This window comes from Pimephales promelas, chromosome 9, assembly GCF_988280905.1.
Source record: "Pimephales promelas chromosome 9, fPimPro1.hap1.1, whole genome shotgun sequence".
Taxonomy (NCBI): Eukaryota; Metazoa; Chordata; class Actinopteri; order Cypriniformes; family Leuciscidae; genus Pimephales; species Pimephales promelas.
In genome coordinates, this window is record NC_142777.1 from 7,074,748 (window position 1) to 7,363,105 (window position 288,358).

Genomic DNA, 288,358 nt, shown 5'->3' on the forward strand with positions numbered 1-288,358 from the left:
TTACAGACCAAAACTCGACCATTGTTCAGCAGAAATAATCAGCCAAACTTGCTAGTTCAGTGGTGGGGAATGCGTTCGGAATCGCATACTTCCCTACTAAATAGTAGGGGAAAAGTGTAGGCGAGCAAAAAAGTACATTCGAATCCTCAGTATTCATAAAAGAGTAGGTGAGAATTACCCGGTTGACGTATTAATTATCGCGAGATTTGGACGATAGTGTGTTCGAATATCCCTACTTTCCTACTATATATTAGGCGAAAACAGTACGTGAAAGAAGCAGTACGTTTGAAAATCAGTATTCATAAAAGAGTAGGCGAGAAGTAGGCGATGATCTCCTGCTTTCTCCCAGATATTTGAGTGCTTGTCCGATTGTACTTATCTATCCCAGGAGGCCACGCGAGAGTATACGTCATTATCAACATCGCTGAGATCAGCGACCCGGGGGTTTTCAAATGTGAGTAAACACGGTTCCTTGTGTTTAACTCATATGTGTTAAACTACTATACAGAGTAAACGTTTTAACTGTTGAAAGTGTAAAGGAGTTAGACAATATAGTTGTGATTTTGCTGTAAACACGTTTTATTAGATAGCTAGCAGGGGAGCTCGTAGCCTAAGTACACGTAACGTTACGTTTCTAAAGTGGATTTACATAACAGTACACCTTTATTTAAAATGTCTTTTACATAAGGAAGTAACATATTGTTGCAAAGAACTTTGGCTTAAGGCTTATAGCTCAATTTGAATTTTAGGGGAAAAATATTCAAAATTAATGATTTGGGTCAGCAATTTATAGAATATTTCTTAAACCGAGTTTTTACATAAATAAATTACACCCAACGAGGATTATAACGAGATCAAACACATCATACAGCATCGACTATGGAAGCATATGTGTAGCATTATTCAATTTGAAATGTAATGCAAAATGACAATGCAATATGTAAAATGGCATTGCATTCTGTATTTAAATTTACATTTTACATTACCATTCTAGCAACGTTTGGTGCAAAATGAAAATGAAATTACATAATTTACATTTGCCATTTCATTCACTATTATTAATATGCATAATTAAAATGATTTATAAGTTGCAAAATTAAAATGAAACTGCATTACAGAAATGATTAGATATGTGTAACATGTTCAAGCTAAAAATGTGGCAAAATGGTCATTCAAATTTTATTTTTCTTAATTGCATTTACACTTCCAGTCAAGACACTTGCGATTGCATTTTCATGAAATGTGCCGCAATGGATGTAGCAAAATTCAATGTTCACATGGAACATGTGTGCATTCCGAGCCGACCACGCCCCCTCCCGCCCTGTCAATCACTGCATCAAGGTGGGTGTGTTGTTTCTCTCTCTCTCGTCGTGGAATGCGTATTGCCGCAGTCAGAGGGTCAAGAAGGTTCTGGCAACAAGTCGGTTCCACAGCTTCTCCGAGAAGCTGCACAAGCAATAGAGCGACAAAGTGCAAATGCTACCCCTTTAGAAAGGCCAGCATGTCGCCTCCGGATCGAAGTGGTGGGACATGGGGTAAGTTGGGAGAAAGAGAAGAGACAAGGGGGTTGGTCGACGGTCGTTAAACGGTTAGGCCTAGGGTTGCCAACTTTCACTCGGGGTCTGGATTGTAGAGTGTATTTGACGATCACACTCTAGCCGCTTTCCGACTGGAGGGACTTTTGCAGTTCCTAGAACCTAACGTTCCTATAACCCTTTTTTTCTCGTGTTCCGACTGGACTAAATTGGGGATTTTTTAGTTCCTCAGACCGTAGTTCCAACCTGGTCTCACAGGATTCCGTGAAATGTCCACGGCCCCTTAACTCAAAATCCGTGGAAACATCACGGAATCGCCGCGAATTCCGTGATGCGGCCACGGATATAACTCCAACGCAAGTCAATGACACTCACTTTCCGTGGTCCACACACGGATACCCGTTTGAATGACGGAGTACAGATCTCACCCAACGGACGTGCTTTCTCATTTGGAAACGCAACATTTGAAGAGTTATAGTTTCTTTTCCAACAATAAAAGCCATAATGACGTTAACCTCTTTATTACAGCTATTGCTCTGTCCTGCCGTCATACAAATTCAGTCTGTTTCAGTTAACCGATGTCCCGTGATGGCAACACGGACCTCAACGACCTCATGGACGTTGTAATGTGGCTTGTTTAGAAACTAAGCTTATGTCTACTCTATTACAATAATGGCATGTAATTAACTTGACGTTTTGTCCCGTCCTCATAAAATCCATTTTGATGGCGTTTACACCTATTTCTCGCTTGGCTACGGTCAGAACTAAAATCTGTGATAGCGGCACGGAGTGAGTCTGTGCTGATACCACGGATAACTCCAGCGCAAGTCAATGACACTCATCTTCCGTGGTCCACACACGGATACCCGTTTCAATGAAAGAGAACAGATCTCACCCAACGGACGTGCTTTCTCATTTGGAGACGCAACATTTGAAGTATTAGTTTATTTTCCAACATCAAAAACCATAATGACATTGTTATTGTTGCACTGTCTTGCCATATTCAGTTCATTTAGCCTAACCGATGCCCCGTGATGGCACCACGGACCTCAACAACCTGACCTCGTGGACGTGATGTGGCTGGCTTGTTTAGAAACTCAAGCTTTATGTCGAATCTATTACAATAATGGCATGTAATTAACTTGACGTTTTGTCTCTTCCTCATAAAATCCATTTTGATGGCGTTTACACCTATTTCTCGCTTGGCTACGGTCAGAACTAAAATCTGTGATAGCGGCACGGAGTGAGTCTGTGCTGATACCACGGATAACTCCAGCGCAAGTCACACTCATCTTCCGTGGTCCACACACGGATACCCGTTTCAATGAAAGAGAACAGATCTCACCCAACGGACGTGCTTTCTCATTTGGAGACGCAACATTTGAAGTGTTAGTTTATTTTCCAACATCAAAAACCATAATGACATTGTTATTGTTGCACTGTCTTGCCATATTCAGTTCATTTAGCCTAACCGATGTCCCGTGATGGCACCACGGACCTCAACAACCTGACCTCATGGACGTTGTAATGTGGCTGGCTTGTTTAGAAAATCAAGCTTTATGTCGACTATTACAATAATGGCATGTAATAACTTGAAGTTTTGTCTCGTCCTCATAAAATCCAGTTTGATGGCGTTTACACCTATTGCTCGCTTGGCTATGGTCAGAACTAAAATCTGTGATAGCGGCACGGAGTGAGTCTGTGCTGATACCACGGATAACTCCAGCGCAAGTCAATGACTCATCTTCCGTGGTCCACACACGGATACCCGTTTCAATGAAAGAGAACAGATCTCACCCAACGGACGTGGAGACGCAACATTTGAAGTGTTAGTTTATTTTCCAACATCAAAAACCATAATGACATTGTTATTGTTGCACTGTCTTGCCATATTCAGTTCATTTAGCCTAACCGATGTCCCGTGATGGCACCACGGACCTCAACAACCTGACCTCGTGGACGTGAATGTGGCTGGCTTGTTTAGAAACTCAAGCTTTATGTCGAATCTATTACAATAATGGCATGTAATTAACTTGACGTTTTGTCTCGTCCTCATAAAATCCAGTTTGATGGCGTTTACAGCTAGTTCTCTCAGTCAGAACTAAAATCTGTGATAGCGGCACGGAGTGAGTCTGTGCTGATACCACGGATAACTCCAGCGCAAGTCAATGACACTCATCTTCCGTGGTCCACACACGGATACCCGTTTGAGTGACGGAGTACAGATCTCACCCAACGGACGTGCTTTCTCATTTAGAAATGCAGCAAATTAGTTTCTTTTCCAACAATAAAAGCCATAATGACGTTAACCTCTGTTATTATACAAATTCAGTTTGATTCTGTTAGCCTAACCGAAGTTCTGTTACTCACTGGAATCTGGATGTTTTACTGCGTTTGCTCATTTAATCATTAAATAATTAATCAAGTCTTCAGGTCGACTGTTTGGTATAATCAACATTTGCCCCGTCATTGAAAAATCCAATTTGATCACGTTTTCCATTTAGCCAGCCTTGATATCTTTACATTTCAGAGAAATGCTGTGCCTCTTGCGACATTACCACTGATCTGGAATGGATCTGTGGTGGACCCACGGTCTTGTTCTATGAGTTGCTTTTGATGTTTACTCATTAAACTTGAATACTTCAGGTCAACTGTCTAACAATGGCGCTATTGCACTGTGCTATAATTTATTCAGTTTGATCATGTTAACCTTCCATGGTCGACACACAGATTCCCTCAGTAGCCTGATCTGGATGTTGGTTTATGTTGTCTGCTCATTTGGAAACCTAATGCTTCAGGTCGACTTTACAATCGACCTGTCAAAATAAAATCCAGTTTGATCATGTTTTGCAGCCATTTATTTGAATAGATTAAAAGTGAATTTGTAATGCCACCACCGATTCATCCGTGGGGAAAACAAGGACTACAAACTCCGGTTCCACTCAATTAAAAATTATTTTGTTAGTTAATTTCAAAATAATTAATTTTCATGGCGTTACTTTTTTTTATTTTATTTTATTTTTTTTACAGAAATCATGTGATGGACCCATGGACCCAATAGGACTATAAAGTCACCGTCTAAAAAAGGACATTGTTATTGTTTAGGTTCATGGATTACCATGAACATTCAGTCGGCGAAAGAGTGACCCTAAGCCTATGCACAATCCACATTAACAGAAAACAGGCAATCCATCCATAGTCATATACTTGATCTGGTTAAAGTAGGCAACATTAAAAACATGGAATGCTTGTACAAGGGATTATTATTTGAGCAGTAGTGGTAGTGTGCTCATCCCCACATGTGCGGTGCTGGGCAAAAGGGGGCTGGATAACTTAAAATAATGAGATACCCGCACTCTGCTATTTTTCCCATAAATACTGTGCTGCAACGTTTTGACCCTGCATTTTTGCACAATAAAAGTATGAGAGAAATAGCAGAGTGCGGGCATCTAATTTTTTTAATTTATTACTCATGGACAGAGTTGTCAAAAATACACACTTTCCATACTCAAGTAGGAAGACTTTTACATTTCTTCTGAGATAACGGGAAATCATGTTCAAGGTGGATTTTCTATTTATTTCCTTAAGACCATAACAATTTATCCTCTATACAATTTCCACAAAACATCATGTGAACTAGTCAAGAAGGAACGAACTTACAGAGAAACAAGCATTGTGATATACAAAGTAGACAGGACAATAATGCAGTGTAGACAGAAGTATACAGTTGGTTTACCGAACATGGCTTAGAATAATGAAAATGAACTATAAATGTGTGCAGTGAATTAGCGGTTACCACATAAGAGCAGAATATGGCTATGTAATATGAACAATGCATGAACAATACGATATGTGAAAAGTAGTATCTGTAACATTATAATAGTAGTAAGAATAATGTGTATGCAGTGTAAGAAAAACAAAATAAATATGGATATTCAGTATGAACCATATAGACGTATGTACATCTATGTGCAGTGTGGTAACAGTACCATTGTAGTGCAGAAACATTATGAGTAGTAAGAATAAGTGTATGTTTCAGGATGAATAGTATGGAGAGCAGTAGAATATGGCTATGTATAAGTGTAATTACAGTGTAAATGTACATTTGAAGAGTTCAGATGCAAAAGCCTCTAAATGCCATTTGAAATTTTCTTCTAGAATGATCATTTTTATCAAGCTTGTATATTTAAGTTCAGTGATTTCACTTAAATGGCAATGATAATTACCTATTAATTGTTATTTAAGTGAAATTACTGAACTTAAATATACAAGCTTGAAAAAAATGATCATTCTAGAAGAAAATTTCAAATGGCACTTAGAGGCTTTTGCATCTGAACTCTTCATTTGTACATAAACAGAACATAATGGGTCTCATTCATGAGACACGAGGAGAAAAAAAAAATTGTAAATCGTGTGTAAAGTGGTTCTGGCGTAAATTTTTTGAAAGAAATCTACACCTGCTCCCTGCCACGCGTAAATAGTGCGTTTAACATTAGAACGTTTCGAAAGGCAGCATTTTAAAATTCACCTTAATCAGGTACATGTTTACACATCATAAATATATATACACTCACCGGCCATTTTATTAGGTACCCCATGCTAGTAACGGGTTGGAACCCCTTTTGCCTTCAGAACTGCCTCAATTCTTCGTGGCATAGATTCAACAAGGAGCTGGAAGCATTCCTCAGGGAGTTTGGTCCATATTGACATGATGGCATCTAACAGTTGCCACAGATTTGTCGGCTGCACATCCATGATGCGAATCTCCCGTTCCACCACATCCCAAAGATGCTCTATTGGATTGAGATCTGGTGACTGTGGAGGCCATTTGAGTACAGCGAACTCATTGTCATGTTCAAGAAACCAGTCTGAGATGATTCCAGCTTTATGACATGGGGCATTATCCTGCTGAAAGTAGCCATCAAAAGTTGGGTACATTGTGGTCATAAAGGGATGGACATGGTCAGCAACAATACTCAGGTAGGCTGTGGCGTTGCAACGATGCTCAATTGGTACCAAGGGGCCCAAAGAGTGCCAAGAAAATATTCCCCACACCATGACACCACCACCACCAGCCTGAACCGTTGATACAAGGCAGGATGGATCCATGCTTTCATGTTGTAGACGCCAAATTCTGACCCTACCATCCGAATGTCGCAGCAGAAATCGAGACTCATCAGACCAGGCAACGTTTTTCCAATCTTCTATTGTCCAATTTCGATGAGCTTGTGCAAATTGTAGCCTCAGTTTCCTGTTCTTAGCTGAAAGGAGTGGCACCCGGTGTGGTCTTCTGCTGCTGTAGCCCATCTGCCTCAAAGTTCGACGTACTGTGCCTTCTGAGATGCTCTTCTGCCCACCTTGGTTGTAACGGGTGGTTATTTGAGTCACTGTTGCCCTTCTATCAGCTCGAACCATTCTGGCCATTCTCCTCTGACCTCTGGCATCAACAAGGCATTTCCGCCCACAGAACTGCCGCTCACTGGATGTTTTTTCTTTTTCGGACCATTCTCTGTAAACCCTAGAGATGGTTGTGCGTGAAAATCCCAGTAGATTAGCAGTTTCTGAAATACTCAGACCAGCCCTTCTGGCACCAACAATCATGCCACGTTCAAAGTCACTCAAATCACCTTTCTTCTTGGCCATGTCTTGACCATGTCTACATGCCTAAATGCACTGAGTTGCCGCCATGTCATTGGCTGCTTAGAAATTAAGTGTTAACGAGCAGTTGGACAGGTGTACCTAATAAAGTGGCCGGTGAGTGTATATACGTATATATATTACGTACGGTTTTACTTTTTACTTTTATGATGAGAGCCAGTAATAGCATCTGCAAATGGAACACAAGTCCGCAAGTCTTTTTTTATTATATTAAAAAAAAAATAATATATATATATATATATATATATATATATATATATATATATATATATATATATATACAGTATATATATATATATATTCAAGCTGTTTATTCAATTTTTTTTTAAACTAGTCTGCAAGTAATAAGTGTTGCAGCCAAGCTTCATGTCGAACCATTTTCTTTTCACTTCTGGGACTGTTCGATTAACAGATGAAACTCCATTAACTGCATCTGTAATGTGCTGCAAAGCATTTTTCCATTAAGCACTAAGGTAAAAGCATTATTACCTCAAAAAATCTTTTTTTTTTTAGGACCCGATACACCACTATGTACGCTTGAAAATAAAATGTGGCGTTTTGAATAAACTTCTGATAATAAAAAGCTTTTGACGTAACATTGAAATCCTTCCTTTGGTGTCATAATATGATGCCCATATATAGTTGTCAGTCGGTTTTAATCTGCAGGATTTATGGTAATTGAGAGAATGAGTGTGCATGCACGTCCCATTTACAACTGATTGGAATTCATTAACACACACACTTCTGTGTAATCTGATGTTTTCAAAGTAGTTGTGAATCAGGAGAAGAATTTTCTGCAATGTCTCTTTACGCACAAATCACTTACATATGTACTTGTATATTTACGAACGTTTCATGAATGAGATCCTTTGAGTGGGATTAGGCTTTAAAAAAAAGAAAAAAGAAAAGAAAAAGGAAAATAAAACACAAAGTTGACAGATTTTAAAAACAAAACATAGAGTGGTCTCTTTCCTAATCTTCTGACTCTGGACTACTAAGGTCATACTCGTCATCAGTGTCCGTACTGCATTCTGTGTCCTGTATCTGGAGGTCGTCAACTATAGCCCTGTACGTGCTCACAGCATTTTGGAATAAACTCCCCAGTATGGAGGACCTCCGCATGAGGACACTTTTCCAACCAGATGCTGCATCCTCTGACATGTCACCAAAATCTGTAACATACATAAACATAAGAATTACAAGTATTGTCCCAAAATCATAGCATGTAGAGCCACATAGAGAGAAACATTTGGTTGTTTGTTGCATGAAATCTTAAACAAGTGAAACAAGGACATTTAATTGTCATATACTGTGGTTACTGGGGGGTGGGGTTGAGGTGAGGATAGACCAAACAAAGTGTGAGGGTGGAGTATGACTAATATGGGTGTGATGGCAGTGGGACAAAACTAAACAAATAGACTGGTACCAGCTCAACATGACTTTTTAGCACTCTGTACCTACCACTTTTGGTTACACCTCTGTTGAGGTTACAACGATGATATGTAAATATTGGAGATTGCCAAGTTGTCATTGTTATCACCAGCATCGTAATGTCTGAGCATGCCCTCAGCAGCTATCTGTCAGTGTTAGCACGGACAGGACGGCTGATAAGGCATAAAAAAAAAATTTGTTTGTTTCCGGTTTCCGACCGACCCTGTCAATTATTACGACCCAAATTTATTTTATGAGCTTGGGGAAGAAATAATAAAAATTAAATAAATACACAAATAAAAAACTTTGAGGCGAACTATAAATTTACGTTTTTGTCTTTTTTAAGTTTTTGTACGCGTGCTGTACAAATTTACGTTTTTGTACAGCACGCGATGCAAGATGCATCTTGTCCTCCAGCAATGCTATAAACAAACGAGGCAGATATCGTTCGTCAAACTGAACTATAACACATATTATACAAGTCTTTTTTTTGTCATTTCTGTCTTTTTTTGCCGGATTAGAACATCAATAAAAAACCAAAAAATAACTAGGGAATCACTTAACCGAGAGAATGATTCTGATTTTATTACATTTATTGCAAGTTGCGATCGATTGTGGATAATAAATGTAGGCCTACTGTATTACTGATGGTAAGGTTGCGCTGTTGACGCTCGCGCAGAAAAATCTACACACATGAGCGGAGCACAGGTTTGACCTAAAAATATCAAAATTGAAAATACTGTGGAAACAAAAACACCTACATCTTGGATGCCCTTGAGGTAAGCTAAAACATATCAAAAAATAATTTTGTGAACTATCCCTTTAATGTCAAGCCCTGAATAATTTCCTACCCATCCGTTGCTGCCACTGAAAAAAAAATTATAAAAAAAAAAAAATCCCTACCGACCCATGACCTGAACTGACAATCAACCGGAACCAAACTTTTTTTTTTTTATGCCTAAGAGTAAATATTGCCATCTCCCCAAAAACGTGCCTGTATTGTGATGAATACAGAATGCTGTTGATTTTATCTGCTATAGTCATTGCTGTTACCATCTTTTCCACGTTGGTGATGTTTACTTCAGTGGGTAGTTTACTTCAGTGTCGCTATAGCCACCAATTACATTAAATGGTACTTTTATGCAGTGGTAAACAAAACGTCTGTAACCAGAGAACCGTAATTTCCCAACTATTAGCCGCAGTTTATATTGATTTTGCAAAATTTCTTCAGCTATTAGGTTAATACACGGGGGCAGTTAATATGGAAGTGATATGGTTTTGTTTCTTTTAACTTCCATAAAACACTGCCCTGCGGCTTATACACAATGTGGCTAATACACAGGAAATTACTGTTATCAAGTTGAGGTGAGTTGAGCAGTAGGAAAGGGACTAATTTAGTGAGAGAAAAAAAAAAAATTCAGAATTTCACTTACAGCGGCAGCCCATTCTGATGTTCTCTTTAAGCTTATCCACTGCCTTTATCTCCTTTCGTAGAGACGTGATGTGCTGAGACATCTCCTTCACAAGGATGCTCTGCTCTTCCTCAAGCCGTCTAATTAGCATTGTTTGGTCAAAAACAGACCGTTTTAATCTGAAGGAGTGGCCTATGGGTAGAGGGAATTGATGGAAATATGAAAAAAGTGATTTAGTATTCACAATTAAGTTACAAACCCAAACATACACATAGATAGACAGATTGAGAGATAGAGAGAGTTTGTCATTGCTATACCATACGCATGTAGGCATACATTTTAGAAAACATGTCAAGATAGGCTACCATACCATCCTCACTTCTCTCCCAAGGCAGGATGTAGTCCTCTGTCAAATTGGAAGCCAATTCCCCATCAATCGTATCCTCTGCAATAGTATTGTAGAGTACAATCTTTTGTCTTAGTTTGTTTTTTAATTCTCTTATTTTTCTTCTCTTTCTTTGTCTGGTCTGGTTGCTATCTGCAAAGTGAAACAATAAAACTCTAAGGAAAACAGAGTTTTTGTTTGTTTGCATTTGCAATGTGCCATTTCAATATTTGTCAACCAACCATGCTGACGATAGAGGTCCTGCTTCTTGCGTAGCAGGGACACTATGATACTTTCTATCTCAGCCCTGAGATCCTCTGTTGCTCCCTGTTGTGTTGTGCTACTTGGCTCTGAATAGGTAACACAGTCAAGCGATAGTTTCATTTGAAAGATTCTGATCACCTTATGTAGTTCATATTTGAACAAAGTAACTAACAGTTGTATTTCTGAAGAGTCCGAGCACTGTGCATGATTTACCTGTGATTGCCCACTCCTGAACATCACACACCCACTGCTGTGCTGTTTGTTCAGTGATGCCATTTCTCAGGCTGAAATCACTGAAGCTGGCAGCTTCCACCTTTGCCCTCTCTGAGATCTTTAAATGACACACACACACAAAAATTCGGGATCAAGAAATTCATTAATCTACAGTTTAAAAATCAGTGTATGAATGAGCTTATTACAGATGGCCAGACTCCAGCTACGCTGTTTGTTATTAAAATGTATGTTGTGCCTGGCCAGAGGAACATAGAAAAATGTCCTTACCTTGATGTATCTGTTGGCCAAGACCTTGTGAAGGTTTGCTGTTTTTTTTTTGTTCCACCCCATGGCCTGTTGAGTGAGCATATTTTCTCTCCCTGATTGAAAAAACATAAATCTGCATGAGTGATTGGATCAGTTTAAATGGGAAATACCATTGCAGTTAGACATGACTTAATACAACAATTACTTTAGTGAGAGGAAAACATGAAAATGACATTTTAGAAGTCAGAAATACCTCCTCACGGTGTATGGTTTGTAATATGTCATACCAACCTGCCTTTGTCATGTATTTCGTGACAAGAGCTGCCCTGGAGAGGAAGCTGTTTACCTACATGTAAAAACAATACAGAAATTAATGTATTCCCATTACTTAACACAAAAAAAAAAATACACAAAACATGTATCCATATTATTAGTATTTTTTTTAATAATATCTGATCGTCAATTAGCTCTCCCCTTATAATGCCATGGAAATTAAAACGAACACACCCTTTCAGTGGTCTCCATACACAACCAAATTGGCAAGATCGAGCCTGAATTTTCTAAGTTGGGAACAACCTTGGATATTAGAGTGACATAGCCAACTGGGCTGTGACATAGCCAACAATCAAACAGATCTCAATCCTCACTGACTTCCATATAGTAGGAAAAAATACACACTATGGTAGTCAATGGGGATTGAGATCTGTTTGATTAAAACATTCTTCCAAAAAATCTTCCTGTGTTCAGCAGAACAAATAAACGCATAGAGGTTTGGAACAACATGAGGGTGAGTAAACGATGATAGAATTTTCATTTTTGGGTGAACTAACCCTTTAAATGGTGCAGCTCAGAAGGAACATAGCTTGAAATAATGATAGAACATCTATACACCTACACTGCTGACTTCACTTTTTACTCAGACATATTCAAATGGGTGTTGCAACTGCAGTTCAGAAAATGCTGATGGCCATTCTAACAAGCATAGATCTTTGTTTGATATCCTGATGTACTTTATCCTTCACACTCTGCTTATCTCACATGTATCAGTTAAGTCTCCTATGTCCACATAGTTACTAAGTCAGCAATAACAAACCTGCTCAACTTCCTCTCCGACAGTGTTCCCTGCTCCATCCTGATTCCTGCCACCCCATCTCACCTGTAACAGTGATTTATCATTACCTTCTAATGGTAAAAGTGTAATGTAATGTATTATATTAAACTTACTCCATTTACAGTCATTTCAGGTACCTCGCATTTTGCGGTGTGCGCTTTGGCGTGCATGACACTCAGAAATGGCCTCATTTCCATCAACGGCTGCATATCGGTGAAATTATCAGCCACCTTGCTTAGGTAGGGCCAGTACCTAGAAAACAAGAGCATCATTATTGGTATTACCAACACAATTTGCTTGGAAATCAATCGAAAACTACGACTCAGACTAAAACATTCAGGTATGCGTCATTTGATATACAGTAGGTTTACCAAGAGAAGTTACCTGCAGATAACATCCATTGCGAAGAAGGTAACATTTGCCCTCTCTGCCATGTCCTTTTGGATAAACATTGGATATGCGAAGATTTCTCCACGGTAGTGGTTCAGGGCACGCAATAATATCCCGTGTCTGATTGATAAGAGACAATGAGTTTAGTAATGATCAACATACACAAAAAGAGTTGCTCTAAATCCTTACGCACACACTAACATACACTTTCTTCCTCTCTCTCGTACAGTCACATTTCTTGTTTTTACTTTACATCAAAAAATGACATTCAGGTGAATAAATAGATTAGTGTCCACAACATGAATGACACTGTACAGGAACACTCTCCTGAAATTCGAACACACCTGCAAACTGCCACCTGAATGCCCTCTTCATCAATTTTTGAGGAGGATTTGTTGGATGTCTCCTTACTCGCCTTGAACCTCGACACCCCACACGTCCCACTGTCATTTGCCTGTGAAGTCAGCAGTTACTCATTTCAACAAATATACACACACATCTTACACACATAAATAAACAGATTATGGTATGCAGAATCAAACTTACTCTTGCCCCGCTGTTTCCTCTGATTTTCTCCAGAAAGGTCAGAACTTCATCATCTTTGGCTATAAACAAGCCCTCATATAAAGACGGTTCCTCGGTTCTGTACAAATGATCACAACATACCTAATTTAACTAATGCAGTAAATGCACATTACTCTACATGCAACTATTTCAATGACAATGTTCTTGTTAAAAAACAAGTGAGACATTACATACCCTCTTGATTTTCGGAAGCGGTAATGTTTTCGGTTGCCATCACAACACACTGCCAACATGTCAGGTTGACAGGCTGGACAGCAAAAAGAGTCAACTTCAGACATCATGTCCTCTGAATGTTTGCATAGGCAATATTCAAAATAGCTCTTTTGAAACATATCCGCACAGATTTTCCCCATCTATGAAATGAAAAAACAAACAATGGATTTAGAGGAAGAAAAAAAAAACATACCCACAAAATTACAAATACAGTCATAATTGTGTGTTACAATGTGATTCAGGCAGACTAACCCTTCCTCCTTGAACAGACTGGTGCTTCAACAGCTTTAAAAAAGCATGTCTTGAAAGCGAGGGAGCTGACAGTTTCATGTTAGAGAAAGCCTCAAACACTTCAAATGCATACAACGTTTGGCAGTTTGTGGTGCTTGGCCAATAATTATATTGCATAAGGTCTTTTACCCCTGGAGTCCATTCAGTCTTGCACTTTGGACAGACCTTTCGAGGTAAAGACACCTCATATCGTCCTGTCAAAAAAAGAAACACATAGGGATGTCAATTTTCACAAATTCCCATGATCGGTCGTCGTTCAAATTAACGATCGATTAATCGTTAGCCTTAATATTGCAATATGTGTCTGCTCTGTCATATAGCCAACAGCTGGACAGGGTCTGTAAATGCTGCTCAAAACGCTGTTCATCACCAAATTAAAGAGAATGTTTTTTTTTTTTTTTGTCTAAGTAAAGGGCTGGTAGGATTGTAAAATATATCGATGTGATTGATAATTACATTAATTATTTAATAATCAAATAAAACGACAAATACAACGTCGTGTCACCAACCGCCTCAGATGTGCTTGTCAGAAGGTGTGACTGTTGTGGACATGCTCTTCCTGGAACAACACACTGAAAACAGCAACTAAACCCAATGAATTCTCAATGAACTAATAAAATAGTGTTCTCATGTTATGTGATATGACAGTCCCAAATTAATCACGGTTATTATTAGTCGTGCATTCTGCTTGAGCGGTGCGCGCTGACTAAATAACCGTTGAGCACTTTGCTAGTGTGTTGTTTAACTCAAAGAAACACATCCTATGAGATTAATCAGATATACTAAATAAACATAATAGTACTATTTATATCTGCACAAAATGACGTGAATGCACAAGTGAACTTGAACTAGGCCTAATGTTATGTGCCATTCAGAATGACTCATGTTGTGGACGCGCTCTTCCAGTAACAACGTGACACGGCATCTAAACCAAAAAATTCACAGTGTTTTATTACAATATTGTTTTCATTAAAATGTTATGTAATGTGATCATTGTCATTTGAGCCGTATGAATGTCGTTTGAGCAGCGCGGGCTAAAGATCACGCTTTAGTGTCAATTCTTAACCAAATACATCCAATATGACATAAAGCAGATACAGATTGGTGTCACTTAAACAAAATAAACTATTACAATTTACATTTCCACAAATTAAAAGGCTGTGAATGCACATGCCAACTTATTGTTATGATGAAGGCATAAAATAGTCCCAAACAAAACTCGGCACGCTCGCTAACATGTTTCGCGGTGGAGCAGCACACGCGCATGAGCACGCACGCGCATGGTTAATCGATGATCGATAAGTTTTATCAATTAAATTTCTTATCGACAATTAATCGATTGTCGATTTATCGTTGACATCCCTACATTAAATTAAGGATGTTTCATAGACACAATTGTGGTGAAGGGGATTGATAATAGTCATTTGACATGGCATTTGACATTAAAATGTCAAATGATGAAGTGAAACTGCTTTACTATGCTTGCAGACGTTAAGTTGGAACTGTTAAGTTGGTACTGAAACAAAAAGTAGGACTTCCAGAACCTACCATTCATGGTGACCAGTGATATCTGCCTCCCATTGGTGACCACAGTCTCTTCCGTGCATCCACATAATCCCTTTTGGTAGGGCAAAGGCAACTGACATACTGCAACACAGAAAAATGTTATTTATTTTTTGGAATTACTCTTAACTAGTTTATGGAAAATGTTGGATGAACATACCTTGCTCACAAAAGTGAGGCTGTCCATTCCCATCCACCACCACAGCTTTTGTTGGTGGAATAGGCTCTAGGTAGCCATGAAATATTGCCATCCTGCCATGGAAGATTTGCCTCCTGTGGACCTCTTTGTCACAATTGCCACAGAGGTATTCGAAGTCCAGAGGGACACACTCCAAACATCGAATCACGGCCTGCACCTCATGGCATTTCTGGCATATTTGCCTTAATACTCTCTGTGCCGAGAGTTTGGCATCAAGGAGTACTGGCCTTGCTTCCCTAGCTCTTGCTCCAGCGAGTACCTGACGTTGTGTCCAGGTTGTGTCTGCTGTTGCCACTGGAACTTCAAGAGAGGCAAGAGTACCCCTTAATTCTCGAAGACTATTTTCTGAAAAATAAAACAACTGTTTAACCATCTTTGTTTTGGGGACGCATAATTCAAATTCAGTTTGACCATGGAACTTTCAGTTGGTTGAATGCTTTTTTGACTTGAATGCTTTTTTGACTTTAACAACATTATAAAGTGATAGCCGCTGCCGCCACCCCCACCACACACACACACACACACACACACACACACAAGCAGGCGCAATGGTTTGTATACTGTACAAACTGTATATTCTATCCCCTTACCCTGCTCCTATCCCTAAACCTACCAATCACAGGAAACATTCTGCATTTTTACATTTTCAAAAAAACATTACTTAGTATGATTTATACACTGTTTTCCTCATGGGGACCGCTGGCTGGTCCCCACAATGTAGGTGATTTCAGGTTTTACTATACTTGTTGGGACATTTGGTCCACACAATGTAATATAAACATGAATACACACACACACGGAGACATACAGATACTCACCGAGACTTGCAGTCAATTCTAGTCCTTCTATCGGGACTTCCTCACTCACTGGGTTCACAGAAGCTGCAGAGGCAAATAATTTGGGTTATCCATTCTATCAGACTCTTGAAGCATCATACATTTTTTAGTTTTTATAATTGCCCCCAAAAAAATCCAAATTTCCATCTGTCAAATGGGGTTAACAACACCATATTTCAACCCACAGATAATTTGTTTATAATCTTAATTATTTAACCATGATAACAGTGCAGTGCACAACAAACCTGATGCATGTGTTGGTGTTTTGTGACGTTTTTGACGTCGCCTTGTGACCACTTGATTTGTGGCTGCTCTCTTTCTCCTTTTTTTTTTCGGAGGAACGGAAGGGTTTCCCATCGCAGCCTACATGACAATGACAGCAACATCTTCAGATACAATATCAAGATTGTAAACTTATATTTTTCATTGGATTACTCAAACAACAGCAATTTGTTTTGTAATTTGTAATTTAATACAATTGTGAGTAAGCTAATAAAAATTTCTCTCACCTGGGCCTCAAGGAGTAGCTCATGACTGATTTCAGCAGCTATGTGGTCCCTGACCTCAGCGGGATCCGCAAAAAGCATGTTTTTTTTGTACATGGCCGGACAATTGACACACAAAACACAAAATACAGGAGTGTGTGTGTGTGTGTGTGTGTGTGTGTGTGTGTGTGTGTGCGTGTGCGTGCGTGTGCGAGAGAGAGAGAGAGAGAGAGAGAGAGAGAATGGCTCTTAAAAGTGCCTTTGTTCGTGTTTTTTTTAAAGGTATCTTTGAAATAATGATCTGTAACAAAGACAAAAAAAAAAAAAACATTAAAATGACTTTTAGAATAGTGAAACTAGTTCGATTGTAATCAAAACAATGAGGGAATAAAGATCCACGTAACATCATGAATCTAATCGTCCGACTAACAAATCGCTCAATAAGCATTCTTGTTTAAAGTTAAAGTACACTTTTTATCCCCGATTTGGAATTTTTTGGGGTCAAAGTGTAGCGCGTAGGCATAGGCATTGCCATTTTTTTTTAAATGCTAAAAATTTAAACATGACTTGACACCCTTTCAGAAACTCCAGCAATCAGACACAAACGCTCGACCAAACCTGATTAAACGCACGCAATCAGCTAAAGTTACACCTAACATGCGACAAATCTGCGACAACATTTACATAATTGCAAAAGCATAACAGACACAAATTAATTTTCATGATGCAACCGACACTAATGTCAAGAAATATTTAGGTAATGAGCAACTTTATTTGGTGCTTCGAAGAAATTAACAATACAAATTACACAGCCAGAGATAGAACATACCGACCTGTTGAATGTGAACGTCGCAATGACTGCAAAAAGGCGCAATTCTGAGGTGTAGCCTGCAGAGGATATGACGTCTCGCCGCAATGGCAACGTCATCTTCCTAATATTATTATTACTAATTATAAGAATTATTTTTTTTTTATCTCTGCAATTGTCGGCTATGTGTTGTTTGGATATGGAATATCTGACCAAGATGACAAAATTATTAGGAGTTTCGTTTTGGTCCGCCTTTTTAGATGATTTTTTTTTTTTTTTTTTTTTTTTTTACAAAATGAGACATAATATTGGCTTAATAATAACATTTAATTGTGTAACCCAAAGTGGTGTAAACTAGGCCTACTTGTAGTATTCATTATGTGGTAGATATAGGCTCACATTTAGGATTATTTAACAAAAATATTTTTTTCTGATTTTCTGGCTTTCTGAAACACAAGTCCTAAAATCATTCAACAATTAATAGCCTGTCCCTGGCCCATTCCGTTCCCTCATGGAAAAAAGTCCATCATTGTCTATTAAAACCTCATCACATTGACCATGCTTTGCTCTCGAACTATCTGCCCACACAGTTTCTAAACATACAACATGAATACAAGTTTGGTTAATTGTGAGGGGTCTCAAAGTGAAAAATGTGCATCCAATCATGTTTGTTTTACTTTATGATGATATGTGTAAGTGAGATTTGCTTTAACAATTAAAATTGTCTTTACATAAGTCCAACAAGTCATGAAACACATGTGGAAGATAAGATATAGGCCTACTTTATCCTATAATTCAAAAAAGGTTAGAGAAATTTGTCTTTGACAGGGATCCACTCACATTTAGAAAACATGTGGCATAATTCAATCCATGGGGGTGTTGAGGTAGCAGCTGACTGAGCAGTGTTCAGGATGGCTATTGCAGAGGGGATGAATTATTTTAGACATTTTTTGCGGTCCATTTAGCTATGTCATATCGTCGACCTGACGGTGGAAGGAATGAAGGAGGGAGTGAGGAGTCCTCTGTGAGGTTGGCTTTCCTAATCAGTGTACATTTCTGATAGAGGGAGTTTGGAGGAGTCAATTAATATAGCAATCTGATTTACTATGCGGGAGAATCTTGTTTTGTGTTTGATGAGTTGGTTGTGTAAGGGGGAAATAATGAAGGTGATAACTGATGAGGGAGTGGTAAACCAAAGCTCGTCCTTTCTGACCTGAAAACTTCGGAGTTTCCTGAGCAGGTGAAGTCATTGCGCCACGTGTTTGTATTGCGTCTGTGTGTGATAAGGACAGGGACCTGCACCTGTTTCACTGGCTGACCTTTGATACTGAGTGGATGGAACAGGGGTGATGTCTTGTCTCTGCATCCACAGCATACCTCTTTGTAATGTTGAGCCCCAAGGAGAGCTTAACAAATGTTCAGATCAAAATGGCCATATAGGTGCCATATCACATCTTTGCATTAGCCTATTACTATAACCACGAGAACCAACATGGATGACTGCTTGACACACATACACACACACAAACACTCTCACTCAGTTCACTCTAAATTATCAACTCCAGGACTCAGTCTAGACTTGTGTTTTTGCGCTACCTCAGGAGGAGGTGTCAACAATGGTAGATTGGGAGTGGGGAGGGCAATTATTTTTTGAGCACACTTTTATTAGCCTGATGTTGTCATAGGCTACTCAAAATTGCACAGTTGCATTTTTAGCTCTGAACCATTTAGTATTTTTTTCTGTTCTGAACCGCCCTGGTTCACGCATAGTTCCTGCTCAACGAAGCAATAGTTCCTGCTCAACGACCACAACTTCCCGACCTCAAATGTTGTGGGTGAGCCTAAGTTTGGCTGGCTCCCAGGCTACTCTTTTATTGGAATTTGATTAAAATTCTTGCATCTTTTTAAATTCATTGCAGTCATCTGATCTTCTTTGGGAGGCCAGTGAGCATAGTATCCCTAGTCAAGCTTGGAGAATAAGAACATGGATAAGCTTCGAGCTTCACAACAGGCAGTAGCCTATAACTCATCTTATGTGTCTCGATCAGATGTCACCTTTACACAATGGCTGAGACAGCCTAATTTGTGATGCAACAGTGTCATAAAAGAGGGGTAAGCATGAACTCTTTTGTCAGCAGTGGAGATTTATTTAAGATTGCAAGGAAAACTCGGCTTCCCCTATAATGTAAAAAAATAAATAAATAAATAAATAAAGGTCAAACATTGTATTGACAAAAAATGCGTTAGAAAACGTTATCCTCAAAGACAAGTTAATTTGGAATCAACAAAATTCAGCAGGTCGCGACGCGATTTCCTTCTCATACATTCCCGTAGAGTGTGCATCCCTGTTGAATCCCAGCTTACGTTGACTTGACTTCAATGGGGCTGCATTGTACAGTTTTTTTTTTTCAGCGCTTCGAAACTAGACGGTCATGTTCCTCCTACGCCACGGACATGTAGCCTACCATTGGGGGTAAATGAGGAGTGGGCTGGCCCGGACTCCGGGCTTCTGCATGCAGATTGGAGGGTCTGTGCCGCATCTCCTTTTGATTGACAGCGATTTCATCCCATAAAAAGTCGCTGATACTGAAGCTCTGTCCCATCGCGGATTTTTCAAGTTATAGTCGAAAAACAAACTGCTGCTACCTATTTTTTGGTATTTGCTTGTCGAAATTGTTGCTTATACTTAATTAAAACAATGCTTGTTACTTATACTTAATCAAAACAATAAATATTAAAATGATCAATTATTATTATTAATAGTATACTTTATTATATTATACCTTTATTATTATTACATTTATACAATTTAACTCTGCTGGTCATTGAGAGACACTGGTCAAGTCACTGGAAAAGACACCTAGTTGGTAAGACAGCTGTCACTGACCATTTTCATGAAAAGGAATATTGGGTAGAATTTACATATAAATGGACAATTTTTTATGATATAGGCCACCACTGGTGTGCCACCATCTCTCCCCAGCACACAAATCAGCTTACAGTAAACAGCATCATGCTAGGATAGGTGCAAGGTTCAAAATTGTGATGTCATTTCAGTATTAGCATTTTTTTACTAAGAAATTAAGATTACAAAAGAAAAATACTCAGCATAACATTTTGTTGATTTTATTTTATTAGAGAGAAATAGCAAGAGAAAGAATGAGTGAGTGAGTGAGTGAGTCAGTGAGTGAGTGAGTGAGTGAGTGAGTGAGTGAGTGAGTGAGTGAGTGAGTGTGTGTGTGTGAGTGTGTCAGGCAGCCTCCCAGGTTGGAGGCCAGGTTTTCCCACTAGGAAAAAAAGGGTAAGAGATGATTAGTAAAAAAGTCAATAATGAATAATCACTTGATAATCAAAGCTGTAATGTTTACATTGTAAACTTTTTTCCAGTTTGATTTGCAATTGTAGTGGAGGGACATTTAGATCAACCAATGTCATAATAACACCAATTAAAAACACTATGGTGAATTTGTATATGAAATGGCACCAATGGTGACAAAATTTGGTGTATATTGAAAAACAGAAAATGGTGTTTAGTTAGAAAGGGGACAGCTGGTCAAGCATATTTCATAAAAAAAAATATGCACAATGTAACAACTAATCAAAGATCTGAATAATCCACAGTATGGAAATATAAAAACTAGCACCTGACACTCTGAATTTACAAAATGTTACAGCATCAACCAGTGTTGTAGTACTCGAGAGTCGGACTCGGTCTCGAGACCATATTTTAATGGTCTTGGTCTTGTCATGGACTCGTGTGCATTTGGACTCGGAATTGACTCGTACTCGAACATTTTTTTTTTAGGACTCAGACTTATTCCCTAATCCATTAGAGTTCAATTAAAAATATTTTTCATGATTATTAATGTATGTTAATAAAATATTTCTTTAAATTGATTGACACGCCCAGTGATTGGTGATTTTCTAGTGCGCAACTGCGCATGACAAATTGTAATAAAATTACTTTTAACACCACCTACTATGTGGCCTTTTTACCCTAAACTGATCATATTTTTAAACTCTAAGTAAAATCAGTAAAAAAAAATAAAAATAAAAAAAAAAGATTTCTCTAAGTAAATAAAATTACATTAGGTAGTCAACCCTCACTGGTCTCGGTCTCGACTCGGACTCGACATTCTCTGGTCTCGGACTCGACTCGCACTCGACTCTCTATGGACTCGGTCTCGACTCGGACTCGAGTGAGGTGGTCTCGACTACAACACTGGCATCAACATTTCAAATAACCATCTTTACTACTTCAGAATGCCAATAATGACAGAATGACAATTAAAAGTTGTCATAAATGAACAAAAACAATATTAAAATAGCATAAATTAGATCAAACAGATATGCAAGCATGGATTATGGTGTGCATAACGTTACAAAAAAGAACTACATTTCTGCATTAACAATAGTTAATAACTTAAAATCACTCCAGACAACACTCTTCCACCAATTTCCAAACACATACTGCACATCCAATAAGGAAGCACATATAAAGGTGTGTTACAATATATAGACTGAGTTGTGCTCTACAGTATCTCACAGAAGTGAGTACAACCCGCAGTTTAGTCAATATTTTAATTTCTCTTCTCATGGGACAACCCTGAATAAATTACACTTTGCTACAATGTAAAGTAGTCAGTGTACAGCTTGTATAACTTGTATAACTCAAAATGACAATACAAAGCCATTTAAGTCTGAACGGCTGGCAACAAAAGTGAGTATACCCCGAAGTGTCCAAAGAAAAGATAAATTAAAAAATGTACAAAAATGTGACGGGTGCACTCACTTCTATGAGATAATGTATGTGTGTACATGTAGCCTAGTCTACAGTATGTGATTGTTGTAAGTTATGTGTATGTCTGCTGGAAAACCATAATTTTGTGGATAATTGTATCTAGTGTGAAAGACAACCAACACACCACAGTTTGCAGGGGAGCCAATCAATCAGTTTCTCCGTCTTCCCCTGGGAAGGCAAACAAAGACATAAAATTGGTACCTTGCTTAAGATAAACATTGCTCTCAACTTTACATATCATTTAGTTACACTTAAAGGTAGTATTAGCCATTCAGAGCGTTTTGTAAACGTATGACACTTTTTGTAATGTTCAGCTATTCTCCTCATGGTCCACTCACTTCCCATTCCCATTATGAGCTGTAAAACATTCCAGTCATTTTGTGCAGCTCAGTCACCATAAATTAGAGCATAAGAGGGGTGGTGATGGCGCAGTGGATATGACACATGCCTTTGGTGTGAGAGACCCGGGTTCAAATCCACTGTGAGACACCTATGTCCCTGAGCAAGACACTTAACCCCTAGTTGCTCCAGAGGCGTGCGACCTCTGACATATATAACAATTGTAAGTCACTTTGGATAAAAGCGTCAGCTAAATGAATAAATGTAAATGTAAAATGTAAATGACTGCAGGAAAACATACTGGGCTTGGTACAATCTCTAACAATAACAAAACATGGCTTGATTTTGTTCACCCTGAGAATACTGAATGTGGGAGCGAGTTATCTCTGGTGTCTTGTCGAGTGTTACAAGATAAATTTTTAACATAAACACCAACATAAACAAATACAATATCTGGTAGGATCACTGGTACAAATTTTAAATTACTGCCATTAGCCAATTAGTGACATTATCAATTAAAACAAGTGATCAATCAGTATTGGTAAATCACCCATTGTTTTCTTTGCAATTGTATTATGTATGGGAATACCTTTCTCTTTCTTGTTTTAATTACGCATTTATATGCGTGCACCTCTTGGATGTTGTGGGGACAATCCATTTCTTTTTTAGAAACTGTTTAGAATCATAAGCAAATTGAGAAATGTTAATCCAAATGTTAACATAAAAAAAGAAAACAAAAGTACATCATATAACTTATTGTAAAACAGTCCACAGATTAGAAGTATTTGTTGTGACCTGTAACTCAGTAAAGAGGGAGGGGTATATTTGACATAACACATATTGATATAATGCGTACAATTCACATGTAAATGAGGTACATCAATAATGTTAATGTCATAACGGAGACCTGCATAGCAAATTAAATAGCAAACGTAATGGGAATAAAGTTAAATATGGCAGAATATCAGCTTTGAGTTTATTAGGTACACCTTTTGTCCTTTGATGTCTTTTCGTTGGTTTGTCATCCCCCCCCCCCCTTGTTGGTGTCGGTGGCAGGGCTGGTTGGCAGAGCTTCAACTAAAGAGTAGACACAGAATATACAATATGCAAGAAGGTCAGATATAGACTTGTGGCTGCTCAAGCTCATTCTACAAAAACGTAAAAGAAGGCAAGAAAAGTTGAAGAGCAAATAACTAGGCTAAGCACACCAAAATTTGGTGCGATCATCGCCACTTGGTGGGACTTTGGGTTACCTGTCTCAATCTGTCCCCCCTCATTGGTGTCGGTGGCAGGGCTGGTTGGCAGAAGAGCTTCAACTAAAGAGTAGACACAGAATACAATATGCAAGAAGGTCAGATATAGACGTGTGGCTGCTCAAGCTCATTCTACAAAAACGTAAAAGAAGGCAAGAAAAGTTGAAGAGCAAATAACTAGGCTAAGCACAACAAATTTTGGTGCGATCATCGCCACTTGGTGGGACTTTGGGTTACCTGTCTCAATCTGTCCCCCCTCATTGGTGTCGGTGGCAGGGCTGGTTGGCAGAAGAGCTTCAACTAAAGAGTAGACACAGAATACAATATGCAAGAAGGTCAGATATAGACTTGTGGCTGCTCAAGCTCATTCTACAAAAACGTAAAAGAAGGCACGAAAAGTTGAAGAGCAATTAACTAGGCTAAGCACAACAAATTTTGGTGCGATCATCGCCACTTGGTGGGACTTTGGGTTACCTGTCTCAATCTGTCCCCCCTCATTGGTGTCGGTGGCAGGGCTGGTTGGCAGAAGAGCTTCAACTAAAGAGTAGACACAGAATATACAATATGCAAGAAGGTCAGATATAGACGTGTGGCTGCTCAAGCTCATTCTACAAAAACGTAAAAGAAGGCACGAAAAGTTAAAGAGCAAATAACTAGGCTAAGCACAACAAACTGATCACTTTCGATCATTGCAACTTGGTGGGACTTTGGGTTACCTTGCCGGTGCCGAGCACTCTGTTGTCAGATGTAGCATTGGCCTATGCCTTATCAATGGGGACCCTTTCCTAGATCTTTCTGTTCCGGCACCTGTTGTTCTAGTTATTTATGACTATCTTTCTGTATAACACTGGTCGGACCTTTTGGTTCGTTGAGAAGATGATTTGACTGCCGAGGAGAGCTTCTCTAGAGCCATCAACCACCATTATTATAGACTATTCTACTTAAGTCTGTATCCTGCTGTACTACAACTCTGTAATAAACCTATTACAGAGCCTCTGAGCCAACCTGTCAAGCTGCCTTAATTTCCACTTCAACGCTTCTAAGACTAAAATAAACACAACACAGAGTCAGACTCAGTGCCAATCACCAAAATTTTAATGGTGGCTGTCATAAAAAACTTTCCAGATGTATTCAAACATGCATTAAATATTGAAGAACATTAACAATATCAATGAATATGTAATATGGTGCATATATTTAACAAAATTCTCCTCTCTAGAGTACATTTTTTTCTAGCTGACTAACGAGTTTATGGTCGCTGGATATGTTTTTTCGGAGGTAAATGTGACGTTACATGAGATTGTTTAAATGACATCTTTCCACGGTTGAAACACTGATTGAGTGATTCCATGTGACATGACACAGACTTTAATAAGTTGTACTCTATCTTTTAACACACTTTCAGAAGCTCATTCATGTTTATTTTGCGCTGTAACCGTTATTATTAAGGCGGAAGAGAAGGTTACGTGTGGTCCACTCTGCTGCTTCTCTTGAGCTGCGCCAGAGCGATCTCACGCCACAGCGGCAAAATGGTAATTGTGTTTTTGAATTTCGTAAGAAAATGAACGGAATTTAAAATCTGAGACTTTGTTTCATATAAATAATAACAAAGCACAAAGATTATTGCCATTTATTGTATGGGATGCGCAAAACAATGCCTTGTCACCATGCCCTGAAAAGGCTCCATGCCGCTATGCGTGGGCTTTTTAAATTTCATTTGTCATTTGTTCAATAAAGACATTTTGATTAAGGAGTGCCTCGGTCATCAGAGATTTCTTTCTCTACTGTCTCCTAGATGCGCAAAACAATGTTCTATTCATTCATCAACTGAAAACCGGATGACAAATCGATTCTTGGGATTTTAGAAACAATATTTTTTCTTAAATATGAGAATCGATTAAAATTGATAAATCTATAATTTTTACCCAGGCCTAAATAACATACTACAATAATGATAATAATATGCTGGTAAAGAACACTGTCATAAAAATATGAAAGATAACGATAAAGCTATACTAAGCACACCTTGTTGAGGTGGAGGGTCTGGAATAGTCTCCAAATTTAAGACAACAACAGTCTCCTGTTCTGGAAGTTGCAGACTTTCAGTTGTTGAAGGGTCTGCCGGCACTGTATTTCCTGAAAGAATACAAGGAACACAAAGAATATACAAAATGTAATTAGGTCAAAATGTGAATTTGTTATTTGATGTCATTTAGTTTTTAAAATGTCCTGAATTTTTCTGAATTTGGATTGTTTAAAGATGTTATAATGTATAGCAGCCCATTCTCACCCCCAAGGCGTCACCTAACTGACGCCCTAGGATCGCGTGTACCCTACCCCCACCCCACACCTAAACCTAACCGCGTCTTCTAACAGACGCTTTCCTTTAGCGTCAGTTAGATGACGCTGTAGGATCGCGTCATGTAAGTGACGCTAAAAGGCGCCTAAAACGTCAAATATTGAAGCATGGTCAAAGGTGACGCCTTGGGGTGAGAATGCGTTGTGTATAGAAAATGTGGAATGACCTTTAACTATCATGCTGTAGATAGTATTCATGTTGTCAACGCATATTTTCTCCCCTGCACTCAATTTGAGCCCCTCCGGCAGCAGCGTCTTGACTCTTTGGTTCGGGTACTCAAGAAAAAGCATGGGCCTCCAGCCCACTGCATTCAGCTTCTCAATCTGAAAGAAAAAAAAACATACTCTATAAACAATAATAAGGGCTTTATGTCTACGATAAAACTGTGCTAGTGTTATGTGTAACAGACACCAGCTCCACAACAGTATGTTTCAGATGCACACTTTTTAACTTATGGAAGAGCTGATGTATACATAAGCTGATATATATATATATATATATATATATATATATATATATATATTGGATCTCAGATGTTAAATGTATCCAAAGTTCGTTGGAGTTGTAGAAACTTGATGGTGTGTCTGATTAAAACACATGGAAAAAATACCAGTCCTTTGCTCTCTTTTATTTTCAGTTCAGGATGATAAAGTCTTAATTCACATGGAGCTGACACACATGATGCCAATGAACAGATGTTAATGGAGGGACAGGATAAACAGGACGTACAAGATGGTCTTTAGTCACTACAAACAATACAATAAAGGAAATTAAACTCATATAATTCATCAGTAACATATCAACAACATATATTTTAAACAATTGACAAAACAAACTTACTCAACGCATCCTAAGGAAAGGACATGGTTGGGTGTCCATTCCAACCACCACACCTCACCAATACAAAAGGAAAAAAGGGAGGAAGTGAGGTCTACTTATAGACCTTGCCCAGGGGGTGTATGGGTAATGTAGTGAAACTGACAAAAGGATTGTGGGATATGAAGTGCAAATATGTAAGGAGAAAGAAAAAAAATAAATAAAAAGTATAATTAAAGGATCAAATTCACAACAGCCGCCCCCAAATACAGTCATGTATTTGCTATTACTCATCTATTTCAGGTAATGGAATCAACTTAGCAACTGGACGTACATACGTCTTTCCATTAACATCAATCTCAGCTACTCTGACACGTCCATCCTGACTAGGTAAGAGGCGTACTACCCTGCCAATGGGCCATGATGCTCTTGGGAGTTGAAAATCAATTACTAACACGACAGCAGAGTCATTTAGATTAGGTTTTTCTCGATTCCATTTTTGACGGAGCTGCTGACCTGGTAAGTAATGTCGGATAAAAGATGTCCAAAACTGGTCAACGAGGGCCTGGCTGTGGCGCCAAGATCTGCGGCCAAGGAGCTTAGTATTGGCATAAATCACCTGAGGTAAAGACGAATCTCGCCGCCCCATGAGGAGGAGATTTGGAGTAATGGGGTCGAGATCTGAAATATTTGAAGAGGCGTAACCAAGTGGCTTTGAATTTAACACTCCTTCAACTTCTGTCAAAACGGTCCGTAGGACTTCCTCTGATACGGTTTGACTGCCGAGTACCACCCGCAATGCTGTTTTAACAGAACGGACCTCTCTTTCCCATGACCCCCCAAAATGAGGAGCTTGTGGTGGATTAAACTTAAATTTGATCTGCTGCTTTTCCAATTTGTCTTGTAGCTCAGTGGGAAGGTTCTGGAAGGCTTCCTTTAACTCTCTTGCAGCTCCACGGAAATTGCTTCCCTGATCACAAAGAATCTCATACGGCCTACCTCTCCTGGATATGAAACGACGTAGGCCCATTAGAAAGCTGTCCACATCTAAACTGCTCAACAAATCAAGGTGCAGGCATCGAGTGGTCTGACACTTAAACAGAATGCCCCATCTCTTCTCTGTTCTACGGCCAATATTTACATGGAAGGGACCAAAACAGTCCATTCCGGTGGACCAAAAGGGAGGTTTGAACAACCGGAGCTTGGAGAGTGGAAGATCTGACATTTGAGGAATAGATGGCTTGGCTCTCCACTTCCTACATTGAAAACAAGACCACTGATGTTTTTTTACGGCTTGTCTCCCTCTAATTATCCAGTAATTGCGTCGAAGTTCTGAGAAAACTCTCTCTGGACCAGGATGGAAAAGTTTCTCGTCACAGTCCTTAATAATTAACTGGGTCAATGGATGTTTGGGGTCGAGGACGATTGGATGAACCATTCCAGGTTCCATATCCTCTACACGCCTGAGCTTACCGCCCACTACAATAAGTCCCGTTTCTTCATTGAATTCGGGAGAAAGTGTTAGGAGACAACTTTGAGGTTCAATGGGCTTTCCTTTCGTTAAACACTGATACTCGGAGGGAAAACTTTGTTGCTGGGCTTGTCTCAAAAGGAGATTTTGGACAGAAGAGGCGTCACAAGAGTCCTCACTATGTTGTCGCAGTAACACATTTGTTGCAAACTGTAACTCTGACCATGATTTAAAACGGGCAGGATCTGGGAGTACAATATCATCCAATTGTGTTAACCCACAAAAGAGTGGTTTACGAAGCTCAGGATCAGGACTATCAGATGTAGATACTAGATTTTTGGGCCATTCATCTGGAGGAAATTTCAGAAACGTTGGACCTTGTCGCCATCTATGATCAGGTTTGGCTAGCTCTACAAGAGTTTTGCCTCTCGTAATGTCATCTGCTGGATTCTGTGCAGATGGAATATATCTCCAAGAAGAGGGGTCAGTGAGCTCTAATATTTCAGTGACTCTATTAGCTACAAAAACTTTGTAACGGCAGGAGAGGGAATGCAGCCAAGACAAGACAGTTGTCGAGTCGGACCATAAGACAATATTTGTCAAAGGATGAGTCAATTCATTCTGCAGGAGTTTACAAAGCTGTGCACCTGTTAGAGCAGCGCAAAGTTCAAGACGAGGGATGGATATTTGCTTTTTTGGGGCAACTCGAGATCTTGCCATGATGAAGGAAGTATGTACCACACCCTTGTCAGTTCCCATTCGCAAATAGGCTACAGACCCGTATGCGCTCTCTGAGGCGTCGCAAAATATATGCAACTCTCTGGATGTGATTTGGTCGGAAGGTAAACTTAGATAACAACGTGGAAGCTGTATTAATGACAGGTCAGGGAGCTCAGTTTCCCAAGCCTTCCAGGCCTGTTGAATAGGATTTGGCATAAGGGGATCATCCCAGCCCCGGGACTTCATCCAGCATTGTTGTATGATGACTTTAGCTCGCGTTGTAAAGGGGGTTATGTAACCCAATGGGTCATACTGACTGGCGAGAACTTTATATATATTACGCAGGGTTGTTGTCTTATACTCCACTGTTCGGGATCGATACCCTAATGAATCAGAGGGACAGTGCCAACTCAGACCCAGAGCTCCTTCTTTGGGATCTAAACTGTCTTGATTGATCCACAGTTCAGCATTCTCAGACCTGGCTTCAGGAGGGAGATGTCGGACAACACCAGGCTGGTTACTTGCCCACTGTCTAATTTCAAATCCTCCACTCATCAGTAAAGAACGCATTCGGTCTAAGAAGTTCTTAGCAGATTGCACATTTGGGAAACTCTCTAAGCAGTTGTCAACATAGAATGACTGAAGTACAGAGCTCGCTATATCTTCATACCCTTCTTGGTGATCATGGACATGCCTTTGTAGAGCATATGTTGCGCAACATGGACTACATACCGTGCCAAAGGGCAAAACTTGCCATTCGTAGATGTCAGGTGGATTTGTGCTCTGCATATTGCGCCACAGGAAGCGTAGGAGAGAACGGTCTTCTGGTAATAGCCTAACTTGATGGAACATGGATTTTATATCCCCACTAATGGCCACTGGGCACTGACGAAACCGGAGTAGGACACCAAGTAAGGAAGGGCCCAACTGTGGACCAGGAAGAAGTTGACTGTTAAGTGACACACCTTTATATTGATAGGAACAATTGAAGACTATTCTCCTTTTTCCGTTATGCTCCACAATATGATGAGGAATATACCACGATTCATCAGATGAATCATGGGGAAGTTCCACTTTGGAAACATAACCGGATTCCTCCAACTTAGCAATCTCTTGGTTGTACACAGCAGCAGTTTTAGGATTTCTCTGGAGGCGTCGTTCGATACATCTGAGAGAAGACATAACTGCATTTGGTGTGGTCCGCAGCTTTATGGCGGAAGAAGTGCGCAATAACGGAGTGGCATATCTTTTCACACCATCCACATCAACTTTTTAAGACTTGGAGGCCAACAATTCCATAGCTGCCTGATCTTGCTTAGACCTAGTAATGACTTTCTCATTCCTGAAAGGAAGGATGTCTACTTTCCATAATTTCTCCACATCATGGCGAAGTTCTTCTAGGGGATTAGCGATGGTAAAAAGACACTGAGTCTCATCAGTGTTAGGAATCGGTATTGGGCCTTGAAGTACCCATCCTAACCTGGTCTGTATTGCAGCTGGAGATTTAGGAGGCCCGAAATACACCTGATCAATGGGATTTATCAGGTGTGGATAGTCTGCACCGATAAGAACAAGTGGTTGGACTTTAGAGAAGGCTGGAAGGGGTAAGTCTCGAAGATGTCTGAAACGTCTCTGCAAGATCTCAACAGGATACGTCTGTTCTGCCAGTCCCAATCTAGCAGCAGAAAAGGCATTGGAAATGGAATACTTCTTTTCTGGATTGGTCATGGAAGATATTTCAAAGGTTACAGAAGAACCTTCAAGTGCAAGGGTATCTTGACGTACAGTTCTAACAATTAGGGACTCAGGTACCCCATTGAGGCCCAAAGACTCAGATGCTTGAGGTAGCAACATGGTACGTTCTGATCCATCATCTAAGATGGCATAGGTTTGCAAGGATCTTCCTTTATAATGGAGAAGTACTTCAACAACTTTAAGCAAGACCCTACCAGAACCTCCAAGGCGACTAAGATAGAATGTACCGTTATCTTGGTCACGACAATTAACTCCATGAAGGATACCAAGATGTCTGCCTTTGCACTGTGGACAGGGTTTCTTCAAGTCACAGTTGACAGCTAGATGGTTAAGCCCGCATCTCCAACATCTTTTGTTCTCTCTAATCCATGCATCCTTCCTGGTATCTTCTAGAGATTTAAAAGAGGGGCACAGGCCAATGAAATGATCTCTACTGGAACAATAGGCGCATGAATATTTGGAACTCCATTCTCCATCTCTCACATTCTGGGGTTGCTTATTAATGGATCTTGGCACAACAGAATTACTGTTAACTCCGTACAAGACTGTTCGAGTGTTAATGGAAGTCTTTGGTTGAGGTTTACTCAGGAATGGTTTTGGAAAGTCACTAACCTGATCAGCCATTGCTTGACACTCAGCTTCTTCTTGGAGCCAAGTGGAAAAGCTAATCAGGTTGTAGCTTTGACCCTTTAGGATTGTACGGGCATAACGGGCAAAGTTGGTCACATGCTCTGTGGGCAGTTTACTGAGTAGTTGCTGTACATGAGAAGCACAGGATAATTCAGATTTAACTTGGTCTTGGCCCGAAGATTGGAGCATGCCAACCAAAGCTCGAACCTTTAATGCGAAGCTACTAAATGCTCTGCTGTCACCTGGTCTCACCCTGGGGAGAGCTAGAATGGCTTTGATTTCTCTCAAAACTAGTTGGTGAGGTTGCCCATATTTCTGCTGTAGTGCAAAAAGAGCCATACTGTAAGGCCTAGGATCGTTAGCATAAGCTAAAGCTAGATCACGAGCTGGAGAAAATTTTAAATGATCTAACAAGATATGGAATTTGTAATGTTCTGGCTCATGGGGTGACAACAAATTTGTCAATGCTAGCTGCAACATTGCAAATTCTTGGGGATCATCATTAACCAGGAAAGGAAAGGTAGGTCCCTGAACACGAGAAGTAGGATAGGAAGGAACAGGATATGATGCATACTATGGTTGGGAATATGGATAAGGATGAAGGAATGGAATTGCAGTTGACTGGGTAGTGGGAACAATTGGTTGAATATGTGGGGCAGGAGGTTGTACAACATCATTCCCTACCTGACCTACAGATTGCATGTGAGGGCCTACATTAGCTGAGGCTACATGAGGAATTGCCGAGCTAGAGGATGGTCCTAATGGCTGTGAATACTGAGAAACAGCATACCGAGGCTGTGGAGGTAACTGTGCTGATGTTACTTGTGAGGATAACTGAGAATGAACCATGGCAGAGGAAAATGAACTACATGGTAAAACTGGTTGTGGTGGACCAGTTGGTTGTACCAACACTGGTGATGTTTGCACTTGAGGGGACTGACAATTAGAAGGCCCAGGAACCAATGGAACAATAGAAGGTTGTAACATACTAAATTGTAGTTGTGATGCTATATCATGTGTGTGCATCTGTTGGGGTGGACTACGTAACAATGAGGAAGGAGGAAGAGGCAGAGAACTAGGCCTACTAAATGGAAGCAGTGAAGGAACAGTTGAGGAATTACATTTCTCACATGTAGGTTTCTTTTCAGCTGTCTTAATACATGCACACAATTCTTGAACAATAGATGGATTAACTAAGGCATTATCATCATCATCAGAAGCATCATCAAAAGACTCAGAAAATTCAGAATGTCTGGAAGAAACTACTAACTGTGACATTTTAGACATCATCTCACCAAGCATACCCTTAAGTCCAAGTATTTCTTGTTTAACATCCATATCGAGCAAATCATGTTGAGGCTGTTCACAAGGAGCCAATGAGCTTGGGGAATGTCTTAAAGGTGGATTTTCATACTGAGTTTGGTGATGATCACTTACAACTAGTGTTGGTGAGGGAGGCGGAGGAGGACCATATTCTCTCACCATACAGTCAACAAAACGGGCAGGAGGTCTTCTGCTTCTCAGGCTGCGCCGGATTGCAGGTCTGGCATGGTAATCCATTCCACCAAATTTCTATCTCCGGCTCGAAGGACCATATATGGTTCTCAGATGTTAAATGTATCCAAAGTTCGTTGGAGTTGTAGAAACTTGATGGTGTGTCTGATTAAAACACATGGAAAAAATACCAGTCCTTTGCTCTCTTTTATTTTCAGTTCAGGATGATAAAGTCTTAATTCACATGGAGCTGACACACATGATGCCAATGAACAGATGTTAATGGAGGGACAGGATAAACAGGACGTACAAGATGGTCTTTAGTCACTACAAACAATACAATAAAGGAAATTAAACTCATATAATTCATCAGTAACATGTCAACAACATATATTTTAAACAATTGACAAAACAAACTTACTCAACGCATCCTAAGGAAAGGACATGGTTGGGTGTCCATTCCAACCACCACACCTCACCAATACAAAAGGAAAAAAGGGAGGAAGTGAGGTCTACTTATAGACCTTGCCCAGGGGGTGTATGGGTAATGTAGTGAAACTGACAAAAGGATTGTGGGATATGAAGTGCAAATATGTAAGGAGAAAGAAAAAAAATAAATAAAAAGTATAATTAAAGGATCAAATTCACAACAATATATATATATAGAACAGATGATACATTGAGGATGTGGGGAAGGTGTGAGTATATGTGGGTGGGTTTGGTGTGCCTGTCTCCATCATGTGCATGATGCACTCTTATCTGGCTTACAGTTCTACAGATGATTGCATGATTGAATTGAAACTATAAGCCTCCAAGAGCATCTTCATGTAAAAATCCCTACTAAGAGATTGGTTAAAAGTTTTTGGTCTACCACACATCGCACTGACTTACACACAACTCACATCATATTCTGTGCAATGAGAGAATCTCACTCAGTAATGTAGTCGGATGGTAGCAGCATGTCTTGGTTGAGGGCCCAGTCAGTGCTTCCCTACAGCTGAATATGCGTGGTCAAACTGGAGCCGCTCCCGCCACACCAAACTGATTGACACAGCCCTCAACAATACCTGCCGCATTATCACGGTATGCACAGAGACAACGCCAGGCCCGTGCCTCTACACCTAGCTGGCATTGCTCCCTCCCATCCCCGCTCCCCACATAAGATGATCCATCGTCGCCCAAGACAGCACAGGAGAACACACGAGTTTGACACCTTGCACCCCCTTCATGGACAGACAGCACCTCCACCACGACTGAAATCCAGATCCAGTTTCCTGCAGACAGTCCCACCTCCAGACAACCAAAGAAACAGCATGGACAACATCTGTAAAGATGAATGGAACCAGCTACATACACAAGCCCAGGACTGGATGGAGAGAGGAATCACCCCTACTGAATGTCCCACCAGGGTGGCTAACCTGGAAGACCCTCAACAGACTACGAGTGGAACAGCAGGAAAGCACGGGACCACCAGACAGAAGACACATGCAGCTGTAAAGCTGTACAGACAATGACCCCACCCCCAGCACCGAGCTGAAATGACCCCATCAGCTGTGACCAGATAGTGACAGAATGACATCTAAGGTTGCAACAGACTCGAAGAAGAAGAAGAAGAACACGCAAGTGAACGCTATGTACTTACATAATTGGGCATGAACCACTCAGTAGGGAAGAGTAAACTGTGGATGATATGGAGAGCTGACGTGTGTTACAGAACTGCGGGCTATCACCTACTGTAGGTGAACCTGGCTGTTTCTTGCCTGTTTCTTTACACTTTTCCAATTATAATAGTTTAAAGTTACGATCCTGAAACTGATCAATCAATTGCCTTTATTAAGTTTCATACAATGTGCAGCTGAAAATATCTGCTAACCTAACGTGTGAATCAACTCATGGTCTATGTGAGTACATCTATAGCATAAGTAGAATAGAAGAATAGTCGGTTGTAATGTAACACACCACCTGTGTCACCACCTGGACCAAGGTAATTTTGAAGCCACTAGTACTATGGTAACAGAACAAGTTACTTACCAAAATAACGGCATCATCCAATAAATGAGACGTTAATTGATTTTTCTTTGTCTTACACACCCAAGACTCCTTCTCCATCTTGAATTTGTCCATTTTTTTTTCAGCCTTATATGTTGCGGCTGTGCTGCCTTGCACAAGGGGCAGACCTTGCATCCATTAAAAATTTTTTGTAGGCATGCAGGGCACGACTTCTTCAGCCCTCCACCAGGCATTATTATTCTGTAAACCATACAAAAGAAAAGGATGATTGGAATAACCATTGTATAAAAATATAAATTCCTTAACTGCAAGAGTTGTGAAGGTTTCCATAAAACACTTTGTCTTTCCAATACAATTATCTTACAATTATCATGTAATAGACAAAATTTCAGCTATGTCGCGACTGATATGTGTAACCAATCCAGGGTATCTAGCATAACACTATGTGACCTGCTGTTCCTACAGCAAAAATACAAATCATACATCATTATAATGAAACAAAATACAAGACTATCTTTAAATAACCTAAACTTGTGCTGTGTAGAAAATAAAAATCTTGGGATACTTACTGTATGAAATATGAGTTATGGTATGAGTAAGTATGAGTGAGTGAATGTGTGTGTGTGTGTGAGAGAGAGAGAGAGTGTGTGTGTGTGTGTGTGTGTGCGCGTGTGTGTGTGTGTGAGAGAGAGAGAGAGAGAGAGAGAGAGAGAGAGAGAGAGAGAGAGAGAGAGACAAGAAAGAGACAGAAATAGATAAATATAAAAAATGTGAAAGAATGGCTCTTAAAAGTGCCTTTTTTTGGTAAAGCTGTCTTGTATCTGTAACAGACAGAAATTATTATTAGAATGACCATTAGAACAAACATTTCTACATGCATATTTCATACATGAAATTCGCATTTCATTTCTACATGAAATTCATTCACAACATGACTTTAACTTTCTTGTGAACCGACAAATTGCTGATTGGCAATACTGTGGTTGAGAATGCCATCTGGCCACATCGACATGCATAAGTCTTTGATGCAATCAACCTGTTTTTGGGCTGTTTTTTTTTTTTACCCTTTTGGGGTTTTTTTTCTCTTTATCTTTTACATGTTCTATTGCTTAAGTCAAAATCAAAATATTGTGAGCCCCTTGGAATTATTTGGTTTTCTGTTTGTGTTGCTCTTGAAATTACATATATTAACTAAATCACTAGCAGCCTATTGGCAAATAAAATTATGCTGACAAAGATTTTAAGTAATAAACGTCTGTCTGTGAGTATGGTGTCCCTCGCATATAACTGACCACTCATCGCAATGACCCAAGATTTTAGCTGTGGCTTGCGCAGGGCACGGTGATGTCCTCGATTTTACAAGCTACCAATACCAGTACTAGGCCTACAGTAAAACATAGAGCAACGCATTGCAATGCATTTCAACACATAGCCTATATTTAAAATACATATAGGCCTATACTGTATATAAAAAAAAAAATAATAAGTAAAAAGCTTAAGATATTCTACATGACTAGCTAGCAAGAAACGTTGCATACACTGGGTACGTAGTTAATGCAATTTGAACTCCTAGCAATTATGGAGAAATTAACACCGAACTTAACAGGATTAACGTTACAGGGCCCTGTGCAACCGACACTGGTGTTAAAAAATAAAAAAAAAATAAAAAAAAAATAAAAAGATAGGTAGGCTTTTGATAGCAATTAACTTAGTCTTACATTTGCTTCGAATGAATCAACAATTCACATAACACAAGCTTTAGCGTTACTTACCGATCTGCTGACTGTGAACGTCGACCGCAAAATAGGAAAAAGGGCGCAATTCTGGGATGTAGCCTGCATGAGGAAGTAGACCTATGACGCGTCGCAGCAATGACATAATTTTCTGAATATTAATTAATAAAAATAATACAAAGAATCCTAATAAGCCTGCATTTTATGTTAAAAGGAGTAGCCTAGGCCTATAATAATATCAGTTTAACAATATTTAATATTGTTACACAATAAAACTTTTAAAAATAAAAATCCATGGTTTTGGACATTTTAATTCCAAACTTAATAGCAATGGAACACATTAATTAACACAGTCGACCTGAAGTTTTCAAATTTCTAAATGAGCAAACAAAAGCAACGCATAGAACGAGACCAAGTCCGTGAGTCCACCACAGATCCATTCCAGATCCGTGGTAGATAATGATAAGGCATTTTTCCTGCGATTTGGAGAACGTGATCAAATTGAATTTTAGGGCAAATGTCTAGTTAATTAGGCTGCATTACCATTAGGATAACAGAGTTGACCTGATGAATTAATTTAAATGAGCAAGTTCATTAAAACATTCAGTGAGTGGGAACTTTGGTTAGGCTAAATACAGAATCAAACTGATTTTTTATAATGGCAGAACAACATAGGCCGCCAGGTTAACATGGCATATATCTAAGTGAAAAGGCTATTTCAAATGCTGCATTTCTAAATGAGAAAGCACGTCCGTTGGGTGAGATCTGTACTCCGTCACGGGTATCCGTGTGTGGACCACGGAAGATGAGTCATTGACTTGCGCTGGAGTTATCCGTGGTATCAGCACAGACTCACTCCGTGCCGCTATCACAGATTTTAGTTCTGACCATAGCCAAGCGAGCAATAGGTGTAAACGCCATCAAACTGGATTTTATGAGGACGAGACAAAACTTCAAGTTATTACATGCCATTATTGTAATAGTCGACATAAAGCTTGAGTTTCTAAAGAAGCCAGCCACATTACAAGTTACGTCCATGAGGTCAGGTTGTTGAGGTCCGTGGTGCCATCACGGGACATCGGTTAGGCTAAATGAACTGAATATGGCAAGACAGTGCAACAATAACAATGTCATTATGGTTTTTGATGTTGGAAAATAAACTAATACTTCAAATGTTGCGTCTCCAAATGAGAAAGCACGTCCGTTGGGTGAGATCTGTTCTCTTTCATTGAAACGGGTATCCGTGTGTGGACCACGGAAGATGAGTGTGACTTGCGCTGGAGTTATCCGTGGTATCAGCACAGACTCACTCCGTGCCGCTATCACAGATTTTAGTTCTGACCGTAGCCAAGCGAGAAATAGGTGTAAACGCCATCAAAATGGATTTTATGAGGAAGAGACAAAACGTCAAGTTAATTACATGCCATTATTGTAATAGATTCGACATAAAGCTTGAGTTTCTAAACAAGCCAGCCACATCACGTCCACGAGGTCAGGTTGTTGAGGTCCGTGGTGCCATCACGGGGCATCGGTTAGGCTAAATGAACTGAATATGGCAAGACAGTGCAACAATAACAATGTCATTATGGTTTTTGATGTTGGAAAATAAACTAATACTTCAAATGTTGCGTCTCCAAATGAGAAAGCACGTCCGTTGGGTGAGATCTGTTCTCTTTCATTGAAACGGGTATCCGTGTGTGGACCACGGAAGATGAGTGTCATTGACTTGCGCTGGAGTTATCCGTGGTATCAGCACAGACTCACTCCGTGCCGCTATCACAGATTTTAGTTCTGACCGTAGCCAAGCGAGAAATAGGTGTAAACGCCATCAAAATGGATTTTATGAGGACGGGACAAAACGTCAAGTTAATTACATGCCATTATTGTAATAGAGTAGACATAAGCTTAGTTTCTAAACAAGCCACATTACAACGTCCATGAGGTCGTTGAGGTCCGTGGTGCCATCACGGGACATCGGTTAACTGAAACAGACTGAATTTGTATGACGGCAGGACAGAGCAATAGCTGTAATAAAGAGGTTAACGTCATTATGGCTTTTATTGTTGGAAAAGAAACTATAACTCTTCAAATGTTGCGTTTCCAAATGAGAAAGCACGTCCGTTGGGTGAGATCTGTACTCCGTCATTCAAACGGGTATCCGTGTGTGGACCACGGAAAGTGAGTGTCATTGACTTGCGTTGGAGTTATATCCGTGGCCGCATCACGGAATTCGCGGCGATTCCGTGATGTTTCCACGGATTTTGAGTTAAGGGCCCGTGGACATTTCACGGAATCCTGTGAGACCAGGTTGGTAGTTCCTATAACTCTTTCAGTACCTAGTCTAGAGCGAGGACTTTTTTTAGTTCCCTTTCCCTAGGTCTACGTTGATTGGTTCAACTTATATAAGTCATACCCACTGTCAACACAGAACTTGTAGCGCACTGTCAGCTATACGCTGTGTGTTTTTGCAAAACATTACAATGAGGATTAAGACAAACATAACGCATTCAACCAGCTGATTGCTAATAATAGCTAAACTTACATCGTTTTGTTTGCCTCCTGCGCTCTGCTCTTTTATCTTCTTCCATCATATTACTTAATATCATATTACGCTGGAGCCTTCGTCTTCTGTTTCTCTGTACAGAACTCAAGCATAATCTTTAAACGCCACCGTTCGTTCTCCGTTATTAAGGTCCCAGCAAGACAGAACCGGAACCAGGAACACGTCTAGGAACGCTACATCTAGTGATGACGCTATAAAGACCGTCGCCGTGCTTGCGTCCTACCAGTTCCTATGGCCACTTGTCCAGTGTGAATGCAAGCAGCAAAACCGAGTTTGGGGGAGAGTAGTTCTTAGAACTGTTTAGAAGTGGACAGTTCCTATAACTAAGTTCTTGTAACTTCTTGGTCGGAAAGCGGCTTCTGACTCTTACGTGACCATGGAGCGTATCTACAAAAAGTGCTCGTTTTGGCTAAAAACAAACAAAAGAACTAACAAAAAACGGGGTTACACCCCGGCTTTACCTGTGGCTGCGGTCACAATCATAGACTGGTCACTCTACTAACGTTAGACACTTAGCGCGAATATAGCCAAAAAACTATCTAGATACTCGCATCTACTCCACTGGAAAAAAGTTTGTGTTCTTTTATTTCAGGTAACTTAAAGTTCATGTCATTCTTTTACTAGTCACGTCATACGAATTCGCAATTCATAGTTGACCAAATTCGAACCCCTCCCCCCACTCCCATGTGTTTGAATGCAAGGTAGTTGGCAACCCTGATATAAACAGTCAATTTATTAAAATATCAAAGACTAACATTTCATATGTAATGACTATTTTATTGCAGCAGAAGTTTTAAGATTATTTGCACCATATTCAAATTCACGGGGCCGCCTGCCTAAATGTCCCAACACTGCTGGACCTTCAGCAAAAAGATAAAAAAATATGTCCTTCACCCATCTTTTTTTTTTTTTTTGCCTTTCCAAAAGAAAGGAATATGAGGTCCCAAGTCCCTCAGTAAAAAATAAATTGGAGAGGGCAGGAATAGGAGAGAAACAGATAACCTTTCCAGGTAAATCAATTGAAAAAATAAATATGCTTGCACTTTAATAATCCAACTCGTAATTAGAATTTAAGTTGCATATGTCCTTTATATTTTATCTTTGTTCTAGACAAATACTGCACTCCACAGGATTTTTCAGACCATCTTTTTCAGCATTTCCTTATCTTGAAAGAGTGTGGCGGTTTCCAGCTCTTGCGATCCAGGGGATCAACACGTTCAAAAATATTAGAGACAATACCCTGTCCAGACGATTGCTATTGCCCTGAGTACCTCTTAAGTAAGTCAGTCATGATTGGGAAAGCTGTCATATATATCAGGCCACTCCAGAAAGATATAGATGTGCAGGTAATTTTTTTTTGTTTTTAAAGTTAAAAACTGCTTAGTAGTATTCTTTAAATTTAGTATTCTATAATTACCAATATTAAGTGATAAACTACTTTTAAAAAAGGTAGTTTAGGATTTTCCCTAAATTAATATTTCTTTCTATTTAAAGATCACTCTACCTGATAAGGTTTATGTCTTTTTTCTTCTTGTGGTTCATTGAGAGTGATCAGCCTATATCCACTGGACCACTGACAGAATGCTTGTACTGCAATGAGAAGTATAGCCTGTCAGAAATACAAGACCATTTTGATGTTTGTGAAAAGTAGGTGATATTTAAACATTGATATACAATATTCAACATTTTATATATAAGACTCTTTTTTATGAGCGAGGAAATTACATTTATGAGCGAGGAAATTACATTTAATAATTTTCATCAATTATGTGTTAAATACGACTTCCCGAATGTCCCAACTTCGAGACATTTAGTGGTTTAATGCAGTGCTTCTCAAACAAAATCCTGGGGTTTGAGATAGATTTAGATGGAGACAAAATGTGCCCATGGGGGGTGGTGCCTCCAGGTCAGGTTTTGGAAGCACTTGTTTCATGCAGTGGTTCTCAACTCCAGTCCTCGGGACCCACATTTTCTATGTCTCTCTTTTTTTTCTCAGAGAGAATGTTTGTTTCTCTTTCAGTTCTCACAGAGAGACATTTTGTATGTCTCTCTCTGAGAACTGACACACTCAGTTCAGTTAATAGAGTCTATCCTACCAAGCTGAGGATCTGAATCAGGTGTGTTAAAGCTAGGGTATACGCTTTCAAAGATTGTTCATTATTAATATCCTCATTTAGATGCTGGTTATGGTTATATAGTACAATCCTAACAATATGAATAGAAAAAAGAACGAAAAAAATCCATTCACTCTATTGGCTGTACAGCCGCAGAAAAGTTGACCAATGTAAGCTGTGCGGACGCACAGCTTATATTGGTCAACTGCTCTCATCCAATCACCAGCTCCACTTGAAACTCCGCCTGACGCTCGCGTCTCCAACCCAACCGCACCCGCCCCCCTCTGTGCGCGAGCAAACAGCTGACAGACTGTCTATGGTAGCTAGCTAGTAGCGTCAGAACAGCAATGGATAAAGCAATGGATAAAAATATAAACGACAACAGCAAGCGGCCCCTGCTTGCCCCTACCGTAAAGTTTGGACGAAAGAGAAAGTCTGTGGAGGAAAGATCAGAGATTAAAAAGAAATGTGAAGAACGCCGCACTCAGTCTAAGTAGGATAAATATAGCGTCCTTTATTGACGGTTGGAGAAAGCTTCAGGGAGATCTGGGACTGAAAACGACGCTGACACGGATGACTTTTTGTTGAGCAGGTAAACATTTATTTATTCTTTTATGGTGTGACGTGTTACATGGCTTTTTATCAGTTTGACAACTTGCTCATGCTGCCGGTCGGCATTGGAATGTTAGCCGTATAGCATCGCATATCACGGGTCAAAATAATTATTCTTGTTCAAGGATTCTGTTCGAGCCGATCGGAATTTGAATTAGCTGCAATAACAATTACTGAAAACGAAAACCTTAGCAATACTAGTAGTATTATAATGGTGGTGGGGAGTTTAGAACATTTCATGTGTTGCTAATCTTGCGTTGACATGAACTCAAACGTGACATACGTCAGGGATCAGGTAGCACAGAGGGGAGGGGGGTGTGTGTGGAGGGGTGGGATGAGTTTTTTAAAACTTCCCTACCATCTCGACCGATTTTTAACATCGTATACCATAGCTTTAAATAAGGGAGACATACACAATATGCAGAGCAGTGGGTCCCGAGGACTGGAGTTGAGAACCACTGGTTTAATGGTTCAGCATAACAGGAAGTGTTAATTATTCTTGAGTTTAAATGTGCAAACATACAGTCCCTAAATCATCAGCAGCATCTCTGTCTTGCAACCACAGTTGATATGGAGATCGACCATTCTCCATTCTTAGTCTGTGCAAATTCCATGCTTCTTTAAAATTGTGAAGCTGATGTTGTAACTGGGAGGAAAAGGTCCAATGCAGAGCAAAAAGGTGGATCTCATCATCAGGGTTCATCAGTCAAGTCACTTCCAAGTGGTAAAACAATGCGTGGAAGAAATCAAGGACTTGTGTGTATACATCTCGCCAAAGACGTTCAATCCTAAAAAAAAAAAAAAACCAAGTATCACACTATGATCAATAAAATTCATATCTTTTTTATAGATCAAAGCCATATTTGTGTATTTAGATTTGAATTTGACAGGTGTTTGAATAGTCTTGACCACGGGTGTCCAATCCAGTACACGGAGATCTACCTACCTACCTGATCAAACACAACTGAATCCTAATTAGACTTAGCTAATTAAGATGTTTAGGTGCACTTGAAAATTACAGGCATGTGCATTTGAAAACCGGGGTTGGAACTGAACTTGGCAGGTAGGCAGATATCCAGAAAAAAGGAGACTGACCACCTCCATATTTGACCATATTTTAAATCCATATCCATATTTTTTTAAAGTTGCATGTAAAACTGTATATTGCTGTAAAATTTATAAGAACAAAACTGTACAGCAATTTTAGAGCAATTAACAACAGTTTTACAGGACTTTATTGATGACTTTTTTGTACGTAAACAAAACAGTAAGTAAGTAAATTGAACGAAAGCTTGATGATCAATGTATACTTTCTGCAGGACAGCTATCCCAAAGTATACATCCAGATCTAGTTAAGCTTGGTTCATGGATCAGAGAATGTTCTTAAGTGCCCTGTATAGTGATTTCATTCTCATTGAAAAGTTTTAGTGGAATTTGAAGAAAGCGGGGAGATTGCAGTAGAGAGGTGACGGATGCTTCTAAGAACTTAGGCAACGTTTGTAAAAAGGTTATAAAGAATAAATGATTCTGCTTTACATGGCCAACATAAATATATATAGGAAAAGCAGCATGATTTCAAACCACACAAGTATTTTTTCATTTACCTCTGATTGTGAACGCTCCTTCCCGTAATGTGAGAATTGCGGTTTTCTCCACGGTTCTGTACCATAAATTCAGCCACCTCAATGTTTTCTCCTCCTTTATCTGAACGAACACGAGATGGCAACCCATACTGGCTAACAGCACCAAGGAAAGTGTAACTGACAGAGAAGTCATTTAATATTTCATGTTTATTTGATTGTTGTATTAAGGACTCTTAATTTGAAACTGCCTTGTAAAGAGTGTGATAATGTGATAATGTGGATTGTGTTGCTGTATGGAAAGGAGTGATATCTATACAAAGACTGTTAAAGCGAATTTTACTCTGTTCAGAAAGTTTACAAAGACAACATTTATTTATTTGATTTATTTATGTTCTTTTATATTCTTTATTGTAACTTTATTTCTTGTATATTCAGTTCTCATGGCATCTTGAGTTGAATGGTTAACCTCATGGTGAACCAGTCAAGAAATCGCCTGTCATCAGAGAATCCTTGTGCTCGTGAAATTACTGGGGGGAGCTACAGAAAGCATCCAGCACAGTGGTGGCATTAGTAGTTAGTAGAAGCATTCAGATATACTACCAGACGACTAAACCCATCAATGCCTCCATGGATCACAAATCATCAGCTGATTTTAGACAAAAAGGATGATAGACAAGAAAAGAACATCAGAGTTTGTACCTAGTTTGAGTGGAACATTTCCATGACTTTTTCTGTCACCACCACCCTTATTAAATCGTATATTAAGTCTTGTATATAATTTAATAATTAATATAAATATAACAACAATGTTGTAATACAAAATATAATGCTTAATATTATGGTCTCACAGTATAAATGTGTAGTAAATGAAAATACAGTATGTTCCCTCACAAGGAGATCATACATTTTGGGGGTCCTTGTCATCAAAACATTTGATCACCCAATACCAGTTGGGTGTCATCCAAAAAATTGAATTACGTATTAATGTATGATTTCCATCAATATGCCACAGGCAGTTCGGAGCAGGAACGGAGTACTGTCTGCGATGAAGAGTCCGGTTAGCAAGGGCTCGAAGTTGTGTTCCCTCAGGGTCCACTCTGTGTAGTGATTCACGTATCCTAAAAACTTCAAAGGAGATATTGTGTTTTTTTTTATGTTGCGTTTAAAGTTAGAGTTTTGTCAAATCACTTCTACATGATGCAAAGTAAATACAAGAATTGGTAACACTTTATTTTCATAGTCCATTTAGACATTCAACTTACTATTAGTAACTTTGCCGCTACATGTCAACTAACTATCATTAGAGTATTACTAGACTGTTAGCTTAATATCTGCTAACACTTTATTTTGTTGGTCCCCCAACAGACATTCAACTGACTGTAAGTAACTTAGCAACTACAAGTCAACTTGTTCTCCTAACCTGAACCCTAACACCTAACCCTAACCTAACAGTCTACTGACAGTCTACTACAGCATACTAATACTCTAATGACACTTAGTTGACATGTAGTTGAAAAGTTACTTATAGTTAGTAGAATGTCTAAAGTGACTATCGAAATAAAGTGTAACCCAAGAATTTCCAAAAGAGTTACTGAAATAATAATGTTGAATGTTTTTTATTGGTTCTTAGAATTGAACTGGCAATGCTTGTGTGTACACCAAATAGCTTATTAGCTATTATCCTTATTAGCTATTAGCTTATTAGAGTATAGATTGAAGTCTGGTTTATACTTCTACACTGGACCAAAGCCGTATGCTTTGTGTATTAAAATAGGATTGTACCAAATATATCTGCAGTAGTTGTTCATTCATTGGGACTGAATGTAATAGTGCCTGATTGCTTGTAATGAAAATGCAAAGGCTGCTTACACACAAATATATAAGGAAAAGCTCATAGAACATGAATCCAAATAACAATTATTCATAACGTAAAATATCTGCTTGTGCTGTGCTTTACTCCTGTAGTCAACACCACTGGTTTGGCTGTGTACTTGCAAAACAATACAAACACACCAAAGCAGAGCTAGAATGCAAACAAGGCTATCCAGGTCTGCCATAGGTCCGACACAGAAGAATAAATGCCTGCAAATATGTAAACAAAAACACACTTACACTGAATCAAATGTCCACTTGCTTGGAGAAAAGCTCTCATCATACGGTACCCACACCGTGGGTGCTCCCTTTGAATCGTCATCACCGAACGGTCCAGTTCTGTATTGTCAATGTCAGAGTACAACTCTGAAACTCTGCGGAACAAGTGAATGATAGAGTAATAGCATTAGATGCATTTATGTGATGAATAGAATTGTGTAATAATCTATACACATATGTCTGTGTCTTATGTCAAGTCTGAATGTCCTAGTTAACTATCTATCAGATTATTCTATTAAATTGTATATTTTTCTGTTGCTTCAAGACGTTTCACCACCACAAGACAAAGCAGGTCTAAATACATCAGTCACACAGGTCAAGACTTGCCGGTAGTATGTATGTAAATCAATGTTACTTCAAAATTTAATTTAAGTAGGTAAATTAACAGTTACTGCATTTTTTTAAATGTTTTTTATTACAATACCCATGTCAGAATTCCGGAGTAAACCAGAATTACCAGTAAATCGGAGTAAACACAGAGATTATGGCCTTGAGGAATTTGCATAAAATAATTAAAATATATTTGACTTCCGGTGATGGGGTAACGTGACAGACGTGTTTGGTGACCGCTCTCCGAGATTGATGGAAAATACCCACCAAAACTCTATTATTAATAGAGTAAATTAAAGGGTTAGTTCACCCAAAAATGAAAATTAAGTCATTAATTACTCACCCCCATGCTGTACCAACCCCGTAAGACCTTCGTTCATCTTCGGAACACAAATAAAGATATTTTTGATTGAATCTGAGAGCTGGATCACTCTTCCATAGACAGCCTGAGGGACTGGCTCTTGACGGCCCAGAAAGTCATTAAAAGAAAAGGTTTAAATATTCCATGTGCCTACAGTGGCTCTAATATAACTTTATCAAGCGATGAGACTACTTTTTGTGCGAAAAAAACCCGTAAATAACGACTTCATTCGACTTTCCATTACTTCCTTATGGGCGCATGCGCGAGAACTGAGACGAGACCGTTCTTCTTCGACTACTTTTTGTTACCTGCTCACCGCTTAGGAGTTTTACCGCCCCCTACCGTATAAGATGACGCACTGATATAGCCGGAGGCGCAAAACGTTCTGTTTACAAGCAGTACGTCATCTTATACGGTAGGGGGCGGTAAAACTCCTAAGCGGTGAGCAGCCGCCAGCCGGTAACAAAAAGTAGTCGAAGAAGAACGGTCTCGTCTCAGTTCTCGCGCATGCGCCCATAAGGAAGTAATGGAAAGTCGAATAAAGTCGTTATTTACGTTTTTTTTTCGCACAAAAAGTAGTCTCGTCGCTTGATAAAGTTATAGTTGAGCCACTGTAGGCACATGGAATATTTAAACCTTTTCTTTTAATGACTTTCTGGGCCGTCAAGAGGCAGTCCCTCAGGCTGTCTATGGAAAAGTGATCCAGCCCTCAGATTTAATCAAAAATATCTTTATTTGTGTTCCGAAGATGAACGAAGGTCTTACGGGTTTGGTACAGCATGGGGGTGAGTAATTAATGACTTAATTTTCATTTTTGGGTGAACTAACCCTTTAAGCATTTGAGTGGGGTTCAAAACGTTAAAGACCAAAAAAGACGCAAAATGCCAAAAGGAGACAAATCAACCGCGACAAAAGCTAGCAACGCAACCGAGCAAGCAAGCTCTAGCCCGGGCGGAACTAACAAAACCTCGAGCGCGATATTGGAAGCAATCAGTGTTGCCAGATGTACGATAATTATCGTATTTGTCCGATAATTTTGACCTCTGTACGATGTACGATCAATAATGAAAAAAATCCCATAATGTACAATAATTTCAGAGTTTTTAGTCGTTCGTCCAAACACACATCCTACCGCTTCTCTCTCTGACCCCGAATCATTTTGCAGGCTCCCCTGCCAGCATGCAAGCACCTAACACACACACACACGCGGTGTCGCCGTGTCGCCCGCACGTCAACACTACACTACAGTTTTGCTGAAGAAGACAGTTCAGTTAAATCAGTCTAAACAAAACGAAACAGTGAAGTGATAAAAAAATGAGCTCAGAAAGGAAAGGTGAGGACAGTGGAGGAGTGAAGAGAAAGGCAGAGTCTGAAGAGCACTGGAAAAGTAAGCATAGGCCACAAACATATAGGACAGAGTGGGAAAAAGACCCCACTTTTTTTAGGATGGCTAAAACCGGTTCCAGGAAACGATGCTAAAGCAGTCTGTCGTTGACCAGTGGAGGCGATTGCTTGTCATGGCCTTGAGTGAACACACGAAAGAAATGGATGTCGATGAATTTTGGCATCATATTTCTACGTTGGAAGAATTTGAATAGAATAGAATTTGAATGTTTCTAGAGTCGATTGTGCACTTTTTTTCTCTCTGTATCATAGTTAAATTATAGTCTAGTTCAAATTGTGAACTGTCGGCATATCTTTTGCACTAAGGCAAAAAAAAGTTATTTATAATTTATAAATAACAATTATAGTTTGAGCGTATTACACAGCTTGTTTAAATTGGCTGTAAAATAATGTGAAAAATAAAATTGTTGGAAAATAGCTTTATATTATGCATTTGGTTTGTGTACGATAATTTTTCTCAAAAAACGATAATTTTGAGGTTTTGGTACGATACTTTGACATTTCTAATCTGGCAACACTGGAAGCATTAGAAACGCTTAAATCCGAACTGAAGGAGGACAATGACAAACTAAGGAAGTACATCAATGACCTGCGCCAGGAGATGGGTAATAAACTCGACAACCTGACGGAGGAGAATGGAAGAACCGGAGAACCGCGTGGGATGTGTTGAGGACATGACACTGGATTTGACCGAAGCGCTGACTGAAAGCATTAAGCGACAGAGGAGTATCCAAAACAAACTGACGGATCTTGAATCTAGATCGCGAAGGAACAACATTCGACTTTTCGGGGTGGAAGAGGGAGAGGAAGGGAAGTCGGTGAAGCAATTCGTGACAGACTTCCTCAAACGTGAGTTACCTTTGCCAGCGGACTTGGATCTTAAAATCCAGCGAGCCCACAGAGTCTTTGCAGCTAAGCTCTGACCAAATAATAACCCGAGACAAATTATATCAAGGGCAGGGAAACGAGTCTTGGTCACTGCCCAGTATGAATGGGTTTTCAGACCGAGGGATAATTTGCTCTGTCATATACGTTTGTATTTGAAGAAGAGCACTCGTGGTAATTATTCCTCCAGGTTCGTCTTGCTTCTTGAGAACTTCATCAAACATCATCATGAAGGTGCTCTTGCTCGTGTGTCTGCTTGACCCACTTGCTTCTGCATGAGAAACCTTCTCTGCTGGATCTGCTGCAGCAGCTAAGGCAGTTGTCCCCCTCTTCAGTGCATCTTCCATCTTCTCGACCTCTTGTATCAGGGCATTTTTTGCATGCCTGGCAGTGTCTGCATTTGAAAAGCATCTGAGACAAAACATGCAGAATAAATAGTCTATTTTTATACAAACGTTACATGGTCATTACAGCTATATAAAAGTTGTCATTTATCTTTTTTTGGAATTGTTTCTTAAACTAATTAAAAATGAATTTATTTATTTTGTTTTGCGATGAAAGTGCAACTGTCAGTGAAATTATTTACAGATGCATTCTGATAAAATTCCAAGCTGCAGTGTAATTACTTTTCTTTTTATTGGTTGCTGAAAAGATACTTACAAAATATTTACTTATTTTTTTCTGAATAAATAAAGCCTTATTTGATGTCTCAAAACCACAGACAATTTTCATATATTGGACATAACAAATTTAAATTACAAACATAATGCAACTAAAATAATTAATTTTATATAAAGGCCAAATTTGATCATATATAATACAATTATAAGTGGTCGTTATCTGTCATCCAATGACTTAAAAAAAATCTTCAGGATGAAAAAACAAATTATATTTAATGTGATTAATGCATAATCGGACGGCTTCACATTAAAACGAACGTAAATCTGCAGAATATGGAAAGCATTCCTAGCCGTTATTTTAGCATAAAAGTTTAATGACAGAGTTAATGACTAAAACTTTTTAATCAATTAAACGAAACTGATAGAAACTTGAAAATATGTTTTTAATAATAGTAATAATAGCCTAATAATATGAATCTTATTTACAATAAATGAAGAACGTTGTCATCGTCAAAATTGTATAATGGAAAATATATTTTAGCGTGCAAGTGACATTTTATGTGTGCATAGACTTTTAGCTTACCTGTCTTTGTACCGTGAGTCAAATAAAGTGGCAACGGAGTAAAGTCGTTCATTCTCGATGTTACCAAATCGTGTGTTGACTGCTTGTAGTAGTGTACTTTTCATTGTTTTAATCCCCGTGTCTGTCTCTCTCCTGAGACAGCAAGCATTTCAGAACTGAAATTTTTGGAATGACATCCGCTGTGGTTGAACTGGATGAGCTTATGGTTCGCGTCAGTTCTTCAAACGGTGACAGTACGATCATTGTTTTTTCCAGTAATCCCCAGTGGTTTACAGTCAGCACTGTAGGCAGCTCGTGGTCGGCAGCGAAGGCGCATAAGGTTCGCTTCTGTTATGCTCTGGATCATATAATATGTACTGTTCCATCTAGTTTTAACGTCTTGCTGAAGACGTTTCAGGGGCATTTGAAATTCACGCTGAATGTCCGCCAATCGCGAGTATGCTAATGGGGAATGTTTGAAGTGCCCCACAATTTTTCTGGCACTTGCAATTGCGTCAATCAAGCTTCGTTGTGACAAAAGTCCCTCGTTAACAGCAAGCTGTAATGAGTGCGCGACACAGCCCAAACTAGGGACTCCCAAATCGTCCATCGCCTTCTTCATATTGCTGGCATTGTCCCTCAAAATCACATGCACTTTGGATATAGGGATTTTCCACCCATGATTGAATCTGAAATCACCCTGCTGGTGTGTGACCCTCTCATTTCCTTTACGTGTAGCACAGCGGTCTGCAAATCATAACTATCATTCAACCAATGTGCCATTAAACTAAGAAGGGACATCGGGCACACGTCAGAGCTCCAAATATCTGTAGTGATTTTAATTGGTCTGCAACGTGCGAGGAAACTCTGGAATACAGCTCAGGCAAAGCGGTCTCAGAAATGTATGTTCTAGATGGCAAACTATATTGTGGTTCCAGATGTTCCATGAGGCGACGGAAACCCGTGTTTTCGACAACAGAGAGGGGCTGATCATCTAGAACAATGAATTCAAGTACCTTTTCTGTTATTTTTACAGCTTTAGGATTCTGATGTGGAAGTTTTTCCTTGCCTCTGAAACGCACCTGTCAAGGTCAGCTGATTTGACTCATTCTTTTTCCGTTTGATTTGCCCGAACTCCTCGTGTTCTTTTGCGTGATGCTTCTGAAGATGCTTGATTAAATTTGTCGTATTGTAATTCGAAACACTACTTCCACCTCTTGAAACGTTGGCTTTGCAAATATTACAATTTGCAGTGCTACTCGTTGATGTATCAAGGGTAAAATAATTCCAAATCAGGGACATGTTTAACGCGCTGAGGTAGTTTGAATGTAAAAGGTTCCGCCTCAACTTGCCTGTCACACTCACGTGTGATTGCGCAAGCAGCACAACGTATTTTAAATGTATTTAATTTAAGCCAATGTTTAAAACTAAATAATTTAGTTCCTATAAGAATTATTATACAGTTGGCCATCGTTTATTGCATTTCATTCATCAATCACTGGTAACACGGTATCGAATTTGGATCGGTCTTGCATCACCGATATCCAATCCATTCAAAAAGCTTGGATCGGCGCCCGATACCGATCCAGAGTATCGGATCGATGCATCTCTAAAAGGGTCAGGATATTTTTCTCGGATTCTCCACACACAGCAGGATGGAATGACAACCCGATTGCCTGTGCCGAGCCGGCCATGTTGCCAGATAGTGAATTGTCGTAAGCTAAGTATCGATACTCGCGATTGTCCGCTCCAGGGTCTTGGCTGTCATCCACTGCAAGGATGTCGTTCCAGGTTTGTCGAGCCAGCCGCAGGATGCCCTCATCCAAAATGTAAAGTTCCATATGTGCACTTCTGCTGACACAGCCGGCTGGATCCTGTCTACAACATCTGTTCTCAATGTCACTAGGCATCAATCTGCAGTTGAGACAGGTGCACCAAGACAAAGGACCACTATTAGGTGGAGCTGGTCTGGGTGTAGCTTGCCTATAGTCCATGATGTTAAAAAGGACACCTGTTAAACGAGTGACTACCATCTCGAGTACTTTATCCCTCTCTGTCAGTCAGTCAGTTGTTGTAACTGTGCCTGCAATCATAAATATTAATTGATTTTAAAATTTGGGATGGATGGATGTAATTGGATCGTGTACAGTGAGACCAACCTGCAATTCTGCTGTCCTGGCTGCAGACAGCTATAGCTCTTTTCAGTTTGGAATCACGAACAAACAGTAAGTTTTGCAAAGGACATTTGGATTGTGCAGATTCAAGATCGAGCCAAACTGATTTAGGGTCTTCTTTAAGCCATTCAACAATGAATCTAAGCTGGCAAGCCAGCTGATACAGTTTAAAATTTGGAGATCCAAACCACCCTTTGCACCAGGGAGCTGAAGCTTGAATAATTTCAACCTAGGTTTTCTTTTGCTCCAGATGAATGAATTTAGCCAACCATTCAGCTCTTTTATAACTTTATTGGACATTAAAATAGGAATCATCTGCATTGGGTACAATAAACAAGGTAGGACATTCATCTTTATCAAAGCAACCCGTCCCAGCCAAGACAGGGGGAGAGTCATCCACCTGATCAAATCGTCTCGAATTTTATTGAGCACTGGCGTAAAATTGGCATTGTATAATTTCCTAAAAGTAGGGGTTATATTGATACCTAAGTAAGTAAACCCTTCGTCAGAAAATTTAAAGGGAAAGGAGGAGGGTTGGTTTGTGAATTTCTTAATCCCCATCGATAGGGCGACTGATTTAGCTAGAGAAGTTGATCTTGTAGACGGAAAATTGTCCAAATTCCTGAATGAGGTCAACAACCGCTGGCACAGAGTTATCGGGGTCTGTAAGAAAAAGCAACACATTGTCTGCATATAATGAGATTTTGTGTTGCCTATCTCCCAGAGATATACATGACACAGCATCACTCTCTCTAATCCTCTGAGCAAATGGCTCCATTGCTATCGCAAAGAGCGATGGAGAGAGGGGACATCCCTGCCTAGTGCCCCAAAACGAGAAATGATCAGATCTATGACCATTGGTGATAACAGCGGATAGGGGATCTTTATAAAGTGTTCGCACCCACTTAATGAAGAATTTCCCAAGGCCAAATTTTTCCAGGGTAAAAAACAGATACAGCCATTCCACAGAATCAAAAGCTTTCTCCGCATCTAAGGACAGGATACAAGAGCTAGTACTAAGGTTGTGGGAAAGCTTGATAATGTTTAAAAGCCTCCTAACATTATGGGTGGAACTTCTACCTTTGATAAACCCTGTCTGATCTTCATGAATAATAGATGGCAGAACCTTTTCCAATCTTAGCGCTAAAATTTTAGATAACAGTTTTAAATCTAAATTAGTAAAGCGATCGGCCTATAGGAACCACAATTTTCTGGATCCTTGCCTTTTTTTAAAATAAGAGAAATATTTGCCTCACAAAGCGAGGGGGGTAGCCTGTCAGTCAAGAACGAATGATTAAGCATGGCTAATAGTGGGTCTAGGAGCATGTGCTCAAATTCTTTATAGAATTTGCATGTAAAGCCATCAGGCCCTGGAGATTTTCCAGACTTCAAGCTATGGAGTGCGGTTAGAGCTTCCTCTCTTGAGATAGGTGCATTGAGAAGTTCCCTCTGATCTTCTGAAACAACAGGGAGGCTTAGGCGATCAAAAAATGATACCATAAAATCATATTTTTGGGAAGAATGATGAGACTGATAGAGAGCAGAGTTGAAATGTTTAAAAGTATTGTTAATAATAGTAGAATCAAAATGACGCACTCCCATGGGGTCTACTATAGAAGTAATAAAATGTGAATCAGCATTGGACTTCGTTTAATGAGCCAAATATTTACTAGGTTTATTGCCCCACTCGTATAATTTTTGCTTTGAATATAGTATTTTTTGATGAGACTGATGAGTTAATAAAGAATTTAGAGTGGTCCGTATAGCACTTATTTTTTTCTAACAAAACTGGGGAAGGATCATTCAAGTAGCTGCTAGTAGCAGTATTTAGTTCTATCTCTAGGTGTTTCTGTTTCTCTGACTGTTTTCTTTTTTTGGTTGTCGAGTATGAAATAATAAGGCCTCTAATGTATGCTTTGGTCGTCTCCCAGAGAAGTGAGGGATTATTTGTATAGTCTGAGTTAATAGATAAAAATATTTTAAATTCGGAATTAAAGTGTGAGAGAAATGTATCATCTTTGAGTAATAAATTATTAAATCTCCAACTTCTAGCAGGTCTAAGAAACCCCTTCACGGACACATCTAGCACCACTATAGCGTGGTCAGATATAACAATGTTTTCAATGTTGCAACGTGAAATCATATGCATTATAGTTTTAGGAGCAAAGAAGTAGTCAATCCTAGAGTGACAATTACGTGGGTGAGAAAAAAAAGTGAATTTCTTCTGATGCGGGTTCAGAGTACGCCAAACATCCAAATATTCTAAATCCTTGCACAGTGCAGCAAGAGCTTTAGACTGTTTGGTGAAAAAAGTGTCCCTGAGGGGAAAACGGTCTAGTGATGAATTTAATAAACAATTAAAGTCTCCACCAATAATAAACAAACCAGATGCGCGTTCTTTAAACTCAAGAAAAGCTTTTGTAAGAAATTCTGGGGAGTAATTTGGGGGACAATAAATGTTTAAAAGCGAAATTTCTTCTGCATTTAAAGTCCCTTTAATAATGACGCATCTGCCATGTTTGTCCTTAAAACTGTCTGTAACCGTGAGAGGTATATTTTTACTAACCAAAATGGATACTCCTCTACTACTTTTCGTAAAGGATGAGAAGTAAATCTGACCAACCCATTTGTAATGTGTTAGGTTCAAATGTTCACTATCGCTTAAATGGGTTTCCTGTAATAAGGCTACATCTATATTCTCCTTATAGAGTTGTGTGAAAACTTTACTAATTTTTGTACGCCCATGTAAACCCCTAAAGTTCCATGTACAACGTTTTAAACTACCAGCCATTATTCAAAGAATAGATCAGGTGGAGCTCTCCCCCCTCTAATAATTCCATGATCATTATTACCCTGTTATTAGGTCCTGTGAACAGATATGCATGTGTCAAGGCATTACAGTAAACGACAATAACACAAATTAAAACACGCCAAACTGGCAACATGAAGAGAAAAGAAAAATAAGAAAAAGAAATACACAACAAGAAAATTAAAGAATAGAAAAAATTCTTCTGTCTCTCGTTGTCTCTCCCGTAGTAACGATACATAAAAGTAATACACACCCAAAGTGGAAACAAAAGTTGTAGAGACAGCCCCCGTCACTCAAAGAGAAGAGAAATAGAAAACAAAGTACGCAAACTTGAACTCACATCGCTGCAATTAACATTACAATGCTTGAAGCCAGACCAGCCCGTCAGAAAACCTGATAAAGTTCAGGTGCTGGACTTTGGATCACTCTTGTCCAGGTATTGCGAGACTGCAGTGGCCGTCTCGAAGACTTTAAGGGTACTTCCAATATTGACTCGTAGCTTGGCTGGATACAGCATCACATAGCGGGCACCCATGTCTCGAAGTCGCTGTTTGACCACGTTGAAATCTTTACGCCTTCGCATCACTGAAGCCGAGAAATCCTGGTAAAAAGATATTGTGTTCTCCTCGTACCGCAAATCCCCATCCACAGATCGTTTCCTGCTGGCATCGAGAACCCTCTGCTTATCTCCATAGTTGTGGAACCGGAAAATCAGAGGCCGTGGCCTAGCGTTCGCATTTGGTTTTGGGGCTAACGTGCGATGAGCCCTTTCAATTTTAATGCGACCACTCTTAGTACGCAGGCCAAGAAATTCGGGGATCCACGATTCAAGGAAAGTAACAGCATTGACGCCCTCTATTTCTTCGCGAAGGCCCAGAATGCGGATATTTTTGCGCTGGCCTCTATTTTCCAAGTCGTCGATGTGTTCAGTAAGCGTGGTCACTTGTTTTTCAAGAGTGCCAACGCGGGAGCTCGCGTCCTCCGAGGATGCCTCCACACTTTCCAGCTGCTGGGTATGATTATGCACCGTTTCTGCCAGTGGGCTGAGTTTTTCATCAATTGCATTAGAGATCTTTTCAGTCATAATTTGAAGTGCTCTTGCGAGCGCCGGGCTAAGTTCAGCCTCGCTACCCGCATCTGCTTAACTGTGTTCAGGCTCGTCGGCCGATCCCTCAGTGGCCGAATCTTTTTTTGACATTTTCTAAGGAGGTCTTGGCATTTTCGGCAAAGATTGTGGCCAGAAAGTCTCTAGCGACATACTACACAAGATTTATAGTCGAAAATCGGAGCTTGCGTACCTCATTTAACGAGTATGAAAAAAAAACAAGAAAAAGTGACCGGAGCGACCCAAAACTGCTGCTACTTCTCAACCGCTATCTTGCGCCCCCGATATCAGCATTCATATCCCAAACAACATATACACTGCTAATGCTATTGTCTTGAATAAAAGCATTTAAAAAAGCCAGTATATTGAGATATTCAACCTCATTCTCACTAGACTCATACGGAGTATAAACATTTAAGATGACAAAATTAATACTTTTACAAGTATATTGGATACCAATACACCAGTCAACATCAAGCCTGATCGGCTTTATCACAGCATCAAGCTTTTTGTCCTAGAGCACACCTGGGATTCTGCCTCTGACTATAGCCTTGCTAAGATCAGTCGTTGACTCTCCCACTCCAAGAAAGTTTTCATTAAGAGTGTTCAGTTTCTCTAGATTTTGTTTAGCAATAAAAGTCTCTTGCAAACATAAAATATCACATTCGGCGAGCAAACTGTCCACCACAGAACGTCGAGCTTTATCCCCTGCACTCTGTCCAAGACGCAGCCCACGGCAGTTGTAGGACAGAACCCGAATTGACATTTTCATGCTGACGAGTTAACGCCAAAGGGCCCGACTGAGCCTCCTCCCTCCTCGTTGTATTGGACAAGGGTTTGGCTGCCCTTGCTCTGCAGGTTCAGAGGTATGTGTTGAAAGCACTTGCTTTGGCAGTCATAGAATAAAGAAAAGAGTAGAAGAACTGCAAAACAACAAACAAGGTGTATTATATATTGCATTAATCTGCATACATTGAAAATTTTTCCAATTTAAAAGTAAGTGATATTATATGAACTGCACATTGTTTAAATGATCAAATAAGTGGACTATGGGTATGTTTACAAGAAAATAATATACTAAAAATAGTGAGGTAACACATACAGCAACATTTTCAAAACAATCCCCATTCACAAGAATCTGTGAAAACAATTTAAAACGCTGTATTATTCATGCCAGGCCAGTAGATGGCGATGTGACTTTGTAAAGAAACTGTTCACGCCTATAGACTAAACACGCAATGTGCATGATGTCACCATTTTCATTCATTCACATTTTTGCTTGTTTACATGGAGATGATAATGGTATCATTTTCAAAAACGTACACTTTGAAACCTGTTTTTAAAAGCTTGTGTTTTCAGGCCCCCAAAACGCTGTTGTCGTATAAATGAACAGCCAAAATGCATAAAAAGTATTTAATTGAAAATGCTGTTGGTTAAAAGGTACCTATAGTTGGCTGAGTTTGATTTGTTTGTCAGTTGAAGATGCACATTTGATGTCATTTAGTCTGAAAACTCACGGGACAAAAGGAGTCCGGCCAATAGGAAACCGATGGCTACTGTACCCAGCGTCGAGGAGAAAGGAAGAGCATCACGACACACGGTTCCTCCATTACATTCACACACAACCACTTGCAGAACCTCTTCTGACTGCAGCGCTTGTTGGTCCTGCATCTTCAAAGGAATCAAGTAGTTTCCATATGGTAGAGACGTCAAGCTTATCAGAGAGGTGTTTGCTCCTATATGATATAAACCCAGCAGAACTTTAATGATAGTGTGAAACAGGGTAATTACAGTGTAAAGAAAAGTTTAATGTTGTTTATATGTATATGTGCTGTTTTTGGTTAGCCTGGTTAAAACCAGACCATTCTCATTTGTAAATAAGTTGTGGTCTGGCAAAGCTTCATAATTTCCAAAGGGACATAGCACCAACGGACATAGCTCAAATGCCTCTGGGAGCAATTGGATAGACCTAAAACCAATCAGAGCGATGAAGGAGATGACCAATGGAGAGCGAAGTTCGTCTGTTATAGAACAATTTAGTTTGAATAAACGAGCATAAGATGATTAGCTACTTGATCTATGTTTATTTAAAATTGACATCAAAGTGCTACTGTTAAAGGGTTAGTTCACCCAAAAATGAAAATTAAGTCATTAATTACTCACCCCCATGCTGTTCCAACCCCGTAAGACCTTCGTTCGTCTTCGGAACACAAATGAAGATATTTTTGATTAAATTTGAGAGCTGTATAACTACCACATTGGCTCCTAAGGGACTGCCTCTTGACGGCCCAAAAAGTCAATGAAGAAAATGTTTAAATATCCCAAGTGACTACCGTGGCTCAACTATATGTTTATCAAGCGACGCGAATACTTTTTGTGCGAAAAAACAAACAAAAATAACGAGTTTATTCGACTATTTTTTTCTTCCTTGTAGGCCAGAACGAGACTTCCTTATAGATTTCCACGACGCATGCGCGAGAATTGCGATCTGAAGTAGTGTAAGCTGGTGTACGCAGATCGCAAATCTCGCGCATGCGTCGTGGAAATCTATAAGGAAGTCTCGTTCTGGCCTACAAGGAAGAAAAGAAATAGTCGAATAAACTCGTTATTTTTGTTTGTTTTTTCGCACAAAAAGTATTCGCGTCGCTTGATAAACATATAGTTGAGCCACGGTAGTCACTTGGGATATTTAAACATTTTCTTCATTGACTTTCTGGGCCGTCAAGAGGCAGTCCCTTAGGAGCCAATGTGGTAGTTATACAGCTCTCAAATTTAATCAAAAATATCTTCATTTGTGTTCCGAAGACGAACGAAGGTCTTACGGGGTTGGTACAGCATGGGGGTGAGTAATTAATGACTTAATTTTCATTTTTGGGTGAACTAACCCTTTAAATAAATCATCAAAAAAGCGGTCATATGTGCATTTGTTCAGAATTGACACTTTCGCCCTTGTGTCCACGAAGAGTGAGCTGTGCCCGTACGGCATGTGCAGAGTTTGAACGAAGGCTCTGAGGTCTGTACAGTGTTTATGGGGGCAGCCGCAGTATCATGGCAAGCAGGGGAAGAGCGACAGCAGCGTACAAAATGGTTCAACAGTTACGACAATGTTTCCCCTGGGCAGGGCATGACTGATCTCTGGTTGCATGTTTAAGGGAGCCACAGTTGCTACAGCTATTTTGCTCTACTGCTTTCCAATTACTAAAGTGTCCGCTAGTGTAGTGGAGTCTGGCTCTATAGAGGCAGAGAGTATAGAGCAGGGGTCACCAACCTTTTAGAAACTGAGAGCTACTTCATGGGTATTAAGTTTGATACACACTTCTGAAATAACAAATTTGCTCAGTTTGCCTTTAGTTATGCATTAATAATAAAGATTAATAATACTCATCTTTGTGACACTGATCACGTTAATGATTTCTCAGAATAATTATCAACAATGACAATATGGTGGGAAACAGATATCAATAATCACCACTTTAATCTCAGTAATTGTTGCATTTTCTGATGATCTTACATCACTACATTTCATTGGAAAAATGTCCCATTTTGAAAAGCCACTGACAAACTCTTTTAGCAAATCATGAACTATGTTGCAAAAAGTTACACAATTTGACAAACACAATTCTTTAATATTCCAAATTTAACTTCGCCGTGGCACTGTCATGTTGCCACTGACAACATATGGGGCCCTATTTTAACGATCTGAAATGCAAGTATCAAGCAGGAAGCGCAAGTAACTTTGCGGGTGGGTCTTGGGCGCTGTTGCATTTTACCAGCGGGATAAAATGACCAATCTAAAAGGGGGACCAATCTAAACAAACCAATAAGAGCATCATCCAACATACCCTTTAAGAGCGTGATGAAGGAGGTGCGCTTGTTCCATGGCGCAATACTATTCTAACGGCGCATTTACCAGGCGCGCTTCACAATCGGTTCACAGCCGAGGAGATCGATGTTCTCGTCAGGTCCGTAAAAGAAAGAGAAGTGACTTAGGGGATGGGACAAACCCACCCAAATTAGCTTCGGTTAAACATGCATATAATAATTTGGGTAAATGTGTAAGCTTTATGCCTATTTTTCTCATCATCATGGACCCAACAATGATTTACCTCATATTTTAATAGTTTTCCTTATAATAATGTATCATTTCCAATAAGTAAAATGCATCTGTGTTGATGAGAGAATCAAAGTGTATGCGCGTTGTTCACACTCTGTATTATGGCCAAGCAATGATCTATCGCGCTATTGAGTCACTCAACATTACCAAATTCCATAACCGCGACCTTCGCAGAAGTGAACGTGCCAAAGAGAAATGCACTTTTCATGCGGATTACATAAGCAGAGAGCGGTCTGTTTTCTTTCTTTTTGAATTGTTCTTTTTAAAAGTTGACATTTCAATACATATTTATTTCTCAGGTCTATAAGCTTATAGGGTTTCGAATCATGAGACGAGCTCCAATTCAGGCGCCGGCGCCTCAATGTCGTGATTACCTATCTGTAGGCTAGCTATATTTTCTTCTTATTTATTAAATCCAGGCAATTGGTTGATGAAAAATGTATTAAAATTGAGATACAATTAATAAAAAAACGAAATTCAATTTAAAGTAAGTCTTTGTGCTTTCTATTTGAATTCTCTGAAAGTTTAAGTGCCGCTTCCAGAGAACTGTCACGACATTGTTTTTTTTTCCTCGAACACGAAAAATAAAACAAAATAAATATTTTATGTTCTGGGGAGAGCTAACCCTTCTTTCGGTGGGCAGCGTAGTATTTCTTTTGGTTTGTACAGTGTAATTTACAGAATTATGAAAAATATAGGCTATATTTTTGCCACTTAAATATTAAAGATGTTTTGTGTCGCGTCCGTGTACGCGTGTGTATTTCCCTCATATTAAATATAAAATGCATGTGTAGACTTATATTTTTCTAATGTCTGGACGTACTGGATTTTATTAAGGGAGTATAGGCTATGGATATATAAACAGAAGTGTCAATATATTGATATTAAATGCATTTTCTGAGAATGTATTATTTTGATGGATTTAAGTTTTGGCTAATTTAACCTCAACTAGTTTTGTGGTGTAGGTCTGCATATTTTTAAAATGTTAACTTCAAATAATATAAATAGTAATTTAAAGATGTGGTAGCATTGGATCTGGACGGGAAAAATAACTGGGAGGTGGAAGGGGTGTGTCGCGATTCTGCCTTCTCACATCGCGATACAGTATCGTGGACCTGAGTATAGCGATTTCAATTTTATATCGTATATCGTTACAGCCCTATTCTCTCCACATTGTGCCGCTTTGCCGTCGCCACAGTCACCCGGAAATGAGACACACGCAGGTTTCTTTCACAGTCTTAACAAAAGAATTCTTCTGAATTCGGTCTGAAAGTGGTACGTTTTCTTAATTTTTTCTGCCATGTTTTGGGGCAAGAAACTGCGCAACTGCGCTACTATCTTCGCTGCGCCCGCTAGATTAACTAACGTTACTCTCCACAAGCTCTAGTTTTGTCCCGCGCACAATACTGACCTTTGAACTAGAGTAGGTTAGAGTTCTAAACTAATGAACATATTTTTAAGATATTGTCATTTTAATATATAGATAAATGCAATGCAGGAGTGTAAAAAAGAATAGCAACAGAATACAATTAAATTTCAGACGCAGCTCACTAGTGAGTTGTGTTATTTTTAGACCAAGCCTGTGGGCGACTCATGAGGTCGCTAGGGGCGACCAAAGCCCCAAAATCACAAAGTCTAGCCAGCTCACGTAATGCTGATACATAGTGGACAACGGTCTCATCTCAAACTCAGAATCTCTGCCAGAGCTGAAGTGGGCCTTCAAGGTGGCCGAGGCTCTGATGTACTTATCATCCGATAAGGTGAGGTGGTGAAGATTCGCTGTCCCTCCTGCCCGAGACAATGGCGCAGGCGCACGCACTTCCTCGCCTCCGCTAGCTCCGAGTGTCCCAAAGCTAACAAATAATCCTCAAACGGAACAGGTAAGAAAAGTGACGGTGGGGGTAAGACGAGTTCAGACATCCTTGTTCACCAAATGTTGTGTTTGTGTAGGTCTCAATAAACTGAACTGACGCAAACCTTATATTTGTTTACCCTTGCCGTAAATCAGTGTTGTAAGCCTTAAAGGCACCGTAAACTGTCACTCGTAAAAATATTCAAGCTGGCAGTAATAAAACCTCTCATTAAACAGACTCTGTGTAGGAATTACCCCCATCTAGTGGTTAAATATTATTTTGCATTCAAACGAATTTTGCTCTCCAGCGCCTCGCTTTTTCAAGTGCGTATTGCATCTACGGTTGCCGTTATGTACCAAAAATGCTATGACAGGATGTCTTGTAGTAACACTTCATCGAGTTTTTCTCCGGGTGAACAGGTTTGTAACTTAAAAAAACAGCAACTTATGTGTTAACTTATGTGTACAATTTATGTGTCTAGCTGTATAAATTAATTTTAATTCTCTGTACAATCTTATCCACATAGCAAAATCACAATTTTAGCTAATTGATCATTTATATAAAAAAAAGAAAGCTATAGAAAATCTTACAGAGAGCAATATTTTCTTCAATATTTTCTTACAATCTTTATCTCTATATTCTTATTGAATTTATAGGTTATAAAGAATTAACTTACAAACCTTGTTTTTAGCACCTTCACAATAGCTGCGAGTAAAGTAGTCAATAGCTGCTATTCATCAAAGACCTTGTTTAACTTTTTTACCTATAAATGTTATACTGTCTATATAATAAAGTACACAACCAAGCAATGACAAAAAAATTAAGTAAGACTGTAACATTGACTAACCTGTCGAGGAGAAAGCAGGCAACTTCAGCGTCTCTTCTGAAATCTTTCTGCTGCATTAGCTCTTTCCACCTTGAAAACGCTATCCCGATATTTAAGGCCATTGCACACTGAGTACGAAATTTTCGTATGCGTATTTTCGTGTACGTCAGCCTAAAAATTCGTCACTCATAGAAACCTTGCACACCGAGTCCGTTGCGTATTTATTAAACCTTTGCGGGAAAAAACGCAAAAATACCAAATGGATTCGTCAAGCAGTGAGGATGATTTCTGCCCTCTCTCTTATTGAAAAGAGAAGAAAGAGAAAATATTACGTCCATCCAATCCTGAAATTGCGCCGAGAGGAAGGAGAGTTCCTTATCAAGGAGTTGCGAATTTATCCTGAGCGATTCAAAATTTACCTCAGAATGTCAGTGGGACAGTTTGATGCTTTGCTAGCGATTCTGGAGCCACATATTAAAAACAAGACCACCAATTTCCGTGAACCAATCGATTCTGAACGGAGACTGGCAGTGTGTCTGGTATGGACAGGTATGGATACACACACAAACACACACACACCCCCGCGCGCGGCCCGGTGGAAGCGCTGGGCAGACAGAACAGCTAGGCTGTTATTGTGTATATTGTGCCCAAATAATACATTAGTTATCGAATAGGCTGCTCAATCACACTTTATTCGATCCTAAATTTCAATCTGATTGAAAGGGGAGGTTTATTAATTTCATAATCCAATATAGAGAAGAGAACATTACTTGATCGAATTGAAAACCGAAACTGAAAGCACGGCGCATATGTTCAATGGTTTGAGGACGAGTTCCCCTGGCCCTGAATTGTCAAAAGACCTCTCAAAATGCTGGCTCTGGATGCGAAAAACGCAGAAAATCGAACCCGATCCGATTAATTTTATGACGGAAAAATTAATGGCCTTGTTTTTTGCAATCTCCGGTCACGTTTCCTTTTTCGTTCAAGTCTGGCCTTTTTTTGCGAGGAGGATGCATTCTCCTGTGACTCGGCATATGGTCCGCCATTAGGCTACAAATAATAGAGCAAAAGAGCAATCAGCAATCATAGGAGTGCAATGCAGCCGTTTAAACTTGCAGGGAATGCGCCTCTCAATGTGACGTGACGATGGCTCTGATTCTGAACGAAAACGCGTTGTGGAAACGCGTTTGGCTGGTGGTACTTTTTGACCCTCTCTGCTATTATAGTTTTTCAAGATGGCGGAACGGACATGGAAGCCTCCCTGAACCTACCCGTCCCATGTACATAAAGATAATAAATTCTTCATTTACGAGGATAAGTCAGATAATTTGCAGAGGTATTTGTACACCATTGAGGACATATTTATGAATAAAAATATTGATTTCAGATAATAAAATACCTAAAAATCTGTCAGGATTCAGACCGCATCATAGTACAGAAACTGTGCTAGTTAAAATTACAAATGATTTACTTTTAGCTTCTGACCAAGGCTGTATCTCAATACTAGTCCTACTTGATCTTAGCGCTGCGTTCGACACTATAGATCATAAAATACTCTTGGATCGACTACAAAACTATACTGGTGTCCAGGGACAGGCATTAAGCTGGTTTAGATCGTACTTATCGGACCGTTACCATTTTGTCTGTTTAAATGGGGAAAAATCAAACATAACGTCTGTAGACTATGGAGTACCGCAAGGATCGGTTTCAGGCCCTCTGCTATTCTCAATATATATGCTGCCACTTGGTAATATTATAAGAAAACATGGAATTCATTTCCACTGTTACGCTGACGACACTCAATTATATATTTCATCGCGACCAGATGAAAACACTAACTCATCTAAATTGACAGAGTGTCTCAAAGATATAAAATGCTGAAACTGCTTAACGCACCAGTGGGGCTCGACAGCCTTTTAGACAAACGGGTCGGCGCGTATGCTTGGGTTGCGGAGAGTTTGTGAGATAGTGGAACACCGACTCCCGTATAATGGAAATCATTATGAACATCAGCTATGCTAATTATTTCCCATCTGCCTTTCTGCTGTTATCTCGGAACGCTTGTCCCAAGAAAAATGGCGTTCGTCAGGTCCAGTTTTGTATCCAGCCTCTATTGTGAAAAGCGCTATATAAATAAATGTGACTTGACTTGACTCGCAGTGCCAAACATAAGAAAGTCCAACAGGAAACGATACTGAACATTTTAGACATGACATGCGTGATTGCTAGAGAGCCAAACTCCCATGTGTGTACAATGTTCTGATGCTGAGATTTGCCTTGTTTATGTTGCTATGCAGTTTCAGGGTCCTTAAAATAATTGATTGGCAGGGTGACATTTAAAGACTACATGGCAGTCTGTGGAAAAAGGGCCCACCCCTATGTTTTTTTGTTGCTCTGATTCAGAGATATGAACCATTTGATTTACTATACAGTTGCAAGGGTGCTATAAATGGTTGCAAACCCTTGCAATCTGTTTGAATGGACCGTACTAGGCTTGATCACTTGGAATCTGCTATGGAGCTCATTTCCTTTTTTTTCCCGTATGAATCTGTTTTACAAACTATTCTATAGGCCTGTATGTATGCCTGGGCTATTTGAGAAATATAAAAAATTACACAAACGAAAATGATAACAATACAATTCACCTTTGGCTAAGCCACGCCCTAGAATGTAGATTGACCAATCACAGCGCAGCCAAGAACGAGCTCCCACAGAGGTCGGACACTTTTTCACAGCGCTCCATTGACTTTCAACACAGACGTCTCATATTTTTGGTCTCGGCAGGCTATTACCGTCATAGTTTTATCCAAAATATGGTTAAACGTTGTGCCTCGGACATTTGTAACACAGATACTCGTTTCCCAGAGAGTTTTTTTCTGTTTTTTTCCCTTCCCAAAACCGAAGTAAAATCCTGACAAGTGTCGTTGGAAACTGTGTGGATGTCCTCAGTCAGCTAAACCCCGCAAAGATCAACAAGCACATCTTTTTTTACTTCTAACCTTACTGTGAGTGTGAAGTTATACTAGTTAGACCGTTTTATAATGTTTTAGGTTGTGATTTCGGTTCTCATACCGGTTGTTGATAACGCTAGCACAGTGTTTCCCAACCCTGTTCTTGGCGGCACATCAACACTGCGCTGATTTTAGTGTGAAGATTCACAATCTCATCATTTAATGTTGTTTTTAGTTTTTTTATTGTTTTTATTAATAATTATAATCATTAGTATTATGCATGTGATTTACACTTTTCATATACATTTTTTATACTTTTCATATTTCATTCATAATCATTTATAATCTACATTTTTATGAATCAAACTTTTCTGAATACTGTATGTGGAAGACTTTTAGAGTTTGGGGGACTTTGGGGGGGGGGAGTTGAATGTATTATGTTTCTTTCCATCGAGCAGAATATACATTTCAACATTAATGGGAAGCAGATGTTTCTCTGGTACAGCCTATATGTACTGTGTAGCTCTTTGTTTAAGCAGAGAGAGGGAAAATACAGAGAAGCAAGAAGGAAGATCTTTGCGGGTCCATTATCACTCTCTCTCCCATATGTCTTATATAAATTGGTAAAATAAATAACATATATTGGCAGAATGACTGGTGTCTTTTCATTAAATTAAATAACAAGGGGAAACGAAGATTTTAAATCTACATTTTTGGCGTCACACGAAAAGGATCGCATACCCAGGCATTCGTCTCAATCATTTCAGGTAAGACTTTTTTCCTTTCTAAAAAGTTATAAGTCTGCCTGATGATTAGAGACAGTGACTGAAATGCTGAAAAGAACTGTGTTATTTTAAGTACCAGTTGTTTTGCCAATGAATATGGGACATAAGGAAAAATTATATAAAAATTAATCAGATTAAATAATCAAATTGACAGTGGTGGAATGTAACGAAGTACAAATACTTTGTTACTTTACTTAAGTACATTTTTCACGTATCTTTACTTTACTTAAGTAGAATAAATAGTGCATACTTTTTACTTTTACTTCGTTACATTTTGCAGCAATTATTATACTTTCTACTCCACTACATTTCTACAACTTCTGTTACATTTTCTGATCAGTTTTTCCCCTGCCAAAACGTAATCTGACGTCCATTCGTTGCACTTTTGTCTCACCAGTGACGTTTGGTTGCCATAGATACATCAACTAAATGCGTCTCACACGCAGTGTGTTTCGTGCAATTTATACGCGAAAATTTGTTTTTACGTGCATAGGAAACGTGTGTAATATACGTTTGGTTAGGATTATGGCAAGCCAAGAGGTTCAGAATAACACCATAAATTAATCGCGTTTACTGCCAAACATAGTTATTAACATATAGTAAGGATAATCATGGTTTATATTGCCTAATTGCAAGCTTGTTTCAGAAATGGTGACATTTTTTTCCATCATTATTGAACATCATTATAGGAGTATTAAGTTGAATGAGTTAGAATTAAATGTTTTATTAATCATTAGAAAATAGTCATTAAGAGAATCAATTGTTATTCAAGTACTTTTACTTTTAATACTTGAAGTACATTTAAAATCAGGTACTTTTTACTTTTTACTTAAGTATGGTTGTCATTGTGTTACTTCTACTTTTACTAAAGTAAATATTTATCTGGTTATTTGTACTTTTACTTAAGTACTGAGATTCAGTACTTCCTCCACCACTGCAAATTGAATTAGGCTTATTTAAGGTTCTCTGAAAAGTAAACCTCAGACAATATTTGAAATGCTGGGATAGAGATGGATCTTTTTTAGAAAAAAGACCATCTGGTCAGAAATTTGGAATTAGCTGTAAAACGGTTAAGCTAGTAAAATTTGCTTGGTTATAACTGCGACGTGGTTGGATAGTGGCGGGACTGTTTAAAAGAAGGCAGAGTAATCCCTAAAACATCCAGCACACCGAAGATTCGTTCTCAGAAGGAGACGAGGGAAGTTAACACAAGCGATACTTGATTGACCAAAGCAGTTAAATGTGGCGGGACTGTTTTAAAAATGATGGCAGAGTAATCCCTAAAACATTGTAACACGCTAGAGTTATACAAGTATAAAAGGCGCCCTTGTAACTAGCTAGGATCGTGGGCATTCTGAACCTGACCGTAAAGCTGTTAAAATATTTGAGGAGACTGATCCGAGTTAACTTTAAGGAAAAAATAAATACCAAAGAAATTAATCTGAGATAAAATCCAAAATATTTGAAAAGAAAGAAAAAAAAGAGAAACATTTTGAGTTTTAAAAAGAAAACTAAAATACTGAAAGTCATTAGAGTTAACTTTTCTTTAAATTTTTCTTTTGTTCTGTGAGTGAGGGACAGAGAAAGAGAGCGAAGCAGCCCCTCCCTTCAGAATTGCCTTGTACCTTCACACACACACATCCAGTTGGAGAGGGGGAGAGGCAGGGAGCCCCACACACACACATACCTATACACACACACAGCCTGCAGCTCTGAGCACACACACATACATATACTGACAGCCTGCAGCTCTGAGCACACACACAGACGCATCACATTGGCTGCAGTTTCTGAACATAGATGCACATACATAGCCCCTCCCGTACAATTCACACACACAAATAGGCACACATACATCCCTGCTGTTCTGAGTGCAGAAACTTTAACACTTCGAAAATGGCAGCAAGTGTCTGTACCAGCAGCACAATAGCTGAATGGTATCTTGAAAAGAAGAAGAACAAGAAACTAACTAAACTTTTGAAAAAAGGACTGGACATTAATGCATCTATGAATGAGCAGTTAAGCTGGTTCGAGTCCCAAAAAGACAAGATAAAATCAAAAGCATTTCCAATTTTAGCAGCTAATTGGTTTGTGAAACAAGGTGGAATTTATTGCGACTTAAATGGCGGTCCGGTTCCGCTTGTTGAAGTGATGAAGCCTCAGCTTGAAGCATACCACAAATTAAACAAAATCATGTCCATCACATGTCCAGAGAAGGAAAACACAACCAGTGATGATTTATTTGATCCAGATTGGACAAATATAATAACTGAAGCTGAAAGGAAATATTCACAAGCACCAGTGAAATCCGCGACAACAGTAACGCCTCCACCTTACAAACCAATTTATCCACCTTTGCCTGAACAATATACAAGTTCATCTAAACCTCTGACGCAGCCTCAAGCTTCAAGATCAAACGGAGGTCCAGTGGACAAAATGTATATTGCATCTGCACAAGCAGCTCCAATAATAACAAGATCTAAATCAGCCCAGCCAAGCAGAGACATGATGAGATGTACACCAGCTAATAATTATGGATCTGACTGGGGTGATGAGACAAGAGATGATGACATGATCACAATTGACAAAATCGGTCCTGAATTTTCTTCACCTGTGATTAAAAGGGAAGAGTCGCAACCTGAGATGATGACCGAAGAAAGACCATTTACTCCGGGAGAACGACAAGCGAGAATTAGACTCCCTGGTTGAAGCACATCAAATGACACTAAAAGACATTCACACCATTGTGAAAGCTAAAATCCCAAGAGACCGATGGGAACGCCTGCCAGCATCGATAACAACAGCCCAATGGGTAGACTTGTGGGTTGATGGCCAAGGACGACCCCTGGGTCTTTGGCAAACATTAGATGTATTCCGAAAGGAAATCCAAGAAATCTTGGGAAGCGGTAAAATTCCATTCACTTCAGTGACATTGATTAAGCAAAAGGATGATGAATCTCCAGACGAATATGCTCTGCGTAAGTGGAACGCCTATGAGAGGTGGGCTCTCTGCGCAAAGAAACAACCTGACAGAGATGATGTACAATTCACTGACACACTTGTGGATGGCTTTAGCTCTAAATACCAACAAGCGTTATCACTTGGAGTCAATCCAGGCGAAACATATTACCAAATTATGCAATGGGCTGGCCGTCTAGAGATGGCGATGAGATCAAACAAGGAAGAAGGAAACAAGCCAAATCGAAAAGGAGTGGCGACAGCTCAATACAACATGGACACAAAGAATAAGATTGTTGTTTGCGGCAATTGTGGAAAGCGTGGCCACTCAAGAAAAGACTGCTGGGCTAAAGGTGGTGGAGCAGAAGGTCAAGGTCCATCATTTAAACAAGTCACTGCGAAAAATCATGATGAAACCTCTAAAGGGAAGACATGGACGGAAGCACAAGTCCGTCAACTCATAGAGGGGATTATGCGTCTGCAATAGGAATCAGCGGCCCCCTGTATTAGTAAGAAAAGAGACAATCGCCTTTTCATCAATGCATTAATAGGGGGCCACCCATGTGATATCCTGGTTGACACAGGAGCCTCAATTTCAATAACAGATCTGAACCTACCTACAACAGATGAAACTATGGAAGTTGAAGGAGTTGGAGGAGGTATCACAACATTTCGTAAAAGTATCCAAGTTCCACTACAAATACATGAAGATGAAGTCGTATGGACATCTTTCTGGGTGGGACCGAATTCACAAGGAAGCCTCATTGGCATGGACATACTTCCATTGTTGAACATGATCATCTTCACTGACAGTCGTCAAATCGCTACAACAGCTGGGATAATACCACACGAAGATCGCACATGTAATTTGAGTTCAGTTGGTGCAGCAAAACCAATTATCAGAGACTGGACAAAAGACGGTGTGTGGGGTCTTCTGTGCAGTTTACATCCAGAAGTTTGGGCTAAACACAAATTTGATTGTGGCAAAGCCAACATTGACCCTGTTGTTATTGAAGGGCCGACACATGCCCCTCATAAACAATACCCTATCCGACCTGAAGCAAGACGAGCCGTGGAAGAGATAGTGGCAGACTTGGAAGCTGAAGGGATCATCAGACAAACTTCATCAACCACTAATAGTCCTGTTTGGCCTGTCAAGAAATCGGATAACTCATGGAGATTAACCATTGATTACACAAGACTCAACAGTGTAACACCAAAACCGCATCCTATTGTGGCCAATCCTGCCACCATTCTGAATGATATTCCAGAAAATGCAAGGATTTTCACAGTACTAGATGTACTGTCTGCTTTCTGGTCTATACCTATTGACAAAAAATCTCAAGAGAAACTTGCCTTCACAGTTGGTGCAAAACAGTATGTCTGGAACAGACTCCCACAAGGACTTAATATTTCTCCTGTGGTATTTCACAGAACTTTGGATCAGTTCTTAACGGAGCAAAAAGCTGAAATCGAGAGTTCAGGAAGTGTTTGCCTCCAATACGTGGATGACTTGTTAATTGCAAGCCCAGATGAAAACAGCCACATATTTGCTCTGAATATTGTCCTACAAGCCCTTAAGAAAGGAGGATTCAAAGTCAACCCCGACAAAGCACAGCTGGCCAAAACCAAGGTTATCTACTTGGGCCAAGAAATATCTGTCGAAGGAAGGAGACTGACAACAGAGCCTGTGGAGGCATTACGGCAACTTCCAAAACCTCTAACAGTTACAGGAATGAGGAAAGTGATGGGACTTTTCAACTATTGTCATCAGTATATTCCTGATTTTGCCAGCATCCCCAGCCCCCTCATTGACTTGTACAAGGGAGGAAAGCCTGGAATGGAACAGATAAACTGGACACCGGAAGCTGAGGAAACATTTACTTCAATGAAAGAAAAACTGACTTCAGCCCCAGCCTTGGGACTTCCTGATGGACGATTGCCATTTCATTTGTGGACCAGGGTGGGAGATGAGACGTATTCAGCAGTACTGTGTCAAAAACCAGGTGATCGATACAAACCAGTTGGATACTTTTCCACAAAGATTCCTGTTACAATGATTGGTCAACCACGATGTATACAAGCTCTCGATGGTGCCACATGGGCAGTGGATGCTGTGGAAAATTTGATAGGAGCACAAACAATCATATTGCATACTCCACACAGTATAGTGACGTTGCTGAACAACACAAACATCAAGACCATTACTGATGCAAGGAGAGCAAAATGGGAAGCAACTTTGTTGAACAAGGATTTGAGAGTGGAAATCATCAGAGACACATCCCTTAACCCTGCAACAATGATGATCGAACCACACGAGGGAACACCACATGAGTGTGAAAAACAAGTAGAAGAAGAAAGTCTTGGTCCTGTTAGTCCAACACCTCTTGAAAATCCAGACAAGGAGTTATGGGTCGATGGATCCAGTTACTATGTTGATGGAAAATGACATACTGGATGGGCTGTAGTGGAAGCTGATGGAAATGTCGTGAAGAAAGGAGCTCTTTCTGGGCATTTTTCAGCACAAGTAGCTGAGCTCATAGCACTTGCAGAAGCTTTCGAATTATTGGAAGGACAACGAGTCAACATCTACACAGATAGTCGTTATGCTTTTGGAGTGGTCCATGACTACCTTGCCCTGTGGAAAAAACGTGGACTTATCACCAGCAATGGGAGCGAAATACAACATGCTTCCATAATTCGTCGTTTGATTGCAGCATGTCACCTACCCAGAGAAGCAGCCGTGATCAAAGTAAAATCACATCAATCTGACAAGTCCAAAGAAAGTCAAGGAAACACGGCAGCAGATGCAGCGGCCAGAGAAGCAGCACTACTTCCTCTTACTCCTGTTACCTTGGTACAGGAAAACAGCAAAGATAATCCTGAGCTCCGCCTTCTGTCATATCAAACTGAGACAGATGAAGAGAAAGAACAATGGATAAAAGCGGGAGCGAAAGAGGATGATCAAGGTATCTGGAGAATTCCAACAGGATAAGTGGTGATGCCTATCGGAACAAGAAGGGAACTAATGCAGCTGTATCATGGAAAAGTACATGCTGGAGCAAAAGCAATGAAAGCTCAAATCAGCGAGACGTGGTGGTGGCCACGAATGATGAGAGACATTGATGATTACTGTAGAAGATGCTTGATCTGTCTGAAAGCAAATGTGGGAAAATCTGTAAAGGTGCGGATGTCACATGCACCCAGACCAACAGGTCCATGGACACATCTCCAAATCGATTTCACAGGACCTTTGTCACCCAGTGGAGGGTACCAATACATTCTAGTAATCATGGACAGATTTACTAGATGGGTGGAAGCATTCCCAACAAAAACCTGCACTGCTGAAGCAGCCGCACGAGTGATGGTTGAACAAGTCTTTCCTCGCTGGGGTCTTCCATATGAACTTGATTCTGACAATGGAACTCACTTCACTGGAAAACTGATGAAGGAAGCAATGAAATTGATGGGGATTAAACAGAAGTTTCACGTCCCATACAGACCTCAAAGTTCAGGCCTGGTGGAACGAATGAACAGATCGTTGAAAACCGCTCTTACCAAGGCCATTCTGCAAACTGGCCAAGGATGGCATAAGTTGTTACCCGCAATTTTGTGGAATCTGAGAGCAACCCCGAACAGAGTAACGGGACTGACTCCTTTTGAACTGATGACTGGAAGAGCAATGGTTCTGCCTCCTGATGCTCCGCCACCTGCGGGAACAGGAGGAGACTCTACTTTGTTCCAAGAGAAGTTACGACGCTATCTCACAATGCTGGACAAAGCAATCAAAGACAATAATAAGAAAGTGCGAGAAGCTCAACAGCAATGGGATGAAAAACATACCACTACTGACATTCCACACATTCCTGAGTTAGGCAGTTTTGTTATGGTCAAACGTATTCCCAGGAAAGGTTTAGAACCTAGGTGGGAGGGGCCATATGAGGTACTCTTAACAACAGACACAAGTGTCTGCCTAAAAGGGAAGGGTGTAGGAACAGATAGATGGTATCATTGGTCACAAGTTAAACCTTGCTTAGTGAATGAACAAAATGATGAAGGCTTAGGACCTGCGATTGAGCACTGTTCACTCATTAACTTTGGGAAAAAGGAGTGATGATTAATTATTTTTCTGCTTCCATTTCAGGAATCAATTCCATTGACATTGATTAGAGATGGTCGCAAGTTATTCTCGATACACAACGACAATGGTATGCTTGTTTTTAATTTTACTTGGCATTTACCAAGGAAGCCAAGCTTTATGGACTCCTCGAGTTCAAGAAATTACTCGGAATGCAACTCTGAAATCTGGCCAACGTTTTACTCTACCCTTCATTTCCAGATGGGGATTATGGGATTGGGTGCTACGTAATGATAAAGACCTTGCTAAATATCGAGTGGGCATCTACGGTGGATGTAACTTTCACCACCAATGTTACAAAAGCAGAGTAATTTGGCCGGTGAAAGATGGGGGGTATACCGGTAGTGTTCAAAGACGAGAAATTTGTTCAAAAGAACAATGTGAAATTGTGGGGTTAAACCTCATAACATCTACTGATGTGGAAATTAATTTCATTTTGAATCGTACCCACATGCTTACAATATGGGATTCATTAGCCCTAGGCTGTATCTATCCCATAGTGTTACCGTGCGAGGGGTTTCTATGGGATGCTACCTCCAGGACAACTAGATTCAAGGGAAATTACATACGAGTTTGGCATTCGGAAGATGCGAATGAATATTGTGAGACTGAATTAGAAACTGGGGAAATTGGACGGTGTTTTTATCTTTCTGCGGGAAAGACAAACAAAGCTAAAACATGCCCAAGTACAACTATTGCACCAGCTCATGGTATATTGTTAGCAAAGGAAACCAAAACCTTGATAAACGAAGCTCATATGGTGCGACAACGCATTAATTATAACTTGATGTCTCTTCTTACTGTTTATGATCAGTCCTATTGTGGAAATTTCACAAAAATTAGGAGCTGGTTGGAAAAAGAAATTAAATATTATACCTCTAAAGATCCTCTTGGAAGTCGAAATCGTAAATCTCGAAGTATATGGGGAGACATAGCGGGGGTATTTGGATCTGTCAATTCAATTAGTAATACTGCTCAGATGAACCAATTAAGTGAGTACTCTCAGTGGGTGGGAACAATGACCGGCAAAGGACTTACTGAGACTCTTCAAGGTTCTCTACATATTATAGCAGCGGGTCAGCATCTTAATGACGCAGCGAGGGAATTGGCAGATGCATTAGTGAAATCGTCTAATTTTGAGACACATCGTGCAGCGTGTTTATTTTTGGCTCAGAATTTGAAGGATCAAATGGTAGAGGATATTCAGGTTATTCGAATGGGTCAAGTTCCTGAGCGAATAGCGGAGTCTTTGTTACTAGTTTTCGGAAAACACCTTAATTTGACTTCTGCTAAACATGCTCCATTAGTTAAAATCGCAATCAATGAAGATTCGTTGTCAGGTTCTGGAACATTACCTTTGATTATGGTCTGGCCTCAATATGGGAAACGCAATACTATGACAGTTAGACGATTCCAATCAATGGGGGTTAGACAAGGAAATTCAGTAATTAGATTGGGAAGGAATGGATATTGGGCTGAAGGTGAAACACCAATGATTTCTAGTGAGTGGGTAATTTGCTCATGTTCTACAATGTTTAGTCTGTCTCTTAATGGATCTGCAGTTTGGGAAGTAGTTCCTTTAGATCAAGCCACAAGTGCATGGCAGGTGTCAGAAGCACAGTGGTGTATATTACATGACGGAATAAATGAAAATATGATATACGGAGGAAAGCTATGTCCAATTCCTTCTGATCCATTTTGCGTTGAGATTCTCTATCCTCTTCAATTGGGTGGAATTCATGTTCCACATGTACAATTGTTGCAGTTAGATCCACAGTGGTGGAATAATGATTTGGTGGAAGAGAGGAATTATGAACTCTTTGAAATGGTTAAGAGAGTTAAAGCAAGCGTTAAGGCAGCTCAAGAGGAGGGAATTCAAGCAATGGGTCATGTTATCGTAGCGAATGGAGTAGCTAAATTGATGTCTGAGAGGAAATTAGCTCGAATTCCAGGGAATTTAACATGGTCAGAATGGATAGTTTTGACTATGGTAGGAGTTTTTGTGTTTCTGTTAGTAATAAAACTTATCATATATGTGATAAGAAAGAGAAGTACCAAACCTTTCAGATTGGTTTTTACTAACAAAATGGATAGAACCGAGAATGGAAAATTTGGAGTGAGATAGGAGATTTTATACACTACACTACTTACAAAACACAACCTCACAAACAATAAACACCCGCTTACTGATTTACAACCCCAAGGGATAGGGGATAAAACCCCTTTTAACATCAATGTTTATTTTCGGTTGTTATGTTAGCGCGGAACTGGACGAGTTAATTAATTAACGAGTTAATTAATTAATGAGTCCAGGCACGGGCAGAAGACTTTTTTAGTTTTTCTTTTCTTAGATGATTGGGATTCATTTTAAATGCTTACACATAGATGTTAAATAACACATAGCATGCGGGGACATACCATGGGTTGGGTTTTTGTTTGTTATTTCTTTTCTTTTCTGTTTCCATTCTTTTGTCTTCTATGTCTATGTCTTGGTCTACTATTTCTCCTCAGCACTATCACTTCAATAGGTTGGCCACCTGGAGATGATGGTGTGGAACTGACGGCCGTAGTTCCAGAGGAGGGACTGAAGATTCACAATCTCATCATTTAATGTTGTTTTTAGTATTTTTTATTGTTTTTATTAATAATTATAATCATTAGTATTATGCATGTGATTTACACTTTTCATATACATTTTTTATACTTTTCATATATCATTCATAATCATTTATAATCTACATTTTTATGAATCAAACTTTTCTGAATACTGTATGTGGAAGACTTTTAGAGTTTTGGGGACTTTGGGGGGGGGAGTTGAATGTATTATGTTTCTTTCCATCGAGCAGAATATACATTTCAACGTTAATGGGAAGCAGATGTTTCTCTGGTACAGCCTATATGTACTGTGTAGCTCTTTGTTTAAGCAGAGAGAGGGAAAATACAGAGAAGCAAGAAGGAAGATCTTTGCGGGTCCATTATCACTCTCTCTCCCTTATGTCTTATATAAATTGGTAAAATAAATAACATATATTGGCAGAATGACTGGTGTCTTTTCATTAAATTAAATAACAAGGGGAAACGAAGATTTTAAATCTACAAGTGCTTTATAAAAGTTTGATAACATTTCAGCAGGAAGAGCTGTTACAGCATAAGCTATGCAGAGCGCAGATGAATCTTGACGGATGTAGCAACAGTAACTAAGGGGGGCGGGGCTTAGCCAAAGTTGAATTAACAATCACCTTAAGGAAGCTACAAGTATTAAATGCAGTTAAAGCTGCAGTAGGGAGTTTTGAGAAAACGTTGACTTAGTCTGAAAATTTGAACAAGCACAACTACAGGTCCCACCCCCTTGCTCTCTGCTCTGCTGCGCTACAGCCCTCCCTCCACAGCTCGTCCCCCACAGCAGAGCCGGTCGTGAACGCGCAGGCTAGTAAACAGGGCCACCGATGACGGTGGATAAACAGTTATGGCACATTCACTGATAGGGACTAAACGTCAACAATATGCTTTACATTGACTATGGCCTGCCCATACTTTGACTACAAACTTGGTCCTCAAATCCTTATGTATTTTGCAATACATGTAACTTTATGTTGCACTCTTTCTATAAGTTATAAATATCTAGTAAGATAACGTTAATATAACGGTAACTAACGTTACAGTATGTAAGTAATTATTCTAGCGATATATAATGCTATGATAAGGTGTGCTAGTACATTATTTCAGCAACATGTCAAGCCAGTGAATTAGCAGGTTTCAATTGTTGCTTAGCAGCAGAGTGTGTGACATTTTATCAACATGTTTGCGGCTACAAAGGCCTGACAAATTAGACAAGATTGTTTATCGTCATCGGTCTTTTCCCCTTTACCTCTCTGTTTCATGAGCAGGTGTCCCTCGAGAATTGGCAGTTTAGGGTACTTCTCCATCATAAGCACAACTGCAGCTCGTCGGCAATCTTGAGTTTGAACGACGGTACGCGCTCGCACTGTGCAAGAGAGGGGTGTGATCAGCGCATACATGAGCGTGATTGACACTGCTAAGACATTCCTCATGGCTCTGATTAGGTTGTCTCTGACGGGAGCGTTGTGTTTCTGCAAATGGCAATAGGACCCTGGGAGGAGCCAGAGGAGCTTGATTTTTTCACAGATTATCTGTCTCATATTCTACTGTCAGGACATAATGACAGTTTTAACAAATATGTAAAAAATATTTTTTTATAAAAATTACCTACCCCAGCTTTAAATGTCAAAATAACTCAAAAATCACAGACCGAGTTGTGTGGGGTGGGGGTAAATTAAGCACTATCTGCTGTTATGTCACAATCATGTTGCATTGTGGTCTGGCATCTGCCTGAAGTGTACATGAATAGACTCACTCCCTCTGTCAAAATCAAGGGGTCGAGGGTCTGTCCCAATAAACTTCCCTCGCCCACTTGATGAAGTTGAATGCGCCTCAAAATGGAGGCAGGGATTCGCTGAGGGAAAGTGGGAAGTTTGCGAGTATATGGCTACGTTCACACTGCAGGCTGAAACGACCTAATTCCGATTTTTTTGCCCCAATGCGACCTGTATCACATTTTTTCATGACTGTCTGAACGACACAGATCCGATCTTTTCAAATGCGACCCGGGCCACTTGGGTATGTGGTCCAAATCCGATATGTATCCGATCTTTTGAAATGCGACTTCAATCTGAATGTCCAGGTCACATATATCCGACCCGCACGTCATTGCACGCACCTGTAGATAGCCAATACACGTTAACTCCAACGCGTTTCTGTACTGTTATAGGCTGCTGCAGACGTGTCTCTTCCACAGTGTTGTGCCTGAACGCGTTCATATACTGTATTACTGCCTGATGAACATTACTGTGAACACGTTCATTCTGGTGTCTGTGAACGTGCGCGCTCTGTCAGTTTAACTTCGTAGAGTAGGGTGCCAGATTTCTATAGAGCCTTCCTGGCTAAAACACATGTAAACATGCCTTAAAATGTAGCGAAAAAACACCCAATCTGGGAACACCAGCCACCAGTGTCGCACCGCGGCCACCGGCGACAAAGTAATGAGCGCCGAGGACACGCACTATCAATTAAACGGGGTTTATGACGAGGTCAGTGAGGATCGGAAAAATCTTACATACATTTAAGTGCAAACTTTGCCCGTTGATAAAATAATTGTTGGCAACACCAGCCACCAGTGTCGCACCGCGGCCGCCGGTGACAAAGCAAGGAGCGCAGAGGACACGCACTATCAATTAAACGGGGTTTATGACGAGGTCGGTGAGGATCAGAAAAATCTTACATTTATGTGCAAACTTTGCCCGTCGATAAAATAATTGTTGTCTGTGTTTGTATGTGGGCTGTGGTAATAATAATAATAAAACAAAAGCTTGCAACAAATGGAAAAAAATAACTATTCCGCAAACAAAAGTGACATTGTTGACCGTTGATTACTCTTCTGCGCATGCGGGTCACTTCTGGGTCATTTCACGTTCACACAGGAGATCACAAAAGGTCGCATTTAATTGGAAATGTGAATGGCCTTGCAAAAAAATCTAATTTTTTCAAAAAATCGGAATTGAGCATTATGCCCTGCAGTGTGAACGTAGCCTATGTCTAAAAGTCACAAGGACTGTTCAAAAACACCACAGATGCACGTTCAAGCTTTTGCGTTTAGCATATTTAATGCACACTTTTGCAAGGAATTAACCGGAAGTAATTTATTAACTGTTATTTCTATCTGCCGTCAGACTCTTTGAGACATCATTGGCATAATGCATATGGTTCCCTTCTGACTTGACTGACAAGTAAAAATACAAGATGTTTATAAAATATAACAAGTTTATATCAGTCCCATATTTATAATAGTGACCACAAATGTCCACAATTGTAACAGATGTTTACATCTTCAAAGTATCAGATAAGGACTCTGTATCGACAGAAACTCAATATTCAATGACTCAGATTGGCGCTTCAAAATACTCAATTGGGACGTCCCTAAAATAAAGTAAATGCTTGTGACTGACCTGTGGCAGGCTCCAGCTTCCAGAGTTTCCTAAGCGCTTCTTCTCCTCCCAGAGAGAAGGTAAAAGGAGCTGAAAATGGAGGACCATCAATGTCTGCTGGAATCACATCAACACGGTCCACCTTGTTCCCGCACATGATCATGTTTTTGGAGGTGAGATAGGGGGCATTATCATTCACGTCACCAATGAAGACCACAACAGTGCATGTCCCTGTAGCTGGAGGCTCTCCTGTGAACAGCATTTAGACAAAAAGTTGTGTACAAAGATTAATTTAGGATTTTTATGAACAACAAAATACGTCTTCAGATCAGTTGCTCTCCTGTGTTTACGTTATAGATCTCCTGTGATTATGCTATGGATTTCTGTGAGCTTCATAGCCGGATTCACAAAACATTCTTTAGAATAAAGTGCTTCTTAACTGCCAATTTCTTCTTATTTTCTAACTTAAGAAAAACGAAAGGAACAAAAATATTCTTAGGAATCTTCTTTCAAATAAGAACACAATAATAATAACAATAATAAATATAGCAAAAAATAGTAAATAAAGCAAAAAAAAATTTTTTTTTTTTGTAAACTGAAATAAAATAGAAAGTTCAACATCAATGAACTACGAAACAAAACTAACAACAGTTACTGAAAACCGTAACTGAAATAAAATAACGATTAGCAAAAATAATCAGTTTCGTAATTAATAAGCTCTCATCCTGTACCGGATAATCATGTTTTTCCATTCCACTGCACTACTTTATTTTTCAATTTGAACACACGCTAGATACAAATGTATCCCTAAAAACGGGGTACTCAAGTTAAAATAAGTTCAACTTTTAAAAGACTTTTAAATGTTTTTCAAAGCAAAACCGCTTTCCGGTTAAACATGAAACTAAACTGCCAGTAGGTGGCGGCAAGTGGCCGTCTTAATAAATGAGTCATTCGTTCAAAAGATTCGTTCAAAACGCAGAATGATAGTCATTCAGTAACAAAACACTGCACTGATTGTTGTTTTCCTCTAGAACTATTTTCGTAGGTTAAATATAACTAAAACATAATGTGTCTAAAATGTAAGTAACTTAATATAGGCCTACAGGCTACTTGTTTAATAAACATTTATGATAATTAAATAGGCTAGCCTACTTTGTGATAATATTCAGCAAAACAGCTCCCTAGGTCGTATTATGTAAATAGCCTAAATCATACGTTAGCTTTTATATATTTTTTTTTTTACTTATTTTTTTTTTAATACTTAGGCTATTTAGCTGTTGTCGCATCCCTTGACAGGCCATCTAATTTTCCCTCTTTCTTTTTCGATGTTTAGGCCGCGACAGCTTTTTTGCTTTATCCTTTTTTTTTTTGATGACAACTAAGTTGTAGGCTCCCTGCTCGCTCAGCGCTCACGGTGTAACGGTCACCAGCTGGAGTGCCCTTGATACCCACCAGAAGGCACTCCAGATTAGCCTTGTATCACTCTCAGACTACAATTCCCATAACTCACTGCTCGGACTCATCTTCACTGATCACACTCACCTGTAACTCGTTCACTGATAGCATTCACCTGTGTATCATCCTGTTTGTCTGTCTATATATACCTGGTTTATTTGTTCAATCCCTGCGAAGTCTTGTTTAAGTGTTACACTGCATTTCTGAGCATTTTCCGTGTTTGTTTTCTGGTTTTTGACGTTGGATTGTTCTTGGATTTTGATCACTGCTGCCTGCCCTGACCTCTGCCTGTTTCCCGGATTCCCACTGTGTATTCTCCATTGTCCTGTCTGCTAATTTTCGACCCTGCCTGTACGACTAATCTTAAATAAAGCTGCATTTGGATCTCAACCCTCTTCTCAGAGCAGTTTCGTAACAGAAGACTTCGCCGTGCCAAGATCCAGCAGCAATCACCATCATGAATCCAGCAGTCAAGCTTATGCGTCTCCGTCAAGGAGATCGACCCATTGAGAATTATGTTGTTGACTTTTTGGAGCTGGCTCACCTGACCTGCATAGAAGAGGTATGCCTAATGATCTTTTTTCGTGGAGGACTATCTGAACCGCTCAGTTCATTCATGCCCTTGCATGATCCTCACGGGACTTTAGAGCACTACATTGACCTGGCCCTTCTGTTGAGCGGATCATCATTTACTGTGGGCGTGGTGGAGGACCTCTGTGAGCTTACAATATCCCCTCAGCCAGAGCTTCACCACGACATGCCTGAGCTTCATGCCGAGCCTGCGCTCACCGTCAGCCCTGCCGAGCCAGAGAGGCTTCACGTCAGCCCTGCCGAGCCAGAGAGGCTTTACGTCAGCCCTGCCGAGCCAAAGAGGCTTTACGTCAGCCCTGCCGAGCCAAAGAGGCTTCACGTCAGCCCTGCCGAGCCTGCGCTCACCGTCAGCCCTGCCGAGCCAGAGACGCTTCACGTCACTTCTGCCGAGCCAGAGACGCTTCACGTCACTTCTGCCGAGCCAGAGACGCTTCACGTCACTTCTGCCGAGCCAGAGACGCTTCACGTCACTTCTGCTGAGCCAGAGACGCTTCACGTCACTTCTGCCGAGCCAGTGTCTAAAGACAAGATGGCCGCCTCCAAGCCAGTGTCTAAAGACAAGATGGCCGATTCAGAGACTGTTCAAATCACTTCTGCTGATCCAGATTCTGTTCACGTCACCGCCTCCAAGCCAGTGTCTCCGGACAAGATGGCCGCCTCCAAGCCAGTGTCTAAAGACAAGATGGCCGACCCAGTGTCTCCGGACAAGATGGCCGACCCAGTGTCTCCGGACAAGATGGCCGATCCAGTGTCTGCTCCTGATCCAGTGTTTGTTTCTGTGTCTGTGTCTGTCCTTGTGACCATTTCTGTTGTAGTGTCTGTTCCTGAGCCGGTGTCTAGTCCTGAGAGGGCATCACTGCCGTGGCCGCCCGAGGGGTCTTCGCCGCCGTGGCCTCCCGATGGGTCTCCACCGCCTTGGCCTCCCGCACAACCTGCTCCGCCCTGGCCACCTGCACAGCCTGCTCCGACCTGGTCGCCTCCACAGCCAGCTCCACCGCAGTCTTTAGGTCCTCTTCCGCTCCACGGGCCTGGCCCTCCATCCTGCCCCCAGGTCCGCCTCCGCTCCACCTCCCTCCTGGACATTTTGAGGAGCGTCTGGAATCCGCTCCTTAAAGGGCATATTGCAGGTTAGAGGACCCAACGAGTCAATGCATGTAAAAACAATGTAGGAACTAGATTTTCTTTAAAATATACGCATAAACACGCTACAGAAGCTTCTGCAATCGTTTTTGTGAGAAAATTTTACTTCCGCGTCTGAAAATGGGCGTGGCGGGCGTGACGCAATGAGCGGGAGAGCCGTCTATTCACACAACAGGAAAACAATGGATCGCATGACATTTCGGACGCTGAGGAAATACTCGTATGACGGATCAAGCCATAAAGTTATGAGCCTGCTATGCTAAAGAGATCAGGGACAGGCCAGGATAATGTCAGACAGAATGGTCAGAGAAAAAATGACCTGTAATGTGAGGAGAACCAGTGGAGAACAGGACAGGTGCCTTTTAGGTGAGAGACGTGCTTATAGTATACACGTTCGCTAACGATATACACTGTGCTCACAATATTGTACAGATTATTATGATCCTATAACAGGCCAGCAGACATTAGTATGTTTAGGGTAGATTTATATACTATTAAATGTATAAAAACTTTACTTGAGTATATTTCTATACTAAAAGCATAGGCTATACTCAGGTACATTTTTAATACATATTTTTCACCTAGGTTATAACATAAACAGAACATTAAAGATTTGAGTATTTAAACAACCAATTTTGTTTTTCAATTACAAGTTCTATTTAGGGCATGACATGACTAAGTTACCTATATAACAGTATTTGATGCCATATTGGTAGTATACGACGATCAATATTCTTGCTTCAGCATACCATGTTGAACTCCATCATATTGCCGGGATGCTAATCATTTGATCTGAAGTGAACGCTAAACGCGACCGTGTTTTCCGAGCCGATGCAGAAGAGAAATCCCGTCTCTTCACCTGCTCAAACAGCACCAGGAACGAAAGATAGGCTATATTGCACCGTCACTTTTATTGTAATGGAAACTTGTGGACTCGATCTTGAAGTCCTGACAGGCTGGAGTTTTTGCAATCTCCACAAACACAATAATTTACCATGACGATGATAAATTAAAATGCAAAAACTAACGAAAGCACACCGACTGACGAGCGCTCTCACTGAACACCAGCCTGCTCTGCACTGAGCCGAGGCTGCGGCTCCCTGATATGACGTCAAATGACGCGATGTTGAAAAAAAAGCTGTTTTTACTAGCAGTCCAAGAAACGCTCACTTTATCTTCTAAATTAGTGCCCTTATGTTGTTTTAAAACATTTTAAATCCTGCATTAACTTTTCATATGGTATTTTCATACAAGGTTATCTATAAATTTCGATTTTTTTTTTACCTGCAATATGCTCTTTAAAGGGGGGGCTATAACGGTCACCAGCTGGAGTGCCCTTGATACCCACCAGAAGGCACTCCAGATTAGTCTTGTATCACTCTCAGACTACAATTCCCATAACTCACTGCTCGGACTCATCTTCACTGATCACACTCACCTGTACCTCGTTCACTGATAGCATTCACCTGTGTATCATCCTGTTTGTCTGTCTATATATACCTGGTTTATTTGTTCAATCCCTGCGAAGTCTTGTTTAAGTGTTACACTGCATTTCTGAGCGTTTTCCGTGTTTGTTTTCTGGTTTTTGACTTTGGATTGTTCTTGGATTTTGATCACTGCTGCCTGCCCTGACCTCTGCCTGTTTCCCGGATTCCCACTGTGTATTCTCCATTGTCCTGTCTGCTAATTTTCGACCCTGCCTGTACGACTAATCTTAAATAAAGCTGCATTTGGATCTCAACCCTCTTCTCAGAGCAGTTTCGTAACACACGGTGTCCCCAGCCGCTCGCGATATTACCCCTCTATACTGGATTCTTATGAGGGCGCCGACTCTAGCCCGTTAGTCCTCTAAAATGTTAAATAACAATGAGGAAACGCAGAAATGATTTCGCGTGGTGCCGCACAACAGCAGCTACATATTATATAGACATATAATATGCGGCGCATATAGCGCATACCCACTTTTTGCGCCACTGCACATTTGCGCTACACAGTGGCGTAGGCAGAAATTGTATTTTGGGTGGGCCAGTGAAAAAGTGAGTGGCCTATTTTTCCGAGAAAAAAATAAAGACTTAAAAAATAAAGAAACCTTAAAGATAATAGACAAACAGCAAAAACAGTTACACCTTTATTTTGCAATAGCTATTTGGCAAATCATCATGTTCAACCAACAGAGCTCAATAAAGGCAGGACAAACCAGTACATTAACCTGTCTATTTTATGCAGGCTAGTCAGCAGTGCAAAGACAATTCACCCGAAAATAAAGTAAGCTAAAATAATAATAACGCAGTTAGATCGGCGTCAGGCTGACCGGGAGAGAGAGAGAGCAAGAAGCGACCGCCGCTAGCACCAGACTAGCCTTCTTGTCGGTTACTAAGTCTGAAGAACGTCTCGGGTTATGACTATAACCCTTGTTCCCTGAGAAGGGAACGAGACACTGCGTCGAGAATCGACACTTTGGGGACGCTCCCTAAGCGTGCGCCTCTGAAGTATGAATGAAACTAATCCAATCCTGATTGGTGTTGCGTCGTGACGTAACATGTGACGGCATACCCGGAAGTATAAAAGTGACGTTGTCACAACACACACTAGCCTCGCGATGAAGCAAGACGCTCTAAGGCCTAAAGGGGGCGTGGCAGAACGACGCAGTGTCTCGTTCCCTTCTCAGGGAACAAGGGTTATAGTCATAACCCGAGACGTTCCCTTTCGAGGGAACTCTACACTGCGTCGAGAATCGACACTTTGGGGAACGAGTGCCCACTAGGCCACGCACCGAATAGGCCTGTCCTGGAGTAAAACTGTCTAGGCACTCAGCAAGGACTGAGCACCTGTGCACCGGGTGTACTGGGAAGGTGGAGACTGTAAAATTTTATGAAAGTATGTGGGGTAGCCCAGCCGGCTGCCTCGCAGATCTCCTGAAGAGGTACTCCCGAAAGAAGGGCCCTAGAGGAAGCCATGCCTCTAGTTGACTTTGCCCACAAGGTAAAAGGTGAAGGCAAACTGCGCACCTTGTAAGCCTCAGTAATAGCCTGGGCGATCCAGTTGCTAATAGTTTGTTTGGTTGCCGGGAGCCCCCTCTTAGGTGACCCAGAACATACTAGTCCAATTGTTCCAACCTTCTCCAAGAAGAGGACCCCTCAAGGTACAAGCTCAAGCTCTGACTGGGCAGAGCAAGTGAAGCCTCTCCACTTCCGCCGACACATGAGGTGGAGGATGGAATGCCTGAGGGACTATAGAATGAGCCGTATTCGATGGAACTTTAGGCACGTAGCCCGGACTCGGGTGTAAAAAAGGCCTTCACTCTGCCAGGGGCAAACTCCAAGCAAGCTGGCATTACTGCCAGGGCTTGGAAATCTCCCACCCTCTTAAGTGAGGTAATTGCTAAGCGAAAAGCCATTTTCAGTGTTAAGTCCTTAGGCAAAGCCGACTCTAAAGGTTCGAAGGGGGCACTCTACTTTTGGATAACCCCTCCAGAACTATTGCCAGGTCCTAGGCAGGAACCCTGGACCTGGCTGCCGGCCTCATCCTCCAAGTACCAAGGATAAACCGAATGACCAACTGGTGCCTCCCCAGAGGCCCATCACTTAACGGTGCGTGGAAAACCGCAATGGCAGCCACGTACACCCTAAGCGTGGACGGGGAGAGACCCTTAGAGAAACGATCTTGGAGAAATCCCAGAACTGAAGCCACCGGGCAGTTTACTGGATTTAACCCAAGTTCTCTACACCAAGTGACAAACACATTCCACTTGAGGTCATATAATCTCCTGGTGGATGGAGCCCAAGAGCTAAGTATGGTTTTCTCAACAGGATGTCTGCCCCCTGATTCTGAACCCCCGGAATATACATTGCTCTGATAGAGAGTATTTTCCCTTGGGACCAAAGGATAATCTGATGCGTCAGTCTGCACAGAGGGCGCGATCTGATTCCCCCTTGTCGGTTCAGATAGGCTACCACTGACCGTACTAGGACGTGGTGACCTTTGATGTCTGGGAGGAAGCTCCTCAAAGCCCTGAACACAACCATCATCTCTAGGCAGTTTATATGCCAAGAAAGATGATGGTCCTGCCATAGACCCCTGGCAAACGGTCGTCCATGACCGCGCCCCAGCCAGTGAGGGAGGCGTCTGTCGAAACGGTTTCCCGGCGACATGACACTCCCAACACTGGCCCAAGGTTTCTTCCATATTCTCAGAGAACAAAGGCATCTGCGCGTTACTCTGATCATACGAAGCGGATTCCCTCGGGAGAAAACCCCTTGGTCTTTAACCACCACTGAAGGGGCCTCATGTGTAGCAGGCCCCAAAGGAATGATGTTGGATGTCACTGCCATGAGGCCCAGCATTCTTTGAAATTGCTTCACAGTGATGGCCTGGCCTAGCTTTACCCTGGATACCATCGTCAAAATTGACTCGATACGTGCGGGAGACATGCTTGCCTACATCGTAATCGAGTTCCATATGACTCCCAAAAATGTCGTACACTGGGATGGTTCTAGCACACTCCTCTTTGCATTGAGTCTCAACCCCAATTTCAGAATGTGGCCAAGGACGACATTTCGATGCCGAACTGCCATTTCCCGAGACTGAGCCAGAATGAGCCAGTCGTCGAGATAAATCAATATATGGATGTCTTGAAGTCTCAGTGGAGCAAGGGCTACATCCATAAATTTGGTGAATGTGCAGGGAGAGCGTGCTAGGCCGAACGGAAGAACCCGATATTGGTAAGCTTCGAAAGCGAACCTCAGGTATCTCCTGTGACATGGAAGGATGGAGTGAAAATAGGCGTCTTTTAGATCTATCGTGACAAATCAGTCCTCTGATCTGACTCACGATTACTGGAGTTAACCGTTCGAACCTGCACCTCCCTATTCAGAGATCGGTACAAAACCCCGAGATCTAGAATTGGCCTTAACCCCCAATCCTTCTTTGGAACTATAAAGTACCGGGTGTAAAACGCGGACCCCCTGTCTGAAGGAAGAACACGTTCTATGGCTTCCTTTAGCAGCAGAGTTTGAACTTCTTGTTCCATCACCTGAGCCTGCTCTGGGACCACTGTAGTCTGTACCACCCCAGAGAACTTGGGGGGCGGTGTGCAAACTGCAGTCTGTACCCTGATTCTATTATATGTAGGACCCATGCAGATATGTTGGGAAGATGATACCATGCCTCTACAAAATATACTAGGGGTACCAGCCTCTGGAGAGTGGCCTCTGTTTTTTTTTTTTTTTTTTTTTTTTTTTTTTTTTTTCTGTTTTGTCTTTCGAGAGCATCTTTCTCGACTTCCTGAAGCGGAATACCGGCAGGCTGTAGTCGATATGGATGTTTTGACCATAAACGATGCTTCGTTATAATATTTTCGCTGGAAACCGATGTGGCCCGAAGCGTCGCTGACGGCGGGCAACATACATCGTTTCCTGTTTAAAAATATTCAGGCCCCATATAGATATATTGGAAGGTGTAGCCATTCTGCAAAATCTACTAAGGGAACCAGCCCCTTGAGACCGACCTCGGGTGTCTTTCGAGTCCCTGAAGCGGATGACCGGCAGGAAAAAGTCGAGAAAAATTTTGTGACCACAGTCGGGGTGAACGACACAGTGTGCGTTCGCTGGAAATCGATGTAGCCCGAAACGTTCAAAACGGCGGGACAACATATATATTTTATATATATATCTTATATATATTTATTTATTTACTATATATATATATATATATATATATATATTATTTATTTATTCCTAAACCTGTCGACGATTGAAGTTACAGCGCCGGAGAACAGGCCAGTTTCCCTTATTGGAAAGGAGACTCGTAATTTTCACGAGAGAAAATTTGCCTCGACAAACGAGAGATCCGAGTCAAAGTTTCCGTATTGAAATGCAGACCTTAAATCTATGCGCTGCAGTCACAGAATCTTTATTGCAGAGTAGACTCGTAATCTACACGCTGCCTCGGCAAACGCAAGAATTTAGGACACTGGGTTTGGAAACACGGGACGAATGCGGTTCATCCCCCGATCTCATGATCTTTTAGTGGAGATCGGGGAAAAACGGCAAACTCCGGCGCTGAGGCTGTGACCCGTGCCGCAAGAAACGCAATTTATTTAAACTTGCGTTCCCTCCTCATTTTGTGGCCAGCTGAAGTTCAGTCTGGCCACGGCACGAGTCACAACCTCACCAGTTCCTCATATGCTTGGCCGTGAACTGGCGCGCCTAACTCACGGTCATCCGTATCGATACTGAGCACGTCTACTTCCTTGGAAGCAGAGAGCCTGAGTATCGGGACCTGATCGTGGTCAGAAGAAGCCGCGGCGCGGACTTCTGCGCCACTCACAGGGGCTACGGGATCATCAGACGATGAATGAGAAAGTGCCTCAGCAGTCTCATTCTCGTCTGCAAGATCCCGCTGTGAACCCCACGATCTCAATCGCCGCGCCGCCTCAACGGACGCGGGACCAGAAACGCAGGGAACGCAAGCCTGACCGTGCTCATCAAAGCACGCCAGCCGGGAGCGCAGCACTCTAATAGGAAGTGCTTTACAGTCTGCACAAGTCATGCTGCGCTCCCAAACAATTTACACACAAAGCATGTGCGTCCCCACCTGTGACATAACGAGGGCAGAGATGCACACATGTTTTTAAATTGTTCGCTGGCCATTTCCAGTTCAAACTGAGTGACAAACAACACCAAATAAGACAGACAGTTTCAACATAAAGCGCTTGCTGAAGAGCGAAAGCTAGTGTGTGTTGTGACAACGTCACTTTTATACTTCCGGGTATGCCGTCACATGTTACGTCACGACGCAACACCAATCAGGATTGGATTAGTTTCATTCATACTTCAGAGGCGCACGCTTAGGGAGCGTCCCCAAAGTGTCGATTCTCGACGCAGTGTAGAGTTCCCTCGAAAGGGAACTGGGCTCTGTGGACTCGGTAGATGAAGGCAGTGCCGTGTCTTCTTCCTCAACTCTCGCTTTTTTCAAATAGCACATTAAAGTCCCCGTAAAGGCAATTCTACAAAAAAGTTCTGAACACATTATAAATGTTGCATTTGTATTGCTAAAACATATTACAAAGACTGTGAACTGTAAAGTACTGAAATGTGGAGTTAGACCATTAAACAGTTTTTTACGGATTGTTTGGGCGGGCTAAAACAGGGTTCGATGATGCACTGGAGCCCATGAGCTCCTGGACACGCCCCTATTTTATGACGCACAGAGTCTGATCTCTCCCCTAACACACAATAACACTCCCCCCGAGCATATTCACATTCACCGCTCAATCGCGAGTGACTGTCAGTACAGCTACAGCTGAGCCTACAGTTTTCTAGTTAGCTATGCCTTCGACACAGAAATGCATAGGCTACTACCTGGATGCGATCATGTACAAAACAGATCAGTATCTTCATTTAAATTCCATAAAAACGATCACATCAAGAAGAGGTTTTTAGAGAACCAACCTTGATGAAGAGCTGAGGATCACCGTCAACACCTGCCTCTGAAGTGATCATTTTACACTGGATAGTTTTATAAACTTTCCTCAGAGACAACTGGGATTCACTGATGATCCGCTGTTACTGGTGAACGGGGCCGAAACGACTATCTCCCGCCTCAGTGTTCATCCTCCCGTCCCGAAAACAGTTTCACCTAATATCACCGTCAACAGCTTTCCTGCTAGTGGGTGTGGTTTCAGTGCAGCCAGTGGACATGCCCCCAGCGTTTAAGAACAGAGATAACTGCTCATTTTTTCAAGATTTTGGTAGCTTATTTTATGTACTTGCCGGCTTTTTTTATCATTCAAATTTGGCTGGGTGGCTAATAACATATTTTTCTGTGGTGTGACAAACTGAGAACACATACTTAATTTTGACTTTACAGGGACTTCAAAGAAAGTTGTTTAGCCATTATTTTGGCGCCGGCGCCACTCAACCAATAACGAACCAATAAAGTTACCAATAAAGAACTTGCTTCAACAGCCAGGAAACACATTAAACACACACACCAGTCAACAATAAATCTGGTTTATCTTAATATATTTTCTTAAATACATTTGAATAATAAAAACAAACTACATTTCTTTTTTATCAAACTTGCCTGGGCGGGCCAGTCCTGCCCCGGCCCAATACTGGCTACGCATCTGGTTTGAATTGTTTGGTCATACTGAGAACAGATCTCGGTGCTTACCGCCATCTATAGCCTGGACTACAACAGTGTAGGTGCCATTTTTGATGAATGGAGATTCCCGGTCCATCTTCTGAACTGTGGTGATCTTTCCTGTCGTCGGGTCAACACTCACCCATTTGGCTGGGTCTTGTACTAACTCATACCTACACACATACACACAGATATTATGATACTTTTACTTTATGTGATCATCCAAGAATTTAGTTTGCCATATATAAAACAATTTTATAATATACATATTATGTCATATACAGTGCATTAAACATTTTGGTGTCAGTAAGATTTATTTCAAGAAATTAATACTTTTATTCATCAAGGTTGCAAAAATGTATCAAAAGTGACAGTAAACACTTTTACATGGTCACAAAATAATATTTTTTTAGAATCAATCATTTTTATAAATGCATCACAGTTTCCACAAAAAAAAATGAAGCAGCTCAGCTGTTTTCATCAATTGATAATCATAAATTTTTCTTAAGCATCAAATCATCATAGAGTGATTTTTGAATGATCATGTGACACTGAAGACTGGAGTAATGATGCTGAAAATTGAGCTTTGATCACAGGAATAAATTACATTTTACAATGTATTACAATAGAAAACTATTTTAAATTGTAATATTTTTGTAGAGTTTTAGAGTGGTTTTGATGAGATGAATGCAGCCTTGGTGAGCATAAGAGACTCAACATTTTAAATCATAAAAACACTAAAAATCTTACGAACCACAAACATTTGCACAATTATATTTGTCACGGGGTATGGTGCAGGAGATCAGGAGTGCAGACGGAAGGAATAGGAGGAGTCCAGATTCACACGGAAGGTAACATTTAATTCAGGAAACAGGCAAGGATACAGGGTAACACGGGGTAACATTCGACATCGACCGACAATCATAGAGTAAAACAAAGGGAACTAAATACACAGACTAATCAAACATAATGGGGTGAGAACAGGTGAAACAGATGATGATGACGAGGAACAGGTGGCTGATGAGGGAGTGAACACGGGATAGGGTGACGAGAGGATCCTGGGAAGTGTAGTGCTGAAGACAAGACAGACTGGTGCAGACGGAGGACTGTGACAGAACTCCCCCCTCCCGGGAGGCGTGACCTCACGCCGCTGAACAGAGGAAGGAGGGGGGACGAACTGGGGCCTGAGAGGGGCGTGGCAAGGGCGGAGCAGGCTGAGGGCGAGACCAGGGCGGAGCAGGCTGAGGGTGTGGCCAGGGCGGAGCAGGCTGAGGGCGTGGCCAGGGCGGAACAGGCTGAGGGCGTGGCCAGGGCGGAGCAGGCTGAGGGCGTGGCCAGGGCGGAACAGGCTGAGGGCGTGGCCAGGGCGGAGCAGGCTGAGGGCGTGGCCAGGGCGGAGCAGGCTGAGGGCGTGGCCAGGGCGGAGCAGGCTGAGGGCGAGACCAGGGCGAAGCAGGCTGGACGGTCTCCGGCACAGGCTGGACGGTCTCTGGCGCTGGCTGGACGGTCTCTGGGGCTGGGCTGGTCGGGCCCAGCGAAGAAGAGAGCTCGGGCTCGGAGAGACTGGACGGAACCAGCAGTGAAGAGCGTTCAGTCTCTGGAGGGCTGGACGGAACCAGCAGTGAAGAGCGTTCAGTCCCTGGAGGGCTGGACGGAACCAGCAGTGAAGAGCATACTGTCTCTGGAGGGCTGGACGGAACCAGCAGTGAAGAGCATTCAGTCTCTGGAGGGCTGGACGGAACCAGCAGTGAAGAGCGTTCAGTCTCTGGATGGCTGGACGGAACCAGCAGTGAAGAGCATACAGTCTCTGGAGGGCTGGACGGAACCAGCAGTGAAGAGCATTCAGTCTCTGGAGGGCTGGACGGAACCAGCAGTGAAGAGCATTCATTCTCTGGAGGGCTGGACGGAACCAGCAGTGAAGAGCATACAGTCTTTAGAGGGCTGGACGGAACCAGCAGTGAAGAGCAGTCAATCTCTGGAGGGCTGGACGGAACCAGCAGTGAAGAGCATTCATTCTCTGGAGGGCTGGACGGAACCAGCAGTGAAGAGCACACAGTCTTTAGAGGGCTGGACGGAACCAGCAGTGAAGAGCAGTCAATCTCTGGAGGGCTGGACGGAACCAGCAGTGAAGAGCATTCAGTCTCTGGAGGGCTGGACGGAACCAGCAGTGAAGAGCGTTCAGTTTCTGGAGGGCTGGACGGAACCAGCAGTGAAGGGCCTTCAGTCTCTGGATGGCTGGACGGAACCAGCAGTGAAGAGCGTACAGTCTCTGGAGGGCTGGACGGAACCAGCAGTGAAGAGCGTTCAGTCTCTGGAGGGCTGGACGGAACCAGCAGTGAAGAACGTTCAGTTTCTGGAGGGCTGGACGGAACCAGCAGCGAAGAGCATTCAGTCTCTGGAGGGCTGGACGGAACCAGCAGTGAAGAGCATACAGTCTCTGGAGGGCTGGACGGAACCAGCAGTGAAGAGCATACAGTCTCTGGAGGGCTGGACGGAACCAGCAGTGAAGAGCATACAGTCTCTGGAGGGCTGGACGGAACCAGCAGTGAGGAGCATACTGTCTCTGGAGGGCTGGACTGAACCAGCAGTGAGGAGCATTCAGTCTCTGGAGGGCTGGACGGAACCAGCGGTGAAGAGCATTCAGTCTCTGGAGAGCTGGACGGGACCAGCGGTGAAGAGCATTCAGTCTCTGGAGAGCTGGACGGAACCAGCGGTGAAGAGCATTCAGTCTCTGGAGAGCTGGACGGAACCAGCGGGGAAGAGCATTCAGTCTCTGGAGAGCTGGACGGAACCAGCGGTGAAGAGCATTCAGTCTCTGGAGAGCTGGACGGAACCAGCGGTGAAGAGCATTCAGTCTCTGGAGAGCTGGACGGAACCAGCGGTGAAGAGCATTCAGTCTCTGGAGAGCTGGACGGAACCAGCGGTGAAGAGCATTCGGTCTCTGGAGAGCTGGACGGAACCAGCGGTGAAGAGCATTCGGTCTCTGGAGAGCTGGACGGAACCAGCGGTGAAGAGCATTCAGTCTCTGGAGAGCTGGACGGGACCAGCGGTGAAGAGCATTCAATCTCTGGAGAGCTGGACGGAACCAGCGGTGAAGAGCATTCAGTCTCTGAAGAGCTGGACGGGACCAGCGGTGAAGAGCATTCAATCTCTGGAGAGCTGGACGGGACCAGCGGTGAAGAGCATTCAATCTCTGGAGAGCTGGACGGAACCAGCGGTGAAGAGCATTCAGTCTCTGAAGAGCTGGACGGGACCAGCGATGAAGAGCATTCAATCTCTGGAGAGCTGGACGGGACCAGCGGTGAAGAGCATTCAGTCTCTGAAGAGCTGGACGGAACCAGCGGTGAAGAGCATTCAGTCTCTGGGAAGCTGGACGGAACCAGCAGTGAAGAGCGTTCAATCTCTGGAGAGATGGACGGAACCAGCGGTGAAGAGCATTCAGTCTCTGGAGAGCTGGACGGAACCAGCGGTGAAGAGCATTCAGTCTCTGGAGAGCTGGACGGGACCAGCGGTGAAGAGCATTCAATCTCTGGAGAGCTGGACGGAACCAGCGGTGAAGAGCATTCAGTCTCTGGAGAGCTGGACGGAACCAGCGGTGAGGGGAGTTCCGGCTTGGGAGGGCTGACGGTGAGCGCGGGCTCGGCAGGGCTGGCGGTGAGTGCAGGCTCGGCAGGGCTGACGGTGACCAGTGAAGATGAGGGCTCAGGTTTTGGAGTGGTGCTGGTGACTTCCCTCACGGAGAATGGGGATCCACAGCACACCCGCACCCACTCCACACAGGCGAGGAAATTATCTTCTGGACCGCTCCCTGGGAGGCGTGCCCGGGACCGCTCGCTGAGGCCGGCGATGTAGAAAACACACAGCGAGTGGTCCGAATAGTGAGTGAGGCACGCCAACTCCAGAAAGTCCCTGGTATGGGACTCCAGGGAGCGGTCTTCCTGGTGCAGACAGAGGAGGCTTACCGCTGGAAGGTCCATAATGCTCAGATTTCTTTAGTGGTCGGTCGATCTGTCACGGGGTATGGTGCAGGAGATCAGGAGTGCAGACGGAAGGAATAGGAGGAGTCCAGATTCACACGGAAGGTAACATTTAATTCAGGAAACAGGCAAGGATACGGGGTAACATTCGACATCGACCGACAATCATAGAGTAAAACAAAGGGAACTAAATACACAGACTAATCAAACATAATGGGGTGAGAACAGGTGAAACAGATGATGATGACGAGGAACAGGTGGCTAATGAGGGAGTGAACACGGAATAGGGTGACGAGAGGATCCTGGGAAGTGTAGTGCTGAAGACAAGACAGACTGGTGCAGACGGAGGACTGTGACAATATTATAGTATGATGAAAGTGAAATGAAAGCAGGATAAAAAAATAAAATTAAATCCACAAAAAAAAAAAAATAATTGAATGATTTGTAATTTGATGTTGCGCAACTCAATCACACCTGATTTTGCTTAAGTCTGAGTCTTCATCTTTGACTTCAGGAACAAACAACACATCTCCAGGATCTCCATTTTCATTTCGATAAATTACTTCAGTAGTCTTCTTAAATTGAGGGGGATCATTCTCGCCAATGACTTTCACTGCCACTTTGACAGAGTTTGGCTGTGGTGTGGAACCTGTAGGTAGGGCCTTTCCATTGACACACTGAAATAATTTCTCCTCGTTCTCAACAGCTATTTCCAACTCTGTGATCTCAGTTTTCCCAGAATTCTTCCCCTGTGAAATACAATTACATTGAGAGGACACATCGGCTGTCTTTTTTTTCTATTCAATGATTGAATTGTGTTTGCATTATTGATCATACTGGTAATGGCAATACATAAAAGTGTATTGAGGTGACGACTTGACGTATCTTTGAATAAACGTCTCTTTGAATAAACTTAAACTTTTCTTAGAAGTTAAAGAAATGTTAAAGTGAACAGTGGCATTTACCTTGATAACAGACAGCACACCTTCATTGGTTTTGGGGTCTGTCTCGATCTTATAATTTCGATCTTCGTTGCCCTTCAGGATGGAGAACACCGCTCTTGATGCAGCCGTGTTCGGTGTGTCCTTGTCTGTGACGCCAATTCTTAGGATCTCATTGTTTGATTCCATTCCCTTCACTTCAGTGTTGTACTGTTTCACACAGAAACATTCATATCATATCACACAAGCTTTGAGACCAAATTACTCAATAAAGCCATCTTTTTAGTAAGGGTAAAGTGTGTCATTTCTGCATCACAAGCAGCATTAACTGGAACTGAAAAAAGTTATTTGCTTGATTTGTGTGATGCAGTTGCTGAGGAATTGTGATTGGTTTTGAGTTGCTTTCATAGACTGTAAAAAAAATATGGACGTAGTGTCCGTGACGTCACCCATAGGTTTCTGAAGAGCGTTTTTGAAACCTAAAGTGGCCGGGGCCTGCCGTCACCATCTTGGCAATGCGTCACCTCTCGTCAGTACCGGATAAATTAAAATGGGCAAAGAGGCGGGTGGAGCTGAGGTGCTAATGCTATGCTACTGCCCGCGCGCTGAATGACAGCTGATTGAAAAAGTAAAGCCAATGTTTAAAGTTCATGTTTTGCCCTTCGAAATATTATAATAGACGAAACTAAAAGTGAGACTATTTACTTTACTTTTTTATCAACTTTATTAATCTCACAAGGGGCAATTAAGAGCATGTATAAAAGTACATTAACACAGATCACACACATTTCTCACAACATACAAGCAGTCAACTATGTGCATCATGATGCATCGTTATTCTGCTAGTTAAAAATGTATTAATTACTTACAATATTGCTCTAAGCTTGTGCATGTGACAGTGATTCAAGGCAAGCACACATGTCAGTCGGCATCTCACGCCAAGTTCGTAAAGAGCTTTAATTCAGTCCATTTTACAATCTGATTTTGGCCGCCTCTCAGTTTGTCAGATGGGTCAAACCAAAGATATTACCTCAGAACTTCAAGTAAATGAACTAGAAATCTGCGCTCATTCAAGGGTGTGCATCTATTGCATGGATGGAGAGAAAGCACTGAAATCATCAGACATCCATTTAGTGCATGCGAGGGAAACAACTGGAAACACAGCGCTCTCTGTCGTTCTCTCCATACTCAACACGACGGAATCCAACACAGCATGCACGGGCGAAGGTATAATACATGTATTAAATTGTATGAAATAATCCCGGAAAAGCACAAACACAGCTGAGGGTGACGCTAACAGACAGCAGACAAACGACAGTGAACGCGGCGGCAAGAATCCACCTGTCACTCAAGTGGCCACGCCCTTAATTATGCAGAACTTTAAGGCTTAAATATAATTTAAACAGATGAGTTGTAAAAAAAAAATCACTCCCCTCACAGTTGTCATGAAGGGAAAAATTAGCTCTATAGACCAAAGACACTTTTTGCTCCAGGCTGTAAACATGTTTTCTGCTGTAAAGTTACGAATTTTAACATGGGGGAGATACAGATTTGACTCGCTTCTCCAGCCTCCCTCAAGCGGCCACTCGATAAATTGCAGTTTAATTCACTTCCATGTTGGCTTCAAGAGAGAGACGGGGAGGTTGCCGCTTGGTTGCTTCGCTGCCTTGCCTTAACAAGCAACAAGTTGACTGTTTACAAACAGGTCTCCTTAACACACTGCCCTTCTGTCATTGGTCAACCAAACATCTGTTTCAATTTAGTTTGCGCCAACTCTTGGTATTAGGCATATAAGACTTGAAAAATTTGAAAATGGCAGGCAGTCTGGTTGAAGAGCAACCACTTCCTGAGAAGACAAAAGACCTATCGGGAAATTAATATTTGGTCTCTCTCTTGTGAAATTAGCATCACCATTCGAGACGCAAGTCTCACCTATGCAATCCTAATCTACATCTCTTTCCCTTGACGCCCCATTCCCCTGTTCCTTCTCTCTCTTATGTTGAGATCACCTGAAATTCACCCAAAAATCTATATGGTTTAATGTGAAAAATCATCATACAACACTATTATGTCTGGGATGATTTGAAACGTCTCAGTACAACTGGCACAAATGTCTCATTCTCCACAGAAGTAAACCAACAGGTAATAAAGTTTTTAAGAGTTGACACAACCCGACTCAGAGTTAGTGACAAGGAAGTGGGATGCCAAAACTTAATCAAAATATAATCAATTTATTTACCAAACAAATCTATAATAAACACAAAATTACTGATAACTTAGGGGTGTGTCTTGCAGGCAAATGTCATTCTGCTCTCAAAAAGTGAAAACTCTGAATGCAAATTCCCATTGTTAGCAAATGTTTCCACATGAACAAAGTTTCTGTCTTGGTCTATGTATTTAAAGAATCTTTAATGAGATCAGCCCGTACTGCTGAGAGCCTTTTAGACACTGTCAGCTAAACATTAAGTCAGCTACAGTAAACAGTGTAGGCTACACTGTTTACTTGCAGATATTGTAGTTATTCAGAAGTAGTTAGCTGTCAGTAACTTTGGCTAATTGAATAATAGAGCTAAATGTCCACTACACCACCCCAGAATACTGGGGACTAACTGCCCTAAGAACGCACAGGTTCGTTATCAACGTGGGCAAAGAGACGTGGGTGAGTCACATGTACAAAAATAAGTAATTTTATTTCTAATATACATTCACATAATAAATAGTTAAAAAGATCACCATAAATCTCAGGATCAACTTCACAGTAACCCATACCATCTGTATCAATCACAACAACATACCCAGTTGACCGGAGTGGTGGTACCTGGAGGTACAGGCTAGCCGCTAATTTAATATGAGCCCCTATCCCCATATACACGCTCCCACACACACACACACGTAAAAATGAGCTGCAACCAGACACACGGCATAGGTGTAACCACCCCACACACAATGACAGCCAGCCACCCCTCTCCAGGAACCTCCAACTCCTACAAAAGAAGAAATCACATAAAATGAATCAGCACATAAATAAACACACAATATAAATTCACCATCCACACAGAACACATACAAATCACTATTTTCTTAAAGCTTAGATACCTGATCTATCTAAGCTGCTAAGTGAACCCAAACAAACAGATGAATTAGAGGAAATGACTAGCAGTTTAAGCACCATTCTTACTAGTACATTAGATATTGTTGCGCCAATTAGATTAAAAAAGGTTCGAGAGAAAATTAAAGCACCGTGGTACAACAGTGCTACGCATGCTATCAAGAGAGAAACTCGCAACTTAGAGCGTAAATGGAAACAAACTAATTTAGAGGTCTTTAGAATCGCGTGGAAAGACAGTATGTCACGTTATAAAAAGACACTAAAAACAGCCAGGGCTGAGCATCTCCGCAAACTAATCGAAAATAACCAAAATAATCCAAGGTTTTTATTTAACACCGTGGCTAGACTAACAAATAAACAGACATCACCAGAGCAAAATATACCTTTACAGTTTAGTAGTAATGATTTTATGAATTACTTCAATGCGAAAATAGAAAGCATCCGAAACAAAATTATAAATGTACAATCCGCTATGGTGTCTTATGATTCAGCTTCAATTATAGACCCTCTAGAACAACTAAACCGCTTTACAACGATAGGACAGGAGTAGCTAAATAAACTTATCATTGCATCTAAACCAACAACTTGTTTATTAGATCCAATACCCACTAAACTACTGAAAGAACTATTACCTGTAGTGGAAGAGCCTCTCCTCAATATTATTAACTCGTCTTTATCTTTAGGTCATGTCCCAAAAATATACAAGCTGGCTGTAATAAAACCGCTCATTAAGAAACCGCAATTAGATCCAAATAACTTGGCAAATTACAGACCCATTTCAAATCTTCCATTTATGTCCAAAATACTTGAAAAAGTAGTGTCCGCTCAATTGTGCTCTTTTTTGCAAGAAAATGATATCTATGAAAAATTCCAGTCAGGATTCAGACCGCATCATAGTACAGAAACTGCGCTAGTTAAAATTACAAATGATTTACTTTTAGCTTCTGACCAAGGCTGTATCTCAATACTAGTCCTACTTGATCTTAGCGCTGCGTTCGACACTTTAGATCATATAATACTCTTGGATCGACTACAAAACTTCACCGGTGTCCAGGGACAGGCATTAAGCTGGTTTAGATCGTACTTATCGGACCGTTCTCATTTTGTCTGTTTAAATGGGAAAAAATCAAAGATAACGTCAGTAGACTATGGAGTACCGCAAGGATCAGTTTTAGGCCCTCTGCTTTTCTCAATATATATGCTGCCACTTGGTAATATTATAAGAAAACATGGAATTAATTTCCACTGTTACACTGACGACACTCAATTATATATTTCATCACGACCAGATGAAAACACTAACTCATCTAAAATGACAGAGTGTCTCAAAGATATAAAATGCTGGATGACGCGTAATTTCCTGCTATTAAATTCAGATAAAACGGAGGTATTACTTATTGGTCCAAAAAACTACTCACAAAACCTCTCACAATACAACTTTAATATAGACGGATGTCCTGTTACTTTATCCACAACAGTAAAAGACCTGGGTGTTATACTAGACCGCAACTTGTCGTTCGAAAATCATATTTCATATGTTACAAGAACGTCTCGGTTACGTATGTAACCCTCGTTCCCTGAGTAGGGAACGGAGACGTTACGTCAGAAGTGACGGAGATTGGGGGTTTCGCATAGAAAGCCAATCCTCTTCGAGTATTTAAACATGAGCCAATGGCATGCAATGCCTTGGGGCTGCGGAAATTTGCATTGCGTACTCCGCCCTACTCCGTGAGTATAAAAGGAGGAAGTGAACGCAACCGCAGTATGTCTTCGCTGAGGAGCCAAGACTGAACTCGGCCTCTACCCAGCGATACAGCAGAAGTGGCAGGGAGACGTAACGTCTCCGTTCCCTACTCAGGGAACGAGGGTTACATACGTAACCGAGACGTTCCCTTTCGTAGTCACTTCGAGTTACGTCAGAAGTGACGGAGATTGGGGGTCTGTGCCATCACGCCATCTTCAAGCTGTCTTCCAGTGCCCTGCGAAAGACTGAACCCCCGAGCCTTACCTCTTTTTTTTTTTTTTTTTTTGGGGATCCGACTTTGACACAGGATTACCAAGGTACACTGGGAAACATATCCCGAAGGGGACATGCTACCAGCTGCCTACCGAAGGGAGGACTTATGAATACACATATGGCCACATAGGAACGCATATGGAACACTGGAGTACCAACCGCAGGTGGCTACTAATTTAAACTCCAGGGGTGGCAGATGGCTTGCCAAGGGAAGACACATGCTCAGAGAGGCTTACAGTGGATAATACACATGAGACGGTTACCAAGGGGAACCGTGCGCATGGAGGCACCTAGCTAGCATCCAGAGCAACGCAGTGGCGCCCGCATCGTCGGTGCTGGAGGACTCAAGACTTCAATGGAAGAACTGAGGAAATATCGCACTTATCCAGTCCGGGGAGTGGAGTGGCGAGCAAGCGAAGACACCTGAGCGGATCCAGAACTGGCCGAAACGAGTACGTGAGAGGATACCGGCTCAATTCGCAGATTATAGAATCTGGCGAAGGTGTTGGGTGTCGCCCAGCCTGCAGCTCTGCAGATGTCTGTTAGCAAGGCGCCGTGCGCTAAAGCCCAAGAGGAGGCCACACTCCGAGTGGAATGGGCCGTCACACCAAGGGGGCACGGAAGGCCTTGCTGCTGGTAAGACAAAGCAATGGCATCCACAATCCAGTGGGACAGCCGTTGCTTTGAGAGAGCCCTTCCCTTCTGGCTCCCTCCATGACAGACAAAGAGCTGGTCTGAGGTCCTGAAACACTGCGTTCTGTCGACATAGGTGCGGAGAGCACGTACCGGACAGAGCAGTGCCAAGGCTGGGTCTGCCTCCTCCGGGGGCAGCGCTTGCAGGTTCACCACCTGGTCCCGGAAGGGAGTGGTGGGAACCTTGGGCACATATCCAGGCCGGGGTCTCTGGATCACGTGAGAGTAAGCCGGCCCGAACTCCAGGCACGCTTCGTCAACGGAGAATGCGTGCAGGTCCCCCACCCTCTTGATGGAGGCCAATGCAACCAGGAGTGCTGTCTTGATGGACAGAAACTTTAACTCTACCGATTGCAAAGGCTCAAAGGGCCTCTGCAGAGCACTTAGAACTACCGAGAGGTCCCAAGAGGGTACGAGGGGAGGACGAGGCGGATGCAGCCTCCTCGCTCCCCTCAGGAACCTGATGACCAAGTCGTGCTTCCCTAGGGACTTACCTTCCACTGCTTCATGAGAAGCGGCAATGGCCGCGACGTAAACCTTAAGGGTGGAGGGCGACAGCCTGCGCTCCAACCCTTCTTGCAGGAAGGAAAGCACGACACCGATCGAACATCTCCGGGGGTCTTCTCCGCGAGAAGAGCACCAATTGACGAAGAGGTTCCACTTCAACGCATAAAGGTGTCTCGTGGCCGACGCTCTTGCGGAAGTGATGGTTGCCGCCACCGCAGGTGGCAGCGAACTCAAACCTGCCTCGTCCCGTCCAGGAGCCACACGTGCAGCCTCCAAAGATCGGGACGAGGGTGCCACAGAGTGCCCCGTCTCTGAGAGAGTAGGTCTTGTCTCAGAGGAATAGGCCAAGGAGGTGCTGTCGCGAGGAGCATGAGATCGGAGAACCACGTCTTGGTGGGCCAGTAGGGGGCTACCAGCAAGACCTGCTCCTCGTCCTCCTTGATCTTGCACAACACCCGTGCAAGGAGGCTCACTGGGGGAAACGCATACTTGCGTGGGCCCCGTGGCCAGCTGTGCGCCAGCGCATCCGAGCCGAGAGTGCCGCGGGTCAGAGAATAAAACTGGGCGCAGTGGGACGAGTCCCGAGAGGCGAACAGGTCTATCTGTGCCTCCCCGAACTCGTCCCAAATCAGCTGGACCGACTGGGGATGGAGTCGCCATTCGCCGGAGATGGGGCGGACCCGGGACAGCTCGTCGGCTGCCCAGTTCCGGTCTCCAGGAATGTAAACTGCACGAAGGGACCTCAGGTGCTTCTGACTCCATATCAAGAGGTGGCGGGCGAGCTGCGACAACTGGCGTGAGCGTAGACCCCCCTGGTGGTTGATGTACGCTACTGCCGTAGTGTTGTCTGAGCGGACAAGCACATGCTGGCCCTTGAGCAACGCTCGGAAGCGGCGTAGGGCGAGCCGTACTGCCAACAGCTCGAGGCAATTGATGTGCATGAGGCGCTGGGCTCCTGTCCAGGAACCGGCGGCTGCATGCCCATTGCACATGGCACCCCAACCCGTGGTAGATGCATCCGTGGAGACAATGAGATGCCTGGAAACTCGCTGAATAGGGACGCCGGTTCGTAAGAAGCTGAGGTTCGACCACGGGAAGAAGGTTCGGCGGCACGCTGGAGTCACTGGAACTCGGAGCGAGCCGCGATGCCATGCCCACCTCGGGACTCGATCGCGAAGCCACAGCTGAAGCGGTCTCATATGAAGCAAACCGAGCGGCGTTGCCGCGGCCGCGGATGCCATATGCCCCAGGAGCCTCTGAAATAGTTTCAGTGGAACCGCACTCTTGCCCTCGAACTGTCGAAGACAAGTCAGCAGTGAGTGCGCGCGCTCGTTCGTGAGCTGCGCGGACATGGCGACCGAGTCTATCTCCATGCCGAGAAAAGAGATCCTCTGCACGGGGCAAAGTTTGCTCTTCTCCCGGTTGACCCGAAGGCCCAAACGGGCTAGGTGCCGGAGCACCAAGTCTCTGTGTTCGCAAAGCTGAGCTCGAGAGTGTGCTAGTATCAGCCAGTCGTCGAGATAATTCAGGATGCGAACCCCGTGTTCGCGAAGGGGAACAAGGGCTGCCTCGACGATCTTCGTGAAGACGCGAGGGGACAGAGCTAACCCGAATGGGAGAACGGCGTACTGATATGCCTGGCCCTCGAAGGCAAACCGAAGAAACGGTCTGTGTCGAGGTAAGATGGACACATGGAAGTACGCGTCCTTCAGGTCGATCGCTGCAAACCAATCCTGATACCGAACACATTCGAAAATGCGTTTGGCCGTGAGCATTTTGAACGGTAGTCGATGGAGAGAACGGTTCAAAATGCGCAGGTCCAGGATCGGTCGTAACCCACCGGTCTTCTTGGGGACAATGAAGTAGGGGCTGTAAAACCCGGACTTCACCTCGGCTGGAGGGACCGTCTCGATTGCACCCTTCGCCAGCAGGGTCGCAATCTCCGCTCTCAGGACTGGGGCATTGCCACCAACTATCGTGGAGCGAACTCCCCTGAAGCGGGGAGGAGACCGTGCGAACTGAATCGCGTAGCCGAATCTGATCGTTCTGATGACCCAGCGGGAAATCCCGGGAAGCGCTAGCCAGGCTTCCAGGAAATGAGCCAACGGGGTCATGCGAACCACAGACGTCCCCCCGGAGGGGCAGCGGTGCGGGTCGACTGGCACGCGTGCAGGAGTTACCCCGCTCGGATGCGTCGAAGCCCGCTCCCCGACAGAAGGGACCAGGGAAAGCGGAGCGTTCCACGGGGGTCTGTTCTGCCGGGGGTCTGGCGACAGAGGGGGAAGGGATTGGTGTAGCCCTGGGACGACACACGCACCCTTCCGCGCCCTCAGAGACAGAGAGGAGTGTGTGGGCTGACGCACGGGGGCATCGAGCGCACCCACTCCAGTCTGTGAGCTCAGTGAGGATGTCAAGTCTTTCTTTAACCAGTTCAGGGTGCTGCCCACCCGTGGGTGAGCAGCGGGGAGCTGAGAAAAAAAGATTCTCCCCCGGCCCTCCACCGGGGGAAGGAGGGGGCCTGCTACCGCCTCCTGTGAAAGACTCGAGATCGTCACTGAGCGGCCCGTGTCAGGATCTTCGCTTGGCCTGGCGTTTAGCGGGGCGAGCGGCCTGAGGGGGCTGAGATGCCGGCCTGCGGCCTCCTCGACGCCGGGGCCCGGGTGAAGGCTGCTGCTGGGGCCGGGCGGGAGGGAGGGGAGCCGCAGGGGGGCGTCCTCGGCGGCGAGCAGCGGGAGGCACCTGCGCCGACGACTGGGTGGAGGCAGCAGCTGGTCGTCGGGGCAGGATGTGTTTAATGGCCTCCGTCTGCTTCTGGGCGGTGGAGAACTGCTGGGCGAAGTCCTCGACCGCACCGCCGAAAAGGCCAACCTGGGAGAGCGGAGCGTCGAGCAGACGAGTCCGCTCAGCGCTCCGCGTGTCTGCCAGGTTGAGCCAGAGATGTCGCTCCTGAACCACCGAAGTGGCCATCACCTGACCGACGGCGCGAGCGGCCACTTTCGTTGCCCGGAGAGCAAGGTCAGTGGCGGACCGCAAATCTTTAAATGCCGTCGAGTCAGTCCCGCCCTCGTGCATGTCTCTGAGCATCTTCGCTTGGAAGACCTGCAAAGTGCTCATGGCATGCAAAGCGGAAGCCGCCTGTCCCGCCGCTCTATAGGCTCGCGCCGCCATAGCAGACGAGAACCCACAGGCTTTGGATGGGTGCTTAGGAGGACCACGGGTGGAGGCGCTCTGTGGACACAGCTGCATCGCAACAGAGCGCTCCACCGGGGGCATCCCAGTGTACCCACGGGCGGCCCCACCGTCGAGGGGGGGAAAGGCGGGGGAGAGATCGCGCTCTCGAGTGGACAAAGGAGCCCCCCAAGAGCGCGATAACTCCGCATGCAGCTCGGGGAAAAAAGGTATTGGAGTTGGCCGTGGCCTTGCGGCGGCAGCTTTGTCCAGATACCAATTATCCATCCGCGAGAGATCGGGGCAGGATGGAGGTTTCCATTCTAGCCCGATACTCCCAGCGGCTCGAGACAGCATGGCCGTCAGCTCGGGATCTGACACGGGCAACGCTGGCACTCCCGAAGGGGGCAACGCAGCCGCATCTTCCTCTCCCGAGGACTCAAGCCCGCCTAGTGATGCTGTGATAGACATCACATCATCATCTGGAGCGCTGCTCGAAGCAGCCGGTGCCGCCGAAGAGACAACCGACCGAGTCGCGCTAGCGCTCGCTGGCTCACGCACTGAGGCGGGAGGTGTGGCCCGAGGAATCGTCGGGGCTTTATCCCACACCGTCACCGTTAGATCGCCGGGTCCCCGGGTCGACGGGCCCCCTTCCGTGATGGAAGCCGATCGAGTAGGGGGGACCGGGGCTCTCACTCTAGTGAGATCATTGAGCCTCGACCTCAGTGTGGAGATGGTCATGCTCCCACAGAAGGAACATGAGTCATCCACGAACGCTGCTGCTGCATGCTGAATGCCCAGGCATACAAAGCAGCGTTCGTGACCATCAGATGATGACAGAAATCTACCACATCCAGAAGGGCACGGGCGAACCATCTTTAAAAAGACGTGCCGCGTGCAGCTCTTTCACTTTCACTTTTATGAGAAAGGAGAAATTCACTCTTTCAGCGCTGAAGCTGCCAGGGAGAAGTGCAAAGTCTGGCAGACCACTGCTCAGATCGCAGGCAATGCAAAATCTCGCTGGGTACCGCCGTCACACCAACACTGAAGAGGACGCTCGTTCTCGAAGAGTCTTGAATCAGCTTTTAGGAGTGAAGAGGTTCTCTTGGCTCCGAAGCGAAAACATACTGCGGTTGCGTTCACTTCCTCCTTTTATACTCACGGAGTAGGGCGGAGTACGCTATGCAAATTTCCGCAGCCCCAAGGCATTGCATGCCATTGGCTCGTGTTTAAATACTCGAAGAGGATTGGCTTTCTATGCGAAACCCCCAATCTCCGTCACTTCTGACGTAACTCGAAGTGACTACGAAAGGGAACAGCCTTTTTCCACCTTAGAAACATTGCTAAGCTACGTAACATGCTATCTATTTCTGATGCAGAAAAATTAGTTCACGCATTCATGACCTCGAGACTAGATTACTGTAATGCTTTATTAGCCGGTTGTCCTGCATCCTCAATAAACAAGCTACAGTTAGTACAAAATGCAGCTGCTAGAGTTCTTTCTAGGTCAAGAAAATATGATCATATAACACCGATTTTATCATCTCTACACTGGTTACCTATTAAGTTCCGCATCAACTACAAAATACTACTACTGACCTATAAAGCCCTAAATGGTTTAGCACCTATGTACTTAACGGACCTTCTTTCGCCCTACAATCCACCGCGTTCCTTAAGATCACTAAATTCAAGGCTTCTGGTCATTCCTAGGATATCGAAGTCCAGTAAAGGAGGGAGGGCGTTCTCGCATTTAGCTCCAAAGCTCTGGAATGGCCTTCCCGATACGGTCCGAGCCTCTGACTCGCTGACACAGTTTAAAACTAGATTAAAGACGCATCTCTTTAGTCAAGCATTCACATAATGCTTACCTTCTAGTCCTCTGTTATGCCATACGGAACTGAAACTGCTTAACGCACCAGTGGGGCTCGACAGCCTCTTAGACAAACGGGTCGGCGCGTATGGTTGGGTTGCGGAGAGTTCGGGTTACGGAGAGTTTGTGAGTTATAACGGAAATTATTATGAACATCAGCTATGCTAATTATTTCCCATCTGCCTTTCTGCTGTTATCTCGGGACGCTTGTCCCGAGAAAAATGGCGTTCGTCAGGTCCAGTTTTGTGTCCAGCCTCTCACGGGGATTTCGGATGCCCCAATGCCTGTGATGAGACGACTCAACGCCTGTGATGAGACGACTCAACGCCTGCGATATGTTATGGCGCCGTTTGATTCATAAACAATATTTATATTTAATATTTATATTTAAACAATATGAATGTAAGCCAGAGGAGAACTGGCCCCCGACTGAGCCTGGGTTCTCCCAAGGTTTTTTCTCCATCCAATCTGATGGAGTTTGGTTCCTTGCCACTGTCGCCTTGCTTTTGGCTTGCTTTGAGCTTGCTCAGTTGGGGTTATTTATTTAGTGTTTAGCAATGTTGTTGATCTGTGTTGTGCTACTTACATGTTATCACTGTGAAGCTGCTTTGATACAATCTGTATTGTGAAAAGCGCTATATAAATAAATGTGACTTGACTTGACTTGACTTAAAGGAACACTCCAACTTTTTGGGACTTTAGCCTATTCACCATATCCCCCAGAGTTAGATAAGTCCACACATACCTTTTTCATCTCCGTGCGTGCTATAAGTCTGTTTGACGCACCCACCGCTAGCCTAGCTTAGTACAAAGACTGGATGTAAATGGTTGCAGCTGGCATACTAATCCAAATGAGTGACAAAATAACACAAACGTTTTTCTATTTACATGTTATGATTTGTAGGGGAGCGTGGGGCACAACCTAACGCGGGGTTAAATGTAACACGTACAGACATAGTTCGTCAGGATCAAGCAGGCTGTGTTTACGATATTTTTCTCTTGCTGCCAGAAGACGGTCTCCCACGAATTTGCGGAAAATTTTGATTATATTTTGTGAAGATACTTGACAAAGAGTGTTTTGACACCATTAAAGTACATTTTTTCATCATAGATTTTTTTCGGTTTCTGAGTTGGGTGTATACGTTTCCAATTCTAACTTTATATTGCCTTAAACACGGTCTTGTTGGCTCAAACATAGCACCGTTTTGAAACTTGTCAGCAATTCCTAGCGACTGTTAGCTAGGCTTAAAATTTGTAATACACAGCGGGGTTGGTTGTAACACAGTGTTACAAACTAAGCTGCCAAGTGTACAATGATAATCAAATGAAAACGGAGCCACACAACTTTTCAGGTTTGAGTATACATTTAACTTTGTTAGACTTTCATAAACAATGTTGGAATTTAAAATGTTTAAAATTTATGAAAAAAATTAATGAAATGAATGATAACTTGTTTATTTATTAAAAATATGGCCTGTTTTTAATGCAATAAACCCTTAAAATTATTATTTTAAGCTCATTTGTATGATTATTGCTGTTATTATTATAATAATAATAATTGTACATGTGGCTGCCACACACAAATCTAATTTAATTGCAATTACAATATTTTATAATTGTATTTATTATTATTTATTGCAAAACTGTGCAGCCCTTTTCTATGTCTCTGTCCATGATATTGATCCACAATAGAAGGATGATTGGATGAGGGATGGATGTATGGATATCTGTCTATACAGATGCACAAACAATATCAAACTATACAAATAAAATTGTACTGAATTATGTGTGTTACACACAAAAGTGTTACAACTAACCCCTCTGTCTGTTACAATTAACCCCACATATGGGGTAAGTTGTAACATTTGCACCTCTGTCATTTTCAGCGCAACTGTACGAAAATGGTAGGTCCTAGAAAAAAACTTTTAAGTGTTCATTTGTAGCAGAGATGTGTATGTTGCTTGTGTAAAAAAATATTAATCTAACCTAATTATTTTTTAATTAACTGAGCCAAAACCAAAATGCGTTAGGTTGTGCCCCGCTCTCCCCTATAGTCACAGTAGGGGTGGGTGATATAGCCTAAAAATTATATCACGATATTTCAAGAATATTTGCGATAATGATATTTATCATGATATAGAAAAAAATATATGAAACAACATTTTATTGTTTATTGCAGCTGGCTGGCAGCAGCATTAGTGCAAAAAAAAGTATAACGTAACTCCTTAACATTTTAGTTTAACAATAAGTAATAACTTAACAATATTAACAATAACTTCAGAAGCCTGCACAATATTGTCACCTAATAAAATTTACCTAAACTTTTAAGTACAAAAAATTTTAACAAACAGCGGCAATCCAAACAAACCTTCAAAATGTAAAATACTTACTGCTTATATATTAAAAAATGATCAAAACTTAAAAGTCGCCTTGCATCTTTTTTGGATTAGCATCAAATGAGGTATAAAATACCTAATTTATACAATAATTGTATCAAATCTGAACATTTAGGGAAAAAACATTTAGTGGGGAATAAATAAGAGACAATTGTAACACTAAATCTGGTAAAACTTTACACATTGCTCTTTGTATTGTACATTCATGAAAAAAACAAGGTAAAAAAAAATCAAAAGGATTAATTATTATATAGCCTAGTGTACTATAATATTGAGACATGTTTAAAATGTATTGCACAGCTGTTTAATGAGGCAGCAACATATGATCAATAGGACAGAACAAAGGCTATTAATAATCTTTCATTGCGCAAAAGTATTATGATATGAAAGGCTCCTATACATCGCACAGCGCTTATGCGCATCCCGAGTGCTGAATGATGCACTTGAAGCAACACGGAGTCACAGCGCGCAACCCATGCGCGCAAGCGCAACCCATGCGCGCAAGCGCAGCGCTTCGAATCCGCACTGAGCAGTTCAAAGCACACAGGAAATACATTGATGCGTAGCGTAGTGTATAATATACAGTATCTAGCTATGCAATCGTTTATTGAGTCTTTTCTTTTAACAGTTTACATTTCAGTTACTGTGCGCAGTCAATATCGCGATATGACACTTTTTTATCATGTAAAATTTTATACCGGTATTATCGTGGACGCTGGACGGTATGATATGGCACAGCCCTAAGTCACAGACTGTACAAAAAACAAAGTCAAATGAGACACAGCAATCTTTTAGCTGTAAAAATACTGGAAACTATATTTTCTGAAGGTGAAGCACTTGGGCGGAGTGATAACAGCAGCACCTGAGACGCGCCGTGGTGAGGAGCAGAGAGTTCGTTCAGAGTTTGGGTAACGGAGTCAGCAATTTATAAATAGTAAAAGCGTAGTTTACAGTCATGGGTTTTCGCTGTATTGTAAAGAGCTGCGAAAATAAACAGGGGAGACCGGGTAATGATGTTTCACAGAATTCCAACCAAAAACGCTGACCAGATGAAGAAATGGTCAGGCTACTTGCTCTGGATATTGATCCAAACACACCTAAAGAGATTATCAAGGGACATTATGTTTGCTCGGTACATTTCACTGAGGACGACTATTTGAAAAAATGGAATTTGCCACAGGGACCATAAACATGTGCTGAAGGATACGGCCATCCCATCTATAGCACAGACAGGACAAAGTGGATCACCTGCGGCTGAGGTAAGTGTTCCATTATGTTTTTAGATGACCTACTGTAACAGTGCCATTAGCCAGATCTAATCTGCCGTACAAAGGCAAAACGCCGTAACATCATGTTTGGTCAAAAATGAGTTAGTGTAATTTTTGTGGTATTTGAGACCTCCTTTATCATGTGTATAAATATCGTGATTCAATTTGATTGTTTTAACGAGAAAATAAAGGGCTATCACAACCGGAACATCCAAAACCATATGAGAAACCAAGGCAGAACGCCGTATCAGCTGTTACGGCTCTTTGCCTTTGTTCTAGCACGCTGATCGTTGAGTTAAGGTGTTCTGGCTTTGTTTAGCCTGGCATCAAGAGCGATGTTACGGTGCTGCTGTGATGGTACTCTGGCTTTGTCATACTGTCAAATTGTTCCGCTGTTTAACTGCCACCATCCACGTAACATACACACGATACATCTTTGGTAAGAACATACCACAAAATTTTATTATAAACATACATTTTCGATTGCATTCTGCTTAATTCGGCTAGTTTGCGAGAACAACATATAGGCTACCACCAACTTTGCTAACCAGACAAACTGATAAGTATGCAATCAGAAACAATGCAAGGTGAACAAGCCATACTTGGATGGCATGCAAGCTAATAAATTGTCATAAATGTTGTTTTTCGTTCAGGACGATTGGTTCAGATCTGTTATGTCAGTGACAGGACGGAGCTAGCTAAATTAAATCTGTGTCACGTAAATTAGCGCTAACGTTCGTGCCAAAAACAAATTATTAAATGCACAGGCACCCTACCTTTCCAAACCATCCCATTTAATGCATGGAAAATACATAATCCATAACAATGCACGTCATCTGCTGTATCCGCAGCAATCCATACGTGTTTGAGTCATATTTCCTTCTTGCAGGTGTTCATGTCAGATCTCAAATCCATAGCACTAATAATCGCTAACGTCCATACAAATGGTAAAAGTAGTTCCAGCTTTTTTTCTGTTGACTGTCTATTTTATCCATCTCAGAATTAAAGCCACACCGTGGAACTCTTCAACCTTTATAATATATTACCAAAACCCATTGAGATGGTAGATCGACTTACAATAGGTTGAATGCCGTCTCCTGAAGGTGTCTGTATCACTTTTACTTGCACTTTGTAACTTCGGGTTTCGGGTAGGAACCCGAGCACAAAAAGAACTACAAAATTCGACCGCTTTACGGCATACGTCACTTCCCCCACCACCCACAACTTCCTCAGAATCTAACGTTAGTGCTCAACTCGATGATTGAAAGCATTATAACTTATAATATTGTCTCATGGTATGGAAATCTAACAATGAAATTAAAGAATAAATTAACACGCGTAATAAATGAGGCAAACAAGATTATCGGCCATAAACAGAGCACACTACAAGAACTATTCTCAAATTTTATGGAGAAAAAGGCGTTAGTTGTGTTTTCAGATCAGACTCATCCTCTCCACTCATGCTTTGAAGTCCTCCCTTCGGGTCGCAGGCTACGTACACCGTATGCTAGGAAGAATATTTTTAAAAGATCATTTGTCCCATTAGCAGTGACTGTTTTAAACCAAATTCTCAATTAGGGATGTTATTGTCAATTATGTGCACTGTATTTTTTATTGAATCATGTATTTATTAATTATGATGGGTGTATTATGTGTTTTATGTGTTAAATGTGGTTGTAGAATGTTGCTGAAGCCAGTGTCGAAGATGAATTTCTGTCCAGTTAATCTGAACAGACAATAAAGGTAAAACAAACAAACAAACAAACTCGCGTTTGATTGCCGTCCGTATGTTTTCGTCATGCCGAACAACAGCTACAAGGAAGAAGGCAACGGTTTTATCAGAGGAAACTAAAAAAGAAATGGGGAGAGTGACAAATTAAAAGCCAGGACGAGGATTAACATATTGGTCCAGCTTTCGCTTCGCTCGCTGGCGTGAGCTAAAGGAGGAGGGGTGCTCGACCGATGCGGACGCTTGCTTGCACACAAATGCCGTTTCTAAGGTAACCCAGATAAATTCATATAAGCAGTGTAGTATTTTCTGGTATTCCGGCCACAGCCGATGGTGCTATAAGTGCAATAAAATGCCCACAGCCCAGTGTTCATTTCTACAAACACAGCCCGCCTCAGTGCAGGGCTCGCACTAATAAAATCGGCTCTTGTCAACGTGAACGTGCCCGCGACTCAGTAGTACCCACAAACACTAACATTACACACCACATGTCCCACGGTTTCTGTAAAAATAAACCAACACCCATAACGTTACAGTTAGCTCTGGCCGACGGTGTTTTCAGTGCAGTAAATGCGTCCGCTGTCCCGCGCCCACATTCACTCACAGACATGATAATCCCCACGGGGATCACCCCGTTTGCTCTCTCAGCCGACTGCTATAAGGGAATCAAGTGCGGCAAGGTTGCCCGGCCCGCCTCATACACTGCAAGCACCATAGACAGTAAAAGCACAAGCACACACAATCTAAAGACACGGGAGGCTGACCGGTTGACCGTTTGTTGACTTTAATTTGCGACAGTGCTGCGGAGCTTGTGGCCTCTAGGGACGTTGGACGTGAAAATTACATGTCGAGCACCATCTAGTGGCCAAAAAGTTCCACAGTGTGGCTTTAAAAGGCAGTAATCCAAATCGAGTTTGTTGACTGTGCATCTTGAGCAGTTCGTCACCACACCACACCCACCACACCCCTTCTCCCCCAGTTTTCCCCTCCCTTTTTTCGCATAGACATGAAAATCGCTATCCAAACTTAAATGGTTGTAATTTAAGAATGCTTTGTAATAGACCCATGGACAAGTTGTGTTCCAAACTTTAGGTTGAAAAAATTAGCTTTCAGCAATTGTATTTGGGCGCACTAAAAAAAATTTGTCACTAGATGAACAGCCAAGCTTCCTTACTGACCATGTAAGGGCCCCTCTATTTTCATAACATGCTTTGAGTGATCTGAACCAAGTATTTCCATAATTTGCAAACAATTTATGAAGTAGAAATCCTATTCAGAAGTAGGATGAGTTGTTAGGCAGTATTTGGTTTGAATTCAACCTCTAATAAATGCATAAAACAAGCATATATGTGTGTTACAGCAGGCAGCCACATCACAAAACGAGAATCCATAATTTTTTTGTTTATATATATATATATATATATATATATATATATATATATATATATATATATATATTTTAAATATGACTTTTTAAAAAAAATTAAATTAAATTGTGTTATTTTTTAACTATTTGTATGAAAACAAACTGAGCTTTATAATTTCATGATTTTTCATGTTTATTGCTTTTTTAAAATAAAGGTCTAAAGATGCCTAATGAATATGACATATTCTTGTTGCAAATTTATAAATTATGTTTAATTAATTATTACTCTATATCTTGCATTTAAATAAATATACCTTTGTATTCAATTATAATTAAATTATTTTTATTGTGAAAATATTTCTTGTATTCATACTGTATAGGCTACTGCTAAAGTAACTGATCTGTCATACTGTTTAACTGTGTTAGTGATGCTGCACTATCCTGATCTTTACAGCACTAAATAGGAACAACCATAGGTCTTCTATATAATTTAAAACACATACCATGATGACTAGACTTGGTTAGGTGTTCTTATAATGGATGTAATCATGTAAGTATGGAGAACAGCAAGCAAAAATTGATTATATGTCAGTTACTGCCTTTTGCCTTTGCGCGACTCCTTATTTTTGGCACATGATACAAAGGCAGAGTACAGTAACTGCCTAAAAAGGGTCAAAGGTGAGCTCAAGATTTTTTGCATACAAACTTTTCTTCATTATAGAAACTAGTTGTCAAATTTTGGGAGTCCTACCTATAATACTTTTGTCTGGACAGAACAGAAACTTTAAAGTCATTTTTCTCAGTTTCACACTCTAGCGAGTTAAGGTCTTTTGCCTTTGCAGGGCAGTAATGTAACGTTAGTGACACTATTATATGAATAGGGTATGAATATGTTTTTATCTCAATGCGGCGCGAACGCTCTTGGAAAAAAAAAAGAGTGCGTTGCACCCTCTGTGTCTACATTTGAAATAACGAACTTGAGCGCGCAAAAGACGCGATATGTGAGCAGGCCCTAATGTTAGTATTGTTTTATCACGAATGCGCTCTATCGCCCCAGTAACAAATTGAGCGGAGCTGTAAACTCAGGACTGTAGTCGGCCTTGCTAATGAATCAGAATTTTATTTTATTTTTATTTTTTTGGAGAAACAGTGACCTTGTCCAGTACGGGTATGTTAGGCTGTGGGTTCATTGTGCAAAAACAATTTGCCTTGTGCTATTACTTTCCTCTTATTCTAGCCTATTGTAATGCAATTATGCTGTATTATATGCTGTTGACTACATTTGGTTCAGCTAATAAATTGTATTTAAAATATATCGATTCCTGTAATAATAATTCTTTAGTCATGTTCTGCGATATTTATAAATCAGGATGCGTTTTTGGTTGGAATTCAATGAAAGATCATGGTATTACCTGGTCTCCCATGTTTATTGTCACAGCTCATACAATAAAGCGAACACCCATGATAAACTATGCTTTTCTATCTAGTAATTGCTGACTCTATAACTCCAACTCTGAGCGAACTCTCTGCTCCTCGTCACGGTGTGTCTCAGGTGCTGCGGTTATCACTCCGCCCAAGTAGCAGTGCTTCACCTTCAGAAAATATAGTTCCCAGTATTTATACGGTTAAAAGATTTATTTGTACAATCTGTGACTATACAAATCACAACATGTGTAATAGAATGATGATAAGTTATGTCTGCCTGAATGACGTAACGTGTGACGTGTAAGGAGGGCTGGATAAGGAAGTAAGATATATGTGTAAAATGTGGGTACGATAACTGTTAAGGAGTTCACCAAGAGATTCAGTAAAACGTTCAAAGAACAGGATCAAGACTGGACATTGTATTTGCACAACACAAGGGTTTATTACATGGTGTCAGAGTGCCGATCGTCGGGATGGCGAAGTTTAACCCACCTGAAAGCTTTTGCTTCGAGAGACCAGTGGAATGGAATGACTGGAAAAAGTAGTTTACGCGTTACAGAACGGCGACAAAATTGGATAAAGAGGACGGCAGTGTACAAGTAAGCACCCTTATCTATGCCCTAGGAGGCGAAGTAGAGAATATTTTCAGCTCATTCACTTTCAACGAGGAGGGAGATGCTAATAAATACGAACTGATTCTCGACAAGTTTCATTCGTATTTCATACCGAAGCACAACGTAATTCACGAAAGAGCATGCTTCTATCACCGCGTTCAACGTCCAGGAGAGAGAGTGGAAACGATCCGTTCCCTTTATGAACTGTCACGTGAGGAACACATTAGAGACCGCATCGTGGTACGAATCCAGGACAAAGAGCTCTCACGCAAGTTGCAGCTAATTCCAAATCTCACACTCGAAATGACGGTGCAAGAAACCCACAAATCGGAGGAAGTGAAAGCACAAGTTAGCGCGCAAGGAGAGGCTGCCGCGTGCGCTATTCAAGAGGTAGCACATAAACGATACACACATCGGAAGCAACAGGCTCCAGGGCCAAAGTTCAAACATAATTCCAGAGACAATGAAAGAGAGAAAATATGTGGCAGATGTGGGAGAGGAATGCACAAAAAATCTGACTGTCCAGTTTTGAGATCATGCAACTGGGAAAAGATGTGCAAGAGCAAAGTTGTGAGTGAAGTAAGAGACTGTGAAGAGTATGATTATCACTTTCTGGGCTAAGTTAATAGCACAACTTCATGCAATGAATGGACTGTACAATTAGAGATTGAGGGTACACCAGTTATCTTTAAAATAGACACTGGTGCTGATATGTGCATTATGACTGAAGAAGTATTTAAAACGCTTAAGTCTGAGAAAACACTGCTCACTACTAAGACTGTACTGAATAGCCTAGGCGGCCGTCTGAACTGTATCAGTCAGTTTACAGCACACACAGAGTTTAAAAATAACCGGTACTCATTCAAAGTATTTGTTATCAGAGGAGAGACCCCTAGCAACCTACTTAGACGAACAGTAGCTGAGCAGATGGGGCTGGTGAAGAGAATTCTACAGTGCGGTAATGGAGGTTGGCTTACTAAAAACACAGCCAGTGAAGATCACATTACAAGAAAATGCACTGCCCTATGCAGTATGCTGCGTGCAGGATCCCAATTCCCCTCATGAAACCCGTGGAGGAGGAACTGAACAGGATGGAAGCTGAGGGCATCATAGAGAAAGTAACAGAGCCCACGGAGTGCCAGCACCTAAAAAGTCCGGTATAAATGTGCTGATCTCAGGAAGTTAAATAAAACTGTCAAGAGAGAAAGGTTTGTTTTACCTACTGCAGAGGAGAACACAGCAAAGCTGAACGGGGTAAGAGTATTCTCTACATTGGATGCAGCTGCAGGGTTCTGGCAAATACCGCTGGATAAAGACAGTCAAAGACTGACAACCTTCATTACTCCTTTCGCCTGGTACTGTTTCAAACGCCTTTCCTTTGGAATTTCCAGCGCTCCTGAAATTTTCCAAAGGAAAATGGTGGAAACTCTAGAAGGCCTGGAGGGGGTGGACATTTACATGGATGACATTATCGTCCACGGATGGGACGTGGCGGAGCATGACCAACGACTACAGTCGGTAATAGAACGATTACAATCAGCTGGCCTGAGGTTGAACACGGGGAAATGTAAGATGAGGGAAGAGAAACTACACTTCCTGGGCCATGAAATCAGTACGGACGGGGTACGGCCGGACCCTGCCAAGGTATTGGCTATCAACAAACTACACCCACCTGATAATGCTTAGGGGTTAAAAAGAGTTCTCGGAATGGTCAATTACCTGGGAAAATACATCCCCAATTTAGCAGATGTGGGACGGCCGCTCTACGATCTGCTGAAAGCCAAATCAACATCAACATGGACATGGCGTCCAGCCCAACAAGCAGATTTGCAGCAGATAAAAGGACTCCTCATGTCCTCACCTACATTAGCATTCTATGACGTAAGGAAACCAACCATGGTGTCAGCTGATGCAAGCAGATACGGAATGGGCTCTATGCACGGCGTTATTTCCGGTGAAGGATTAAGGATGCTCGATAACTTCCGCCGATCATAGAGTCCAATGCAATACCGAGAATTTCTATTGAATTTTATACTCCATGGTTATACTAAATGAAACGTTAGTCACAAAAACAGATAAAACAGACACCCCTCGTTGTGTTTATGCTTCTTTTTAAAATTATATTAAATAAACATAACTATATATAAAATTACATCTAAACGTATGTACGTTTCGTTTCAAAGACGGGAGGACAGTAAATATTGAAGACTCCGGTTTTCCTCCGCTTTAATCTACACAACCGGAAATGGACGAGCATCCTTACGTCAAATGCGGAACTTATGCGTGCATATAGCCCATTGGTGGCGTACTGATGCAGCAACATGGCAATGACTGGAGACCAGTGGCTTATTGCTCCACGACTGAGCAAAGCTGAAACCAGGTATGCTCAAAATAGAAAAAGAGTGCCTGGCCGCTGTCTGGTCGTGTGAAAAATTTGAAAAGTACTTGTATGGCCTAAATGAGTTTAAGCTGATCAGTGACCACAAGCCATTGGTGCCACTAATAAACGAAAAAGACCTCGATGTGGTTCCACTTCGTTGCCAGAGGCTGCTGATGCGATTGATGAGATTCAACCTTATTGCAGAATATGCACCAGGGAAAACTCTCGTAGTGGCCGACGCTCTGTCCAGGAGCCCCTCAGATGATTTACAGGTCTGTAGTGACACCCACTCAAATGAGCTATGTGGCGTCCATTATTGACTGCATGCCAGCTTCAAAGCAAAAGATGGACATCATCAGGTCTAGCACTGTCAAAGTGTCACGGTGCGGGTGCAGGCAGAAGGACAGGCTGAGTCCAAAATCACGACGAACAGAGATTTATTAAATAAATACAGGCAGGAAGACGGGATTCACCCAGTAACATTAAACATTGACGAAAAAAACAGACTGAAGGAGGGAGAACTAAATACACAGAGGAATCAAACAATAATGATGTGAAGACAGGTGATACTAACTCATCTAAAATGACAGAGTGTCTCAAAGATATAAAATGCTGGATGACGCGTAATTTCCTGCTATTAAATTCAGATAAAACGGAGGTATTACTTATTGGTCCAAAAAACTACTCACAAAACCTCTCACAATACAACTTTAATATAGACGGATGTCCTGTTACTTTATCCACAACAGTAAAAGACCTGGGTGTTATACTAGATCGCAACTTGTCGTTCGAAAATCATATTTCATATGTTACAAGAACAGCCTTTTTCCACCTTTCCAACAAGCTACAGTTAGTACAAAATGCAGCTGCTAGAGTTCTTACTAGGTCAAGAAAATATGATCATACAACACCGATTTTATCATCTCATCTCACTGGTTACCTATTAAGTTCCGCATCAACTACAAAATACTACTACTGACCTATAAAGCCCTAAATGGTTTAGCACCTATGTACTTAACGGACCTTCTTTCGCCCTACAATCCACCGCGTTCCTTAAGATCACTAAATTCAAGGCTTCTGGTCATTCCTAGGATATCGAAGTCCAGTAAAGGAGGGAGGGCGTTCTCGCATTTAGCTCCAAAACTCTGGAATGGCCTTCCCGATACGGTCCGAGCCTCTGACTCGCTGACACAGTTCAAAACTAGATTAAAGACACATCTCTTTAGTCAAGCATTCACATAATGCTTACCTTCTAGTCCTCTGTTATGCCATACGGAACCGTTTGCCACTGAAACTGCTTAACGCACCAGTGGGGCTCGACAGCCTCTTAGACAAACGGGTCGGCGCGTATGGTTGGGTTGCGGAGAGTTCGGGTTACGGAGAGTTTGTGAGTTATAACGGAAATCATTATGAACATCAGCTATGCTAATTATTTCCCATCTGCCTTTCTGCTGTTATCTCGGGACGCTTGTCCCGAGAAAAATGGCGTTCGTCAGGTCCAGTTTTGTGTCCAGCCTCTCACGGGGATTTCGGATGCCCCAACGCCTGTGATGAGACGACTCAACGCCTGTGATGAGACGACTCAACGCCTGCGATATGTTATGGCGCCGTTTGATTCATAAACAATATTTATATTTAATATTTATATTTAAACAATATGAATGTAAGCCAGAGGAGAACTGGCCCCCGACTGAGCCTGGGTTCTCCCAAGGTTTTTTCTCCATCCAATCTGATGGAGTTTGGTTCCTTGCCACTGTCGCCTTGCTTTTGGCTTGCTTTGAGCTTGCTCAGTTGGGGTTATTTATTTAGTGTTTAGCAATGTTGTTGATCTGTGTTGTGCTACTTACATGTTATCACTGTGAAGCTGCTTTGATACAATCTGTATTGTGAAAAGCGCTATATAAATAAATGTGACTTGACTTGACTTGATACTGATGAACAAGACGAGGAACAGGTGGCTGATGAGGGAGTGAGTTCAGAAGTGGAGACAAGAGGATCCTGGGAAGTGTAGTGCTGATGACAAGACAGGACGGTGCAGACGAAGACTGTGACAGAACTCCCCCCTCCCGGGAGGCGTGACCTCACGCCGCATAACAGAGGAAGGAGGGGGGACGAACTGGGGGCGTGGCCAGGGCGGAGCAGGCTGAGGGCGTGGCCAGGGCGGAGCAGGCTGAGGGCGTGGCCAGGGCGGAGCAGGCTGAGGGCGTGGCCAGGGTGGAGCAGGCTGAGGGCGTCCCCAGGGCAAAGCAGGCTGAGGGCGAGACCAGGGCGGAGTCGATGGAGGGCGAGACCAGGGCGGAGCAAATGGAGGGTGAGACCAGGGCGGAGCAGCTGGAGGGAGGACCCCTGGTGGAGCCGATGGTAGTGGGGCTGACAACACCAGGGGGCCGACTGACAGGGGCGGAGCAGATGGGAGAGGAGACCAGGGTGCAGCTGAGGGACAGACGACAATGGGTGCTGAGGAGGGACCGAGGGAACATGGGGACACCGCAGGCTCTGGTGACTGAAGTGACGACAGGGGCACAGAGGGACACGGTGAGGTCAGAGGGCGTGAGGGCTGACGGGTGACTGGAGGGAGTGAGGAGTCCAACTGAACCGAAGGGGTGACAAAACGGGGCGGAGCCAAAGTAAGGAAGTCCATAGGTGAGGGGAGGATGACGAGGGAGTGCCGGGAAGTCGGAGGGACGAGGGAGCCTGGCCGAGCTGGTGGACTGTGGGACCATGGAGGAGCTGAGGGAGGTAGCAGCCACGGGGGAGCCGATGGGACCGGGGACCGAGGAAGTGTCTCAGAGGAGGAGGTGTGAGGCGAAGACCGGGGAAACACGGACCGGGCTGGTTTCGGGGAGCTGAAGGGCAGGAGAGAAGAACGGGGACAGATGAGAGGAGGCGGGAGAGGGAGGCTGGACGGGATCCTGGTCTCCGGCTCTGGCTGGATGGTCTCCGACTCTGGCTGGACGGTCTCGGGCTCTGGCTGGACGGTCTCTGGCGCTGGCTGGACGGTCCCTGGCGCTGGCTGGACGGTCCCTGGCGCTGGCTGGACGGTCCCTGGCGCTGGCTGGACGGTCCCTGGCGCTGGCTGGACGGTCCCTGGCGCTGGCTGGACGGTCCCTGGCGCTGGCTGAACGGTCTCTGGCGCTGGCTGGACGGTCTCTGGCGCTGTCTGGACGGTCTCTGGCGCAGGCTGGACGGTCTCTGGCGCTGGCTGGACGGTCTCTGGCGCTGGCTGGACGGTCTCTGGCGCTGGCTGGACGGTCTCTGGAGAGCTGGACGGAACCAGCAGTGAGGAGCATACAGTCTCTGGAGGGCTGGACGGAACCAGCAGAGAAGAGCATACAGTCTCTGGAGGGCTGGACGGAACCAGCAGTGAAGAGCGTTCGGGCTCAAAAGGACTGACGGTGAGCGCGGGCTCGGCAGGGCTGACGGTGAGCGCGGGCTCGACAGGGCGGACGGTGAGCGCAGACTTCCGGGGAACGAGACGTAACCGGGGTCGTAGGACCGGGTAGGGGATCCCCCGGAAGATCACGACGTCCCTGTTGTCTGGAGGGCTGGACGGAACCAGCGGTGAAGAGCAAACAGTCTCTGGAGGGCTGGACGGAACCAGCAGTGAAGAGCATACAGTCTCTGGAGAGCTGGACGGAACCAGCGGTGAAGAGCATTCAGACTCAAAAGGACGGACGGTGAGCGCGGGCTCGGCAGGGCTGACGGTGAGCGCGGGCTCGACAGGGCTGTCGGTGAGCGCTGACTCAGCAGGGCTGACGGTGGGCGCAGACTCGACAGGGCTGACGGCGTCCATGTAGTTTTTTGGGTCGGTCAATCTGTCACGGTGCGGGTGCAGGCAGAAGGACAGGCTGAGTCCAAAATCACGACGAACAGAGATTTATTAAATAAATACAGGCAGGAAGACGGGATTCACCCAGTAACATTAAACATTGACCGACAAACACAGACTGAAGGAGGGAGAACTAAATACACAGAGGAATCAAACAATAATGATGTGAAGACAGGTGATACTGATGAACAAGACGAGGAACAGGTGGCTGATGAGGGAGTGAGTTCAGAAGTGGAGACAAGAGGATCCTGGGAAGTGTAGTGCTGATGACAAGACAGGACGGTGCAGACGAAGACTGTGACACAAAGATGAAAGCCTGCAAAATGTAATCACATATATTCAGTCAGGTTGGCCTGAACACATAGCCAGGGTGCACCCGATGGCCAGAGACTTTTTCCCCGTGAGAAATGAACTTTTAAAAAATGAACTTTCAGGGGCAACAGAATGATTATACCTGGGAAACTGAGGGCTGAGATCATAGATCGCATACACGACGGACACCAGGGTTTGAGCAAATGCCGGGAAAGAGCAAACACATCGGTGTGGTGGCCCGGTATATCATCCCAAATTAAACTCAAAGTCTCGTCGTGCCAGTCCTGCCAAGAAATGAGAAGAGCTCAGTCCAGAGAACCACTAATCTCCACGCCACTTCCCGAAAGGCCATGGAAGAGGATCGGTATTGATCTATGCGGACACAACAAACAGACCTACCTGGTCATTTCAGACTACTACTCATGTGTACTACACATGCCCACAACTACCAGTACACAGGTAGTGAGAAAACTGAAAGCCATCTTTGCCCGCTATGATGAGGTGGAGGTCGGTGACAATTTTTCAATTTCAATTTCAATTTATTTATAGAGCACAGATAAACACAACTTTCGTTGACCAAAGTGCTGTACAGAGGGAAAAATACAAATTAAAATACAAACAGCCACAGGGCAATTACTTCCACATTTAGTTTGCATACGACAGGTCAAATAAAAACGTCTTTAATCTCACTTTAAAGATGTGTAGGGTTGGTGCAGCTCTGATTTCTGGAGAAAGGCTGTTCCAGAGTCTAGGAGCGGCACTAGAGAAAGCCCGGTCTCCTCTAGTCTTCAGTTTTGTTCTCGGAGCCACCAGAAGGCCTAGGTTCGCCGACCTAAGAGCTCTAGGTGGTTGGTGAACAGTCAATAGGTCTGTGAGGTATGATGGAGCCATCCCGTTTAGCGACTTGTATACTAATAATAAAACTTTAAAAGTAATTCTATGGCGCACTGGTAACCAGTGCAGAGTCTTGAGGACAGGAGTTATGTGTTCTCGTTTTCGAGTTCCTGTCAGAACTCTTGCAGCGGCATTCTGGACTATTTGGAGGCGATTGATGGATGACTCACTGATCCCCATATAAACTGAATTACAATAGTCCAGTCTGGTAGAAATAAAAGCATGTACAACTTTTTCTAAATTCGAGACTGAGAGTATAGACTTAATTTTTGCCAGGGTACGAAGCTGGTAAAAGCTTGATTTCACCACTTGATTGACCTGTCTATCCAGCTTTAAAGGTTCTAAGCGATGCTGGGCCAAAACATTTTTTGTCACATACATCAAACGTCTCCTCACTATCGGCTAGCTGCCTGTCCCCTAAACACACTGTAAAAAAACGCGGTCTCTGTAGACACCACAGGCTCCACAAACGGCAACAAAAACAATCATGTCTTACCCGGACCACGAAACCTAACAAACAGTGTTCCAGCCAATCACTGGCAAGAAGTATTTGAGTGGGGTCTGGGGGGTTAGTGCACGTGCACATGAAGGGTGTGTGTGTGTGAAGGAGAGCAGCGAAGCATCAGAGGGAAGTTTGAAAAATTACCGACACACGACCAAAGAGACGTCGTTCTGAGGAACAAATTAAAAAGAAGAAAGAGTTGGATAAAGAACGTGCGAAGTTCCGAATTTACATCGGTAGCAAAGCTTTTGAACGATGGCGAGAACTCCGGCGGCAGAAGGGCTTCCAGTCCGACATTCAGGTTGCTCTGTTTTTGCTGGACAGGTGGGTAACGTTAAATTGTTTTTTTTCTTCTAAATTGACGCTTATGTTCGCCAAACCCACACAAGGATATAATTAGCTAGAACTATGCACGTTCACAATTATTTCAGGAAGCACGGAAGGGAGGGGGAGGAGATGAGATGCGGAGGAGGGAGGGTCTAGCTCCGATTTGTTTGAAAATATTCGAACGTCAACACCCAGGATCGCTTTGAGAACCTTTAAGCCACTGTCCAATATCACTCCCAGGTTTTTAACATAAGGTTTAACATATGGTGTTAGGATGCCCAGATTTATATTTGTAGTAACATGTACACTGGAAGGTGTAAACACTACAACCTCAGTCTTGTTTTCATTCAAACTTAAAAAATTTTGCGACATCCATGCTTTCACATCCTCAAGGCAGTTGGCCATCTTGTCTAAAGTCAATCTGTGGTTAAGAGGAAAGTACATTTGAGCGTCATCTGCATAGCAGTGATAATTCAAATCATATTTTCTAAAGATAGTACTCAACGGAAGCATGTATAAAGAGAACAACATGGGAGCCAGTGTGGAGCCTTGAGGAATTCCACATGTTAACTTTACTGGTGCAGATCGGTAGCTATTAATATTGACTGAAAAACTCCTGTTAGTAAGGTCAGAATGAAACCACTGTAAGACTGGGCCTCTAATGCCTACTATATGTTCTAACCGTGATAGCAGGACATTGTGGTCAATCGTATCAAATGCAGCACTTAAATCCAGGAGTATCAGTACTACCGAATGTCCAGAGTCAGTGGCCAAAAAGATGTCATTAAGCATCTTCACAAGAGCCGTTTCTGTAGAGTGAAATTTTTTAAAACCAGATTGGAATATATCGTAAATTTTGTTTTCATTTAAAAACGTTTCAAGCTGACATAGAACTACTTTATCCAAGATTTTAGTTACAAATGGGAGATGTGAGATAGGTCTAAAATTTGATAGATTAGAAGAGTCTAAATTTGGCCTCTTTAGTATGGGTTGCACAGATGCATGTTTTAAACGCTCAGGGACCACTCCCAACTCAAGGCATTTATTTACAAAGTGTCGGAGTGCCGGACTCACTACATTGAACACTTTCTTCACTAGTCGTGCGGGGATAGTGTCTAGCGGTGATCCTGTAGGTTTTAGAAGCTTCACCATATCATTTAAAAAAGTCAATGTGATTGGTGTAAACTTCCTTTAAAGTCTTCCAGTATAATTTAACTGACCTGCGGGATTACCAGTGGTCAGCTGCATGCTATTTCTAATACCAGCTATCTTATCTATGAAGAACTTACAGAACCGCTCACACATGGCCACTGACTCATTTGGGTAGATGGACACAGCTGGATTTTGTAACAGTATTATTAATATTAAAAAGAACTCTTGGATTATTATGGTTCTTATCAATAAGAGTAGAGAAATAGTTTGCTTTGGCCACTTTCAACTCTTTTGGCCATGGGCCAAACAATGGGCAATGGGCCACAATTCACCAGTGTGAAGTTCAAAGAATTGGCTCGTGAACTAGATTTCTAACACATAACCTCTAGCCCACATCACCCACAAGGAAATGGGCATGCTGAAAGAGCCGTACAAATAGCCAAAAGGATTCTAAAGCAAAAAGATCCCCTTCTGGGGCTTATGTGTTACAGATTCACTTCATGCAGCAGTACAGGTGTCAGTCCAGCAGAACTCTTGATGGGTCGGAAAATTCGGACGATCTTACCCACCCTTGACAGCAATCTGTTACCTAAATGGCCAAACACCAAAGTCATTGAGAGAAATGATGCAGCCAAGAAAAAGGAACACGCTCACTACTACAACCAGCTTCATGGTGTAAAACCCCTACCTCTCTTATATCCAGGGAATCAGGTCCTCACCAAGGTGGACACCCAAAAATCCTTGCTGACAAAGGCAACCGTGGTGAAGAGGAGTGTCACACCACGATCTTATTTGTTGGAGACAGAGCAAGGGGGTATGTTGCGCCGAAACAGATGCCACCTACAGGAAGTGCCAGTGGGGAAAGCACCAATGACAACATCTGTAAACACCCCACAGCATGAGACCGTACTTACAACACCGAGTGCTGTCAAAACACCAGATGTTCCAGAACAATGTGGAACAAATCCAAAGTCTACTAACGGACTGATACGAACCAGGTCTGGCAGGATTACCAGACCACCACAAGTCCTGGACTTATAAATGAGGAAAGAAAGCTAAGAGACTGAAACATGTAGTCTGGTTACTTTGAGGGGTTAGGAGATGTTAAATGCAGTTCACTAGTGTAATGGAATGATGATTAGTTATGTCTGCGTGAATCACGTAACATGCAACGTATAAGGAGGGCTGGATAAGGAATAAGATGTATGTCTAAAATGTGGCTACGATAGTTGTTAAGGAGTTCACCAAGAGATTCAGTAAAACGTTCAAAGAACAGGATCAAGACTGGACATTCTATTCTTTTGCACAACACAAGGGTTTATTACAACATGTAAATAGGAAAATGTTTGCTTTATTTTGTCACTTATTGTGATTAGTATGCCAGCTGCAACCATTTACATCCAGTCTTTGTGCTAAGCTAGGCTAGTGGTGGGTGTGTCAAACAGACTTATAGCACGCATGGAGATGAAAAAGGTATGCATGGACTTATCTAACTCTGGGGGATAAGGTGAATAGGCTAAAGTCCCAAAAAGTCGGAGTGTTCCTTTAAGAGAAACACATTCAAAACACAGTTCACTCAATGAGCACAATGCACAGAATGCACGGCAAACTATAACGAATAACAAGTCATTAACAACTTCATCCAAAACATACAGAGTTAAACAGGTGGCCGCGAATAAACGCCGACCAACCAGCACACCGGATCTCGGCGTGTGCAGTTACCAGAAGATACCATCGAAGTTAAACATTATACAGTCCCTCCAGGATTTCGCGGGCCTATTTTGTGATTGTTGCGGCCTAAAATGCCTGATGTTGCGGCCGCTTTTTTAAAAAGTTGCGATAAAAGTTGCGATGTTCTTCTGCATGTTTTTATAGGTTAAAACGGCAAAGATAGATAGATTTTTACTTAAAATGCCCATATTATGCTTTTTGGCTTTTCCCCTTTCCTTTATTGTGTTGTTATATTTTTTGTGCATGTTATAGGTTTACTAAGAGAGAAAAGTCCAATGTCCACCCCAAAGGGACTTATTATGTCCCACAGAAAACACTGTTCATCATCTGCATCTGCTCTATTGTAGTCCAGAATTGACTTAAGAGACAAAGTCACACACTTTGTAACACACGAACAAACTAACTAACCATTAGTAACCATAAAAGGCAAAACAAACGATTTAAAGACACAGCAAAACCTAACAAACTAAGCTTCTTTTTTTTTTTTTTAAACAAGATCTGCACCTGCAAAAAAGTCAATGTGCAGAACCTCACAAACATTAAGCAGCATTTATGTTGAAAGATGCCAATACTAATAAAGTGCAAAATACAGTTTTAGGAATAGCCACTAAAGTTAAATGGTGGAAAAAAAAAATGTTTGATAATGTATTTTAATATAGCTAATATAATATAATATAGCCGCATATCCAATAAAGCTGTTCTCATTTGCTTAATTTTTTTTTTTTGTCAGACAATAGAACGAGTCGGCTAGCTATTTTTTATGTGTAAAATTTTCTGAATTGAGAGAGTTCGGGAACTGGGTGAACTAATACACTGTGATAGTGAGTAGCCTATTACAAGTGATAAACACAAGAAAAGAAAGGAAAATAAAATGATCAAACTCAATTCTTTAAATATAAAACAAAAGAGAAGCAGATAAGTGATAAGTCCGTGGAAACAACACTGCTCATTCGCGTCTGTCAGCTGCCGTGCTGCTCCTCTACTGCAGCCGTTCACTGAACAGGGACGCAGAGAGAGGTGTGACGGCAGGGAGAAAGCAAACCTCGCGCTCGCTGGATTGTGCTGGCAACATTTGGTTACTGAGGTTTATAGCCGCTAGATTTGTCTCTAGTCGCTTTTTTTATATCACTAAATATAGCGACAAAGACTAAGTTGGCAACATTGGCCTTTTCTGTTATTTTTGTAGGTAGCCTAAATGTGAGACGTTGGCAGTCCACATCTGCTGCGTCTTCTGAACAAAACAAGTGAGTTTGCTGACGTATGACGACGCTTTGCAGGAGACCGCGGCGCGATGATTCGTCAAAGTTGCAGAAAAGTTGCGGTGATTTTTCAAAATTGCAAGGCGCACTGAATTCACGTGGATTTGTTGAAGTTGCGTTAATAGTTGCGATCGCGACATCGCGAAATCCTGGAGGGACTGATTATATCTCGGTAAAAAGGCACACATTGAAGATGTTTAGAAGGTTGTGGTTTAAAAATAAACATTCCGACATTAGAGGGATGTGGTTTAACCCTCTGGGGTCCAAGGTGTATTTGGGGTCCTTGAGTTGTTCTGATTGCCCTGACATTTGTGCTTTTTTTCAGTTGCTTATAAACATATTAATGGCACAGGTAAAACTATAGCATTTTTGCTGTAGTGTAATTTTACCTCCTTAGCATTTTTGAGAGAATATTGTTTATGCATGGTTATTGAAAAAAATTAAAATAAAAGTTTCTGAAATAAGGCCACAAAACACATAAGAAATATGCGTCCACATTACTTTTGACTAATGGATATTGTGGCCTAGATTTTTTTCTTCACAATGATCTGAAAATTGTACTGCCTAATCGTATATATAAAACTGTGAATTGGGTTATATTGTGAAAAACATTTTTTGTTTGCCAAGGCAATATGCGAATGGACGTGAAGAGGCCAGCCCTCATCATGATTCTCACCTGAGAGAGACAAAAGGTGTGTTCGACATCGCCTACGGCTGGATGCAACCGATCGGCGAGAATAGCCACGTGCAGGTGGGGAGGAGCTGCAAACGGAGACGTGAAGTCGGACAGCTTAAGTGAAATAAATGCAACATTTGCCAAATAAACAGATATTTCAGACACATTTTTATTCAACACTTTACTGCTTCATACAGCATCTGTTTGAACAAGAATAAAGTTCAAAATAAGCCTATAATCAATGACGTGGAGTCAACATTTTTGAATCTGTTTGATAAACATGATAAACATGACACAATATAACATCACGAATACATGAAAAGACTGTTGAGTTTACTGTTGAAAGGACAACATACATACATATTTACACACACACACACACACATATATATATATATATACTCATATATTTAAATAAATAAAATAAATATAAATACACACACACCCGATTGTGATGTTTTATATCTCTTGTATCAAAATAAAGAAGCAAGCACAGACACGAGTGTGTATTCTTTTTCTTCTCTTTACTACTCTCCTCCTTTCTCTCTCCTCTCCTGCCATCTACACATTAACTCAGCAGACACAACATTTCCCCCTTTTTTTTAAAGCCTTTTGGATAGGTTCTGACTTAGAACATTATAACATAATAACATACTTTATTCCAACCACTAAGTAACACAGAATTAAAGAATTACTTAAAGAAACAACTTATCTCTTTACATAAAACAGGTAGTATTATAAATGAATGGTATATTAACTCCTGGTAGTTCCTTTAAGGAGTGCCTTAATAACATTTAACTACTCCTATTAAACAACAATTGACTGTATTTGAATCATGAACTATTTCAGTACCATTGCATCTATTTATTTTTCTAACACAAAGTCTTTCAACCAAGCTGGTTGTTTAAACTCTCTCACACTTCTTCTGAGGGTAGTTTGCTGTTCCTTTTCCTCAGTATTAGGCTGTAAGCTTACTTTCCCAAAAGTCTTTCCCAAACTTATCGACATCTCATTTGGAACTCCCGTGAGACGAGACGCATTCCATTTCTTCCCATCTTCCAACAGGAAGGTATTTGGTCCAACCTTCTCACCAAACACGGAGCAGTGTACCTTGTAGAGCCTTTGCGAACATGCTCTGGTTTCTTTATACGCACCCAGTCCTTTTCCTTGAATTTGGGTACCTTAGCTCCTCTCTTTTTGTCAGTGTAGTCTTTGTATTTCTGCTGCTTACGTGTCACAGTGTTTTTAATCTCCAAATGTGTCTTCACTTCCCTGCTGACAGGCAGGACATCCAGTTTTGTACGCATCTTGCGGCCACGCAGGAGTTCGAAAGGTGTAGCCCCTGTGGTAGCATGTGGCGTCGCTCGGAAATTATGCAAGAACTGTGTCACAGCTGCCTTCCAGGACTTCTTTTCCTGAATTGCAGATTGGATGCATTGTTTCAACACTTTATTAAAGCGTTCTACTGCCCCATTGGCCTGAGGGTAATATACGCTGGAGTACAAATGCTGAATGTTGCGTTCCTTCAGAAAATCAGCAAAAGCAGTAGATGTTAGTTGTGAGCCATTATCAGACACTAAGCAATGTGGATTACCTTCTCTACTGAAGATGGTGTCCAGGAAAGTTGTTATGACCTCTGTTGTCACTTGTGATGCAAAAGCTACTTCTGGCCACTTACTGTAGTAGTCTACCAGTGTTATGGCGTAGCGGCAATCCCATGTAGCCGTCTCAAACGGTCCCACAATATCGATGGCTACCTTTTCCCATGGACCGTTAGGTAATTCCACAGGTATGAGAGGTGCAGGTGCAGGCTTGGCCGTTTTGTCATTCAGCTGACATGTCAAACATGAGGCAATCAGAGTTTCTACACTTCTGCCCATTTTCGGCCACCAGTACAGCTCGCGAAGTCTTTGTTTTGTCCGCACAATTCCTTGGTGTCCTTCGTGAGCTAAATTCACAAGTCTTGTACGCAGAGACAATGGAACTACAAGGCAATGATCCCCCCGCATAATGAGAGGACCCTCCACAGAAAGCTCATGTCTGATATGAAAGTAAGGTTCCAGTTCTTGTGTCACTGACTTCTTGTTTTTAGGCCAGCCGTTCTTGATCTGTGCACGAAGTTGAGCTAACTGGAGGCAGCTCTCCGATGCAGACGAAAACTCAGAGACTGACAAGGCGAGTAAGTGAGAAACATTGGCGAACATTTCTGGTTCATCTGTTGATTCACTCGTCTCCGGTAAGGGAAGTCGAGACAGACAGTCTGCTGTTGTGTTGTATCTCCCAGGGCGGAATGCAACATCATAGGAATAGCATAACAGACGGGCCGACCACCTAGCAATTCGCATGCCAGCTCTACCAGTGCCTTTTGAAGTAAGAAGCGTTGTAAGGGCTTGGTGGTCAGTGCGCAGAACGAAATGTCTACCCCAGAGATACGTCCTCCATTTTTCAACACTCCACACACAAGCCAGTGCTTCTCTCTCCACAGTCGAGTACTTCCTTTCAGCTGAAGAAAGAGTTAAGGGAGGCAAATGCCACAATGTACCATCAGCATGTAACTGAGAAAGGACTCCTCCCACACCGTAATTAGAAGCATCAGTGCTCACGTAAGTTGGCAATCGGGGATCAAATAGAGCTAAAATGGGGCTCTTTGATAGAAGCGTCTTCAGGGTGGCAAAACTTTGATCAGCCTTATCAGTCCAGAAGAAGTTCACGTCAGTGGAGGTTCTCAAAACTTCACGCAGGGGTTCAACCACTGTTGCGTAATCAGGCAGGAATTTACTATACCAAGACGTTAGGCCCAGGAATGAGCGCAGTGAGGCTATGTCATGGGGAGCAGGTGCATGCACGACAGCAGCTACATTATCAGCATCTGGGTGTAATCCCTCTTTAGAAATCGTGTGCCCCAAAAATTTCAAGGTTTGCAGCTTAAATTTACATTTCTGCATGTTTAGTTTCAGACCAGCCTTGTTCAGACAGTGAAGTACGGCTTTTAAACGAGTGTCACGGATTCCCTCTGTTTCGGCGAAAACAATTAGGTCATCCAAATATGCTTGAACACCTGGCAATCCGTGTAATATCACTGTCATCATCTTCTGGAAAGCAGGCGCGGCTGAAGCCAGTCCATACGGGATACGTTTATAACGGAACAGTCCATCCTGGGTAATAAACGCCGTTAAATCCCGACTTTCCGGGTGCAATGGAACCTGGTGGTATGCTGAGGCCAAGTCTATGGTAGAGAACACTGTTGCCCCACGCAGCTCTGCCAACAGTTCCTCTATATGGGGCAAGGGGTGGCTATCAACAACTATAGCCTTATTTGGCTCCCTTAAATCAATGCACATGCGAATTCCACCCCACTTTTTTTGTGTCACCACAATTGGGGAGACCCACGGAGATGCATCCACCCGTTCAATTATGTCCTGCTCCAACAGGTGTTTCAGTTCATCAGAAACTGCTTGCCTGACTGACAATGGCAATCTTCTCAATTTTTGCTGAACAGGAATGAAACCTTCTTTCACTTTCACTTTGTGCACGAATCCGCTTGCGCATCCTACAGTATGCACAGGCAATATTTCCGAATTCTCATGTGTAATCACAGCATCGCCTTCAATACGGCAGTGAAGTGCCTTAAGCAGATCCATTCCCAGCAAAGGTGAGCCTGACTTTACTATATAGAACGTGCCCATTGCAGTACTACCATCATGGAAGACGTCTGTAGAGAAACAGCCCAGCACTGGAATAATCTCCTTGGAATAAGAAACTAATTTTACTGTCGCTGGATTGAGGGTGCATGAAGCAAAGTGTTTACGGTAAATGCTCTCGGGCAATATGGATACTGATGAGCCCGTGTCTACAATTAACTCCACTGGTTGACAATGTCCATCCTTTGTTTTAATTTGCACTGAACAGAGGATTTTGTCTGTCACTGTCTTAGGATCATTCATGTATAATACAGTGAGCTCTGGTATAACAATCTCACGCACCTGTTTCTGTGATGATCGGCAAACTTTGGCAAAGTGCCCAATTTTTCCACCTGAATTGCAGACTGCTTTGATCGCTGGACATGTAGGTTTGTTAGCCATATGGTTGTTGGATCCGCAACGGTAACACGAACGCCGCTGTCTCGCGTTCGCGGCTGAGCGATCTGATGATGGGGAAGGTATAGTCTTACTGTCCCTTCGTTTAACGTTCCGTTGACTCTGTATGGCCCGCACTTGTGAAGTATCAGAAAGTAGCTCGGAATTCCTAAATGCAGTCTCCATTTGCACTGCTATTGAGACAGCCTTATTCAGCGTGAGGTCGGGTTCAAGCAAAAGTCTGTCCCGAACGCGTAAATTGGCTGCTCGCTCCACGAGCTGGTCACGTAACATTTGTTCTTCCATCTCTCCGAAATCACACGCGACCGCAAGCTCCCGTAAAGCAGCCAGGAACTGATTCATGGATTCATCAGCCCGCTGTGTCCTTTGCCTAAATTTGTGTCTCTCTGCGACAACATTAACTGCAGGAATGAAATACCTTTTCAGTGCAGTGACAGCCGTCGTATAAGTATTGCCCGTGTCTGGTAAGGTATAAAACAGTCTTTGTCCTTCTGTGCCCAAGGCATGTAATAGAACAGCTCGCTTTCTTTCTTCCGGCCATGCGTCACCAGTAGCATCGATCACAAGTAGGTAGTTTTCAAACATTTTTAGCCATACGGTAAAAGTAAGTGCAGGCTCGCCAGGGCATGGCAGGAATGGAGCTGGCAAAGGAACTGTAATCGACATCCTCGTCGCCAATTGTGATGTTTTATATCTCTTGTATCAAAATAAAGAAGCAAGCACAGACACGAGTGTGTATTCTTTTTCTTCTCTTTACTACTCTCCTCCTTTCTCTCTCCTCTCCTGCCATCTAGTGGCTACACATTAACTCAGCAGACACAACACCGATTCATACTTAAACAGTCTTTTTGGTTTTACAGATCAGTAGAGAAAAAAATCTCAGTAGCCTATATAGTCTTACTAATGTAGGAGCAAGAGTGAATGAACGCATAACACGCGCGCGAGCTGTCTGTGCGCACATTTAATATTTAAAACAGTCTTTGTGCAGTTTACAGACACTATTCAATAACGCGATTAGAACAAAGCACTTAAGAATAAATGACTTACATCAGCTGCATCCGTGTGCTGCTCCTCGAAATAAAAACAGGTAACTGAGGTAACTTTTCCAGGATTATTTTGACAGTATTATTCCTCACAGCGCAGCAACACAAGGTAAAGTTTAGATTTGTGATAAACTGGATATTTTATCCAGCTGATGTGGGCATTTTCATGGCTTGCCTCAACAGTAGCAATTGAATAGCGCACGCTCTCAGTAGGCGGGGTTACATTTGCTATTATTAGTTGAAAGGAAAAAGACTGACATCTCTCTTTTCATACAGATTACATCAACTGAGAATAGTTGCTTTTTTATATAAATTACTTCATTTAAAAGAAGAGAATTTCAGCTTCATAAAGAGAGATCTTTTGTATTACAGTTCATTTTTCGGACGTGTTTCAGAAAGATTTTTGCAGAGACAGAGTGAGCTGAAAGCGCACCCTGTTTATTTGATTTATTGGTAACAAATAAGGTTCATTTACTAAACATTAGTTAATGTTTTAACTAACATGAACTAACCATGAGCAATACATTTGTTACTGTTTTTGTTAATCTTTGTTAACGTTAGTTAATACAAATCCAGCTGTTAATTGTTTATTCACGTTAGTTCACAGTGCATTAACTAATGTTAACAAGATTTTAATAAAGTATTAGTAAATGTTGAAATTAACATTAACAAAGATTAACAAATGCTTTAGAAGTATTGTTCATTCTTAGTTAAAGCCACACTGCGGAACTTTTTGGCCACTAGATGGTGCTTGACATGTAATTTTCACATCCAACGTCCCTAGAGGCCACAAGCTCCGCAGCACTGTCGCAAATTAAAGTCAACAAACAGTCAACCGGTCAGCCTCCTGTCTTAGATTGTGTGTGCTTGTGCTTTTACTGTCTATGGTGCTTGCAGTGTATGAGGCGGGCCGGGCAGCCTTGCCGCGCTTGATTCCCTTATAGCAGTCGGCTGAGAGAGCGAGCGGGGTGATCCCCGTGGGGATTATCATGTCTGTGAGTGAATGTGGGCGCGGGACAGCGGACGCATTTACTGCACTGAAAACACCATCGGCCAGAGCTGACTGTATGTGTGTTGGTTTATTTTTACAGAAACCGTGGGACATGTGGTGTGTAATGTTAGTGTTTGTGGGTACTAATGAGTCGCGGGCACGTTCACGTTGACATGAGCCGATTTTATTAGTGAGAGTGCACTGAGGCGGGCTGTGTTTGTAGAAATGAACACTGGGCTGTGGGCATTTTATTACACTTATAACACCATCGGCTGTGGCCGGAATACTAGAAAATACTACACTAATATGAATTTATCTGGGTTACCTTAGAAACGGCATTTGTGTGCAGGCAAGCGTCCGCATCGGTCGAGCACCCCTCCTCCTTTAGCTCACGCCAGCGAGCGAAGCGAAAGCTGGACCAATATGTTAATCCTCGTCCTGGCTTTTAATTTGTCACTCTCCCCATTTCTTTTTTAGTTTCCTCTGATAAAACCGTTGCCTTCTTCCTTGTAGCTGTTGTTCGGCATGACGAAAACATACGGACGGCAATCCAACGCGAGTTGAGCACTAACGCTAGATTCTGAGGAAGTTGTGGGTGGTGGGGGAAGTGACGTATGCCGTAAAGCGGTCGAATTTTGTAGTTCTTTTTGTGCTCAGGTTCCTACCCGAAACCCGAAGTTACAAAGTGCAAGTAAAAGTGATACAGACACCTTCAGGAGACGACAGACGCATCATTCAACCTATTGTAAGTCGATCTACCATCTCAATGGGTTTTGGTAATATATTACAAAGGTTGAAGAGTTCCACGGTGTGGCTTTAATGTTAACTAATGTAGTTAACTAATGAACCTTATTGTAAAGTGTTACTGATTTATTTTACAAAAACACAAGGTTTTGATGTTAACAAGAGTGTACACAAAAAAAGAAGGCCCTCTATAGTTTATAATCATATATTGATTTTATTTATATGACCATTAATGACGGAGTATCAAAGTCTATCTTGCAGCTATGTGAAAAAAAAAAAACTATCAAAACGCGGAGAAGCATTTTTGGTCCCCAGAGGGTTAAAAATATCTGAATATTATATTTTATTCACGGTCATCATTTGTAGTAGCCTATTCACACATGTAGTGTTTTCTCTGAGTTTACTGTGTAGCTGCTACATGAATCTGTAAGTCAGTTACACTGTTTACTTCTGAATATTATATTTTATTCTGGTGCACTCAATGTTATCGCTACTTTGTAATAGCCTATGCTATTCACCAAACTAAACATAAAAGATGCTAACTGCCTTTCTTTGTCTCTATAATTGTAATCATTCTGTACAATGACAACAAAGTTGACCCTAATGTAAATTAGGGGTGTAGCGGTACACAAAAATCACGGTTCGGTACGTACCTCGGTTTTAAAGTCACGGTTCGGTACGTTTTCGATACAGCAAAAAGAAAGAAATGCCAGAGAAATGTCCTATTTGTTCAAAGAAAAAAAATATTTTTAAATAAGTGAGTTTTCCTACAGTAGATCTTGAAACTTTCAGGTTTATAAATGGGGGTCATCTTTGAAGGATGAACAAATAATGTTTTGGTCATCACATTAAAATTAACATTTAAATATATATTTATTTATATAATATTTGAATTTTGAAGTGCTGAAAAAAGATGTGAAGTACTTGAAAGCATTTCACCATTCCAGCCAAACTGGTTACAGTTAGTGTTACTACATTAAATCCATGGTGAATGTTGCTGGTCTGTGGACGTAAAGTAACACTAGTTAATTCACGGCACAATGTTTCTCCTGGTTTCCATGACAGCGCTGTTTGATCTAATAGAGATCTACGGTTAATAACGGAGAAATGTGAATGCATCTCACTAGATCTCGCAGCGATGTTATTACCTCTGTGGCGAATTCAAATGTTTTCTTTACTGGATCTCTTAGCGCTGTGTGTTAACAGTGTTGCTTGATTGAGATCGGCTCGCGCTGCACAGATGTTGCTGCTCCGAACTGATAGCAACGATCCGTGAAGCACATAATGAGTAGCGCAGTTTCGTTCTGCTTTCATTACGCTTGCCATTTGATGTTGCACAACGTTGTGTTGGCCAGTGTTGGGAGTAACGCATTACAAAAGTAATACATTACAGTAACATATTACTTTTTGCTGTAACGCAGTAGTGTAAGGCATTACTAATCAATTTTCAGTAATATTTTACTCGTTACATGTTCAATGAGGCTTGTATTACAGTTGTATTACGGTGTATTGTCTGCTTTTACTTCTTAAAGGCAACAGACTATGTGAAAGTTTTAAAGCAGTCTTTTAGTGCCAGTTCAGAGCGGTCTGTAACATTGTTTTTTCCTCATAAATGCGAACACGAAAACTAAAATAAAATGAATATTTTAAGTTCTATGGAGACTGGAGAGCCAACCCTTCCTCATCCGATTTGCGTAGTGTAATTAACAGAATTACAAAAAATATATTTTGCCTCCTTTTTTTTTTTTTGTCACGCATGAATGTGTGTCATTTCCCTAATATTAAAAATAAAACATAGACTGATATTTGTCTAATGTCTGGAGTCCTTTGAGGAAGTAGCCTATACGTTTCAATACATGTATTTTCTGAGAATTTTTATTTCAAGTTTTGACTGCAAATGTCATGTCCATAATGCTCCTTAACTAGTTTGTGGTGTAGGTCTACGTTTTTTATAATGTTAACTTCAAATAATACTAATAGCCTAATTTAAAGATAAGGCAGCATTGGATCTGGACGGTAAGGAGAACAACGCTGGGAGTTGGAAGAGGTGTGTCGCGATTCTGTTCGTGGATCTGAGTCGTGTGGCGAATCGCGATTTCGTTTTCATATTGCATATCGTTACAGCCCCAAAGTTGTTCTACTTAGTTATTTTGGTGAAAGTAACTCAAAAGTAATACATGAGTAATGTAACGCATTACAATTCTGAGACAGTAATATTGTAAGGTAATGAATTACTTTTAAATAACAGTAACAAGTAATACCTAATGTATTACAGTTTGGAAGTAACTTGCACAACACTGTTGTTGGCCGCGTCAGCCCGAATTTTGCCGACAGGAAAAATGGTCCAAGCAATCGTTCGGTTTGTATGAGTACCGAACCGGAAGCCTCGAACCAAAACGGTTCAATACAAATACATGAAGAGCTCTTTTACAAAACGCTATGAATCCATTTCAATAGTTTTCAGGAAAACTATATTTTTTCCCTAGACCCACTCATTTTGTGAATATTCAAATTATCCTGTTGAAATGTTTTATTGGTTCAGTCTGAACATTTTGAACAATGATTATTAAATCAAACAACAATATTGTTAATGATAAATTAAAAGTTAATTTTATTTTTTTTCAAAACGCTATAAATCCACCCATTTTTTGTATCATTTTTAGTAGTCATTTTTAATAAAGTGTCAAACCTCAAACAAATAGTACCAATTTCAACATATGCATGAAAAACTAGGCTAATTATTAAAAAATGATCAATAATGATAACGATATATTCAAAAAAGGGATGGGCACCCCTCCAGCACATGCACACACACATGTATAGGCTACATAGCATGTGAGCAAAGCGGAGCGGCGTGACGCTTAAATATAAGTAAAAAAAAATATATATATAAAATAAACATAGGCTATACGTTTTACATTTGTGTTTAATAATATTACGTTACTTAGCTATTCCATCTATGTTGAGTAGGCTATGAAAAGGGAACCGCATGAGATGAGTAAGATAGGATCAAAATTCTAAATCTGCCCAATATCGGAAAATATTTGGATTGGGTCAGACATGATTTTGACCACTTATTTAGTTTTGTTTTGTAGAAAGCTTGTAAATTTCGTTTGATATAAATTGTATATTCATTTTAATAAATGTTTCATCAACAAATTGACTGGATTAAAACATTAGAAGCAAATATCAGACAATATAATCAGGACACACGCGCAGGTGAACCGGAGCGCGTCTCATATATCAAACACCGCGATGCTTGCCTCACAGACCTGAGAACTAAGCTACAGAAAGCTTTAAGTACTTTTAAACCAAAAAATTAAAAACGAAAAAAAAATTGGCAACTCTCTGCGTATGTAGGCTAATTCGAAGTATGCGTTTCTATAGGCCTATGCGCGTTCACTGCGAAGATGGCAAGATAAGTAAGTTTGTGAGTAGATTGTGGCAAGCTTTATGCATGCGTTGAGATGCGGAAAAGGCAATTATATACGCTCATATGGTTTCTCTCCTATTTAATTAAATCAATATATGTGATTACTGATTAGACAAATGGCTTAAATTATCTACTTCTAGTCGACTAGAAAACTAGGACTCATTTTGAGGAATGAATGAACATAAACAAACCTCTGTTCAGAGTGCCGCCGTGCTGGATTGCATCGAATTCAAGGATTAATCGCGTTTTGGCTAAAAACAGGTCTGGCGCTTATCGCGTTTTGGAAAGAAACTGTTTCTTGCCGTACATTTTAAACAGGGAAATATAGCAATTTGGCATGAAACGTTGATGGAGCAGCGAAAGGGTTCTCTCCACAGCAGAATGACACGACAAACTCATTTTTTTAAAAAAATGGCGTTTAACGCGTTTTGGAAAAGAGCTCTTCACATACCGTTACACCCCTAATGTAAATCTAATCTAATCTAAACTCCTGCTACCTGTACACAGATACCCAAATACGTGTCACCTAATATCACCATTTGAATTTGTTATGCAACCATGTAGTTCAATTTTCATATTTACTGTTTGTCATTATGTCAGTATCAGTGTTTGCTTTCTACCATGCACAAATAAACATGTCACTGAACTTTTGCTGTGTAATTGTAACAATAAGCACTCAAACACACCAAACCAACAATTACTAAAAACACACACAAAAACAGGCATATGTTATCCGCATATCTCTCAAACCGTTTGTATGGAAAATTTCAAACTTGATAGGCGTCTTGCCACTGCTCCTCTCACATTGCATACTGAGTGGCCACTCCCCCTCCACATTGCACACTAAGTGACCACTCCCCCTCTCACACTGCACACTGAGTGGCCACTCACACTGCACACTGAGGGGCCACTCCCCTTCTCACACTGCACAATGATTGGCCACTCCCCCTCTCACACTGCACACTGAGTGGCCAGTCCCCCTCTCACACTGCACACTAAGTGGCCACTCCTGCTCTCAGACTGCACACTGAGTGGCCACTCCCCCTCCACACTACACACTAAGTGGCCACTCCCCCTCCCACACTTCACACTGAATGCCCCCTCTCACACTCCACACTGAATGGCCACTCCCCCTCCACACTCCACACTGAGTAGCCACTCCCCCTCCACACTGCACACTGAGTGGCCACTCCCCCTCTCACACTGCACACTGAATGGCCACTCCCCCTCTCACACTCCACACTGAGTGGCCTCTCCCCCTCCACACTGCACACTGAGTGGCCACTCCCCCTCCACACTGCACACTGAGTGGCCACTCCCCCTCCACACTGCACACTGAGTGGCCACTCCCCCTCCACACTACACACTGAGTGGCCACTCCCCCTCCACACTGCACACTGAGTGGCCACTCCCCCTCCACACTACACACTGAGTGGCCAGTCCCCCTCCCACACTACACACTGAGTAGCCACTCCCCCTCCACACTACACACTGAGTGGCCACTCCCCCGCCATTATAAACACTGAATGGCCACTCCCCCTCTCACACTCCACACTGAGTAGCCACTCCCCCTCCACACTGCACAATGAGTGGCCACTCCCCCTCTCACACTGCACACTGAGTGGCCACTCCCCCTCTCACATTGCATACTGAGAGGCCACTCCCCTTCCACACTGCACACTAAGTGACCACTCCCCCTCTCACACTCCACACTGAGTGGCCACTCCCGCTCTCAGACTGCACACTGAGTGGCCACTCCCCCTCCACACTACACACTGAGTGGCCACTCCCCCTCCACACTGCACACTGAGTGGCCACTCCCCCTCCACACTACACACTGAGTGGCCAGTCCCCCTCCCACACTACACACTGAGTAGCCACTCCCCCTCCACACTACACACTGAGTGGCCACTCCCCTTCCACACTGCACACTAAGTGACCACTCCCCCTCTCACACTCCACACTGAGTGGCCACTCCCGCTCTCAGACTGCACACTGAGTGGCCACTCCCCCTCCACACTACACACTGAGTGGCCACTCCCCCTCTCACACTGCACACTGAGTGGCCACTCCCCCTCCACACTGCACACTGAGTGGCCACTCCCCCTACACACTGCACACTGAGTGACCACTCCCCCTCCACACTACACACTGAGTGGCCTTTCACACTACACACTGAGTGGCCACTCCCCCTCCACACTGCACACTGAGTGGCCACTCCCCCTCCACACTGCACACTGAGTGGCCACTCCCCCTCCACACTGCACACTGAGTGGCCACTCCCCCTCCACACTACACACTGAGTGGCCAGTCCCCCTCCCACACTACACACTGAGTGGCCACTCCCCCTCCACACTACACACTGAGTGGCCACTCCCCCTCCACACTGCACACTGAGTAGCCACTCCCTCTCCACACTACACACTGAGTGGCCAGTCCCCCTCCCACACTACACACTGAGTGGCCACTCCCCCTCCACACTACACACTGAGTGGCCACTCCCCCGCCACACTAAACACTGAATGGCCACTCCCCCTCTCACACTCCACACTGAATGGCCACTCCCCCTCTCACACTCCACACTGAGTAGCCACTCCCCCTCCACACTGCACACTGAGTGACCACTCCCCCTCCACACTGAGTGGCCACTCCCCCTCCACACTGCACACTGAGTGACCTCTCCCCCTCTCACACTACACACTGAGTGGCCACTCCCCCTCCACACTGCACACTGAGTGACCTCTCCCCCTCTCACACTGCACACTGAGTGGCCAGTCCCCCTCTCACACTACACACTGAGTGGCCACTCCCCAAAATAAACATTCTGACATTAGAGGGTTGTAGTTTAAAAATGTCTGAATATTATATTTTATCCACGGCCATCATTTGTAGTAGCCTATTCACAAACTGTTTGCTCAAGCGTAGCATTTTCTCTGAGTTCTCTGTGTGCTCCCCTGAATCGATGCGCTTATTCATTTGTGGATGTTAACTGAATGTAAGTCAGCTACACTATTTAATTCTGAACATTATATTTTATTCTGGTGTGCTTAACGTTATCGTGTTTTCAGAGTTTAGGCTATGGAACTAGGAACTATGACGTCAAAGAGGATAAAACACCACCCCCGCAGAAGAAGATCAACACCTACTTCAACATGGCCGGTTTAGCCCCGCCCACCGATTCGCACATTACACGCATAGCTCAATAACATAGATGCCTACCTCGTGATTACAAACCGGATCGAGCTACCGAGCAATACAAAATATTGTGCAGTGCCTGGTTGTGGAAGAAGACAGTAGCTGCATATGCTTCCTCTGGATTCCAATAGGACTGCATGGATAAACTTTATTTTTAATGACGTTCCAGCTGATGAGGTAAAACATTGTCCGTCTGTTCGCTTCATTTCACTGAGGATTGTTTTGTAAACAAGACTCGATTTACAGACTGGATTTAAGATTAAAGAACGGTGCTGTGCCGTCTATATTTGATCTGACAGGAATTGTGCTACACACGGACTCTGGGTTGAACATGTTTGGGCGAATCATTCCGGTTGCCATTTTACAACATTGGATGTTTTCAAAACAATTTCCCCTAAGTGCATCATCGACGGGTGAGTTGAAACTCATAAAATGCAAAACTGTTATCCACTCACAGCAGTGGGTGTTTACTTCCAAGTCTTCAGTGCGAAACACCCATAAAAAACGAGCGTTTTTCAACTAGGCTCAAAACTAGGGTACAAAATAGCCTATTACTTATTCATTTTGATGTTTTTGAACGCAAAAACCAAGCGAAAATTTAAAAAGCCAGTTCATGACCCCTTTAAAGACGCCCATATCTGCACAGTAAAAAGCAGCAAAGCCGACATAGTTGACCGCAATGTTCGAAAACCATGCTGACAATCACTGAGCAGGTCATTGTATTCAAGGTGATTAATTATTGATTATATAATGTTTTTTCAATTAACTTAACAGTTGGAAGAATTGCAATTGGGCGGTAGTTGGAAACATTAGTTGGATCATCAGACTTAAAGGGATACTCCACTTTTTTTGCAAATAGGCTCATTTTACAATTCCCCCAGAGTTAAACAGTTGACCGTTTTCGAATAAATTCAGCCGATTTTCTGATTTTTAGAAGGATATAACCAGAGAGTTTCTGGTCTCATTGACTTCCATAGTATATATTTTTTTCCTACTGTGGAAGTCAATAAAACCAGAAACTGTCTGGTTACTGATATTCTTCTAAATATCAGAAAATCGGCTGAATGGATTCGAAAATGGTAAAAATCCAACTGTTTAACTCTGGGGGAGTTGTAAAATGAGCCTATTTCCAAAAAAAGTGGAGTATCCCTTTAAGTGTACTAGCGTGAGTTTTAAGAAAAATCATATTTAAATTATTCACATCAGAAGCATAAGAAGCATTCAAAGAACCCAAAATGTCATTTATATCACTTTGTGCAATTTCAGAAAAGTAAAATTGCTGAGATGCTGCTGGTACTGATGGGAGAAACTGAGGAACAATAAATCCACAAGATAATTCTTGAACAGATGCAATAAAATACTCGTTGAAAAATTAGCGATTTTATTGGTGAGAAGAGTACCATTTATGGATAATTGTAAACTGTTATTATTATTTATTTATTTTTCACCAGTTACAGATTTAATTGTTTTAAATGTTCTTGGGTTGGAAACCGTTCAATTAATTTGATTTTCAAAATATAGCTGTTTTGCTTTGAATAATTCAAAATTCACTTATTGCTGAACTGTGTGAAAATAAGCTTAGCCTCATGTGTTTTTAATGATCTGTATGCTTTCAAAGAGGTGGCCTTCTTTTTTAAAAGCTGCAAAATGTCAGGAGTTACCCAAAGTATTGTATTTTGCCTGATATGTATTTTACAAGTAGTAGTACATTTTTGACGTATTGTCTCCACTCTTATGAAAATTTGACAGAACATGATCAGGATTTTGCAAAGACATCTCATTACTCCAATCAGTATCAGCACATTTCAGCATTAAACTGAGACAATTTTTGAATTTGGTACTTTTTTAATGTAACTAATTTAATGAGATTTTGGCTGTTTAAGACATTTTCTAATGACATAGTGAATGATCTGAAACTGCTGTATTTATCACTCCAGATATACTATACTTAGAAGGTTGATTAGTGAAAATGAGGTCCAAATAGAATTTCATGTTTTACCAAATCTGGTGGGATCTTTGATTAATTGATGAAGACCTATCCATGTTTTATGGCAGTTGCTTTTAAAATTGTAGATTAATTATCGATCCAATTCAAATTAATCATAGTGATAATACTACTCAGCTACTGATAATATATAAAATATGATGTGGAATCGACAGACAAAAGCTTTAAAAATGACTACATGTGTGCTTTCCGAGTTTCTGCATACCTATATATTATATAAACTAACTACACAAATTTCACTTCCACTGATATAACAACATATTTTCTTCCATGAATGGATAGGTTTGGTTTGGTTTTGTCAACTTGAAACTAATCCCTTAACCCGTTATAGAGTTTGTTCAACTATCATCATGGTGTGGGCCCCTTGCAACCCTGGTCACTGTGTTTAAACTTTTTTTTGGCACACCAATCAACAAAGACTGTCCAGCCTGACTCACCGTGGTAGAATTGAATTCTGGTGGATGGGTGTTGGCATCTCTGATGTCCAGAAGAACAGTTCCAGTTGAAGACATTGCAGGTGTCCCTTTATCCTTCACTTCAACTAGCACTTCATATGTTTTTGCAATCTAAAATTCAAGAGACAGAGATCAAAAATGCTGAAAAATGCTCAAAACATGCCTTTTCATTAGTTACTCACATCATAGTCAAAGCATCCCGTGAAGGAAAGCTGTTTGATTTTAGTGGTCCCAGGTATGTCCTTCAGGGAAATTTTTGGTAATGCAGGTTCTTGTGACACCAGCCTCATGGTGAACTGGGAATTAGGAGTATCCACCTGATCTTTGTCATGAGCTTGAATTGCTCCATGCAGAATGCCTGCATGTTCAAAGTCAAACAATGATGATTAAAAAAGTGAACATACTCTATCTATGCTTGGCATTTAATGCTAACAGTTTAGTTTCAATAACTGCTCCTTTATGAACTGGGGAGGACATTTTGACTTTTAAAGGAGCATTTCACCCATTTCAACATTAATCTTTATTGAAAGTGGATGATCATATATGTAGTCGAAATGTAAAAGAATTTTTAAATTTGGTGCCCTCTTGACCGAGTAAAGACAGAAAATAACCGAGGGGCGCATTTGTATGTAAGACAACAAGTCCCACAATGCACCACACTGCACAGCTCCGCAAACCACACCCATTAATCCGGAACTGCGCACACATCAGAGAAATCACTCCTTTTTTCGTCTACAAGGCTAACATTAGCTGTCACCAGAGTTTGAAATTCATTTCACACAAAATTTCTATTTAGTTGGCTGTGGCGAGCAGGGCAATCGAGGGCGAGGGATGTAAAGAGGACAGCACAAGGCCGGTGGTGTGAGTTATAATCAGTGTTGGGAGTAACGCATTACAAAAGTAATACATTACAGTAACATATTACTTTTTGCTGTAACGCAGTAGTGTAAGGCATTACTAATCAATTTTCAGTAATATTTTACTCGTTACATGTTCAGTGAGGCTTGTAACATATTACTTTTTGCTGTAACGCAGTAGTGTAAGGCATTACTAATCAATTTTCAGTAATATTTTACTCGTTACATGTTCAGTGAGGCTTGTATTACATTTGTATTACAGTGAGGCTTGACTTTTAGTTTTAATTGTAAAAAAAAAAAAAAAATACAGCAAGATTGTGAGAATGGAAAATGCAAGTAGGCTAAGTTACCTGTTCGTGGTCAGTCAATAGTCACGTGTGGTGTCCAAGTTTGTAAATAAAGGCTGATATATCTGTAGGCCAGGGGTCGGCAACCCAAAATGTTGAAAGAGCCATATTGGACAAATAAAAAAATCTGTCTGGAGCCGCAAAAAAATTAAAAGCCTTATATAAGCCTTGATGACGACAACACATGCAATAAGTTTTATATTAGCCCCCTAGTATCAAAATGATAAGTAGGCTACAAATACATAATGAGCATTCATGATTAAATGTTTATATTCTCTGCAGCGCATCCTGGAGAGAATGACGCACCACGCGACTACTTTGCTGTACGATGGTGCTTTAAGTTTAACTTCCATATTAATTTTAATGTATTACGTTTCGTTGCATTGATGAAATTAAAGAAATACAACAAAGAAAATCAGATTTTTTTATGTCATTTTTACTTTAGGATTCGAAAAAAAAAAATTAAATGTGCAACATGCAAAGGCCTCCTGAGACCTCCCCATGGAAATAAAATGCAGTCCTCTTAAAATAAATCCTCAACAATACAATACATTCCTTTTCTCTTCCCCCCTTATCTAGGCAACATATTGCAAAACAAAGAGTGCAATAAAACAGCAGCCTTTTGACACAAACTGTAAAAGACTTTAAAGGGTTAGTTCACCCAAAAATGAAAATTAAGTCATTAATTACTCACCCCCATGCTGTACCAACCCCGTAAGACCTTCGTTCGTATTCGGAACACAAATGAAGATATTTTTGATTAAATTTGAGAGCTGTATAACTACCACATTGGCTCCTAAGGGACTGCCTCTTGACGGCCCAGAAAGTCAATGAAGAAAATGTTTAAATATCCCAAGTGACTACCGTGGCTCAACTATATGTTTATCAAGCGACGTGAATACTTTTTGTGCGAAAAAACAAACAAAAATAACGAGTTTATTCGACTATTTCTTTTCTTCCTTGTAGGCCAGAACGAGAATTCCTTAGATTTCCACGACGCATGCGTGAGATTTGCGATCTGCTTACACCAGCTTAGATCGCAATTCTCGCGCATGCGTCGTGGAAATCTATAAGGAAGTCTCGTTCTGGCCTACAAGGAAGAAAAGAAATAGTCGAATAAACTCGTTATTTTTGTTGTTTTTTCGCACAAAAAGTATTCACGTCGCTTGATAAACATATAGTTGAGCCACGGTAGTCACTTGGGATATTTAAACATTTTCTTCATTGACTTTTTGGGCCGTCAAGAGGTATATTTAATAAAAAATATCTTCATTTGTGTTCCGAAGACGAACGAAGGTCTTACGGGGTTGGTACAGCATGGGGGTGAGTAATTAATGACTTAATTTTCATTTTTGGGTGAACTAACCCTTTAAAACATGCATAAAACATAGCCTACATTAAAACAGTGTAAAAGACACTAAAAACATAAAAGCAGCCCAGTCATGCCCGTCCTCTTCTCTTTAGTTTTCAAGTCAGTGCAAGAGTAAAATGCAGTATCCTCTTTCCTTTTGACACGCGCAATAATGCAGCCATCCTCGAACCAACTAAACACAATATCAGACATAGGCTGTGTCATTCCAAATATACTGACACAAATCAGAAATCACTTTATGAAAAAGTCACTTTGTTACTAAATATGCGTCTATGACAGGATTATGTGCTTACCCGTTTAATGTGACTTCTGTTTTCGGACATCACTGGACAGCTTCTCAACATCGGGCATGTAAGATGTAACTTTAATCTTCACGCAGGACTGCAAGCTCTCATCTGTGAGGCGGGTGCGGTATTTGGATTTGATGTAATTCATGTTTGAGAATATCTGCTCGCACAGGTATGTTGATCCAAAGATGGATAATACTCCAAATGCATATTTTTTCATGTTCATATAACGGTCAAGAAGAGCATTCCATGTTTCAAACACAAGTTTCTCGATAGTTGGGAGGCTTTCAATTTTGCTCCATTCGTGGCTTTGGGCAAGCTGGGCTTTCTGGCGAGTGACGTCTTCAAGCGCGGCTGTCAGACTTTTGAACTTGGACACCCACAAATCTTTGTCAACTATATCGGCCATTTCCATTTCAAGGTCAGCTTGAATTATTCCTGGGAATGTGTTCAACAAGGACGGGTCAATCTCCAGGGGAGTGACAGGGAAAGACAGTGTCATTTTTTCCTTTCGGAACTCACTGAATCTGCTCCCAAATGCAGTTTGCATATCCACTATCACACCTTGTAAAAAATCACCATTGAGTATGTGATCGTGATAGGCTTCTTTGAACTCTATCAGGGAGGGGAAGTGAGAGAGTGTGCCTCGCTGTACATCTCTGGCGAATACAGTCAGCTTGCGCTCGAATGACAACGGCTTCCAGCATTTGCAGTGCAGTGTTTCCCCGCCCCTGGAGACTTTTATTCAGCATGTTTAGGTGACTTGTCATATCCACCATAAAGTGCAGTTTTTCCAACCACTCGATATCTTCCAGTTGCGGGTAGTTCAGGTTTTTGCTTTTCAGGAATGTTTTCACATGTTCTAAACAAGCAACAAAACGACGCAAAACCTCGCCTCTGGACAGCCATCGGACTTTGTTGTGTAGTAGGAGATCGGAATATTCGCTGTCAACTTCATCTAGCAATGCACGGAACTGACGGTGGTTTAATGCTTTTGCAATTATCTTGTTCACCATCTCGATGACAAGGTTCATCACCTCCATACACTCCGGTGGGAATGTTTGTGCACACAGTGCTTCTTGGTGCAAGATGCAGTGAAATGCGAGCAGATTTCGACCCAACGCTTTCTGTAATAAAGTCACAAACCCCTTTTGCGATCCCCTCATACTGGGTGCCCCATCTGTAGCCACTGAAATAAGGTGGTTGGTGTTTATTCCATTCTCATTTAAACACTTCAGCACAGCCTCACATATGTCCTCCCCGCGTGTTTGGCCTTTCAGTGGTATTAATTCGACCATTTCTTCTTGCGGCCCATCAGAGTTAACATACCTGCATAACAGCGCTGCCTGTTCAATATCGGTCACATCACACGACTCATCACAGGCAATTGAGTATGCTGCAGCTGAATTAATGTCCTTGATTTGCTGATTGGTGATGTTGCCTGCCATTTTAATGGCCCTTTCCTTCACTGTCTTTGCGGAGAGAGGCATGTCTTTAATTTTCTGTATTATCTCGGTTTTGTTTTTGAAGTCTGAAAATAGATGCTCTGATATTTTAATGAATGAATCCTTCATGTAGTCACCGCCTGTGAACGGTTTCCCACGCTTTATTATCTCCCGGGTAGCAACAAAACTAGCAGCAGTAGTGGAGTTTGGAGATGCAATCCAATTTTTAAATTTATCTTTGCGCTCCTCTAATTTCTCCAGAAGTAATACAATCGCACTTTTTCTCTCACTCCCAACTGGGTACTTAGCTGCAAATGTAGCGTGCCTTCCCTGGAAATGTCTTTCCACGTTACTCTTTTTGTTATTTGACAACTTCTCATTACAAAGCAAACATTCAGGCAATCCATCTGCATTGGCAATGAAAGCAAATGATTCGGTCCAAGAACTGTTGAATCCCCTGTTCTCCTCAGCTATCTTTCTCTTTTTCCCCTTGGGATCCATGACCCATGACACCCGCCGGTTTGTTTATTTGTCACCCGCCGTCTGACAGAAAGGGGCGTGTCGCAGTCTATGACGTGAATTCTCCGTCGACAGAAATGTTGAAATTAAATATTATACACATTTTTACAACGTTAAAAAACTTTAAGAATGTTTGTCATGTTTTTCCTCCTACAGAAATTATATTAAAACATTTTTTTTTTCATTTTCATATTTTTGAAAAAGCTCCAGGGAGCCACTAGGGCGGCGCTTAAGAGCCGCATGTGGCTCTAGAGCCGCGGGTTGCCGACCTATGCTGTAGGCTATAGCGATTTATTTTCTACAGGAGTGCGGTGAGGCATGATTTCGGCCTCTGTGTTCGGGCTGGCCAGTGGAAAAATGCCTAATGGGTGAGCATGGCATGAAGAAGACCACATTCGTGAGATGGACGTATGCACATTAGGCTATTCGTTCTTTGTTTTCTTTCTAAACAGTTAGGCTGTGTATAGGTGGTATCTGTCATGTTTTCCTCACGCAATCATGTTTTTGATGCGGTGTGACGTGTTCATGTAGTAAGGGTGGCGATAATAAAGCACCTGAAAGCTGAAAAAGCAGAGATTATGAATATGTCAAATATGCCTATAGCAAGGAGACTTGAATTGTTTAGTAATAAAGATGAAGTTGACGATACTGACTCGGGATCTTCGCAGTAGGCTAGTGAATGCGAAATGCACATTTCATTTCATAAGCGGAGAGCAGTCTGTTTTCTTTCATTTTGAATTGTTCTGTTTACAAGTAGACATTTCAATATAGATATATTTTTCAGGTCAGTGGAGTAGGCTATACTTATACGCTGAGTTTCGGTATAGCCTATTGGCTATTTATGAGACGCACACCAGCACGCCCCCGCGCCTTATCTAATAGGCTATTGTCTGCTTTTACTTCTTAAAGGCAACAGACTATGTGAAAGTTTTAAACAGTCTTTTAGTGCCAGTTCAGAGCGGTCGTGTCTGTAAATTTGTTTTTTCCTCATAAATGCGAACACGAAAACTAAAATAAAATGAATATTTTAAGTTCTATGGAGACTGGAGAGCCAACCCTTCCTCATCCGATTTGCGCAGTGTAATTAACAGAATTACAAAAAATATATTTTGCCTCCTATTTTTTTGTCACGCATGAATGTAGTTACAGCCACAAAGTTAAGTTCTACTTCTGTAGTTATTTTGGTGAAAGTAACTCAAAAGTAATACATGAGTAATGTGACGCATTACAATTCTGAGACAGTAATATTGTAAGGTAATGAATTACTTTTAAATAACAGTAACAAGTAATACCTAATGTATTACAGTTTGGAAGTAACTTGCACAACACTGGTTATAATGAAAGACACCTGTGAGACACACCGGTCTCACGTCTCTCGCGGTGGAGCAAAAGCATAAAATGAGGAGCGATGACGGCAGATCGAGATAGAAACAGGCCTGATTTTATGATGCGTTTTGTTTCTGTTGTGTATAAAGCCCGGAACACACCAAGCCGACGCCGACAAACTAGCGCTGATGAAAGCTGACTGTGTTGTCGCCTCTCGTCCGCTCTCGTCGGGGGGAAAAGCTGCATTTGAACACACAGAGAGAACTACAGGCGACTATCAGCTAGAATGTGAGTTCTGCGCCTGCATGTAAATGAGACAACTGTCTATTTCTGCAGATATATTAGTCTATATTAGTCATTTAAAAATGAAAAACTACGCTGTCGGCTGCAGATACACATACAGTAAACAAAGCAGCATGTGCTTACCGTTTTGAATATCAATCCTGCTAAACGCTTTCTTTATTCCACTCCGATCATGTTAATATTGAAATTTCGCCAAGAAACACTCAGGTGAGATGACGTAACATAAGAACAGCCTTCTATTACCGATTTGACTTCTTTGCTTGCTGTTTTGCTTTTAGTCTCGTGCACTGACTTTCACTAAGCTGAACAGCCAATCAGAGTTCTCTCTTTCCCCAACGGCCCGACGCCGATTCAACATGTCGAATCGGGCGAAACAAAGCCTTCTATTTTCCTAAAATAGCCTAAACTATATTCAGCCAACGGCACGGAACCGTGCGGAACACACCGAGGAAACTTAGTCGGCCGATGCACAAAAACTGGCGGACGGCCGACCGCCGGCTTGGTGTGTTCTGGGCTTAACGTTACAGCAGTCGTCAATGAGGGGCTGCTGGCTTATACTTTCATTTTGTATTTGTTCATTTTGCTATTAAAATGTTTAAATGTTCGCCGGTTCCCGCCTCCTTCTTCCCACAACAACAAACAACATTAACGTTACATTGGCAAACTAATTAGTGAATTACTCGTTTGTATTTATTTCTATATATGGTGAATTACTGAGGAGATACCTGGATGTTCAGTCAGGCGAAACTAGGATGGTTCACATCACAACACAAACGTCTGTGTGCTCGTCTGATTTAGAGATTTCTTTCAGGATTAAATTGCCATTGTTGAAATTCTCTGCAGCAGACGGACTCTTTCTGTGTTCGTAGTTCACAGCGAGAGCACATGCACCAGCAGTCCGACCCAGCTCGAGCCAGTCCGGGCTACTCGACTGAGAGCACAAGCACAGAAGTCCGCCTCAGCTCGAGCCAGTCCGGGCTCCTCGACCGCGGTTCCTCCATCAGCCTCAGCTGCTCTTCACTATACTGCGGCTTGTAAAGACAGCCACAAACATCGGATTCGAGCAGCAGAATTTCAAAATCCTCTTCTTCCATTTAATGTTTGGTTTCTTCCGTCATTATCATACTTCCTATCTCCACAGCGCTTGTTAGCTTAGCTTCCAAACAAGATGGCGGATATTGATTCAGTATCTGCAAGTGAAGTCCCACTCACTGATCTGTACTAGGCCTGTAGGGTGAGTGGGTTCCACATCCTTGAATAATAATGAGCTAATGTTTGTAGTCTCTACACTTTTCAATGAAATGTGACTTCCTGCTTATTATGACGCAAAATGACGATTTTTACGTCATAATAAGCAGGTAAAGTAAAAAACACTTAAAAACACTTTTTACTTTTGTTTTACTTAAAGTAAAAAACTTAAATTAATTTCTCCCATCTCAGGGGAAAATAAGGGAATAAACTATGACCATTCAAAAATATGACTGGGTTTCTAAAGATACAAAGCTTAATGCAAATGGGTGAAGTGTCCCTTTAAGTTATTGTCTTCAGTTGCAAATATCAGTGAATTATTTTTTATCTGAAATGAAAAGATCAAGAACTATAAAGGTCTATAAAGTAAAGTCTGACAGAAAATCCTCATTGGCCAGCAAAATAGTTTTCCCCCACAATCACGCCGTAGGTTTAATCCGTGTGGTTGTTGTATTGAGCTGGTCTGGATGCTCAAACAAATAGAGCAATGTTCTGTCTATGTTTACACTTGTCAGGAGAAGTCACCTTACAAATGGCTAACTTATAAAAGTTTCTTTACAGGAAGCATTTTAACAGACATAATATATGCATATATGCAGTAATACGTGTTCTCTGAACCTTCAGGAGTGTTCTCCTGAACTGTTATACGGATAGTTTCCAGCGGGAACTCGGGTCTGTTGTCATTCACGTCCTTTATTTCCACGTTGAATGACAGCGTTTTGTCCAACTCTTTTCCAGTCTGCCTGTCCAGCACGTCAAAGTCCATCTACAAAAGAATCAAAATGTCACTCTGAACTACATCAACATAAACTAAATCAGTCCATTCTTTGAGGTCTGCTGTATTATTTTGATATAAATAGTGTCATATTAAATCCTGTCTTGAAATCTTACATGGAAGATGGGATTAATTTCCCGGTCAATGGGCCGGTGTACGAATACAACCCCAGTGTTTTCGTTAATGGAAAACAAACCAAATGGCTCTCTTGTCACCCCGTCTCCTTGGAGGCGGAACTTGACGGAGTTGCCCTCCTTTTTGTCATTGAACAGCTATACCAATTAAAAAAAAAAATAATAATAATTAGATTCATGTACCATTTATGATTATGTATTTGTTGACTTTTTAGCCAAAACATGCATTATTCAAAATAAATTCATTTTTAATTCATGCAGACTAAAATAAAAACAGATATTCTGACACGGCACATTTCAGAATAACTTGTCAGAGAAACAAGTTTGTATGCTAAGCATGCTTCCTAAATATCTGCAAACATATATGGTATTTTTATGCTTTAGTGCAGTCAAATACATGGAGTTGTATGGCTTTTAGTTCATGTCTGAAAGGTTTAGGGTCATGTATAGTATTAGCATTAGGATCAGTAGAAACTTCCAGCTGAGTGTGTTTGGGCTAAACTGTGCAGGAAATTGGCCCTCCCGGAGTACGATTGGACACCCTTGCTCAACTCCTTCTAATTGCATTAGCAAGTAGCATATTCATGTGCTGTAACTAAAGCCTGTGGGCTGTATATTGTAGGCTTGAAAATAAACAAAGACATAAAAAAAGGCGATGTAAAAACATTTTTGCATCACTATAAGTGTAGGCTATTGTGGTTTTCAAAAGAAACTATACATACTTTTATTAAGTTTAGTGACAGCATGGTGCAATAATTGGTATGGGCTACAGCTTTTATTATTGCTTGATACAAATTTTACAATTTCAATTTAATTCTTGTGGTTTTATTCCGATCTTGATTCAATTTGGACACATAAGCACCAAGACACCTGCCCTGTTCTCCTCTGGTTCTCCTCACACCACAACTCAATTTGTCTCTGATTGTTCTGTCTAACATTCATCCTGACATATCCCTGCTCTCTAGGCAGCATAGCAGGGTTATAATTGTATGGCTGTGGTCCGTCATACGAGTAAGTATGAACAATTTCCTCAGCGTCCGAAATGTACATTGATCCATTGTTTTCCTGTTGTTTGAATCGACCGCTCTCCCGCCTGTTACATCACAGCCACCAAATTATGAAAATACAAAAAAACTTCCAAACCTATCTAAGGGTAAAAATTTCATGGATGTTCAACAAATAAAAAAAACAGATATAAAACAATTGAGCAAATGGGTTGCTAAAAGCACTTACTATTAATGACATGATTACAGATAATAACCTAGATTACAGATAATAACCTAGATGTGCTGTGTTTGACAGAAACCTAGCTAAAACTAATCAATTAATTTATCCACCCCACCCCAGATAGCAACATTGTTTCGGCCCAGAACCGGCGCACATCTGACACTTGTAGAATACTAATCTGGCCCACATGCAGCGTGGAATGGTGGCCCTTGGGTGGACCACTAATGTTTGCCAGAACTGGGCCACAAGCAGGCCATAGTAATGTCACATATCAGCCAAGAGCAAAGAAATAAACCAGAACTGGACCTTATCGGAGCCACAAAATCTGTGCATATTCAATATGGAGTCATCTCAGCCTTAATAAGCCTGTTAACAAGCAGAATAACTGAAGACGAGAACATAAAAAGAGATGAGCAGAAACACAAGACCTACAAATGACTTCAGAAACAGCCTTAGATGAAATCCAATGAATATAAAAGAAAATATAAAATCTCTAAAGATCTCAGCAGAGGAGGATTAAACAACTCAACAATAATCGGCTTCACTTACTAACCAGACTGACTTTATTTCTGTCTGACGTCTACAAAAGGTTTTATTGAGAATTAACAGGAGTTTAACTATGTGTTTCATTTGAATTCACCATGACAGTGATTAGTTTTTTCATTAGTTGGGCTCTAAACTCTTATAATCTTTTTTGGCTGCTATTACAGTGTGTTTATCAAACACATTTATAGTAGCAAAGAAAGCTAAAGTGGAATGAGATCAGGTGAATATGGTTATTAGAAATCACAAACCCTGAGATCCAGCAATACAACAACAATCAGTTACAATCTTTTAACAAACATGAGCTCTAAAAACGAAACCTACGTTGACACACACAGATATCAACAATCAGCACACGAGTCTCAATAATGTCAAGTCAAGTCAAGTCACATTTATTTATATAGCGCTTTTTACAATACAGATTGTATCAAAGCAGCTTTACAGTGATAACATATGTGATAACACAGTGATAATACAACACAGATCAATAATATTGTTGAATATTAAATGTCCCCAACTAAGCAAGCCAAAAGCAAGGCAACAGTGGTAAGAAACCAAAACTCCATCAGGTGATTGGATGGAGAAAAAAACCTTGGGAGAACCCAGGCGAAGTCGGGGGCCAGTTCTCCTCTGGCTAACATTCATATTGTTTCAAAGCATGGTGACAATCAAAAATATTTATATAAACAGATCAATTCAAAACATAATCGAAAAGCTACTAAGTCACAACAAAAACAACAGCAAAAGATAAAAGCAACAATTTAGCTTTAAACAAAATAATAGGACAATTCAGCTGCATAATTTATTCATGTTGCAATGCATGCTGGAAGTTTTGTACTATGCTGATTCCAGCAAGGTACTTTTGATTGTCACCATTGTTGAGATTTATATGCTGATTGTTGGCGTCTGTGTGTCACCATGACACTATAGACTATTTTGTTGTGCTCATGGTTGTTAAAATTGGATTGTTGCGGTGCTGCTGGAATGCAAGGATTGAATCATAAATGTATTAATGGTTCAATTAAATTTTTAGATTTGCATTCATCCAAAATGCCATTAGTAAACCAGGTTATTTCATGATGATTAAGAATCCATCAACAGGTAATCATCACCACCTGATCTCATTTCACTTTAGCTTTCTTTGCTGCCTGAAATGTGTTTGACAAACACACAGTCATAGCAGCCATAAAAAGACAAATAATATATTAAGAGTTATGCTGCGTTTACACCGAATGCGAATAGCGCGTCAAATTCGTGCCTGACGTGTCTAGTTTGACGCTGGACCACTTTGTGTTAATTCATGTAAAAACAAAAGTTTGAAGCGAAATTTACGCACGCGATGCGCGTCAGAATCGAAATCCGTTGGCGGCCATTGTTTTTATGTCAACCGAGCATTCATCAAGAGCGTTTACCACTCTGTATTTACTCTGGAGAGCAGAACAGCGGCGTGGGTATCATCGTCGCCATATATTTGTGTCCACCGGACCCTTCGGAGGTGAACCGTTTGGCAAGTTTCACCATTTGCTCGCTCCAGGAGCTGCGCTGGATGAAGGCTGCTGTCAGCGGTACTTCCGCCTGTGACGTGTCCAGTTTGATGACCTGTTGTCCTGCATTGGAGCGAGGATCACCCTCGCCCTCATCCATCTAATCTAGCTGTCATTTATTTTTGTTTTGATGATAAATAGAGCCAGCCTTAGTTATTAACCTGTCCTGTGATTATTTTATCTCTCATGTCCAGACACGAACTTATGCATATGTATGTTGGTTGTCTTTACATCATAATACTATTTCATATGATCTAGATATGGAATGAATAACATTCAATACAAAATGAACATGTCTCGTATATTGAAATAAAGTTTTAAAGCACACATATCATGCAAAATCCACTTTTTTAGCCCTTAAATGTATTTTGTTGTATATTTGGAGTGTTTATAAGTACAGAAAAGATGAAATTATTCTCTTCAGGTGCTTTGTTTATATCTTTATATTCTGTTTTGGCCATATATTTTTCAACCGGTTCAGATTTTTCTGTTTTCTATGACGTTTTTTGAACTACAACGTCACCGTATTTGCAGCAGAACTGCCAAATAAGGACATTGACTACTGGTCCAAAACTTCGAGCAATCCGCCATTATTATTTCTCGCTCCGATTTTGTAGTCCGAGCTCAATGATGCAGAAGTTACGAGAGGGCAAGTCAAAATGTTCGGTTTTTGGATGTAGTGACCTGAAGCACTTCAAGGATTCCCACTTCAACAACCTCCGCCAGTAACATTATACAGAAGGGTTTGCCGATTGACTTTGTCTGAATGCGAGGTAAATTCCTTCTATCTTTGGAGACGACGAACAGAGCATTTTGATAAGCTGAAAATATCGTTAATAAAAATAAAATACTTTACTTTCTTAAAACACATGATGGTCATGGTTTAGCAGTACCTTTGTCTTTCTTTGTTTTTGTTTTGAAGTAACGTTACACGTCTGCAGTATTATTGTTCTTGAGTTTCATCAATTGTCATTTAGCTGCTTTTCTGATGCTTTTCTAAACGTATCATATTATCAATACAGATTGTGATACAATACAAGCATTGAAATTATGTTTTATATAGACCACAACGGTATGATTTATATGTAAAAATAAATGATTTAAAAGCATGATATATACCCTTTAAGAGATAAAATATTTGCTTTTTTTTGTGCATAATCTCACCATGCATTTAGTCATATTACAAAATAATTTATTGAAGCATCCAGACACTTCACCACGTGAGCAAGCAGCTAGGCTCCTGATTGGTTAACGCGGCGCGAATTGACGCCAAAGTTCAGATTTTTCATCTCGGGCGGCAGACGCGAATTCGCGTCAAACGCGTGAATGCACAAATAGCACTAACTAAATCATTCACGCGTAACGCGCCAGACGCTCAATTTGCGCCATTCACGCGAATGAGGCGTATTTGCGACTTCCGCTCCGCGCTCTACGCCTCATTCGCGCCGCAGGAATTTTTACGTGCATAACGTCTTTGCATTGACTTAACATTGAAATCATTCACGCCGGACTCGCTATTCGCGTCTGGTGTGAATGCATCATTAAGAGTCCAAATAATGGAAACACTAATCACTATGGTGAGTTAAAACTCTAACACGGCTCGACAACAGAACCAGAAGACAATACAATGCTGAATAAAGTCATATGCTGCGTCCCAATTCACTTACTTATACTACACCCTAAAAGTATGTACTCTTTTTGTGAAGAAAAAGTACATTGTTTTGAGTGTGTAGCAAAAGAATAGGCAAGTTTATTAACACTTTTAACTCGTGTTTGTAGTTCTAACCGAATCCTCGTCCACCTCGCAATGGTTTGTGGGCAATATCAGCCGTTAGAGTGTGCATCGATCTACACTTCGGATTCTGACCAGATATAAAAGACCATCCGGGTATCTTTGAAACATTAATTTCAACATACTACGATTTGGAACGTACTAATTCTATTTTCGAATACTATTTAGGACGGATAGTATGCGAATTGGGACAGCGCAATAGTTTTTGTTATTTTTGGACCAAAATGTATTTGCTTCAAAATGCTTCAAAAATTCTAACTAACCCACTGATGTCACATGGACTACTTTGATGATGTCTCTATTTTCTTTTCTGGACAAGGACAGTATACCGTACATACATTTTCAATGGAGCGACAAAAAACTCTCTGACTAAATATAAAATATCTTAAACTGTGTTCATAAGATGAACGGAGGTCTTACGGGCATGGGACGACATGAGGGCGAGTCATTAATGACATAGGCTTTACAGGCCCGGTTCTACGGGGGTGCTTGAGGGTGCCAAGCACCCTCAAACAAAGTTGAAAGCAACCTCAGATGAAATTTGTAATAGCACAGGTGTAAACTAAATTTTGATGACAATAGCAACACAGATGGATTTCACACTCGTATATAATGCACAAAATAAATCCATTAACACGATTTAAAAAAAAAAATTCATTATGCTTTTATAATGCATTTGATTTTGATTGGTTATGTCCTTTCGCGATCGTGATACGCATAGGTGAAGCTGTCTCTTTAATTGCCCACTTTGCTTGCGTGTGTGCGTCCCGCTCAGGAAATTTCCCGCTCTGACTTTCTGAGACGGGCATAAGTTAGCCTAAAATATTTATTGTCCAATTTGAACAATGGACATCCGAAATTGGCTCAAGAAAGCCCAAAGCTATACACCACAAGTCCAAGGCACAAGAACACCGCCTGCCGATGGCAGCAGCGAACCCCGCCCTTCATCTTCACTCTCACCGCATGACACCGCCGATGAATCCCAGCAAGTGCCGCCGTGGCGGATCGCGCTGATGCCGCCGGGTGATTTAGGTGACGAAGAGCCCTTACAGGTGATGTGCTCGTTATACCCCAGTCGATCTTTTAGTGGCCGTGGAAATTGTCGTTCATTTAGCAGCTCTTGGTTCTAAAATAGAGATTGGCTCGAATATTCTGTTGAACGCGATGCTGCATTCTGTTTTGCGTGTCGTAAATTTGGCTCAGCTGGGACAGATGATGCCTTCACCACCACAGGTTACAAAAATTGGCGCCATGCCCTCGTTCAAAACAAGGTACTAAAGAGACACAAGAGATAGTCAAAGAAATCGGAGATGAGTGGTACACATTAAAAGTGGATGGCACCAAAGATCCAACTGGATTTGAAAACATTTCAATTGTGCTGCGTTATGTGGACAAGATTAACTGTGTGAAAGAGAGGCTTGTTTCGATGGCAACAGCTCAGCACTTTGACGCCATGTCTCTAACCAAGTTGATCTTATCACAACTAAAAGACAAAGGATTGAGCACTGACAAAATTCTAAGCCAGTGTTATGATGGGGCAAGTGTCATGTCAGGAACACATGGTGGGGTACAGAAACTCAAGATGAAGATGAATTACAAGATGAATTACAGAGAGAAGTGCCATATGTGCATTGTTTTAACCATCAACTCCACCTGGTTATCGTGCATGCCATGTCTTCTGAAAGAGCACTGGCAAACTTCTTCGATCTATGCAGCTCTCTTTGTAAGTACTTCAGAAAACCTACAGTGGCCAGAGTGTACAATGGACAAAAGTTGAAGCGTTTGCTAGAACAGCGTTGGACTGGACACCTGGCAACAGTCACAGTCATCATTAAGTCCTTTAACAGCATTCTTTCCCTGCTACAGGAGATTGAAGACGACCAAACCAGCAGCACAGAAATTAGGGTTGAGGCCACAGGACTACTGAAGGCCATCACACAGCCTAGTTTCCACTTTATATCCTGTATGAAACATAAAGTGTTGAGTTTGCTGGACCCCCCCAACACTCTTCTTCAAGCACACACCACCAACCTGTTCACTGGTGTCAGTGTGGTACAGAGTGCCCTCAAGTGTGTGGAAGAGCTGAGATGTGACAATCAGTTTGACATGCTTTGGGAGGAATTTCACAAAAAGAGAGAAGAAGCAGAACTCACTGCAGTTCCTGGACAGAAACAACGAAGAGAAGAGAGCACACAATGGAAAGACTATGTGGTAGATACAACCAGGGTGCGATTTGCCGGGGGGGATGCGTGGGATTTCCCCCTTTCTGGTCAGTGTGTCCCTGCCTCTGCTTATTTATTTTTATCCCCGGTGGGGATAAATTTATCCCCCCCCTCAAAGTGATCAGTGCTACTAAACTAGTGGTGAAACGAATCAGAAAACTTATCACGGGTCCGTGGTTTGATTAAAGTCAATTTTATTTTTAAATGCGCTACTTTGGCTGACTCTCATATAGCTGTCGCTCTGCACGAGTCTGCAGACTTGCTCAATGTCCCGCCCACGGCGCTATCTGATTGGTTACACCTCACGCCTATCAACACTTGCGAGCCGGTTGTTGCATGTCTGCACTCCGCAATGGGCTGTGGAGCTGCTTGTAGAAAGGAAGGCAGCATTCAGAATAAACATCACAATCTGATTATCTGTTTCTATGATGACAAGCAGAGCTAGTGTCCCAGTCACTGAGAATGTCCGAAGTTATACACACAGTAGGTGTTTCTCAATGTCAAGGATACTTCCTTGGCAGGACGGGTCCTTCCAAGTCATTTCCTTCAGAGGCTAGGCAAGGGTCCTCTTTAGCGTTCGGAGAACATGTAAATGGAACAGGCTAGCAAGTGCACGTCATTGCGTCATTACATCAGTGAAAGGTCCGCTTCGGCGCTGCAAAAATCATTGTGCTGGTGTACTGCACTGTTTAAATACACTTGACAGTCCTTATTTTGTCTTGTCAGTCCTCATAGAAATAAATAAATAAAGGGATAATGTATAACCAGGCGGTTGTTATAGTGAATACAACCCCGCAAACTCTAAAGCAGAGGGGTCTTGATCAGCCGGTTGTATTCGCTGTAACAACCGCCTCGCTATACATTTTCCCACTTATAACATGGCTACCTACCAAATAAATCAATAATTTGACACAAAATATTGATTTAAAAAGGAGTTTATTCATTCAAAAACGATATTACCGGAGTTAACAGAACTACCTCCATATAGCAACATGATCTAGCTGTTAAAACACATGCAATTGTAAAATATGTGACCAACAAAAAAGGCTATGAAGTAAAAATTAAAAAGTTAATCACCAGTAAAAGGGAACAGCTTTAAATCCCCTCAGCAAATTTGAGCCGATATGTTAAATAGTTTAACAAACATTAAATAAATGGCTAAACTGAAATTATACTTGCTTACATTTGAAAGCATATTGCCGTTATCACTCCGACTCCGCTAACGGTCGACATTTTTTATTTTTTGAACAAGATAGCAAAGCTGCGCATAGGATTGTGGGTGATTTAAGAGCGCGAAGGCTACACATATGCATCCTTTCCTGTGTATGGGATATTTTCCGAACGAAGGACTCAGTCCTTGGTTGAAATTCTGAGGATCCTCGACATTGGAACAGTCCTTCGACGGACGTCGATGACGTAGCATCCTCGAAATTCCGGCTTCCGAGGATCCTTCCTTGACATTGAGAAACGCCTAGTGTTTCACTCACTCTTGAACGTCTGGCGCGAGTGATTTCAATGTTAAATCGATGTAAAGACGTGTTTGCGCGCGTCTAGAGGTTCTGCAGCGCGAATTAGGCACCTGTCTTTTCTATCATTTTGCTGTATCTCAGCATCGCGATGTAACATTAACATTATTACTTTCACTTAACAGCAGCAGTAAAACTGTTTCTATGATGGTTTAACTTTGCAATCAATCCGTGGTTCAGGAGAGGCTGATATAAATTTGCCTACCCTATTAATCTATTGATTTAATTATTGCATGTTTTTCGTTACATGATCACAGTTCAAATGTGTGGGAAGCTATTAGAGTAAAAATATTGCGTTAGGATACTTCATGTGTTAATACGATTTTTTTTCCTGCAAATGCAGTGATGAGGTTCATGTTCTCATGATTTATTTTGTATGAATATTTTTTTTTTTCAAAACATCCCCCCCTCTGTTTTTTTCACAAATCGCACCCTGGATACAACATTTGGTCAAACCAGAATGGAAGGAGAAAAGACAGAATGTAAAAGACTGTATTTTAGTATCCTGGATGCAGTTGTTGGTGAAATGTCCACCAGATTTTGTGAGCGAAATAGCAAGTTTATACAGGCCCTGAGTGCTCTACATCCAAAGAGTGCCTTTTTTATGGATTGAGACAAAGTAAAACCACTGTTGGACTTGACAGGGATGGAGTTTAAGGAAGCAGAGTTTTCTGTGGCACAGCAGTTTTTGCGAGATGAAATTGCCAAATCAGATGAAAACTGTACAACTGCTAGCATTTTGCAAAGATACAATGATGCTTTATCAGCTATGCCTACCGTGCTGCAAACACTGAAGCTTGGATTAACATTTGGAGCATCAACAGCTACATGTGAGAGTTCATTTTCAACACTTAAGATGTGTTCAGCGACCACCGTAGGAGTATGCTTCACAAAAGAAAAGCAAATCTTATTCAACTTGCAGTTGAGAGGGACCTCACATCTAAGTTCACTGGAGAATGGAAGGATAAACTACTGAGAAGATTCAACACTGTATCTAGGAGGCTGCAGCTGTTCTGAATGAGGGTAAGAACCCTTTTTGTATATGACATATATGACTAATGTTTATTGTTCTAACCTCTATGATTCTAAATGAATAATGTTATGTACATTTTAAATAATTAATTTTTAAATAATTGTAATACATTTAATATGCAACATGGGTAACACTTTATTTGAAGGGGTGTGCATAAGACTGAACTGACACTGTCATAAACATGACATAACACCTGTCATGAACATGAAGGAGTCTTTATGAATGTTTATGACTGTTGTCATTGAGTGTCATTCGGTAAATTATGACACTTTTAATGCAAAGTTGACATTGTTTAAAATGTCTTTGTTATGACTTGACATTAAACCAAGACAGAAATGTCTTTGTTATAACAACTTAACATTAACCAAGAAATCATAACTAGTCTAAGGTGTTCCACTTTACTTGAGGTAAGGGGAAATATTAATGACACTGTTGTTAAAGCATTTGACAGTGTAATAACCCTTAATGACATCTTTATAACTAGTACAATGTGTTCTACTTTACTCGAGGACAAGTAAAATATTCATGTCACATTTATAATGGTGTCATGACAACCAAAGTTAAAACCAACCATAGCATATGACAGGGTAATGTAATGTTAACACAAAGCTAAATAACTTCTTTAAGTTTGATAATTAGACCTGTTATGACATATTTGTGACAGGTTTACAGGTTATGATTTCTTGGTTAATGTCAAGTTGTAATAACAAAGACATTTTAAACAATGTCAACTTTGCATTAAACCTGTCATAATTTACCGAATGACACTTAATGACAACAGTCATAAACATTCATAAAGACTCCTTCATGTTCATGACAGGTGTTATGTCATGTTTATGACAGTGTCATTTCAGTCTTATGCACACCCCTTCAAACTTTTAATCTTTGTTTCTTCAGTTTAGGTGCTGTGTACCCAAATCATTGGTCCTGACTCCTGCTAACAGCCATAGGTTCTTCCACATAACTGATTCTTCTCGATTTTCCCATGAACTCTACACATTTTATGTCTCCTCGGTTTAAGTTTCCTTTCTTGACTTTCCTAAATTTTGTTTATTTAGGAACAAAGCATTTGACTCTCTTAATGAGTGAGTCATTGAATCTAAATTTAAATAATCTGTTTCATAACTTTCATTCAAAAGGACTGATTCATTGTTGTCAAAAAGTAAATGTCTAAAATGTGAGTACTTATATGAACTTCTTTATTAAACTGCAGAATAAAATCAGTTTCAATACTTCACACATTTGCATTACTGCTGATATTTGGGGGAAAAGCACTCTGTGTGTAACATTTCTTAACTATATCATATGATATATTATGTAAAAGGACAAAAACTCTAACAAGGCATCCCCCTATTAAAGCTATTAATAATTTTGGCCATATAGCTGCATTTAACCCGTGCAGTAAAACAATCTAAATGCATGTGCCATGGTTTGAACGGGTAACATCACAGTGTAACTTATGCGTGGCATGTTTTTGTTTGTTTTCTGCAAAGTGAGGGAGATAGGCTACTCGATCATGTCAGATCGCATATCGTTTAACATAACAGCAATTACAATATTGTCGTAGAGAATAGGTATCACTCAGCCCTTTGAGGTACTATTTTCAGAATGATGACGACTGGGAGCCATGTTTAAGCATTTGGTTCTAAAACCAGGCCTGAGGCTGTGGCGTTTCTCAATATGCTTGAGAAACTTCTTGTAAAATTCCTTGAAAATGTATTGTCTGTACTTGTGTTCTTGTGGACTTGTGAACTGTCTTGTGTACTCTCCCAATTCAAAGTTCACATCTAACCAAGTTCAGTTTAAATCCCCAGATGTGTTCTTGATCTGCCCCGTTTACCGAGGATGCATCAAGAAGTGACTTGTGTGGACTTGAGACAGCCAGGTATCCCAGAATGCATCTCGCACCAACCAGCAAGCGTCAATAGCAGAGGAGAATACCCGCGTAATTAAAAAAAAAACTATTTTATTGTGTCATGAAATGTAATTTTAAGAGTGTTTCAGGCGAGAGTGAAAGTGAAGTTTCATAACTTTATATAGAGTATTTAGGCTATTTAACTTAACTTTGTTGCCTATTAGAGAGCTTACTTATGTTTGAATTGTTTGCCTTATTTATTTCACATTGTATCTTCTATACCTTTTAGGCTAGTTATTATTGATCATTAAAACTTACATTTAACAAAAAGAGACAGGGTTGTGTAATTTTATTTTATATACTTATATATTTTAACATTTTCTTCACTCTATGCACAATAAAATAAAACGACACAACCCTGTTTGTTAAATGTCAATAAAAATCAATAATGTTTCATATTTTTAAAATGATCATGTTCATTTTGTTATAAATATATGCAGTGAAGATATTAGGCTAATATTTAAGATATAGCTAATAATATGGCTAATATGTTTAAGTTTTTTTAATGAAATGAGGCAGAGTGGTGTTTTATAACATATTTAGTTTTATTGTTGACAAAAAGGGCCAGAGTTGTAGCATATTTAATTTTATTGTTGCCTAAAATATACATAAAGAGATAACTGGAGTAGACGCGATCAAGAACCCTCTGTTCCATTTGCAGAAGAACCGGACTTGTGTTCTCTCGTCCTCGGGAGTTCATTCTCCTGAGTCGAACTTGGCAAGTCCGAACTTCCAAGGACGCAAGTCCGAAGTATGCGTACTTGGTATTGAGGAACGGACATAATTTTCATTTTTTGGGTAAACTAAACCTGTAATGTAACAAGTTAACAACATAGGGCCCTATTTTAATGATCTGAAACGCAAGTGTCAAAGCGCAAAGCGCAAGTAACTTTGTGGGCGGGTCCCGGCACTGCTGCTATTTTCCCGGTGGGATAAATGCCTCTTGCGCCTGCCGCAAACCTAAAAGAGGTTGGTCTGAAGTAGCTTCATTATTCATAGGTGTGGTTTGGGCGTAACGTGAAATAAACCAATCAGAGCGCCATCCAACATACCCTTTAAGAACAGGTGTGCATGTTGCATGACGGATTGTTATTATAACGGTGGGTTTACCATGTGCGCACCAGGAGCGTTCACAGCCGATGAGACCGACGCTCTTGTCAGGGCAGGGAAAGACAGAGAAGTGACGTTGTATGGGGATGGGAGAAACCCTCGCACATCAGCGTCGGTTAAACATTATATACGTATGTTTCTTGCCACTATTGGGCAAACAGGTCTGATCCTTCAGTACTACAATTAGCCTTAAAAAATGGGTAATAAGGTTTTTTTCATCTTCATGTAAAGCACAATGATTTCCCTCATGTTTTAATATTTTTTTATTTTTGTTATAATGTATGATTTGCAAAATTAAAAACTACTGCATCTGTGTTGATGAGAGAATCAGTGTATGCGCGTTGTGTATACCCACTACATTATGGCCAAGCATGCGCGCTTAAAATAGCATTATGAACAACGCGTAATGCGCCACTGACTTTAGACCAGGTTTTTTCTGGTCAGTGGCTCAATTGTTTTCTTGAAGTGTAAAATAGCACCTGGGAATGTTTACGCCAAAACACGCCTCCTTTTTGCGCCGATCCGCCCAGGGAGTGCAAGTTAATTTCCTAGTTTACTGACGTGCGTCTGTGGAGGGAAAATCCAGCTTTGCGTGCGTGCAAAATAGGAATGAGACATGCGTTTGTGTATAAAGTCATTTGCGCCGGGTGCAAGATAGAGCCCATAGAGGGTAAATGACAAATCAAGTTTGAATTTGTGCTGGCTACCGCTTTGTGCTGGCTTTGTGCTAGCTGTATACAGGCCACCAGGGCACCATACAGACTTTATCAAAGAATTTGCTGACTTTCTATCAGAGTTAGAACTGACCGCAGATAAAGTCCTATTTGTTGGTTATTTTAATATACATGTATATAGCGAAAAAGATCCATTGGGATTGGCATTTAAAGATATTCTTTACTCTTTTGGAGTTATACAACACGTGTCAGGACCTACTCACTGTTGTAATCATACTCTAGATCTAATATTGTCACATGGAATCAATCTTGATGCCGTTGAAATTATGCAGCAGAGTGATGACATCTCAGATCATTATGTAGTCTCATGTAAACTTAAAGGAGAACTCAGGCGAATAATGAACCTTTGGTTTAATAAAACATCGGCACCTAGTCAATCGTTCTCTGAGTTTTGTTTTCATGATAATCGAATGTAAAGAGTTTTTATCTCTAAAAACTGTTTAGCGTATAATGCTAGTAATGGGGGCATTGAGTAAGTAAAAAGAAATCGCTAGTTTATAACACTAACAACACGGCTCAAAATAGCTCCACACTAACGCAGTAACATAATGAGGCTCCATACATGCAAAACGAAGCATTGAGAACTTTGTAAGTGTACAGACCGTTTAATAAGAAGATACTTTATGGAGACAGTTCACTTCGCGTATACAGACAGGAGCCATCTTAGGAAATAGTCTTGATAAGTCGATCCCCGAACGCTGTTCATACAGTTCAGAAGTTTGGTGAACTTCATAGAGTTCAGATCACTCAGCACGACGTTTGTGGTTTGACTTATCGAGATTATTTTTTAAGATGGCTCCTGTCTGTATACGCGAAGTGAACTGTCTCCATAAAGTATCTTCTTATTAAACGGTCTGTACACTTACAAAGTTCTCAATGCTTCGTTTTGTATGTATGGAGCCTCATTATCTTACTGTGTTAGTGTGGGGCTATTTTGAGCCTTGTTAGTGGTATAAACTAGCGATTTCTTTTTACTTAGTCAATGCCCCCATTACTAGCATTATACGCTAAACAGTTTTTAGAGATAAAACTCTTTACATTCGATTATCATGAAAACAAATCTCAGAGAACGGTTCACTATGTACCGATGTTTTATTAGACCAAAGGTTTATTATTGTTCGCCGGAGTTCTCCTTTAATTTAGCCAAGGTTGCAAAGCCGACTTTGTGTTACAAATATGTTAGACCTATCACTTCTGCGACTAAAGATTGCTTTGTTAATAATCTTGATTCAGTTTATTAATAATTGTAGATTATTTCATCATTCCAGATACTGTATAGAAATTGACCATAGAGTGCAAAATATCTGGTGAAAATGGATGATTAAGCTAATAATGCTAATTATGCTAATCATACAAATTGCTCAACATATGCAAATTAGCATCTGGCAGTTTCTGTATACTGGAGACGCATACTTAACATTTCTGCAATAAAACTTTGGTGTACTCAACATTTCCAGGTTCACCTACTTGGCCAGACTTTTTCATGATATTGGGTATTTACGTTTTTTTTTTTGCCATTTATTTTGTAATTATTGCCTTTATCTCATGATTTCACTAATTTAGAACCTACTTTATTTGTGATGAATGAACCACTTGATGAATTATCAACAGGATGAACCAGATTATTTCCGAGGAACTGTACTTTTGCCATTTTTTCCGCTTACAGGGGTTGGCAAGTGTTATCATGTCAAAACATTATGCATAGAATGTAAAAAAAAAAAGAGAATTTGCCCACCCAAATACCAATACCAATACGTAAAAAATTTGTCTTACCCAGACCCTCCAACATGCATGGTAGCACAGAAAAGAAAACTTCTATCATCAAGAGATTTCATGAGGTCTTTACGTTTTCAGGAACAGACTGAACTCACCACACTGGAATCAGTGACTGTGTAAAGTTACCTGTGTAACCTCAATGGGATACGGTCCAGGCCTGTTCTCCTCAAGATCAATGGTGGACATAATCCATCTTCTCTTTGAACGAATAAGAACAGCTTCCTTTGAGATAGAAAGAGATATATTGAGTGATGATCAGTTTCTTTTCTGATTATGCACAGTAAAGCTTAATAAGTCTAATCTACTCAAATTAATTGAGGAAACGCATTCCCCGAATTTTAATTTAGTAATAGTGCCTAACAAAACTTGTTTCAATCTTCCCATTGAATTAACTTAAATATTTAAGAACAGATAACATAAAAAGCAAGTAGACTTAACAAAAATTGTATGCTACATAGTAATAACAATAATAACAAAATAATAATAATAATAAGGAAATTAAAAATACATTTAAAAACATGTCAGTAAAATTCCATTATTTTGATGGTTGAAAATATGTGTTTGTTTTTTACAGTGCAATTACTTTAAACTATAAAGCATTAAGCTCAACAGATCCTGAGTGACCTTGTATAACTCATTGGACCCAATATGGGAAGACATTATGGATTAAGTCTGATGATTTTGTCTGATTTTCTAAATCTCCAGTTTGAATGTGTCTTTCAAAAATACATATTTCTATCTCTATGTTTCTGTATATGTCTCTGTATTTATGTTACAGGATGTAATACATATGTATTCTATGAACAAAGTCTTGTTTTATGATCTGGTGACAGGTGGGAATTTGTTGTTTTAAGGGACATGTTCTATCAAGACAGTGAGCTGCTGAGACAGATTACCTACCCGCTTTTCACGATTGCTGGTATAATTTTTGCTGGAAGCGGTCACTTCAACAAGCTGATGAATAGACAAAAAACAGGATAATGCTAAGTGAAAAACATACAATCAATAGTGATAGACCATCCCTCTCAACACCTGAGGTTTTATTGGTGTGTAAATATTTGTACATAATACACTATTAACATCCTACGGAAGCCCTAAACCGCAATCTAAAAAAAAAGTAAAAAAAAAAAAATCTAGCATTTCGAGATTAAAGTTGAAATTTTTCGACTTTAATCTTGAAACATTTCGACTTTAATCAACAAAAAAAAATCAAAAAAAAAAAAAAAAATCTAGCATTTCGAGATTAAAGTCAAAACGTTTCGAGAATAAAGTCGAAATTACAAACGCACCTGGCTTCATTGACGTGTAAACACACTACAGCCCTGCGGCCTGCGCCAGCAGCCAGTGTATCAGTTGAACTGGGGGGTCGAAAACTTGCAACATCCATCAAGTATGCTTATAGCCTCCTATACTATAACTATTTTAGAAAACCTTTACACATTTGTGTAAGTTTGATGGCGTTGCACAAGGTGTAGCCTACACGATGGCGTTGCGGGTAAAATGTATTGCACTATGCTGCAATCGTGTGGGAACTTAGCTACCTTACGGTAACGTTAAACATCACTAAACAAGAGATATAATTGAAACATGAAGCAGATAGGCCTACTGGAGTTTTCAAACTGCAGATAAAAAAAAAAGCCTTGCGATCAAGCAAAAACTTGCGCCTCAACAGAAAGTATCCCAAACCCTGCTTGCCACCCCGTGATTATTTTTATTTATTAAAACCAAATCTAGATTTAAACTAAAAGAGTGACCTAACTGATTTGGATTATTCTTATTCAAAATGAGATGATCACGTGTGCGTTATGTAGCTCTCATGTAGTGTAACTTCAATAGTTGAAGCCTCAGGTCGTTCTCAAACACAACACCAAAAACGCTCTTGTTGAAGTAATGATTTATGATGTTCCAGTAAATCGCTTAAATGGAAAAAAAAAAAAAAAAATCACCCAGCTAAGTTGAATAAAGAGCAGAAACCTTTTGAAACATGAGGAAAATGAACACATTATGTGATAATATATGGTTTGTGTGTGTTTTTCAGACCATCTTGGGGCATTTCCATATTTATATCAAAAATGCAGAGAAATAATTGTATAAAATTCATGATGACTTAATGCACAAAAATTTGCAGTAGCCTACATACACCAATCATAACATTTTCATTTGGACAATAAGTAATATATAATTGAATACAAATAATTTGTTATTGTTCAGCAGATAATTTGATTTACTAGCAAGAGATAAGAAAAAAAAAAAAAACCTGTCAAGACAAGTCAAGTATTATACTAGTATTATAGCATTTCTGTCTGTTTCACATGCAACAGGTCAAAAAATGTTGAATACCTCTATTTTCCCCACTAACCTTTAAAATTATTTTTTATCTATCCTATTTGAATACAACTCTTTTGTACTCTACTTTGCAGACCCACGATGGAGGAAATAGACTTTTGGGGAAAAAAATTAAAAAAAAACTAAAAAGCGCAAAAAAGAAGATGCGTTTAATAAAGAGTAGTGACCCTTACACGTTTTGTCTATCAAGATAATCTTTAAAAGTTAATCCAAAATTTACATTTTGAAGCCTATATAAAGATTTTAAAAAACACAATCAGACACAATAAAGTTTAAAAAAAAACACTTTGTTCACCACAGACCTTATTTCAGTCAATTTAACAAAAACCCATTAAAAAATCCCATAGGCTTTAGAGCGAGGGAACCGGTAGGGCTAAAATGCTAACTCACTTCGGCGGTTCGGCCGACAGAGTGACGTCGTAACTTCGGCACTCTATTTGAGATGTAGTTCAGTTATGGCAGCAGAAAAAGATGCCACCGAAGCCATTCGGTCCGTTGTGGCACCCCTCCCCCTCCCTCAGTAGCAGTATGATTTTCTTGTGTCCCTTTGCTTTTACAGATTGACAGAGAAGTAATCCTGGTTATGGAAGCTTCAGAACTTGCAAAGTACCTTCCCTTATATGGTGACAGGATTGCCCTGATACATTTTTGCAGGCAGCAGTCACCATCTGTGAAGCGGAAGCAAGAGAAATTAAGAGATAAAATGAAGCTTAGAAGGGAGGAAAATAAAGATAAGGAGGTGCCACAAACCTCAAACAAAAAAGCAAGCAGCAAAGCCAAACCATGCATGCGAAATATTGTGTCATGAATATGAAGGAGAGAACCCAGATGCAGATGAAATGCAGACACTGAACGTTTATTATTACTTAAACAGAAAACAAAAACCCACGATGGGGCAAAACAAGACAGGATAACATACACTAGACTAAGACGGTTAACTCACAGCTAAGACAAGATAAATGCTTCTTACAAAACGAGACGCTCAACTGGTGACTTACAGCTTGACTCTCACAAAGATTGACAAGGTAAAGGCGGGCATACACTGTGCGATTTTCGTCCGACTTTGAGACGAATTCTGACTTGTGCGACTCTTTTTCGTGTCGGACCGATTTTCAGCTTTGTCGTGTGTCGTGCAGTGTTCGTGCAGTGTACAGGGAGAAACGAGAGGCGATTAACCTCTCACGATCGACAATCGGATGGTCGGATGAATTTCTGGCATGTCAGAAATTTTGGTTGCTCCTCGTGACTATATCGCACAGTTGAAGCAAATTACGAACCGATTGCCCTAAACTCAGTGTTTTTTCCCTCACTGCGCCTGCGCGAAAACAGAAGTTTAACCATTTCATCTGCAGCAAAAATAAAATTAAAATAAAAACGAAAAGAGGGAGATCTTTAAGTTCTGTAGTTCAAATTAGCAACAAATTTCTGTTGCTTACCTCCAGTTCGTGTTGCAAAATGGATAATATTACCCACGTCTTCCAAGCCACCTGCGATGTAACGCCCCTTTTTATTGATGACAAATTATGGCAATGTTCGGACAGACTGTTAATAGTTATTTTATATGCCTATAATTCATTGTAATCGACCTAAATATTTTAGACAATTTTTAATGAGGAGTAAGATTATGTAATATTTTATTATCCTCGCAGCATGTTGGTTATGTGCTGTGAAAATATTGCGTGGCAAATTAATTATAATAGCGTATCAATTTAATAATAAAATTAGCCTATAGGCCTCCCCTAATAATGATAATACAATAATATACTAATAATAATTAAATGCATAAATTGAAAATTCTAAATTATCTTGATATTGATAGCAGATGCTTCTTTTAACAATATCTCTGGATACATACACGTAAATGAGGCTCAATCCAGGGGGTTATCGCAGATATTACACGTATAGTGTGAGCAGTGAAGTCGCAGCTCGACGATCGGACCGTACAGTGTGAGCACATAAATCCTGAACTTTGCCTTTGCATCACATGCGATTTACTTGTTGAGTGTGAGTAAGTACCTTGCTGACATCGCGCTGACATCGCGCAGTGTATGCCCGCCTTAAGATAGACAATGTACCGACACAGGACAGCAAACACAAGAGGATTAAATAGGGAGAAACTAATGAGGGAAACAGGTGACACTAACAGGGCAATCATGACTAAACAAGGATAACAAGGGGGCGGGGTTACGAGACGAGACAACACAAGCACATGGCCCAAACAACAGACCATGCACTTGTACAGAAAACATGGTTCTGCCATGATCCTGCCACAAGACTAGGAAAAATCAGCGACATGATGGCAGAATCATGACATATTGAAATTGGATGACTTCACAAAGAAAAAAACGGGATGAAACAGGTTAGAGCAATTAAGGTGGGGGGACTAGAAAACTAAAGATAAATGTTCAGGCAGGATATGATGAGATTCTAAAAGAAGGAAAGTTATTATTCTTTCACAATGGAGTTTCCACCAATGGTCAAGAGTCTGATTTTGAATTCGAAGTTTGGGACTTCAAGCAAAATCTTCTCCCCAAGGATCTCTCCATCGGAACAATTTACAATACTGTCAAACTCCCAATGTTGCGTTTCTATATAGCGACTCATCCAAAAATTAACCTGACTGAAGAGTCTAGTGAATCTAGTGATGAACCTGACCATGCTAGTGATATCTCAGATTCAGATTCGACAAAAGGTGATGACATGGATACTCACAACTATGAGCAACTAGAGAATGAGCCTCAAGACATCTTTCCTGATGTGTTCTTGGTTTCTGATGAAGAGACAAGCATACATTCCTCACAAGACCATCTTGCAAGCATTGATTACATTTGGTCTACAACACCATATTGATGGAGATTCTCTTAGTGACACAGTGATCCATGAGCCTTTTGACTCACCACAGAGTGCTCCTAATGCTTTGCCAAACAGAAATGTAACCATACACTATTCAAATAGCTTCAGTGACCTGATGGAGGCATTTTCTGACCACAAGATTGTCAACAAGTCCGTGACAGTGAGACGTATACTTCCTAACAACTCAGAGGAAGCAGGCAGTGGTCCAGGTGTCCTTCGCGATGTGTACAGTAGCTTCTGGTCTGATTTCTATGAACACTGCATTGTCGGGACATCTTTAAAAGTGCCTTTCCTCAGGCATGACTTCAGCTCTGACAAATGGAAGGCTATGGGGCGTATCCTTCTTAAAGGGTTTAAAGATTGCAAATACCTTCCTATAAAGCTTGCTTGAGGAAATGATGTTTGGGGCTGTATATACAGACCTAAAGGGAGCATTCCTTAATTTTGTGAGCTGCCAGGAAGGAGATGTTCTCAATCAAGCACTCAATGACTTTTCCTCTGTTGACATGGATGATCTTCTGGACTGTTGAAGTTACCAGCACAAATGTCAGAAAATCAAGCAGAGGTTGCCAACCACCTGAAAAGGTACATCAGGGAAATTGACGAAGAAAAACTCTGCAAATTTCTGAGAATCTGTACTGGTTCCAATTTAGTGGTTTCTGAGGCAATTCATGTACAGTTTACAGTCCAGACAGACTTTACCAGAAGGCCGATTGGACATACCTGTGGCATGGTCCTAGAACTCTCTGACTCATATTTCGAGATTCAAGTCGAAAAATTTTGACTTGAATCTCGAAATGCTAGATTTTTTGTTTTGTTTTAGGTTGCGGTTCAGGGCTTCTTTAGACTTAACTTTCTATGTCCAAAAAAAATAATAAAAATTAAGTGTTTGTCTGATTCAAATGAGATAACTTTTTTCTGTTTTCTTTTAATACTGTGTCACGTTGTCTAGCTTGTTTTAAGACTGAGAATCAGGACCAACACGAGAAACAACAATACATAAACAACCTCATGCCAAATGCCTTACTCACATAGGTGGCATTGTAAAAAATGCTCACACCCATTATTTAACATTTGTTCAATTTATTCATACATGGTTCAAATGTGGCTGTTGTCATCAAAAAGCATTAGCAATTTCTTGTACATAATGTGATGTACATATGCACTGAGGTCACTTGCAGCTTGTTCCGTTTTTAAATTCACTTTGACTGAACTGGATTTAATTCATTTAAATTTGAGCTTTATCAAAACCCTAACAAATCAACTGAACTGATGGCCAATTACACGCTGAAAAGTTTAAGAAGTGGCATCCACATAAAAATGCATGTCATTCTCGAAATTGCAATTGACGTATAGTGATAATATCCATAGCATGTGACAAAAATATGTCATGTCAAAATACACGCAATGGAACTGCAGACTCATTACTAGGAAAAAATATTTGTATCAATATATTTTCGAAATTTCATTCAAACGAATTGTAAAAGTAATGACTTGTAAATAATTTTAAATGTTTCATGTATACATTGCTATTCTGGGGGGGTTATGGAGTGACAATGAACTGCGTGCGACTGCTCCTCCCAGTCTGCGTATCAGTTTTGTATGGAGGAGATTCAAGCTGTGCTGCTTTTGTGTGCGATTGGTTTACTAACGAGGTAATTAAGAAAATGGCAGAAAACAGACGAGCACCCAAAGCGTATTGAGAAAGCTCATAATGCTAGATATAAAAGTAGACGTTTGTTATTTAGTTTAGATAATCGAGACTTCTTCCGATACTTACAACTAAGAGAATACTATAATAAAGAAATTAAGGACAGAAATGAACCTAATGCTGTTTTAGAGATTATGTGTGGAGCATACCAACAGAAAACACACAAAATTACCTCAAAGCTGTACACTAGCTTAATGTCCTGTCAGAAAAACACAACCCTGTATGTCAAAGAAAAGTGGGAAAGAGAAGCAGCTGTCAGGATCTCAAATGAGGAATGGTACAAAATCTGTGAGTTGTCACAGACATCCACAAATTCACAAAAATGGAGAGAATTCAATTGGAAAAATTTCATACGATTCTTTATCACGCCATCTATTAAAAGTAAACAATTGGCTACCCAGCAAGTGTGTTGGAGGCAATGTGGTTCTGTGGATGCTAATCACACACATGTTTTCTGGGACTGTCTTGAAATAAAACCTTTCTGGACTTCTGTCCATCTCACTCTTTGCAAAGTACTGAAGTATTCTGTACCATTAACTTTTATAACAATGTATCTGGGCCTTTTGACCAATGTAAAGAAAGATGATCGATATTTGGTTAAGATATTATTGTCGGCAGGGAGGAAAGCGATAACAAAAAGCTGGCTCAAACCTGAGCCACCCAGCCATACTCAGTGGATGGACATTGTGCAGGATATATTTACCATGGAAAGACTGACTTTTATCCTTAGACTGAAAGAAGCAGAATTTAAAGAAAAATGGCACAAATGGATAGCATATAAAATAGCATTAGAAACTGTGTAATCTGAAGGTTTTATTTTTATTTGTCTTTTTTCCTATCATAACATCTGGTTGCTGTCTTTTGTTTTATTGTTCATTTTTATTTTATTTTTATTTTTTGCCTTTTGTAACCATACTCGAAACTGTGATAACCATGCTTTGTGTTGACTTTAAAAAAATAAAAATAAGAGTGAAAAGAAAAAAAAAAGTAGACGTTTGTTATCAGCGGACAATGACGGTGAGATGGATGGGATGAACGCGCACCATCGGGCAGAAAGAACAAGTGGTAAGAACCAGCATGTTCAGCACACAAGTCCCACCCCAAAAGTTCCCGAACTTTGAAAAATAACTACCTCGCCAGCAGTGACTTTCTGGGGGGCAAATTTTTACCCAGAACTTCATTTAGACCCTTGTTCCTGCAGTGTAAACACACCGAGAACCACCCCAAAGTTCCGAGATATATCCAGCTGCAGACCCGCAGCACCACCAGTTTCAGAACCCCAGCGCCAGAACCGGAAGTTAGGGAGGGGCGGAATGATTATTATTGCATTATAGTTATTTTTGCAAGAATGTAAGGACAAAATGGGCCTGAGAGTGAGTTCCTCATTTGATACATTGTAAGTTAAATATATACAAGGCCTAGGGTTGAATTGGTCATGTTGTATACATTTTTATTGTTTAGTTTAAAACAATGCCGAATTTTCTCTCTCTTTTTTAGATTTTGACATTGTTATTTTACACGAAAAAAAATGCGTGCTGCACATGTTCTTGTGAAATAAAGTATATTTTATAAAAAAAATACCCATACGTTTTTTTTTTAAATGTTATTTTTATTAAACAATCATAATCATATTACAAATACATATCTTCAATATCAAAACTATTTAAGATTTTTGTAAACACAATAAATAAATAGAACATAAAATATCACAGAGGTGTAATCAGTTATCGAATTGTGTATAAATTTGAAAACCTCCAATGGTTGTCTTTTTTATATCTTTCAAAGCTTTTTTATACAAAGTTAACTTCATAAAAAACAAAAATCAAAGGTCTTACCTTCCTAAATCTACACGTATGTATGAACTGCTTAGCTAAAATAATTAAACTGTTATACATTAAAATGCCCATTGTCACGGGAGACGGAAGAAGAAGGATGACGGCGAACAGAGTAGAAGAATACTTTCTTTAAAGCTGCAGTAGGGAGTTTTGAGAAAACGTTGACTTAAGGCCCGTACACACTGGGACGAATTTAAGCGCGCGTTATTCGTCAGCGTTTTTCAACGCGTTTTTTGTGTTCACACCCAAGCGTTTTTCACTGACGATGAGCTGAGTGAACATGCAAATTCATTCCTTGACATTAGATGGCGCTTAATCTAAAACAGAAATAATAATAGAATACTATACTACACTGAAAAAAAAAAACCTGTTGGATTAACATAAAAAAAACATGTACATCGGTTGCACATAATAAAGTTAGGTTTGTGTAACATGATTTATTTATTTTAAAGCTACATCATTTATATTTGTTAAATAAACATGATTTATATATGTTAAAGATACGTAATCTATGTTTGTTAAATAAACATGATTTATATATGTTAAAGATACATCATTTGTTTGTTAAATAAACATGATTTATACATGTTTTGTTAAATAAACATGATTTATATTTGTTAAAGATACATAATTTGTGCTTGTTAAACATGAATTTAGAATTTATAAATGTTTTTCCATTGCTATTTGCTGTGGTTTCAATAAAACTAACCTGATTAGTACATTTAAGTAAATTAACAACATTACTGTAGTTTAAAAAGAAATAGGATAAGCAAACACATTTTTTGAATCAAATAGCTTTATTCTTTTTTATGTTATGATGAAATTATCACAGCAAGTGCAGAAGCTTTCTCTGTGTGATAAAAATAGTTGAAATTCAATGAACAATGACAGCATATCAGTTTTACTCAAATAATTCTAAGTAAAAGACAAGACAGTCAAACATGTTGTGGAAAAGGTGAACAGTAATGACCATTCAGACACATTACAACACAACAGAAACAGTTATGAGTTTCAATTAGTCCAAAGCTTCTCTTGACATTTTTGTTTTCGGTTTTAAAAACATAAGACCGGTCAAATTGCTGAATTACTTTTTAACAGTACAACAAATTTTCTACAGTAAGTGCTGCTTAATTAGCAAGCCTTCTCTGTGCGTTAAAAAATTGCTTAAATTCCATGAAAAAATGTCAATGATCAATGACCGCATACCAGTTCCCTTTCGAAGGGAACTCAACAATACGTCGAATGACGCAATGGGGAACGCCTCAGGCGTGACAGGTGTCTGAAATCAAATATCAACTCACAGTAATCAGGTTGACCGGCGACAGCCCGTGCATCATCAGCTTGAATGATGAGCGCGTCAATCTGGATGTATAAGAAGGGCGCCTTGAAACCGTGACAACATCTTTTCGTCTTCAGGGACTGTTTGTCTGTTTGATAGTATCAACGATTAAGCGCGCAGAGACGTGGAGAAACACTTTGCGCGAGTGTGCCGACTTGTGTCCAGATATTTGACACTGGAGGATTCACACGATCTGTGCGTGTTCTGCCTGAGAGAAGAGCATTCGCGGGAAGCTCTCGAGGGAGTTTTTTGCGCGAACTGAGAGTTTTCCTTTCAGAACTCTCTGCTCTCATCTGACCCACTTCTCGAGGGAAGTGGGCGCGGCATCTGAACCCCGCGGTTCCGGTTCCCGCTCGGGCTGAGGCTCAGTGGTGGTTGAGCTCGTGGAGCTTTCAGACGGAGCTGGCAGATTATCGGGAGAGGGGCGTTAACCTCGCGGATGATCTACCAGCTGACGAGGGTAAGTTACAGATTAATGTTGAACATCTAAGAAGAGAGAAAATGAGCACTCTCTCTCTTTGGTGAATCTGTAACTGTTCTCTTCGGGCAGGGCAGGAGTTGGCTGTAATGTATATATATATATATATATATATATATATATAGAAAAGGATGTCAGTTTGGTTGAGACCGAACCATTTCAGCCCTCCTGCCCAGTGTACGCTGAGCTAGTTGACATTATGGGGCGCGCCACAGACAGATTGCAGTTGCAGTGGAGGCGCGTCTGGGAGGAACCCGCTCATGGTATTTTGGATGGCTGGTTCCTCCCCACCCATAAGCCACCAGCCCGGATGAGCCTTCCATTCCTTTCTGATCTCCACGCTGGGATTGAGAGGGTATGGAAGAATCCGTTCTCCTCACGTCTCTATCTGCATCAGCGGGCTAGTTTCGCTGCTGTGGAGGGAGCCGTGGAGCACGGATATGTGTCGATGCCGCCAGTGGACGAGACGTTGGCTAACTATCTCGTCTCTGGTTGGTCCTCTTCACTAAGAGCTCTGACCCTGTCATCCAAGCTGCTCAAGACATCTTCATGCTTGAATGACAGAGCGTACACGGCAGCAGGTCAGGCAGGTGCGGTTCTGCACGCCCTTGTGGTCCTCAGGCCTACCAGACTGATCTGCTGCGGGACTCCGGGCCACCAAGCAATCTGCTGTTCCGTCAGTGCTATGGTGGCCACGGAGAGACATCTGTGGGAGCTCCCACATACTGTGGTTGCCGGGTTACAGGCCTCACTAGGCCTTCCTGGTTATGAGCTCCCACTGATTGTGGTCGCCAGGTTACAGGCCTCACCAGGCCTTCCTGGTTATGAGCTCCCACATGCTGTGGTCGCTGGGTTACAGGCTTCACCAGGCCTTCCTGGTTATGAGCTCCCACATACTGTGGTCGCCAGGTTAAAGGCCTCACCAGGCCTTCCTGGTTATGAGCTCCCACACATTGTGGTCGCCAGGTTACAGGCCTCACCAGGCCTTCCTGGTTATGAGCTCCCACGTACTGTGGTCGCCAGGTTACAGGCCTCACCAGGCCTTCCTGGTTATGAGCTCCCACATGCTGTGGTCGCTGGGTTACAGGCTTCACCAGGCCTTCCTGGTTATGAGCTCCCATATACTGTGGTCGCCAGGTTACAAGCCTCACCAGGCCTTCCTGGTTATGAGCTCCCACATACTGTGGTCGCCAGGTTACAGGCCTCAATAGGCCTTCCTGGTTATGAGCTCCCACACATTGTGGTCGCTACGTTACAGGCCTCAAAGGGGCCTTCCTGGTTATAGTTCCCACATACTGTGGTTGCCGGGTTACAGGCCTCACCAGGCCTTCCTGGTTATGAGCTCCCACTTATTGTGGTCGCCAGGTTACAGGCCTCACCAGGCCTTCCTGGTTATGAGCTCCCACTTATTGTGGTCGCCAGGTTACAGGCCTCACCAGGCCTTCCTTGTTGTGAGCTCCCACATGCTGTGGTCGCTGGGTTACAGGCTTCACCAGGCCTTCCTGGTTATGAGCTCCCACATACTGTGGTCACCAGGATACGAGCTCTCACATACTGTGGTCGCCAGGTTACAGGCCTCACCAGGCCTTCCTGGTTATGAGCTCCCACTTATTGTGGTCGCCAGGTTACAGGCCTCACCAGGCCTTCCTGGTTATGAGCTCCCACACATTGTGGTCGCCAGGTTACAGGCCTCACCAGGCCTTCCTGGTTATGAGCTCCCACATACTGTGGTCGCCAGGTTACAGGCCTCACCAGGCCTTCCTGGTTATGAGCTCCCACACATTGTGGTCACCAGGTTACAGGCTTCACCAGGCCTTCCTGGTTATGAGTTCCCACATACTGTGGTAGTCAGTTTACAGGCCTCACCCAGCCTTCCTGAATGTGGGCTCCCACATGCTGCGGTAGCCAGAATACAGCCTCACCACCTTTCCTGAGCACTTTGCTCCCACTCTGTGGTCACCAGGCTTCAGGCTTCATTGGCCTTCCTGGTTATGAGTTGTCACATATCAGGTTGCAGGCTTCACCAGGCCTTCCTGAATGTGAAACCCCCACTTTTCGTGGTCGCTAAGTTGTAGTGGTGAGTCTTCACATTTCAGGCTGCAGGCCTCAGCGGCCTTCCTGAATGTGAGCTCCCCATGCATAGGGACTATCGGGTGTTAGGCCTTGTCAGGCCTTCCTGATTATGGGTTCCCACTTGTTGTGGCTGCCAGGTTACAGGCCTCAAGTTCGGCCTTCCTGAATTCAGAGTGAAGTACACAAACCCATACTTCACCTATTATTGTGGTAAGTCACCCGACGAGATGTCTTGTGCACTTTTTAAAATCCATTCCTTATGGTGAGGGTCACGCGCGGTATGCTTCGGTCCCTTCTTATGTGGCTCAGACCCCGGTCTTTCCTCGGGTCCCACTTTAAGAGTTCTTAAGAGCTAACTTCTCGAAGTAGCTCCCACTTGGTGTGGTTTTTCAGGTACACCAGGCTGGGTCTCCCTGACCTTCCTGAGTACGAGCTGCCACCGGATGTGGTCGCCAGGTTACAGGCCTTACCAGGCCTTCCTGGTCACGAGCTCCCACACACTGTGGTCGTCAGGTTACAGGCCTCACTAGGCCTTCCTGGTTATGAGCTCCCACATACTGTGGTCGCCAGGTTACGAGCTCCCGCATACTGTGGTCGCCAGGTTACAGGCCTTACCAGGCCTTCCTGGCCATGAGCTCCCACACACTGTGGTCGCCAGGTTACAGGCCTCAACGGGCCTTCCTGAATTCAGAGTGAAGTACACAAACCCATACTTCACCTATTATTGTGCTAAGTCACCCGACGAGATGTCTTGTGCACTTTTTAAAATCCATTTCTTATGGTGAGGGTCACGCGCAGTATGCTTCGGTCCCTTCTTATGTGGTTCAGACTCCGGTTCTTCACTTTGGGTCCCACTCTAGATGTGTCTTTGTCGCAATACATTACGACAGGCACTTCCCTTGTTCAAGCTATCTCCCACAACTGGTGGTTTTAGGTCTCATTAGACCTGTTTCGAGGTAGCCCCATATTGTCGGTCTGTCAGGTTTCTAGCCTCTGGCTTTTCTGAAGGATGAGCTTCCACATGCTGTGGTCGTTGGGTTTCAGGCCGCACAGTGTACGGCCTTCCTGACATGAGCCCTCATGTTTCAGAGCTCCCCACACAGGGGGTCATCAGGTCTTAGGTCTCATTGACCTTCCTGATTTTGATCCCTCTCTTACTTCCTCAGTGCTCAAAGCGAGCACTGGGTGGAAACTCGTGGATTGAGTGTACGATTCCCGTTGTTTTGAGGTTGAGTCACACTCTCCGGAGGATCCCGTCTCTGTGATCCGAAACTTGATGGTTTCTGCCAGCTTCGCGGGCCTTCAGTTTTTGGATGCCTTTCCTAGGCAATTTCCAGAGGCTCTGTCTTGGACGGACAGGCTATGGCCAGACTGTGTGTCTTAGTACAGATCACCAGGCCAGCCTGGGGGCATTTCAGGAGGAGTGTTCTCCTGAATAGTGACTGGCTGGGGGTCCCTTTGGCCCCCTAGCCACACTCCCTAGAAGGGACCCCTTCTATTTTGAAGTTGTGGTCCTAAAGCCTTTGAGCTGGCCCCGATTTACCCACGTTATTACGTTCTGGTTTTTCTTGGTTCATTAGCTTGGGCTATGACCGGTAGGGAGTGCTGTCACTGACAGCCCAATGTAACATAGGGTGAGTGGTTTCAGTGTTCCTTGGAATTACTGGTTCTGACAGTTGTCACTGCCTTTTCGGCATGCACTCCCCTCAGCATGGCGGAGTGGGTATTTCGTTCCCCATTGCGTCATTCGACGTATTGTTGAGTTCCCTTCGAAAGGGAACGTCTCAGGTTACGACTGTAACCTATGTTCCCTGAGAACAGGGAACGAGACAATACGTCTCGTTGCCATGCCTCGGGGCCTGCCTGCAACAGTCCCTTCAGACGATAGGATGTTGTCACGGTTTCAAGGCGCCCTTCTTATACATCCAGATTGACGCGCTCATCATTCAAGCTGATGATGCACGGGCTGTCGCCGGTCAACCTGATTACTGTGAGTTGATATTTGATTTCAGACACCTGTCACGCCTGAGGCGTTCCCCATTGCGTCATTCGACGTATTGTCTCGTTCCCTGTTCTCAGGGAACATAGGTTACAGTCGTAACCTGAGACGTTTTACTCAAAGCACCCGTACTCAAAGCACTATACTCTGAAAAAGGTGGACAGTAATGATAAGTATTAGTAGTCCAAAGCTTCCCATGACGTTTTTGTTTAATTTTCATGAATTTTAATATCTGGGTGGATTGTCCTATTAACCAATAGCTTTAACCAAAAAACTATGCACGTCAAAACAACCACAAAAACAACACAACACAAAAAAGCTGTGTTAAAAATTGCTCATCGGCATTTGTTAATAGAATTTAAGCTATTTTTAACACAGCTTTTTTGTGTTGTGTTTGTGCTTGTTTTAACATGTGCATAGTTTTTTGGTTAAAGCTATTGGTTAATAGGACAATCCACCCAGATATTAAAATTCATGAAAAATAAACAAAAACGTCAGGGGAAGCTTTGGACTACTAATACTCATCATTACTGTCCAGCTTTTTCAGAGTATAGTGCTTTGAGTACGCGTGCTTTGAGTAAAACTGGTATGCTGTCATTGATCATTGACATTAGTTCATGTAATTTAAGCTATGACAGCATATCAGTTTTACTCAAAGCACCCATACTCAAATCACCCATTCTCAAAGCACCCACCCAAGTGGTCAACCTACTCATATCAAACAGAGTACACTTTTGAATAAAGGAAGTTCTTTGTGAGTGTGTGAAATAAAAAAATAAATGTTCCTTATTCCAAGAGGTAGGAAACTACATTGTGTCCGCCTGCCGTACCATGGAAACAGCTCACTCATAGAGTCTGTTTCTGAGAACTTGAGCTTTCTTGGATGGAGTGCATCCTTCCAGCTCCATGATTATCTTCTGCAGTACCTCATTAGAGCAAAAAGCATTCCATTAGTTAATGCAAAGTTATCCAAGCCTTGCAAGATGTTCTGGCCTTCAAGGACAATCCCAATGTCGTCAGATCGGTCATGAAATTTTAGAATGTAGAGTCCCACTGTGGTCTTCTCTGTGGATTTTTGAATAGAGGCTTCGTCACCAACCTGCAGAATGCAGACAAAATGAGATTCTACAGAACACCGGACACTGCTTTGGGAATATTATAACAAATGTAATTTCAATCATTTAATAATGCAGATATCATGAAAGAGCTTGCATAAAATGTAAACCAGATAAGACCAAGAAAGATAGATGACTGATTACAGATTACTGTTAGACTAGTTCTACGATTGTGGATGGTCCTACAATTTTAACCCCAAGACATCCAATTGGCTTTATACACAGCTGCACTACTTCTAAACTATAACTTCCCAGATAGCAGACTGACATTGAATCAACGTGGAAATATGACATCGAAACAACGTTGATATGACATTGTTTTGCTCATCGAATTAACGTTGAACCAACGTCAGATGCGTCATTCTTTCAAAACTAACGGAAAATCAACTTGAAATCAACGCGTTGTTTCAACGTTATGAAAGCAAACCAATTTTCGATTTCATTTAGCTTTGAAGAATGCCGCGTCTGACGTTGGTTCAACGTTAATTCGATGAGCAAATCAACGTTGTTTCAATGTCATGAGAGACGTCGTTTCCACGTTGATTCAATGTCAGTTTGCTATCTGGGTTTATTAGTATTTGTTGCATCTAACTTAATAAAACATGCTATGTGACTGTGGAATGATCACCTCACACCGTGTCCTAACTACACGCGACGCGATAAAATTCCAGCGACAACAAGTGTGTCTGTCCACACTAGACGCGACGCGACTGTGAAATGCCACACATTCAGAACAGCGTGTCATGAGCGGACACTTTACTTTATCACTTCATTCATTTCTTCATTCTGTCAGCCGCGACGTCGCAGAAATAGGAACCGTTTCTAAATTAGAAACTTCGCGTGTCGCCGTCGCGTCTGGTTAGGACAAAAACTCTGATTAACGTGGAAAAGATACCTTTTATCGCGGCGTCGCGTGTAGTTAGGACACGGTGTCAGAATATATGTCCATTTCAAGGGACTTATATATATATATACAAATAAATAAAACACTTCACATGCCAATGGCTATCCCTCCTTAGCTTGCATAGGTTGCAAAACCCTTCAACAACAAAAGGAACAATGCCGCAAATTTTGAGCCACTGAAAATTCAGTCATTTTAGGCCGCAAAAAAAAAGAAAGAAAACAATCCTGTTAAAGGGCCTGATCTATTATCGAACTAGCAGGTTGGTTGGTTAATGAGCTTTTAATTATGAAAGATAAATTGTACTCTACATAAATTAGGGTTTCTACAGATGATGTCAAATGGTTGAACTCAGTGAGCTACTGACACTTATTTCTATAGTCTTTGGATTTTTACTGCAACAAACTCAGAATACACAACTCAGAAAATAAAATATTGATATGATATCACATTGTGTGACTTTTCGTTGTCAGTTTCAGTCAAAAGGCAACAAGAGAAGCAATGTAAGATTGCTATAGCAATAATAAAAAAGCATGGGACGATACCAGTGGACGAAAAAACGTATAATAACCCGCTTCTTTTTCTCTCATCACTTTAGCCTTGAATCAAGGCTAAAGTGACGAGAAAAAAGAAGCGGGTTTTTATACGTTTTCCCCATTTCGTATACAGCTCTTGATGCCTTTTGCAGGGTTGCCAACTCTCACACGCATTGAGCGCGAGTCTCACGCAATTGAGCCATCTTCTAAAGCATTCCATGTCTTAAATGTGCATGGGCATTCTGAGTACTTACATGGATAACGGCTTGTACGCCCAAAGTGTGGATGTCTCAGTTTACGATGACTTAGTAATGCCAATCTACTTGGAACTGCTACCGGGCACCCTTTACACTGCCACATTCACTGGAGGGAGACAGAAAAAAAAAAATTAACATTTCCATAGAGAGGAATATTGAAATGACATGGACAAACACAAAATAGAAAAAGCTATCAAATATACTTGCAGTAGTTTTACAAAAATACTCACCACTACTAGAGAATTTCCAAGTCACATTGCATGTGCACCGGTACATGAATCTGATATCTGTAAAATATTTGAAAAAATAAATGAATAAATAAATAAAAATAATTAGTTTTAAAGCAATAACATATTCCCAGAGGTGGGCTAGTTATGGTTTCAGGGAATTGAGCACATTTCCTTTTTAATAAAAAAAAATAAAAATAATAATAAACTGATAAATTCTTATTGTAGCAGTGTTACTAATAAGGCTTAGAATGAGGTTTCATTAGTAAACAGTAATGTTTTTTTAACAGATTGTAGTTTTAAAACTTAAATCTAGTGTATGAAATGGAAAATGTAAATTATATCATTTAAATTTAGCACCAATCGTTGGACAAATGTATAGGAAATTAAATACAGAAATGCATTGCCATTTTACATATTGCATTGTCATTTTGCGTATTACATTTCAAATTGAATATTATTTGCTTGCTACTCATATGAGCTTCCATAAGTCATAGCCTTTTGACATTTAATAATCACATTAGGCAGTACGATTAATATTTTTTAAACCCCTTGTTATACAAATTAAGGTATTAAAGACTGATCCGCAGCGACTTTTTGTTTGTGCTACAAAATACATTTTACAGTTCGCACACGTCTATTTTTAGTCGCATATCCGAGTGAAATTGTCGCAGTTAGGGATTGGAATTGAAAACTGGTTCCACAAGAGAACCAGGAGTTATGAAACATCGATATTATATGCCCTCGACGTTAACTCTTATCGATGCTTCTGCTCCAGTGCGGATTTGGAGCGGATTTGTAATAATTCAGCACAATTTGAACGTGGCAAGCATTTTATGAGACTTTCAGATTGCCCAATGAGGAAATAATGTCGATTAACATTTAGACATCCACCCCTGGCGGCAAAACTCATTACCTGACAGGATTTTTCCATTCGTTGCAGAATTAAACTACGTTAGCAAATAGAATTTGCAATAAGGGCGGAATAACAAGTAAGTTTTGTGTTCTTTGTGATAAAATTTTAAAAGGTATAACGTTACAGTTCGGCCAGACCCAGAAAGCATAACATTCACATTCACGCCTAATATATCCCCTCCTCCACCCAAAATGCGTCGACGCCACTCATTATCTGACGCGAAATAGTTCTCATACACAGAAAAAATATGCCTTAATGACTGTACACCATTTTAAAAAAGCTAATGCAAGTCGGATTTTAAACGGGATACATAACGTTAACGTTACGTTAACTTAACTAACTTAACGTAACCTTAAACATTTGCTCTAGGCCTAACTTAAGTTTTGCCTTTCCCTAAAATCAGTAATGTACATAAAAAAAAGTTCCCTCGGTGAAAATAAATACGCTCAAACGGACTACTAACCGTTTTTCAATAGAATTTCAGTTAAAAAATGTTAATTACCTTCGACTGTAGCTTTCCACCACGACAACTTGCAGTCAGCTTCCACGGGCTCTGCTTCCACCTTCCAGAGCGAGAGAGAAAATGGCGGAGTGGCGCGCACGAGCAGTTAACGGTTCTCATGGGGGCGGAGTTTCCAGACAAAACATAACTGATTTCTTTCATTTCAACATGATTTTTTTTCAAAGGTTGAACATCCTTCAACATTAAATTAATGGCACAAGACTAAAATATGTTTGGAACTGATCTTTCCCAGCAGTTTTTGTTTGAAAACCAGGACATTTTCATCACTTAAAAACAGTCAGGACAGGACGTGGAAACAGGACATGTGTAACGCAAAGTTGAGATGTTGCCCAGAGATAAAAACATAGCACTAGTTGTCGGATGAACAGATGCACGAGAGACGAGAGTTGTCGTATTTCCCCGCGTTTAATAAAACCACTCAAATGTCACACTCGTCCTCCTCATGATACATGGGGATCGAGCGAGAAAAAAAAGAACACAAACAAACATCTGGTCACAATAGAAAAATCAAATAAAAGAAAGAATACAAAGAGTCGGCAGAGCGGTTCTCCTCTCCTCACTTGTCAAAATCTAACTGACACTACGCACACTATATGCGCAGTTCTCATCTCAACTCAGATTTCTATAAAGCACAAAGTGACCGTTTTACACATGTCGCGGGAAAACAGGACTGTTGGTCACCCTATACTATACTATTATTACAGAAATACTAATATATTATCATATAGCTCTTTATGCTCTGAGACCAGCAGCTCAACATTCATCTTGCCCATAGGTATCTTATCTCTTCTTCGCCGTATGTGTGCTCGGCAAGACCTTTTTGTGTTTGAGCGCCCCCAAGTTGTGTTTTACTGTAACTTCAGAAGTACCAGACACGTGAGCAAACCCGCCAATCTCGTTGGTCGGATAGGTTTTGACGCGGCGCGTCAAACCAAAAAAACGAACCCGAGGCGTTTTTTAAAAATGACGCTTTTACGCGTGGCGTTTTTCGCGTCGGTGTGAACACTCACATTGGCGCCCATTGTTTAGTCACGAGGCGTTAAACGTCGACGAATAACGCGCGCGAAATTCGTCCCGGTGTGAACAGGCCTTTAGTCTGAAAATTTGAACAAGCACAACTACAGGTCCCACCCCCTTGCTCTCTGCTCTGCTGCGCTACAGCCCTCCCTCCACAGCTCGTCCCCCACAGCAGAGCCGGTCGTGAACGCGCAGGCTAGTAAACAGGGCCACCGATGACGGTGGATAAACAGTTATGGCACATTCACTGATAGGGACTAAACGTCAACAATATGCTTTACATTGACTATGGCCTGCCCATACTTTGACTACAAACTTGGTCCTCAAATCCTTATGTATTTTGCAATACATGTAACTTTATGTTGCACTCTTTCTATAAGTTATAAATAGCTAGTAAGATAACGTTAATATAACGGTAACTAACGTTACAGTATGTAAGTAATTATTCTAGCGATATATAATGCTATGATAAGGTGTGCTAGTACATTATTTCAGCAACATGACAAGCCAGTGAATTAGCAGGTTTCAATTGTTGCTTAGCAGCAGACATTTTATCAACATGTTTGCGGCTACAATGGGCTGACAAATTAGACAAGATTGTTTATCGTCATCGGTCTTTTCCCCTTTACCTCTCTGTTTTATGAGCAGGTGTACCGTGAGAATTGGCAGTTTAGGGTACTTCGTCATAAGCACAACTGCAGCTCGTCGGCAATCTTGAGTTTGAACGACGGTACGCGCTCGCACTGTGCAAGAGAGGGGTGTGATCAGCGCGTACACGAGCGTGATTGGCACTGCTAAGACATTCCTCCTTGCTCTGATTGGTTGTTTCTGTTGCGAGCGTTGTATTTCTGCAAATGGCAATAGGACCACTGGGAGGAGCCAGAGGAGCTTGATTTTTTCACAGATTATCTTTCTCATATTCTACTGTCAGGACATAATGACAGTTTTAACAAATATGTAAAAAATATTTTTTACAAAAGTTACCTACCCCAGCTTTAATGTAGCAAAACTCAGGAACAGGTAACAGGTGCGACAGCGTGTACAACACAAACAATACCGGACAAAGAAGTGAAGAGAGGCAGGAACTTAAATACACAGTGAGGGTGATTACAAAATGACAGGCAGCTGTGCGGGAGGTGATGAGTGTCCATGGCAACAGATGAGGGCGGAGAACTCAGAAAGAGGGGCACACGTGGCAAATCAAAACACACAGACAGTCCAAGGATGGTGACACCCATAAGTTTCAAGTATTATTTTTTCACCATTATGATCATGAAGTAACTCATAATACAATGAAACTGATAACTGAAACTACAATTATATAACCCAAAATTGTTTTTGTTTTAAAGATGTTTTAAAATGCTTATTGTACTGTAATGTTGCATAATAACATACATACGTAGAGAGTAGGACGTTTCATGTTCAATAAAAGCTGTTTCATGAGTAAAATACCCTCCAAATTACGTTAGGTGGCGTTATTAGGTTGAACGTAAGCTCCAACCCTTATTTCCGGTTCTGGTTCTGGCATTGGGGTTCTGAAACTGGTGTGCTGCGGGTCTGCAGCTGGATACTATAGGAAGTTCCTAGTTCCTGTGGTAAGTTCCTGCGGTGGAAATGTGGCTATAGGTGACACAATGAGAATGGTGTTTGTTCATGCAAGACAACAGCACCACTCTGTTTCCCTCTGCTTTCCTGCTTAAATACTATTGTTAATACGGTAACACTTTATTTTACGCCCCGCAAACAACTGTGTAAGTACACTGAAATTACGGTGGAAGTTTCTGTAATTATAGTGTACTTCCGTGTAGGTGTAAGGGAACAATATGTTACGTTTTGGGTAATAAACGGGTAACAAGCACCACTTTAATTTACAGCCCGCAGGAGTTACACTTACCCTATAACTACACAGAACAAGGGGGTAACAAGCACCACTTTAATTTACAGCCCGCAGGACTTACCCTGTAACTATACAGAACAAGGGGATAACAAGCACCACTTTAATTTACAGCCTGCAGGAGTTACACTTACCCTGTAACTACATGGAACAAGAAGGTAACAAGCACCACTTTAATTTACAGCCCGCAGGAGTTACAATTACCCTGTAACTACGCAGAACAAGGGGGTAACAAATGCTACTTACTATGTAGCAATACGAAACAACACTATTTGCACTGTAATTACAGAGAAAGGTACTGTTATAAAAAAAAAAGTTGTAATTACACAGTATATTTACCCTGACATTTAAGTGTCATTGCAATTCAATGGGATAAATTAGCACATGGGAAGGTCTAAATTAAAATCATAGCAAAAACAAATTATTTTGATATATACATATATATATATATATATATATATATATATATATATATATATATATATATATATATACCAGACTAGTTTGCAAAATTGTGTGTTAGCATTGAAAAAAAAACTGTAATATATTCCAGGCATATGTATATATATATATATATATATATATATATATATATATAAATATATATATATATATATATATATATATATATATATAGTGAGTTTAGAATTATAAGGTTCTATCTCCACTTTTGGTCGAAATTGAGTTTTTGACATAATCTGATCCATTAGGTGTTTATTAATGCCTGTGTGGTATTTTTGTAAAAAAAAAAAATTGATTAATAGATAAAGCTTTAATAGAAGATTATACTACATCACAGTTTTACCAGCTGGGTAAAAACTTTGATGCTCAATATCTCAGAACTACCCTTAACGGAGATAGAACCTTATAATATATATATATATATATATATATATATATATATATATATATATTATAAAAAAATAGATGTACAATTTTTGCCTGGAATAGATGAAGAGTTCAGATGCAAAAGCCTCTAAATGCCATTTGAAATGTTCTTCTTTAATGATGATTTTTGTCAAACTTGTATATTTAAGTTCAGTAATTTCACTTAAATAACAATTAATACGTAATTATCATTGCCATTTAAGTGAAATCAATGAACTTAAATATACAAGCTTGATAAAAATGGTCATTCTAGAAGAAAATTTGGTAACACTTTAGAATATGGTTCCTTCGTTAATGAATAACTACACAAGAACTAATGAGTAACACAATATTAACAATCTAGTAACTATTATTAACTAACAAGAAACTCTGATTAACGAACTAGTAAGTAATAGCGCACAGACGAAAGTGGTAGTTCACTATTAAGTAATCAATAACTACTATTTTTTAATACTTCCCAGAGAACTACTGAAAAAGTTTATTAACAATCTAGTAACTAATGTTAACTAAAATAAACTCTTATTAACAAATTCGTAAGTAATAGCTCACAGATGAAAGTGTTACTAGATACTTCTGTGGGAATTACTAATTATTTGGATTCATGTGAAGATCATTGGAACTAACTAGTAATTACTCAAGTGTTACTAAAGACATTTTCTAAAAGTATACTAAAGTTCACCAAAAATCTCAAACGGTTGCACAAATCATGACTAGATCATGTAGTAACACTTGAGAAATTACTAGTTAGTTCCAATGATCTTCACTTTATAATACGAATCCAAATAATTAGTAAGTAATAGCTCACAGATGAAAGTGTTACTAGATACTTCTGTGGGAATTACTAATTATTTGGATTCGTATTATAAAGTGAAGATCATTGGAACTAACTAGTAATTACTCAAGTGTTACTACATGATCTAGTCGTGATTTGTGCAAACGTTTGAGTTTTTTGGTGAACTTAAGTATACTTTTAGAAAATGTCTTTAGTAACACTTAAGTAATTACTAGTTAGTTACAATGATCTTCACTTTATAATACGAATCCAAATAATTAGTAATTCCCACAGAAGTATCTAGTAACACTTTCATCTGTGAGCTATTTCTTACTAATTTAATAATTAAATTTTTTTCTTTTAGTTAATAGTAGTTACTAGACTGTTAATAAACTTTTTCAGTAGTTCTCTGGGAAGTATTAAAAAATTGTAGTTATTGATTACTTAATAGTGAACTACCACTTTCGTCTGTGCGACTTTTACTTACTTATTACTTACTAGTTCGTTAATAAGAGTTTCTTGTTAGTTAATAATAGTTACTAGATTGTTAATATTGTGTTACTCATTAGTTCTTGTGTAGTTATTCATTAACGAAGGAACCGTATTCTAAAGTGTTAACGAAAATTTCAAATGGCACTTAGAGGCTTTTGCATCTGAACTCTTCATATTACAGTTTTTTTCCAATTGCTAACACACAATTTTCCAAAATAGTCTGGTTTTATCAAAATATTTAACACAATTCATAAAACCACACACCCAAACTGCAAAATACCTCATATATCCTGCAAAATGAAGCACTGCAACCGAAACTATACATAGCATTATCAAAATCAAACTTTTGCATGAACTGGCACACACTTCATTCATATTACCAGATTTTTGCCTAAACAACTACACACTGTTGGGCATAATGAAAAGCTCTTATATCTTTAGTATGCTTTGCCATAATACTAAAATATGTATCAGATTGTTCACATGCACAGAAATATTTGCAGACACACACACATGCTGTTGAAACTTCATTTTACAGTAATGTATTTTTTCACTACAGTAAACAAGTCAGTGCAACATATGCACAGCAGAAATATTTACATGGGACTGAAAAAAAATTACTTACAAAAAACAGTAAACTGAAAAAGAAACTTCCAGAAAATATATTACAGTAAAAAAAAAGTGGCAAGAAAAAATATTTTTTATAGTATTATAGTTTTTATAGTGCTTACATCCTGATTGAAGTGTTAACAATTAACCCTTGAGGTGTTTGGCCAGATGGCACATGTAATTGGCCAATTAGCTCATGTAGTGTCATTTTGAATGGTGGTGTTTTGAAATGGCAAACATGTGACTTTATGTCAGATTGTTGTGTCTTATGCAGAGAACTGTGCTCAGTGCATTTAAAAAGTGGCATTTTGAAATGCAAAATGTGTGTAAAACAGAAAATGTGTTTAGACTTTTGGAAACTTGAGAAGAAGTTTTGCTCTGTGTGTCCGTTTAAAGAATTGTGCTGTGCATGTCATTTTAGTGTGTTAGCAATTGGAAAAAAAAACTGTAACAGAATAGGTACCTGTTATTTTTTAACTTATTAAATAATTTGCTTGTATATCTGCTTGTTACCCCTTTATTACTCCAAACTTAACATATTGTTCCCTTATACACTGAAGTACACTATAATTACAGAAAATTACACCGTAATTTCAGCGTACTTACGAAGTTATTTGCAGATTGTATATCTGTTTGTTACCTCTTTACTACCCAAAACTTAACATATTGTTCCTGTAACGGTCACCAGGTGGAGTGCCCTTGAGAGTCACCAGAGGGCACTCCACACCAGATGTTCATGTTTCCCTCACAACTACATTTCCCAGAACTCACTGCCCGGACTCATCACTGATCACATTCACCTGTACCTCATTCACTGATTGCATTCACCTGTGTCTCATCCTGTTAGTGTGTCTATATATACCTTGTGTTCACATTCAGTGTTTGCGAAGTCTTGTTTAAGTGTTACACTGCATTTCTGAGCGTTTTCCGTGTTTGTTTTCTGGTTTTGGACGTTGGATTGTTCTTGGATTTTGATTACTGCTGCCTGCCCTGACCTCTGCCTGTTTCCCGGATTCCCACTGTGTATTCTCCATTGTCCTGTCTGCTGATTCTCGACCCTGCCTGTACGACTATTCTTATATTAAAGCTGCATTTGGATCTCATCTACAAGCCTCAGAGCAGTTTGTAACAGAAGACTTCGCCACACCGAGATCCAGCAACAACCGACCAACAAATGAATCCAGCAGCACAAATCCGGGAGTTTGCTGGTCAGATCGCGGCCTTGGCCCTGGATAGCCGTGATCTGTTCCAGTATACCTGGGGGTTTGTTCCTCTCGCTGCCTCCTGCTCTCTCGGTGATGAGGCTATTAAGCTGTGTTACCAGCTAGGGGCTAAGGAGGTCAACCCGAGGGAGCTCCCCAATCTCTCGGATCTGAACTGGAGAGAGGCGGTCTCCGTTTGTGAAGAGAGTTTCATTCCAAAGCCTCATCACGTCTCAGCAGAGCTTCCAGAGCCTCGTCACGTCTCAGCAGAGCTTCCACAGCCCCCGCTCACAGTCAGCCCTGCCGAGCCCCCGCTCACCGTCAGCCCTGCCGAGCCCCCGCTCACCGTCAGCCCTGCCGAGCCCCCGCTCACCATCAGCCCTGCCGAGCCCGCGCTCACCGTCAGCCCTGCCGAGCCCCCGCTCACCTTCCAGCCAGAGACCGTACAGCCAGAGACCGTCAAACCAGAGTCTCGTCCCGCCGAGACAGCCCAGCCAGAGTCTCGTCCCGCCGAGACAGCCCAGCCAGAGTCTCGTCCCGCCGAGACAGCCCAGCCAGAGTCTCGTCCCGCCGAGACAGCCCAGCCAGAGTCTCGTCCCGCCGAGACAGCCCAGCCAGGGTCTCGTCCCGCCGAGACAGCCCAGCCAGGGTCTCGTCCCGCCGAGACAGCCCAGCCAAAGTCTCGTCCCGCCGAGACAGCCCAGCCAGAGTCTCGTCCCGCCGAGAAAGCCCAGCCAGAGTCTCGTCCCGCCGAGAAAGCCCAGCCAGAGTTCCATGTCAGCCCTGCCGAGTCTGAGCCTGTTCACGTCACTTCTGCCGAGACAGAGACGCTCCACGTCACTTCTGCCGAGCCTGAGACGCTCCACGTCACTTCTCCCGAGCCGGAGACGCTCCACGTCACTTCTGCCGAGCCAGAGACGCTTCACGTCACTTCTGCCAAGCCAGTGTCTAAAGACAAGATGGCCGCCTCCAAGCCAGTGTCTCCGGACAAGATGGCCGACCCAGTGTCTCCGGACAAGATGGCCGACCCAGTGTCTCCGGACAAGATGGCCGACCCAGTGTCTCCGGACAAGATGGCCGACCCAGTGTCTCCGGACAAGATGGCCGATCCAGTGTCTCCGGACAAGATGGCCGAGCCAGTGTCTCCGGACAAGATGGCCGAGCCAGTGTCTCCGGACAAGATGGCCGATCCAGTGTCTCCGGACAAGATGGCCGACCCAGTGTCTCCGGACAAGATGGCCGACCCAGTGTCTCCGGACAAGATGGCCGACCCAGTGTCTCCGGACAAGATGGCCGACCCAGTGTCTCCGGACAAGATGGCCAACCCAGTGTCTCCGGACAAGATGGCCGACCCAGTGTCTCCGGACAAGATGGCCGACCCAGTGTCTCCGGACAAGATGGCCGACCCAGTGTCTCCGGACAAGATGGCCGACCCAGTGTCTCCGGACAAGATGGCCGACCCAGTGTCTCCGGACAAGATGGCCGATCCAGTGTCTGCCCCCGATCCAGTGTTTGTTTCTGTGTCTGTATCTGTCCTTGTGATCATTTCTGATGTAGTGTCTGTTCCTGAGCCGGTGTCTGGTCCTGAGAGGGCATCACCGCCGTGGCCGCCCGAGGGGTCTTCGCCGCCGTGGCCGCCCGAGGGGTCTTCGCTGCCATGGCCGCCCGAGGGGTCTTCGCCGCCGTGGCCGCCCGAGGGGTCTTCACCGCCGTGGCCGCCCGAGGGGTCTCCACCGCTTTGGCCGCCCTCAAAGCCTGCTCCGCCCTGGCCGCCCGCACAGCCTGCTCCGCCCTGGCCGCCTGCACATCTTGCTCCGCCCTGGCCGCCTGCACGGCCTGCTCCGCCCTGGCCGCCTGCTCCACCCTGGTCTTCCGTCCTAGTCTCCAGGCCCTATTCTGCTCCACAGGCCTGGCCCTCCATCCCTCCCCCGGATCCGCCTCCGCTCCACCTCCCTCCTGAACTGTTTTTGGAGCGTCTGGAAGCCGCTCTTTGGGGGGGGGCTATGTAACGGTCACCAGGTGGAGTGCCCTTGAGAGTCACCAGAGGGCACTTCACACCAGATGTTCATGTTTCCCTCACAACTACATTTCCCAGAACTCACTGCCCGGACTCATCACTGATCACATTCACCTGTACCTCATTCACTGATTGCATTCACCTGTGTCTCATCCTGTTAGTGTGTCTATATATACCTTGTGTTCACATTCAGTGTTTGCGAAGTCTTGTTTAAGTGTTACACTGCATTTCTGAGCGTTTTCCGTGTTTGTTTTCTGGTTTTGGACGTTGGATTGTTCTTGGATTTTGATTACTGCTGCCTGCCCTGACCTCTGCCTGTTTCCCGGATTCCCACTGTGTATTCTCCATTGTCCTGTCTGCTGATTCTCGACCCTGCCTGTACGACTATTCTTATATTAAAGCTGCATTTGGATCTCATCTACAAGCCTCAGAGCAGTTTGTAACAGTTCCCTTATACTTACACGGAAGTACACTATAATTACAGAAATGTACACCGTAATTTCAGTGTACTTACACAGTTGTTTGCGGGTCCTAAAATAAAGTGTTACCAAGCAGGAAACACTACCTTTTGGACAGTGGCGCCTCCAGAAATTTTTCATAGGGGTGGCCAGATGGGGCCAGTTAAAATCTTGGGGTGGCACACCAAAACTATAAACCATATTTTCAGAATTGTATTCTACTGTTGTAGTAAACCAGCCTGTAGAAAACTATCAGAAAGACTTAAGGAAACTCCTACTGATATACTTTGGTTTATTGTGTAATATTTAATGTTACTAATGATATTAGTAGGGCCCTACTAATATATATTATATTATATATAATGATATATATTATATGATATATATTACATGATATATATATATATATATATATATATATATATATATACTGTATATATATATATATATATATATATATATATATAAGGGTCCTTGCCCCACGGCAAATTTCCAGATACTTACATAATTGTGATGAATTTAATCATTTTTAAGTTATTATTTTGCAGTGTAAGATTACAGTTAACACCTTTAAATATTACATAAATGTATTATGAATTTTTAATAAACTTAATGAGTGTATAAATCAGCAGCAAAAAGTAATTCTTGAAAAAATCTGCACAGTAATTTTATAAAATCTAAATATGTTAATAAAAACAAATTACTATTAGCTCTCTTTTAAAATTCAATCAGGCAATCATGTCACAATTTTATATTTATATATTAATGTCAAGAATTCAGAAGTGCATATAGCCTACACTACAAAGAAATAATATACAATTAAATCATGCTTATTTAAAATGTATTGAGCAGGCTAGGTATAACAAAATAATATTTCAGTGCGCAACTTCAGTACCCATGATAACATGAAAAACAGAGAGCACACAGCGTGTATGCGCATCGCGGGTGCAGAATGATGTGCTCAACATGGAGTCACAATGTGCAGCACTGCACTGCGCTGCGCCATTGCTTTTGGATCACCAATATTTCACAAAGGTCACAATGTGAATTTCGATGCAAAGTTACTTATAGTCAGTAGATTGTCTGTTGGAGGACCATTACAATAAAGAGTTAGGAGATATTAGGCAGATAGTCTACTAATACTCTAATGAGAGGCAGTTAACATGGACTTGCAATAGACAAAATTACTTAAGGGACCATCAAAAGAGACCATCAAAATAAAGTGTTACCAATTGCTCTAATAACTTGTCATATTTTTATTGGAATTCCTAATCTAACATCATATCATTTATCTGGTTTTTAATATGTGAGATTTGTAAAAGTTCCAATTAGACAGTGTTCAAAACTTTAGCAAAAAGATAAGAAATAATGATCTTCAAAAAAGATTAGATTAAGGATTAGATTAAGTCCAGTAGTCACCATTATCAAATAAACCGATTAAGTATGATATTAATCATTCATTACAGCTTATTATTGTGATTAAAGTTGACTCAAGTTTACTCACTGCAAGTAGAAACAGGAAAAATGTGCCCTTGGTCATGTTGCTGCACTCCTGTTAGCCGGCGCTCTCAAAATGTCAGATCAGCACCTGTGGAAATCACCTTTATCAATATGGCTTAAGTGACAGCCATCTCACACCTTTTGTGTGCATTTGTGCAATTTAGAGCGTCTATGAGGATGTTTGTGTGTTTATGTGTGTGTGTGTGTAAACAGTGTCTTTGATAAAATGAGTCATCTGCCAACACAAAAGCCCTTGAGGCAGAAGCCTGGGAGTGGCTATTCAGCAGAAAACAGCCAGTGATGTTCCACCTAATTTTTACCTTCAGCTAAAAGAGGACAAACAGGTTGCTTGGCTTGCCATCTCCCAAGAGAAAATAGCAGTGCTTTTGGAGGTAAGCCACTGTTTAAATGTGTGTGCAGATCATCAACTCATTCATCTCAATATATACACTAACAAAAAGAATGTATGAAAGTACTGTGTACAAATGATGCATCTCAAGACTCTAAAACAGGGATTCCCAAACTGTGGTGCCACCAGGGGGTTCGCGAGAGGAAAAATGTAATGGCGAAATGAAATGTATATTACAACTATTGAGTGTTTTCAACCACATAATGTTTATTTTAAGTTTCAGACATTTAAATACACATAAGTACCAGCAAAACAATGATTTTGATTTTGCTGATATCTATGTAAGCAGCAATAATAATCCTTTTCATTATAATAAGAATAAGACGAGACGTTTTATCATTTCAGATACCATTCTCATCCTTTAGCGTCACATAGAACGCTATATGACAAAACGGCGCTATACTATGCACATGGCACCCTTTATCGTTACACATTGTGTAGGTAGCTTCACATTTTACCCTATTCTTCTCCCAGTTCACCGGCCTCTTACTTCCATGTATTTCGTGAGAAGTGGAGAAACCGACGTGTTGTAAATCCAACAGATCCGATTCTCTGAACTGTGGCACAAACTAACATGGCGCCGCCCATCGCGCATACAGCTTAACTCGTTGTGAAGGCGTTTAAACAACACTTACAAATATTTGACGGAATACCAGTGTTTCATGCTCTAGCTAATACATTTGTGAATATTTTTTTTTTATAAAAAAGGACAAATCAAAAGCAGATTCTTTCAGTGCTGTGTTGTGGTTGCACTGTCTTGAAAAACTCTTGCTGGGGGGTCAGTTCGAATATTTTAAACTTACGTGTGAAAGAGTTAAAAGTAGAAGCTTGTGTGTAGCTTTGTTGAATTATATTGAAACTTTGTTGATGTTGTTAATTGTCATGCATGTTCTGGTTATTTGAGCATGATAAAACATGAGACTTCATCTTATATGCGTCAGGGTGTGGTGCAGGCAGAGGAATCAGAGAAGTCCAAATTAGCAACGAAGATCACTTTTAATACAAAATACAGGCGAGAAGACAGGAATACGGGTGCAACACAGGCTAACATTAGACATTGACCGACATGGACTAACTCAAACAGAGCGAACTAAATACACTGAGGAATCAAACATAATGAGGTGGAAAACAGGTGAAACAGATGAAACAAGACGCTGCCGATGAGAGGATCATGGGAAGTGTAGTGTAGGAGACGCAGACAGAACGGTGCAGACGAGACTGTGACAGAACTCCCCCCTCCCGGAAGGCGTGGCCTCACGCCAAAGAACAGAGGAGGGAGGGGGGACGATCTGAGGGCTGAGCGGGGCATGGCCAGGGCGGAGCAGGTCGAGGGCGTGGCCAGGGCGGAGCAGGCTGAGGGCGAGACCTGGGCGGAACAGGCTGAGGGCAAGACCGGGGCGGAGCAGGCTGAGGACGAGACCAGGGCGGAGCAGATGAACCCTCAGGCATCCATGGTGGAGACGACAGAGGGAGGAGCCATGGAGGAGGCGGGACTGACGACTCCAGGGAGCCGACTGATGGAGGCGGAGCAGGTGTCCGAGGAGACCAGGATGAAACCATAGAGCCGACGAGACAGGGCGATGTTGAAAGGCTGGAGGGACATGGTGACACTGATGGCGCCGGCGACTGAGGCCAAGACGGGGATCCTGAAGACCGTGGCGTAGCCAGAGTGACCGAGGACCAAGGTGGAGCCGGAGGGAGAGAAGAGCCCAACAGAGCCCGAAGGATGGAGTGACGAGGCACAGCCAGAGGAGGGTAGTCCCAGGGCGAGGGCGGGTCGATGAAGGACCAAGGTGGAACCGGGGGGGACGAGGAAGCCTGGAGGAGCTGGTGGGCTGAAGGGCCACGGCGGAGTTGAGGGAGGTAAGAGCCATGGTGGAGGTGATGGACCGGAAGGCTGTGGCAGAGTCCAGGTCGAGGAGGTCCGAGGAGGAGACCGGGGATCCCCTGACCCAGATGGAGTTGGTGGCCGGCAGACCCACGACGATTCTACCTCCTCGAAGCACTCCGGGGAAGCAGTGGGGCTGCCAAGCAGTGGTGGAGAAACGGTGAAGACGTGATGGATAAGAGGAGGTGGGAGAGGGAGGCTGGGTGGGATCACGGTCTCTGGCTCTGGCAGGACGGTCTCGGGGTCTGGCCGGACGGTCTCGGGTTCTGGTCGGACGGTCTCTGCGGGGCTGGAGGGAACCAGCGATGAGGCGGGTTCAGGCTCGGCGGGGCTGGACGGAGCCAGCGATGAGGGGGGCTCAGGATCGGCCGGGCTGGATGGAACCAGCGATGAGGAGGGCTCAGGCTCGGCGGGGCTGGACGGAACCAGCGATGAGAAGGGCTCAGGCTCGGCGGGGCTGGATGGAACCAGCGATGAGGAGGGCTCAGGCTCGGCGGGGCTGGACGGAACCAGCGATGAGAAGGGCTCAGGCTCGGCGGGGCTGGACGGACCCAGCGATGAGGGGGGCTCAGGCTCGGCGGGGCTGGATGGAACCAGCGATGAGGAGGGCTCAGGCTCGGCGGGGCTGGACGGAACCAGCGATGAGAAGGGCTCAGGCTCGGCGGGGCTGGACGGAACCAGCAATGAAGAGGGCTCAGGCTCGGCGGGGCTGGACGGAACCAGCGATGAGGGTTCAGACTGGAAGGCGATGATGGCTGGTGAGGTGAAGATGGTGGGTATGTGTGGCTGAGTGGTGCTGTTATCTTCAGCCTCACCAACGGTGAAGGCTGACCCACTCAACCACAACACATTGTCCAGGTAACTGGCGAGGGTTCCTGGAAACGCTGCTGCTGGGGCTTGCTGGTACAGATGATTATCCAAACCCAGCCAAAAGACAGTTTTTAAGATATCATCTGACCAGCTTACCCCAGCAGAAAGTTCCAGGAAACTGGCGACATACTCCTCGATTACCTGACCGTCTTGAAAAATGTTGAATAAAGAATGAGCTGGGGTGAGGAGAATCCCCATGCTGAAACTTCTTTGGGGGTCGGTCAATCTGTCAGGGTGTGGTGCAGGCAGAGGAATCAGAGAAGTCCAAATTAGCAACGAAGATCACTTTTAATACAAAATACAGGCGAGAAGACAGGAATACAGGTGCAACACAGCCTAACATTAGACATTGACCGACAAGGACTAACTCAAACAGAGCGAACTAAATACACAGAGGAATCAAACATAATGAGGTGGATAACAGGTGAAACAGATGAAACAATATGCTAACCGGGAGGCTGATGAGGGAGTGAGTTCGGGTGTGCAGACGAGAGGATCATGGGAAGTGTAGTGTAGGAGACGCAGACAGAACGCTGCAGACGAGACTGTGACAATATGGCGATAAAACAAAGCTTTTTGCTTGTTGCGTTTTTGTTTGTTTTTTTGTTGTTGTTGTTTTTAACAGTAGGGATTGGGGGTGCACCAACCCGGTTGGGACATAGAAGGGGGTGCACAACAAAAAAAGTTTGGGAACTGCTGCTCTAAAAGTATGTACTCTTTTTGTGAAGAAAAGTAAATACTTTTTAAGTGTGTAGCTAAAGAGTACACAAGCTTTGGAACATACTATCACGTCATACAAGTGATACAATTGAATTGTGTCTTTAACGGTTACTCTCTGATGCATCCTGTCACAGTAAACTGGCCTGTCTTCTCACAGTTAAGATCCTCCACATTTAGGCCCCGTCCACACTACTATTAAACGGAGAATTAAAAGGAATTCGATCTCCGTCCACACCAGTGTTTTATCTGCGTATTAGAAATGATCTCCGTCCACATTAAAACGACTGAAAACGCGGATCACGTGACCATTCACCAACACTGGGCATGCGTGTGCCAGTGTAAACAGTGGTTGGCGAATCAGGGAAGGAAATGTCGTGACTGCTAACACCCAGGGCCCTATTTTAACGATCTGAAACGCAAGTGTCAAATCGCATGGCGCAAGTAACTTTGTGGGCGGGTCCCGGCGCTGTTGCTATTTTCCCGGCGGGATAAATGCCTCTTGGCACAAATCTAAAAGGGGTTGGTCTGAAGTAGCTTCATTATTCATAGGTGTGGTTTGGGCGTAACATGAAATAAACCAATCCGAGCGCCATCCAACATACCCTTTAAGAACAGGTGCGCATGTTGCATGACGGATTGTTATTATAACGGCGGGTTTACCAGGCTGGGTTTATGAGACCGACGATCTTGTCAGGACAGTGAAAGACAGAGAGGTGACGTTGTATGGGAGAAACAACTGCATCTGTGTTGATGAGAGAATCAGTGTATGCGCGTTGTGTATACCCACTACATTATGGCCAAGCATACGTGCTTAAAATAGCACCATGAACAACGCGCAACGTGCCACTGACTTTAGACCAGGTTTTTTCTGGTCAGTGGCGCAATTGTTTTCTGGAAGTGTAAAATAGCACCAGGGAATGTTTGCGCCGAAACACGCCTCCTTTTTGCGCCGATTCGCCCAGGGACCGCAAGTTCATTTCCTAGTTTACGGACGTGCGTCTGTGGAGGGGAACATCCCGCTTTGCGCGCGTGCAAAATAGGAATGAGACATGCGTTCGTGTATAAAGTCATTTGTGCCGGGTGCAAGATAGGGCCCCCAATCATAGAGCCGAGCGTCAGCCTCTACGTCAGCGTTTCTAAACTCCTCCGTTTTGTCTCGTCTACACTAAAATGCCCTCCGAAGATTCAAAACACAAAACGGAGCTGCAGCGTTTCTAAACTTCTTCGTTTTAGGTCTTCGTTTTTCCCGTTTTAGTCTGGACGGGAGGTGCAAACGTAGCAAAAGGTTTCCGTTTTTAAACGAAAAAGCAGTAGTGTGGACGGGGCCTTAATTTAATTCAATTTCCTACCGTATCAGAAAGAAATGCAGTAGCACTTCTGAGATCTGCAGTCACGGGTCTTTCATGTGGAGAACTCTCCTTATTATATTAATGCATAATGATACATTTAAAAGTTAATGGTCAAACAAATCTTTATAAAAGTCCACATTGTTATTGCAGATGAAATATAACACGGATAACATGAAATATATTTTTTCTAAAAGGTTAAACTTTGATTAGTCACTCAGACCTGTATCTAAACCTCTCACAGTCGGCCGAGCATAACCGCCATGTTTTGTAGTTTTTTAACACTCTTTATTCGTGTTTGTAGTTCCTCTTACAATATTAGCCTTTATAGTGAGCACGAATCCACACTTCGAAAATCGACCGGAAATAGTAGACCATCTGGGGACTTCTAGCATACTCTTTTCAACATACTATGCTTTGGGACACACTTATTTTAATCTCACATACTGTTAAGGATGGATAGTATGGACATTGAGACGCAGGGATTATCTGGGTTGACTGAACAGAGACTCTGATTTTTGGAACTGACATATACCAAGTAAACAAGGTTCGGGGATATGTGTCCCACACATGGCAATGTGATGGATGTTTATGTAGCGTAGCACGTCAACAAGTCCATACAGATGCCAAAAATGTGCGTCAACAGCTTCTTTGTCTTCAGAAGCAATATTTGTATTGAGCGCCTGTCTGCTTTCAATCCTGTGAGTGTGAAAGAAATATAAAGTTAGTCTGTCTGTCAGAAAGTGTGATGCCCATGCCTCCGCTTTATTAGCCCGGATGACTCGCATCAATTGTGCATGGATAAGAAGCAAGCAAGGTCAGTCCTTGAGGGGGCAGACTGTAAGCATTATAATCATCTATCTCTCTTCAATCTCCGATTGTCCCATTTCTCAACTTCGGTCATAGTTCACAGTTCATTATTTATGAAATTCATGATGCGCTACGTCACCACATCCATACACTCTAAAAAGAGATGTGTTAAAAAACAACACACATCATGTGTTGATGGTATTTTGACACAAGTTGTGTAGGTTTTAACACACAATGTGTGTTAAAATGTAACTGGATAGAATTTTAATGGGTGGAGGGAAGTTTGTGTTTAAGAACCTAATTAGAGGTAGTATATTTTATATGGTATCCCATAACAAGCTCTAAAATAAATGAAACAATACATTACAATAAATAAATAAACTCTTAATTCATAAAAATACTTCAGATTAATGAGTGTTTTTGGCAGCCAATCACATCATGCCTCGGTTTCAATGTTTTTTTTCAAATGCTGATTTCACTTGTTATTAATAAATAATTTATTATAACAAACAATTTATTTCTGTCAGACGTCTACAGAAACACTTATTGAGAATTACCAGGTTTTGTGTTGACGATTCATTGAATGTTTGTTTTGATGTCACCAGAATCGTGATTAGTGGCAGCTTTATTTGGGCTCTTGACCCTTCACCCTTTACCATTCGTTTCTCTGTTTGCTGTTTCTGTGTATTTATATTGCACATCTGAAACAGTTGAAATTATTTTGAGGAAAAAGATCATTAAATGATCATTTTTCAGCATGATGTTTCTTAACATAGCAAGAGAAGTTTGATGTTTAAGAGATAACTTATATTTGATTACAGATACTCAGTGTTTACATGATATTATAATGTACGCTACCTTATGTTATAATTCTTTAAAAAATATGTTTAGAGAAAGTTTAAAGCTGCAGCAGAAACTAGTCAAAAACAGACATCAAGAATCAGCATATGACTCTCAACAATGGTGGCAAAGCTTCGTGTCTCTAGTATAAAGCTCATCCATAAGTCCCAGCATGCATTGCGGCATGAAATTTTTCGTTTGTCACCATTATTGAGATCCATACGCTGATTCTTGGTATCTGTATTTGACTGGTTTCTGCCGTAGCTTAAAACTTTTTTTGTCATTCTGCACTTTTTGATTGCTGGATGTAGTTTCACAAAACTTTCAGAACTAACAATAAATCAATAAAATAAAGCACACCATCCATATACTCAAAAACTTGCTCATAACTTGCTGATTATGACATCATCAAGAACCATCTGATCATATTTTCTGTCACCATAACAGATGTATTTTATTAAAATAATACAGTTACAGCAGGCAGAGAAACACTAAAATAAGAGTAAAGGGTCAAGAGCCCAAATAAAGGAGTCATTAATCACGATTCTGGTGACTTGAAATAAAACTGAAATAAAACATCAAACCTTTGTTAATTCTCAATAAGAGCTTGTCTATGTAGAATAATGATGTTTAAAACATCCAAATGTTCAAACAAACTCTATTAAACATCACTGGACTACATAAACACAAGTTACCAATACGTGTCAGTGTTCATCCAAACACTTTTGTAAGCACACGGGAAGTAACTCTGGCAAATACTCTCCGACTACAGTCACATGTGACGCATATCTGACACAAGTTGTGTTACTATAACACATTAGTGTGTAAAAGGTTTCAACAACACTGCTGTCTAATACATTAGTTGTGTTAAATGTAACACAAAATGTGTAATCCTTATAAACACAGAGATGTGTAAAGAAACAACACAGGTTGTGTGTTAAATTTGACACAACATGTGTTGTCCCTGAGCAAACACACTAAATGTGTTAAAATCTACAAAACGTGTGAAAATCTACACAACATGTGTTAAAATCTACACAAAATGTGTTGTCCCTGAGCACACACACTACATGTGTTAAAATCTACACAGCATGTGTTAAAATCTACACAAAATGTGTTGTCCCAAAGCACACACACTATATGTGTTAAAATCTACACAGCATGTGTCATTTTTAACATCTCTTTTTACAGGTTGTGTTATTTACAAAATCATTTTATAACAGTGCACCAGTGTAAATAAAACTTATTTACACACAATATTTTGTCAGTTGCTACATTTTAATCTAATTCAAAGTGCAAACTTCGTGAAATCACACTCCCTGTGTTAAGAACAATAACACACTGGTTGAGTTAAAAGTAACACAAAATGTGTTGTCCTTAACTAGACACACAGGTGTGTTAAGATATAACACAGGTTGTGTTGTTTTTAACACATCCATTTTAAGAGTGTACATTCATTCAATCATATTGGTGTGTGTTGTTGACCTGTTTCGGACACTGGCTCACGCGGAAGCGTTCCCAAAGCATGAAAGTCATTATGCAGCGTCTCGGGTTAACATACGTAACCTGAGACATTCTGGGAGGTAATTTTACCCAAACCATATTGATGAGAAGACTTTGACCTGCTGGTTAGTCCCGTTATACAATCACATACTCTGTTGATGCAAAGTTTTTTGTTGTGGATCAAAGAAATTATTGGGTAAATTTCCATCATAGTTTTTGTGCATGTGCTAATTGAATAAAACAATTATGCTCCTCAACTAAGAACTTAAGGGTTTTATGCACATTTTTAGAATCGATGCGGATGTTTGTGTTTTCACCCTGCACTTGTTTTAAGCAATAACCCAAAAATTGCATAAAAGTTGATTATGTGTGCTTTGAGGAAATTTAAAAGTATTAGACCTGGACCAAGAAAAGACATAGTAAAATTGTAAAACCACATTGGCATTTTTATACACTTTATGAATAAAATATTTTGTAGTTATGCCAAACTCTAAAGAATTTTATCAGTTTGAAATTGTGAGTAAACTATTATCTTGTCTAATCTTGTGTATCTTGTAAAATATCTTGTAATCTTATCTAGAGCGAGCGTGCATGCGAGACAGAGGTTGAGCTCCTAACCGCGCACGCCAGCAGAGAGGTAAGCAAGAGGCAACCCAATCACCCCCAACCCGCCCCAAACACCCGCTGTTGGAGAAGTCTCAAGCCAAGATAAACTGAAAAAGTTGGCATCTCTGCATAATTCATAATCCAAATCTATTACGAATTCCCCATTAAACTGACCAAAGACAACAGTGAAAACTGATTACCTGAGATTAAGTAGATAGGAAGAAAGTCAGACAGTCTGGCATCCCTAACAAATAAAGTAACATTTATTATAATATAATAATAATAATAATAAACTTTATTTTATATAGCACCTTTAAAAAGTATCTCAAAGCACTTCACAAATATAGAAACATAATAAAACATACAATTTAAACAAACAATGATATAAAATATGAGATAAAAACATTATGAAATATAGGATTAATAATAATAATACAACTGTTATCAACAATTAAGTAAAAGCTACCCTAAACATATCCGTTTTAAGTAATGATTTAAAAACACTAAGAGATTCTGCTTGCCTAATCTCAATAGGCATGGAATTCCGGAGTTTGGGAGCATTAAACGAAAAGGCCCTATATCACCTATGGATTTTAGTCGGGTATGCGGCACAATTAAAAAGCAAGCTTCCAAAGAACGGAGTTCTCGTGCTGGTGTGTAGGGTGTTAAAAGTTCAGTTAAATAGTCAGTCCATGCAAGGCCTTATAAGTAAGCATTAAGATTTTAAAATCAACACGGAATCTGACAGGGAGACAGTGTAAAGATTCCAATACTGGAGTAATATGATCCCTTGTCCTGTTTCCAGACAGAATTCAAGCGGCAGAATTTTGTACCAACTGTAGTTTGTTAAGGGTAGCTTTTGAAACTCCAGCCAACAAAGCATTACAGTAATTGATACGAGAAAAAACAAAAATGTTAATTAGCTTTTCAGCCACTGGAAGGGACAACATGGGACGCAATCTGGCTATATTTTTGAGATGAAAAAATGATGTCCTGACAGTGCTCTGAACGTGAGGAACAAATGTCAAATGGTTATCAAATATCACCCCCAGATTTTTTAATTTTGTCTGAAGTGTAGAACCTTCTTCATTAAAGCAGCGCTCAGTAAGACTGGAAACTTCTTTGCTGTTTTCTCGCAGGTTTCTCTCTCGAGCTCCCCCTACAGTTTCGGAGTATATATACATGAGAAAACTGTCGTAAACTCGTTGTCAACTCCCCCTCCCATCTCGTTCAGGCAGGCCATGTGAATTTGTTTTCAGAGAAGCCGGCGAACAAATGGATTTTGTCCCCACCACTTTTGAAACATCTCGCGGCACAGATGTACCAATGCAAATAAAACATCTCCAGTTAACAGCATTCGTTTCATTTGTTTGTTAAATAACAGGCGATCTAGCACTGAAATGTGTTGGCTTCTCTCAGAAACGCGCTTCAATCCGTTGCGGAGATTCTTTCCGGTGAAATCACAAATAAAAATGCACACAAACGTGTCCCTTTTTCTCATGGTTTCTAATTCCTCTCTCGTATATTTTCCCCCACTCATCAAAACATATAAAACCACTGATAAACATTATATCAATTCAACCACTGATAAACATTATTGGTTTTGATGAGGGGGAAATAAAAACTATTCGAGTGCGGAACCTCTGGCCGGACCATCACTGTATTGTGCTCATTTTTATTTATGTGCATCAGGAAGCTATGGACATCGTCGTTCAAAATATTACCTACTCGAAAGAGAAAAAAGAATGAATGCGTTACCCAGCACTTTTGAAAATGCCCTTCCGAATGCGTCTCTGTCCCCAGCACATTTCAAACCAAACTGACGCCCGAGCCATGTCCACTGAGGTATGATTCTCAGAACAATATTATTATGTTGAGATAGTGTATATTTTTATTGTGTTACCAAACGTTATCAGTAACATTATGGTTAAAAATCAATAATACTATAAGAAATATTTCCGCTATTTATTTATTTTTAGTTTAGCCTACAGCTATAGCTACTTTGATTATGCATTATCAAAATACATGTTACGTTACATTCATCATTTTTCTGGTGATCCGAGTTGTCTATCGTAACGATTGACCAAAGAAAGTCAAACACGTTTAATTTGTTTATTACAAGTTTGTTTATTTTATTATTGAAGCTTGAGACCGGTGGTACTGGTGGTCTGGGGTGCCTCGGAGTTGATAACACTTGCCAACGCTTGTAGCTAAAAATGAAAAAGAAAATGTATCAATCTTTTATCAACATATCATTTATAGACAAGGTCAAAATAGCACAGATGGAGTTGCATGTGTGAAGTTGCAATGCAATTTCTCGTTTACTTATAGTTCTGTTTGTGTAAATGTGGGTAAATAAATATAAAAAAGTTGCATTATTAGCTAGCAGCTCTAGTGTCGGTTTATGCATTATCAAGTCAGCAGCACAGTATAACGTTACTAATTCTGAGGCTGACGACAAGCTAAACTAATGCATAATTTGTAGAATTTCATATCGATTTATAGGCGATCTGAGAAACACAAATAAACCCTGATAGAGGAACGGACAAAACACTTACTTACAGAAAACAAGCAAGTTTGTTTGCTAATGAAAATGCTAACATCTAATGCCGAGTTCAGACTGCATGATTTTAGCCACGATTTTGGCTCGCCGACAGGTTTTGAGAAATCGCCGACAAATGCCCGAAATCACAGGCAAATCGGCGCTCGTTCACGCGAGTGACAATCACGCAGTGTGAATGAACAAAGACGCGAACTGAGAGAATCACCGACGAGTCGCCGACGCCCGTGAGATATTTGGCATGCTAAATATCTGGACCTGTCGGCGATTCAAAATCCTGCTGTGTGAAAAGTGTTTTGACTGAAAACTACATCGGCGATCACCGGCAGCCAGTGAGAGAGCAAGATACAGAGCAGCAGGGAGTTTGGGGAGGAGTTATAGATCACATATCAACATGATATGGCATTGTTTCAACAAAAAAAGCTTCTTCTTGGTCTATTTGGACACAATAAATGGAAGAAAAATTAGTAGAAATTTGGCAGGAGCACTCGTGTCTGTTTCACCAGCTGTACCACAACCGGGTCGAAAAAAAAAGTCTCACGTGAGAACTCCGGTCTTGCACGTGTGGTGTCGCGCGTTGTTTCCTTTTCATATCTCACGCGTGTTTGTTGTGAAATGTAGTTTGCGTGCAGCGTGCTAGACAGAGTCCGTCGGCGATTTTTCTAAAGTCATGCAGTGTGAAACCTTCTGTCGCCGATCCATCGTCCAGTGTGAACACAGCAGCGACTGAATGCTGGCCAAGATAGTCATGCAGTGTGAAAAGAGCAGCGACCTGACTACTTTGAAAATCGTGCAGTCTGAAAGAGCCATAAGTTACAGTATCTAACGTACTAGTAAGCCGGTAACAGACAGCGAGCATAATATAATAAAAAAAAAAACAGACAATAGCAAACATCCCGACTCCCGAGGTCACAATTACAAGAAATACAAACATTAAACACAGTTTATTATAAAGATACTTACAAGTGCAACAGCAAGAAGGCCAGGTCAGCATCGGTTTTGCAGGCTTCGCTTTCTTTCAGTTCTCTCTATTCTGAAAAAGCCGGTCCGTTTCTCTTCTTTGTTTCTCTGATAAACACTTCCGAGCTGTCTTCTTCTTCTTTTACATCAGCCATCACGAAAACTTGAAGAATTCAATATCTAGCGTTACCTTTTTCTTATAGCTAGCCGGCTCCTGGATGGCCGGGGGCGTGTACGCATGCGTGTATAGTGCCGTAAAGCAATTCGTTACCTCGCGAGACCTGAAATCTCACGATACTTCCTAACACTGAGGCCGGCGAGCCGCCGGCCCAAAGTTGCAAGGGTGGTTTTGCGGCTCACAGGCACCAGGGGGGTGCGAGATGATCACCATTCAACACGAAATCAGTAATATTAACATTACAATGACTCCAAAGCTGTTCAGTTAAGGTAAAAAAAGTTACTTAGTTCTGCTTTAAAAGTGGGGGATCAGCCTTCCGTAGCTGGTGAGGTGAACCAATGAGCATTCCCTCTGTCTTGTCACTGTTTAGGCATAAAAAAAATTCTAGACATCCATTCTTTTATCTCAGAAATACAAGAGGAAAGATGAGACGCAGCCACATTTACATCAGGTTTTGAATGTATATAAACCTGGGTGTCATCTGCATAAGTGAAAACTGAGTCCAAGTGATTTTAAAAGTTGGCCAAGGGGATATAAATATATGTTAAAAAGTATAGGGCAATGTATTATTGCAATTATAGCACTAATATAATTGTCAATCAAAAAAATGTCATGAAGTATTGTATTCTAGAATATTTTGGTAAGATGGAATCTGCCCAACAGCAGAGCAGCCAACTTTTCAGTTTAGCTTGGCGTGAGATTTCTCCAACAGCGTGTGTGTGTGTGTGTGTGTGTGTGTGTGTGGTGGTGGTGGTGGTGGTGGTGGTGGTGGTGGTGGTGGTGGGGGGTTGGGTTGTTGTCTGTCTCACATGCACGCTCGCTCTAGATAAGATTACAGGATATTTTAACTAATTTGCTGTAAAACTAGTGGATCGCGAGTGCCTCAACAGATAGACCTATAGATAAAATCATCTTTCAGGCTTGACACATCAGCGTGAGAAATCAGGAGTGTGGCGTGAATTAGCTCAATTGCGTGAGTCTCATGCTGAATGCATGAGAGTTGGCAGCCCATTTCCTGCAAGTGCCTCATATTCTCAGAACTCCACACACAAATCTAAAAACACACACACAATTGGCAAAACCCCTCAATTCTAGTGCAAAATGAAACTAAATTCAAAACAATGTTATATATTCTTAAAATGTTATTTTGTTTTCAAATTACACACACAAACCATTATATGAATAGACATTTATAAGAACCAGTTGAACACTGATGTGCTCAATGTAAAACAATATGATCAATGGAAAACACTTCTTCTCCATTCATCATAATGACTTGGGCCTTTTTTGTTTAGTGTTACACTTACTACAGACATTACATACATATGTTGTAAAATATTTGACAATTTTGTTTTTATACCCAGAACACACAAATACACGGTAACAATATATTTTATGTTTCCCACAAAAACAATGGGAGATAGATCGCACATTTCGCACACCCCAACCAACACAAAGTTGCACATACAGTGGTCTACATACAAAACAACAGAAAAAAATGTGTATGCTGTTACAGTAAAAAAAGAAAAAAAAAACTAAATAAATATCTGTGCTGCATCCTCTCTTCAGTTTTGGTATTTTATGCTAAGCTCTGATTGCTAATTGTAAAATTGTGTGACATGTGTTTGCCCATTTGACGAGTCAGTGTGAATATTTGAATGGCAATGTGTTCCTCGTGAAAAGATTTTCTGCATGAAATTTGTATCAAAAGCAGAGAATTGTGTGTAGTGTTTTGAAAAAAGTGTGTTTTAGAACTGCAATTTGAGTGTAAACCAGGAATTGTGTTTGTAGTTCAGCAGAACTGGTTCAGGGGGTTGGTGAATGAGTTACATGTTGTGGTCCAGGGCCGTGCAGAGACCTCTGTAGGGGCAGGTGCTCAAAGTATAAAATGGGGCACATGGAAACAAGGCTTTATAGGGCTGTGCTCAAAATATCAATACAGATGATTCTGCATCGATACAGCAGCAAATGCATTGATGGAGTTTTGAAAAAGAACCAGAACAGAAAAGACAAATTTAAAGTTTAAAATTAAAAAAAATAATTGATGTGCTCTATATATAACTCTGGGATTAGAAACTGAAGCATCTTAAGTTGTTCCAACCTGATGGCTTTTTCTTTTCTGTTATACAGAATAATAAAGAACAGCTGTTATATTGAACTGTATAGGACAAAATCAACCTGGCCCATGTTTCGTGCAGTACAGTATAGTTTTATTTAATGGCATATCAGCATCTGTGGCTATTTTCATGGCAAAAACTGATTTACAAAAATACAAGAGTTACATTTTATACAATGAAAATAAAAAACAAAGCAAACAGAAACAGCAATTAATACTTTACAAGATTTTTAACATTAATGTGATGCCTGTTCTGGTAAATTCTTACTTAAGTCCTTAAGTGAGTTTGCTGCCTTTGCTGTTGATGTTGTTACTGCTGCTGCTGATACTGCTGGAGTTGATCTGAGACCGTAGACATTAAAATAAACAGAAATATAGGTAGCTGAATAAACCATTTGTATGTGACCATGACAAGATGTAAAGATTGCTGACAGTGTTTGGAATTGGCTCACTAGTTCACTGACCTGCTAAAGCTACAGATTCTACCCAGGCTGCTAAAGTATATAATACAATAATAATATATAATAGTAACGTTACTAGGGCAGATGTTCACAGAGGCTTCTGCACACAAAACATAAGATACTAACTGGTAAGCCTATGTGATAACTTACCAGAGTTGTGATAATCATTTTTATGTGAAAATATTTTTTTTTAATAAATACTGTAATAATAATAATAGTTTAAAGTAAAAATAATAGTTTTTAGTCAAATAACCAACGTGATCTCATGAGAATACGTATGTATTTATACGTAAAGTGTCGTTCTATCATACGTATATATAATTACGTTTTATATGCGCAGAAACGTATAATACTGACGTATTTACAGTACTAAAACGTAAAATATTTACGTATTGACAGCACAAAAACGTAATTTATTTACGTATGAACAAATCCACCGACTTACACATTGTACGCATCACAATTTATGCATATTAATATCGTAGCAGCATTATGTTTTGACTCTGTTGCATTCCACTGTCTTATTAATGAAGTTTTCAGTCGCATTTATTGATATAATACTCATAAATATGAACATTTTGCTCGTTTCGCCTGCATGTTGTTAAACAATACACTATAAAACCTTAAAAATAACGTTAGCTACTCGTTCAACCATTTTGTAATAGTTTATTTACCTTGAGACACATAAAGCGTTTTCTCCTATAAAACACAACAAAAAATCACAAAAGACATCAATTTGATTAGTTTGATGTAATCCAAATCTTTAGAATCCATAGTTGTTTGTAAGAAACAACTCCTAATTCAGCCTCTTATCCAGTCGTGATCTCTCCATTCTCAGCAGCGACCGTCAAACCCCGCGCTGATGAATTCAAATTCAAAAATTGCGCCCTTGAGAAGCGATACGTCATTTTTTACGGCAGTGATATCAAACGTTCATTGGCTCTTCCCTGCTTCGTCACAGTTTGCGACATGAAGGACTGTGCCGGTTGGTTAGTTTAGTTCATTTGAATTTTGAAATGGAGAAGCGCGAACCGAAGCCGGATTAACATTTTCATTATTTAATTTCTGCTCTGCTGTACTTCATACAAAACTATTACAATACTGCCAGAGACAGAGAGAAGACTGCGACTGCAACGCTTCATCATGTGAACGGCTTTTGGTATCGGTTTTGACATTTTTGCAATAAATAAATTATTGTGATTATACTTGTCTGTTAGTTATGTTTTTCTTAATAATTGTAGTTTGTTACGTAGTTTTAAGGAATTGTTATGGGTAACGTTAGGTTTAGGGGTAGGATTGGTGGCTCAAAATATATTTTAATGTTATATTGTTAATAAAACTACCCTTTCCCAACACCTGTCCGTTACGTTTTATCCTTTTTTATATTAAGTATAAAATGGGTATGTTAGTTTGGGATTAGGGTTACGGGATCTTACATTATGTATAAAATGGTAAAAAGGGAAATTATACAGATATCTTTATGATATAGAATATACGTAAATAGTTTACGTTTTGTAGCTGTAAAAACGTAATAATGTTACGTTTAAATGTTGCAGATACGTCTATATTATACGTTTCAGCACCTATCCAAACGTACTAAAAAGTACGTTTTTTATCTTTGCAAAAACGTAAAATACCAACGTATTAACAATGAGACCAGGCTGAAATAACACCCCTCCACGCCCGTGAAACTTTTCTCCCGCAAACAGCAAGCTAACGTTACTTCTACAGCCTACACACAGCAATACAAACAACATCTCTCTGCATGCTCTCTTCACGTCGTTCTAGTAAAATAATAATAATAAGTAAACAAACATCAAAATCAATTCGCTGAGAATAGAACACCACTTACCAGCAGCCGCAAGACTTGAAGATATCCTCCGCGCGAAATTATAAAATGCGCGTGCAGCGTGAGGAATCAGGTGAAAGGTCATCATGTGGGTCATTTTATTTACGGCTAAATTATTATTCATTCATTTTACTACTAGTTAGATGGGGCAGGCATCCACAAAAGTGCCTTTAAATACAAAAAAAGGAGAGGAAATTTTGTCTTGACAAAAGGGCACTTTGGGCACCAAGGGAGATGGTCCTCACTGCGGAACATGAAATCCATGGGGAGGAGTCGGATCCAGATCCAACTCCTCCCACCTTCCATACACCTAAACCTAACCAACTCCGCCCCCTGATCCCTAAACCCACCCCTAATCCCTAAACCCAACCCTAATCCTAACCATCTCCACCCCTTGGATCGTGATCCGACTCCTCCCCGTGGATCTCATGTTCTGCATTGAGGTGCTACTGCACCAAGGGGCAAAAGGGCAGGTGCTCGAGCAAAATGTAGTACTAAAGGATCAGACCTGTTTGCCCAATAGTGGCAACTCAAGAAATATGTATGTTTAACCTATGCTGATTTGGGTGGTTTCTCCCATCCCCATACAACGTCACTTCTCTATCTTTCACTGCCCTGACAAGAACGTCAGTCTCCTCGGCTGTGAACGCTCCTGGCTGGCGCCTGGTAAATCCGCCATTATAATAGGGTATGGGTACCCATATGGAAAAGGTTTGCTAAAAACACCTGTGATTCTTATATGTTCCAACAGAATATTGTAAGGGACATATATCCTGCAAAATCCACATAAATTGCATAATATTAATATAATTTTAATCATATATGTCATATACTGCATGTCCTACACAAAAGCCACATAGATTTTCTTGGTGTAAAAACATTCATGTCCAGCATATTATATATCTTAAAGTATTAAGTTGACTTTCAAACTCACCCTGATGTCATCCAAGATAGCCATGTATCACTTAAATTTTTATACACAGAATGGACTTCAATGGCAAACTATTCAAATGTTCAAAGAAGTTTCAAAAGTGTATATATAGAGATTAGACCCTTATTTCTTGACTGGGATTGTGTCGAGACTTCGAAGCTACATAGAGACGGACATTTGAACCTTCTTTGAAAATTTGAATTTTTGGTTACCATGAAATCCTAGAATGTTTTCCTCAAAAACCATAATTTATTTTCAACTGAAGAAAGAGAGACATGGATATCTTTGACATCTGAGGGGTATTGCACAAAAGTAGAATTAAGAAAGCCAGGATAACTGAACAGTCGCGGTTTGACCTAGTCTGATCAGTGCATCCTGGCTTAATCCGTTGCACGTTTGCTGAGCCAGGATGAGAACGCGCGGCTATGTCAAGCCAGGTGTATATAGTTTGGATAAATGCACGAACTCACGGCATTCTTAAAAAGAGCGCGAAATCGATCACAGTATCACCGATCCAAAAATGGACAAAACGCGTGCGGCATACTTTTCACCTAATGAGCAACAGCTTCTTATGGAAACGTATGAAGAAGTGAAACATATAATATGTAAAAAAGCCAATACAGATGCTGTAATAAAACAAAGAGAGAATGCCTGGCAAACAATAGCAGACCGATTGAATGCTAAGTCCATAAATAACCACACTCTAAAAAATGCTGGGTTGTTTTAAGCCAATTTTGGGTCAAATATGGACAAACCCAAATGTTGGATTTAAAAATGCAATTAATAAATTCAATCCAACAGCTGGGTTTGTCCATATTTGACCCAAAATTGGTTTAAAACAACCGAGCATTTGAGTGTGCAGTGCTCCATTGTAACCCTCATAATTACAATTTGAGGAGTTACTTGTCATTTAAAAAAATAATTGTATATTTTGCCTTAAATGTGACCAGTGGACATACATTTAACATGAAGAATAATTGCAAACACTTACCTACTATGTGTATATTTTATATATTTAGTTTATTTTATGTCTATTATCTCTTTAATCTTTTTACTCTTATCTATTTCTATGTAGGTTTTGTTTCTAATTGATTTAATGTAATTTATAATCAGATATTTTGCACTATTTTTATCCATCTAATCTATTTTATCATTTGTATCTATTCCTCTTAAAGAACAAACATGTCTGGCCAAAAAAGGACTTGGCAGAAAGTCTAGATTAAATACAAGAATATTTTGCAGGCTGGTAGTGACTTGTCTGCAGAGAACATGGTGACATGTTTGCTGACATTTAATGGTCTGTGCTGATTTTAGCAATAAAAAAAAGTCATATATCTGGTACGGGGGTGGCCCTCCAACCCAAGACTTCACCACAGCACAGCACCACAGGCCTATAAAGGGAAGCCAGTGATTCCAATGGGTCTGCCCTATCTCGGATGACTCTTTCATGGCTGAATGCTCGTCTGAGTATTAAAACTTCCTCATCAACTACATCATCCAACAAAGGGCAAGCCATTGTGAATAGGAAAAACAAATCTTTAGTCTATATATACTATATATTGACCTTGTTGTTACATGAAAGCACATTTACGACTTAATGAGCCATTTCTTATTATCTCATCAACTGCAATAAAATAGCCTCTAATTTTTTTTTATCATTCAACTATACATTTCTACTCTATATTTGCATAGATATACATAGTCTTTCTATTTCTCATATTGTATAGTATAGTTCTTTTGCATTGTGTTGGCATTTATTGTGGACAGCAAAGTTATAATTGCTCAGGAAAATCTGCTTTCCTCACTGCAGGTGTATGCCAATAAACGTTTTGAATCTCAAATAATATATTCATCAAACCTCTGACAGTGAAATGAACAGCAGTTTTTAATAATAACTAAAATATCAGTACGCATTCTTAGATGAATGACAGTATATCTAGTATTTTAATGCAGGAGCATAAAGTAACTAAAACATTAATATCTAGTAGGATTTAGGGAGGAACTAGTCGATAAATCACTAGGATTAATCTTAGCCTGGTTGTTAGCCTGCTCTGGAGCAGGCTAGCTGCAAAGTGTAAATCTCCATAGTAACTTAATGTAGATTAATTTAGCCTCCATTCGTGCAACCGAGTCAGGGCTAAATTCAGCCAGAATAACTGGAAAATCCCAGCTTAATCCCTTATCTTGCTTTTGTGCAATACCCCCCAGGGTGAGTAAATGATCAGAATTGGTGTTTTTTTTGTGTGTGTGTTTTTTTTAAGTGAACTAATAAAACAGTGCAGTTTACCAATCAGTGTAAGTCTGCAGTTCACAAGCTCTTGCTCTTATCTTATGGAGCCCTGGAGACCTATGCCTATAGTCAATCATGTACTGTATAATCAACATTTGATGAAACTTAATAGAAAACTATTTAAAACTACACACACAAGCACACATTTAAATTACAAAAAATATTTATTAGAGTGTATTCTACAACATACAGTTGAATATTTTACATATCAATAGTTTTATTTTAAATTCTGTATCGCCAGATTTATTCTACAACATACAGTTGAATATTTTACATATCAATAGTTTTATTTTAAATTCTGTATCGCCAGATTTCATTTTCATTTGTGACATTTTCTCTAAACTTTATCACAGTAGGCCTACTAAGTTAGTACATCTACTATTCTTGACCTGAAAAGGATACTTAATAATGTATTAGAAAGATGATTGATGTGAAATAAGATGCAGAATTGAGATTTTTTTTGTTTCACGGATTCAAATGTCTGTATTTCCCTTTAACGTTTTTTCAATAAAAAAAATAAATAAAAAAAATAAAATATAACACTATTCTTAACCTAGAACAAACATAAAACTTTCCTTAAGTTATTCTTATGCATATCACCACCAGAGTTTGTCACATTCTAGCCAAGTTTCAACATTTTATTCACTGTTCTAGAAACATATTTTTGACTGAACTTTGTTAAATTTCTGCACCCTGATTTAAACTGTGTATTACATCCGGGACTTTTACTCACTGAGCGCGACGAAACGTGCAGAGACTTTTACACAGACGTCATTTTCTTTGATTCGCAATGCAAGGCATTCAGTGAGGGAAAACGCATGGATTAAGTGTTTTATCGCATTTATATATGCATTGTAAAACGTCTTATTGTTGTATAACAATTTATATGTGCTCTGCACGGCCTAACCGCTCTCAGGGGGGCACTCCCATCGACGCCCGATGCAGAGCTGACCAGGATGGGTTTGCTTTTCACAGGGAAACGGCGAAAGTAAGAGTTCCCTTTTGTAGTCACTCCGAGTTACGTCGGATTGACGGAGAATGGGGGTTTTGCATAGAAAGCCAATTCTCTTCGAGTATTTAAAAACGAGCCAATGGCATGAAAATGCCTTGGGGCTGCGGAATTTGCATAGTGTATCTCCGCCCCACCTCGTGGGTATAAAAGGAGGAAGTGAACGCAACCGCAGTATGTTTTCGCATCGGAGCCAAGAGACTTCTTCACTCCTCAAGCCGTTTTCACTGAGTACAACTCTTTGAGACGAGCGTCCTCTTCAGTCTTGGTGTGACGGCGGTACCCAGCGAGATTCTGCATTGCCTGCGATCTGAGCAGTGGTCTGCCAGACTTTGCGCTTCTCCCTGGTCGCCTCAGCGCTGAAAGAGTGAATTTCCTCCTCTCTATTGAAAGAGCTGCAAGTGGCACGTCTTTTTAAAGATGGTTCGCCCGTGTTCTTCTGGGTGCGGTCGATTCATGTCGTCTTCAAATGGTCACGATCGCTGCTTTGTGTGTCTGGGTGTGTAATAAACCCCCGACGCTGGTTCTTCGGGCCACACCCACCACCCCAGTGTTAGAGCCAGCGAGCACCGAATCGCATCAGGCGTCTGCCTCTTCGCAGGTACCGTCTGTTTCGTTCGCTGCTCCAGAGGATGATGCAATGTCGATCGCAGCATCAAAAGGCGGGCTAGACTCCTCAGGAAATGATGATGCGGCTGCGTTGCCTCCCTCGGGAGCGCCAGCGTTGCCCGTGTCTGATCCCGAGATGACGGCCATGCTATCTCGGGCCGCCGTGAGCATCGGGCTGGAGTAGAACCCTCCGCCCTGTCCCTGGATAATTGGTTTTTGGGCAAGGCTGCCGCCTCACGGCCACAGCCGACCCCAATTCCCTTTTTTCCCAAGCTGCATGCAGAACTGACACGAACTTGGAAGGCTCCTTTGACTTCCCGAGAACGTTCGTCAGCTTCCCCCGCCTTTCCTCCCCTCGACGGCCCAGTTGCCCATGGGTACGCTGGGATTCCCCCAGTGGAGCGCTCTGTTGCGATGCAACTGTGTCCGCAGAGCGCATCCTCCCGCGGTATTCCCAAGCACCCTTCCAAAGCCTGTAGGTTCTCGTCGTCTATGGCGGCGCGATCCTATAGAGCGGCGGGACAGGCAGCCTCCACCCTGCATGCGATGAGCACTTTGCAGGTCTTTCAAGCCAAGCAGCTCAGGGATATGCACGAGGGGGGGACTGACCAAGAGGCTTTCAACGAACTGCGAACTGCCACCGACCTCGCTCTCCGGGCGACGAAAGTGGCCGCTCGCTCCCTTGGTCAGGTGATGGCCACCAATGTGGTCCAGGAGCGTCATCTGTGGCTCAACCTGGCAGAGACGCGGGACACCGAGCGGACTCGTCTGCTTGATGCCCCCCTCTCCCAGGTTGGCCTCTTCAGCGGCGCGGTCGAAGATTTTGCCCAGCAGTTTTCGACCCTCCAGAAGCAGACGGAGGCGATAAAACACATTCTGCCCCGACGGCCAGCTGCTGCCTCCACCCAGCCGTCGGTCCAGACGCCCCCGCCTGCTCGCTGCCGAGGACGCCCCCCCTGCGGCTCCCCTCCCTCCCGCACGGCCCCAGCAGCAGCCTTCATCCGGGTCGTGTCGTGGAGGAGGCCGCAGGAGAGCGTCACAGCCCCTTCAGGCCGCGCGCCCCGCTAAACGGCAGGCGAAGCGGCGTTCCTGAGACGGGCTGCTCAGTGATGGAGTCAAGTTTTTCTCAGGAGGTGGTAGCAGGCCCCCTCCTTCTCCTTAGAATCTTTTGTTCTCAGCTCCCCGCTGCTCACCCTCGGGTGGGCAGCACCCTGAGTTGGTTAAAGAAATACTTGACACCATCACTGAGCACACAGACTGGAATGAGTGTGTTTGACGCCCCAGTGTGTTGCCCCGCTCATTCCCCTCTGTCTCTGAGGGTGCGGAAGGGAGCATGTGTCGTCCCTCGACTACGCTACTCCCTTCCCCCTCTATCGCCAGACCCCCGGCAGAACAGACCCCCGCGGAACGCTGGTCCTTCCCTGGTCTCTTCTGTCGGGGAACGGGGCTCGACTGTGCACCCGCACGGGGTAACACCCATGCGCATGTCAGTCTCCCCGCCTCGCTGCCCTACCGGGGGGACATCTGTGGTTCGTATGACCCCGCTGGATCAGTTTCTGGGAGCTTGGTTAGAGCTCCCTGGCCTATCCCGCTGGGTCATCAGAACGATCAGACTCGGCTATGCGATTCAGTTCGCACGGTCTCCTCCCTGTCTCAGGGGAGTTCGCTTCACTATGGTCGGTGGCAATACCCCGGTCATGAGAGCGTAAATTGCAACCCTGCTGGCGAAGTGTGCAATTGAGACGGTCCCTCCAGCCGAGATGAGGTCAGGGTTTTACAGCCCCTACTTCATTGTCCCCAAGAAGACCGGTGGGTTACGACCGATCCTGGATCTGCGCATTTTGAACCGTACTCTTCATCGATTGCCGTTCAAAATGCTCACAGCCAAACGCATTTTCGAATGCGTCCGGCCTCAGGATTGGTTTGCAGCGATAGACCTGAAGGACGTGTACTTTCATGTCTCCATCTTGCCTCGACACAGACCGTTTCTTCGGTTTGCTTTCGAAGGCCAGGCATATCAGTACACGGTTCTCCCGTTCGGGTTAGCTCTGTCACCTCGCGTCTTTACGAAGATCGTCGAGGCAGCCCTTGTTCCCCTTCGCGAACACGGGGTTTGCATCCTGAACTATCTCGACGATTGGCTGATCCTGGCACACTCTCGAGAACAGGTTTGCAAACACACAGACCTGGTGCTCCGGCACCTAGCCCGTCTGGGCCTTCGGGTCAACCGGGAGAAGAGCAAACTTTGCCCCGTGCAGAGGATCTCTTTTCTCAGTATGGAGATAGACTCGGTTGCCATGTCCGCGCAGCTCACGAGCGAGCGCGCGCGCACTCACTGCTGACTTGTCTTCGACAGTTCGAGGGCAAGAGTGCGGTCCCACTGAAACTTTTTCAGAGGCTCCTGGGACATATGGCATCCGCAGCCGTGGCAACGCCGCTCGGACTGCTTCATATGAGACCGCTTCAGCTGTGGTTTCGCGATCGAGTCCCGAGGTGGGCATGGCATCGCGGCTCGCTCAGAGTTCCAGTGACTCCAGCCAGACCTTCTTCCCGTGGTCGAACCTCAGCTTTTTACGGGCCCGGGTCCCTCTTCTGTGAGTTTCCAGGCATGTCGTTGTCTCCACGGATGCCTCTACCACGGGTTGGGGAGCCATGTGCAATGGTCATGCAGCCGCGGGGTCCTGGACAGGACCCCAGCGCCTCATGCACATCAATTGCCTCGAGCTGCTGGCAGTACGCCTGGCCCTGCACCGCTTTCGAGCACTGCTCAGGGGTCAACAAGTACTTGTCCGTTCGAACAATACCGCTACGGTAGCGTATATCAACCACCAGGGTGGTCTACGCTCACGTCGGATGTCGCAGCTCCCACGCCACCTCCTGTTATGGAGTCAGAAGCACCTGAGGTCCCTTCGTGCAGTTTAGATTCCAGGAGACCGGAACCTGGCAGCCGACGAGCTGTCACGGGTCCGCCCTATCTCCGGCGAATGGCGACTCCATCCCCAGATGGTCCAGCTGATTTGGGACCAGTTCGGGGAGGCACAGATAGACCTATTCGGCTCTCGGGACTCATCCTGCTGCGCCCAGTTTTGTTCCCTGTCCGAGGGCACGCTCAGCACAGACGCACTGGCGCACAGCTGGCCGCGGGGCCCAAGCAAGTATGCGTTTCCCCCAGTGAGCCTTCTCACCAGTGCACGGGTGTTGTGCAAGATCAAGGAGGACGAGGAGCAGGTCTTGTTGGTAGCCCCTTATTGGCCCACCAAGACATGGTTCTCCGAACTGATGCTCCTCGCGACAGCCCCTCCTTGGCCTATTCCTCTGAGGCAAGATCTACTCTCTCAGAGACGGGGCACCCTGGGGCACCCTCGTCCCGAGCTCTGGAGGTTACACGTGTGGCTCCTGGACGGGACGAGGCAGGTTTGAGCGGCAACCATCACTTCCGCTAGAGCGTCGTCCACGAGACACCTCTACGCGTTGAAGTGGAACCTCTTCGTCAACTGGTGCTCTTCCCGTGGAGAAGACCCCCGGAGATGTCCGATCGGTGTCGTGCTTTCCTTCCTGCAAGAAGGGTTGGAGCGTAGGCTGTCGCCCTCCACCCTTAAGGTTTACGTCGCGGCCATTGCCGCGTCTCATGATGCAGTGGAAGGTAAGTCTATGGGAAAGCACGACCTGGTCAACAGGTTCCTGAGGGGAACGAGGAGACTGAATCCTCCTCGCCCTCCCCTCGTGCCCTCTTGGGACCTCTCAGTAGTTTTAAGTGCTCTGCAGAGGCCAGAGCACTTAAAGTGCTTTGCAATCAGTAGAGCACTTTAAGTGCTTTGCAATCAGTAGAGTTAAAGTTTCTGTCCATGAAGACAGCACTCCTGGTTGCATTGGCCTCCATCAAGAGGGTAGGGGACCTGCAAGCATTCTCCGTTGACGAAGCGTGCCTGGAATTCGGGCCGGCTTACTCTCATGTGATCTTGAGACCCCGGCCTGGATATGTGCCCAAGGTTCCTACCACTCCCTTCCGGGACCAGGTGGTGAACCTGCAAGCGCTGCACCTGGAGGAGGCAGACCCAGCCTCTGCACTGCTCTGTCCGGTACGTGCGCTCCGCGCCTACGTTGACAGAACGCGGTGTTTCAGGACCTCAGACCAGCTCTTTGTCTGTTATGGGGGGAGCCAGAAGGGAAGGGCTCTCTCAAAGCAACGGCTGTCTCACTGGTTAGTGGACGCCATTGCTTTGGCTTACCAACAGTAAGTGGGTGTGACGGCCCACTCCACTCGGAGTGTGACTTCCTCTTGGGCTTTAGCACATGGCGCCTCTCCAACAGACATTTGCAGAGCTGCAGGCTGGGTGACACCAAACACCTTCGCAAGATTCTATAATTTGCGAAAAGAGCCTGTGTCCTCTCGCGTACTCGCTCCCGCTAGTACTGGACCCGCTCAGGTGTCTTCGCTTGCTCGACATTCCACTCCTCGGACTGGATAAGTGCGATATTCCTCAGTTGAGTCTTCCGTTGAAGCCCTGAGTCCTCCAGCACTTCTGCGCTGCTCTCACATGTGTATACTCCACTGTAAGCCTCTCTGAGAATGTGTCTTCCCTTGGCAAGCCATCTGCCACTCCTGGAGTTAAGTTTCTAGCCACCCTTAGGTTGGTGCTCCAGTGTTTCCCATACGAAGTTCCCTAAAAAGACCATATGTGTATTCTTAAGTCCTCCCTACGGTAGGCATACTGTGGCATATTCCTTTCCGGGATATGTTTCCCAGTGTACCTTGGTATTCCTGTGTTAAAGTAGGTAACTCCTGGTTATAAGCTAGTTATTAGGAGTCCAGACTTTCGCAGGGCACTGGAAGACAGCTGTGAAGATGGCGTGATGGCACGGACCCCCATTCTCCGTCATTCCGACGTAACTCGGAGTGACTACGAAACGGAACGTCTCGGTTACGGATGTAACCCTCGTTCCCTGAGTAGGGAATGGAGACGTTACGTCTCCTTGCCACTTCTGCTGTACCGCTGGGTAGATGCCTGAGTTCAGTCTCGGCTCCTCAGTGAAGACATACTGCGGTTGCATTCACTTCCTGTGGGGTGGAGATACGCTATGCAAATTCCGCAGCCCCAAGGCATTTTCATGCCATTGGCTCGTTTTTAAATACTCGAAGAGGATTGGCTTTCTATGCGAAACCCCCATTCTCCGTCATTCCGACGTAACGTCTCCGTTCCGTACTCAGGGAACGAGGGTTACATCCGTAACCGAGATGTTTTATCTAATTTACAATATGTATTTTATAATGTATTGATTTATAGCGATATTTAAATGCTTTGTGCGCTTAAACGAGCCGAATATTTTCTCTAAGGCGACTATCTTCTTTGACTCAATACTGAGCTGACGACGAGGGAGGTTTGCTTGTAACGTTAACAAGAAAAACGCAGAAAGTGAGTAATTTTAATCTAATCTACAACATGTGTTTCATGGCATTATATTGTTTTGTTACAATATTTATGTGATGTGCGCAGTGTTGGGAGTAACGCATTACAAAAGTAATACATTACAGTAACATATTACTTTTTGCTGTAACGCAGTAGTGTAAGGCATTACTAATCAATTTTCAGTAATATTTTACTCGTTACATGTTCAGTGAGGCTTGTATTACAGTTGTATTACAGTGTATTGTCTGCTTTTACTTCTTAAAGGCAACAGACTATGTGAAAGTTTTAAAGCAGTCTTTTAGTGCCAGTTCAGAGCGGTCGCGTCTGTAACATTGTTTTTTCCTCATAAATGCTAACACGAAAAATAAAATAAAATGAATATTTTAAGTTCTATGGAGACTGGAGAGCCAACCCTTCCTCATCCGATTTGCAGAATTATAAAAAATAGATTTTGCCTCCTATTTTTTTGTCACGCATGAATGTGTGTCTTTTCCCTAATATTAAAAATAAAACATAGACTGATATTTGTCTAATTTCTGGAGTCCTTTAAGGAAGTAGCCTATATACGTTTCAATACATGTATTTTCTGAGAATTTTTATTTCAAGTTTTGACTGCAAAAGTCATGTCCATAATGCTGGACTTCCCCAATTTTAAATAATTTATCCTCAACTAGTTTTGTGGTGTATAGCTCTACGTATTTTATAATGTTAACTTCAAATAATACTAATAGCCTAATTTAAAGATAAGGCAGCATTGGATATGGACGGTAAGGAGAATAACGCTGGAGTTGGAAGAGGTGTGTCGCGATTCTGTAGGTTCGTGGATCTGAGTCGTGTGGCGAATCGCCATTTCGGTTTCATGTTGCATATCGTTACAGCCCCAAAGTTAAGATCTACTTCTGTAGTTATTTTGGTGAAAGTAACTCAAAAGTAATACATGAGTAATGTAACTCATTACAATTCTGGGACAGTAATATTGTAAGGTAATGAATTACTTTTAAATAACAGTAACAAGTAATACCTAATGTATTACAGTTTGGAAGTAACTTGCACAACACTGGATGTGCGTGCTTAACTTTCTCACAGAAGTTATTAGGCCTGCATCATCTTTGACTTGTGACGCAGTGCACATGGAGTGCTTTTAACAGTAAAAAACAAATAGTAAGTGTTTTAACTAATTACATTACGTGTTTTATATTGTTTATGACAACATTTGTGATGTGCAAATATTAAAAGTATGTATTTATCCTCTAACTATCTTTTACTCTCCAGCACACCTAGCGTAATTTAACTGAAAAACAGAAGAACAACTCCACAGACTGCAGACCAACAATGCACATGAAATTTTCACTTTATTTCCTTTTTTGGAGGGCCAATTTTCTTAGAATGGGTAATTCTTTCAGATTAAATATTTATGCAAAATGTACTTATCAGAATAACTTTTGATGTTGGCTGGTTATGCTTTCATGTTTAAATGTAATGATTTAGCTATTTGTGTTTTCTAGGAGCATTTCTATGATGCACCTTCATGTTGCCGGCCCTCATGTTGGCTAACTGTTTAAAGACTGTACAGACTAGAACTTGGTGATGGTAAGATTTAACAGATAACATGAGAGAATCATGGGCAAAAACATAAAAAATAATCATAGCTTTGTTGCTATTTGGTATAACTAAGATTTTCTGTGTTTCATAACATTCATTTTGAATTTGTCCAGTCAAATAACTTTATAAAAGTAATTTTTATTTTTTACTTAAAATTAGTTTTCAAACCAATTGTTTTCATGACTTGACAGGTAGATATTTTCTTGCTGTTTAATTTTAGACTCCACTGACTGGGAGATCACCTGTCCGACATCACAGCCACAAGAACGGAACACAGATTCTTCTGGCAGCTGTCTAAATTTAATTCACCCAAAATGGAAATTCTGTCATTAATTACTCACCCTCATGTTGTTCCAAACATGTAAGAATTTCATTCATCTTCACAACACAAATGAAGATATTTTTAATGAAATTTGAGAGCTTCCTACCCTCCATTGACGGTCTATGCAACTACCACTTTCAAGCCCCAGAAAGGTATAAAGCAGTGATCTCAAACTCAATTCCTGGAGGGCCACAAGTCTGCACAGTTTTGCTCCAAAGCTAATCAAACACACATGATCCAGATCCATTGAGGTAATCAAGGCCTTCAGGATTACTAGAAACTTTCTTACAGGTGTGAGTTGGAGCTAAACTGTGCAGAGCTGTGGCCCTCCAGGAATTGAGTTTGAGATCACTGGTATAAAGGTACACCATTATGTACACCAAAGGTACACCATCACATGTATACGCTTGAACACTTTGAAGCCATTCGTGCGTCGCAGGCAGGCTCATTTTTTTTAGCGTTGCACAAATTGACGGCAAAGTTAAAATTTTTCAACGGGATTTTTTATTTGCGTAACACGTCTTTGCATTGACTGACGGTAGAGATCCACTTTTGTGACACGACTGTCGCGACGCCTCCCCACATTTGTACTTTGATGGGCGTTCCTCAAGTTTACCACTAAGGACGTGGTTTTGACTTTTGATTTCCTTTCCATGGCTTTGGAAATGGTAGTTGAATAGGCTGTCAATGGAGGGACAGAAATGTCTTAGATTTCATTAAACATAACTTCGTTAAGTGTTTCCAAGATGACCAAAACTCTGGTTTGGAACAACATGTGGGTGAATAATGACAGAATTAACATTTTTGGATGAAGTCTTTAATTTACTTGAAAATCTTAATCTAACCAAACTAGTTTCTTGTTTGACTCAAAGTCTAAGATGATTGAACTTTTTCCACCATAAACTTGCTGTATTTATAAAACACAAATTGTGGGTAGTGAAAAAGTCATTTAAAATGAACGTCTTATTGACTAGCGACCGAGCATTAAAGGGTCACTTCACCCATTTGCATTAAGCTTTGTATCTTTAGAAACCCATATTTTTGAATGGTCATGGTTTATTCCCTTATTTTCCCCTGAGATGGGAGAAAAAAGGATTTAAGTGTTTTATTTCCTGCTTATCGTGACGTAAAAATCGTCATTTTGCGTCACGATAAGCAGGATGTCACATTTCATTGAAATGTCAACAGACTACAATGATTAGCTCATTATTATTCAAGGGTGTGGCACCCACTCACCCACAGGCCTATTACAGATCAGTGGGTGGGACTTCACTTGCAGAAACTGAAATCAATATCCGCCATCTTGTTTGGAAGCTAAGCTAACAAGCCCTGTGGAGATATGAAGTTATGATAATGGAAGAAACTAAACATGATATGGAAGAAGAGGGTTTTGAAAGTCTGCTGCTCGAATCCGATGTTCGTGGCCATCTTTACGAGCTGCAGTATAGTTTAGAGCAGCTGAGGCTGATGGAGGAGCAGGAGACGCCTGGCTGTCGGTCGAGACGCCCGGACTGGGTCGAGCTCGGCGGCCTGCTGTTGCTTGTACTCTCGCTGCGTGTCACGGCCTACGGACACAGAGTCCGTCTGCTGCAGAGAATTTCAACGATGGCAATTTCTCCTGGAGGAAATCTCTGAATCAGACGAGCACACGGACGTTTGTGTTGTGATAGTTTCGCCTTCAGAACATCCAGGTATCATGCAGTAATTCACCATACAGAAATAAATACAAACGCGGAGAAATTCACTAACGTTAATGTGTTTACAAATGTAACGTGAACGGGGTTTAATGTTGTGGGAAAAAAGAGGCATGAACCGGCGAACATTTAAACATTTTAATAGTAAAATGAACAAATACAAAACGAAAGTAAGCCAGCGTTACATACAACAGAAACAAAACATAAAATCAGGCCTGTTTCTCTCTCGATCTGCCGTCGTCGCTCCCTATTTTATGCATTCGCTCCTTCTATTCGTGAGAGACGCACCAGCGCGCGCCTCACAGCTGTCTTTCATTATCACCCACGCCACCGGCCTCACGCCGTCCTCTTACATCCCTCGCCCTCGATCGTCCTGCTCGCCACAGCCAACTAACTGGACATTTTGTTTGAAATGAATTTCAAACTCTTACTCTGGTAAAAGCTAATGTTAGCGTTGTAGACGGAAGAGTGTGTTTGCGTCTCTGTTTGCGCTGTTCCGGTGGGTGGGTTAGTGGGTGTGTCTTGCGGAGCTGTGCAATGTTGGGGAATTCTGGGAACTGTAGTTTTTTAACACAAAGGCGCCCCTTGGTTATTTTCTGTCTTTTCTCAGTCAAGAGGGCACCAAATTAAAAAATGATTTTACATTTCGACTACATATATGATCCACTTTCAATAAAGATTAATGTTGCAATGGGTGAAATGCTCCTTTAATCAGAGCCATCCTGGAAGGTGATACCGAGTCAGAGATTGCGGGAGAGAGAACTCTCTCAAGAGAACGAAGATTCTCTAGAGTAGCTCCACCACGACGAACACGGATAGGAGGGTAGCAGGGGATCGTTGAAGTAAAAATCCGGGAGAATGGTCCGAAGCCAGCGAACAGGTGGATCGATCAAACGCCAACCAGCACATCGCCCAATGCCTGAAGTCCACGTTGTCATGGAGACGAAGCTAGACGCGCGGCCGGCAAGTGGAGTCATTTTCAGTTTGACAGTAGTCCCTCCGCGCTTGCCACGTCTCCTGCGGCGCTTTCTGCGGGGAACCCCAGTGGGCCAGCTGCAGACATTCTGGAATATCCCAGGTAGAGTTTGGAGAGCATGATTGTGGTCCAGCCACAGAGCTTTTAGACTCTGGGTTAAATGTGGCCACAAAAGAGTCTCAAATATCCAGAAGTAACTGGCGATCATAAACCAGAAGCGAGTAGCAGTTTAAAGCAGATAAACACACACATATAGCACAGACAAGCAGAGACGTCAGACGGCATGCCACATACACCGGCGCCATCTTCACACACGTATTCTCTGACCCTAACCCTACACGTAAATTGTATTAATTGTAATCAATCTGGTTTTGTGTTGTGTTATCCAGAGAACTTTTTGTTTCCAAGGAACTTCTTGTACATGTCTGTGCAGGCCATTATGAAACAAAAAATATATTTACCAATATATTACTTGAAATATATTGTAATATATTATTTTCCTTTCCATTTTCCAATAAATTATATATTGGAAATACATGGAGTAATATATTGATGATACATATATTATACAATATATTAAATATATTGCAATATATTGCAAAATATACAAATGATTGCCGCTTTCAATATATTAAAATATATGGTAAATTAATATATAATATATGTAATTATATATCCGAAAATATATACAATTTTATATTTATTAATATCCACCATAATGTATTACAATTTGTATGAGATAATCTATTGGTTATATATGTAAAGAAATAAGGTCCCATGTATGTTCAATATATGGTAGAATACATTTCAATATATATATGAAATTATATGGAAATATATAAATAAAATATATGTATAGATATGCGTTCCATATATTGTTGAATATATTTTAAATATATTTAAAATTGTATGGAAAATATGCATACATATATGTATAGATATGTGTTCAATATATTGTGGAATATATTTTAAATATGTGTACAATTATATGGAAATATATGCATACATATACGTATGTATAGATTTTGTTCAATGTATTGTGTAATACATTTTAAATATATGTAAAATTATATCAAAATATATGTATATATATATATATATTGTTTATATTGAAATATATGTACATATATTGTAATTTACATATATCAATATATATTGAGAACATGCACATTCTGTAACAATGCAGGCAGGAATGAAGCAGAGATTGAATCCAATCGCAAGCACTTTAATAAACAAACAAACATTCAGGTAAACCAGCACGACAGAACACTCAGCACAGGGACAGGGAACTCAGGACGGGAACAATGAGACAACAAACATTCCAACATCAAGAACTCACAAGGACTGAACTAAAACACAGGGCTTAAACACAAGGGAACACAAGCTAAACAAGATAACAAGGGCTCCCAGACGAAGCCTTGTATGCCGAAACGCTTCAGATCGTTTTTATAATGTTGATTATGACCAAGCCATAGAAATGAAGGCTTTTCAACTTTTCTAAAGAGAGTGCCTTGGATGTTCCTGTTGATTTATCCACAAGTTTCCTACGCCCCATGAGGCCTTGCATCAAAAGTGGGCGCGACTTCCGGTTGGAAGTAAACAAAGCGCGACTTGACATGCTTGACACTAGTGATGGGAAGTCCGGTTCTTTTCCGCGAACCGGTTCTTTCGGACAGTTCGTTTTAATGAACCGGTTCAAAAAACCGGTTCACCAGTTCTTTTACGTCATCACGTAATCACGTCAATTCTATCATCCTGGCGGATAAAAATACTTCAAATTAAAGGCATTTGTAATCACAACTTAAAATTACCTTAAACACACATTATGCTGAACAATTTTGCCTCGAGAGCTTCAATGGTGTCTGAGAACAATTTTAGAATGTGACTGAGGAAAAGAAAATATGTCTCAGACACTTCAATGCTTTCCTCTCCAAAACATTTCCACAAAAACTGGGAGCATGGCTCCTCACCTTCACTCTGAAAGTAGCTGGTCAGGGGCTTCCAATAATTCAGTATTCTGTCAATAGATGGAAGCAGGGACAACCACCTTGTGACGACATGTCGTAGCAGGTTGCATTCTTCCACTTCTACAAACTCACAAAAATCCTTCAACTGTGCTGTTCTGCTTGCTGACATGCTAAAATGGCTGTAAACTTGAGCACAGTATTTTCAACCTCAAAATCCAGGCTGCCTGCTTCATATCTTGTTGCATTGTGTAGGATATGGGCTAAACAGTTTGCAAGTAGCACATCCTTCTGAGCCTGTTTCAATTGCTGATAAACACTGTTGTGTTTTCCATAGTTGATACTGGCGTTGTCTGCTGCATATGCGGACATGTTTTTCACATCAAGACCAGACATCTCCAGTTTAGCCAGTAGCTGGTTTGTTACAGCCTCTGAAGTTTAGTTGCTGTCACTATAACAATCTAACAGTGCATGTTGCACACCTTCCTCAAAGTGCAACTATCTCAGTACAATCGGGAAACACTTGGTCATACCTTTGTTTGATGCGTCCGTTGCCACTGAAAAAGGCAGATTGTTTAATTTGATGTAATCTGAATATGTACAGAGTAGGGCGCTAGAACATTCTCACACAAAGCCTTAGCTTTTGTTTTCTCACAGGTCATCCCCTTAGCTGTAGATGAGTCACTAAAGATCTCTCTGTCAACTTTGACTCCACAATCTACACTCCTGGGCCCGTATCCCTAAAGATTCTGAGAATCCTCTCAGAGAGCTCCTAAAGCCAAGTTCACACTACATGATTTTAAGTCTGAACGCGCCTCACAATATATTGCAAGGCTAGCATTTGTCCTTAGAAAAGTTACATTTTTGGAATAAGCTTTGAAATAACCGATCGTTTCGCATGATAAGACCCTTATTCATCGTCTGGTGTCGTTTAAAGACATTTGAAGCTGCATCTGTAACTGTTATAACTGTCGTTTGGACCTCGGTTGGACCTGGTTCCCATGGAAGTCCATTATAAGGAGAAAAATCCTGGAATGTTTTCATCAAAAACCTTAATTTCTTTTCGACTGAGGAAAGAAAGACATGGACATCTTGGATGACATGGGGGTGAGTAAATTATCAGCAAAAGTTTTTTTCAAAAGTGAACTAATCCTTTAATTTTACCTGTCTTGTAAAACGTTGTCTGTGTAATTAATTACAATTAATTTGTGGTTAATTGCAGTGATACACATGCATGCATGCAGGTAAAATGAAAAAAAGCATCCCTCATCCGGAATTTATTAACATGTAAGACTGGTCTGATCCAAATCTGTATGAATAATTATTAATTATCAATTATTAATTATGATATGCAAATTCCCCATCAGACCCAAACAGAGTCTTTACAGTTTGGTGGAGTAAATGCGGGGCATTTCACACTTGTTTTCAGCAATTCAGTTTCAATCTAATGTGTATATTGTTATTTAATATTGTTTATGTAATATTTAATATTACACGCGCGCATCGGAGTGAGGGAACGCTTTGCGAACTCACAATCTGGCTGATCTGGGCACAAACTGCCTCAGCCAATCACATTTAACAAGCGCTAAATGTTCAAAACTTTAGTCACTGTTAATTGCTAAAAGTAAACTGCAGTTTCCATAGTATTAAACTTGTTCTGGCACAGACGGAGAAATCTCTGTGCATAAACAACATTTTTAATAATTATAACTCCTCTGTCTGAACGAGATTCTTCTGACAGAGTGAAGACAAGATTTAGTAAAACGATGCTCTTTTACTATTCTTAAAGGCCTGATATTATAATCGTTAGAGTAACGATAAGCTCCTGGTTGAAAAAAACATTGACTTAGCTACTCAATTGTAAAAAAAAAAAACGAAACGCATATTATCACAAGAGTCGAAAACAGATGGATAATTCCTGTTTTCTTCTTGCACAATGCAGAAAAAAAATCCAAAACTGAAAACATTCTAATCATTAATGCTAGTTGTGATAAATGTTATTTGGAGTTGGAAAACAGACGAGTAATTCCTGTTTCCTTTTTCACAACGCAGCGAAGAAAACCTGCTAACGTGTTTTAAATAAATATAGCACCGAAAAGAAATCCGTCGAGATTTAAATTCTGCACTATCTGTGATGTAGTGCATGTCCTCTGAGACAGTTGAAAGTGGGCTGGTTGTAATACTACTGCCAAACGCTAGGGTGCGCCCTTGAGTGTTTTCCAGTATCAGATGACCTCCAGTCCCGACTTAACCCTCCATGAGCGAAATAGCGCCATCTCGTGGACAATAGAAACGAGGTCGCCCTTTCCTAAAACAATTTCTCTCTCGTCACAATTTCAGATTTTTCCAGTAAATGTATGCAACTGTGTTTCTAACTTTCAATGAATGAATGTGCAATTTACGGCCTCATTTTACTAACATGATTTTCCCTGCCTTGACTGTGTGCACTTGTTTTGAATTTGGTTCAAACCACATTTTAACTTAAAATTCAAAATTAAGTCTAAGCAGCTTCTGATGACCACTTAGAGGGAATGCGCCCCTCTGCTTTCTAAGTCGTCATTACCTAATATTTGCTCAATTTGAATTGTGTTCAAATCAGTTTGAATGCAATTTAAATAAAACAAGTTACTGCAGCTGGCTTCCTCCTGTGCTCTTCATTGCTGCACTCTATCTCTTCCATGAATGGAGGCTAGGTTATTCTGATAATTAACATTGTCATAATTCCCTTTTTGTTTTTATACCATAATTTTTAGTAAAGCTGTTGCCTTTGATTTTTCTACAAAATAGACACTCAATTTGATTTAGATAAAGGAGCTTTAATTCACATTGAAGTTCACTTGTTCCCTTTCGTCCTGGGAACTCGAACGTGTCGTCGGGGAGTTCCCTGACGAATTGGGATCACGCTAGAGAGCCTTATTACCTTTGATAGAATTAACAACAAGCCAATAACCATTGGCATGCAATCTTTGCATTCCACGAGCCGCCTACAAGTGCGGATATAAAAGCGGAAGCAAACATTGCATAGAAGCTTTTTGCTTCGGAGCCTCTCAGAGCTTATCTGCTGTTCTGAAGAAAATGAGCCTGGTGTGACGGTGCTTCAAGCGGTCTTCGTCTTGAGTGCAGCATGCGGTTGCAGTTTCCGGCGGTGTCTGCGGCGGAGATCCCTCGGCGCTTCGGCACTGAAGAGCAGTTTCTTTTTTGTTTTCTTTTCTGTTTTATTGTACTGAAAGAGCTCCACGGTGTGTTCACGTCCTTTTCAGGATGTCGAAATGCCGTGCGTTTCTGGATGCGGTTGATTTCTCCCTCAGGCTGATGGCCAAAAGCACTGCCTCACGTGTCTGGGCTTAGCACACGCGGAGGCGGCGCTTGTGGATGAGTCATGCTCTCATTGGGGGAATATGACTCTCGCGATGCTATGTTCGAGGCTGAGATCCCTGAGACATTGGGGGGGGCCCTTCAGAGAATCTCCGATCTAGTTCGTCTGATGGTTCAGTTCAGCAGATGGCTACTTCAGTGTTTCCTGTTGGTGAGCGTATGAGGGAAATGCAACAAAGGTGAAAGATCCTGTCAGGCGCCTCACGCCTCTAGCAGCACACTGCCATCGGCGCTTCCGGTGGAGCGGCCGGAGCCCCCTCGGGTGGTTCCGGTTGTCTCTTTCGGTGCGCCATCTAAGGATCAGATGTCGATCACGGCATCGGAGGAAGAACAGTCTGGCAAAGACTGCCCCCTTCGGGTTTGGTGGCGTCGGAGTAGCCTGACCCGGAAATGGCTGCTATGCTCGAATGGGCGGCCGCGAATATCTGGCTTGCGTGGAACCCTCCACCGGGTCCCGAACCTTTGCAGCTGGACAATTGGGTTCGCGGAGCGGGTCGTGCGGTTGCCCCACGGGCCTGCTCCAGTCCCTTTCTTCCCCAAAGTGCATGAGGAGTTGAGGAACTTGGTCGGCGCCTCTGGCTCTCAGACGGAGGCAACCTCGGTCCTCCTTCCTCACCACCCTGGAAAGCGGGACGGCGCATGGGTATGAGGGAATCCCCCCAGTGGAGCAGTCTGTCGCGATGCAGCTGTGTCCGAAGACCGCCTCCTCCTGGGCGGGGTGCCCCTTCACTCCCCTCCCGCGCCTGTAGGTTTTCCTCTGGGCTGACCAGGGATGCCTACAGTGCGTGTGGGGACGCCGCCTCTGCCCTGCACGCCATGGCGCTTTTGCAATTACACCAGGCGAAGGCGCTTCATGGCGTGCAGGCGGTGGGTCCCGACCCGGCTCTGCTGCAGGAGCTGCGTGTGGCGACGGATTTCGCTCTCCGAGCGACAAAAGTCACTGCACGTCCGCTGGGTCGGGCAATGTCCATGTTGGTGGTCCAGGAGCACCACCTTTGGCTGACCCTGGCAGATATGAGGGAAGCGCAGAAGAACAAACTTCTCAACTTCCCCGTATCCCAGGGCGGCCTCTTTGGCGACGCGGCGGAGAACTTGGCCCAGGAGTTCTCCACCGCCCAGAAGCGGACTGCTGCAAGTCCTTCCCCTGTGGCTGTACAAGCTGTCTCCTCGGCGCCAGCTCCTCTTCCAGCGCAGACCACCAACCCTGGAGCGAGGAAGTCTGGTCACAAGAGGGCGCCCCAACCCACTCAGGCACTCCCGGCCCCCTTCCGTAAAAGGAGGGGAGGGAAGCGTTCCTGAGACGGGCGACCTGGTGGAGCGACGAGAGACTGCTCAGGAGGGTGCCTCTGCACACCTCCTTCCCCTGGGGGAGGGCCGGGTGGAGAATTTTTTTGTTCAGTTTTGTTTCTGTTCTGTACCCAAAGTTTCAATAAAAGAGCAGTTTCCTTTTCCTCCTCCAGGTCATCTTCGGTCAAGACTGACGGGCACACAGTCTCCTCCACCCAAGAGGGTCCGAACGGCAGTGGGTGCTGTCTCCGAGCAGCATCGCTCTCGTTCCCCTCTTCCCAGTCTGCAAATAGCAGCGACGCTTCCTCGGTTGCGTCGCCCCGGTCGGCGACTGGATGCGGAGGGGGCGGAGACCAGCTCACGAGGAGGCAGGGCCTCGTGCTGTGTCTCTTCCCCTCCCCTCGCCACAGGGCGGCCCGCAGCAGAAAGCTCACGGGCTCTCTCTGTCGTCTGCCTCCCGGAGGAAGCAGGTTCCTGGCGAACTTCATGCCCAGACCCTGCTTCCAGTGGCTACATTGCCACTGGAGCCGGGTCCCTGCCTTTCACCTCGCTGCCCCTCCCCGCGGACACCAATGGTTCGGATGGGCTCGTTGGGTCGGTTCCTGGAAGCCTAGCTAATGCTTCCGGGTCCGTCCCGATGGCTCATCCGCACCATTCGGTTCGGCTATGCAATTCAGTTTGCACGCCGGCCTCCCAGGTTCAGGGGCGTTCACTTCACCCGTGTGCGGTCAGTGGACGCCCCTGTCCTGCGGAAAGAGATCGATGTCCTCCTGGCGAAGGACGCGATCGAGCCGGTCCTTCCTGCCGAGATGAGATCCGGGTTTTACAGCCCCTACTTCATTGTACCCAAGAAAGGCGGTGGGTTACGGCCAATCCTGGACCTGCGAGTTTTGAATCGGGCCCTGCACAAACTCCCGTTCAAGATGCTCACGCAGAAGTGCATTTTCAAGTGCATCCGTCCCCAGGATTGGTTTGCAGCGATCGACCTGAAGGACGCGTACTTTCACGTCTCGATTCTTCCTCGACACAGACCGTTTCTACGGTTTGCATTCGAGGGTCGAGCGTATCAGTACAAAGTCCTAACCTTCGGGCTGGCCCTGTCACCTCGCGTCTTCACGAAAGTTGCGGAGGCGGCCATTGTTCCCATGAGAGCATCCTCAACTATCTTAACGATTGGCTCATTCTGGCTCATTCGCGAGAGGTGTTGTGCGATCACAGGGACGTGCTACGGCACCTCAGCCGGTTGGGGCTTCAGGTCAACTGGGACAAGAGTATATCAACCGCCAAGGTGGTCTACGCTCCCGCCGCATGTCGCGACTCGCCTCCCACCTCCTCCTGTGGAGTCAGAAGCATCCGAGGTTGCTTCGTGCCACTCATGTTCCAGGGCAGCTCAACCGTGTGGCTGACGAGCTTTCACGGTTGTCTCCACTGCCAGGAGAATGGCGACTCCACCCCCAGGTGGTTCAGCTGATTTGGAGTGTTTTCGGAGTCGCACAGGTAGACCTGTTTGCTTCTCCGGACACGACCCACTGCCAGCGGTTTTACTCTCTGTCCGAGGGGACCCTTGGCACAGACGCCCTGGCCCACAGCTGGCCCTGGGACCTGCGCAAGTATACGTTTCCCCCAGTAAGCCTTCTTGCACAGACTCTGTGCAAGGTCAGGGAGGACGAGGAGCAGGTCCTGTTGGTCGCTCCGTATTGGCCCACCAGGACTTGGTTCACGGAACTCATGCTCCTCGCGACATCCCATCCTTGGCTGATTCCTCTGAGGAAGGACCTTCTTTCTCAGAGATGGGGCACTCTATGGCACCCGCGTCCAGACCTCTGGAAACTCCATCTCAGGTCCCTGGATGGGACGCGGAGGTTCCAGGTGATCCACCACAGGCTGTGGTAAACACCATCACTTCTGCTAGAGCTACCTCTACGAGGCGCCTCTACATTTTGAAGTGGAACCTGTTCGTCGAGTGGTGTTCCTCCCGCCAGGAGGACCCCCCAACTTGCAGGATCAGAGTCATGCTTTCTTTCCTACAAGATGGGTTGGAGCATAGGCTGTCCCCTTCCACCCTCAAAGTCTATGTTGCAGCAATAGCTGCGCATCACAATGTAGTAGAAGGTAAGTCCGTGGGGAAGAACGACCTGGTCATCAGATTCCTAAAGGGTGCTAGGAGGTTAAATCCGCCTCGTGCTTCGCACTCTGTACCTTCTTGGGACCTAGCTCTGGTACTGAGAGCTCTCCAAAGTCCTCCCTTTGAGCCTTTGCTGACAGTAGAGCTGAATATCCTGTCCATTAAAACAGCGCTCCTGTTGGCATTGGCCTCTTTCCAGAGGGTCGGGGATTCGTGCCTAGAGTTCGGGCCGGGCCTTTCTCGTGTTATATTGAGACCCCGCCCCGGATATGTGCCCAAGGTTCCTACCACTCCCTTCGCGGACCAGGTAGTGAACCTGCAAGCACTGCCCCAGGAGGAGGCAGACCCAGCCCTAGCTTTCTCTGTCCAGTCCGCGCTCTGCGGGTTTACATTGACAGAACGCAAAGCTTCAGGACCTCAGATCAGCTCTTTGTCTGTTACGGAGGCCAGCAGAAGGGGAAGGCTGTTTCCAAGCAGAGGTTAGCCCACTGGTTAGTGGATGCTATCACCCGAGTGTATGATGCTACGGGTGAGTCTTGTCCTCCCAGGTTGCGTGCTCACTCCACGAGAGGTGTTGCCGCCTCCTGGGCGTTGGCTCAAGGTGACTCACTGACAGACATCTGTAGAGCTGCAGGCTGGGCGACACCGAACACTTTCGCTAGCTTCTATACCCAGGTGAAAAAGACGTTGTATTAAATGTATTAAAAATATATTTGAAATACAAATGGTGTGTTTATAATACATTTGTATTTACAACATGCTTATTTAAAGTGTACTAAAAATGTATTTTATTGCATTTTAGTATATTTCTAAAAATTATACTAGAAGTACATTGGTAATAAATATATATTTAATTACACTTTTAAGAAATATACTATAGAAAAGCATACTTTTAATGTATTTATCAAAAGTATATTAGTAATATATTGGTAAAATAAATGAATAAATGTATGCTTAATTATATTTTTAATAAATATGCTAATGACAATCATGCTTTAAATATGTTTCTAAAAAGTGTACTAGAAGTGCATTGGTATTTAATTACATTTTTAAGAAATATGCTAAATACAAACATTTTAATTATATTTAAAACTGTTTTACTAGAAACGAAATGCTAATAAATATACACTTAATTACACTTTTATAAATATGCTAAAAACAAACATAGTTTTAGTGAAGTTTTAGTGTATTTACAGAAAGCATACTTGTTGCTAAATTAAAGTATTTTTTGTGTTCACTTTGTGTGTATAGCAATTTATAACCTTTTAACTTATTTAACCTTGTATAGGACTAGAGCAATATATTTTTAATATTTATGTTATACTGTAGCATGTGCTTCAGCCCTGCTTTAAAAAAATATTGTGAAAAACAAATGAGACATATATATATATATATATATATATATATTAGGGCTGGGAATTTATTAGAAAAATTTAACTAATTAATCGCACAACTTGCTGTGATTAATCGCAATTAATCGCATTTTTTCCCAAAGCTTGTTATCAATACTTATACGTTAAAAATGATTCATTTACACAATGAAGTATAGTTTAAACAGAACATTTTATTACAATGATCTTATGAACTGTAAACGTTCTCTCCTGGGAACTAGTATGGGTAATTCCCATAAAGTGCAACATTATAAAACAAAGTTTATAAGTGTAAGTTGAATTTGATCAGAAATCCTAAATCATCTTATAAAGTAAGGCAATAAGCCAAAAGCAATTTCTTCATATCCACCAACAATATAAAATGTTAAAGTGTAAGTTTAAACTACCAAGATCATCAAAATGGTTGGAACTTAATCCAAAGCAAAAACTTTTTTTTTTATGCCCCAAACATGTCTCACCAAACAGCCTTTGCAGAACGAATAACACAAGGAGAATGTTACATATTTTACCACAACATTTTACCTACTCTTTTGCATTGAGCCAGCAACTAAGACAGACCAGTTTGTTTACATTATCAGGAGACAAGGCAAGGCAAGGCAAGTTTATTTATATAGCACATTTCATACACAATGGCAATTCAAAGTGCTTTACATAGAAGAAATTAAAATAATCAAAATAAATCAGAATAATTAAAACAGTTTAGAATAAAAAATAAGAAATAATGAAAAATAAAAATTATGATAAAAATAAAATACAGTAAATTAAAACTATTTAGAATAAAATGAAGTGCAGTAACAGTCGGACGAACAGTGGCACAGTGCTCATTCAGTAAATGCACAGCTAAACAGATGTGTTTTGAGTCTTGATTTGAATGTGACTACTGTAGGAGCACACCTGATCTCTTCTGGAAGCTGGTTCCAGCTGCGGCTGGCATAATAGCTAAAAGCAGACTCTCCATGCTTAGAGTGAACCCTTGGTATTTCTAGCTGATGTGATCCTAATGATCTGAGCGATCTGTTGGGTTTATATTCAGTGAGCATATCTGCAATATATTGAGGTCCTAACCCATTAAATGATTTATATACCAGTAATAATACTTTAAAATCAATCCTAAATGTAACTGGCAGCCAGTGTAAAGACCTGAGGACTGGTGTGATGTGTTCATATTTTCTGGTCCTGCTCAGAATCCTGGCAGCAGCGTTCTGTATGAGCTGCAACTGTCTTATGGTCTTTTTAGGAAGGCCAGTGAGGAGGCCATTACAGTAATCCACCCTGCTGGTGATGAAAGCATGCACAAGTTTCTCTAAGTCTTGACTGGAAACAAAGCATCTAATTCTTGAAATATTTTTCAGATGATAGTATGCTGATTTAGTTATTGCTTTGACATGACTATTGAAACTAAGGTCTGACTCTAGTGACACACCAAGATTCCTGACTTGATTTTTAGTTGTTAGACCCCTAGCAACAAGGTATGCATTCACCTTAAGAACTTCATCTTTGTTTCCAAACGCAATAACTTCAGTTTTGTCTTTGTTTAACTGCAGAAAGTTTTGACACATCCAACCGTTTACTTCATCAATGCATTGGCACAGGGAGTTAATGGGGCTGTAGTCGTTAGGCGATAGGGCTAAGTAGAGCTGTGTGTCGTCTGCGTAGCTGTGGTAAGCTATTTGGTTCTTTTTCATTATTTGGCTCATTGGGAGCATATACAGGTTGAATAGGAGTGGCGCAAGAATCGAGCCCTGAGGGACTCCGCAAGTCATGGATGTCCACTCAGACTTATGTTCTCCCATACTCACAAAATAACCTCTCCCTTCTAAGTATGACCTGAACCATTTTAGGACTATCCCAGAAAGCCCCACCCAGTTTTCCAGCCTGTCAAGAAGTATGTTGTGATCAACAGTGTCAAATGCAGCACTGAGGTCGAGTAGTACCAACACGGATAATTTGCCTGTATCAGTATTTAAGCGAATGTCGTTTATTATCTTTATGAGAGCTGTCTCCGTGCTGTGATGCGATCGGAAACCAGATTGAAAATTGTCAAAATATCCATTTGAGCTTAAGAATTTGTTCAGCTGATTGAAGATAACCTTTTCAATGATCTTGCCTATGAAAGGAAGATTTGAGATCGGTCTATAATTGCTCAAGATGGTCTTATCCAGATTGCTCTTTTTCAGGAGGGGCTTGACAACTGCAGTTTTCAGGGAGTTCGGAAAATTCCCAGAGCGAAGTGAGGCATTTACCACTTCTAGGAGATCTGCTTCTAAACAGTTTAACACACTTTTGAAAAAAGATGTGGGAAGTGTGTCAAGGGCGCAGTTTGATGTTTTAAGGTGCTGTACGGTTTCTACCAAAATTGTGTCATCAATTTCTTCGAAATCAGACATAGTAACTACTTTCTCAGGTTGTGGTCTGATCTGCCTGACCCCAGAGCAACTCAAGGATGTGCTGATCACCTTTCTGATGTTATTGATTTTCTCAGAAAAGAAAGAAGCAAACTCACTGCAGTTGCTGTCTGAGAGCATTTCTATGGGAATCTGGCTTGGGGGGTTTGTCAGTCTCTCTACAGTAGCAAAAAGAGTGCGTGTGTTGTTTATATTGCTGTTTATAATATTTGAGAAGAAAGTCTGTCTAGCTTTCCCTAGTTCCCTATTGAAAGCGTGGATGCTGTCTTTGTAGATGTTATAATGGACTACAAGTTTTGTCTTCCGCCACATGCGTTCTGCTCTTCTGCATTGTCTTTTCATATTTTGCACAGCTGTTGAGTTTCTCCAAGGTGCTTTTTGTCTGCCACTATTCTTCCTGACTTTAACAGGAGCAATATCATCAATTACACTCTTAACTTTTGAGTTAAAAGAATCAAGGAGAAAATCAACAGAGTCAGCAGATATGCTTGGTTTTAAAGCTATAGCCTTCATAAATAGCACACCAGTGTTTTCATTTAAGCATCTCTTCTTGACAGACACAGCTCTAGCTTCAACGGCAGGAGAGATTAATATATCAAAGAAAATACAGAAATGGTCAGACAGTGCTACATCCTTAATAACAATCGATGAGATGTTTAAATCCGTACTGATAAGTAAATCTAGAGTGTGTCCACGATTGTGTGTGGGACCGTGTACATGCTGTGTCAGATCAAAAGTTTTTAAAACAGTTTTAATATCTTTTGCCATATTGTTTTCTGCGTTATCTATGTGAATGTTAAAATCTCCAGCAATGGCAAAACAGTCAAACTCAGAGGCAATTGTTGATAGCAATTCAGTAAAATCCTCTGCAAAGGCTGGAGAGTATTTTGGAGGCCTGTAAACTATGATAAGTAAAATACGTGGAGCACCTTTTAACACAATACAGAGATATTCGAAAGAGGGGTAATTCCCAAATGATATTTGCTTACATTGATAAACATCTTTAAAAAGAGCAGCTAAGCCGCCACCTCTCTTACCCGCTCTGCAGACACTCATATAAGTAAAATTTGGAGGGGATGTTTCGTTTAGGAACGTTGCACTACAGCTGTCTTCTAGCCAAGTTTCAGTTAGAAACATGAAGTCCAGGTTGTGTGTGGTTATTAAGTCATTGACTAGAAGTGATTTATTTTTAATGGAGCGGATGTTTAAAAGTGCTAACTTTATAGTCTTACTTTTTGTCCTCACAGCAGTCTTAGTTTGGCGTGTAATGGGCACCAGATTAGATGGGTTTGCTGTACGGCTGTTGAAGGCCTTAGATTTTCTATCATGTAAATGAACAGCAATAGAGAAAGATTCAGGCACACTGGGTTCCCGCTTGTTCTCGAGCCGATGGGGGAGAGTGTGGGCCCTGGCGCTGTGGCAGAGGCCGAAGAGCTCTCCGAGGAGGGGGAGGGGGAGGGCGAGCTGGGCCCGAAAGCTTTGGTGGTTTTGGGGCCTGCCGTTTTTTGGTTGGTATCTGGGGGCTTGCAGCAAAAGAGTGTGATAGTTTGGTTCCAGCAGACACCAGTTGTTCCATTTTCTCTGAGAAGCACAGAAGTGGAGATGCTGGAGAGAGTGATAACGTGTCAGGTGAGATGGGCTGTTGCTCTGATGTTATTGGAGGGTGTAAAATGCTGTCCTGGTTTCCCTCGTTGTTTTCCAGAAAGTCGTCCTTGGGTGCTGAATCTGGGAGCAGTTCTGATATGTCACAGTCTGTCTGTGGTGAGCTCTGTGGGCAGAGCTCTGCTGAGATTGTATCCGTGAGCAGAGGTTGTTGTTGTGGCTGAGTGGTGTTATCATTGTCCTTGTGTGATGTGTCAGCAATATGTCCATTTAGGTGTTGAAGTGAAGTCATGTGGTCGTTCATACTGTGTCCAGGTGTGTGAGTGCCATTCAGGTTGAATGGATTGGCACACACTGCAGAAGGATGATGGAGGGAGAAGTAGATATTGTCCTTTAGTACTCTTGAACCAAGTTTGTTTGGGTGATGGCCATCCCGTTGAAACAGTTGCCTCTGACTCCAGAAAAGATTGAAGTTGTCAATAAAGTTCACTCCTTTTATATTGCAGGTTTTTTGCAGCCATGTGTTGAGCCCAAGCAACCGTGAAAACCTGTTTGTTCCTCTTGCTGGGAGTGGTCCACTGATGAATGTTTCAACTTTCAGTCTTTTAAGTGTTTCAAAAAGTTCATTGAAATCCTTCTTAAGGAGTTCTGACTGCTCTTTATGAATATCGTTCTTCCCCACATGAATGATGAGTCGATTTGCAGTTTTATGTTTCACCAGAATGTTCTGAAGTTCCCTGTTTACATCAGAAGTTGTTGCTTGTGGAAGGCAGCATGTAGTTGTATCCCTGATACTAATGTTTCTGATTATGGAGTCGCCCACTATCAGAGTCCTGGGCCCCGCTGTGCTCTGAGCTGAGTGCCGCTGTCTGCTCGACCTTGAGCGCCGGTTAGCATCAGCGTTAGCTACAGGCTGACTCAGTCTGTGTTCGATCACATTCGTCAAATTCAGGGATTCTTCATTCATTAATACTTCGAATCTGTTCTCAAGATGAATAGGCGGTGGTAGGAGACCAGTGGTTGCAATCCTGGTCAGAGTCATATCTGGGGTAGATGATGCTACTGCTACTCCCTGTTTGTGCCATCGATTTGTAAGTCGATCGGCTTGTTTCTCTACAGTCAGTATAGCTTGTCGAGGAGCACTAGATTCATGGGACTCACCGGCTGTGCGCTGAGGGCGTCCACGACGGAGCTCTGTTGTGCCTTCTGTCTGGTTTGTCGGTCCCGAATTTAACTTTGTTTCAAGAACTGCAATCCTTTGTAAAAGTCTGTGGCAGTTAGAGCAGCAAGTAGATTCCCGAAGAGGCATTTTCTTATCCTTATGAGTGTAGGGAGTTGCATGAGTAAGCAGTGAGAGGCTGGTTGAATAAAAGTGTGACTTTTTAAGTAATCCCAGCGTCTGAGCACTGTGCTGATTTGCTGAAGTTAAAATTAGGTGAAAAGGAAATAAAATATATAAAAAAATATTAAAGCGCTAGAGCAAAGCGCGGAGCAGTAAGCAGGAGCGTCCGAACAGTAGCTGAGCAGGAAGTGAAGTGACAAGGAAGCTGACAAGCAAGCTCTCTTCTTTTGGACGATGTGGCCTGAGAGTGAGAACAACCTCTCACAGGGCACTGTGGTTGCAGGCGTGGACAGGTATTTGCGTGCTATGCGTGCCATTAGAACATGTGCTCCTTCTCTTGATGACCACCACTGCAGTGGACACTGGTCCATGTTGATTTTGGGCTCTGATTTGTAGCGTTTCAGACATTTGTCTATAGAATCTTCATCATATGAATCTGAATCAGATGAACGAAGCAAGAATTCAGACATCCTGGTCTTTTTTGTTGGCTGTTTTCCTGTTGTCTCTGTTGACGGTTGTTGTGCCAGCCTCTCCTCCTTTACCAGGCTGCTTATTGAGGTCCACACCTCATGCCTTTCGTCTTTAGGAAGACACTTCAAATCTTTAAACCTGGGGTCGAGAGCAGTAGCGATCTTCAGCCATTTGAGGTTGGTGCTTTCCTTCCTTTTAGCTAGGTCCAGGGGCGATTCTAGGATTTTTTCAACTGGGGGGCACAAGAGGGGACACAATTCTTACAGAGGGGCCATTCTTATGTTGTGTATTTATGTAGAACTGTAGATATCCAAATCATTTCAAGTTCAGTAAGCTTTAAAATCAGCAATAAACAGTGATACCCTGTTATCTTTTCATAGCAGTTATTTACTGCTCTAAATCAAAACAATAAAATACAATTTATATTAACTTTTCACTTTACAAAAGTGATAGAAAAACTGTAATAAATAAAATAATCCAATGTTTTAGTGTCCAACTCACAAATAATAATAGAACAGCCTTATTTATATAAATGCATAATTATATTAATCATTCATATAATAAATACACAATTAATGAATTCATAAAACTGTAATAAAATTGTATACATCTTTTTCCCCACATCCTATTCAATTTGCATTTCAGCAGTTGCAGTAAATTTGCATTGATGAATAGACCACATCTGCTTATTTCGAGGAAGGCTAATTAGTCTTGAGCATATTGATTGTAAAATATCACATATAATACTTTGTTAGATAGCTACTTTTTCAAAAAGGTATGATTTAGTTTAATGTAATATGTGGATCATAGAAACAGTGACTTAATTATCCAGTAGTATTAATTATTTATTTTTCTATTTAATCATGCATTTTTATTTAATGATGTAATGAATCTTGGCCAGGCGAGTTACATCAACACATACACACACACACACACAAACCTTTCACTTCCCCCACACATCGGAATGTGTGGAATGTTTTTGAACAAAGAGAAGGACTTTTGGTGTTTAAAAACATTCAACAAAATGTTTTCAATGGTTTTTATGTATGTGTCTTCCCCATGTCACAGTGAAATAACTTTGTTTGATCACAGTTTAAATAGGAATTAAAAATACCTTCGTCATGCATTTGAAACATAAGTGTATATTGCTTTGATATAACATAATGTTCCTTGATATCTCTAGAATGCTTATTGAATGAAACACTCGAATATGCATAGAGATGTAAAGTAAAGTGTATTTTTAATTCGTTGTACTGCCAATGAAGATCAAATTGCTATTGCAAAACCCTCATTTAACACACCCCCTTCCACGAGAAGCGCGCGCTGAGGAACAAAAGAAAGCTTCCCGCGTGCAACATCCACTCTCCGATTGGCTCAAGCCAACAGGAAGGGGATGGATTTCTCCAAGGTGATAAATGTGAGAACGCAGGTCCGCCCGCTCTCTGCTCTTCTGAACTTTCCAGCGCTCAACATGTAAATCTCACGGGACTCTGATCCAACCATGGGTCTTTCCTTTTGTTCGTCTAAAAGTTTCATCTTTTCCTCAAGTGGACTACCAAGTTCGTCTTCCAGGAAAGGAAGTGGACTTTGCCGAACTATCTCCTCGGGTAACGTCACCTCAAAGACTCTCAGCCTTTCAAACACTGGCGCTAAATGCCGACGAACGCCACGTGACTCCCCACGGAACAAAGCAGCCATGAACGAGCCGGGACGGGCCGCACCAACATGCCGCGGCCGCGCTTCACGTGACGCACGCGCGCCGGACCGGCGCACCTCTAGCCGACACGTGGCCCGAACGGGTCGAGCAACGAGCCCACGACTCACACAGACCACATGTGCCTTGCAAGTATACCTTCTTTTAGAGCTTCTAAGAAGCATTAAGAAGATGTTTTGGGGTGTCAAGAAAGGTTAACTGACTGTTTTGATGAACGTAACTCTCTCTCTCTCTTACAACTCACTCTCTCTCTCACTCTCTCTCTCAAACTCACTTAACTTGCGCGTATCCATTGTCTAAACGCTCTGCGTCGTCTTAGTTTGTGTTTTAATGTTTGTAAATACATGTATCATTGTAACGTAGTGAATGCTTAAGTAGGAACTTTATTAAATACAAAATATGCTTACCTTGACTGATTGTCTTGCTCATGATACGGGTCAATGAAATGTCGATTTAAAGCTACACGCTTTACAGAACTATAAATACCTAAGAGGGTATTTGGTTATATAGCAGGGAAGGCAGATTCTAGTGGCCACAGAATTTGTTTTCACAAGCTATATAACTTAATTGAGCTAATTGATTTTACCTGTCTTGTAAAACGTGGTCCTTGCAATCAATAACAATTAATTTGTGGTGGATTGCGGGGATGCACATGTATGCATATGGGTAAAATTAATAAATTAACATGTAAGACCGGTCTGATCCAAATCTGTATGAATAATTATTAATTATCAATTATTAATTATGATATGCAAATTCCCCCCTGATCAGAACCGACCCAGAGTCTTTACATGAATGGTGGAGAATGCGGGCAATTTCAAACTTGTTTATGAGCAATCAATTTCAAGCTAATGTGTATATTGTTATTTAATATTGTTTATGTAATATTTAATATTACACGCGCGCATCGGAGTGAACGCTTTGCGAACTCACGATATGATTGAGCTGGGCACGAAAGCCGCCTCAGTCAAGCACATTTAACAAGCTGCTAAATGTTCAAACATTTTAGTCACTGTTAATTGTTAAAAATAAACTGCAGTTTCCATAGTATTAAATTTGTTCTGGCACAGATGGAAGAGAAACCTCTGTGCATAAACGACACTTTTAATAATTTTAACTCCACTGTCCGGACGAAACTCTCCGAATAGTGTCGAAGACAAGATACGGTAAAACGATGCTCTTTTACTGTTCTTAAAAGGCCTTATATTATAATCGTTAGAGTAACGATAAGCTCCTGGTTGAAAAAAACATTGACTTAGCTACTCAATGTATAAAACCGCCAAGCATATTATCATAAGTGCTATTTGATATATGCCTGTTGGAGCAGGAAACAGACGAGTAATTCCTGTTTTCCTTTGCACAATGCAGCGAAGAAAACCTGCGAACGTGTTTTAAACAAATATAGCACCAAAAAAATCCAAAACTGAAAACATTCCAATCATTAATACTAGTTGTGATAAATGTTATTTGGAGTTTTGAAACAGACGAGTAATTCCTGTTTTCTTTTGCACAACGCAGCGAAAAGAAAAAAAATCCTGCCAACGTGCTTGTAAAATATAGTACCGGAAAGAAATCCGTCGAGATTTAAAATTCCGTAATATTTGTGATTATACAGCAGGGAGGGTGGTAACGCTCCACTCCCTCTGAATAAATCACGGGTCAGGGGGCTGGTTGTAATACTACTGCCAGACACTAGGGTGCGCCCTTGAGTGCTTTGCAGTATCAAATTTCCACCGGTGTCCTGACTTTACCCCGTGTGAGCGCAGTGGCGCCATCGTGTGGACACTAACAGCTAGGTCATCTTTTCCTCAAAATTCTCTGTTAGAAAATTCCTATTTTCTTACTGAAATTTTGAACTAGTTTCTCTAACTTTCAATGCATGTGCAATTTACAGCCTCGTTGTAATAACATGATTTTCTTTACCTTGACTGTGTGCACTTGTTTTGAATTTGGTTCAAACCACGTTTGAATTTAAAATTCAGAATTAAGTCTTAGCAGCTTCTGATGACCACTTAGAGGAAAGCGCCCCCTTGTGGCAGCCCCTTTTGCTAAGTCATCAGCTAACATCACTCTGTTTTTGCATGGCTCTCTCTGTTGGTTGTATTCTGGTTATCACTGATCCCTCACCGTAATCGTGATTATCATCAAATATGACACCAACCTTTAATTTCCTACACTTATTCAAATTTTGTTTGAAACAGACAAATTTCGAAGTTAATTTGAATTAATTCTCTCATTTCCCATTGGGAATTGTTTATGGCTTTATTTCTATATTTCCTCCTCAAATTATTTTTAATAATTTTGATCTGGTCTCGGGACAACTGTATCCTTACTAATCTAATGGTTACTTAACCCCTATGCATTTGCTCAATTTGAATTGTGTTTAATCAGTTTGAATGCAATTTAAATCAAGCTCCCTGTCAGCCCGGTGAAACACTAGCAGGAAGTGGCCCAAAACCCTTAGTGGCCAAAACCCGCCACTACAGCTCGCTTCCTCCTGTGTTCTTCATTGCGGCACTCTATCCCTTTCCTGAATGGAGGCTAGGTTATTCTGATAAGTAACATTGTCATAATTTCCTTTTTGTTTATACCATAATTTTAGTAAAGCTGTTGCCTTTGATTTTTCTACAAAAAAGACACTCAATTTGATTTAGATAAAGGAGCTTTAATTCACATTGAAGTACACTTGTTCTTCATCCTGTTTTGTGTTTGCAAGTAGAAATCTCTCTCGTGCTGTGATGATTTGACAGTCATCTCTGCCTGGGGTCCAGCGAGCTGGTTCGTCTGATCTGCGTCACCATCACTGACTGAGCGCGAGTCTCTGACTTTTCTGTATCTTCTGTTGGTGCGGCCCGCAACACGATATCACCAATCTGGCACTGCCGGTTGTGTTCAAGGTCAAGTTGCTTGAGAGGGCGTACCTCGGTACAGATGCACCGAGAGGCCCGGGACACTGCTGTCATGGGTGGGGCGACAGAAGGACCAACCACGATGCTGACTCCGGCCAGAATGACCTCATTTCACCCCAGGCAAACTAGAAAAGGTATTAAAACCCATCCACTTACTATTTGCCACAGAACCTAGAGATTCCCCTGGTAATTTGAAGTGGTTGGCTTCCTCCTCTCCGAGCCACAAACCGGCTCCAAACAGGCTTAGGCCTTCTCTTCTTCCCCTTTCTAACACTGCTGGTGTACTACTGCCATTTCAGTACAGACCTCCCCATCTCTGATGGTTGCATGTTACTTCAAACTTTGCTAGATTGCCATTGCTCTGTTCTGTTGTGCTCTGTTCCTTTCAGTTCACCTAGAGACAGAACCTCTCTGACACACCAAGGAATGCTGAAGAATAGTTTGACAACCAAGTCGTTAGCACCAACAGGTGACCCCTAAGCTAGCGCCCTGTCAAAAACCTTCATTCAGACCCATGATGACCTACCCAAATTGTCCCACCAAACGGTTTAACTGTCTGCATCAGTTAACCAAAATTCTCATACACGGCTTAGCCTGTATTATAGCTCGTTAAAAGTAGTCGAACTGGCATTGGTCTGTCTGTGTGTGTTGTGTTCCTCTCGTCCACAGTGAAGGCAGTATGTTCCAGCCCTACAGTCCCACAACCCGCTGGGACGACCTGGGACAACCTGGAGACATGGCTGAGATTCATGACATCTCCATCCCTGCCCAAAGCCACCAGCGACTCAGAGCCCCAAGCCAAGAGCAGCTGACAAAGACTGGGCCAGACACGTCACAACCTCGCTCACCAGCTCAACGCACACGCACGCCTCCGCGAAAGGAGCCGCATCGCCCTGGAGCACAAGGTTGTAACGCCGAGAATGACAACTACCCCGAGCTACCGAAGGAAGTGGAAAGACTTCAAACGGCCCTGTCTAATTTTCTACATAGACTGAAGAAGAATAGTCAGAGAAAAGAACTAAAAAGAATTCAACGAGAAACTCCGACAAAGTGAAGTCTCTTGCAAAGAGCAGAGATTGAACTGAAAGAGACTCAAAAGCCACGGCCTGCGCAAGAGGCCCGTGCGACCACCCACAAGCTCGTTCAGCAGAGACAAGATCTCGAACACGAACTTGACCCACAGAGTTGCAACACTCTGATAGACTGCAGCATGACTGGAAAGGGAAGGACACACACCACAAGCTTCCCCTGACCAGTCTGCACATTTCAGCCAATGCACAAGAGCTGAAAAAGGGGGGGTGGAAAAGCCCGCCTTCCACAACATCTCTGACAATCTACAAGACGGTGACCTTTCACCTGCTGTCTCCAACCGGTGAACGCGACACCGACACCCAGCAAGACAGACCCCGGAGGGCCTGTACCATCACCACCGGCTCCGAACGAGTTTTCTGTGGAACTTACAACGAACCTGTAACTGAGGAGGACGCCAGTTTCAAGAAACTTTCCCTCCAAAAACCCGTCAGTCACCATAGTTCTCTCGGCCCCACACCATGCCCACTCAACGAGGCGTGAAGGCCCCCAGTAAAAATTCCTCAAACCCCAAATTATTCTGAACTGCAGAACCAGAAGACACACAGCACGAACACCGTGCAAGACTCTGCGTTTGTAGAATTAGAATTTTACTAAGTTAAAGGAATCTGAGATAGGCATGTAAGCCTCAACGGCCGACGGACTATGCACGACTCTTTTGAAACAGACAGTTTCTAGATGTTGTTTAAATCAGCACCGTTAAACATTAGGTTTTGTGACAGTGAAGAGTTACAGAAAACACCAACTCCGAACAGGGCATACAGTACGTTACCCTGACGACAGAGTGTAGTAAAATCACCCGAGTTTTAACTATTGTTAACCTACAGGCGTGCACTCGATCATCGCGACCCAACCAAAACGCAACGTGCAACACGCATTTTGATCGCTGGCTTATCTAAATGCAGATAAAACAAATAGCTGAAATTGACATCTCTACTTTGGAAAAAAAAAAAACAGCCTTAGAGTCCCAACTGATATCAAGAACTTCAGCATTAAAGCGTAAGTCTGTGTAACAAAGGTATCACCTCAGCAGCTTGTAATCTGTACCGATATCTATTCTGCTTTGGTTAAAAGAAATCCAAATCGCGGTATGACTAAACCTGTTCCTGACGAAGGAAGCCCAGGACAGAGTTATATGTAGGTAGACCTGGGAGACGCTCCCCCTTTCTACAAAGTAAAGGCCTTAATGTTATTGTTAGATTGATGTAATTCACCTAAATTTTAGCTGCATCGACAAGCAGAAAGCCACTAAACGATCAAAACAAGTTACTCGCGGAAGAGCTAACACTCATGCATGAGAGAGACGTACCTATATATGCTTAGACGAGCTTTGACTCAGCAGCAAACCTATTTCCTTACTCTGTAAACAAATAGAACAAGACAAGCTTTGACTTGCAGCAAATCTATTTCCTTACTTTGTAAACAAATAGAAGACGTGTAAAGTAAAGAACAGAGTTCCATGAGAAAATCAGCAAATGCCAAAACACATTTGCGTTTTACTGAATGCAACCAAAGTTCTTGAAAATCATAAAGTATAGGCGCCTCCTTTTAACCCATTAAAACGTGCATGATTCATGTAAAATATACAGACATTCTTCAGATACTGTTGAATTGCTCTGACACGCTCTGGTTCCCATGACAACAACTTGTCACAGGAAGTGTTACCTTGTAATGTCACTTTTGTAATCAAACCAGCCTGGGTGGCTAAGCTAACCTAGCCTAGCGACACGCTCTGGTTCCCATGACAACAACTTGTCACAGGAAGTATTACCTTGTAATGTCACTTTTGTAAGCAAACCAGCCTGGGTGGCTAGCCTAGCATCAAGCTAACTTAGGCTAAGCTAAACTAACCCAGCACTAAGCTAACTCCGGCTAAGCTAACCTAGCTTAGCATCAAGCTAACTTAGGCTAAGCTAACCTTACCTAGCTCCCATCCAACATAAGCTAAGCTGAATAACCTGCACAGTTAACAGTTAGCATCATTTACGTGAACCCTTACTCACCGCTCGTGTTCCACAGTGCAAAGTATTCTAGAATACTTTCTCAACACCAGTTAGGGTTTTAAATTACTCACTTTCCATGTTTACCATTCTTATTAGCTAAAGTTTACCTTCACAGGGTTAGGAATACTCCTTGCTAACCGTTAAGGGCGAACTTCGCAGATGCCTTGTTAATTAAACTTAAGTTTAACTACATGAAAACTGCGTGACTAACTACAGAATAACGCGTGTAACCGTAGGAATTTTCATCGGCATGTTGACTAAAGCTTTGGAGGGACACACAATGTGGTTTTGAACACCCAACCGCTACAACCCACTATAGTGTTGATCAAAGCAAATCCAAAGTTTAGTCACTAATGCCACTGAACACTCTTGACCTCAGATCATTCCCGTGTTTTGATCACTTTATTTCCTTTTGCTTTAATTTTAATTTTATTTTGCCTCATTGATTATTTCATTCCTTCGACCTTGATGATAATAGCAAGCAGCTATTCCCTTAGGTCATCTATATGATTTAATTTCATTTCCTCTCTTGTCCGAGTGTGGTTCTATTCCTCATAGGGCCCAGAAAGGAAACAGAGACCCCCTTATTTGTTATTTTGGCTTAGTTTCAACCAATGCACTCGTTTGTGACCCTGCAACGCAAGTAATTTCAACAATTTACTTGGGCACTACTAGAGTCCTGAGGGTCGATAATAAGCAGAATTTAAATAAGAAAGCGGTCCTTTTCCTATTATTGTTCACTTCGTCGAGCCATAGTGGACCACCAGCTAAGTCCAGAGAAATAATTTAGTCATAAGGACCACCTTACGTTATTTATTTCATCTCGGATATGTCCTTTCCAGGAAATACGCTCGGAACCACACAAGACTTAGCCCTAACATTCACAGCTAAGATAAGGACACAAGAGACACATAGCTTTATGCTAAACACTTAACTAACTTATTAAGCAGTAGTTCTGAACTTTTAGGGCCATGCATTAGTCACTCACAACAAGTGTGCCAGAATGCCACAGAGCCCCTGCTTAAACCGACCTCAACCTGCCAAGGAACCACTGCCCCAAACCACGGCATGGCTTCAAAAAGGATGCAACAAAGCTAACCAGAAAGGTCCCAAGATTCACTCAGGACCCTGCATCTACCCACGACATGCAGACAAGACTTTCACTTGCAAACTGTCTAACCAACATGACTGCATGAAACAGATTCTGCTTGATATGGATTACGTCCAGTCGCGAAGTGCACAGCTTCCTAGATCGTCAAACAGAGACTGTCAAAATGGACTACCAGCTGTTGCAATCAGCTTTGATCGCTTAACTCCCTGATCCAGAATCAGACCAAGGGTTATCACCACCGTGGACATCAAGTAAGACCGACTTGAAACTCCACCGACTTCGGCAAGCCTACTTCGAGAAGCAAACCATCAGGTATGAAAAGGATACCAGTTTCAGAACTTTGTTCCCTTAAAACCTGCATCCCACAGTGAGTTAGTCGATAAGCACCCTGGCCTGTGCTTGTAGCCTGTCTACCTCAGCTACGAGACTGGGCCCGCAAAGCTCACATTAAGCAAAGGCTTTGTCCGAAAAGACTGTGTAAAAACCCTCAGACTAACCTGTCTCTGAGCACGACTCAGAGCTGCCCCTAGAAGGCACCCCATACATCACTAACACCTTCACTGAGAGTTAAACCGTTCCAGGCCAGCAGAGGGCAACACAACAGTCATGGTGCTCATCTAACGCCCCAGAGCAAGAGCTCTGAAACATTTCTGGAAGCCAGCCGGCGACCCAGAATGGACCGCCCAGCACCAAGACACTCAAGCCCAACCAGCCCAGAGCGGTACCCTCTCAACACGCCACTGGTAAGCACAAGTCTGAGCACACATCAGATAACAACAGTGCAGCCACGTCACAGACGGCAGAAATCCTGAAGGTGCTGAAAGCGTTTCTGCACGAGACATTACAAGGAGACAAGTCAGACATCCTATGTCTCAGCGCAAGACCCAAGCCAGACACCCAGAACACTGCTCGTCAGCATCAGACCACAGAGCTCACGGTCGCATCACAAAGCGACAACACCAAGCAGCCACCACAACTGACAGCTGCACAACCTGAGCATGACAGTCCGGTGTCCCACACAAGACCGGTCCTAACCGCTCATCGATCACAACACCAGCCCAGATGCCTAAACTTCTGGGAACCCTAAACAAAAGGGGGGTGGCACAAAAGACTCTACATAGCCACCACGAGAGACAATCATTTGAGCCTCGAAGGCCTCTCAGACACTAGCTCAAACATCACGCTAATGTCAGCCCAACTCTTCGAAAGACTCACCGCTAAAGCTAAGAGTCAAGAACGCACTCTCAAAGCCCAAACATGTGAGCTGAATGAAAACCCTACAGCCAAAACAACTTCTGGCTCAAAACAGGTTGCTCCCATTCATCCATTTGGTCCTATGAGCCTGATTCACCCAGGGTACCGATCACGAACGATCACGTACCCACTTCTGATTGCCCAAGATCTGTTAGATCGCTTTGAGCCTTTAATAGACTTTAAACAACTGAATGCCTGAGCTCAAGTTCAAGAACCCCTCCCCCTCCAGTCATACAGGTCAAGAGAACCTAACTGGCAGGTCACAGAGGTCACAAGAACTCCCGCAGCCAGCCATGAAGGCACAGCCTCAGCACCAAATGGAGAGGTGAACTTGCTACTCTGCACCTTTCAGCTCACTAAAGACTTTGACTAACCAAATGAACTCTGAAACTACCACCTCTTTACCCCTCCAACCTCCCAAGCCTGCCGTCGGACACATCAGGCAGCACACCAAGAACATGCTGCTCAACGGCCCTACAACTCAGTTTCATGCACCTCGTGACATCACTTCGCCACGGCTTGTGCTGCCACGGTGCAGAAAGGGGGATATGCCAGTGTATGCCCAGTCACGCACCATGTGGGCTGCACACCGCAGCACCAGGACATCTCGGCATCCTCAAAGGCATCAGACTGTCCCAGCCGACAGCCGCTGAATTCTTTCCTCCCTTTCTCTCTCTCTCTCCCCTGTCTCTGTTACAGGATGCTGCTGTGGTCGTCTTCCTGTGCCTCCAGCCAACCAGAGGACAGCTACTGTCGACCGCCTCACCGCCGGGTCCGACATCAGGCAGCATATGGTCGACTGCCACGCAAGCAGAGCTAAATGGACTCCCACGCCGCTGCTGTCAGTACGCAGTCAAACACCGGCCTGTCCAGCAACCAAACGAACTGAAATTCCACAGCCAAAAGGTAACTCACAACACAGAGTGCCTCCTCACAGACCATCAAGAAATTGAAAGGAACTGTGATAAATCCGCAACGCACACAGCATTCTACTGAACCAGACAAGTGAGCTCCAGCGAGACAACTGTTCACTGTCTGCCAGAATGACTTTGCTAAAATTCACCAAGCAGCCTTTGCTCCAAGACCCGAGCTACCCTGCTGCAACCGAGCCTGAGTCAAGTCCCAGCCAGGACGAAACCCACGATTTCACCCTGATTCCAGAACTGGAATTATGAACGATGATAGAAGGGGTCCAGCCAAACTGGACTTGTTCCCAGTGACTGCTGTGTCTCAACTGCACACCTGTTGCACTGCACAACTGCCTCACCGGTAGTCCAATCCTGGACTGCAGCTGATTCTGCACTGGGTACCTCTACGGTAATCAACCACACCCTGACACTTGACATCCACGCTGCACAAGAGGCAAGGAAATGCAAACCTCCACAGCCACCACGGGACCCTCAGGAAGAGGGTACCACGCTGGAGACTGCGTCAAACCTCAGCAAGCTGAGCCCCTACCTCAGCAAGCTGAGCCCCTACCTCAGCCTAGCCGCCGCCTGCCACCTGACCCTCATGATTCACCTGCCATCCGTCCATTGCGATGGTGTCGTTCGATGAAGTCACACAAGGACTTCACCTAACGAAAAGGGGGAGATGTAATGAATCTTGGCCAGGCGAGTTACATCAACACATACACACACACACACACAAACCTTTCACTTCCCCCACACATCGGAATGTGTGGAATGTTTTTGAACAAAGAGAAGGACTTTTGGTGTTTAAAAACATTCAACAAAATGTTTTCAATGGTTTTTATGTATATGTGTCTTCCCCATGTCACAGTGAAATAACTTTGTTTGATCACAGTTTAAATAGGAATTAAAAATACCTTCGTCATGCATTTGAAACATAAGTGTATATTGCTTTGATATAACATAATGTTCCTTGATATCTCTAGAATGCTTATTGAATGAAACACTCGAATATGCATAGAGATGTAAAGTAAAGTGTATTTTTAATTCGTTGTACTGCCAATGAAGATCAAATTGCTATTGCAAAACCCTCATTTAACACACCCCCTTCCACGAGAAGCGCGCGCTGAGGAACAAAAGAAAGCTTCCCGCGTGCAACATCCACTCTCCGATTGGCTCAAGCCAACAGGAAGGGGATGGATTTCTCCAAGGTGATAAATGTGAGAACGCAGGTCCGCCCGCTCTCTGCTCTTCTGAACTTTCCAGCGCTCAACATGTAAATCTCACGGGACTCTGATCCAACCATGGGTCTTTCCTTTTGTTCGTCTAAAAGTTTCATCTTTTCCTCAAGTGGACTACCAAGTTCGTCTTCCAGGAAAGGAAGTGGACTTTGCCGAACTATCTCCTCGGGTAACGTCACCTCAAAGACTCTCAGCCTTTCAAACACTGGCGCTAAATGCCGACGAACGCCACGTGACTCCCCACGGAACAAAGCAGCCATGAACGAGCCGGGACGGGCCGCACCAACATGCCGCGGCCGCGCTTCACGTGACGCACGCGCGCCGGACCGGCGCACCTCTAGCCGACACGTGGCCCGAACGGGTCGAGCAACGAGCCCACGACTCACACAGACCACATGTGCCTTGCAAGTATACCTTCTTTTAGAGCTTCTAAGAAGCATTAAGAAGATGTTTTGGGGTGTCAAGAAAGGTTAACTGACTGTTTTGATGAACGTAACTCTCTCTCTCTCTTACAACTCACTCTCTCTCTCTCTCTCTCAAACTCACTTAACTTGCGCGTATCCATTGTCTAAACGCTCTGCGTCGTCTTAGTTTGTGTTTTAATGTTTGTAAATACATGTATCATTGTAACGTAGTGAATGCTTAAGTAGGAACTTTATTAAATACAAAATATGCTTACCTTGACTGATTGTCTTGCTCATGATACGGGTCAATGAAATGTCGATTTAAAGCTACACGCTTTACAGAACTATAAATACCTAAGAGGGTATTTGGTTATATAGCAGGGAAGGCAGATTCTAGTGGCCACAGAATTTGTTTTCACAAGCTATATAACTTAATTGAGCTAATTGATTTTACCTGTCTTGTAAAACGTGGTCCTTGCAATCAATAACAATTAATTTGTGGTGGATTGCGGGGATGCACATGTATGCATATGGGTAAAATTAATAAATTAACATGTAAGACCGGTCTGATCCAAATCTGTATGAATAATTATTAATTATCAATTATTAATTATGATATGCAAATTCCCCCCTGATCAGAACCGACCCAGAGTCTTTACAATGATCTTTTTTATATTTTTTTATTTGAGAATGTTTCTGGATGCAGGGATTAAATTAAAAAAATTCTTTTGACTGATTTTTTTTTTTTTTTTTTTCAGGCCAAGTCATATTCCTGTAACTTTATTTAAATAGTCGAGACCAATAGCGTTTTAAGGAGAGATGTTTTAAACCGATCTAATATTGCCAGTTTGCGTAATTTAAAAGGTATTTTAATCTATGAAAAACAATTACTTATCTTGACAAATAGGCCTAATCAACCATCTACATAACTTTTCAGTGCATGTTTTTATTTATCTTATAAGACCAAACAATGCTAACTGGCTGAGGGAAAAGTGAAGTTTCATAACTTTATATATTTAACTTTTAGGCTATTAACTTTGTATCCCATTAGAGAGCTGAGCTGACTTATGTTTAACTGAATTGTTTACTTTATTTCTCATTGTATAGCTTATTATAGCCTACCTATTAGGCTACTTATACTTTTGAATGGGATATTATCATTAAAACTGACATTTAACAAAAGAGACAGGGTTGTGTAATTTTATATATTCTAAAATATATAAAATATTCTTTATATGTGTATGTTTTTACTATACATTCTCTTCACTGTGTGTAATACAATAAAACGATACATGTCTGTTTGTTAAATGTCAGTTTTAATGATCAATAATGTTTCACATTTTTAAAATGAAAACAAAAAGAAGCAGGGTTGCGTTTTATATTTCGTGTTATAAATATATGCAGTGAAGATAGTCAATGTGAGTTAAGGTTACCTGAACCACATTTTTGTGGCCATTAATATGTTTATGATAATATGTCCATTTATAAATGAAATGAGGCAGAGTGCTGTTTTATATGTATTTCGTTTTATTGTTGATGAAAAGAAGCAAAGTTGTGTTTTATACCATATAAGAGATAACCGGAGTAGCCGCGTGCTGAGTGACGCGATCAAGAACGCGCTATTCCATTAGCAGAATGACCGGACTCGCGTCCTCTCGTCCTCGGGAGTTCGTTCCCCGAAGCTTGCGTTCTTGGTATTGAGAAACGACCAATATTGACTCGCGTTCTGTTTTCTATCATACGACGGCAGCAAACGAGCAGTAGCCTGACATGCACTTCTCAAAATCTAAGACTAATTGAGTGAACATGGAGCAGTTTTTCCTTGAGCGGGAATTGAAAAACCGGAGTGGACCATGAGCGAAGTGATTACAGAATGCTTAGAGTGGAGAGAGGAACGTGCTTTCGCTCCACTCCAGGCTTTAGCACATTCCCCTCAGCAGGGTGAATACACATCGTCTTTCCTTAAAAAATAGTAAGCTGTATAAAATATATCAACTTACCGTGTGGTTTTGAGAAGCATCGCGCGACACGGAATCATGAATTATTCTACTACAAGCTGAAAGATTATGATTTGAATTTTTGAGTGACAGACAATTAGAAGGGTGGGGGCACACTGGGGGGCCAATCAGTTTTCAGGAGGGGCCAGTGCCCCCATGGCCCCTCCCCTGGCTACGCCACTGGCTAGGTCTGGTAAACACCTTCTTGAACCTCACCACATAGACTGGATCATCATCTGATGGCTCCATAACCCGGAACAAGTGGCAAAATGCTGGTAACACCACTGAACAAGAAATGTACTGCTCGCCCCCTAGGAGTTCAGTCACATTTCTGCAGAGGAAAGTACAAGATGTAATTATGTCAGTAAATTGTTTTAATTATACAGTGGCACACACAATAAGTCAGATCACACAGAGACAATTTTCAAAGGGGTACGAAACACACTAGGGCTGTCACTTTTGAGAAAAATCTAATTCGAACGAATATCAAATATTAAGCAATGTATTTGAATATCTACGGGGAAAAAAATGCACAAATACATTAATAGTCTGGCTGTCATAATAAGGACTCTCCGGCCATAGCCTGTCTAAAAAACACGTTTGACTTAATGTTTGAAACAGCAGACTATCAACTTAATCTATATGAAGTGCCACTATGGGTTACACTTTATTTCGATAGTCACTTTAGACATTCTACTAACTATAAGTAACTTTTCAACTACATGTCAACTAAGTGTCATTAGAGTATTAGTAGGCTGTAGTAGACTGTCAGTAGACTGTTAGGTTAGAGTTAGGTGTTAGGGTTCAGGTTAGGAGAACAAGTTGACTTCTTGTTGCTAAGTTACTTACAGTCAGTTGAATGTCTGTTGGGGGACCAATAAAATAAAGTGTTAGCAGATATTAAGCTGACAGTCTATTAATACTCTAATAATAGTTAGTTGACATGTAGTGGCAAAGCTACTTATAGTTAGTTGAATGTCTAAAGTGGACTGTTGAATGTCTAAAGTGGACTATCGAAATAAAGTGTTACCCCACTATGCATAGACAATCACAAAATTAAGCTAAGGTTACATGGAAAAAACAGAATAGGAACATCAAATAACGTGACAACTTACACAGCTAATTCATTTCTTAATGTTGTTTGTTAGAAACACCAGTCTATCAACTTGATCTGGATCAAGTGCGGCTCTTTATATTGATGATGTTCTCCGCGGGGCACGCACTCTGAGTGCACAGACGTGCCTGGCACACACATATTTTAGAACCTGCTACTGAATGAGATGGTAAACAATAAAATAAATCAAACGGTCTAATCATAGATTGCAAAAAGAAAAAAAAACATGGCACTTTAAAAAAGGGATAGTTTATTTAGCCTATAGTTCGTTTACGGACATTTCACGTCATGTTCGAATGCATATTCGAATATCGAATATAAAACTGACAGCCCTAAAACACACACACATATGCACACACACACACACACACACATATATGCACGCGCACACACGCATGACAAACACAGGAAGAGAGGAAACACAGATATAGAGAGACAAACAATAGAGAGAGAAATAAACTAACCTGCGAGGTTCAAGTAGTTCTTCAACCTTTTCCAGTTTAGCAAGCTCCTGTGATGTCAACATGGCAATTTTGCTGTTCTGCTGAGACAGAGTAGTGGACAGTGGCAATCTGTTTCGCAGGATCCGCCTGACCATCTCTAAGGTAGAATTCCACCTGGTTGGGACGTCCTGTACAAGCGGTTCTTGCTTCTGTCCAAGTGCAACTTGCTGTTCTCCTAATTCCTGAGCATTTGATGGACTGTGCTTAAAGTGCCCCACAATTTTGCGACATTTGGCCAAAATAACATCTAATCCACAGTCGTGAAGAGAAACAGTTACAGTTCTTTGAACGCAGTGGGCTGTACAGGGCAGGTGTTCAAATGGTAGTAGTCTCGCAGCTGCTGTCATGGTCCGAGCACTGTCAGTCCCAAGTGTTGTTAACTTATTCTCCACATTCCAATATTTGGCAACTTCCAAAAAATGATCAGCGCATGCCTCCGCAAAGTGGCGCTCGGTGGTTTGACTCACAGTAAGGACAAATGAACGGAAACTCCACTCCTCATCTATAAAGAGTGCTGTGACGCCTAAGTAGTTGTCATTGCTCACAGACGTCCAGTGATCTCCTGTGAGCGCGACGTTCGTTGCGTTCTCAAGCATGTCCATCCTCCGTGCCCTCTCGCTGTCATACAAATGGTGTATTCTCGAAACAATCGTTCTTCTAGAAGGTAGATTGTAAGAAGTGTCTCCCGATGCAATTTGAATTACTTCTCGTAGTCCCTCGTCATCTACCGTGTTAACTGGGCGGCAGTTTCTAGCTATCCATCTAGCAATAGAATCGGTTAAAGATTCCGTTACAGATTTGTTCATCGGTCCGCCACGAGGCCTACAGTAATCCAGTATGGTCGATTGGCGAGACCCTCCTGTAGCCTCGCTAGTTGCGGCAAGAACACCTGGGTGTTTTGCGTTTAAATGGTATAGTAAAGACGAATTGCTCCGGTGGTATTTAAATTCGGCTTTGCAAATTGTACATACCACCACTTTTCTGTCTGTGCCATCAGGACATTTTTTAAATGTAAACTTTCCATCTAAAACTCCACCGTTATCGCTCTCCATCATCGTGCAGTGTGATTTCGCTCAGTTAGCACACTCCTCTGTCACAACAGGAAGTTGTTAAAACGAACGCGATTGGCTTGCGTCAATTGCGTTAATTTATTTTAATGCGTTAAACATGTAAAATTAATCGCAGAGATTAACACGTTAACTTTCCCAGCCCTAATATATATATATATATATATATAAAGTTTAAAAATTCAAGTCCCTTTAATTCCGTTCCTAACATGAAGGCAATTAAACATGTATCAAAATTAATTGTAATATAATTTCTACAAAGACTAGAAGTAGCACTTTAATTATAAATATGTGCTCAGTTAAGCTTTTAAGAAATATACCAAAAACTACCACACTTTTTGTAATACTACCAACACTTAACTCAATGCATATGTATTTCACACTTTATATTATGTGTTTTAGGTTTAACTTTTTTAAATTAATTTGTTATAATTATGAAAAGCACTAAAATTTGACTAACAAGTAATGCACTTCTATACTTCTGCATTAATTAATCAAATAGTCTTTTCCACAAAACAAGTGAATACCAGTACTTGCACACATCAACATAAAAGATCAGGTGTACAAACTAGAAAAACAAAATAAATTTGTTAAAGCTTGACTCTTACATTTGTTTAGCCAAAATTAATAAAAAACTTGTTGTTATGTTTATATTAACAGAGTTGTTTCTTTTTTTTGTGGCCGTTAGTTAATATTTCCAGTTGCATTCATTTGGACTAATCAGAGCCAATCTTTTCAAAACAAGCTTGCCGGCAATTGTCCAATCACACACAGCCATTTGAACTTACATGTTGGGCGGGGCGCGGACAGCGGATACTGACTGTCTGTGGTATTCCATTATAGCTTCAGATATTTCAACAGAAATCATGTATTTTCCAAATTTTGCTTTGTTATTTCACTGACTCTGACCTAGTGAATGTGGATAGCACGATCTAATATTAAGAGAACACACAAGCAGATTACCAGGTCGTCAGCTCCCGCGAACAATTTAGGGCCAATCCCAATTCTACCCCTTACCCCTTCACTTTCCCCTTCCCCTCCGTTTTGCGCGTCCACGTGAAGGGGTAGGGCTGTCCCAATTCTCTTTTGGTTGGAGGGGGAGGGCTAGGGTGAAGGGCCAGATAGCCCTTCAAACGAAGATTTTTCGGGAGCACACTTCAAACGAAGGGGTATGAGAAGTGTCACTGCTAACCCAGGCTGGCTGCCCAAGCGACAAAGGAGACCCATAAATTTAAGTATTTGTGGCTTTAATAAGTATTATAACGACAAATAATGATTTGCTTTATGTTACATTCAATATTGTGTTCATATTTACGGTCAGTTTCTTCACAGAAACGTTTGTAAAAAAATCGCTAAAATTACTGTAGTTTGCTAACGATAGTCCCGCAACATATTTTCGTCGTCTCCGTTGTTTCCTGCGAACTTCACAAGATGCAAGAAAATAGCTGTAACCCACGCGACTGAGATAACTGCAGCTGTCGACGGGATCTTGGAAGTTGTGATAAACATCGGCGCATCTCCTGTGACGTAGGCGCTAGCGACGACTTATAATGACGTTTAACGGAGGCGTAGTGGTGTCCCATTTCTTAGGGGAATATTTTCACCCCTACGCATTGCCACTCTGTTTAAGGGGAAGGCGAAGGGGTAGGGCTAGGGGAAAGGGAAGGGGTAAGGGGTAGAATTGGGATTGGCCCTTAGCAGTGAAGAGGACAACGCAGAGGTGCGCCGCCACGACATGGACAGACCAAGATACTGCCAGAAAAGATCTTACTTCTTGGTGGTAAGTTTATTAGTTTAAGTGATTAGTATAATTGACTTTATTCTCACTTTGGGTTTAGAAAATATTTTCAGAAGTTGATGACGATGTTCTGTGGATTACTGGCGTTTCTGTTGATTTGACACTAAAGCGAGTTAATTGACGTCTATCAACTTAATTGTTATAGATCTAGACAGTGACATAATACAACTATAAAAACATTGCACTCTGTGTTTTCAGAAAAAAAAAGGTTATTAATGGTGATTACACGACAGGCTTGATTGTCCCTAAGTAACTTCTTGTGTTTTAAATATTATAATATATTTTAAGCTCTAATAAAACTTTCACATGTGATATTTAATTCATAGTAAAATCTAATTAATTATTAGTAGGCTGTCAGTTTTCATGTCAATTCGATAAATAAATTAAGTTGTAATCACCGACTATAAGCTTTCACAAAACCAATTATTAAATATCTTGCACTGAGAAATTAAAACGATGTTAAATAATGAAATGAGAGTTTTTATATTTAATATTTAGCCTAACCAAGGAATTTGCACATTGCAAAGACATTTTTTTTATTAAACCTAACCGTGAGTAGATGAGGTCAAGTCGAGTAAGTAGTAGTTGATCCTCTTGATTTGTAACTTTTTGTTGGTGAAAAACAACAAAAACAGTCAATAGTGTGTCATGTAGCAGCTAAGTAGCTAAGTGACCTATTATATATTAACACGTATTTGAAAAATTGCGTCCCCCGCATGAATATGTATTTTGCCTGATTATGCATTGAATTATGCAATCGCATAATCGTGTTTTTCTCGAGGGACTGATTTATATGATTTTATGTGTGGTATTCAGCTTTTTTACATTTAATCAAGGCCTTATCAGCTGTCACCAACTTGTAACTTTCAATAGAATGTCTTTATTAATAATGAATAATTACTTTAATAATAGCGTGGAAGTTACAGTGATGGTTCATTAAATATGTTTCACCATTTAAACAAAATACAAATTATATATAAAGAACACAAACTAGTGTTTGTTCTGCCCTAACTTTGTATAACATGCAACTTTATTTTTTCTTGTAGAGCTTCCAGGGATATTAGCATCTCTCAATGAGGCCCTGGAGTCCTTCAAACGAGGCTCATTCAGCTCAAGCCCAGGTTCATCTGAGCTGGGTCTTCCTGAAACCTCAGAAATGGTTAGAAAATTCTTTATGATAAAGAAAAATCATATTTGTTATAATAATTATATCTGACTTTTTGTGCATTAATACTTCAGTAAGTGTTCTCAATTAAGTAACAAAGTGACAGCTTTTTATTAGAATTATAAATGAACAAGTTTATACTAATGCTTTTTTTTATTATTCTTGCTAGATTTCCCTCGGTGGTTCTGATGTCCCCAAAAGAGTCTATGACAGACTGAACAAGTCACGAACTTCTCTTTTTACGCAAGATTTGGACACTTTACTTTTTGCTATTGTATTTCACTTTGTTTGACTTAAAGGATTAGTTCACTTAAAAAAAAAAAAAACTTTTGCTGATAACTTACTCCCATGCCAAGATATCCATGTCATTCTTTCTTCAGTTGAAAAGAAATTAAGGTTTTTGATGAAAACATTCCAGGATTTTCTCCATATAATGGACTTCATTGGGAACCAAATGGTTCAAAGTCCAAAAGACAGTTTCTGTGCAAACTGTTCAAAGGGCTTTAAACGATTCCAGACGATGAATAAGGGTCTTATCAAGCGAAGACGATCGGTCATTTAAAAAAAAAAAAAAAACAACGTTTAAGTTTTATAAGCTCAAATGCTCGCCTTGCTCTGTTCTGTTATGCATGTTCATGACTCTCCTATTCGAACTCGTTCATCAAAATTAACAAATCTTTTTCTGAGTCATTAGGTTCATGCAACGAACGAAATTAATGAATTGACTCGAAAAAAGATTTGTCAGGGCTGCCAACTCTCAAACATTCCGCACAAGACTCTCGCAATTGAGCCAATTCTCATGCTTTCACGACAAATTGACTGTTAGCCATTGGACCTTGAACCGTTTGGTTCCCAGTGAAGTCCATTATATGGATAAAAATCCTGGAATGTTTTCATCAAAAACCTTAATTTCTTTTCGACTGAAGAAAGAAAGACATGTACATCTTGGAAGACATGGGGGTGAGTAAATTATCAGCAAAAGTTTTTTTTTTTAAAGTGAACTACTGCTTTCAGTTAGTTTATTTATTTATTGTTCTGTTTAATACCTCTGCAAATCAATGCATTTTATGTTAATGTATTTTGTTTAGTTTTCATAATGCTTTACTGATGTAGTGCATTAAAGTTTTGTAGAAATATTTTTTTACTGGGTTTTGTTGAATTAAAATGTTTACCTGTATTTTTAATACATTAAAATATATTTTTAATATGTTAATAGTGGGTCCTATAGTGTTCTACTAATACATTATTAATAAGCTGAAATTATATTTAAAATATACTCAGAACGCATTAATGTGAAGCTAAAAATATACTCATGCTGTATTTCTAAAGTCGATTTAAAGTGTATTAAAATAAACTTTAAAGAAGTGCTATTACATTACATCAAATGTACTTAAAATGGGCCCATTTTAGCACAATTTAGTATAATAAAATATATTACTGTTACCTTAAAATTGAACTTAAATACATATTAAAGTACACTTAATATACTTGAAGTTGTTTCAATTTAGCACATTTAATACATATTTAATACAGTACACTTAAAATACATTAAGTATATCAAAATAAGTACAATTTAAATATATTTCCTTTTCACCTGGGAGAACATAAGTGAAGAACAGTGAGTTTCCTGAAGTCTGCCATGGTGTCATTTCCTGTGACTAAATTGTAGCTGTCCTTTAGCTAGGTATGTATATCTTGTTTGTTGAAAGACGAAAGGACACTCTGGATGAGTGCCCAACTATAGTCGGTTTCAACACGATGTATGTTGTAGATAGTGAGTTTACTTAACTTTGTTACCATCTGGTGCAACCAGAAAGTAATGTTTGGGATTGTGTGATCATTTGTTACCATTTCAGACACAGGAAGAGGAGGCTTGTCTTTTCCATGTCCTGGTAGGTTGATGCTGTAGCACAGCACTCTCTTTGCCTGACTTGGACTCGACTCACAACCCCTCCAGTAGCATCCAAATACAGGGTAACAGGATTTTCTTTTTCTGAGATATTGTACAAGGATGTCCAGTCCTGTCTCAGTGAGAAGATGTACTCCAAATGGATCCACTTGCAGATGTTGGACATACCCTGGCCAAAATCTGTATGACAGATCTGTGTCTTTGATTATTTTCTGTCAACATCAGCTCCAGGATCACATCATCATGCACTCTGCAGCTTTTTTTAATTTCACTAGAAATTACTTTGAGTATGTTTTTATTTCAACTTCGAGTGATGTTTCCAGCCATCAACTCAGGAACTGGTGTTTCCCTGTGATTTTTGCAGTACAGATTGCTTACTCCTTGTACCACTTCTTTGGCAATCTTGCCTCTCTTCTGGTAGCTAGCTGGCCGGGACCTTATCTCTGGTTTCAAATGTGTTACCTTACCAATTATCGTAACCTGAATTGGAATTTGTTTGTCACAGCCCAATGGTTTGTGTGTAATACGGAAAATATAAGGAACATGATGCCTTAACTGTCATAAATGGGCACCGATACTTACGACTGTGAGTGACCTTGAAGTGCTGGTATTTAAAATCAAGTGTGCAGCAGGGATTTGTTTTCTGAAATTTTTCATAAATGACATGTGTCCATGATTTTTGCAATTTTCTGCTACCCGGCAAAGGCCTTATCTTTCTCCATTTATGTGTGGATATGTACATTGTAAAGGACTTGGGTCCTAGCCTTGTGTTTCTATATGGCTTCTTTTGATGTTGTGGTTGGTCTGCAGATGCTGCTTCTATATCTTGCTCTCAATGGCCGTTTCCATCGTTGTCTCTATCATTGTCTCCATCATTGTCTGTTACAGCAACAGGTGACAGATGGGCTGCAGATGTTGCATCACGCTCTCCATCGCGCTCCACATCGCTGTCTTAATCATCTACTACAGCAACAAGTGACAGATGGGCCGCAGATGTTGCATCACGCTCTCCATCGCTGTCTTCATCACTGTCTGCTAAAGCATTAGGTGACAGATGGGCCGCAGATGTTGCATCACGCTCTCCATCGCGCTCTCCATTGCTGTCTGTTACAACAACAGGTGACAGATGGGCTGCAGACGTTGCATCACGCTCTCCATCGCGCTCTCCATTGCTCTCTCCATCACTGTCTTCATCATCTGGTACAGCAACCAGTTGACAGATGGGCCGCAGATGTTGCATCACGCTCTCCATTGCTGTCTTCATCATCTACTACAGCAAAGGGTGACAGATGGGCCGCAGATGTTGCATCACGCTCTCCATCGCTGTCTCCATCACTGTCTGCTACAGCATTAGGTGACAGATGGGCCGCAGATGTTGCATCACGCTCTCCATCACTGTCTCCATCACTGTCTGCTACAACAACAGGTGACAGATGGGCTGCAGATGTTGCACCACGCTCTCCATCGCTGTCTTTATCGTCACATTTTTTTTGTTTTTATGAAATGTGATCTGACTCCTCTTCTATTTTCAGTCCACACAACATAAAGCCATTTACGGTATTGTGCATTATTAATTCCGAACACAGATATAGACAGTTCTGGCCATACCTCTGAACTCCATTTCATTTTCTTCTTCGTTATGTTTACATCTTGGAACTTTTTTATCAGTTGAGCAAATCTTCCACATCGACTCCATAAATCACATTTCCTAATCTTTTGACCTCTCTTCACTCTACCCATGTCAACATGAAACGCATTCTAACGCAATGTGTTTGTAATAACATTGAAGCTCCAATCACCTACTGTTCACGATTGATTTCAAAACTTAAATGACAGTCTCAAATTTCAGCACTTGCAGAATGAGTGACAGTGTCATGTCATGATAGCCTCCAATGTAAGATAACTATTTTTTTTAACGATTTCAATATGCATAAAACAATTATTATTAAAATGTGTATGCTACATAATTGTATTTGCAACATGACATCATGACTTTTGCGTAAACATATACGCCACTTTCGAGTCAGGTGGCGTGTTATCTCTACGCATTTTGAGCTATCCGCGTTTATCCGCGTGTATGCGTATATGTCTACGCCATTAACGTCTGCGTCATTCCGCGTGTCTGTACACGCAGTCAAATCTCCAGTCATAAATGCCATTAACCCCAGTGATGGTTAAGTTTAGGGATGGGGTTGAGGTAAGTCATATCTTTTTTTTACCTAGGATGGTAAGGGAACAGTCATAAATGCCATTAATCCCAGTGACGGTTAGGTTTAGGGACGGGGTTGAGGTAAGTCATATATTTATATAACGTTAAGTCAACGGCATTCATAAACACGCTGAAAGGCGATTATGCGTCTTCATAGCACGCCAAAAATGGAAATAAGAATGGGCGTGTCATACACACGCTACTTCATGAGATCAGTCTGGTATTTGAAACATATTTATTTAAAAATATAAATATTTAAAAGAAATGCTGTAAGATATGTTTGGTGCAATTCCAAACAAAGTCAGTTGGTGTCACCAACACAATTATTAAAGTCTGTTTGTGTGCGTGTGTGTGACACAGGTATTCCATAAGTTAGGGAGTCCATCTAAACAAGTATAGTAATATAATTAAAGGGGGGTTGATTGCGATTTCACTTTTTTTTCCTTTTAAATACTGTGTATTGTTGCTGTTGGTGCATGAACAGTATCTGCAAAGCTGCAGCACTGAAAGTTCAGTGTGAGCAGAGATATCGTCTTTTAAAAATCAGGAAGTTTTTCAATGCCTAAAAAAACGACTCGATTGGGACTACAGCTGGGTTTTAGACATCACGAAACCATTTATTTACATCAACCCCTCCCTCTGGAAAATGCAAAAAAGGGCATGGCCATATTTCTGCGGCTCGTCGAGTGTGTTGTGTTCACGCAGCTATCAGGTCTTCTGTGCTCGGGCTTCCCACAGACGCTGTACTTCGTCAACAATGGATACAATTTATGTTTGATTATGTTCCTGAAAATGACGATCGTAATCTAGCTCTCTGTGCTGCGCATTTACGGAAGACAGCTTCCAGAATCTCCACGAATTCAATGCCGGATTCAACAAGAAACTTTTACTAAAACATGAAGCAGTTCCAACTTTAAAACCAGAGGCAGCCGTTGTTGGGCCACAACCTGTAAAAGCAAAACAGACTTCCAGAAGGGATGCGACATATAGCAAGGATTCCATGACAAACACTGAAACAGACAGGGTGTATACAGATGCTGGTCATATAATTAGAATATCATCAAAAAATAGTAGTTCCCTATCGTAGTCACTTCGAGTTACGTCAGAAGTGACGGAGATTGGGGGTTTCGCATAGAAAGCCAATCCTCTTCGAGTATTAAAACACGAGCCAATGGCATGCAATGCCTTGGGGCTGCGGAAATTTGCATAGCGTACTCCGCCCTACTCCGTGAGTATAAAAGGAGGAAGTGAACGCAACCGCAGTATGTTTTCGCTTCGGAGCCAAGAGAACCTCTTCACTCCTCAAAGCTGAATCAAGACTCTTCGAGACGAGCGTCCTCTTCAGTGTTGGTGTGACGGCGGTACCCAGCGAGATTCTGCATTGCCTGCGATCTGTGCAGTGGTTTGCCAGACTTTGCGCTTCTCCCTGGTAGCCTCAGCGCTGAAAGAGTGAATTTCTCTCCTCTCTGTAAAAGAGCTGCACGCGGCACGTCTTTTTAAAGATGGCTCGCCCGTGCCCTTCTGGATGTGGTAGATTTCTGTCGTCATCTGATGGTCACGAACGCTGCTTTGTTTGCTTGGGCATTCAGCATGCAGCAGCAGCGTTCGTGGATGACTCATGTTCCTTCTGTGGGACCATGACCATCTCCACACTGAGGTCGCGGCTCAATGATCTCACTAGAGTGAGAGCCCCGGTCCCCCCTACTCGATCGGCTTCCTTCACGAGAGGGGGCCCGTCGACCCGGGGACCGGGCGATCTAACGGTGACGGTGTGGGATAAAGCCCCGACAATTCCTCGGGCCACACCTCCCGCCTCAGTGCGTGAGCCAGCGGGCGCTAGTTCGACTCGGTCGGTTGTCTCTTCGGCGGCACCGGCTGCTTCGAGCAGCGCCCCAGATGATGATGCGATGTCTATCACAGCATCACTAGGCGGGCTTGATTCCTCGGGAGAGGAAGATCCGGCTGCGTTGCCTCCTTCGGGAGTCCCAGCGTTGTCCGCGTCAGATCCCGAGATGACGGCCATGCTGTCTCGAGCCGCTGGGAGTATCGGGCTAGAATGGAAACCTCCATCCTGCCCCGACCTCTCACGGATGGATAATTGGTTTTTGGACAAGGCTGCCGCTGCAAAGCCACGGCCGACTCCAATACCTTTTTTCCCCGAGCTGCATGCGGAGTTATCGCGCTCTTGGGGGGCTCCTTTGTCCACTCGAGAGCGCGATCTCTCCCCCGCCTTTCCCCCCCTCGACGGCGGGGCCGCCCGTGGGTACACTGGGATGCCCCCGGTGGAGCGCTCTGTTGCGATGCAGCTGTGTCCACAGAGCGCCTCCACCCGTGGTCCTCCTAAGCACCCATCCAAAGCCTGTGGGTTCTCGTCTGCTATGGCGGCGCGATCCTACAGAGCGGCGGGACAGGCGGCCTCCGCTCTGCATGCTATGACCACTTTGCAGGTCTTCCAAGCGAAGTTGCTCAGAGACATGCACGAGGGCGGGACTGACACGACGGCATTCAAAGAACTGCGGTCCGCCACTGACCTTGCTCTCCGGGCAACGAAAGTGGCTGCTCGCGCCGTTGGTCAGGTGATGGCCACTAGCGTGGTTCAGGAGCGTCATCTGTGGCTCAACCTGTCGGATACGCGGAGCGCTGAGCGGACTCGTCTGCTCGACGCTCCGCTGTCCCAGGTTGGCCTTTTCGGCGGTGCGGTCGAGGACTTCGCCCATCAGTTCTCCACCGCCCAGAAGCAGACGGAGGCCATCAAACACATCCTGCCCCGACGACCAGCTGCTGCCTCCACCCAGTCGTCGGCACAGGCGCCTCCCCCTGCTCGCCGCCGAGGACGCCCCCCTGCGGCTCCCCTCCCTCCCGCCCGGCCCCAGCAGCAGCCTTCACCCGGGCCCCGGCGTCGAGGAGGCCGCAGGCCGGCGTCACAGCCCCCTCAGGCCGCTCGCCCCGCTAAACGCCAGGCCAAGCGAAGATCCTGACACGGGCCGCTCGGTGACGATCTCGAGTCTTTCACAGGAGGCGGTAGCAGGCCCCCTCCTTCCCCCGGTGGAGGGCCGGGGGAGAATCTTTTGTTCTCAGCTCCCCGCTGCTCACCCACGGGTGGGCAGCACCCTGAACTGGTTAAAGAAAGACTTGACATCCTCACTGAGCTCACAGACTGGAGTGAGTGCCCCCGATGCCCCAGGGTGTCGGCCCACTCACTCCTCTCTGTCTCGGAGGGCGCGGAAGGGTGCGTGTGTCGTCCCCGGGCTACACCAATCCCTTCCCCCTCTCTCGCCAGACCCCCGGCAGAACGGACCCCCGTGGAACGCTCCGCTTTCCCTGGTCCCTTCTGTCGGGGAGCGGGCTTCGACGCATCCGAGCGGGGTAACCCCTGCACGCGTGCCAGTCGACCCGCCACGCTGCCCCTCCGGGGGGACGTCTGTGGTTCACATGACCCCGTTGGCTCACTTCCTGGAAGCCTGGCTAGCGCTTCCCGGGGTATCCCGCTGGGTCATCAGAACGATCAGATTCGGCTACGCGATTCAGTTCGCACGGTCTCCTCCCCGCTTCAGGGGAGTTCGCTCCACGATAGTCGGTGGCAATGCCCCAGTCCTGAGAGCGGAGATTGCGACCCTGCTGGCGAAGGGTGCAATCGAGACGGTCCCTCCAGCCGAGGTGAGGTCCGGGTTTTACAGCCCCTACTTCATTGTCCCCAAGAAGACCGGTGGGTTACGACCGATCCTGGACCTGCGCATTTTGAACCGTTCTCTCCATCGACTACCGTTCAAAATGCTCACGGCCAAGCGCATTTTCGAATGTGTTCGGTATCAGGATTGGTTTGCAGCGATCGACCTGAAGGACGCGTACTTCCATGTGTCCATCTTACCTCGACACAGACCGTTTCTTCGGTTTGCCTTCGAGGGCCAGGCATATCAGTACGCCGTTCTCCCATTCGGGTTAGCTCTGTCCCCTCGCGTCTTCACGAAGATCGTCGAGGCAGCCCTTGTTCCCCTTCGCGAACACGGGGTTCGCATCCTGAATTATCTCGACGACTGGCTGATACTAGCACACTCTCGAGCTCAGCTTTGCGAACACAGAGACTTGGTGCTCCGGCACCTAGCCCGTCTGGGCCTTCGGGTCAACCGAGAAAAGAGCAAACTTTGCCCCGTGCAGAGGATCTCTTTTCTCGGCGTGGAGATAGACTCGGTCGCCATGTCCGCGCAGCTCACGATCGAGCGCGCGCACTCACTGCTGACTTGTCTTCGTCAGTTCGAGGGCAAGAGTGCGGTTCCACTGAAACTTTTTCAGAGGCTCCTGGGGCATATGGCATCCGCGGCCGCGGCAACGCCGCTCGGTTTGCTTCATATGAGACCGCTTCAGCTGTGGCTTCGCGATCGAGTCCCGAGGTGGGCATGGCATCGCGGCTCGCTCCGAGTCCCAGTGACTCCGACATGCCGGCGAACCTTCTTCCCGTGGTCGAACCTCAGCTTTTTACGGACGGGCGTCCCTATTCAGCGAGTTTCCAGGCATCTCATCGTCTCCACGGATGCATCTACCACGGGTTGGGGTGCCATGTGCAATGGGCATGCAGCCGCCGGCTCCTGGACGGGGGCCCAGCGCCTCATGCACATCAATTGCCTCGAGCTGCTGGCAGTACGGCTCGCCCTGCACCGCTTCAGAGCGTTGCTCAAGGGCCAGCATGTGCTTGTCCGCTCAGACAACACTACGGCTGTAGCGTACATCAACCACCAGGGGGGTCTACGCTCGCGTCGGTTGTCGCAGCTCGCCCGCCACCTCTTGATATGGAGTCAGAAGCACCTGAGGTCCCTTCGTGCAGTTCACATTCCTGGAGACCGGAACTGGGCAGCCGACGAGCTGTCTCGGGTCCGCCCTATCTCCGGCGAGTGGCGACTCCATCCCCAGTCGGTCCAGCTGATCTGGAAAGAGTTCGGGGAGGCACAGATAGATCTGTTCGCCTCCCGGGACTCAGCCCACTGCGCCCAGTTTTATTCTCTGACCTGGGGCACTCTCGGTTCGGATGCGCTGGCGCACAGCTGGCCACGGGGCCCACGCAAGTATGCGTTTCCCCCAGTGAGCCTCCTTGCACGGGTGTTGTGCAAGATCAAGGAGGACGAGGAGCAGGTCTTGCTGGTAGCCCCCTACTGGCCCACCAAGACGTGGTTCTCCGATCTCATGCTCCTCGCGGCAGCACCTCCTTGGCCTATTCCTCTGAGACAAGACCTACTCTCTCAGAGACGGGGCACTCTGTGGCACCCTCGTCCCGATCTCTGGAGGCTGCACGTGTGGCTCTTGGACGGGACGAGGCAGGTTTGAGTTCGCTGCCACCTGCGGTGGCGGCAACCATCACTTCCGCAAGAGCGTTGTCCACGAGACACCTTTATGCGTTGAAGTGGAACCTCTTCGTCAATTGGTGCTCTTCTCGCGGAGAAGACCCCCGGAGATGTTCGATCAGTGTCGTGCTTTCCTTCCTGCAAGAGGGGTTGGAGCGCAGGCTGTCGCCCTCCACCCTTAAGGTTTACGTCGCGGCCATTGCCGCTTCTCATGAAGCAGTGGAAGGTAAGTCCTTAGGGAAGCACGACCTGGTCATCAGGTTCCTGAGGGGAGCGAGGAGGCTGCATCCGCCTCGTCCTCCCCTCGTACCCTCTTGGGACCTCTCGGTAGTTCTAAGTGCTCTGCAGAGGCATCCCTTTGAGCCTTTGCAATCAGTAGAGTTAAAGTTTCTGTCCATGAAGACAGCACTCCTGGTTGCATTGGCCTCCATCAAGAGGGTGGGGGACCTGCACGCATTCTCCGTTGACGAAGCGTGCCTGGAGTTCGGGCCGGCTTACTCTCACGTGATCCTGAGGCCCCGGCCTGGATATGTGCCCAAGGTTCCCACCACTCCCTTCCGGGACCAGGTGGTGAACCTGCAAGCGCTGCCCCCGGAGGAGGCAGACCCAGCCTTGGCACTGCTCTGTCCGGTACGTGCTCTCCGCACCTATGTCGACAGAACGCAGTGTTTCAGGACCTCAGACCAGCTCTTTGTCTGTCATGGAGGGAGCCAGAAGGGAAGGGCTCTCTCAAAGCAACGGCTGTCCCACTGGATAGTGGATGCCATTGCTTTGTCTTACCAGCAGCAAGGCCTTCCGTGCCCCCTTGGTGTGACGGCCCATTCCACTCGGAGTGTAGCCTCCTCTTGGGCTTTAGCGCACGGCGCCTCGCTAACAGACATCTGCAGAGCTGCAGGCTGGGCGACACCCAACACCTTCGCCAGATTCTATAATCTGCGAATTGAGCCGGTATCCTCTCACGTACTCGTTTCGGCCAGTTCTGGATCCGCTCAGGTGTCTTCGCTTGCTCGCCACTCCACTCCCCGGACTGGATAAGTGCGATATTTCCTCAGTTCTTCCATTGAAGTCTTGAGTCCTCCAGCACCGACGATGCGGGCACCACTGCGTGGCTCTGGATGCTAGCTAGGTGCCTCCATGCGCACGGTTCCCCATGGTAACCGTCTCATGTGTATTATCCACTGTAAGCCTCTCTGAGCATGTGTCTTCCCTTGGCAAGCCATCTGCCACCCCTGGAGTTTAAATCAGTAGCCATCTGCGGTTGGTACTCCAGTGTTCCATATGTGTCCCTAGGTGGCCATAGGTGTATTCTTAAGTCCTCCCTTCGGTAGGCAGCTGGTAGCATGTCCCCTTCGGGATATGTTTCCCAGTGTACCTTGGTAATCCTGTGTCAAAGTCGGATCCCCAAAAAAAAAAAAAAAAAAAAAAAGAGGTAAGGCTCGGGGGTTCAGTCTTTCGCAGGGCACTGGAAGACAGCTTGAAGATGGCGTGATGGCACAGACCCCCAATCTCCGTCACTTCTGACGTAACTCGAAGTGACTACGATAGGGAACGTCTCGGTTACGTATGTAACCCTCGTTCCCTGAGTAAGGGAACGGAGACGTTACGTCTCCCTGCCACTTCTGCTGTATCGCTGGGTAGAGGCCGAGTTCAGTCTTGGCTCCTCAGCGAAGACATACTGCGGTTGCGTTCACTTCCTCCTTTTATACTCACGGAGTAGGGCGGAGTACGCTATGCAAATTTCCGCAGCCCCAAGGCATTGCATGCCATTGGCTCGTGTTTTAATACTCGAAGAGGATTGGCTTTCTATGCGAAACCCCCAATCTCCGTCACTTCTGACGTAACGTCTCCGTTCCCTTACTCAGGGAACGAGGGTTACATACGTAACCGAGACGTTTTTCAGTAATTCATTTAAAAAAATGAAACTTGAATATTATATAGTCTCATTACATGCAAAGTGAGATATCTCAAGCCTTTATTTGTTATAATTCTGATGATTATGGCTTACAGATTGGGAAAACCAAAAAATCAAAATCTCAGATAGTTAGAATATTACATGAAATCGCACAGTAATTACACAGTAATCCCATGGTCATTGAACCAGGTTTTGGTTATTTTGGCAGAGTAGGCAGGTGCAAATCCTTCTGGAAAATGAAGCAAAAGGATGCATGTGCTCTGAAAATGTCCTGGTAGACGGCTGCGTTGACTCTGGATTTAATAAAGTACAGTGGACCATAGTCCTCTGTTCTGAAGAGAGCCAATTTTGCATCAAATCTGGAAACAAAGGTCACAGAGTCTGGAGGAAGACAAGCAATACCAATTTCTGCCAGTAGTGGTAAAAATAGAGCAGTTGGCGTAAAAATAGAGGTTGTGAAAGTTGTCCCCTGTCCTCCTCTACTGAATGACACTTTGATGTCTCTGTCTCACCGCTGGACAAAGCTATTACAAAAAGAATGTTAATTTTGGACATACAATACCCATTTCCACCAGAATGGGTAAAAATAGAGCAGTAGAGTAAAATTAGAGGTTGTGAAAGTTGTCCCCTGTCCTCATCTACTGAATGACACTTGTTTGATATATATGTCTCACCGCTGGACAAAGCTATTACAAAAAGATTGTTAATTTTGGTCAAGTAATACTGATTTCTGCCAGTAGTGGTAAAAATAGAGCAGCTGGGGTAAAATTAGAGGTTGTGAAAGTTGTCCCCTGTCCTCCTCTACCTAATGACACTGGTTTGATGTCTCTGTCTCACTGCTGGACAAAGCTATTATAAAAAGAATGTCAATTTTTTACATGCAATACCCATTTCCACCAATAGGGGTAAAAATAGAGCAGTAGGGGTAATATTAAAGGTTGTGAAAGTTGTCCCCTGTCTTCCTCTACTGAACAGTGTTGTATAAACTAGAAGTAGAAAGTAGAAATTCTGCCATGTCTTACTTTCAGCCATGAACGGATTGACAGTTGATTAGGGCTGATTTCTGTCTCCTGACTGAAAAACTGATAATAAGCAAATCCAGGTGATTGGAACAAAATACTGAGGCGGACTTTTACTTTCTGAACCTAGACTTTACTCTTCTGAAGAGAATAGAAAAAGAGACGACACAGATGAAATCACCTGAAGAGAAGACATTAAATCTGAAGATCTCCGCAGAGGAGGATTAAACAACTCCACAAACAGCATTACCAGCTTCACTTATTACTAACCAGACTGACTTTATTTCTGTCAGACTTCTACAGAAGATTTTATTGTGAATTAACAGAGGTTTAACTCAGTTTCATTTGAAGTCACCATAACAGTGATTAGTGTTTCCATTAGCCAGGCTCTTTACTCTTATAATATATTTGATCTCTTCTGTCTGCTGTGACAGTGTGTTTGTCAAACACATTTACAGTAACAAAAGTTCAACGGAATCAGGTGACGAAGATTACCTGGTGATGGTTTTATAATCATCATGGAAAAGCCTGATTCACTGTGGTATTTGAATATAATAATTATTTAGAGAAATTATTTTCAAAAAATAAAACCTGTGACTAGGGCTGGGCGATGTATAACACAATATTGTTATGCACGTCTAATCAGTGAAGCCGGTTCCTTGATTAGAAGTAAATCACCTTCACCTGCTTTCAGATGGACGATATGCGTGTTAATTAACACTCAAGAGTGTTAAAGTTAATGAGATAGTTAAGTGATTAATTTAGTGATGATTGAGCATTATTGAAGACACCTGATGATCACAAGCAGAATCACTGAAGGAGAAAATCACAAATTGTAAGTCACCGTTATGGAGATCAGTGTTTGCTTTAGTTGGGCTCTTGACACTTTTACTTTCACTTTAAACTTTGTTTGATTGCTGTTATTAATTTATAACAGTCAAATGAACAAAGACAACTGTGATATGACAGTGTAGGTTGTTTTGGCATTATCATGCTGTGATCTGTAAAATGAAACTTTTCATATAATTTGGTTTAACTTGATAGCAACATTTTAGTGGTTATAAAGCATATGATTATCAATATATTTTTCTAATATTCCAAAATATTTAATATAAATTATTTGATCAAATCACTTTCAAATGCATTTATTTGGAAACACAGACATCAATAATCAGCGTGTGAATCTCAACCGTGGTGACCACATAATCCTTGTTGCCACCAATCACAACTCATTAATGGCTCCCATCATGCATTGCGGTTTGAATAAATTATGATCTGAATTGTCTATGTAAATTACTTTTCCTAATTAAATATTCTGCTCGTCACCGTTGTTGAGAAGCATTGACTGAATTTTGAGGTCTGTGCGTGCCTTTACTAAAGATTTTTTTTTTTTTACAACTTTTAAGAAATCCTTTACATTATAAATTCTGGATATTTATGCAGAATCTCAGTTATGCTGTAACCAACAAAATAAATCACAAATAATAAATTCAAATGACGATTGTCACAATATAACCAAAACTATTAGTTTGTATGTTTTTTTCTTTGTTCGTCTGACTGTTTTAACTCAGATACAACAGCTGAACAAATCCTAAAGTTAATGTAAGGCTCAAGAGCCCAACTAAAGACTGATCTCTGATCTCTACAATGATCTCTATAATGGTAACCAATTACGATTTTCTCCTTCAGAGATTCTGACGGTATGGTGACTTCAAATGAAACACAGAGTAAACCTCTGTTAATTCTCAATAAAATCTTCTGTAGAAGTCTGACAGAAATAAAGTCAGTCTGGTTAGTAATAAGTGAAGCTGGTAATGCTGTTTGTGGAGTTGTTTAATCCTCCTCTGCTGAGATCTTCAGATTTAATGTCTTCTCTTCAGGTGATTTCATTTAAGACTGTGTCATCTCCTTTTCTATTCTCTTCAGAAGAGTAAAGTCCAGGTTCAGAAAGTAAAAGTCCGCCTCAGTATTTTGTTCCAATCACCTGGATTTGCTTATTAGTAGTTTTTCAGCCAGGAGACAGAAATCAGCCCTAATCAACTTTCAATTAGTTCATGGCTGGAATAAACACATGGCAGGACTTCTACTTTTTAGGGCCCAAGCCCTGAAAGGGCGAAGGCCCTATTGTTTTCCTAAGGATTATTTATTAGGGCCCAAGCCCTGAAAGGGCGAAGGCCCTATTGTTTTCCTTCCGATTATTTAGGGCCCAAGCCCTGAAAGGGCGAAGGCCCTATTGTTTTCCTTCCGATTATTTTTTTCTTTTTCTTTTATTTTTCTAACGACTATTCGGGCACTTTTGGGGCCCTTAACATGCTCGAAAACTCTTGAAACTTTGCACACGGGTCAGAACCCGCGGCCATCAGAGCCGGGCTGAAGCTGGTACCTGGGCGTGGCAGGGCGGCTCGTCAGCGCCCCCTGGAACGGGGTCCGAACACTTGGTCCATAACTCAAACACGCTTGTATGTAATAATATGAAACTCGGTACACATGTTGCTCTCATCGTTTCATCTATACCTCACACTTTTACTTTTTACCCCAGCCCAACAGGAAGTCGGCTATTGAGGTTTGTTTGTAAAACGCTCGCAATGGAATGTTAAATACTCCTCCTAGAGCTTTGATCCAAGTTCGACGAAACTCAGTCAGCGTGAAGTCAAGACATTGCGGATGAAAGTTTGCGAGGGGATTTTTGATATCTCGAACGGTTTGGCCGTGGCGAGGAAACGAAACTATGGCGAGAAACGTGAACCAGGAAGTGTGTTATAACTTCAGCATACATTAACTGATCTTGATGAAACTTCAGCAGTGTGTTCGCTGTAAGAGGACGATCACATGGATGTGACTATTGTGAGTCAAAGTTATAGTGCCACCAACTGGCAGCAGGAAGTGTGTCACTTTCAAAATGCTTTGAAATCACCCTTTTATTTTTACCCGATTTGCTTCAAACTTCATCTGAATAATGTAAACATACGATAGATGTAGACCTGTGAATGGATTCTTGATATCTTTTAAACTGTTGCCGTGGCAATGCATCAAACTTTACCATTCTTATAGGATGCTTTTGAGACCCTTAGCATGCTTCAAATTGCATGAAACTCGACAGACACATCACATTTATTAGCCAGTAGACATGTGCAAAGTTTCAGAAACGGGCGTGGTGAGGGCTCAGTAGCACCACCTTTTGACAAAAGTGGGGTTGTTAGTTTTATCTACAGTTACAAAAATCGGTATGTATATTGTACTCCTCGAGCCGGACAACTTTCTAATTGACACTCATTAGCTAGGACCCACAGAAAGTCAGATATGTTTGTTTGAATGTAGAGAAAATCTCAGAATTTTGCCAGTGTCTCAGTGTCCCTCTGTGTGAGTGAGAGGAGGGGCGCCTGTCAGGTTAATTTTAACCCTTTATTTGCTGTGTGCAACTTCTCTGGCATTTTCGGGGGCCTTAACATCCTCTAAAACTCTTGAAACTTTGCACACGGGTCAGAACCCATGGCCATCAGGGCCGGGCTGAAGCTGGTAACCGGGCGTGGCAGGGCGGCTCGACAGCGCCCCCTGGACTGGGATTCGAAAATTTGTCCATAAATCAAACACACTTGCATGAATTAATATGAAACTCGGTACAATTAAAGATCACATCAGGCCAAACAACTTTCGTGCTCTAAGTTTTAAGAAGGAAGTTGGGAATTATGGGTTGTTTGAATAATTGTCCTAGGAGAAATACATCAAATTACAACGCATGTGTTTACCAATCACAACCAAACTCGGTGTGCATAAAGTCAAGACATTGAGGATGCTCAATTCCGGACGGATTTTTGATATCTCGAACGGTCTGGCCGTGACGAGGAAATGAATTTTATGACTAAAAAAGGACACATAAAGTGTGTTATAACTTTGCTCATTTTACCTACAGTTACAAAACTTTCCACGTATATTGTTCTCGTCAAGCCGATCAACTTTCCAATTTAAAGTCATTCGCTCTGAGCAACAGAAAGTCAGATATTGTAGTTTGAATGGATTTATTTCCCCTGCGATTCACTCTCTCTCTCTCTCTCTCTCTCTCTCTGTGTGTGTGGGTGTGTGTGTCTGTGTGGGGAGGGGAGGGCTGTTGTCTGTGTTTGTGTGTGTGTGTGTGTGTGTGTGTGCATGTGCGTGTGTGTGTGGGGGGAGGGGAGGGCTGTTGTCTGTGTTTATGTATGTTTGAACCACACAGTGTGGCTGGCTGCGATTTTTCCTATAAGTCCTTGTCTCTAAGTCCTTGTCTTTTTGCATAACAATTTTGTATTTTTTTTAAATGACAAAATAGGCATATAACCCCCATCTTTTAAATGTATAGTTTGCTTTAAATAAAAGTAAGATTGTATTTGTAATTGAAGCTGAATGAATTTAAAATTCTTGTGCTATATTTCAATATATTTGTTTTCCTTAAGATTTTAAAACACTAACTTCATTCTTTTCTGAATTACAAATATTTGTTTCTGTATAAAATAATACTCTGACTTAAAACACATTTGATGTTTCTTTTTGTATTTTTATTTACATGTATTTATGTATGTGTGTGTGTGTGTGTGTGTGTGTATAAAGTGCAGGTTTTTTGAGATAAAGTAGAATTTCTATAACTATGTGTTGAACTGATAAATCACTCTTTTTTTTTTCTTTTTTTTTTACCTTTATTTATCCAGGTAAAATGTTTGAGAACCACTTCTCATTTACAAACATGACCTGGCCAAGAGGCTACAGGAAAAAATAAGAACAATGTACAGCTGTACATAGTCAAACACATAACACTTAGAACAAGCAGCTAAATAAAAATAAAAAAGACAACAAAGAGGAAAAAGAAAACGAATAGAGTGCTTAAATAAGTGTGTAAATATGGTTCATGATTGTCAGCAGGAACAAGAGTCAACTATGTAATTTTCGAGGTTTTGCTTAAAGGTGGAGATTGGGATCAGAGATGTAAGTTTCAGGGTATTTTGTAGTATGTTCCAGTCGTGTACTGATGCAAAGCGGAAGGCATTATGTCCAAAGGTAGTAGAAGTAGGGGGGATACTAAATTTAATCAAATTACTTGATCTTGTGTGATAGGTGTTATGAGCGGCATGAAATAGGGATGACAAATAGAGAGGTGCCTTGCCCAGAATTGTCTTATATATGAAGAGAAACCAATGATGGAGCCGCCGGGTATGAAGGGAGGGCCAACCCACCAGTTTATACAGGTCGCAGTGATGAGTGTGATAGGGTGCATTAGTGGCAAAACGGATGGCTGAATAATGGATTGTGTCAAGTTTTTTTAGAGCTGTGTTTGGTGCCACTCTTGTGTGTGTTAAACACAATCTACTTAATACGGACAACTTCATTATAAAGATAAATAACAAATCCAAAAAAATATATGATTATAATCTATGACAAAAAAAGCCATTACAAACTATATTAGTGGTAAATACACATTGCTCTTTGTATTGTTGTAAAATACATTCATGAAAAACAAGATAACAAAAATCAAAAAGATAAATTATTTTAGATAGAGCCATGGCTGCTATAAAATTGAGACAACATGTTTTAAATGTATAGCAGAGATGTTAAATGAGGCAGCAACATACAAACTTTCTAGAACAACATGGACCTGGATAGCTGGTTTTTATGGAGGACAGTGAAGAGGAAGAGGGTGCAAATCAAACAGCTCATTCTCAGACTACACAGCAAACAGCTTAAGTTTTTAGTGCTTTGTTTGAGGTTTTTAGTGTTCTGTCCTATCTTTTATCAACACATAATAGATAGAACAGAACAAGAAAGGCAATTAATAATCTGTCATTGCATTATGATATGAAAGGCTCAGTACAGTGTGGCACAAAACGCTTATGCGCATCCCGAGTGGAGAATGATGCGCTTAAAGCCACATGGAGTTACAGCGCACAGCGCATCGAGTCCGCATTGATGCAAGCTCTACAATACACTTCTTTTCGACAGTCAAAGTGGGGGTTACGTTTTTGCACTTCATACAGAATAACCCTAAAGGCACCAAGGTGGCGGTGCCACCGGCTTTATATTAAATATAAATATAGCTGTGAGCAGCGATAAAGGGCCAAAGCCGGCGGTACCACCATCCCGGTGCCTTTAGGTAACTAAAGGCATCGGGGTTGCGGTGCCACCGGCTTGGGCCCGCAATCGCTGCTCGCAGCTATATTTTTAGGGCCCAAGCCCTGAAAGGGCGAAGGCCCTATTGTTTTCCTTCCGATTATTTTTTTTTTAGGGCCCAAGCCCTGAAAGGGCGAAGGCCCTATTGTTTTCCTTCCGATTATTTTTTTTTTTTCTTTTTTTTTTCTAACGACTATTCGGGCACTTTTGGGGCCCTTAACATGCTCGAAAACTCTTAAAACTTTGCACACGGGTCAGAACCCGCGGCCATCAGAGCCGGGCTGAAGCTGGTACCTGGGCGTGGCAGGGGGGCTCGTCAGCGCCCCCTGGAACGGGGTCCGAACACTTGGTCCATAACTCAAACACGCTTGTATGTAATAATATGAAACTCGGTACACATGTTGCTCTCATCGTTTCATCTATACCTCACACTCTTACTTTTTACCCCAGCCCAACAGGAAGTCGGCTATTGAGGTTTGTTTGTAAAACGCTCGCAATGGAATGTTAAATACTCCTCCTAGAGCTTTGATCCAAGTTCGACGAAACTCAGTCAGCGTGAAGTCAAGACATTGAGGATGAAAGTTTGCGAGGGGATTTTTGATATCTCGAACGGTTTGTCCGTGGCGAGGAAACGAAACTATGGCGAGAAACGTGAAACAGGAAGTGTGTTATAACTTCAGCATACATTAACTGATCTTGATGAAACTTCAGCAGTGTGTTCGCTGTAAGAGGACGATCACATGGATGTGACTATTGTGAGTCAAAGTTATAGCGCCAACAACTGGCAGCAGGAAGTGTGTCACTTTCAAAATGCTTTGATATCACCCTTTTATTTTTACCCGATTTGCTTCAAACTTCATCTGTATAATGTAAACATACGGCAGATGTAGACCTGTGAATGGATTCTTGATATCTTTGAAACTGTTGCCGTGGTGACGCATCAAACTTTACCATTCTTTTAGGATGCTTTTGAGACCCTTAGCATGCTTGAAATTGCATGAAACTCGACAGACACATCACATTTATTAGCCAGTGGACACGTGCAAAGTTTCAGAAACGGGCGTGGTGAGGGCTCAGTAGCGCCACCTTTTGACAAAAGTGGGGTTGTTAGTTTTATCTACAGTTACAAAAATCGGTATGTATATTGTACTCCTCGAGCCGGACAACTTTCTAATTGACACTCATTAGCTAGGACCCACAGAAAGTCAGATATGTTTGTTTGAATGTAGAGAAAATCTCAGAATTTTGCCAGTGTCTCAGTGTCCCTCTGTGTGAGTGAGAGGAGGGGCGCCTGTCAGGTTAATTTTAACCCTTTATTTGATGTGTGCGACTTCTCTGGCATTTTCAGGGGCCTTAACATCCTCGAAAACTCTTGAAACTTTGCACACGGGTCAGAACCCATGGCCATCAGAGCCGGGCTGAAGCTGGTAACCGGGCGTGGCAGGGCGGCTCGACAGCGCCCCCTGGACTGGGATTCGAACATTTGTCCATAAATCAAACACACTTGCATGAATTAATATGAAACTCGGTACAATTATAGATCACATCAGGCCAAACAACTTTCATGCTCTAAGTTTTATGACAGTTCAAATGAAAGTTATTTATGAATTATGAATTATGGGTTGTTTGAATAATTGTCCTAGCAGAAATACATCAAATCACAATGCATGTGTTTACCAATCACAACCAAACTCGGTGTGCATGAAGTCAAGACATTGAGGATGCTCAATTCCGGACGGATTTTTGATATCTCGAACGGTCTGGCCGTGGCGAGGAAATGAATTTTATGACTAAAAAAGGACACATAAAGTGTGTTATAACTTTGCTCAATTTACCTACAGTTACAAAACTTACCACGTATATTGTTCTCGTCAAGCCGATCAACTTTCCAATTTAAAGTCATTCGCTCTGAGCAACAGAAAGTCAGATATTGTAGTTTGAATGGATTTATTTCCCCTGCGATTCTCTCTCTCTCTCTCTCTCTCTGTGTGTGTGTGTGTGTGGGTGTTTGTGTGTGTGTGGGGAGGGGAGGGCTGTTGTCTGTGTTTATGTGTGTGTGTGTGGCTGGCTGTGATTTTTCCTTCAAGTCCTTGTCTCTAAGTCCTTGTCTTTTTGCATAACAATTTTGCATAACAATATTTTTAAATGACAAAATAGGCATATAACCCCCATCTTTTAAATGTATAGATTGCTTTAAATAAAAGTAAGATTGTATTTGTAATTGAAGTTGAATGAATTTAAAATTCATGCGCTATATTTCATTCAATATATTTGTTTTCCTTAAGATTT

The 288,358-nt window shown here is 41.9% G+C and overlaps 5 protein-coding genes, 4 long non-coding RNA genes and 3 pseudogenes across 10 annotated transcripts; 2 read left to right on the forward strand and 10 right to left on the reverse strand.

Moving 5' to 3' along the window:
• Positions 1-8,032: 8,032 nt before the first annotated feature.
• LOC148977484 (uncharacterized) lies at positions 8,033-11,279 on the reverse strand. The gene is made up of 6 exons (XM_089135197.1): positions 11,187-11,279; positions 10,899-11,016; positions 10,664-10,771; positions 10,407-10,574; positions 10,064-10,228; positions 8,033-8,365 (listed from the first exon to the last, which is right to left on the reverse strand). Exons 1-6 carry the CDS (start codon positions 11,265-11,267, stop codon positions 8,166-8,168), a joined length of 840 nt encoding a protein of 279 aa, XP_088991323.1. The 5' UTR covers positions 11,268-11,279; the 3' UTR covers positions 8,033-8,165.
• A 9,533-nt stretch (positions 11,280-20,812) lies between these two features.
• LOC120484966 (uncharacterized) lies at positions 20,813-23,567 on the reverse strand. Its single transcript, XR_016169773.1, has 3 exons — positions 23,376-23,567; positions 22,572-22,615; positions 20,813-20,933 (listed from the first exon to the last, which is right to left on the reverse strand). It is a non-coding gene; the product is annotated as an uncharacterized LOC120484966 (long non-coding RNA).
• A 223-nt stretch (positions 23,568-23,790) lies between these two features.
• On the reverse strand, positions 23,791-26,844 carry LOC148977485 (uncharacterized). Its single transcript, XM_089135198.1, has 6 exons — positions 26,565-26,844; positions 26,065-26,175; positions 24,514-24,576; positions 24,277-24,339; positions 24,040-24,102; positions 23,791-23,863 (listed from the first exon to the last, which is right to left on the reverse strand). The coding sequence occupies exons 1-6, from the start codon at positions 26,686-26,688 to the stop codon at positions 23,808-23,810; spliced, it is 480 nt and encodes a 159-aa protein (XP_088991324.1). The 5' UTR covers positions 26,689-26,844; the 3' UTR covers positions 23,791-23,807.
• Positions 26,845-27,011: 167 nt separating this feature from the next.
• On the reverse strand, positions 27,012-31,809 carry LOC120470655 (uncharacterized). The gene is made up of 2 exons (XR_016169633.1): positions 27,239-31,809; positions 27,012-27,144 (listed from the first exon to the last, which is right to left on the reverse strand). It is a non-coding gene; the product is annotated as an uncharacterized LOC120470655 (long non-coding RNA).
• Positions 31,810-31,829: 20 nt separating this feature from the next.
• LOC148977486 (uncharacterized) lies at positions 31,830-33,350 on the reverse strand (annotated as a pseudogene).
• Positions 33,351-33,478: 128 nt separating this feature from the next.
• LOC148977487 (uncharacterized) lies at positions 33,479-33,930 on the reverse strand. The gene is made up of 2 exons (XR_016169772.1): positions 33,706-33,930; positions 33,479-33,611 (listed from the first exon to the last, which is right to left on the reverse strand). It is a non-coding gene; the product is annotated as an uncharacterized LOC148977487 (long non-coding RNA).
• An 8,891-nt stretch (positions 33,931-42,821) lies between these two features.
• On the reverse strand, positions 42,822-49,377 carry LOC148977488 (uncharacterized; annotated as a pseudogene).
• Positions 49,378-56,828: 7,451 nt separating this feature from the next.
• On the reverse strand, positions 56,829-199,554 carry LOC120494844 (cadherin-like protein 26). The gene is made up of 13 exons (XM_089134714.1): positions 199,361-199,554; positions 170,299-170,352; positions 169,525-169,620; positions 153,959-154,114; positions 153,686-153,833; positions 145,546-145,721; positions 145,346-145,474; positions 96,201-96,386; positions 95,710-95,984; positions 91,289-91,431; positions 79,949-80,176; positions 57,818-58,036; positions 56,829-57,223 (listed from the first exon to the last, which is right to left on the reverse strand). Exons 1-13 carry the CDS (start codon positions 199,394-199,396, stop codon positions 57,069-57,071), a joined length of 2,001 nt encoding a protein of 666 aa, XP_088990840.1. The 5' UTR covers positions 199,397-199,554; the 3' UTR covers positions 56,829-57,068.
• Positions 159,928-161,749, forward strand: LOC148977489 (zinc finger MYM-type protein 1-like; annotated as a pseudogene).
• Positions 170,882-175,381, forward strand: LOC148977490 (uncharacterized). The gene is made up of 5 exons (XM_089135213.1): positions 170,882-170,893; positions 172,304-172,483; positions 174,647-174,982; positions 175,026-175,122; positions 175,158-175,381. Exons 1-5 carry the CDS (start codon positions 170,882-170,884, stop codon positions 175,379-175,381), a joined length of 849 nt encoding a protein of 282 aa, XP_088991339.1.
• Positions 184,636-188,568, reverse strand: LOC148977491 (uncharacterized). The gene is made up of 4 exons (XR_016169774.1): positions 188,487-188,568; positions 187,072-187,128; positions 186,839-186,947; positions 184,636-185,131 (listed from the first exon to the last, which is right to left on the reverse strand). It is a non-coding gene; the product is annotated as an uncharacterized LOC148977491 (long non-coding RNA).
• A 42,423-nt stretch (positions 199,555-241,977) lies between the features above and the next one.
• Positions 241,978-264,602, reverse strand: LOC148977492 (E3 SUMO-protein ligase ZBED1-like). 2 transcript variants are annotated; one of them, XM_089134716.1, is made up of 5 exons: positions 263,487-264,602; positions 262,108-262,239; positions 259,495-259,511; positions 247,022-247,474; positions 241,978-242,045 (listed from the first exon to the last, which is right to left on the reverse strand). In XM_089134716.1, exons 1-5 carry the CDS (start codon positions 264,578-264,580, stop codon positions 241,978-241,980), a joined length of 1,764 nt encoding a protein of 587 aa, XP_088990842.1. In that variant the 5' UTR covers positions 264,581-264,602. The 2 variants fall into 2 exon arrangements, with proteins under 2 accessions (XP_088990842.1, XP_088990841.1); XM_089134715.1 differs by lacking the exon at positions 259,495-259,511 and having other exon boundaries at positions 241,978-242,042; positions 247,019-247,492; positions 262,085-262,239.
• Between the last annotated feature and the right edge of the window lie 23,756 nt (positions 264,603-288,358).

Bases quoted from the DNA above. Each gene is read 5' to 3' on its own strand.
- LOC148977484 (XM_089135197.1), bottom strand. From the start codon at position 11,267: ATGCTCACTCAACAGGCCATGGGGTGGAACAAAAAAAAAACAGCAAAC. The intron at 10,772-10,898 runs GTAAATCATGCA...TTACCTATTCAG, and splicing joins TCAGGAGTGGGCAATCACAG to AGCCAAGTAGCACAACACAA. The intron at 8,366-10,063 runs GCCGCTGTAAGT...TGTATGTTACAG, and splicing joins AGAGAACATCAGAATGGGCT to ATTTTGGTGACATGTCAGAG.
- LOC148977485 (XM_089135198.1), bottom strand. From the start codon at position 26,688: ATGCTTTTTCTTGAGTACCCGAACCAAAGAGTCAAGACGCTGCTGCCG. The intron at 24,577-26,064 runs GTGTGCTTAGTA...TCTACTCTTTAG, and splicing joins AGACCCTCCACCTCAACAAG to TTGAAGCTCTTCTGCCAACC. The intron at 23,864-24,039 runs GTAACCCAAAGT...TCTACTCTTTAG, and splicing joins GGGGGGACAGATTGAGACAG to TTGAAGCTCTGCCAACCAGC.
- LOC148977490 (XM_089135213.1), top strand. The intron at 174,983-175,025 runs GCTTGAGGAAAT...ACAGACCTAAAG, and splicing joins AATACCTTCCTATAAAGCTT to GGAGCATTCCTTAATTTTGT. The intron at 175,123-175,157 runs GTTGAAGTTACC...CAGAAAATCAAG, and splicing joins CATGGATGATCTTCTGGACT to CAGAGGTTGCCAACCACCTG.
- LOC120494844 (XM_089134714.1), bottom strand. From the start codon at position 199,396: ATGACCAAGGGCACATTTTTCCTGTTTCTACTTGCA. The intron at 153,834-153,958 runs GTAAGATTTCAA...ATTCTTTTGTAG, and splicing joins AAATTAATCCCATCTTCCAT to ATGGACTTTGACGTGCTGGA. The intron at 58,037-79,948 runs GTCAGTCACAAG...TATATCATATAG, and splicing joins GAAGCTGGAGCCTGCCACAG to GAGCAAACACCTCTCTGATA.
- LOC148977492 (XM_089134715.1), bottom strand. From the start codon at position 264,580: ATGATGGAGAGCGATAACGGTGGAGTTTTAGATGGAAAGTTTACATTT. The intron at 262,240-263,486 runs GTTAGTTTATTT...TTTCCTCTGCAG, and splicing joins GAACTACTTGAACCTCGCAG to AAATGTGACTGAACTCCTAG. The intron at 242,043-247,018 runs GCTTGTCAGCTT...TGCCTTGCCTTG, and splicing joins CGTCCAAAAGAAGAGAGCTT to CCTTGTCTCCTGATAATGTA.